Raw genomic sequence first — 282700 nt, 5'->3', positions numbered from 1 at the left:
AATCATCATTCTTGCAACTCTTCTCATGGGCAAATCTCAGCTTTGACCAAACCTGACAGAGAAAGCAGGAGATAAATGAGACCTGATCCCCCTGGTAGCACCTTTGAAAACAGCAGAAATGGGAGAAGAAACTGCCACCAAGTCCTCACTCAGGCACTCTTGCCCTCCACTCTCCCTCAAATCAAAGCAATGCATCCCCTTTCCATGCCCTTATCCAAACAAACCCAAAGGGAGAGAAGAAGGAAGATGTTAAGCTCGTGTTTAAAATAATTTATGCAGCTTGGAGCTCCTCCCAGCTCTATCTCAGCAACATGGAGCTGCACGCCAAGGCTTTATGCATTGTGTCATCAGGGGATCACATTTACAAACACGATCAAGAAGCAAAATAAAAATCACTCAAGATGGAGATAACTCACTTGCTGGCAAACAGCAAAAGGCTGAATTGATCTCCTGGCCCGCACACGCATTTCTCCATCTGCCAATAGCACCCAGCAATTTGTCAGTGCTACAGCACACAGTGTTTATGGCTGAGGGGTGTAATGAAATCAGCATCTTGAATAGGGAACTTAACCCCTCCATAGATAAGCAGGATGACACAAGTGGCCCCAGTGGAGCAGAAAGGGAATACTTAATCCCATACTGGCTTTAACAGGTGAGACCTAACTTAGAGATGTTGGAGACCTTTGCTGACTGCACTGAAAGGGATGAAAAACTGCTAGCTCTGTACACCTTATTAAGCCAGCACCAACTCTGGACCCATCCACCAATACAATACACAGTGGAAACGCACCCCATCATAACCATGGATTTGATTTTCCTTCCTTCTAATAAGCTACTTCATGCACAAGACATTTTTTTTTTTTCCAGCCCTGGTTTTCCTAATGAACACTGCGAGTCTTACATAAACAAAGAAATGAAACACGGCAGTTTGAGACTACAGAGAAAATATCACAACCATACCAACAACATCAACAGTTTAGAGAAAACGCTTGGAGCTGTCAATACCCTGAGATGAGTGGTGAAAGGTTTGGGATGTATTCCAGTTTTGAGTAATAGACGACTTGTTGGTTTGCTTACAGAACTTGCAGGAAGGCTGCACTTCTTAGAGGCGATTCAGAAGTGGTACTGAATACATAGGAGTAACAACATGGAAAAGCCTGAACTAGGACAAATACAAGTAGCCATAAAAAAATCTGAAATTGAAGAGTTCTCTGTCAAGAAGGAAGCTCAATAGCTTTTCTCCCCAAAGCTCGGGTCTTAAAAATATATCCCAGCACTTCATTGCTGCTGCCTACACATGTGGCCAGGGCATGCAAGAAAGTCAAACTGGCCTCAATAGAGGCATCTCAGGCAACACTTCCCTCCTTCCAGAACAAATATGCAGTCACACAACGACTCCAGAGAGCTCCTGAAGGATGCCCTCCCAGCCACACTCATATCTCAGCTGACTGAGACTGGGTTTGGACCTGCATTCAAACCACGCTCACCTTTTGGGCACAGACATTAAGTATACTGGGAACAGAGCCCACAGAAGGAACTTAAGCAAGACAAGGAAAGTCCAGCTTAGCAGTCAGAGCCATGTTTAAATCCAGGTGCCAACATCACAGATAACAGGAGTGAAATATTGAGGAAATTAAAGGCATTACTCACACAGTGCAAGCAGGAGGCACAGCCAGGAGCCCAATCAATGTGAAGAACCAGCAATACCCATGCAACAAAATGCCTTCCAAAAGTCCATGCCTAGAGAGACCAGTTGCAGCAAGAGGAAAGCCAAAAAGGATCCTTATCTCTGAGCTGGTAGAAATAGAGCCAGGAACACAGGTTCTCCCCGGAGCGGGGATGGGATTGGCTCAGCTCTAGGATGAGCAGGATGAGCTCCAGCTGTGTGTGCTGCTCAGGTGATGACTGGAGCCAGATGCTGGGCAAGGATGTTGAGCACACCTGCACCCAGGGGGTGAAGAGCTGCAGTGCTCAAGGGGAGGCTTGTGGGCTTCTCCGTGTATCTGGGATCAGTGGGGTTTCTGTAGGGCTGATGGTCCCCTGCAGCTCCCACCCCTATGTGTGTCCTCAGTGCCCTGAAAATGCAGCAGGTCTGGGGCTCTGTGGGGCTCTGTGGGATTCAGGGGCTCTGCACAGCTGCTCTGCAGCTGCATTTTGCACTCACACCCAGCAGCAAGCGTCTGTGCTGTGCAGATGGGCCCAGAGAGATGATGTGCAGCTTCCTTGAGCTTCTGAGCTCAAGCCCAGCTCCTGCAAAACAGAGTTTTTATGGCCCTCTGTGTGCATAGATATGTGCAACTAGAAGGTTTTACAATACATTTATTTAGGCATCGCTCAGCCAACATTTTCAAATGTTCTATCCAGATGCTTTGATCCACTGTGTCTCCAGTTTGCCTTAAGGACAGTTTATTTTGGAGCTGAAAACATGTCTGTTCTTCAGCACAATTAACCTTCCAAGCTTGCCTCCTTAAGCTCTTCTCCTGGCAATTCTAAACCCTGGTACTCTAGGATTTCTCCATACATTTCTGCTTTCTTGGGAACCCACCTTCCTCTCCCACCTTTCCCCCTTGTATCACCATGTGTGTGTGCAACAAAACGCTTGCTAAAGAAATAGAATGGACCAAAGCTGGGTCAAAGCTGAATGGCTTTACTGAGCTTAAAACTGCAATATTTGCCTTTTATCCTTCTCAATTGTCTTAGCCCTTATGCCTTTTCTTTCATGATTGCACTCCTCTGCTCTCCATCTTTCTTGACATCTGGTTTCTCGGTTTGTGCATTTGATATAGTTTATTTCCTGTTTGCTTTTTCCCTAGTGAAGGGGAAGAGAGGATCATTTTCATGGCTGATCTTCACAACCAAGCACAAGTTATTTGAGAAGGAATACTCCAAAGAAAAGAGCACTGCCATAAGAGCAAGTTGCATAAGAGTTAAGACGTAAATGGGGTTGAAAATTGATACTGATATTGATGGTGTTCCTTATGAGATTCGTCCCTTGTGATGCTGCTGGGAGGGAATGAGATGTGGAGAGCTGCGGGGAAGCTGCATCTTAAATTTGCTCAGTGGGACTTGGAGCATAGCTGTCAGCAGCAGAAGTGCCTGGCGGGGGATGGCTCAGTAATGAAGCCAAGGTGGCCGAGCTGCTGACAGCTGCAGCCAGGGGAGAGGTGGGTTTGGGAGCAAAGGGGAATATTTCATCTCTTCTGACTTGATGAGTTTGCATTGGCAGAAGACAATGAGGAGCAGATGTCAGACAGAGATGCCAAACTACCCGGTACATTTTTACAGCAAAAATAATGACACTCTTTCAGACCACTAATGTTTTCAGTTTCCCAACATTGCGGGCTCATTTTCTTAGAAAAACTCTCTTAAAGTTCTCAGAGGAGGTCTTTCAACCAGTGAGCATTGCAGTGCTTTAGGAGCAAACCTTTCATACAGTACTCCATGTCTGCAAATTAGCAATCAGTATAAAACTTACTTCCCAGAGCTCATCAGACACTGAGAATACCTGGAGCCATCTGCAACCATCAAAGAAAACTTACCTGAGGATCACTGGACATGGATTTCTTGCATTGCCCATTCTCAAAGTCTTTGCAAGCTGTTGGTTTTCTCTTTTGCCCAAGGGCTGTGTTAGTTCCTGTAAATTTGGACACATTTGGAAAACCAAAGCTTGGCTCATTTTCAGAGGGGATGTATTCTGCATAAGCCACATTTATGAAGCTTCAGACTCAGACAGTGTGTGGCATGAACATATGAAATAATAAAGGTTGTATTGCAGTAGGCTTGAGTCTGGTAAGTGATTGGTTCAATAGATAACAGAACACTGAGCACTGAGGTTAAAAAAGTTGGCTGAGGAATGGATGCTGCATTATCCACCCATTTCTCAAATCAGCCCAAAGCTTCTCCAGCAATGAAGCCCCCCGTGGCACCCCGGTGTTGCAGAGAGGCTGTGCTCACCTCCCATAGCGACACATCCGAGCCTCCTATAAGCACCTGTGAGAGCTTCATCCCTTTGGATGACCTCTCTCCCTTTCCCACATCTGACTGAAGTTGGCTGATGGGTGCAGATATGTTCTGGAAGGGGGCAATGAAACCCAGCTGCCCCATGCATGCACCCAACGTTGAGCACTGTTCCTGTTCAGTGTGTTGACATGAGCCAGACAGAGCAATGTATTCATTCAAGAGCCACGAGCCCACTCTCTGCAGCACAACAAATTGCAGGCATGCACACATTTGGCACCTGCCCCGCTCCCCATTTATGCACGCTGAGAAGGCACTGCTGCAACCCACAGAGAACGTTCCAGTTTCTGACCTTGCTGCAGAAAACCTCCCCGTTTTCCTTCTGCTTTATAACAAGTTAGCGGGAGGTCAAGCCGCTTTGAAAATCCAGCCTTTAAAGATGTTTTCTCATGTATGCAAGCAAATGTTTTCAGGTTTGGGGATTTTCTTTCTTTTTTCAGTTCTGCATTACTGGGTGTTCAGGTCAACCTGACAGGTCAGTCTGCCTTGGACATCCCAAGGTCAGTAGAGGAAGAGAAAGAGCGGCCTTAAGTGGGGAAGACCTTGATGCTTCAAGTCTTTGGGAGAAGGAGGAGGACCCTCATCTGCCACACGGTCCATCAGGACACTTTGTGTCTCCGTGGCACTAACTGCCCTTCATGCATCCCATGGCACGTGGACGTAGTAGGGATGGGTTGGTGGTTGGACTTGATGATTTTTGTGAGCTTTTCTAACCTTAATGGTCCTACAATTTGTGATCAATGAGCATCCTGGAAGAGGCAGTGCCTGCAGGACAGTTTGGGCTGTGTGAAAAGAGCCTGCGTTAGGACAACCACGTGTTGTGGGGTCACACAGGAGCACTGAGCTGAGCTCCAAACCCTCTGTTTTGGTTGTATTCCCCATTCCCAGAAGTGTGTTCTGCTTCTGTAAGCTTTCTCCTAACAGCAACAACAACAAAAAAAAACCACCACCACCAAAAAACCAACAACATCCAATCCAAGAAAACATCCCAGCCACTTTGTGTTGCTTTTGGAAAAAAACAAAGGAAAGAGGGAATTACTCTGTGATGTAATCAGCTGAGTTGGGATTCAGAAAGCTGTTTAATTTGAGGATTTAAACGATCGACATTTTTCCTGGAAAGATCACACAAATCAGTGTCTGAACTGTAGTTACCTCCTTGCAACCTGTCAGATTTTTCCCCATTAATGAAACACAGCTAAAATATTCCAGTTCACCTTCTACAAATCTACTGTGGCATGTCCTGGAATCCAACTCACGTCTGCGAATGCACTGAGTATTATCTTTACTTCCCCCTGCTTATTGGCAATGGCCAGTAATCTTTCAGTTGTGGTATGCAAAGCCAAACATGAACCAGTATTTTCCATTATGGTTGTAATTCTGGCCTGTAATTTTATCACTCAAATCTAAATCCACTTCAGAAACACCATAAACTAATTGTCACAGAATAAACTTAGGGTGCTTTATTAAAGTGATTTAATAAAAGGAAAATAAAAAACAAATGTAAGCCATAGTATTTTTGGCAAAAAAAAAGGGTCAAATATTTCTTTCTCTTTACCTCATTTGAATGCAAGAACCTGCTTCTTTTAAATGCTGTCGCAGCAGGTTTGTTTGTCTTGGATTATGCAGTAGCAGATATAACATTTGTCCAAGGAGAGTTGTTTAAAAAGGAAAGAAAATACAGCAAGGGAAACAGATCACATTTGTATGCTGCAAAGATATCCATGTCCTAATTTTTTTTTTCTTTTTAAATATCAAATGCTAAGTGCTAACAATATGACCGTGTTCCTATTACACAGTTTAAGCCATTTTCACAGTTTGCAAAACCAAACACTTCAGAACCCACTGTAAGTTTATGTTAGGCCATAATCTGAACGACTGCTGCTTCGCCTGCTTCACTTCATTCATATTAAGAAACAATATACAGAGGATATAAAGTGATCAACTGTGTTTACACTGGTGGGAAAAAAAAGCCTTTGCATAAGTAGTAAACAGGGAATCTGGATATGAACGTTAACAGACTGCTGCTATTCAGTGATGAAGGGGACTTTGCAGAGCCTCCAGGGCAGCATGGGGATGGGAAATGAGGGGTGCTTGCTTTTTCACGTTGACACGTGAAGATTTGCAAGCAATGGATTTTTGGAGGAGAGAAAAAAAAAAAAATAATAAAACAACCACTGCGTTTATTCATAAAAAATATCTGCTTCAAAACTGCAGTGGAAGCCTGTTTATAATAAACCAACAAATGATATAGAGGCTGCTGTTTGGCACAGGAATGGCCTGGGAGAGGCTTGTATTACATTTCTCTCTCTCAGCATTCATGGTATAAGGCAGAGCAGGCTGAAATTTATGTTCTCCTGGTACTGTCGTCCTGGCTGTGCTGCTCCAGAGACAGTTCTGGCACAGTCCCTGGTTGTTCTGTGCATTGCATCTCCTTGGATTTATTGCCAGAGGTTGGGGTGAGGGCAGAGGGGCATTTCTGACTTCTTTATGGTGATGGAGGCACTTGAAGAGGCCAGGACAAACACAGATAAGTAGCCCCAGGGACAGCTACTGACCACCACACTCCCACTTGTGCTTTCTTGAATGGTGGGTTATCTCAGATTTTAACATAAAACCATTATTACAGAGGCTGGGCTATGTACAGATCTGGATAAAAATGGAGAAGACATTAATTGCTTTCTGTTATTTATATTTTTGATTGCTTACATTTTGCTCTTTCTCCTTCTAACTCATTAAGCACAGATGTGTGAGTGAGAACCCTTCTGAGTCCCATCTTTTCATCCATACAGTCATCCACCCACCTACTCATCCAACCATCTATCCACCTACTCATCCATCCATCCATCCCTCAATCCATCCATCCATCCACCCATTCCTCCATCCATCCATCCATCCATCCATCCATCCATCCATCCATCCATCCATCCATCCATCCATCCATCCATCCATCCATCCATCCACCCATTCCTCCATCCATCCATCCATCCATCCATCCATCCATCCATCCATCCATCCATCCATCCATCCATCCATCCATCCACTCCTCCATCCTTCCACCCACCACTGTGCATCACTGCATCACTGTGAGATGATCAGTGCAAAGGAGATCTGTTGAGTCCTCCAAGTCTAGCAGTAGAAAAGCCAGAACCAAAAACCATAGAAAAATGCTAACCTCAGTCTCCCTATTTCTGATTCACGTCATGGAGAGGTATCTCTTATTCTTTGAGGCTCAGGGACGTTCCTCATCCCAGCAGGAAGTTTAGCCCTGGAGGAAGCTGAGCATCCACCTCCATCACAGTTTTGATGCCAAAGCCAAGGCAGTGAGCACAGTGCCCTGCAGGAGGGTGGTGCAGCATCCTTTCTATTGGAAGTGATGGTGATTTCCATTTAAAGCTCTTTGGACCAATCTTCCTGCAGGATTTCTGGCCATCGTGTGCTGAGTTTTGTAGCCACAGAAGTTGAGTATTCATAGGTGATGGTTGCCACATCTATTTCCGAGAGATCTAGGAGAGATCCTTGACTGGAGCTGCTTTCTCCATCAGCAAAAATTCTTTCATGCCTTCTCCATTTGCAAAATACTTTGAGAAACTCTGATTAAAGAGCTCTGTAAGACCTGGATATTACTATTTATTGTTATTACACAGATTTCACTCTCTGCTTTCAGTGAAACAGTAGCAACACGAGACGCAGTGCTGGAGTTACAGCCTGTGTCCTGACCCCTACAAATTACTCCTAGATGTAACAGCCAAAAAAAGAAAAAATAAAATAAAATAGAAATCAGGCAGAGAAAACACAAAAGAGAGCAAAGTTGTTCAGTGCAAACCTCGCTGCTGTGTGCAGTTCAGTCTTCAACAGAAAACTTTTTCACCAGGGTACCATTCCCTGAACGCCTACAAATTCTATAGCATGATTCAAAATCCATATAAATACACACATATGTGTGCATGTGTACGTACACATAGATACATACTTACAGGAAAAGGAAATTATTTTTGATGGCCAGGCCATGGGAACATCAGGGGTCAGGACATGGACCATTTATTTACATTTCTTCTCAGTATTATGAATTGATCTTTTCCCCCAGCACAACTCAGAGATCCTTGGGTCATTTCTTTGCCTTTTCTCATTCCCTGCTCTGAATTAAGACTCAAAAAACAATCAGGGCAATTCCACTTCTTAGAGCTTGCTCAGCTACCTGAGAAATTCCTCCTCTAACAGACCTGACATCTGATGGGTGCTAGGTCTCCTAAACTACTTTTCATGCTTTTTACTGCATATATACCCTTTGCACATCACTTGAGAGACGGACACAGATTGGGCTGTTGAATTTTGGGCAATAACTCCCTGCTAATCCCTTTTCTCTTGGATTCCCATGACGTTGGTGTGCCCTCGTGTTTGGGTTGCAATAAAAGGCTCCGAGGGGGATGGAGGGGTCACTTGCTTAAAAATAGCTTCCAGCAGGGATTTTTTTTAGGTTGTTGTTGCTTTTTATTATCGCGTTCCCACTGGCCTCGGGTTGAGTTTGGAAGTTGCAGAGATTGCGGAAGGGAAGAGAGTGGGAATTGAGGGTGGAAAGTCATAGAATCGTTTGGGTTGGAAGAGACCCTGAAAGGCCACCCAGTCCAACTCTCCTGCAGTGAACAGGGGCACCTACAGCTCCATCAGGTGCTCAGAGTCCTGTTCAGCCCGAGCTTGAATGTCTCCAGTCTGTTGAATGATCCAACACCGCTCTGGGCAAAGTGTTCCAGTGCCTACAGCCATTGTTTCCCATCTCCAGCATCAATCCTGCTGGACAGAAACCCATGGGCACAGAGCAATGGGAAGGGGTTATGAGAGCCCACACAGTGCCCCCCATCCCCTATGCACCCGCTGAATCCCCTCTCGTGCCACGGTGTGCCCAAGAGCTCTGAAACCACAGCACTACCAAACATGCCCTGCGATCCGATTTCCTTTCATGGCCAGGTGCTTTTAATAACGTGCTGCCAACTGCGAGTGGTATTGCTGCAAATGATGCCTGGAATGAAAAGAGGAAAGAAAAAAAAAAAAAAAAAGTCAATGAAACAGAACAGATAATTTTGCAATTTAATTTTCCATCTTCACTAATAATGGCACCAGTGTCATGTTTGATGGATGAAACTGCTACATACGGCCTCTCAAGATTAATTCCCCTCCTATAACTTCAGCCGTGATTTTCCAGAGCAGCCTCTTGGCTCCCTTATTCAATCTTCCCCCGGTCCCTTCCCCTCTCCCTTCTCACTTGGAAGAATGTTTTGGATCAAAGCCGACAAGGAGAATTAGGCTGGGTACAAGGGCTGGCTTTCATGTTTACTGAGGAGACTCGAATCCTTTTCCTGAAGCAGAGTGCAGCTTTTATGTGGAAAACTTCAGCACGGCAGCAATCAGACCTGAGTATCCTCTGTTCCTTATCTGAAACTGCTGACTACTGCACAAATACAGCCTATCTGCTCCTTCCAGGATCTTGAAGGATCTACATTTTTTACCGTCCTGCCTGGGCAGAAATCTCTGAAGCCCATTAAAAGTTACACCGTAATCTGATCTCCATATTTTCTCAAGCCAGGAGATCTGGAATTTAAAGACAGGGTTTGATCTTATCTATTTTTTATCTGATGATGCTGGCTCCACCAAATAAGATTTATCAGTAAAGAAAATAATGCAATTAATGTCCCGCTTGTCTAAGTCTTTATGGAGACCTCTCAGTTTTTGCTACTCAGAGCACTCCAATTAAATGTAACTCTGTAAACCTGAGCAAATCAAATCCTTATCTGAGAACGTGCAGCGCTCCTAAATTAAATTTATGGACTTGGTATACCCTATGGAAAGGGCTCAAGCTTTCTTTGATTTCGGTTTTTGTGTGTGTGTGCGTGTGATGGGGACAGAGAGACACTGTTCTACATATAACCCGAGTTCCTTTCCCTAGCCTGGCAGGGAGCACACATACCACTAACAAGTGCTATTACTGCATTTACGTCACTGAAGAATTTTCTCCTTTTGGCATGCTCTCTGGCATCCCACTGCTGAAGGGGCTCCAGGAAAAAGCAAACTCGCTGGCCTGACAGGGGAGACACGTGCAAACCCCTCTCCAGCTCTTTGGATGGAGAGCTGGGGGCCAGCAGCTACACCTGGCCTGGGGACAACCTCCTTCCTTGGTTGCTTCCACGTCTCTTCCCAGCATAGAAGCACTGGAAGGAGCTCCCAGGCATTCATAGCTGCCTGGGTGCTCTCAGACAGTGGTGGGAGGAGAAGACTGGTTGCCAAGCACCTGAAGAAGGATCGGGATGTGCCTGACTCATCCCCAGTGCCAGCTAACCCAACAGACACATCCCCAGTCTGCTGGGGTCAAACTGCTACGATGTCTGCTCAGCTGATCTAAGTACCTCAACATCTAAAAAGTGACTCCAATAGACCTCAGGAAAGGCGAGGAAGGCCTTCAGTGATGAAGGTTTCCACATTCTCCCAGTTCTTCAGCATTTTGGAGACCCAAAATCTCCTGATTTCTTCATGACACTCTTGGATATCTTGGTCTTGTTGTGCCAAGGGAAAAAGAAGCACAGAAAACCAGTCCTCTGAACACCAAGGCACTCAGACCAGCTGCCACTTGTGCTGTGCAGACCCTGAAGAGACATCTCTCCAGCTTCTCTTCCCTCTGCTTCACCTTTCTGGTGGTCCAGAAGGGTTTGAGGGAGCTCCAGTAGCTGTGCAAGGCTGGGCTGGAGGAGAGCACAGGAACACCCTGGCATCACATTCCCCTTTGAGCTGAGCCATTCGTGGCAGCACCTCCAGTGTTCCTCAGGAAAATCAAGCCAGACACAACACATGGGATGTGGGGTCATCAGGGCTCTCTTAGAAGAGGCAGTTTCACAGCAAGCAGGTTCGACTTGAATGGGTTCATTCACCACGACTCTCATTTCTGGCTTCGCTTTTCTGTGCAAAAGCAAAACATCATTTCTGGCTGATCTCACCTGAATTATTTCCAAACTGCTTTTCCTCTGAGTTATTTGGGTTTGGAACCAGTCTGAAAAAATTAATTGTGCACCCGCTCTGAGGGTTTTTCTCTATCAGCTGGCTTCAGAGCTCCCATAGCTGCACTTTGGCTGCAATAACCTCTGAGATGGAAAAATATGTTCCTGTCCTGAAATCCTTCTCAGCCTCTTGTTCTTCCAAGCTGCTAATGGGAAGAACTCACTGCATGAAGCAAAAAATAAATAAATAACATTCGAATTTTCACAGTAAGGAAAAACAAGGATCAGAAGAAAGTCTGCGTACCTGTGCATAGTTATTTTCAGCTACAGCATAATTGGTTTCTTTTTTAAATTTCACAAACCTCATGGAAATTGCCTTTCTCTTCCTTTCTGAATGACCTTTACATAAACCTGCTTTCTCTGATTAAAAGTTCATCTCACTGGAGGGCTTTTACTGGCCTTTGCTTTGCCTCTTTATTGTTAATCCTCCCCCTCCACAACCATTGTCTTTGTTCATGGAACATCATTAACAAAATTCTCTTGTTGTTAGCAAAAGTCTCTTTTTTTGATAAACATTGCTTGGTATATATGTCTTTTTGTTTAAAAATGGTGATGCCGCTTCATAACAAACTCTGAAACCTTAATATATGAGCATTGCAACCCTGGCTGGAAATAATTTAAAACAACTTTGCTGGATGTACAGGGCAGGGGCAGAACACAAGCCCGCTTTGTTCAGAACCCCTGGGAGTAGCTAACACGAAGTCATGGCAATGGCCACGTCTGACCCTAGGCACAGCCTCTCTCTTGGCAAAGCAGATTCCAGATCTTCAGATGATCTTCACATCGACTTCAGTTGATCCCTATTGATCTTTAGATCAACCAAAGGCTTTGTGGTAGTTTAGGCAAGATGTGTTTGAGGGTAACGGCCATTTCTGCCATGGGTAAAATGACTGGGAGATCCCAAGGATGGGTCAAGAAGGTAGGGGGCAATGAAGAGGAAAGCTTTGTCAGCAGCTAAATCTTCCTTGACCTGTATCTGGCCTCTCTCTCCAAGGCCGGGTCGGATGGGACCTTGAGCAGCCTGATCTATGGGTGGCAACTAGCCCACAGCAGGGAGTTGGGACTGGATGAGCTTTGAGGTCCCCTCCAACCTAAGCCGTTCTAAGATCCTATGATTCTACTCTTCTACCCTAGACTGTGGCAAAAGCTCTCACATGGACGAGGAGGGCAGGAGTCCAAACCTTGCAAGCGATTGCCCCATAGCACCTAGGAACAGACCCGCTGAGTTCACAGCACACCTCAGGGACGTGACGGGCCTCATTGCTCAGCTAATCAAAGAGCTTGCCCACCGCCAGCCGAGGAAATCAGTTACATGCAGTAAAACTGAAATTTCCATTCCTTGTGTAAACACAATGTATCTCTCCAACGGTGTCCATAAAAATGCGGGAAAGTGCAAACTCAGCAGCTGGAATAGACTGGGTACCTCCATGCAGAGAGTGTATACCAGGTGGTCTCTGTCACGGGAAGTGATTTATGCTAACTCTCTCCCTCTTGGGCTGCTTTTATTTAGTTAGTGGGAGTTTGACAGCCCAGAGGTCACAGACACTCCAGTCACTAGTGGTTTCTCTACTGAAATGGAGAAATGCCTTTATGGAGAGGAGGGGGGGGGGGGGGGGGGGGGGAACAGGATGGGATGGGGAAAGAAGAGCGGAGCTGAATGCACGCTAGTGTCAACCGCTGGAAAAACAGCAGGTCCATAAATAGTAAAGGGTTTGGAAGACGAGGGGCGATGAATAGTGCCTTAATCACAAATGAAATGTCAGGGGAGGAGGGGGAAGGGGCTCTCGATTTATCCTCTCTTGCATGAGATTTAAAAACCAGGGAGACAGTGTCCTTGGGGACCTCACAGTGAATTTTTTCTGTGCATCCAAGGAAGGAGCCTGTCCAGATTTCTCACAGCATTTTTATTTATTTATTTTTTTTTAAAACACGCTCAGCTAAATTTTTGGAAAATGAGTAACCATTGATGGAGTTCATTACACTGTTCCTATCTTAATTCTGCCTTTCTCTTTGGACAAAGAAGATAAATCAGTGCCTTGGTGTATTGAGGGGCAGGTAGGCAGGTGAGAGAGGGCAGGTAGAGAGGAGACCTGATTGGGACAATCTCAGAGAGCCAGGGGAAAGGTTCAGCAAGGGGAGAAGAACATCCCCAAGGGCTCAGCTGAAATCCTGTGGATCCCTGAAACCCAGCAACTGATCTGGGTTGTCGTAAATGGGTGCATATCATGGTCGTAGGCCCTTATAATAGGAGGTAATATGGGATTTGCTTGATGGAGGAGGATCGTGTGGCTGAGGCTCGTCTTGTTGAGTGCTAAGCAGTCAATTCCCATGTGCTCTCAGCATCCTCCTGAAGCACAGTCCCCATGATGCTCTCCAGCTGCCTCAGGGTACCCAGACAGTGCTCCTGAGAAGACCCTTTGCACCTCACTGAAGGAAAGTGCCACAAACAATGCAGGTCTGCAACAGCTCCTATTGGTAACTTTCAAACACAGGCACAGTGGCATCAGTACTCCAAATTTACTTCGAAAGTTAATGGAAGAACATCTTTGAAAACCTCAGTACTCAGGCCAGCTTTGTTTCCTCCGGGACTCAAAGCCTGTGACCAGAGACGTTGCTACACCCTCACTTTCCACATGTTCCCTTAACTTTGTCTTCATTAGAAATGCACAATTTGTGATCTCAGCGGTGCCTCCGCACCGAGCCAGGAGTAGTGCTGTTGGCTTTTGTGGAGCTACGCTGGATTTACATCAAGGTGAATGAGATCAGCCCATTAGGCTCCCTGGCAAGCTCCCTGGAACGTGGTTACAATTTAATCTGGTCCCTGAAACACTCTAATTTCGGCCAACAGCTTCCTCTCCCAAGTAAACTATATACACCAAATCCCTGATGTCCTCCAAGGTCTTGGGTGTCATCGTTTGATTTCATGCTGGACATTTTGCAGCTAGAAGAAAAAGAATCTGGGTTTCATTTTTTCACATCCACAGCCCAGAAAATGCAGGAAATTGGTTCAGGTTTTTCTTATGTGATGGATTGGCTTTATTGTACATCTGCTGATATGATGATCAAGGATAATTTGACTTTCCTTGGGGAAAATCAACAGCTGGTTAGCTTACAGAAAAACAAATTTTTTCCCAAGAAAATCTCCCCTTAGGTTCATAGGAAATTGCAGTGACCTACAAAGCACAGAATGAGAGTTGATTGGGTTGGAAGCGTTTGAGACTGCTGTTAGAGTGAATTCTTCTGCAAGGAAGAGATGGCTTTGCCTGCTCATGAAAGATACCCGCTCTATGGGAAAGGAGTTGAACCTTACCCCAAGAGCAGTCCCAATGGGAAGACTTCCGAAGAAAGAGAAGCAGAGTGGTAGAGGAATGTTATCTGGCTGAATTGGCCACTTCTCTCCCAGAAGTATCATGAAGGACCAATGAAAGGTCATAAACACTCAAAGATCTGGTGATAAAGTGGATTTTATTCATGCAATTCCTTTTCAAAGGACCTGTTGGGTGGTTTGTATCACGTGGAGGGAGCAAACAGATGAAGGGGGATCTCCTAAAAGGACATCACCATTTCTGGGAATGGGTGGGGGGGTCACTGCTGTCTGCAGAAGCTAACCAGAGGTGCAGTGCAAAAGCAGTGAGTTACTATCACACCGTGGGAATGACTCCATCCATGCAAGCAAAGGCTGCTCCTTGCTCTTATCCTTATGGACATCCCTCCTGTTGATGCCAATGTAGGAGCCGTGGGACTCTGAGCAGAGCCTACAGAGAAAAACTCTGTAAGATCAACCAGCATTGCAAACCAAATTTCAAATTTTGGATTATTTACTCACACTCCAAATATTCATCCATAATGTCATGACATGTATGGTTTTGGACAGAAAAACAGTGGAAGAATATGGGTCATATTGTTATAGATCGCAGAAGCTTCATGAGTCATCAAGAGCCCAGCTCCTCTGTGATCAGTACTTGTGGTGATGACACCAGTTATTAAAGCACCTCGCATGGACTTAAAGCTCACTATAAGCAGCCACTTTAAAAAATCGTGTCTGTACGTGTTTTTTGCTCAATGAGGTGTTAAATAGGAGATGCCCTTTAAACAAACTAATCTGTCCATGAGAAAATATACAAAAGAAAGGCTCTGGAATGACATTTACTGCTCCTCCGGTGCATCAGAAACGCCGCCTGTCTTCTCACTCGCCATTGCTGAGGGAGAAAAGGATGAAGTGGGAAGGCCTCTGCCTTAGCAAAACAGACTTAAAAGGCAAGTGGCAAGGTAGAGAGGTCTGACTGAGATCACAGGCACTTCTGGGCAGATAGCATCTCGGGAAGCGAAGACAAGGTGTGAGAAGTCTGCTCTTTCTTGTATCATCGCAAGGGCTCTTTTTGAAGATAAGCCCACTTCTGCAGAGGGGGTCTTTGCACTTCAAGGGCATGCAGGAAAGCTGGCTGCGCCAGGGATGGGTGCAGGCTGCACTCCCACCTCCTCTCTATTTGTTTTCTAATTTTCTTTTCACTCTCGCGTCGGCTCCTTGTGACCTTCTCTCTCATCGACATCAGCAGCACCTCCCTATGGGGCCCCACAGACAGGGGTTAAGAGACCTCGACAGGGAGGGGATTTCACGGTCGTGGTTAGAAGAGACAGGCAGGAACTCAGGTGGAAGGGCCATAGTGCTATCCCTGATATGATACAGTATGATAGAAAATGATAGAATAAAATGTGATGGAAGAGAAGAGAAGAGAAGAGAAGAGAAGAGAAGAGAAGAGAAATATTAAACAATGCAATATATTACATTATTATATATATTTTATTCCTAATATATTAGGGATATCAGTAGTGGAGCCAAGAAGTAAAGGGCCTCAGGGCATCCAATGGGCTTTGGAGCAGCAACCACCACAGGTTTGGACCACAGAAAGGGTTCCCAGATAACCTTTAGGGTTTCTAAGCACCGTCCCCACACAGCCCAGGTGCAGAGATCATTGCGTAGAAATTCCAAATACACTCAGAAAAACACCCAAAACCAGAGCATTTTGGAGAGCAGGGAAGCAGCCCAGAGCCTTCCTAAGGGCACTCCCCTGTGGTTTAATCCAAACCAAAATTGGAGGTCTTCTATCACCACTTGCCATGCAAAAAGGAGATCTTGGTTTATGTCTCTGTTGCTTGACAATCCTATAATGTTAACCCAAGATTATGAAGCAGCAGAGGGAAATCTTGCAAATTACCCCCAGATAAAAGGGGGCTGGGTTTGTAGGAGCCCCAAGGATAGGCAGCCAGCAGGAATAAGCACAGCTGCAATGTTCTGCCAAAATAGCCACTTACATTAAATATTTGGTTCAGTGTTCTTCTGGAGATTTGGGATGAGCTAAAACCAATGTTTTCCTGTGCATGGGATGTTTAGCTCTCAGTACACAAATCCCATGCCACAGTTTCCAAGCCAAAGCAGGAGGGAGAAAGCCAGGTGTGGCTTCTGCCTGCCATCGAGTAGCTCGCACGAAGCACAGCTACGTTCAGAAAGCAAATAAGCACTGAGAACAGAAGGGAGCATTGCCAGAGAGGAAGAGGAAAAGAAAAAGATTCATAATTTCCCACTTAACTCAACCCGTGCCTCCCAACCCCTCTCGGATCCCCTTCTCTCAAGCTGCACACCCCGTATGGCAATAACCTATCTTTTCATCAGCTCTTCCTTCCTCCAGGTCTAATCCCTTCTGACACAAGTGAGGGGGTTCAGGCTTTCATTAGTGGGAAGGCAGATTTCAGGCACGCAGAGCCCCGCCGCCAAGCAGGGACCTGCTGGCGGGCTGCTGCCAGTGTCAGGTTGTTGTACAAACATCACCTCCTGCAAACCTTGGTCACCCAGTCAAGCGGTGGAGACAGTTTGCCCAGTAGTTTGACCTTTCACCTTCCCTTTACTAAATAGACCTAATTACTGCGTTTGTCTGTCATTTAAGCAACAAATGACTCCATTGAGGTCATCTGAGGGAAGCTGGAGTTCTTAGCTGTCATCTCAAGAGAGCTTGGCTAATTTTATCCTGCTGGGGAAGAAAGCCCTGTGAAATTTTGCTGGAAGGCTCGGTTGCAATTGCTGTTTCCTGGGAAGGATTTGGGGACATGCTCTCTGCTTGAGAGAGCAAGGTATGCCCCGATGGACTCCTATGAATTCACATTCATCTGCAAATCCCAGTGCTTATCCAAAAATTTTGGGGACCTTCTAAAGCAAATAAAATAACAGCAATAAGTAGTAACAACAACGACGACGACAACAACAACAAAACCAAGAGGAATAAAACACCTGTAATTTTCTTCTCTTAAACCATATTTCGCCTTTCAAAACATCCGAACTCCCACAGCTCAAACCACCTTTTGTTCAGCCAGGAGCTGTGGATGCCTTTGGTTTGACTGCAGTTCATCTGCAGCTTTCAGGTCTTCCATTCCTGGCGAATCCCAGTTGTGTGCTTTGTGGGTAAAGCAAGAAATTTAGATGAAAGTGGTTATATCTCAAGAAAACTCAGACAAACTGCAGTACTTCCAGGGAAGGACCAGGCAAAGTTAGCAGATGGCAGTGTTTCTTCTCTGTCTACATGCATAGCAATCTCCAAGTTAAGGTGGGAGATAACTATAATGATCTACATGCAGAATCATGAAAACCAATCCATGTTTCTGCTTGCACACTCACAGGTTTGTGTAAAAGTCGGTCCTATAGGAGCACGGTGAGGCCCCTTCATTTCACTACAGTTCCCCCAGACCCATTTCTGGGTCAACATCTCAGCAATGAGACCCTCAGCTCTCCAGGCCACCTCTGACAAAAGCAATATTTCTAAGCTCCAACACAATGTGCATGGTGTCCACTAAGACACTTCCAGATGAGCTGTGCCAAGGCTACTGCTTCCCCTCACTTGTAGCAGTGTTCTATTCCCTGTGCTGGGCTCATCCTCTCATTTCCAGCTCTTGGTGGAATATCAGAGCCCACCCTCCTCTGTCCTTGGGGTGACCCCCAGATCCACCACAAGCCCTCCTCCATCCCTGCCTTGCTCCCTTACAGGAACCTCCCCATTCCCACCGGGCTCCTCCTCCCTCTACAAAGGGTCCCCTCAAACATCTGCAAAATCTCTCCAGCCCCCTCCTTGAAGCTCTCCACCACTGTGGTGCCTTATAGATAATACAAAACGTGACAGCAGCCCAGATTGTTGTTGTTCCCATCATGCTAACATCAACGGAGCGCTTCCTCCCACTTCTCCTCATCCATCCACAGGCTCTTGGTGGAGAGCTGATGGAGCTGCAAGCGTTGCTCAGCCTCTGCAAAAATCACCTTCGGGGCAAGGGCTGTTGTTTTTATCCTGGATTTCTACAGCCCCGAGCACAATGAGGTCTTAGTGCAGCTTGGGGCGGCGTGCTGAAGGCAGACAGCTCGGCAGAGCCCATCCCAAAACCAAAGGTTTGAAATGTGAGAAGATGGTGACGGATGCAGGCATGCTCAGCACTGGGATTCGATCACATCTTTCAGCAAGGCTTAGATTAAGTCCATCAAAAGCAGATCTTTTTTTTCTCCCTCTTTTCACTCCCTCTCGGCGGTTCTCAAGGCGTGTGTTATCAACACAGTGTGGTGTTCTCTGTAGTGAGGAAAAGAAATAGGTTAATTGAGGGAGTAAAAGCCTATTGCTGTTGTGCTTCCCTTGCAACGCAGTGAGCCCTGGGGGGTCTCCCAAGGGGTCATTCTCTTTCTGTAAGCAAACATTTGCTCCATCAGAGCCGCTACAGCAACAGCTGAGATCAGCTTGCAATGTTATCCTACAGTCTGGAGGAGGGAGGCGCACTCAACTGCCCGCAAAGGGTTAAACTGGAGCAAAAGGAAAACAAAAACACCCTTATCTGGATGTTTTTAGCAGCACCTTGTTGGAGTGCATCCCAGCCCATCCCCGTTGCTGCATCCATCGCACATCCCTGCAGCAGCCCCTTGCAGAGCCTGTTCTGCTCATCCCTCCTCCTGAGAGGAAAACTGCGTCCTGACGTCCCTCAAATATCCAAAGCAGGGAGAGGGAAGCCTAAATCCTGGCTCTCTCATGGCAGAGGTTTTTTCATGTGCAAATAACGGGAGCAGGAAAATAGAGAAGTCGCTTTCTCATTACCCTGTTGCAAAATTCAAATAAACATCGTTTCGTACGCTCAAAGAACATTTTGATGAAAAGGTTAATGTTATTACAGGTGCTCAGAGGGCTCTAAAAGTCTTATATCACTATGCAGGCTGAAAAATTTATAGAAAGAGACAGCGAACATTTTAATAACATCCTCCTTAGTTCCTTCACTGACAGACGCCCTGTTTTGTTAGAGAGCGGGCAGTATTTTAATAACACTGAAGCACAGCCTTCAAATTTCAGCTGTTCATGGGAAGCAGGAGGATTTTCTCTCCCTTTTTCAACCTGAGAAATGAGGATTTTCTCCCTTTCATCCTTCATTCTTCATCCCCAGATTTTGTCCCCTCCCCGTCTCCTCTCTGTTGCCTACCGAGCACCAGGTGAACGCTCCCTCTTCTTAATGAGATGATGGATTTTCTTTGGCTTTTGACACCTCCGTGCTGACAAAAGGGCTGCTCTCTGTTTGCTGCAGCGAGTTGGGCTAGGTGTCTTTTAAAGCCCTTTAGAACTCAAACGATTCTATGATTACTGATGTGTTTTGGTGCTGTGTTTGTATAGAGGCTCGGAGGGGCATCAACGCCTGCCAGGACTGGAATGGGGAAAAGAAGGAGCAGAAAGTAATATTGCCCCACACTTAATGTTGTGATTGTCTCCAATTCATTCCATTGCAAGTTTTGGAAAGTCTGTACAACTGCAACCACCAAAAGCTGGGACCAAAGGCAGGAGATTTTGCTTGTGTCTAAGAGGATGGGGAGTTCCTTATGGAGGCAGGTCCTTATGGGACATGGAGTGCAAGGCTGAAAACCTTGAACCAACAAGGCGCCATTGAATTGAGTTGTGGTGAGATCGACTCAAGACATGCTTCCCCAGAAAGAATAAATGTCAATGGGAAAGAATTGTCAAAGAGAAGGGAAGAGAAGGGAAGAGAAGGGAAGAGAAGGGAAGAGAAGGGAAGAGAAGGGAAGAGAAGGGAAGAGAAGGGAAGAGAAGGGAAGAGAAGGGAAGAGAAGGGAAGAGAAGGGAAGAGAAGGGAAGAGAAGGGAAGAGAAGGGAAGAGAAGGGAAGAGAAGGGAAGAGAAGGGAAGAGAAGGGAAGAGAAGGGAAGAGAAGGGAAGAGAAGGGAAGAGAAGGGAAGAGAAGAGAGAAAATAAATAAAATAAAGAGCATGATGGAGCCTCTGAGCCAAGCAATTGGTGCACTGATCTCCTGCTGCCTGTGTACCCTTCCTGAATAAATATTTCTGTCAAGCACAGATAAAAGATTATTTTTATAGCAAAATCAGCTTATTTCCAATGCTCCCCTGGTGTTTCTCTTGAGGCAAAATGCAGAATTTCAGTTGCTCTGCCTTGAATGGGCAAGAAGATGGTCAAAAATCAAAGGGACACCCTGATAAGAAAGTGGAAAAGAGATTACCCAGGTATTTATTTTTCTCCCTCTCACACACTGTTGCAATTGCCTGGCCTTGTGTTTCCCTCTTACCTTGGCACTGGTCTGACACCAACGGATGTATCTGAAAGATGGTGTCCTTGGCTGCATGGGCATTTGCCTGCCCTCCTCGTATGGGGCTGGAGGTGACTTTTCCCTTCCTTCTGATGGTGAATATACACGTGCACCACCATTTCAGTCAACAATAATGGCAAATAGACACTTTTCATCTGTGAAAACAACAACAACCAAACCAAAATGTGATAGAAGACAAAGCAAAGGATGGTGGCTACCCAACAACCTGGAAACACAGACCATCTCCAGAGGAAGTTGCTCAGTATTGCTGCTCACGTTGCTGGCTCTGATTTATAGATAGCCCCAGCTGAAGACTATTTACCCCATTTCCTCAGGGTTGCCTCCTCCCAGGCATGTATTAATTAGATCCAGCTATTAGCAATGCACCTCCAGTCTTTCCAAGCTTGTGCTTGGGATACCTTTCATTTTGTTTGAATGGATTCAGGTCTTTTTTAAACTCCCTCTTCCTTTAAAGGCCTTTCTCAAGGCGGAGAGGAACAAATCCCGTTGCTGTTCTCACCCCTGCACATTGCCCACATGCACAGTGGTCACCCATCGTGGCTGCTGCGGCTTTTCCTTAGTTAAATAAATGTCCTTCCCTCCCCATTTGAAGTGTTCCCAGTGGAAGAGTGAGGTAACGTCACGTTGTTATCTGAAACAACCGAGGGGCTTTTTAAAGGATGACCTCCATGTGTCTGTGTATATACAGACACACAGGCACACGCACATGCGAGCAGAAGCGCACATGAAAGACCCCGTTATGAGTTCCCAACGTAGGTAAACCTCCCATAGACCTCATCGAGCTCTCGCCTGGATTCAGCTCCGAGGTTCAAACTCCATCTGCTCCCCTCAAAAGATCTTTGTTACCAGGTTTTGGTTGTTCTTTGTTTTTTGGGTTTTTTTTTTTTCACATTACTGATTTTTTTTCACTTCTGGCCTTACTCTGTTCCCTTTCTCCTCTAAACATTTGGGGGTAAATCAGACCGAAGCGGGTCTGGATTTACTGGAGCGCATTCACAATTTTGGGGAGCAGCTTTGGCTGATGTAGGGGTGTAGCAACTCATCCTTGTAAAGGACTTTCTCTCTTTCCTGGCTCCAGTGCTGTGCAGTAGGATTCGTGATGGGCTTTGTCCTCCTTGAAGGCATTCACCCCTCAGATTCAGCACAGAGGATAAATCCAACAGTCACTGCTTTTGGAAAAAGAGAGAAGAGGAAAAGGAAGAAAGAAGAGAGAAAAAGAGTGAAAAACACAAAGAAGAAGGAAAGCAAATGCAGAAGCAAAAGCAAAAGGATATAAAGAAAAAAAGAGCAGGAAGAATAAAAAGGGAAAGGAAAGGAAAGGAAAGGAAAGGAAAGGAAAGGAAAGGAAAGGAAAGGAAAGGAAAGGAAAGGAAAGGAAAGGAAAGGAAAGGAAAGGAAAGGAAAGGAAAGGAAAGGAAAGGAAAGGAAAGGAAAGGAAAGGAAAGGAAAGGAAAGGAAAGGAAAAGGAAAGGAAAGGAAAGGAAAGGAAAGGAAAGGATTTTTTCTTAAAGGGGGGGAGAAAAAGGAAAAGGAAAAAAAAAAGAAGAAATGAAGATAAAAAAAAATGAAAATGGGGAAAAAAAGAAATAAAATTAAGATCAAGGAAAAAATAAATAAAATGGGAATAGGGGAAAATAAGAAGGAAAAAAAAAACCCCAACAAGATAAAAGAAAAAAAAAGTAAAAAAAAAAATGGATGAAAAAGGGAAAGGAAAAAAAAAAAGAACAGAAAGAAAGAAAAAGAACGAAAGTAAAACCCAGAAAACTTGCTGGTTTGCAAAACCACCACAGCTTTGGACCTGCTGGCTCCCTCCCCACTTTTCATCTCCTTATCTCTCCCCCTGCCCTCTCCTTTCCCCTCTGAGCCGCAGGCAGCAGCCATGCGGTCATTTCTCGGCTCTGTGCGGGCATCTCCCGTCCCCACGACCTCCTGTCCTTCCCGACCCTCAACTCATCCCGTCCGAACCGCTCCGGAACAGGGAGAAAACCGCGTCGGATGCGCGGCGAGCAGCAGCACTGCTCCCTTCTGGAGCCCGCGGGAATAGACTGCGCTGCTCCCACCCTCCCCAAATCCCACCTCCCGCTGCAATCCCCCCCCCCCCCCCACCCCAGCGCATCGCTTTCGGAACGAAGATGCCTTCTTCTCTTCCACCCGTCCGCATTAACCGCCCCCCCCCTTCCCTCCCGATGGTGTTTGGTTTGCGGCACTCGGTTTTGCCGTTATAGGGTCGGGAAAGTAAAACTCGATTTCATGGCAAAGAGGGAAACCGCAGGGATGATGGTGTTGTGATTGGAACCGGAGAGATAAGAAGGAAAGCAGCCCCAGATGCACGGGGAGGTTGGGGGGGGGGGTTGGGGGGGGGGGGGTTGGGGGGGTGGGGGAGAAAGCAGGGCTTGAAGTCAGGTTTAAACAGATGTTTCAAGGTCTGCACTTTGCCAAACATGTTGTGTTCAAAATGGCTGGGTTTCTATTTGAACCTCGTCTCCCCAGATAGGAAAAACCTGTTGAGATCAAATAGCAGCATCAACCTGCCTCTTTCCCAGCGCACGACACTGAGGATTATTATTATTTTTAAGCCTGAAGGTCTTCAATGAACTCTTTTTGTTTTGTGGCGTTGCTTGAGGATGGATTTCAGAAGGGCGGACCAAAACTTTGGGGGTCTTGCAAAATATTTGGGCTTGGAGCAGCAAAAAGCGGCAGGAAATGGAGAAGCAAAAAGAAGAGGCTCTCCTCGCTGGGCTGTAAACCATGAGCGATAAGATTTGGTTATCGTGCAATTCCAGGGAGGTTTAGATAAGGCTGTGTCTGATTTAGTGAGATCCAACCGAACTTCCCGGCTCTCAGGGAAGTCTCTATCTCTTTAATTGCCTCGGAGAGAGGAAACTTGAAGTATTCCTATCATTTTATCGAAATGCATTAAATAATACACGCATTCAGCTATCTGCGTAACCCCAGGATTTAAATACCACCCAACAATTAGTGGGTTTAACCTACGAATGAATATTCTGTGCAGGAACAGCCAGATGGACGCGGTCAGCAAAACCAGACCTGCAGCAGAGGCAGATAACGGGGTGGAATAATGACCCTGCAGAGGACCAGGAATTGCTCGGCTCTGCCTCTTATCACAGGGGTGGATTTGGGGGTAAAAAGCTGCAATTTGAGGGATGCTGCTGGAGAGGAGGTTCAGCCCCCCCCCCCCCCCCTTCCCTCACCCCCCCCCATCCCTCCCCTGTTTTAAAGGCGAGGAGTTATCGCTCTGGCAAGGGCTGTCAGGGAAGATGGAGGATGGAGGAAGGCTTTTAACCTTCAAGATGGGATTTAAAGGAGTGAGATGGCAGATTCCTCCCCAGAACAGTGATAGGTGAAAGAAGAAAGGGACCTGGAGCCTTATTGCACGCTCCAAACTCCTCTTGCTAGCGCTGGCTTATTTAGAATATCTAATCCACCATCTACTATGCATAGCAAATATCACATAAGCACATATAAATACAAACACATTCATTTATGCACACGAACGGAGACACAGCTCATTATTGAAGTCCTAAAGCACTCTGCAGAAGACAAACCAAGAGTAGCAAATAGAAATTGGTACAAAATTTCAACTGCACACCGGCACCACAGCTCAGGAAAGGTTTCATTCCTTGCTTTGTCCCAGGGTATCTGGGTGTTACCTTTTCTATGCCCTTACTGTTTGTAAAGCAGCAGGAATGAATTTCCCTTGACTACGTGGTCCTTACTTTACACATCTACACGCAGCACTTCGCCCCTATTCCACTCAAAAAGCAGCATTTCTCCTTCAGGTCGTGTCTCCTTGCAAATCAAAAATGAAATAACCCAGCAGCCCTGAACGTATTTCTAATTTCCTTCAAACAAACCATTTTGCTACTCCTGGAAAGTGCATTCTAACGAGGAAACGAGGGAGGAAGAGCTATCAAGATATTCCTTGGTCTCTTAATTTTCTATTAATCATAAGGATTCCTTTTTCCTCTTACAATTTTTTAGAATATCTTTCCTCCTCAGATTCCTAGCACCCACGTAATTCACCCACACCCAGAAGTGACTGAAAAAGCTCAAGGATTTTCCAAGCAATAGATGGGACACGGAGATAACTGCAAAGCTCTGCACACAACTGCTATGCCTACGGCTGCTGGACGTGTTTTCCAGTGTTGAAAACTCCAGAACTAAACGCTGGAGCTGCGTGTTGCAGGAATACAACCTGGGCATGAATGCTCAGCCTTCAGCTCTTTGTAAGCCCAGCAGGAAGCGACTGTCATGTCAGAGGGGATCAAAAAGGCAAATCGCTCCTTTGTTTGCCATCAAGGCTGCGTTGGAAGGATGAATCCGAAAGCTGAGGGTGCCAATTGATAAGAGCAAATGCATGGTGCGGACATTTCATTCCTCTTTTCTGATTGATTAGGAAGAAAACTTAATCAGGACTGTTCCAAATGCATGGAAATCAGCGATTCCTTTTTGTTCCCATAGAGTTTTACTGCAGGTCTAGCTACCTAAAAACCAAACATCCACATTCCTGGGGCAGAAGGATCTGCTGCTGCAACAGCACTTCTCCGGCTGCAGGGGTGATGCAGTTTGTTGTGTGCTGCAATGATTCTTAATGGCATTTGGTGGGGCGCGTTGCTTTGCACCTCCTGAATTTTAGCACCTAGCTCCTAATCGCCATTGGGATTGGCTAGGAGTTTATTTATTCACTTATTTTTTAAAAGAGGAGCAAACCTCGTGTGCCACAAGCGGGCAGCAGGAGTGGCACAGCCTGTGGGACAGCGGGAGGAAAGGAATTTGCAGCGCCTCCGAAACGAAGCTGGGCACGTTCATCCCAAAACCTCGTCCTCATGGGGACCTCAGGCCCAGGGGCTGGCTGTGTAATTATAGCCACAGAGGGTGTGGAGGGGAAGGAAACAAAGCCACATCCAAGCTGCACGTTAATAAATATGCAGGAGGTTATTCTCCCGTTTGAATGCATAAATCTTCCCGGAGCGTTTCTGTACGCGTTTGGAATGCGAGGAGCCCGGCTGAGCCAAGGCGAGCCCTGTCCAAATTTCACTACTTTCCAAACGATGCCTCATTTATTAACGCAGGCAGCTCCGAGTCTCGGGGGATTACCGCTGCGGCCGCCCAGTGTGAGATGAGCCGCGGCCGGGAGGAGCCCCGCAGTGCGCAGCTACCAGCGCTCCCACGGTGCCCCACGGATGCACGCTGTGTGTTTCTTGCACAGCGACCACGTCAGGGTCAGATGTATTATTCTTATCGCTAAGCTGAAGATGGTGTTGTTTGTTTTTGGTTTTTTTTTTTTTTTTTTTTTTTTTTTTTTTTTGCTAGACGCTTTTTTGGCACGGGAGCTCAGTGTATTTTGCAAATATTCGCCTTGGAAATATCGAAGCGAAAGAGCAACTCCCGCCGGTTTAAGGGTAGCGTTGAGATGAAACAGAAATGCAGGAGGAGGGGTTAAACGAGCCAGGGTGAATATTCTCTTCCCAAAATCACACGTCCTCCAACCACACCTTGACCTCGCCAGTAATTTCACGTTGGGTGCCGTTGAATCGCCCAGTGCCAAAGATTCCTTTACTTGTACTTTCTTTTTCCTTGGTGACTTAACCCAAAGAAATGCTAAGGCTCCAGACCAAGCTGACCCTCTTCGAAAGCGTTAATAGCTCTATTTGCAACTAAAAAGAAAGAATCCGCACTCACACCTTCCCAGAAGCAGGGCTGTTAGCTGGATACATCATATACACACATATTGGAGATGGCTTGGGTTGGAGAGTGGCTCATACTGTCCTAAGCAGATCTCTTTATTTTCAACGGATAGTAACGCAACAGGAAATTAATAACACTGAGGTTACACATTACAAATCAACTGCAAATTAATCTCATTTTATGATTGCAAGAGAACCCAGCCTGCTCCTTCGAGCTTAAATGGAAGGCACTGAGCATCGTTTTCTGTTATAGATGTGGTGGTGGCTTCTTGCTCTCCTGGCTGAGCCATCTGAAATCAATTGTGCCAAACTGTCTTTTTGGAAGCCATGTAGTTTTAGCCTTTGTAGCTTTTGGGATTTAGGTGGGACCTTCCTAGAAAGCAGAAGGGAAATTTCCATAAAATCTTTACGAGGACTTCCATAAAACCTCACCATAGTTAGGGAGCACCTTGTTAGGAGGAGTCCAACCATGTACCTCTCCTACCTCTGCAAACCTCTCTGCAGTCTGTCAGCACTTCTACAACCACTGTTCTCTGCCTGAATGCAGCAAAAAGGAATATATCCCTGCTTGCTGGCCAGCCTAGCCCACAGAGGGGTGAGAGCAGCCCCTCTGGGACGTCCCAGGGGGGAACTGGGAAAGGCTGCTCAGTAGGCACCATCCCACCTTCCGTCAGCCATAGGAGCTTCACCAGGTGGTGTCCCAGAGCCCCTATTAAATCCCAAAGCCAGTTTTTGGGAGGGCACAGGGATTTGGCTTATGGGTGGGCACAGAGTATTTTTAGGGGGGATTATTTTTAGTGGGGGGGGATGAATGTTATGCAACCTCAGATGGAATACGTGTGCCTCAGCATGCAGTCACACCGCTCCCTGCCCCAGAATAGGACTCTGCAGCTAAAAAGAAAGATTTTTTGGTATTTTTCCTGCCAATTTCAGGAAACCATCCCAAATTTCCATTGCAAGGTAAGCCCGCTGCAATTCACCAGGGAGAGGAAGTTGAAAGAGGATTGTTTGTCCCCAAGTCGGCCGCGCATACAGACACACACCAGAGGAAGGCATTGGATGCCATAAAGCACAGCCATTGGGAAAGGGAACAGAAATCACAACATTGTTGGCCATTAATAGCTCTCCTCAGCCTGAAACGTAGTTCTGTAATTGTTAACAAACTCTAATAGAAACAATCAGTGCTTCGAGCCACCAGGAGCAGCATCAGAAGGGCCAGATCTAAATTTACATCTCCCATTTACTAGAAAGTGTTTTTTGCAGTGGGAACCCTTTCAGCATTGTTTAAGGACGAGCTCTATTTAGTCTCCCTCAGGAAAAGCAGGTCCTAGGATTTCCTTGTGAATTACAAATAGAACCCACTACTCCAAAATGTTCATATGCAGCTCCAGGAGGAGTCCCTGGGCACTGCCTGTGATCAAGGATGACGTTCTTCACATGCATCTTTCAGGCAGACTTTATTCTATTGTAGTCTTCTTTTTCCTTTTTTTTTTTGGCAGGGGCACTCATGAGAATTAGGACAATTTCGGATGGAAAATAAAAGGGGGGGAGGGAGGAAGAACGGGGACTTGGGTGTAAAGTGATAAGCCATTGAGCTGTAGCTATTTGTAAGCCTGTAAGAGGAAAAGCTCTTAGAAATACAGAGGAGGTGGGAGATTGATGGTGCCAGGCCCCAGGATGGACTATACAGCTGCACCAAGCAGTCCTATAGCAAGAGGACTACATGCTGCAATGCCCAGAGCATGCTTTCCTGTACCTGAAGTGCAATCAGTGCAATGCAGTGCAATGCAATGCTGTCCTTCACCCAAAGTGCAGTCTGTGCAGCGCAATGCAATGCAATGCAATGCAATGCAATGCCATGCAATGCCATGCAAGGAGGCCACCAAATTGCCCAGAGATGCTCTGGCATCTCAAAGGGAATCAGATTATCTCCAGGTGCCAAACTCGCAGAGTTGATGCTTGTGTAATGCAGCTTCTTGCTCTGCAGAGAGAAGCGCCATGAGAGCCTGCAGCTGGGATTCTGCTCAGTGCACAGCGGCTGCCACCTGGAGCAAGAAGGACTTGCATGGTCACTGTCATTGCAAACAAAAATCCTGGTGGATTAACCCCCAGCCGTGGCATTGACTTCTTCATACCACCCAAAAAACAACAGCTTTGAAACACCTTGCAGGGGCACCGAGCGCCGGGCAGAGGATGTACGGCCATGTGTGATTCTCATCTGCTGCAACCCTCTGGGAAAGGAGCAGCGTGATTTATCTCTGCCTGTTCTCAAGGTATCCTTCCTATTGTTCGTGGTGGCTGTGAGCTGCGGCGGCTGGCGGAGGGGTCAGAGCCAAGGCAGGGAACAGAGCCACGCCGAGATCACGCAATGCTCCCGCCGGTGGCTGCAGTAAACAGAATCTCCCCAAAGGTCACCTCTTCAGGCTCCTGCCGCGATTGCCAAAGGAAACTGCAATCATTTTTCAGCCCTTTAAACGCCAGACTCGAATGTACTCAGTCACCATTTCCCTACGTGTTCCTGGTTTGCAAGGAGACCACTTAGGAGTCATTTCCTCGCCAAGAAAAGCTTCGTTTTCCTCACAGACCCAGAATAGACCTTCTGCAAAGTGAGGGGTCAGGGCACAAGGGATGCTGCCACAACTGCTGTCTGTAGGGCACCCCGAGGATGTGCTTGGCAATGTCAGCAAAACCACCTGGGTGTGCAGAACTTGTTCTTTCCCACTCAAAAATCTCCATTGGCAGTGCCGGAAGGATGAGAAATTGTATATACCTTTCTGGATGGAAAGGTCATTAATTGACTTTTTCCTCCACTAAATCATCTGTGAAAAATCCTACACTTCTCATCACTGCCTCCCAAACAGCACTTAGAAAATCACCCTTTGCCCCTCGGATCACAGAATCATAGAATCATTTAGGTTGGAAAAGACCACTCAGATCACCACGTCCAACCCCAACTCATCCACAACCCCCATCAACCCTTGTTTACAGCAGGGAATGGGGTCTGTCCGTGCTGCCCCAGCCTCAATTCAGGGGTCTCCCAGCCCAAGAGCATTGCTCAGGGTGAATTAAGTGCTGTCAAAGTCAGCAAGAGGGTCCCCCCGTCACACCAGCCCTAAATGAATAGCCACTGTGTTTATGTGAGCTGCCCGACAGATTGCTTTGCTCTTACCCCCAGCCCCAATGTGTGTCAATAAAAATCTCTGGGTTTCATTAGGCGAGTCCTGCCTGGCTACATAAATAATAAGGCTGTTGTCAGATCTCCCTATGGTGTGTAAGGGCAGATCTGGAAACCTGAAGGCCACGACCTTCATGTTTCTCAGCAGGGACTGAAACGCCCTCGGAGCCAAAGGAGTGGGAAAATGAGAGTCTGTGTTATGCTTTAACATGATACTGACAGGCAAATGCAATTTCTCAGAGTTCACTCGAGTGAGCGCTGTTCTGGTTTACAATCTCACGCGCCCAACGCTGGCTCTGCAGCTGTAGTTCATGCGGTGCTGCATGGGGGGGACGTGGCCCTGTGGTGCTGTGGGGCACAGGATGGATCTGGGCTCTGGGATGGCTGAGGAAAAAGGAAGGTTGAGTAGAAGATCAGCTCCAAAACCAGGCTGGGATGGAGGGAATGCATTGCAGGAGTGTTGGAAAGAACCAGAAGAGCACGTGGGCAAATGGCTCGGTGGGACTGGAGGATGCATCTTCCTTCACTCATCCTGGCTGTTGCTTGAGGAAGGGCTGTAGCATGTTTTTTTTTGTATATGTTGGCTGATGATTGGCCATGCACACAGCCTGGCAAAGGGCAGGTTTCCCAAAAAGCATTCGGTATCACCGAGAGCCCTTCCAGCTTTGTCACGGAGCATCTTTCCCAAAACTTCCACAATGGCCAAGAGCCCTTCTGTGGGGCAGAGCTTCCCCAAAAAAGTTCCACAATGGCCAGGAGCCTTTCCATAGGTCAGACAGGATTTCCCCAAAAGCTTCCAAAATGCCCCTTCCAACCTCAGCACGGAGCATCTCTCCCCAAAGGTAAGGCTGATAACAGAGCTTTGGTACCTTGCTGGGGAAAAGGAACGAGATATGGAACCAACAGGCCAAATTACACGAAGAGGGACAAGAGTAGAGAGCCACCAGATGACCTTATTGGAAGCAGCAGTGGCACTTTTCCAGCAGTACTCTATGTCTCCAACAGAGGAATGCATGCCCTGCTCCCCAGGCCGGGTGACAGAGTGAATCACCCCAAGGACCGGGGGGAACCGAGGGGCAGAAGGCACTGCTGGGGCTCCCCCAACCCCGCGTGGGGTGAGCAGCAGCCGTCGCCCTGCATGCATTGCGTGCAAAGCAGCTCGGCCCCGTCCCTGTGTGGTCTGGAGTGGGTTGCGTGTGTGGTCCTGCAAAGCCCTGCTCATCTGTCCAAAGGCTGCTAACTGCCTGCTGAATGACCACGTCTGTTTACTTTAGCTCTGTCTGCACCAACTGAACTCTGATCGCTGCCTTCCTCCAGCTGGGCCGGCTCAGGACCCCAAAGTGAAGGAGAGCGGAGAGAGAGATCTGTGTGTGAGGCTCCAAAAAAAGAATAGGCTGCAAATGGACTACAGTGTAAATCATGGCGAACAATTTATGGGCCATTTTCTCTCCCATCATTTCTTCTCTGATCCCCACCCCCTCCTCACTCAGACCAGGCTCATAAATTGCCCGTGCTGAGTGCTGGCAGAAAGGTTTTTCATGTTCCTGACAGATGCAATAAAAATATGCCTGTGTGTCTGGTGATTGTGTGTGCAAGGGGGAGGGAGGGAGCTGGGTGCCTGCTCTGGGTGCTGCTGCGTGGGGCTTTGTGAATGGGAATGCAGGTGTGGGTGCTGTGCCTGCACGCACTTGCATGCTGTGGTTGCATCTGCATGCTGTGATTGCACTTGCACGGGCGCTACAGTTGCATATGCATAGGCACTGTGACTGCAAGTGCATGCTGTGATTGCCTGTTTGTGGCTGCTGTAGTTGCACGTGCATGAGTGCTGCAGTTGTATGTGCATAGGTGCTGTCTTTGCACTTCTGCTGTGATTGCATGTGCATGCTGTGATTGCATGTGCATAGGTGCTGTCACTGCTTACATGTAGGTGCAGCCTTTGCACTTGTACTGTGATTGCATGTGCATGCTGACATTGCACATGCACGCTGCAACCACCTATCTGTAGGTGCTGTGGTTGCATGTACATGCATGACATAATTGCAAGCACACTCTGTGACTGCATGTGAATCAACGCTGTAATTGCACCTGTGTGCTAACACTGCACATCTGTGGGTGCTGTGGTTGTGGTGCTGTGATCACACATGCTCGTGCTGTGGGCCTGCATGTGCCATGACTGCACATGCATGGGCTGTGATACCACTCATGCCATGATGCACATGTGAGACCCACATGCATGGGGCCAAACTACTCCCGTGTGCTGCAATGTGGATTTGCAGCAGTTGTGTGTGCAAAGCAGAGTTTGTTATGTCTACTGCAGAAGCAATGCGTGCGTGGGGCAGTGGTGCAGCTGCCGTGCACCCATCAGCACGCGGTTCAGCACAAACATCCCTGCAGGCCACATCTGTGAGCATGTTCTCATGTGTAGGTGGGAAGTGGTTTTTTTTTTGCTTTTTTTTTTTAGCACAGGGGGAAAGTTTAAGACTTTGAAATTTCGAGATAAGAAACAGCAATTTTTGATTTTGAGACTGGATCAATCGCTGTCTTTGCTCCAATTGTTCCCAAATGCTCCGTGCTGAGCATTCCTTACCTAAAACCCAAATCTTCAGGCTGTCGCGAGGTTAAATGTCGAGACTCAAAATCAGCTGTGCTCATCGATCCAAGCTGTGGAATTTTTCAGTACAATGGCATTTAGAGATCAAGCAGCATATTTTTGTGATTGTAATGGAAATAAACTCAAATCCTGCCAGCCAGATTGGAAGGAAATTACGCACAGCCACAGAATTCCTAGAAAACAGCTCTCTCCTTTTCATCACTTCTCCATATTTGCTTCTTTGGCATCATTCTCACAAGGAGTTTGATGGGAAGCAGCAGCCCAGCGTGAGTAAAGCATTGCCCACCGAAGCCTGGGAGCTTTGCTGGTAAAGAAGTTTTTTACCTCTTGGTCTGCATTTTTGCCCTGATCCACTTTTGTTTCTCTTTTGCTTTATTTATCAGTAATACTCATCCAAATGCCTGCATCCATCTATGCACCACTATCAAATTGAAAAGCTTTTCGGTAGTGGCAGGATTCAAAAGATGATGAGGAAGGCATACAGGGAAAGAAACAGGAATTCAGTTAAAAAAAAAGAAAAAAGAAATCAGAGCACCTAAAAATCTGCCTCTTCTTAATTTATGGTGTAAATATATTAACTGCCTTCCCAACACAGCTCAACCCACTCCAATCCAAACCAACTCAATCCAGTCCAACCCAATCCGATCCAATCCAGCTGAACCACACAGGCATTAATTCAGATCTATCTGTCCCCTAAAAAGGGCAAATAAAAATAGCAGAAGGCAGTCACAATGATGTAGACAGAGAAAATTCCCAACCACGGGAAAAACTGAGCTGAAAGAGGAAAAACAACGGGCAGAAAGCAAAGCAACGACGTAGGTGCAGATGCGTGTGGCGAAGAGATGGAAACACCAGAAAAAGGAAAGAATGCATTTATCACAAGGTGCAAATGTGTCTGAGCAGAGTTTGGCTGCGTGTGTGCTGGTGGGGAACAGTGCTGGGGACTGATAGCCGGGTGTTCCTGTGCTTTGTAGCCATAAGTGCCTCTGTAGGGAACAAAGCAGGGGAGTAAAAATTGAATTATCCACTTAAGGTTGTGTCAGCTTTCCATCATAAATCTTATTTCAGATGTTTATTACTCATCTGTAAAAATTCCTCCCAGCCTTAGCCTTTGCATATACAATATGGTTTCAAAGCTGGAAGCAGCTTTAGATACGTGTAATTTAATAAGGTATGGAGTTATCGTTTGGGGCAGAAAGTTAATATTCTGCCTCACAGCTACAGCAGAGGACTGAAGATAGGAACTGGTGGGAACAGCAGCTGGATGGGAGCTGCGGTCACCCCTTGTTGGGATGCAGCAGTTTCCAGTGGGTCCCAGTTTGGGCCAGTGATGGACTGGGAAGGAGTGCTGACTTCAGGTTCAATCTGTGGACAGCCCAGGCTTGCTGGTCCTCACACCTTCTTGTATTTTAAGGCCAAAAAAAAATTAAGATCAAAGCCCTGAGCTGGAACTAGTGTGAGAAAACGCTGCCTTATGAAGCGCATCCTTAGATGCTGCCTGCCTGGGTTAATTTTAAAAGTCTTAATCTTCCTTTCCCCCCTCCCCCCCTTTTATATTTACCTTTTATCCCTTTTCCATTTTCAATTTTATTCCTTTCACTCTTCTTGTGCTTCTTTCCTACCTCCTCCTTCCAATTCCTTCCCCCCCCCCCCCCCATTTTCCCTTTCCCTCAATTTTCTTTCTTCCCATTTTCATTTTTCCCTTTCTTTTCCTTTTCCTTCCCCCACCATTTTCTCTCCTTTTCCTCTTCTCTTTATCCCTACCCTTACTCATATTTTCTTACTCCTATTCCCATCTCATCCTTTCCAGATCCCACAGTACCTGCACACCCTCAGCCCCGATCTTCACCACTCCCTCAGTGCTCAGAGCACCCGAGGGGGTCAGCATCGAACCATGCCCAGGGACCAGAGTGAATTGGGGCCATGGGGCACTGTCCCTGACCCCCACTCTGACCCCATTGACACTGGCAGGCGCCGCCAAGCCCAGCCCCAATGCTGCCCTACACCTCCCCCAGGGACTGCCCCGCTGCCCCCCTCTCACAGCCATGGAGCAATGCAAGAAAGGCCATTTTCACCCTCCAGCCCCCATCCACTTCACTCTTTATGGGGTCAAAAGGTAAATGCGGGGACAGAAAACTGTCACAGAAGGAATAAAAATTGCATCAAACCAGTTTGTACTCACTGGACTGGGGTGTTTCTCACTGCATCCCACCCTGAGGAAACTGGGGGGGGAGGGGGAGGCATAGGGGATTCCCCCAGTCTCACTACTCAGAGCAGACCCTCAGCTCAGATAGGTTTAAGATGATAAAAAAATGTGGCAGTTGGGGACATGGCTGAGTGGACATGGTGGGATTGGGTTTGGGGGGCACGGTGGGGATGGATTGGCAATTGGACTGGATGAACTTGGAGGTCTTTTCCAACATTTATGATTCTATGATTCAATAATTCTACAGTTCTGCCACTGTAGAGCTTCATGATCCTATAGTTCCACCACCCAAACCCCCAGTTCCCATCCAGCCCCTCACATAGTTCCCTAGTACAGCCACCTGCCAGTGCACGACCACAGGAAAAACCTGAGATGCCCCTGCAAAATTAAGGGCACATTAAAAAAAAAAAATTCCCATAAGGATATCACCAATAGAGATATCCCATATCTGCCACTCGTTTCTGCTACCTCCTTACACAGGGAGAAGGGATTTCATCACTGCAGCCCTCAGGTAAGGGGAGAGGGGGCAGGGAAAGTGATCACTTTTGCCCTCCACCTTCTCCCCATAGCTTTTATTTTATTATTGTGCTCATACTTTCTCTGCCTTAAGGGTTGGGGCTGTGCTTTTGACACATACCCGTGGTGCAGGTGGGGCTCCCCTCCCTGCAGTGAGGAGTGGGATGCTCAGCATCACCCGCAGCAGCGCAGATGAAGGCAGAGGCAGTGAGAGGAGAAGAGGGGAGGGAGGGCAGAAAGCTGATCCTGAAGTTTCCATCATGTGAAATTGAAGCGCATGTGCCTATAATGAAATATTTCCTCTCATTTCATGGCAGCTCAGTAATTCCTGATGGCAGGGAGCCTGGGAAAACAGATCCCCCCCCTCCCTGCTCCCACCCACAGCGTTTGACCGCACGGGCAGGGACAAACAAGGGCCTCATTCTGCTGGATACCTGGAGCACTCTGAACATCCCTACACTGCCCAGCACCATGGGGAGGCCTTTGCCCCCACAGCCCTCTGCCATCTACTACAAATCCAGGGAAACCCACATCTCCAGGGTCATTTCTGCACTGCCCCCTTCCCCCCACTGCGTCCCCAGGGCTGTGGCCAGGCTGGCCCCCACCCTCCCCTCAGCAACAGCCACTGCTTTCATTTACTTTTTAAATTATGCAGTTTTTCCAGCTCCTCTAAATTTAATTAAACTTTGACCAAAAATTCTGAGCCAGAGAAGAGAATAGAAAAGGCGTTTTTGTGCCAGAACAAGCATTGCAATAATATTAATAATAACAAAAAACAACAGCAAAGCCCTTAAACGCTTCAGGGATGGGCTGCAGGAGTTCAGGCTGCTGGGGTGAGTCAGGCAGAGCGCTGTGAGGCTGCAGCCCTTTGGAAGCACTCCTGCGACAGTATTAGTGCAGTTGGGGACACCAGGAAGCTGCAGCAGAGCAGGGGTTTCCTTAGGAATTGCATTTTCCTGGCAGACCCCAGTGGAAGCCATGCACCGGTAGTCAGCCTCGATTCCTGAATAGTTGTTGTTGCATCCCTTGTGCGCAACCCAGCAAGTTTAACATCTTTGAAAGGCAATGCCTACTTGCCCTGCTGCTGCCATAGCTGGAGCCACTGGATGGACTCATATATACAACCCTCATTCTTGACTGTTAAGCCAGTATTTTAAAGAAAGCAACTACAACAAACAAACCCACAAATGTAACCCAAAACAAGCAAGGCTCAATTACTCTTCCCTGAAAAAATATTAGTTTTCTTCAACCTGCTCTCATTCCATTCCCTGTTATTTTGGTGAAGGATTGGCCAAATTTTGTTTGGTCTAGTTCCTAACAGGATGAAAGTTAGGACCATATAAATTCTTCAGCCAGATAAATGCCCTGTGCAACCCCATTCCTTCCCTGACAGCAGCCAGCACCAATTCTTCTCAAGATTGGGCAAGAATTCCATGCCTGTATATGGAACTAACCAAGCTTGAAGACAACACTCTTCGCACCTGGCAATTAGCAGATGACTCGATGGACCTAAAATAATCCAGGTGGAGAGAGCTTTCCTCATGCTATTGTCTCATTCATTATCATTATTTATTATTTTATTAATGCCCTCCCATGGGGTCAATAGGAAAGCAGGGGTGAATCCCGAATCCAGCAGCCCTGCACATGGCCATGGCTCTGTTCTCCACGTGCTTCACGTACCACAGCAGTGGGAGGCAGGGCCTTGGAAGCACCCCGCTAACATGACTTAGCAATGAGCATTACTCATTTCTTGGTACGAAACGTAATTGGGGGATTTCAGGACCTGATGCAGAAAGAGCAGCACGGGAAGTTGCTGTGATCCAACGTTTTGCATGGTTGCGGAGAATCGCGGGGGCTCACGCTTGTTAATGCTCTGGCACTGATTAGATCTACGTTTGATTAAACGATGTCGGGAAAACAAAGCCTCCTAGATTAGAAGCAGAAGTGAGCAGAGAGAAGAGCAGAACACAAACTACGTGGCCCCATCCAGCGAGCAGCATCTTGCACTTCTTGTGCTTGCGATGTCGAGTTGTTGTTTAAAGAAAGAACGACCTGCTGATTCTTATTGAATTCAATGAGGCTGTTCTGTGAGAGTACCAGAGAGCTCCTTTTACTAATAGAGAAAATACAAATGGATAAAAGCCTGGCGCACTCCCACAGCTCTCCTTTTGCTGCAGGATTCCAACTGTCCAGCATCCTGACTGTATCTCCAGTCATAGAGGCCATTCCTGCAAACAAAAAGCAGCTTATTCAACAGCCACATGCATGCACATTCATTCCTCTGCTCAGCTGGATACCCACCAAACTATGCACACATCAAACCTGTCAGCACCACTGGCCGTATTACTCAGCACCATGCAACTCTCCTCCATCTCCTGTTCTCTTCCTTTTCGGCAGCACAGAGCTCCCAGTCATCTCCAGCTCTCTTCCTTCTGTCAGCAAAGAACACTGTGTAGCAAGACCGAGGGCTGCAGAGCCATCCACCCTCCATGTTTTGGGTGCTAGAAGAAGCCCTCTGGGATAAAAAAATCCATTGCATGCATGCACCTAAATTCCTTAGAGCCTTGGGTTTTGTTGTGGATCTGGGATCCACAGTTGGATATGCTAGGAAAAAATATCTTCTCAGAAGGAGTGGTGGTGCACAGGTGGAGGAGGTACATCCCTGGAGGTGCCCCAGAACCACAGGGATGTGGTGGGTTGATGTTGGACTTGGAAATCTCAGAAGTCTCTTCCAACGTGAACGATTCTTTGATTCTTCCATGGAACAGCAAGAAAACATCTCCCCAGCAGCTCTCCATTGGAAGTGTTGGCCTTCTTCATGCCAGAATGACCACTCATAGCCTCAATTCAATGGGAATTAGTTGAATTATTAGACAGTTAATGCTAATTTTCTTCATACAAACAAGCTTGATGCATTAGGTGTTCACAGCACCCATGTTGCCGTATAGTCTACATTTTTCCTTCCTAAAACATAGATATAATTGCATTTGATTCTTATTGCTGCCACTTCTCTTTTTCATAAAACATTAAATAAATAAAATGAACCATTTTTAATATAGCAGTGCATTTGAAACTTCAACAGGGGGCAAACAGCAGCTGTCTGAAGCTCACACCAGGAGCACTACCTTTCTGCTTTGGCTCTGGGGGTGGGTGACACCACGTCTGCATTGTGCAGATCTTGACTCAACCTCTCTCTTCTTCTGCAAGTGCTCTCAAGAGAAAAAGAAACCCTTCTGTCCTTTCTTTTTCTCCCCCATTTTTTATTTACATTTTTCCCATTCTGAAGCTTTTCTGAGCCCAATTGCTTTTCCTACCGTCCCATTCTCAGACTTTCCAAGTTCGAAGAAATTCTTTATTTGGTGGTTTACTGGAAAAGCTGTTCACATCTATAAACAGAGCTTACTCTTCCTGATTTTATCTTTCTCCTTTTTATTGTTTCCGGTTGTTATTCATTTCAGCTGACACTTCCACAGGGACTTTCCAAAGAAGAGAATCTAAAGCGATACAAAAGTGCATCTGAACAACATCCTGGAAGAAAAGTAGGATCTGATGATAAATGCAGTGCATGACTACCTATTACTGGAAGAGCCAAAACATTCAGGAAGAAATTCAGGTTGGACATAATGGGAGGCGAGTCCACCCCAAAAATGGTCCACTACTGTGCTTGGGCAATGTAACATCAGAATAAGATGCAGGGAGAAAAGCATCAACCCCAGCAGTGTTTAAAGAGCAGTAATGTTTAAAGACCCTACAAAGAGCTCAAAAGGCCAGAAGTTTACCTGCTTCTCCCCCAAGCCAAATCAATTGGCTTATAACGAACTATTTATCCACCTCACACACGCTTTTTCACTCAGCCCCCCTGTAGGGCACTTCCATACTCTCTCATTATCATAATTTTAAAAAGGAGTCTAGATGCACACCTAGAACTCAGTCAGCTCCAACAGTGTTGTGTGGGGAAAAGGAAATGCACTCAATCAGCTTGGAAACTCATAAGCACACCCCAGTTTTGAATCCCTTGGCCAGACTCTGCAGACTCAGTTACAACTTCCCAGCAGTTTTGCATCCCTGCCCCCACTTCTTGATTCCTTATTTAAAGAAAATCCATTTGATTTCTGTAATCTGATGAAGGAGTGGAAGGATGAGATGAGGATTACCCATGAGCACCCCAACAGCAGCACACTAACCATCAACACCATCCCCCCCTTCATCTCTTGGAAACTGCTCTCATCATCCCCCCCTCCCTCCCCACTCAGTGCAACAAATAATTGCATGGAGAGGAAAGCATCCAGAGGAACAGCATTCCCTTCTGCAAAGGTTTGGTATCACTGAACCTACCCAAGAGATGAATAGACATGGCTTGGAAAGCTGGAGAGATCTCATTGTGCTTAACAATTGCCCATACTTATAGCAAAGGTCGATGAGCAAACAAAGCTATGTAGTTATCCATGCAAGCTCTTGCATACCTGATACATCAGCCCTTATGGAGACATCATCAGGATTATCAGTAACCAAATTATATCAAACAGTACAAGTGCAACACAATGAGCAGCAGCACCAGCAGAATAGCAACATCCCAGGCCGCAGCAAGTGAGAATTTGCTCAAATACAACAGCCTTCAGCACAGAAAAGAAACAGCTTACCTTCAGAAGACACCCAGACACACAAAAATCATTAGAGGAACACCTTTACTTCCACTGCCAACCCTTAAATGAGGTCTGGAAAGGGGTGGATCCTGGCTCCAGCCCTTCTGGTCACTCAGGTTCATTGCACACACCTGAGTTCCCCTGGGCTGGCCCTGCCTTCCTACCAGGTGTCCATCACTGCTCCAAGTTGTGACTAGCATTTCTGCTAGAACAAGTTACAGAGGAAGGGAGATGGGAAATAGGTCCAGATGGAGGAGACTGGGTTATGCAGGGGTGCTCCCAACCCAGTCTGGATGTCAGCAGTGACAAAACTGGCTCAATTTATTGCTTAATTAATTAGTTCCTTGCCTGAAGGTTGAATGTGCTAGCCCTGCTGCTGAGCAGCCCGTGAGAAGTGAAATAGGGGTAACTCTGCACTGCAGAATGCAGCCCTTGTCCACCTGGGCAGGGCAGCTTTTCTGCAACTCATTACACAGCTGAGCTCATGCAGGGCGTCGGAGCTATTTTCCAAGCCTTCAGGTTAATAAAGCCTTCAAAAGCACCGTGAAGCAGCCGCTCTTCCTTCTTTACATCCCAGGGCTTTCTTTAATAAATCCCATACCGGTAGGGTGAAAAGCAGGGCTGTTTTTCTGCTTTCTGAGCTTTTCAGCTCATTTCAATCAGTATTCTGTGCTGGGGCAGGAAAGGGCAGAGAGTCATCAGTGTGGGGAGAGGGATTTCTGCATCTTCACGGCTCCCCCAGTGTCACCCACCCAATGGCAGCAGTCCTGCTGTCTCCATCCCTGCTTGTCCTAGAGCCATGGTACAAAGACTCACTTGCTGGGAAGGGGGAGGCATTAGGATTTATGTAAACATGGCTTCAACACGCTCCTGGGTGACAAATGGGCTTTGCTGCCTGTGGCAGGCATAGGCTGCCAAGTGCCAAACTGGCAATCTGCTCCTCGAGGCACATGCGTGAGGCATCCGTGCGCACGGAGTTGCTGGACTTTTATGGTCATGGATAGGGGAGGCTTTAAGCACTCGGGATTTCTGTGCATTAGGATGTGTTGGCTCAGACAGCCCTGAGATTGTAGGTGCTCTGCAGAGGGCTGGCACGGAACAGTGGCTCTGCCCTTGGCCGTGCCATCCATCATCGGGAGCTGCCTCGTTCTCTCTGCTTTCCAGACTGCATCCTTAGTGGTGACGATGTCAGTGCCACTCTGCTCTTAAATAAAAAGCGGTGGGAAATGGGCTTTTATAGAGCAACAGAAGAAAGTCCAGATTGGAATCTGCAAATCAATGGCACGTCTTTCAGGGTGGTGGACGTGTGCACCTCCCACCAAGACGCCAACGCAACACACTGCATCAAAAAGCAGAATGCAGGCAAGTGGCTGAGAACTACTGGGAAGTAAGACCACGTTTGCTTCCTCTCTCCAGATTTATGTATTTTAATGCAAGGAAAGGCTTTATTTTTGAATGAAGCTTCAGTGAGCAGAGTGCTGTTTTGCAGAGCAAAGGATTTGGAAGGGATTGTGACAACCTTTAAAATACACAGACTACCAGAAAAACTTGCCTTGCGCTTCTTGTTCTTCTATACACCATGGCTCCGTAGGTGTCTTGCCTGCTTTCTTTGAAGGGAAATGGCAAAGCTTGCATCAACATTACTGAGAGCAAAATTAAGCCCATTAGCAGTGAGTGCTCACAGGAAAACCCATGTGCACTTCTCCGCACGTCCCTGGCCAAAATCCTTTCAGCACGCACCTGCTTTCTGTTTGCTTTGGTGAAAAGCTGGAAAAGTTTTAACTTTACTGAAAACAGTTCTGATTTCTCTTTAAAAAAAATAAAAAAAATAATGGGGGTTGGGGAAGAAAAATGCATCACTTGCTGATTTATTTCTCTCCTTTGAGTTTCATGGGGTGTCTACAGAACCCTCCTGTCGAGCCAGTTCCATTTATTGCCAGTATTGTGCTCGACTGAATGAAGGTTCTGCGTGTCTTGTTTGTTATTCTGAGTCATATCACAAACATTTTAGCAAAAGGTCCAAAGTCTTGCAGGGAACACAGGGAAGCCAAAATCGCCAGATGGAGAAAAGCACATCTTAAGGGATGACATTTGGCATGAGAAGCTGAGTAGAGGTTTGGTTTTAAAGTTTGGTTTGATCTGCCCCGTATTATATCACTGCTTGTGCTTTGCAGGAAATTGTTGAGGTTGAACCAAAATAAAGATCGAGTTTTAGAGCATTTTCTCTTTACACGTTCTTTTGGGACCCACATCTTTCAGTACGTAACCTATTAATTATAAATATACACACACACTCGCGTTCAATTTTATTATTTGGGCTTCATTTGACCCTTCAGAGGGAACCAGATGAAAGCAATAATCAGTTCATTCAGCTACAAAGCAAAACAAAACAAAAAATAAAATAAAATAAAATAAAAAATCAAAGCTAGATAAACATAGCGTGTTCTCAGGGTAAACAACAACAGAAAGGCTGCACTGGCAGGAGACTTAACGGGGCTCCACACCTCCATCAGAGCAGAGCATGGGCTGTGCCTGAAGGGGATGCCTGGGGCTGTATGGGTTGGTGTCTCCCCCAAATCCTGCACTGTTTCCTGCCCCTAGAACCCAGCAGTGATGTTGAAGTGGAGCAGAAGAGCCCAGGATAGAGCCTGCTGGCACATGAATTCCTTATCAGCGCTCTGGGGGCAAAGCCATTGTATTCTGAGCACCGCAGGTCTCGCTGATCCAAAATCAGGAGAAACAGGGAAGGGGAGCTTATCCACTGGAGGGCTCCTTGTTTATTGGGTGTGTCCCAAGAACGAGGTTAGATGTTAGGACAAATATATTTGCTGGAAGAGTGGCGACACGTTGGCAAAGGGAGGTGGTGGAGTCACTGTCCCTGGAGGTGCTTCAGAACCGTGGGGATACGGCACCGAGCCAAGCGGTCAGTGGGAATGCTGGGATGGGTTGAGTCGGAATTGGAGATCCTAGAGGTCTTTTCCAGCCTTAATGATTCTAGGATTTCAACTACCTGAGGGCTGGGTAGGTCCAGGGTTTTGCTGAGGATGTGAAAATACCAACGGCTGTGGAGTCAAACCAGCGCGTTTTGAAGATATTTGGGTAAATGGGTACACGGCGCTTCTGTAAAGCTGGGTGCTGTGCTCTCCAAAACCCCACCATCTGCAGGACGTTTCATTATGAGTGAATGCTCCTGCATGCTGACATCAGACCCAGCAGGGCTGTGCCTGTTGGGGATGCTGTTTTTATGCACTGCAAAAAGCCCAGAGCAAATCAGGGCTCCTCACTGTACAGTTATCTGGCAGAAGCTTGCAGTGCGAGATCCCAGCTGCGCAAACGTACGCGTGCACTAAATCAATGGGGCTGTGCGTGTCTGGAAGCACAAACACACATTTTTGGGGATTGGGATCCTCCTTCTGATAGGGAGGTGCCTCTGCCCTACCCAAGGCTGAGATTTCTCCAGGCAAGAACTTGAAGTTGAAAGAATGTGATGATTTTGCACTTTACTTTGCTAGGCAAGCCCAGCAGGTGAGAAGTTTTCTTTGGAAACTCAAATCTTGCAAGAATCCCACAGAAAGTGACCATCAGTGCTCACACATCCATCCCTTGGGTTAAAGAGAGGGACCATAACAGCTCCCATAGATAGGACAAGCCCTAACCTTTGAGCTCTGCAGTGAGCTACTACGGAATTGAAAGGAGAAGAAGAAAAATTTCCTTTTTAGGTCCAAAACTCATCAAACCCATTGTTCCTGACCCTTGTTGAGAGTGATGGAAGATGAGATACACAAACAACAGCAAAAAATGTTTTCAATCTGGACTGACAAGTATGGAAGGATATTTGTGGTGAGGGAGAAATTTGCCACCCACCGCTGCAGCTTTGGAATACAGTTTCTGCGGTTGTTCTTTATTCAGAGTTGGTTGCTGAAATAAACCAACACCAAAAGAAATGCCAAACTACAAAGTGGGATTTCCAGATAATGCATTCTTTCTTAGAGGAGGAAAGAAAACCCCATTTTTTTCCCCCTTGCTTCATATTTTCCAGCATTTTTTTGCAGGATCCTCTATCATTTGCAGCTATTTACTGAGCAATATTTTGCTTTCCTCACATGCGCCCCTGTAGCAGGATCAGGTTGTTTTGCAGCAGTGCTAGAGGCTGAAAGCAAAACAAAAACAAAAGCAAAGATTGTTGCTAGCGATAAAGAAACCTCAATGACTTGTGTCAAAGCTTCGTTCAGCAACCAAAAATTTGGACTCTGGCTTACGCAAACTGGCCAAAAGCCACCTGAATTTGTGAAATTCAGCTGGAGTTTCTGGAACTCTCAGGAAGAAGCAGGGAGGGAGAGATTTTGCTTTTTTGCTTTTTTTTTTTTTTTTTTTTCTGGAATTTTCCACTGTCCCAGCAGCAGAAAGGGCTCTGGTCACGGTGCCGTGGGAATAAGCAAAGGGGCTGCACAGCCACAGCTTTGGGATGTGGTGTGAGCCCATGCATGGTGGTGGTAGTTCTCTTTGCCCTCTCCATTTGGCCCTGAACAGAGGAGTAAATGCAAAGGTTTTTGGTAGAGGTTGGGGGCTCGGGTGCTGCTTGATCTATTTCTCTGGTGCAGGAAGCCTGTTCAGGATGTGAAGTCATTGTGGTGATCCTCTCCAGAGGTGGCATACTCACGTTCACCCAATCCCATCCAAATATTGTATTTCATACTCACAGAATCATAGAATCATAGGACGGTTTAGATTGGAAGGACTTTTAAAAGTCATCCAGTTCCAAACCCCCACCATGGACCAGGTTGCAACCCACCAGGTCAGGCTGCCAATGGCCCCATCCAATATGGCCTTGGGATGGGGCATCCACATCTTCTCTGTGCAGCAGCATCCAACCTAAATCTCCCCTCTTTCATCCTCAGAGCCCTTCAAACAGGCCGTGTGCTGCCTTGGGGAGGTCACGTTATTTCCTGGTGAGAATCAGGAGGTTTGCATATGCTGCGAGCAAAATTTCCTTCCAGAGGGTTGCATGAGGTTTCTGACCACTGTATCTGTGTGTTCTTGAAGATGACGTATCGTGTTACTAATTCCCCTAATTGCATGTCTGGGCTAAAAACAGACTGAGTTTTCCTAAGAACTTACATTCTTAATAACATTACTTAAAACACTGTGGTAAATTCAAGTAAATTTTTAACTGATGCACGTACATTATAAATCAGGATATACATGCAGATAATGTTTACCTTAAGCTTGTTTATCCGACCCTGCCACTCATTTGTTCTGTGCCTTGCCAAAACACGGCAATACAAGATAGAGTGAGTGGAATAGATTCAAGCCTTCAGGGTCCTAAGGAATGGAAAGCTTCCAGAAGCACGGTGCCCCAAAACAACCACATAGCTTGGCCTTTCCTCTGGACCCTTACAGTAGAATCATAGCATAGACTTAAGATGGTTGGAAATGATCTACGATCCCCACATACATCCCTAGCTCATCCCACCATGCCCACTAACCACGTCTCTCAGTGCCACATCTTTACAGTTCTGGAACACCTCCAGGGATGGTGACTCCCCCATCTCCTGGGCAGCCCATGCCAGTGCATCAGCACTCTTTCTGAGAAGACATTTTTCCTAACATCCAACCTGAACCTTCACTGGCGCAATTTAAGGCTGTTACCTCTCCTCTTGTTGCTGTTACCTGGGAGAAGAGGTCAACACCCACCTCTCTACGACATCCTTTCAGGGAATTGTAGAGAGCTGTAATAACGATAGGTACAAAGAGATGCAGCCCGATGGTGAAGCAGATTTGCTTCCAACTGAAGAAGGTCAGGGAGCAAAAAGCCCCTGTGTGACAATGGATACGGGATGGCTTCAAACAGTGGGCTTGTCTATGTGGTGTCTCCAGGACAGGCAGCACTGCCTGGATGCATTTTGATGTTTTAGTGATTTTTTACAGCTTACAGCATTAAGAAAAGTTCCTGGAAATCCATGGGCAGGATGTGAGCCCACTGCCTGGGGGTGGTCTGCTGTCCCCTCCCTTGGGGACAGTTGGGGCTGACTCACCCCAGAGCAAGACCCAGCCTTGGCCATGGAGCACAAGACACGAAGAGACACTTGACGTGGAAATGGAGCAGTCTGGAAGGTGGAGTCTTCCTAGGGGAGGCCCTTGATTTTCCATCTTTCTTTTTTTCTTTTCTTGAATATCAGCCCTGAGATTTCCACAGAGGTCAGGAAATGACACACATGTGCATTGTTGCCACCTCCAGAGGGAATGGGGGAGGCTGCTCCTGGCAGCAACCCAGCAGCAGTGAGCACGCACTTTTGGGAAGAGCATTATCTCACTGCTCAATGGCCCCTCACAGAGGAAAGCAAGTTGCTTTTCTTCTCCTAATGCCAGCTCCTTCGCTGCAGCACCAGGAAAGCACTGATAAACATTAGTCATGGAGAAACTCTTTGGAAACACAGAAAGTTGAAAGAAATACAACCAGCCCCAGGGTGGCATTTGGGGGGAGATTTCAGAGGGCAGCCACCCTTCCTCCCCAGTTTCCCATTCCCCATCAGCATCACACTGGCATTGCAAAAAGGAACGAGGCACCTGGATGCTGGCACCCACTGATCCCATCCACAGTTTGGTATGAGGCTGATGGAGAGGAAACCTCAGGAAGGGTTATTTTGTTTTCTCCATATCCAAGGGAGATGCTTTGCAGACGTGACAGCTTGTGTTGGCACACCAAGAAGTGCCCTCCGAGATGTTTTCCTGCTCTCCTCAGTTTCTCAGCTTTCTCTGCGGGCTGCATTAGTGCATACTTACATGTCGACAGTTCATTTCCAGCCTCAGATGGTCAACACCAAGGAATTCCTCCTGGCCTCAGTTTGCATTCTGTGGGCAGCTGTGCAGCCAAGGAGGGTTTTCTCCAACATGAGCCCATTCTCACATTCTCTGACTTCCTAAAGCTGTGAAAGGCAGAAATTCTGTATGTCTTCAATTAATTGTGGGCATAATTAATGAACAACACACCCCCTTTTCTCCAGCTTCACCCTAATATAAAGGTTCCCTGGCTCTTTTGGGGTTGTTTCCTTTCTAGCTCTTCTGATTCCTCTCCTTCTCCAGTTATGGCTAAATTCATCCTATTCTTCTACCATATGGATGGAAATTGAGCTCTCCCAAACCTCAAGGTGGGAATAAATCTCTCCATCTGTCATGTGAAGGTATTGTTCCCTTTCTTCCCTGCCCGGTTTTGGTATTTTTCCTCCTCCTGGACCACGTTTGTGATATCTGAGATACAACAGAGAGCCCATTTCCAACTCCCTTTTTAATTAACAGAGCTCAATGTTGAATAAAAAGACACCTTCCCTGTAAGCAACAGCAGTGGGACAGCAACAGAATTGAGCACGTCTACTCTCAAATCCCAGGATTTGGGCATCGGGTCAGGATAAATGTGTGAAATACCACTTTTTTCCAATGTAAGGTAAGGAAATGTCCTGGGAATAACACTTTTTAGAGCCCAGGTGGGATCCAAGAGATAGTGGATGGGTGTCAAGGATGGGGACTGCATTGTGGCGTGGAGGGTGCAACAGAGACACAGAGACTCAGAGCCACCCATTGCCTCTCCCCATTCTGTGTATCAGAACATTTGAATTCAGGTAAAAGAAGAATTTCAGGTGTTGTGAAAATATCCCAGCAAGCTGTGTGCAATGAGCTTGCATCCATCTGCCATTTTTGCTTTCCTAATGGTGCATTTCCTACTCATCTTCTTGTTCCTGTCTCACTGAAATCTTAAACAAAACACTTTCAGCCAAACTCTTGCACCAGAATAAATACCTAAATGCACCGCATGCAAACCTGCACTGCTATCACATGAGCCACACTGAAAACACAACTCTGGGACATCCTTCCAAATTTTGGTGCTGTTTCTTCCAGTTTTGCAGGATGTACCATCCCAGCCTGTTCCCTAAGAGTTGAAATTTCATTGTGTTGCATTATGTTATGTCACGTTATGTTATGTTATGTTATTTTTTGTCCAAGGAGGAGTGTTTTCAAGCTCCCAGCGATTTGCAGAAGGATGTGGTGCCTCACAGTATTGGATCGGGCATTTTCTGAAGAATTTTCTGGGCATTAGAGAAACCATGTGAGAAATTCTGCTCAACTGCTGTTGAAGTGACAGTGCCTACACAACAGTAGATTTTCACTTCTTCTATATTTATAGCAAAATGGAAACAAAATGTGCTTTAAAGTAAACAGTAGTATTTCCAGGGTTGGGCTGTTTTTCTTGCTCTTTGGTAAGCTCCTGCAAGCAAAGCTTCTCACACATCAAGTAATGGCAAAAAAAGGTAAAGACAGAGGAGTGAGATCTCAAGGCAGTGACCTGGCACTTATTTGGACAAGGCTAACTTTTACCCAAAACCTTTAAAAATGGTGGCAAGGGTCATTTGGAAGCCACCAAACCAAGCACAGCTGGTAGCTGCAGCCTCTGCTCTTCCATTCCCTGTCCTGAGCCAATGGCACAACCACTGGGGAACCCACCAACATTGTTAGATGATGCAGACCCTTTAAACACTGAAACCACTGCCCAGGTACACGGTAGCTGAAGGACACCTATGCCGAGATTTTGATGTCATCACACTGTTTTTTGTTCCTTCCCCCTCCCTGTCACACAAGGAAGGTGATGAAGCACCGTGACCACAAGCTGGGAGTGTTTGCTCTGTGTGCATTTTGGTTGCATCAATACAGGGAGGTCAGGAGGGAGTCCAGTACTTGAACTGAGCTGAACCGAAAGCAAAGGACAAAAGGGAGGTGCTGGATCTCTGCAAGTTGGACACTGTGGAATATATTTTTGGAAGACACTCCTTGTGAAGGAGCAGACCCTCTCTAGAAGTACTCAGTAGCAGGAACAGCCTAAAATCCCCTTTTGATTCCCAACTTTATTTGACTCTAGCGAGCCTCTTCCCTTGTCCCAGCGAGAGGCAAAAATTTCCACAGATAAAACCCATTTTGCATAGATGGAAAGATGAGAGAAAAAAATATATGATTCTAATAGTAAAAAAAAGGAAACTGTCAATTTCACAAGGTTAAGATGACCCATAGTTGGGCTGGCCACACAGAGCACCTGCAGAAGGAGGGAATGGGGGATGATGCCCAGACCCAGGACACATCTGCCTTATTGCTTCATGATGTCCTCTTACTCATCTGTCTGATGCTTTAACGCCTCCTGGACTTTCCAGTGTGACTTAAAGCGAGGTGTAGGCTGAGGTATGGTGTATAGCATCACTGGAGCATTCCCATGAACCTGGATGTCATCACCCAACACTGCCACGTTGGCAGACCCATGAGCTGGAGGGGTTTGGGAAGTATGACTCAGGCCACCTGCCTTCCTACATGCAAGCTTGAAGTCATAACATGAGAAAGCAGCAGAGAAAGCAGCACAGCCACTGGTCAGCAGAGAGCTCTGCATGCAAACAGCCACTCGGGCTGCCCAGGCTCAATGCCCAGAGCCCCACATCCCAGCCCTTGCGCAGTCCCACAACACTAGTGAGTGATGATGCGGGCTCCCCGAGCTTCAGGGCATGCTAAATTGAGATGTGCATTTATTACGGTAAAAAATGTGGGAAATAGGAAGGGTTGCGATTTCCCAAATTACTTTTCTTCTCACTAACAGCAGCTGGCAGCAAATATATTTAAAATGTAAATATTTAAATACTCACTTGCAAGCACAATTACCTTTTTTTTTTTTCCTTGTTCACAACTCGACCCATTCAGAGTCTATAAATACCCACTCAGGAAGCAAGAGTCTATGCCGCTTTTGGGGAGCAATCTGAAAATCCTCATCAATTGATGTGGCTTAATAATTAGAGGTGAGGATGGGCACGGAACATGGCTTCAGCTGGGTTTTTCTCTGTGTGTTTTAAAGGAGATGAGGCATGGCTACGGAATAAAACGCTGTGATTCGTGACACAGAAAATGATTCTGGTGTCCAAAGAGAACGATGGCTGTTTATAGCACACGGATTAGCGCCGTGAGGTTCCTTTATGTTTCCCTGCGACTTCTTCTCCCTGTGAAACAACCCCACCAAACGCCTGAGAAATGAACGTGCTTCAAGCTTTCTATTTATTTTGATGAGCTGAAAGCAAGGAAAAAAGCTCCTGCCGGCAAGCAAGGTGGAGGAGAAAGCATTGCAGCTTCTTTCCCCCACGCTGGCTGTAAAACGTACAGAAATGTAAAGCCATAAAATTTTTATGAGGGGTTGTTTTTATAATGTTTACCAACCTCATGCCTCTATGACGCTTTCCAGCAGATAGTGGTTTAATAGAGCTCCTATCACCCAACGGAGATAACCGCGAGGGAGAGCCTGGCTCTGCTTGCAGCAGCGCGGAGCTGCCCGCGCTCTGTGGCTTTGCAGCACTTCTGCTCGATTTCAGCCCCTTTCGCTTTGGTAGGGGTTTGACATAACGTGGAACCTTTGCATCTGATTAAGAATTAAAAGCTGGAGGTGGGAAAGGATCGCCCGAGAGGTGTTTCTTAAGAAAACAGCTAGCTTGCTAATTGCGCTATTAGTTTTGCTGCTAATTAACACAAAGTTGAGTTTTGTCTGAAAGCTCCTCTGAGCAGCGATTTTGTAAAGAATACCATCCTAAATTTAACCAATTTAATCTCTTGCTACCCCTCCAAAGAGCAGCTCTAGGGGCAGAGAATATCCCCTTTTCATAAAAAAAAAAAAAAAACAAAAACCTGTTTATTAGCCCAAGGTTCATCCCCTGATTTATCGATTTGGATTTGCACTGCGCGATGGGCCGGGTGTGCAGCACACCAGTGTGCCTGTCGTATGTTCCCCGCTGACGTGTTTACAATATTTTTGATTTACACCTTCCAGGTGTTCTTTTGGAAAATATCACCGCCTTTGGTTTACACATTTTTTACAATATATTTGTGGCCATCGGCGAGCTTCCACATTTGTTACAGAGGATGTGCCAAGAAGGAGGGCTTTTATTTTCTTTCACTTGCTGGCAAGATACAGATTTTTGGCTTTTAGAAAAACAGAGGATTGATTGACTGAAGGAGTAAAACCCCCAAAGTATGTATTTGGGATGAGACGCAGTTATTTGCTCAGGGCAAGGAGCTGTGTGTCAGGCTGGGGCTCCACTGTGCTGATCTCAATCACTCCATAGAGAAGCCCATCTTCACCATAAAACAGTGAAAAATGGCTGCTGAAGTTCTGCATCCTGACATTTTTTGGAGCTACAAGCACAGCACACAGAAAATCTGTGACACAGGGAGAGATTGAAAGGGGTCGATGCACACAGCCGTGTTCTGCAGTGCAAAGCCTTGCACGTAACCCAATAAACAAACTCGACGCGCCGAGTTCTGTCACTGCTGAAACGGCGCACATAAAGCCACCCTCCTACTTTTTTGTTTCATTATCTGTATGTTTAATATAGAATTTAAATGCTGCGTTATCAGTGCCATTTAATTTCAGAAGGCTCAGAAGGAGAAACTGTCATTAATTAGTGGCGCGAAGTGCCTTCAGAAGTTATTTTTTTTTATTATTCAGAAGGAAAAATACTCTGCTTGCCCTGCGAGAATGCCCCGATGCTGTCCTTGAGCACTGAGCATTTCTCTTTCAGCGTGGCCAGTAAACGCTGCAGTTTTGCTATTTGCCTTTTTCCTACATCGTGGCAAAACATCATTAGTATTTCATGACCACATTTCAGCAATGCTATTTAAAAAATACAGATTTTATTACACAAACAGCCCAATCCTCCAGTATCTTTCCCAGATAAATCTGCACGAGGATCCATGGGACCTCTACCTGCAAAGAAAGCCCACTCTGAAGCCTTACCTGCTGCTCCCACTGCTTTTGTTACTGAAGCTCTTTGCTGATTTAATCTGATTCTCATCACACCACTAACCAGGTGTGGGCTGGAGGCTGTGCTTCACACCGGGTCAGAAATGTCAACCATGTGGAGAAGCTGTTGGGAAAAACGAGGCAAGAAGTGGTGGGCAGTGCAGTGTGTGTCACCCCACAGCTCAGGTGCTGTCCAAAGACCTCCAGTTTTATCCCGTTTTAATGGTGTGTAATCACCCTCTATGCTGCATGAGACTGAAAAGAAGGAAATAAAAATCATAGAGTCATAGAATGTCTTGAGTTGGCAGGGACCTCAAGGGTTATCAAAAATACTGATTAATAGAAGGGAACGAATCTGTGCTTTATGTGTTTGAAATCGTGCGTTGGGCAACAGCGTGGCAATCCACCACTGCAGATTAATCTCCTCTTCTTTGCTCCGAGATCACAAACATCAGTGCTTGAAAGGTTCCCAGTTCAGCATTCTTTGCGTTTGACGGACACAAACACCAAGCGCTGAGCTGCAGCCCCTTAAGCCCTTTTCTCCCACCTTCACTGCTGGAGTCCATCTCCACAAGCATAAAATCTCACAATTCTATGGTAAACTTTGGCTTACATTGCCGAGGTGGCTTTGCTTGGTGTTGGCAAGCAAACCCAGTGATTGCAGGACAGCGGTTATTCCGCCAATTTAAAAGAAATTAAGCAAACACATAAATTGGCCCCAAAACCAGGAGAAAAGATGTGACAGTTGTCGATGCCGGGCAAAGGGGCAAGCAGATTAGCAGCCTTACTTTTTAACATATAAACATCTGAGACCCGTTTCCTGTTAAAAAAAAAAAGAAAAAAAAAAAAAAAGAGAGAGAACTTAGGTGGATGACCTCAGGCAGGATTTTTTTTTTTTTTAATAGCAAACGTGAATTGTACATCACCATGGAAGAAAAAAAATAGGCCACTCTTGGTGGTCTCGATCCGCTCTGGGTACGGGAGAGCGAGAGAGAAAGGGGAGGAAAAAAAATACATATATATAGAAAAATAAACTTTACCTTCTCGCTTTCAGGGTGGGCAATGCCATTTCGGCTTCGGGGTCCTCGGCTCTGGGAAGTGTTAGCGCTGTCACCGCCGCACCGCCGCAGCGCTGCGAGGGAAAACATTCCCCGCATTCCTCCTCCTCTCTCTGCTATCCACGGATCCGTGCGCTGCAGGTTCACGTTGCTACCGTCCGACTGCACGGGACAGAGCTAATCTAAACCAGGGCCGACCCACCGTCCGACTCGGCAGCGAGGAAAAACATTGACAAATTTGCTGTTTAAAATGCTTTCTACTCTTTCCAGTGTTTTGCTGTGCTTTTTTTTTTTTTTTTAAAGCTATAAATACACCCCGCCAGCTGCAACATGTTGCACGAAGCCAGCTTTGTGGATCGAGCGTCTTCTGACACAACGCCTTGCACTGGCTTCGGGTTAATGTTTGATACTGGGAGTCAACATGATATTTCTGTCCTCAGCGAGGATGGTGTGGTTCTCCCGTGTTGCTCTGCAAAAAGAGCTTGAAAAAGGCACAGCATAAGGGCAGCACAGCCTCAAGCATCCATTCAGACACTGCGGCATGAAAATAAAACTAAGAACAAAAAGACAGCTATCTCTTAAGGTAGTGCATAATTCAAACTAAGGCAATGGTTACATGCAAGAACTTTGGCAAGTGCATAATCATTAAATTCCCTTCTTTTTTCCCAATGAGGTGGGCTGGGATGTGTGCAGGACGTTGATTCCTCTGTTGTAGGCTTGGAGAGGTTCATACTGAAGCAGAACCAAGCAAGAGGCAGCGCAGACTGGATGTGATTTTGCCTGTGCGGATTTTTGGTCAGCTAAGCACATACCCACAACATTTCTGAGAAATTGCAGGTCTATTAGTTCACAATGGAATGTATCATTAAGATGTATATATAAAATGTGTATGCAGTATATATATATATATATATATAATGTATACATAAAAAAATCTGCTCTACACACTGTGCAATCCAGCACTTACCCATCCATCGGTACCGCTGCACTGCGAACCAAACCCACGATTTGTAGCAACACAGCACCAAAATGGCCCTTTTTCGCCCAAAAAACAGAATCCAGGGCACTGTTTGCGGGCAGGCATCCCCTGCCGTGCCCTCACACCATTCCCCACAAATGCCAGGAGTTATTTCACTAATGAGCGATTGCTCCAGCATTAAGAAAATCAATCAATCTTCCGTGCGCTCTTGCAAATGAATCCTCATATTATCTGTATATGCCGTCAGGCAGGATGGTTTAGAAAATACCAGCCCCTATCTTATCTTGTCAGTTCATACACTGATTGGGGGGGGGGGGGGGGGGAAATAATGGCTGAGAGAGCCACAGGCTAGGATAATTAGTAAAATCAAGTGACTCGCTGTTTGTTTGCTTTGCAAAATGAACTTTTACCCCTCCACTGCCACTCCTCCCCCCAATTTTCACCGTCTTATCATATGGCATTTGACATGACAGGTTAATGAGAAATCCCCCAAATTCAGCTTCTGCAGCTAATTGTAGCAGTGGTTGCTCTCAGCTTGATGGTCCGGCTCCTGCCCTGTGAAACCCGAGCTCTCGGGGGATACAACGGGTGTGATTACAAACCTACAGAAACACACACTTACAGACAATAAGTTGCTCTCATTACCCTCATTTCTATATCTACAGGAACTGAGTCTATGCATTTTTCACGATTTCGTCTCAATCAAGCAGCAAATTAAAATTTAGAGGGTTTTTTTTTTTTTCATCTGTAATGCACTCAGTTTATAATTATTTTAATATAATCTACTATTGCAGCCACTCGAGCAGGCAGCTTGCAGGGTGTCGGGCTCATTCGCGGTGCAATCCTTCAGAAATCACAATTTTCGGACGGGAAGAATTGAACAATTTGGACAACAGAAGACAAACAGTTGCTGTCAGCTTGAGTGGAAAAAGAACCACATGGCGTGCTCTGGCCATTAATAATCCCCATTGGTGTGGAGATCTGTCTGCCATCGCACACAGCATGCTGCTACCTCCCAGTTTTTCTTGTTCCTCGGGCTTTCTCCCATTAGCTGATTTTGTTTGGGGGGATTTTTATTTTTATTTAGGGAGGGAAAGGCAGGAAAATGCAAAATTTGGGCTCTTGACACGAAAATCTTATGCCAAACTTCCAACAGCCCAGGGAAATCAGCTTCTTGTCCAAATCCCATGGAGAAAGGCTGAGCTTGGGGACACTGTGGTGAGGAGGAGGAAAAAGTCCCTTTCAGCTGCCTTTTCTCCATGAAAAAAACATTTAAATGGTCACTCTTTGTGGAAGACCCATGTAAAAGCCCAGAGCTTAGCTTTCTTCTCTAGCAAAAGCTGCTTTTATGTTGGATGAGGCTACTCAACTTCATCCACTGAACTCCTGTGACCAACACACGTGGTCAGGCTCCCAGGAACACAACATTTGGCCCCGTTATGCATCAAATTTCATTTCCAGTCAGTGGATTTATTGACGTTATAATGGCCAGCCCACACAAACTGCAGCCATGCAGCCAATTAACAGGACAGACAACAACAGACATTTGAGAAGTTGCTAAACTTGGTCTTGAAAACGAGCTTGCTTTATCCCCGTAAACGGATCTTGTTCTGTCATCGTGCATTAAACTGGAAAGCTTCACGTTGCAAAGTGGTACAAAATCACATCCTGATAACCAAGGCCTCACAGAATATTTCAACAGATCGTATCGCTTGTGGTTTTATTTCATAACTGCAGTGCAAACACGAGGGTGGATTCCAAGACAAAAATATCTGCATACGCCGATATGAAGTTCTTGGTGCCTCATACTTAAGGGAGCCAAAGGCCAAGGGGGTCTGATCCATGAGAGTTTTACCCCCTGCCAAACCCACAGACACAAAAGCAAAACTCCTACGACCGTGTTTTTCCCCGTCCCGGATTGAAATGCAGTGATCCAAACCAACAGAAACATTTTGGGAAAATCACGTTGATTTCACCGGGCTGTTGCCACCATCAAAGGACTTTCGAAGGTCACCGCCTTTCTTTCTGACATGAAATGAAGCATTGCAGATAACGCAATGTATTTCTTTATTTTAAAAAAGTTCAAAGGTCCATTAAGGCTTCCACATTGTACAAAAGACTTAATTCACCGGAAGCCATTTTTCTCTCCCAATTGTTTGGAGCAGCAAGTGAAGCAAACAATCCGTTATTCACACAGATCTACCCAGAAACATATTTCCCATGCCCATGCCCAAGCCATCTATGCTTTGACTTTACAAAAATAACTTCTAACTGGGCTTGCACCTTTGGAGATCACTCTATGTTTTAGCTTTATCTTATTTTCACTCTGTGGTTTCATTCTAAAATACCCAGCGATTTGATGGCTTGGGTTATAAAGCGCTGAATTGGTTCGTATTTGAGAGCGTGGTTGGCTGAGCTGGGTAGAACTTATAGCTACCTGTGGTAGGTGGAAGCTAAACTGAGATGAAGAGCTGTACAAGAAAATACATTGAATCTCTTTGTCGAAAATTTGGGTCCGTACTTTGCACCTAAAGCTCATAGCTCCTTGTCAAAAGATGCACTAGAAGAGGAGAATCGGCGTGGACAGACCATTTTCTGGTGCAATTGTCTCATATTGAGTAAAATTTCCACTTTCCCATCACTGTGGGTAGGCCATTTTCTGGTACAATTGTCCCATTTTAAGTGAAATTTCTACTTTCCCACCGTGGTTTTGGAAAATAACAGCTTTCGGCTCTTTTGAAGAGCGTGGTTCACTACTCTTGGATCCAGGCTGTCCAAGTTGCCATGTGTAATACCAATGTTATTTCCTTTATATTATAAATAGGATTTGGGTTGAATATGAATAAACTCATACCCATTGGTATGCTTTGTAACTCTAATCAGTGCTTTCCTGAAAAAAAAAAAAAAAAAAAAGGAAAAAAAAAAAGAAAAGAAGAATGTTTATCCGAAAAATAAAGAGGTGCTAATTTTATCTTGTGAAAGTGGATATCTCCTTACGTCCCTCCAACTTCGAGGAAGATAACCCGAATGGATTATATCGTCTAAATCCAGCATCCTATGAGATCAAACAGAATAATGTACACATATGCCAAAGATGATTGAAGTATTGCTGGTGCTCACTTCCGCTTCGCTAAGTATGTGTTTCATTGATATACGTAATTTGCCACCGCCATGAAAGAAATTCAAAGTCCTCTGTTTGTGCCAGTTGATTTCTATGATATCTGGAGGCTTTTAAAATAGGGATCCAAAATAGATGTGCCCTTGTCACCCCTGTGTTTAAGCTCTCTCCAACAGGAAATGGCACGGGTTCAAATTTTTTTTATACTGGAAGCCACATGTAGCTAGATAAGAATCATGTCTTGTCTATGACTAAGCATTGACATTTCAGTGTTTAAAATATAGTCAAAATGATCCATGGTGAACCCACCTGAGACTATTTTTCTTTGTCTAAAGTCCCACTTTCTAACTTCTTGAAAGGGAAGGTGGAGCTCCGGGGGTTGTGACATGACGATGTTATGTTAAGGAAATGGAAGTTTGCTTTATTGTTCGCGTTCAAAGACGTGGCTGTGAGAGGAGGCTTTGCTACCGGGCAGTGCATCGCCTCCACCCGCACCAGCGTGGATCCCTGCCTTCTCCATCCTCACCAACAGGTTTAAAACACAGCACAGGGAGGGGAACAACAACAAAAAAAAAACGATTCGCCTTTGCCAAATCGCAGATGTCAAATTTAACACACTTGGGAAGAAAAAATGAAAAGGAGAAATGAGTGGTATTTCCTTCAAACTGCTGGTTCTCCTAGAGGAAGGGGCAGCTGGAGGGGTGAGAAGGGCTGCGATGTTTATGAAGTGTGCCGGGACTTTTGAAGGAAGCTCACTGAAGGAGGACAGATGGTTTGGGGAACTGGCAATGTGATACCAAGCCTTTCACTTAGAGGTCGCCCGGTTCAAAAGCAGCCTAGGTCGGGGATGGCACTGAGCCATTTCCATCAAATGGCTGCTTGGTGCTGCATGAGAAAAATGGCTGGTGAGGCTCAGCCCCCGCGGCGCTGGCGGGTTTGCATCCTGATCTGTTAGAGGAGATGCATGGGAAGACAAGGAGTGGGAATTCCTGACACATGGGATGGGCAGAAGGCATTGGATCCTCATCCACGGCATGGCCCGGGCACATGGCATCAATTCAGCAAGCCAAGAGAGGTGGCTACCATGGGTGTGCTGCTTTGCTAGCATCCCATCTTCTAAAACCAGCCCCCATTCACAGTCTGTCTGAACCTGTAAAGGAAAAATCTCTAAGAACAAACGTCTGATTTCTAACAATGCTCCCATTGGCATCAGAATTACACTAGGCAGACCCATGGACCAGCATCTTCCCTTGTAGCCTTGCAGCATTCTTGTATTCATTCCTAGAAATCAAGGAGAAAATCTCACTGGAGCTGCGGCTTCCAAATGCCTTGCAACCTTGGAGATCACCCTATGTTTTAGCTTTATCTTGCTTTCACTCTTCAGTTTCATTCTAAACTGTCCAGCGATTTGATGGCTTGGGTTTTTTAAAGTTTCTAATTCATTTTTCTTATCAGTCTTTGATTTTGGATTTGATTAAATGCACCGGGATAAGAAAACACATTTTATTAGCAGTACTGCTGTAGGGAGGAGAGGTAAAATGGATATATAGAAAAAAAAAATCCTACATAAGTCTGCAAGCCACAAAATGCTTTCTAAGAATGCTTCTAGATTTTTAAAGCAAAAGCAGCTGTTGACAGGATACTTCTTTTCTGCATAAATGCTACCCACAAGTATCAGCTGGAATCCTACACAAGTTCACATTCAGAAGAGCGCAGTGCACATTCACATTTGCTGGGAGGTTAAAGTTTGTCATGCATTATGTGCTGGCTCATGGATTCAGTAACACATCAGCATCCCAAAGCGTCTCATTCCAAATTAAATTGCCAAGATCAAAGGCTCGGTGATTTGGGACCCAGGGATTGCTGTGCTTCCTCAGCTAAGGGGCTGGTTTGGACCACAACACGGAACTGTAACAAGCTAATCGTGAGTTTGCATCACAGCTCGCAGCTGGATTGTGTCTGGTGTGGGTCAGCCTTCTCTTACGTATTACTGGTGCTTAAAACAATCAGGGATGTTCATAAGTGTAATTAGGCAAATATATAAAGAAATTAGGCTGCCAGGACTTTGTGTTTCCCCAAGTCTTGCCCACATTGAAATCAATGGCAAAATTATCTAGCAGGAGAAGGAACGGTCATCCAAGAGAGCATAGGCAGAGAGACAACATTGATTCTGAAAGAATGGACAGAAAACTCAGAGCAGGACTTCTCACAGCTCTGGGCTTCATCACTTCCACATGCAGCATTTTGGGCTTGATACCAAAATCATTGCAGCTGATAAAAGCTCCTGGTCAGATTCAGCCAAGTTTAAGACGAGCCATGGATCTCAGCACATCTCACTGCAGTAACGAGCTGCAGGGGACAGGCAGATGCCCAGCTCTGTTCTTGGCTTATACGTCTTTATTAAGGTCGTCTCTTTGTTGGCAAGAAGGACAAGTAGAGAGAGAGGGAAAAAGAAAAGGAGAGAATTCACGTCTGGCCTTGCAGGGGGATTTCTCTGTGCAAAGTGGTCATCCTGCCAGCAGAAGGAGCTCCAGCTAAAATCCTGGCACCGCGCTTTCGTTACTGATGAGATCCCAAATTGCTCTTGAGAGAACGAAAGAAAACAAAATGGAAAGGAGCCAAGTTCAGGAGAGAAGCAAGGCAGAAGGAAGTCCCAGCAGGAGCAGGATGAACGGGGAGCTCAGATGGTACGGGTGGCACAGCCCAGCCTGCGGGAGCCTCAGCCCCATCTCATGTCTGCGCCCACCTGAACAGTGCAGTAGGAATAGGGCTGCTCCAAAACACCTCTGCTGGCTACAAGCTTTAATATCAACCAGTAGAAAGATTTAAGTTATTAAAGAAAAAAAAAAAGTGTAGGAAGTTCTGTTGTTCTTAAAGAGAAATTCTGAGATTGAAGGAGAGAAAATAAAGCTGCATAACGCCAAGCTGAAAAGCAAAGCATCTCCAGCAGGCCTTTGAAAAGAGCTTATTGCTACTATTATAGCAATTTAAATTATTACAGAATCACACAGAATTGTAGGGGTTGGAAGGGACCTACAGAGATCATCGAGTCCAACCCCCAATTAATATCTATGCCTGAACAAAGCAAAGAAACAGCATATAGGAAATACGAAATATTGTCAAACAAACAAGAATGCAGGAAGTGCCGAATTCCCTAAATTAAATACCCTCCTTAGCTTAGAGCTGATAACGATGATGTTCTGCCTTTGGCTGTTACACGGGCTGCATTCTCCTGCAGAAAGTTATCCACGCAAAGTATTAGCTTTGTTTACATGTGTTGATGATAGCGCAAAGGCACTGAAGAGCTCTGATAAGAGATTGTTACTTCTGAGTCCTGGAGACACTGCAAAAATCTCTCCCTAAAAGATGAAAAAAGTCCAGGAATTGTGCATCATTTCCGCCCCCCCCCCCCCCCCCCCCCATATTCATGCTGCTTTGTTATGCCAACATTAACTTCTTCATCTGCTTTGAGATGCTGGTGAATGTCTTTAAGGAGGTTTGTCATCTGCAGCTATTCACCTCATTGCCAAAAGTAATTCAAAGAGGAGGATAGATCTTCTCCGTTATATTGCCAGTTTACAGTACCAGAATGAAATTAACGAAAGGAAAAAAATGGAAAAATAACAGACATTTGAAAAGCAGCGGCAACTTTTTCATAGTGTTTGGCTGATTAAAATTCTTCTTATTGAAAAAATACACACGTATAGATGCTCATATATTAGATGCATATGCACATAGCAGAAAGAAGGAAAATGTCTGATGGCTCTTTTTCGTGCAGGAAAAAGAAGCTATTGGAAGGAGCAAGCCTTGCTGCTATTACCCTCTCTGCAACACTTCTAAGGTTAAAGGAATAAAAATCCATCAATTTGTACAGCCTGACCTTGCGGTGTTGGTTTTTAGCTAAATTCAGATGTGCAGGATTAACCCAGCGAAGTTTACATGACATTGATTTAAAAGCTGTGTTACAGGACCTTCCTGCAAGTTACATTAATTGGAATCTTTAATCGGGCCTTGGGATAAAGAAAAAAGTTGCTTATCAGACGTGCAACATATGATAAACAGATGTCTCTGTGCATCAGATAAATAGAAGTGCAGCATGCACTGCTAACCACTGCAAGCCTGTGAACAGCACCAAGGATGGGGCCAGGAATAATTCCTTAGCCATGTATTTTTTTTTTTTTTAAGAAGGAAAACAGAGCAGAGATGTCTGAGCTGGAAACAGGATTTCTCATCTCCAGTGCACACTCAGGTGTTCCCCAGTCTGAGCAACAGGCTTTGAGTATCAGCCCAGTTGCCATGCAGTGGCTATTGGAAATATGTCCATGTGCATGGTTGGGCAACTCAAAATGGGACAAGAGGATTGATCAGGAGACCTCCTTCGCCAGACCAAGAGACACTGTCCTTGCTATTGAGGCTGATGCCCACGAGCTCAGTCCCCTGGAAAGTCCCTCCCGAGCCCCCCCGTGTCCCCAGCTGGAGCACACCCAGCACAAACCAGTATCTGCAGGGAAGTTAGCTGTCAAATCCGCCGAGATCTCCCATGCACAACACCATTTTTCAGCCTCTTATCACGCTGTTCCGCTGGGGCAGCTCTTGGCAGGGACGGGAAAAGGGCAAACGGCCGCACAGAAAGCCAACGCCTGCCAAATTCCCCATTGCTTCTCCAGTGCGGCGGTGCCAGGGTTTCACACAGAAAAGCAAGCCACAGCTTTTGGAGGTGAGTTTGAAGGCTCATTTCCTGAGTTACTAGGAAAGAAATCCCTCAGAGAATAATGGTAATGTTGAATCAGCCTCGGACGAGGTGCGCACGAATGGAAGGATGTAACCCAAAGGGGCAAAATTCCAAGCACCTTCTAAATAACCAGATAAAAGTCGGCAGCATTTTTAGTTTTAGGACTGATTTCCACTGGGAATGTCCACTCAATATCCACAGACATCTCTCCATGCAGCTCTCTGGGGTCAGTCTCACAAGGGTTTCCAGTTGGGAGCCAATACACAGCTCTGACTTTGGCCCATGTCTTTGGAGGATGTGCTAGGAGCAGCTTGTGATGTTCTCTGGCCTCTGGAGGCAGCCCAAGCAAGAGCAGAACAAAGCTTTGATGCAAATGAAAACCTATCAGTGAGCACAGCTAAATAAAGAAAAATGATTATTTGTTATGGAAACGAGTGGAGGAAATCTTGAATTAGTCAGTGCATCTTGACCCCTCTCTGCCCTCCTGTAAAAGTACATCTTCTAAAAGAATCTGGAATTTCAGCCGCCAAAGAGGAGAAGCTGTGGGGCATTTCCAGTCACCTGGTGCAAAACCCAAACATTATTTCTTGGGGAAAACCATCCCTATTGTACAATATGTATTTAAAGCAAAATAATAATGAGCAAAAAGCATAACTTCTGCAATGTTCAGTGGCTAAGCCCAGCCGCCGCGCAGACAGGAAAAGCCTGAGTTGATATTGTGAATGAACCATGTGGTAATTGTTTCCGTACATCCTCATTAAGATGAAAAGCTACACAAATAAACAACAACAAAAGCTGCTATGTGCCAATCAGAGGGTTATTCCAAAAACAAAACAAAACGAAACAGGGGGGGGAAGGAAAAATTTGGCTCTGGATACCTCTTCCCATGCTTCCTACCAGGAGTATCCAGTAAAACCAAGGCTGGGAGAGGTGGCACTGTGCCTTTTGCCTTGATTAGTCGGACACACTCAGGCAGCGACAGTCTGGCACGAGTCTCAGCTGGGTATGAGTAAGCGGAAGGTGAGGAAGGACATGGAGAGAACCAGACGTTACGGGGAAACATGACAATTAACCAGAGAAACTACTCTTGAGGGACTCAGAGACATAACACGGAGAAGCTTTCTCCAAAGGTGATAATGTAGCTGCCACCCACCACATTTCTACAGCAGGATGAAGGAGCTCAGCAAACATCTTGCTGAGTTTTTGCTTGGGATAAGGCAAGGGCGAGCGCCATCCAAGAGCAGAGCGCACAACAGGATCCATGGGGAGCAACATCACAAGAGCCCTGGGGAGCAGTCATCAGGATCCACGTCCCCGCCGTGGGGAATGGCTCTAACTCAGAGCTGGAGACGCTCCCCAGCTCCAAGGGTTGAGGAGACAATTACGTGCCCCATAATTGTCCTCCTTATCAGTGCTGGTGAGCGTGCGGTAGTCTAAATCACACAGTCATGACACTGCACATGGCTGAGCAGGAAGAGCCCACTTGGCCTGGGTTAGATTAGTCTAATCCCACCTCCCTTGTTCTGTCATAATACCCCTCCGTCTCTTCACTCCCCATAAAAATATCCAGCTGGTGATTAAAATTAGTGAACTGTTGGCTCTAAGAAGAGAGCTGGCAGCTTATTCTGTGCATTCACTAGATATCTCTAAATGAATTTGCCATTTACTCAGCAGCCCAATCCTGTGAATTGCCAAGCAGCATCAAGCCTTCTCTCTCTGCAAAGAGGGACAAATGAGGCAGACCCCAGAGCAACCTGTTCTCAGCATCCAACACCTTCCTCAACAAATGCTGCACCACTCATCTTTCCATGGTCTACACATGAATAAAATTGGTTTTCAGCAGAAGATTATTAGTATTTTTTTTAAATATCTCAATCATAACCACACATTGACTTAAAAATGTGTGAATGAAGAGCACACCCACAGAGGATTTGCATAAATTCAGTCTACAAGAGTGCTGTGGGAAAAAATAATTTCCAAAGGATTTTCTTGGAAGTGTTTTGGGAGAATATCCCAAAGTTTTCCACCCCCCCCCCCCCCCTTCATTGTCACTGCCTGAGACATGGAAGAGTTGGATTCAACCCACACAACTTGGCACACTCCTGAACTTTTCTGAGCCTCAATTCCTCCAAGAACAGCCCTGGCCTCAATGCTTCATTGCCAGAACACATCCATGATGGAGCAGCCATTGCTTAGGTCGGCAGGGGGGATCAAGAGAGCAGAGCCAGTGGGTCCACAATGGAGTTGTGCCAGAAGAATGGCTCTTTTTTTAGACTTACTTTGGTGGATTAGGATGTTTCAAGGGCAAGACAAAAGAGATGGACCCAGGAGAGCTGGATTCTCTATTGATACCTGGAAAAAAAAAAAAAGGAGATGGAAGAGGCTTGAAGGGTGACTCTAAAAGCATCATGGCTTGCAAGGGCAAGGCTTTTTGCTCCAGGAAGCCCAACATGAGAGCTACACGGAGCTCACTCCGGGCTCCCCAAGCCATCTTCCTCCACTTCCATCCCGAGCACCAGGCCAGGCTTCCTCCTCTCAAAGCAGAAAGCAGTGTTTTGTCAGGATTCCAGCATTCTGCTCATCAGCTTCTTATTATTTCAGACTTCAAGCAATCTGGTTTTGGTATGTCGTTAACTTATCAGCTAAGCCTCTATTTATCTGCATTCACCAAGATCTGAAGTTGTGATGTTTATTCCCACCACTCTGTGGGCGGAGGGAGATCCGCTATGAAGATTTTCCAGTAATTTCTTTTTTTGTTCCTTCAGGAAAAAAAAGAAAAAAAAGCATTTTATACAGCTGCACAACTGTCATCTGGTCTCCGGGTAGGATAGAAGGGATGGCCAGCAGCACAAGTTGCAGCATGAATCACATTTAGGCATTAAAACAATCTGATGGGCACCAAAAGAGTCATAGTTTCCAAAGGTCTTCTGGAATTCAGCGCTGACGTACTTGAGGCTAAAGTGTGTGGCGTACATAGAAAATTGAACATGTTTGTGTCTCGCATCCTGTTGAACTTGATGGGAGCTTTGGAAAGGGGACATCATCTCAAATAATTGATTGGAGATGAATATTTAAAGATAAAGAAAAAAAAACTCTTAAAACCAGAAAGGCACAATGAAGGGATGGCACCCATGATCAGGGAGGGCATCTCAAGAAGATGGATGCAGTGATTTCCCAAGAGTGTCAAACAGCTGTGCTAGCCAATGTGGATACCAGTAATAAAAATGGGAGACGAACGAGAAGTGGTGCCTGGGAGATCTGCATGAGATGGATGGAATGGAAAGGGAACCTTTCCCTATATAACCAATGGGAGTGGTGCTCATCCTGCCCATTTCCCACCTGACTCAATGAGGATATTGGTCCAGGTCCATCTCAAAACCCTCAAAATAAAAGCAAAATATGAAAAATTAAAACAACAACAGCAACAACCAGATTAAAAACGCAGCCCTGTTTCAGCGCAGACCTCTGTTTGTCCACCAAGCTCTATCTTACAGCAACAGCATTCTTGCAAACTCAGCTTGATGAAGAGACTATGAACGGCATTTGCAGAGCAGAGGATGAGAGCTCTGCAGGAATGGAGCTGCAAGATTTCCACGTAATGGACGCAAGGGTGTGCAATACCCTTTAGTTTCTGCTGTTTCTGGAGTTTGTACCTCCCTTTGCATTCCAAATATGAAAGGCAGTAACCATATTACCATAAACCACTCTGTTTGCTACAAAATTTCCCTTTGATGATCATTACTGGGAGGAACTTAGACTACTCTGAGGCTTTTTTTGGCCAAGATAATGTGGATGCTGAGCCTGGATTCAACAACTGTGTGCAAGAGAAAGTCTATAGTCAAATTAGACAGAGGGGATCAATCTAAACAGCTTATATTTTATTACCCTGATATGTTTAACTTTTTTTCCACCCATTTTTAAAGATGGGAACTGTAAGATTTGCCCTTTGCAGCTGTATGAACTGTGTGTTAAGAGTAACAGAGCAGCCTCAAATCCCTTTGTATTCTGGGGACATTTTTCCAAGGCATTTTGTCTTTGTAACAATACCCAGAGCTCCCTAAATTTTGGGAAGGTCATTTGTTTCCTAGCAGATAGATTCCCTTATCCAGAGCTTACTAGAGCCCAAACAACAATTTATAAACTCTAAGCTCCTTTCTCCTTCAAGATGAAGTGCTTTAGTGTTGAAGCCAAACTAAATCTTTAAATGGTATAAGAGGCATTTGGATTTTTTTTTTTCCTACCCAGCTGACAGTAGGTTTACAGTTTATAATCTGGCCTTTGTAAAGGCATTTGTCAGCCTGTATATTTCATTTTAAAACGCGACCACCCATGAGGACGGACAGACAGGAAGCGTTTGTTCACTTGCACCAACAGCCCGTTTGAAGGTTGGCTGCAAAATAACAGAACGTAGTCGCAAAACACAAACTTATTTTCTCTTTCCCTGGCATTATCTTGCTAACATCTCGCTTTAAAAAGCAGACTTTGCTTACAGGGAGCCAGTCCTACACTCTAAATTTGGAAGTTCCATGTATTCTCTTAATCCGCGCATCCTAGCGGGATGCTGGCTGCACATCTGCATAATCAGTGAATGTACAGATGTTATAATTAAGGAATATACAGGAAAGTTAGGCTAAATGGGTTACCACACTAAAGAAGAACAGATGGGAAGCTTACCCTGGTCCTGGGCTCACTGAGAAGACTTCAAGAGGAGCAATCTCAAAAAGAGAACCTGCCCTACTGGTAGTCAGCTCTTAAATGGGATCTAGGAGAGATGGAGCCAGGCTCCACGCCTTCTGCTAGCACAGCTGAATCGCCTTCACCTGTGCTCTCATGGCTGACTCATTGCCTCAGGTGGTCAATCAGAGGTTCAGGCCGTGATCCAGCAGTTCCCATACAGAATCTTTGACCTCGTGAAAGACAGATCTGCTTTTATCTCCCTCCTGTTTAACTGCCTCACCAAAGCAAGAACAGCTTTAGCACTCGAGGGGCAGAGGGGAAACGTTCAGCATTTTAACAATTCAGCAGAACAAATCCAATCTGAAATCTGCATCATCTTGATGTCGTCTTTTTTCGGGTGAGTTTCCATGTTTAGCAGCGATTCGGAAGGAACCATCGTGCCAGATGGTGATCAATTTTTTGCAACTTAATGGAAACCTGTCCAAGTGGAAGGAGGACACCAAGTGATTGGGCTTCACATTAAAAATGATTGGCCTCCATCTCTGGAGCCAATGTATGCATGTCCGTGTCTCCATGCCCAAAGCTGGGAAGGCCAAAGCAAGGCCAGATGACAGGGGCTCTTTCAGACAGTAACAGATAGAATATTGCATTCTTTCTCCCAATATCACAAGTAACACTCACTTTTTATCTCTATTGCTCAAAGGTTTAAAGGGAGGAAATAGCACAATTCCAGCAAGTGATAAAGCTCTAGACTCTTTTTTTTTTTTTTTTTTTCCTAGTTGCAAAATATGATAATAAATAACAATTACCTAAAACACTCGTGTCCTAGGATTGACCACTTCCTGGGCAGAACCTTTTAGGACATCAGCAGGACATCAGACCTTCTAGGATGAAGCAGCAATGTTCTGGGCATCACTGGCCTTCTGGTCCCCTCAGTAGTTGTAAACATCTTTTATTCCTACTCTGTCCTTCCTACAAGGTTCCATTATTGGTTTGTCAACTCACGGAGTCTTTAAACCCCTTTTTCTCTGTTGGCCATGTTTTGAGAAATCTCAAATGCAAAATGAGCAAGAGAGCCATGTTTCTGCAAATTCCCAAATTTTTCCTGCATAGGCTTGACTGATTGGTCACCCATCTCCATGAGGCATGAATTGGCCCTGGTAGGTGGGAAGCATGGGAACCTGCAGGACAGCAACAGAGTGCATAAGAACTACGTAGGACACTGAAATTCCCAAGAACCACCCATGTTCTATAAACATGGTGCAAGGAATCACCTAGGGATTAATGAAGTATCCATAAGGCATGAAATTCAAGCACTGGGGCATGATCATTTATGTTAAGTGTTGGAAATGATAAAAAGACAAAAGAGCCTTTAGGAGTATCAAGCACGGTCTGAGAACATGATCCATGTCCTGGATCCACCTCCACTTTCTTGGGCTCTTTTTGTCAGCCAAGGACAGGACCTTCTCAGCCAGACCCAAGCCCCTGGGCTTTCCTGCATATGGAGCACTGATATCACACACTGTGGATTTCAGAAGAAAATGGCAATAGTTGGTGGCCCTACCAGCACATCTTAATGCAAGGATTTGGCTGAGGGGCATGGCTTAGTGGGCATGGTGGGAATGGGTTGGGGGCTGGATGAAATGATCTTAGTGGCCTTCTCCAACCTTAAAGATTCTGTGATTCTAAAGAGGACTCAGGGAACATGAAGTTCTATAGAGAGGCACTCAAAGAGAAGACTAGGGGAAAAAAAAAGGAACTGCATTAGAAAGGCAAGAGGAGAATGCGTGCACCATGGGAAGAGGAAAAAATGCATCAGCCAGGGGATTTTAAGTTGTCTCTTCAAGCTACGACAGCAAATGTCACTGTGTTTTGCCACATGACTGCAAGCTTGTGGCACTGCCAAGGGTAAACCTGCTCTGTGTCCACCTGTCCTCCCACTGAAAGCCTGGCTTTATTCTGCACAGATCTGGCAGGCGACATCAGTTTTGACACATCCATGATCAGTTTCTTGGCTGACAGAGGAGGTATTCAGAGGGCAGGACTGCAAGGCATCCCTGCGGCACTGGGGCTGCTTCTCCCTGACCATACCTGATCCCATTTCTCCCTCCAAAATTGGCTATTTCAGGGCTGGGCTGTGAGCATCCACGGTCACCAGGCAGGCAGTGCATAAGCCTTTCCAGGCATCCTAGAGAGCAAATACACTTTCCAAAACAGGCATTAGGTTTCTCTTGGTGGCTAATAGCTTAAACTATGCTTTTAGCAATGGGGCTGTGCAATGTAACATCAGCAGAAGGAAGATTGCCATGTTCCTTTCTCACTCGTACACGTTGTGCTAATTTGCAGTGGGCAACGAGGGCAAAATTCAGCTCTAGGCAGAAGCCGTATTTATTTTTGCACATCTACTCCCGGTCTCCGCTACAGAAAGAGCAGCAGGAAGATCAAAAACCAGGAATACAATTTTGATGTCTTTAGAGAGGAATGTAGACGTATGGCAGGTATTGAGGTTTCCCCCATTTTCAAGAGAAATGTCACTCTTGAAATAGAAGATACTAATTCCTCTGGAGCATCAGCGTCCCTCATTGCTGCACTTCTTCCAAATTCATAGATTTCCATCTGCTTCCCTTGGGGCAGATATGGGGCACATCTGGGGACATGAATTCTAACCCAGCAATGCCAGGCTAGTCCACCAGTTCCTGTTCTGACTGTTGCTGTGTTTTATGGGGATGTGAATTCCCTCTGCTTTGCTGGAAATCAGTGTGGCTTTGCTAAGCTGTGACTATTGGGACTGCGTTTAGGTTTTCTAGGAAACCTGGAACAGCCCCACTGACCCACATCCTCTGCACAGACGATAAAAATGGTTTTGTAAAAACATTTAAATCACTCTGCAGCATTTTAGTAAACAGTAAATTTCGTTTGGGATTTCATCCCAGGGACGAGGCTGCTTCATTTTCCTCAATAAAGACAATTTCTTTATTAGCTTTGGCCTTACAAATCCTATTCCCAACACTCAACCTTTATTTATTATTTGGAAGGGGCATAGATCATCCTGCCTTATAACTGTAAATATTCTACTTGCACAGAACGCAGCACATCCTCTTTGTTTAAAACCCAAGCCGTGATGTTTTACATAAATTTGCTTCCTCTCCAAGCTGCAAGGTCCAAAAGATAAACCTGGGGATATCCCAGCCCACGAAGCCCTTACCAGAGCCCCAGCCCACCTGGGCATCCTATCCAGGATGCTCTGTTTAGGGCTGCAAAGCATTTGATGATGGGGCCATCGCTTTGGGGATTCATATAAAGCAGGTACAACAGTGGGAGCATAAATCTTGTAGCTGATCCAAATAATTTGAAGGGGCATCCTGCTAAAACGAGCAGAGGGGAGCAGCCTAAAATGTCTCCTGAAACATTTCTGAGTGGTCAAATAAGGAAAATAAAGGCTCACCAGGCAGCTTTTCTACAGGCATGGCTTTGCACCTTGAGAAGCACCTCCATCCTCCCGGCCGCGTCTGCCAAACTCTATTTGCTGTGTGGTGCCAATGCCAACGCTTTGGCTTCGGAGGAATGGTGTGTTTTTATTTGCTTCATTTCCAGTAGAATGAGGCACAGGGTTCTGCTGGCAGGCACAGAGGGAGAAATTTATTTTTCATTAGTTCAAAATGAGTTCGACGATGAGACGTCTTTTCAAAGGGAGAGGTTGGAGGGCAGCTACTTTCTTCTGAAGGTTGGAATGAAGCACTTTGCGGTTTGTTTGGCTTTTGGGTGGTTTCTGTCCCCTTCTCACTGCAAATAATCTTCATTCAGCCGAAGGTACGGCTGCACTATTAAGTTACATGAAATAGGGGAGTGAAAAGATCGCCCCAGCTGCAGGGATGATAAAAAAAAAGGCATTTTTATACAACTTCTACTTAAGGATTCGCTGTGGGGATGGAGAACAGCGATGCTTAACCCATCTCTGCTCCCAAATGTGCTGAGAAAGGATCCCTATACCCATCTGAACATGTCCTTCCCCAGCCCAGCTCGAGCCAACCGAGCCTTCATTTCTATTACAGTGGGCTTTGGCACTCTGTCAGCCCAAGCACCACCTGGACCCAATGGGAAAGAACACAGGGAGAAGGTCTATGGCACCAGTGAGTCACCACTTGGTGATTCAGCACAACAGGAGGAACAGCATAGGGGTCAAAGCAGCCATTCAGGGCAGCCACCACCATCCACATCATTTGTTTGGAGCCACGATTGCTCTTCTTTTTTTTCCTTCTCCGCTTTCCTTCTGGCCCTCAAGCATCCCTCGGTCAGCACGGATGGGATGGAGAATGAGGGATGCTTCGCCAGTGACATCATCAGCACCAAGTAAATTCTCTGACCAAAAGTTAAGACCAAGAGAACAATCCGTGCTGCAGCCTCTAAATGCCAGATCTCCATTTGCTCACAGCACTGCAGGAACAAGCAGGGCGCTTAATAGCCAGCTGCTAAGTCATCAGGTATAAATATTTACAGAGCCCCACTGCAGCATGGACATTCCTCCAGATGTGAGAGGATCCTGGTATTTCGTGGCATTTTCACCTTATACAAAAGAATCCAGCTTTAGACACACGCCGCCTCATCAGCCATAAAACTACAGAAATAGAATTTTATGGAGGATGTACGCATGCAACACCCATCCACAGCCATTCCCTCCCTTTTCTTCCTACTGTCATTGTCAAATATCTCTGTGTCTATGTCACTGCCAAATATCTATGTCTCTGTGCATCCCAATAAGACATTACAAAGCAAACGCAGAGCTGCCCATCTGATACATACACAGGCAGCACCCTGCAGAGGGGAAGTAATTGCAGAGAGCGGTACAGAGGGATTCAATGAAGGGTGATGGGGTGGGATTCAGCAAAGGGAAATCCCTCTCTAATAGCAAAATACTGTCTCAGCCCTCCAGGAGAAGGGATTACTGCAGAAGATATCTCACACCCTGAAAATCCTCACAGTAGAATCATTAAGGTTGTAGAAGACCCCTAAGATCACCAAGTCCAACCATCAGTTCATCACCCCCGTGCCCAATAAAGCACAATTCACCAGTGGCTTCAGGGAGTTTTCCTTGATGGGGAAACACGGTCTGGGACATGGGGATGCCTCAGCCTCCTCGAAGCCACCAAAGGCTCTGGAGCTTTCCCAACTTTTCTCCCCAGGCGCCTATATTCAACTGGGTTGTAGGCACTTGGTTATCTCCCGTTATCTCCGCTCTCCCTCTCCACACACCGATTGCATTCCTCCCACAGCAGTCGTTAGTGCAGGGTTTGGATTGGTGAGCCCACTGCTGTCAGAATGTTGAGATTTCATCCTTTTTATGCACTCGGAAACTTCCCCCCTTCACCCGTGGCGTGAAACGATCACAGCCTGGAGCCAGGATCCAGGAAACATGGCAAGTTTTCAATGAAAATCGCATAGGTCGGCTTACTAAAAATAATAAAAGGTGCCGATTTCGTGCTGGAAAGGGAACAGAAGTTCTCTTGCAGTATGCCTGACTGCCTCCTTTTACTGATTCCAGACGCCAGGCCAGGCAGGCTCTGGCTATTTTCACTACCGTGTTATCACTCCGCAATATGTCAGCAAATTCTTGTACAAACATGATTTTTTTAAAAGCCACGTTTTATCACTTCTTTTACATAATCATGAATGATAGTGAATCTAATCTGAATTGGGTTTGAAGGAGGCACAAGAACAATGAAGTGTCTTTACCATGGGGGAGCACATCGTGTGCTTTTCTTCTTCTTCGAGCCACGCATCACTTCACAACCAATTCCATTCAACGTTGAACCTAGAGATAGGTCTGAGAGTAAAACAGGCATCTCTTTAGGCATCTGAGATTTGCAATAAATCATCTCTGCTATATGCAGGGAAGCCTGCATGCACTATAATAATCCAACACACAAGGACCACACCAGAGATTATCACACCTAGGCAGAAGGAATTGGGGTTACATTGAAAGCACAGCAGGTTATGGATGGGGTGGATGTGAGGAAGGCAGGATGGGTCTTTAAAACTCCTTGTGTCTCCCTTGCAAAGCCACTGCTTGCAACAGCCCTCCCATTTCATTTTTTTTTTTTTAATTAGTTGTCTTTCTTAGGCCAAGCAGTACAGAAAGCACTGTTGTGAGTTATTTCAGAGGGAGCTGGCATTTGATGGATGGCAAAAGGCAAATCTGTTGCAGGGATCAGCTCTAAAGTTCATATTCTTTCTTGAAAGCTAAACTAAACATTAAAAACAATCAAATCTCTTCTGGGTGATACTCAAGAAATGTTGTGCTGCCCTGCCAGCTTCACCAAAGACTCCATTGCATTTCGTCATGTGATTCCTGTATGTGACAGATGAGAAATGTGGCCTTTTGTCCCCAAAATACCACCTGCCTATAATGACAGCTTCGTATGTCTGCAGGACACCTTTTCAGGTTTGAACCCTAAAGAATCCCCTCACAGTGCAATTTTGCCACATGCACTGCCTTCACACGGATGGGAACGCACCTCGTGAGATCATCGGGTGGCTTCCTATGCCAGGGATGCACACTTTCTGACTTCATCTTTCAAAAATGTGCCCAAATTGCCCGAGCAAGGAAAACCCCATCCACCCCTGCCCCGTCACCAAATGGGGAGATTCTTCAGAGCAGCCCCTGCATACCAGAGGTAATAACCTCCAATACCTTAAGTCAAAAAGCCAAGCCAAGCTCACTAGGTAATGCATTTGGGATTAACTTTAAATAGGCTCCAGCCACTCACAATGCATCCGCTGGCGATGGGGAGATTTGGAAGGACTAAGGCCGGCATTGAGGGATGGAGCCCACCGTTGAGTTTCCCATCGCGTGGGGATGTGGGGCTGCCCCCGCTCCCACCCCACATGGCAGGGGGGGCAGCAAGGAGAGCTGGCCTCGCTCCATCCCAATGTGTCTGGGACGTAGACAGATGCTGTTTAGACAGGCTGATTCGGTGGGTGGCCGGGCGAGGAGACCGTGGCTGTACAGTTTATAGAAGGCTCCCGGCATAAATGAACTGTTGAAGACCATTGGAAGCCTCAGTGAAATCACAACATGCAGGAACACGGGGGAGGGAGGGCAGGCAGAAAAAGGCTCTTTCTGAACAGGGAGACAGAGAAAGGGATGTTTTGGTGGAGTTTGTGAAAATTACAATGAGGGGGGTTTCGCCAAAGCCCACATTCATTAGCCCCTTGAATCCCCCCAAATAAAGTAAACACTCCTGTAAAAAAAAAAAAAAAAGCAGATTTAAATAGTTTCCCTGCATCAAGGATAAGGAACAGACACAGCTTTTCCCTGCTCCTGTCTGGTCTTGCTAGGTGGAAAGCTAATATTTGAGTTCATGCTTCAGTGGGGAACATTTGTATGTTAAAATGAAAAAATAAAAGCTGTCCACCCCAGTATGCCAGCTCACCAGCCAGCATGTGACAATAAGGGACTGATTTGGGTTTCCTGGGTTTATTTAGAGACAAGCCCAAGCTGACCTTTCCCACACACACGTGCTTTGCCTAAAAGTTGAGCCATCAGATCCTTGAGTTTGCAAAACTCCTCGTGTGTTCAGTATGACAAATTGTGCCAGAATCCTTCAATGTTCGAGGTGAATGGCGCTGATATTGAAAAGAAATTCAGTGGGACTGGCCTCCTTCCTGAGTTCCCCATTTAGCTGCCAGCAGTCTGCACGAGATGACGGTTAAACCACAGCAGCCACAAACCAGGTCATCATCACGTTGGATATTAGGAAAAGTTTCTTCTCAGAAGCAGTGGTGGGGTGTTGGATGAAGCTGCCCAGGGGCTTGAGGGAGTCACTGTCCCTGGAGGTGTTCAAGAAAAGGGCAAGTTTCTCACTGATGGACATGGTTAATGGGCATGGTGCGATGCGTTGGAGTCTGACTTGTTGATTTGGAAAGTCTTTTCCAAAGACCCCCAGTTCTATTCCTGTGTGATGGGGTTCCGCAGAGCATCTGCTCTCCTTTAGGAGCATCTGGATGCTCAGCTGCCTAGAGGTGCAGATGCAAAAGATCTCTCTTCCCCCCTTCGTCCACCCCTCATAGACGCCAACAGCTCAGACCGTCTGATAAATGCTGCTAGGAACAGCTCTTATGAACTGAAGATGTTTCCTTTGCTTCCAAGGCAATTTCCTGCCTCCTGTGCTTGCCTGTGACCTCCTGCTCCCTTGGCTCCTGGTTGGGTTTATGACGCTGTAGTGGTAGGAAAAAAACTGGAAGATTAAAGCGAGGCTTGTAATATATGAAGGAAAGCCCCCAAATCACCCATTTGTGTGGTGGTTGCTGTGCCTTTTGCTCGAGAGCTGAAGTGTTCAGCATGGAGAGCAAGACTTGGAGGTACAGTGAAAGAGATTTCCTTGGGGTCTAGATCCTGTGTGAGCTCTGGCAGCAAATCCTATGCTCATTTCACCATAAGTGACCAAAATTGTCCGGGTTTGGTAACAGCAGCAAGACTGGGGAAAGTGGGGCTGTGCACGGTGCCTTGGTGATGGCTTCTCCTCAGATAAAACATCTGTTCAGAAAGCTCAATGGGATAAAACTCTGCATCGAAACCATTGTCCATCCTGACAGCCAAGTGATTCCAGGCCAGAAAAGAAGAGCTAAAATGGATCTGAAAATAATTTACTGCTCTTGAACCAAACCATGACAAATTTATCTGCAGAAGTTGGAGGGTGTTGTTCCCTTTATTAACATTTCAAGTGTTATGATGAACAATACGGGCATAAAAAATAAGGCCTCATACTTTGTGTTTACACCCATATGCTTCTCTGCATCCTTCAGAATTAGTTTGCTTCCCAAGGTCACAAAATAAAACTGTCCAGCTATTAAAAAATGTCCAGCCTCATACTAATTAGTGACTGATAGAGCAATGGAAACCATATTTCTCCCCACTTTGGATGTACAGAGCTAAGATTAGAGTACTGAGTAATAAAAACTCCTTTTCATAGTTAAAAGAAAGAAAGAAAGAAAGAAATCAGAACATATTTCATCTGGTAAAGGTCAGCTCACTTTAATTACATGTGCCACCGAGTATCAGAAAGTGGAATATTAAATGATATTAACGCCGAAGAGGTATCTTTGAGTCCATACATTATGCACTGAAGCAACGGTTCAAACGTGACCTCATCTAATTGTTTGAAACATCTCCAGCTCCCCAAAAAGCCGCTCCATCATCCTGGGATCAATCCTGCTCCCATTTCTTCTAAGGGGAAATTGCCCGTCCGCTCCGTTGCCTCGTTTAAATTGCTTGCAAGAAAATGAGCCATATCATCAGTGATTTTTCTCCTGTCTCGCCCCTGCTGCTGGTATGATAAGGAGAGCACTCTCCTTGCAGGCGACTCCACATTTAATTAGCTCCAGATGCAGCCTAATTAGTCAGTCTGCAGGGCGAGCATTGTTCTGTTGTCACTTGAGCCTTCCCTCACGGCGAAGCAAAAGGGATGAGATTGAACATGAAAACCAGATGTCGTGTGTGTGCAGCCCTGCTCCGGGCTGTCCGCGGCCATCGGAGGATCCCCGTAATCTGGGGGCTAAGGATAATAAATGTTGTGTTTAAAAGCCACGGGCATGGATGGACCTCCGCATGGTTCAAGTAAGACAGTAGCATGTGCCGAGCGAAGGGGTCATAGCTTAAAACAACCCATTCCCACTAATGCTCCTGGAGAGGGGGACCATGCGTCGGACCCGCGTGGGGTTTCGGTACAAATTGGTTTGACATCTCGTGCTGTTGTGCACAGCTGGCTGGAGGACTGTGTCTCTCTTCACTGGGTTACACCCCTACTGCCTCTGCAGTACCACTGAGATAGCTCTGCTTGTCGTGTCGTGTTTTGTTCCTTTTTTTTTCCCCTCCTTCCTACTTTAGGAGGTTGGCTCGCTGGAGTTTAGGGCTGCAGGGAAATAGCAGCACGCTGAAAAACCAGGCTTACCGTAATGTCATCTGACACACTCATCGACTTTACATGATTTGTACAAATCGGGAGCCTGAAACCCTACCAGCAGCCTGGTTTCTGCTCTTGGAGCAATAGGAGGAGGGAGAGGATTCACGTCGATGCAGACGTAAGATTGGCTTTGTCTTATGGCACCAGCTGATCTCGAAACAGCTGCTGAATCTGGGCTCTTCTCCATATCCAAACACCCCTAAAATGCCACGTTAGTGGCACAGAACAGGGGCATCTCCCCACCTTCTGGCAACACCTATGGCATGTAACCACGTGAAGCACTGTCAGATCCAAACCATGAACATCGGTGGCCTTGTTCTGCCCATTTCCTTGCATTTCACACTATGCCCATGCACGTATGAATTGGAGCATTATCCAGGAGATGCGGGCAAAGCAACTGACCCCACAGTGCATGCCATGCATGGATGAGTTATTGAAGAAGAGCGCTTGAATGGATGTTGCTTGAGCTCAGGAGAACAGCTATGCGGTATGCGTTGCCTGTTTATTATGATTTTGGATGAGGAACTGGCCTGACTCTCACTAAATGACATGAACACCCAAACTGCTTCACTAGAAACCTCATCCAAACATCAGGACTGTGTTATCACCCCAGCTGGGGGAAAAAAACTATTTCCTTAAAAACAGTATTTGGCTCGATTGGACACCAAAATGACACAGTGGACAAGTCCTGTAACTCAGAGGGGCAGAGCTGAAGAACAGGCTCCTTTCATTTCCACGAGAACAAACAAACAGCAAATGCTCGAGCTCCTACCGACTGCACCATGGGGCTGCCTGCAGAGTCCCATTGCTCCACCCCTGGGGACACAGCGACTATCCTGGGTGATTCCTCTTGGGGACAGAATCATGGAACTGTTTGAACTGGAAGGGGCCTCTATAGGCCATCTGGTCCCACTCCCTGCAGTGAACAGGGGCAGCCACAGTTCCATCACATGCTCAGAGCTCCATCCACTGTGATCCTGCACCCTACTGAATTGAAATCTCCCCCTCCTTAGCTGTCTCTGCATGGTGAGGAGGAGGTTGGCTCTCTCTCAGCTGAGATTTGCACCCAAGTGGCGCCAGGTTTTTCCTTATTAATACACTTGAACCTTTCAACAGGTGCTGCAACGAATTCGCCAGAGGAAATAAGAAGAACGCAAGATCACTTTCATGAAGTCTGGAAAAAATAGTCTATTGAACTTCTACAGTACATCATGTTAAGGAAGAGACATCTGGCTCTTATTATGTTTCATAAGGTTGACAGCAAATAAGGGCATTAGAGTTAATTTACTTATTTGAGGAGAAACGACTCAATCACAGAAGCTGTGATTGTGACTACGTGCTAAGAGAACTCTAAAATTCAATCAGATCTCCTCCAGCAGCGCCAGTGGCTGTGCCAGAAGATTTCAGATTGGATATTAGGTAAAAATTTCTTCTCTGAAAGAGTGAGGATACATTGGCACTGAGTGCCCAGGGAGGTGGGGGAGTCACCTTCGTACAAGAATAGGGTAAATGTGGCACTGAGGGATGTGGTTAATGGGCACGGTGGGATGGGTTGGGGTTGGACATGGTGGTCTTTGGGTTCTTTTCCATCCTGAGTGATTGCGTGACTCTATGATCCCACCAGCCATCCCTGTCCCAGCAGCTTTCCGACCCCCAACACGTGAGGATGGGTGGGTTTTGCAAAGGCAGACGTGCAGTTGGAAACATAAGGAGTTCCTCAGCTGTGGCCAAGAGCGGGGACGGGATATTTATACAGATATCAAGTACATCCAAAGGCTCTCTAATAAACAGAGAGGGTTTCAGCTGGGATAGCCAACTTTCTGCTTTGGGTTTGGGCCAAGCTCAGCGCCCAGACACCTTGGGCCCTGGGGAGGTGCTGCCTCTGGATGGGCTCACACAGGGTCACACAGAATCACAGGCACACACGTCCTACAGCCACGCATTGCTCTCCAAATGCACTGGACTGGGTGGGCTGTTTCAGCATTCAGGATCAGAAATTCGGTGTCGTTATCAACAGAATCATTTAAAAAAAATAAATAAATAAATAGGAAGACTCTCAGATCTTGTCAATATCTACATGGTAAGCAAAGCACATGTCCAGAGCAGGCACCCAGACCTCCTGGGGGGGAGAATACCCTGTATTTGCACGGTCTTATCCTAACCACAGCAGGGTTGGGAAAGTACTGCAAGGCAGGGAGCTGAGGAAAGCTGCTTCCCCTGGGGCTCATTACACCCTCACAGCACCTGATAGCTCCCAGGGAGCTTCAAGTGCCCTTTCAGCACCCTCCACCACACGGCACATCCATCCCAGAGCATCCTTTTTATCACATTTTTACTTTAAATACAGGATATTTTCTGTTTTGTTTTGTTTTGTTTTGTTTCCCTCCCCTTTTAAGGAAGCAGTAATTGCTTTTTTAATCTCATTTTTAAGAAAGGCACCTGAGCTTTCCAGCAAATTGCTCGTTCCGAGGGATGTATATACAGACAGACAGAGATACCTAACCGAGATTTACTTTTTGGCAGAGCTTTACTTTCTGCTGCCCTCATCTGGAGCTCTTTGGAAACAGCATGGGGATGTAATACTGCATCCCACAGAGCTCAGGCTTCCATCCCTGCTGCAAACGAAGCCCACATCAGCTCGCTTCTCGGAAACAGAGAGCAAAACTGTACTCGACGCAATCAATTCAGAGGCAGTTTATTGAGCACGGTGGCGATGAGTTGGCTTGATGACCTTCGTGGTCTTTTCCAACATTGGCAACTCTATGATTCCATCTGTCCGTTTCAGTCATCTATCCAGGAAATATGCAACTCAAATGCAATCACCTCACCCGCAATGCCATGAATTAAAGCAGGAACTGTGAGCAAGTGAAAGTTTAGAGGAGCAAAAATGCTCAGAGCGACGTGCTGCCATGCATGGCTGTTAAAATTAAGTTATCAAACTTTGAGGCGTTGATTAAATACAATGCAGGGGTGTCTCTGCCATGATTAATCTCCTGAGTGAAGGTGAAGAGCTGTGAATCCAAGAGAGATTGAGGCTGGCTTTGATTTCTGTGAGCTTGCTGAGAGCTTTCTGGGCTTTCAAAGCGCTGCAGGGCTGAGCTTGGTTACCAACAGTGCATTGAAAAGCACGATTTGGTGGGAAAAAAATAACAACCAACATCGTGTTTTCCCCAAGTGCTGGATCTCAGTTCACTTTCCCAGCTTGGATTTACTGTGACTGGGAGCAGAGCTGTGTGCTGCATGCAGGAGGGGCACAGCAGCCCCCAGCCCAGCGTCCAGGCAGTGATTTATGCTTGGAGCAGCCGAGGTTCCAGATTAATGCTCTGGCTAGTTTGCAGTAATGCCACTCAAGATAATTTCTGATTTAATCCATGCCACATGAGGCAGTGGCGGTGCTGACCCTTGGCTTTTAACCCGGAGACCTTTGCTGTTCTGGCTGAAGGAACTACTGTCTGTCCCCTGATAACCCCTGTGACACAGCTCAGCTGGCTTTAATATTGCCTGCTGTTGTTTATTGATAAAGATGCAGAATCTGCAGGTCACATTAGCAGCTAGAGGAGAGCACCAGCGCGATGTGCTGGGCCTAACATGGCCCTGGGTGCTGCAAGCTGAGGACACGGGATGTCACCACCCCCAACCGTTATACCAGCAGTGACACTGGGGAGCAGATCCACAGATCCCACATGTGGTCACTGCAGCAGTTTTAGGGGCTGTCCCAGCACAGGATTGTCTCCAAGAATTCCTATGCCACCGAAGCAAAACGTGTGTCTTTTCTGACTGCATCTCATGCTGGCACAGACTGGGTTTGCTGGGCTTGGTGTTGAGCTAGCATCTTCTATTTTAAATCCGCTTCCTTTCCTACCAGCTCAAAGTAAATTTGGCTTTTCCAAGCCAGAAGCATCGCTATCTGAATCATAGAAGCATGGAATTATTAAGGTTGGAAGAGATCTCCAAGATCCCCAACCCCAACCCACCCCGCTGTGCCCACTGACCACGTCCCTCGGTGCCACATCCACGTTCCTTGAGCACCCCCAGGGACAGTGATTCTCTCTCCTTTCTGGGCAGCCCACACCTGTGTGCTTTACCACTCTTTTGGAGAAGAAATATTTCCCAATAACCAACCTGAGCCTGCAGCACCAGGAACAGCCCTGGTTCCCTCCCATGGTGTGCACTCGGCTTCCCTCAAAACCACAGGAATTAATGTCTGCCTGGAAGTATTTCTAAAGGAAACCTTCTGCCATGGAACACCTTGATCTGAAAACCAGCCTGGCTGTCAAACCTTCGCATTGCACAGAGCTTTATGCAAGGGAAACAGAAAGAAAAAAAAAAACAACCTCAAAATGATGCTCAGAAAGACCAGGAATCCATCAGGAATCCATCAGGTTAGAAGGAGGAATCCATCAGGATAGAAAGGGGCTGCCTTGGAAGCAGGCTGATGGACACACATGGAGAAGGAGGGAAGAATTCGGGTGCCTCCCACCCTTTGCCCCACCAGGTTTATCTCCTTCATTCCTTGAAGCTCAGCAGTGATGGATGTGGGCAAGCAGCAGTAACTGCCCATTGTACAGCCTGCCCAGCTCGGGGGCTGGATGCTGCTGCAGATAAGGGGCCAGGCTGTACCTCCAGCAGAATTTTAGACTAATCTGGGCTTTCAGAGAGAAATGCAGATGGGAGGAGCCTGGCTGAGCACACAGGTGGCTCAGCAGGGGGATGCTGTGTGGGTTTCATGGGTCCTTGCAGGTCGCTGGGAGGGCAGCTGTGGGTGAGATGCGTGCTGGGCAGCTCGGCCGTACCCAGCTGCAGATAACAGCAGACAGGAGACAGCTGTGCATGGAGCTGTCAGCCCAGCCACACTCTGCAGATTGGCAGGAGGGAGATAAGCTGCTGACAAGCTTTCAAAAGGAGCCAAGCTTTCCAAAACTTGGGTTGGCAGGTGATTAAAATAAACGTGGTCTTTATTGTTAGGTGTCCTGGGTGATGGCTTCCCATGCACGAGAAGCTGCGTGCTCCCTTGCTCATCATGCAAACCTCACTCTGGGCAATGAAAGCCCCAACCACAGCCATTGACCAACACTGGCAGCAGGCCCTCACAGAGCCATTTCTCACCCCAATGGGGCGGTTTGATTTCTGCTGCCTCCCCATCCCTCAGCCAAAAGCTGAAGGAGGAGCAGAGAGGAACGAACGCGATAAAACAAAATCTCTATAAATTTCTGAACATCCATAAATCAAGTCTACAACTTCGGCACTGCAATTTGCCTTTTCCTTGTAAAGCTGACACTTAGCAGCCGAGCAGGAAAAGAACTTGCAGTCTCATCCATCCTGCTTGCGATCAATAAGATCAGCAATTAATTCTGGAAGCAAGCAGGCAGCACTGCACTTGGAGCAGGCAGGCAAGACGCTTTCCAGGATTAAACAACACAACAAGCTTGAACTCTGTTAGAGAAGGCAACGTACTTATTTACTCTTGACCGCCGGAATAAATAAAACCCTCAGTAAAAATAGGTCAAATCACTGGATCCTCAGTAGTGAAACGATAAGGAGATCTGCAGCTGACAACAGGATCTGAAGCGTGGAAGCTTTCCAATATCAAAGAAGAGCCAGCCAGGCGGCTTACGTATCCCTGCATCGCCTGGCCCTGGTGGGAACCATTGTGTTGAGGTCTATAAACATCCAGGGTTTATCTGGGGCTGCAGAGAGGAAGGCTGAGGAAGGGATGGGGGAACTGCAGGCACTGATTGCCCTCATTCCTCTGCGGGATGCTCAGAGTCCTGCATGGTCCTTGGTGTTCTCCCCTCATATGTCCTCATATGGTCTCAGTTCAAGCAAATTCTTGATGCAGTGGAGGGACCACATGCTAAGTAAAGCAGGGCTTTTTCTCAGACATTGTCTTAAAGACGTTAGAAGTAATGAAAAGTTAAATGAAACATTAAAAGCCATAAAAATCTTGACAATAAACGAGGGCTCTGAAGCTATTCTCTTTCCTGCACGTGGAAAATTACTCTTGCTTTAGCTAAGTCCTTGAAAAGGGCCCACCAGCCCTCTGTGCAGCCGGGCAATGGGGCTTTGCCCTCATCTTCCATCTTTGCATCTCCAGATGGGAGACCTCTGGGCTTTAGTTGCAGCTGTTTGGAGCAGAACCCATCTTTTCCATCCACAGTTGCACCACACTCAGGGCAGTGAGTCTAGAGTCCGAATCTGGGTTCCCAGATGTAACGATAAGATACACGAGTGCCCAAAGGAACAACAGGAACTTGGGTGCAGCCACCACGCTCAGCACTTACCAACTATTTACACATACATTTGAAAAAGAAGAAATAACAATGAAAGAATTCTTTCTTTTTTTTTTTTTTTCTTTTGTAAAGGTAAGCACAGAAGAAAAATGTGAAGGAAACATTTGGCAAAACGTGGTGGCCAAGTTCTGCTGAGGGATGCCAAGGAAAATCCAAACAATGGCCTGGGAGGGACCGCAGCGGGGCGGAAGGATAAGGCTGCATTCCCCATGCCACAGGAAGTCTTTGGTTTAATGAGAGTGGGGCTCTTCAGGAGAGGAATCCATCTTGGGTGGTGGGTGATGCATTCTGCTGGACCCCAAGCGTTTCTCCATGGCCCACTTTAGATTCCTGCCCATCATCGTGGCGAGGTTTCATTTTTTTTCCATTGCGGTTTTGGGCTTTTAATTTGTTTTGGTTTTGGATCCCTGACAACGCGACGCTTGCACGTTAGTTTGCCTGTGCAAGTCTTTACTTGGGTCTCATCCATCATTTTCTGAGTTAAAACATAGCTGCTTGTCAAGAGGAAGTCATTTGTCTCTCACGAGAGAGTCACCACTCCCACCCCCGCCAACCACTCCAGCGCAGTGCAAGCACATCCATTAGCTTCCCTGGAAAATGCATCACCCGACGCCGGGACTGAACTTCAGACTAACAAAACCTCACCGAGGACACGGAGGAGCCATCCCTGTCACTCTGCTCAATGGTCAGGTCAAAGCCTGACCTTTCTTTCCATTAAATCCTTAGCATCTACATTTAAGAGAAAATATTGTGCGTTTCGTGATCAGACCCAACGCCCCGATTTCCAGCCTCCCAAGTAGCCTGTTCATCCTTGGGTCTTTTCAAAGCCTATCTCCTTCTCCCTGGTCACTCATCACGAGTGACACAGGAGAGGAAACACCTCTTGGGGGTGGGAGGTTGGAACAACCCTAGAAGAAACCCAGGGAGAAGCGCTGCAGGAAGGACGGAACCTGAGGAAGCAGGCACTCATGCCAAAATCACACCAAACACCCATCCAAGCACATTTTCTCCAACGTTTAAGCCTATCTTCTACTGTTAGCTCTTCATCCGTGGTCAGAACAGAGGAGTACTCCCCTTATTGCAGACTACTGAAGCCAGAAGGAGCACAAGGGATGATTTTTTCCCACCCCAATATCCAAAAAGACAGTGCTGACTCCGTTGGGTCCATCATGTACAAACACCTCCAACACCTCCCATTCAAACAGGGTCTTCGTGCATTCCTTGGGGCATGACAGGACCAAGGTGCTGCATTTTGGCTAGGAACAATGGTGGAAACCATGCCTCCCGTGGTGGCAACCAAGCTGCTCCATGCAGCAACTATTTCATCTTGTGCTATGACCAAAGGAGTGAGCCATCAGTGCCCCTTCTGAAGCACAGAAAAATGCATGGGGCTTTGCAGCGTAAAGTTAGATGTTAAGGCAAAAAACCCGGCCAGGTGAGTGCATGCAGTAATCTCCTTGGTTGGGAGCCATCAGGTGCAGCTGAGAGGAGTTATTCACCAAGGGGTTCCATCATCCAAAAAAAGGACACATCGAAATTCAGGTCTAGGGAGTTGTCTCTCTAGGAAGTTTCATATCACATCACTTTAATATTTCAGATCAGCAGAAGAAAAGAATACTAGTCCTATTAAACACCACATCGAATGAATGATGAATTTTGAATTTCTAAAATTCAACTGGCAAATCCAAATGAGATTACCAAGCCAAAAACAAACAAACAAAATAAAACAATAGACAAAAATAAACAACCAACAAAATAAGACTGCTGTAAATTAAAGGAAGAGAAACTTTCTCCTTCTGTCAGGCTAGGAAGTGAATGTAACTTGTATCATAGGCATAGGCAATATAATAAATATAAGAAAAACGAAGAAGATGAATGAATGAGGCTCTATAACAAGCTTCTAAAAGCCCTCATGAAAAATTGGGCATCTTTGAAAGCTCATTCCTGGAGTTTCTACGATGAAGCTGTGAAAGCAAATAGAGCTGAACCCCAGCGAGGTGCTGCTTGGAGACAGGAGTTGTGAAAGATTCAGATTTAAAGACAACGGCTTTATTTTCCTATGGCCTTGAGGGGATTAAGATAGGACAGCAGCACAGCTTCACCACTGGAGATATAAATCCTAGAGGGTCACTCTGCAGCCATCTGTCAGCTGAAAGGAAGGGAGGAGGCAGGCTCGTTTTCAGTAGTAAATTTTGGGAAGAACGAGCACTAATGGCTTAAAATTAAGAAAGAAAAACACAGGGCTAAATAGTAGGAAATGCTTTATAATGGTGAGGTCAGGCAGACAATGGAGAAACCTGTCAGGGGAGGTCAGGGGCTCTCCAATAAGCAAGAGGTGGGACAGAAGGGGCTCTGCTGGAATGCTCATCTCCATGGGGATGGTTCCCCCCAGTTTGGGCTGATGGAGATCTTTAGGGGAAATGCAGGCTTCTTGCAAGGGGACAACGAGGGTCCAATCCCTTGAAGATGCCCTAAAGACCACATCCAGCCAGGCAAGCACAGAGCCAGCAAATAATCCAGAGAGATGCACCCAAGCTGTTCCCATTTCCAAAGGAAAACAGCAGCTGTGGAGGAGGTGGGATCATTGGGAGCGGAGGGGGAAAGGAAAAAGGGGCCTTTCAGCAGAGCCCTGCCAAGGGGGTGGGGATGGAGCAGGGGATGCTCCGTGCATGCTGGGCTGCTGCAGATGCCTGCATAGGATGGGTTTTCAGGGCTGTCAGGTTGATTTCCTCTCAGCTCCCTGCACAGACACCTGCGGTCTGTTACATGACACGTCATTATATTTCTTAAAACTTATGGTGTCCATCATCACCCCCAGGCAATCACTGCAGAGCCGTGATAAATGATACACAGGCAGCTTATTATACACACTAAATCCTCTCCGCTTGGTGGTCCAGAGGTTTACCTAATACATTCTATTCCTCTCCTGCTTGGATTTGTGTCTTGGATCCGTTTGATGCTCTGTAGCAAAAGCTGAATAAATGTGCTAGCTGCCAAACGTGGCTATTTCCTATCATGTCCTACCCAGTGAGAACACAATTAGCACTCTGAGTCTCTTCTGCAAGTCTTTAAAACTTAACTGCATTAGAAATATGAAATAGCAGAGGTTGGGAATGCCATCCTGACAGCTCAGAGCAGCAGAAAGCTGCTGGGATGGGACAGCAGCTGGACAGGAAGGCAGGAGGGGCTGCGACAGCCAGCTGAGCTCATAGGTGGCATTTAGGAAAGGCCAGAACTACGCATTCTCATTGGAATTCAACCATTTGGAGGCCAGCACAGTCATTAACAGCGCTTAAAAATTAACATCCTAGCTTCAGGTCTTGCCTGGAAGGCAGTGCAGAAACACATACTCATGTCCTTATGGCTGCCCTCTCCTTGGGGAGTCCCTCCTGCTTTGACATGTTGTCCCAAACACCTCCTGAAGTGCACTGGTGAGGGCAGGGAAGCCTTCCTGAGCTTTACAGTGTCAGTAAGTGCTGGTAACACACAGCAGAGGGCACAGCTCAAAGGGATGAAGCTCCTCATGGCTGAAGACAGCAGGAGAAGGAGGTGAGGGCGGTAGGGTTGCTGAGAATGCTGGAGGAGGAGGAAGGCTGAGTTGATGCAGGAGGTCATGGGAAGTCAACAAGAGGAAGCTGAAGGGGGTTAGATGGGATATCAGGGCTGGGTTTGGCCAAGCACAGAGCACAGAGGAGAAATAAGCCCTAAGTGTTAGGGCACTGATGCTCCCAAGAGGAAATCGCAGAATCACAGATAGAATCATTCAGGTTGGAAGAGACCTCTTAGATCTCCAAGCCCAATCTCAACCAGGGACAACGACCCCATCACCTCCCCAGGCAGCCAGTCCCAAAAGGGCCCTTTTTGTGGGAGATGAGGGTTGAAAAAGCAAGCAGGGAACACATTGACCTGGGGGCTGCAGAGATGGGAAGAGCTCCAAAGGAGCAGCGCAGTCTGCTGGATGGCAGATCAGCTTTTCCTCTTCAAGAATTCTGTTTCTGCTGCGCTCGTGGGGGAGGAGAGTTGGCCTCCAGCTCCAACAGTAACTTTGAGAAACAACTCAGGAAGCAGCTTATTTAGATAGCACTGCCTGTTCTTCTGAGAAAAGAAAAGAAGAACTATTACTGGTTGCTAATGAATGGCTTTTCCACAGCTGATGGTGTTTTTGGGGGGTGGATCCTCCAAAGTCTCCATATATCTCTGCTAAAGGGGTGGATTTGGCCTCCAAGCAGCACAGCTCATTCATGCACACACCCCGGTAGGACAGAGTTAAACATCTCCTCTGGTTTTAATGGAAAATAAAGCAGGCATGACGCATCTGTTCAGGAGATTTTTTTTGTCTTATCTCTGAGATCGAAAAGAATTCCAGAGCTGGAAGACCAGAAACGGAGAGCAGCTCATTCCCTGCCAACTCATGCATGCTGGAGGAGTTTAGGTTGAGCACAAGCTCAGGCTTGGATTCTCTATCTGCTACTCTCACTGGCTGCAGAAGGAGCAGTTTGGACCTCAATTTCTGCACTGGAGTTTGGGGTAAATAGAAGTCTCAGGCAGAACCCATTGAAGTGGTTTCAATTTGCAGGCTCCAGGCTTCCCAGAAGTTAACTCTTGTAAGATTCAATATACACAGATGTTCCTCGGTTGGATGGGAGAGGGATTCAAGTAGTCAGAGGATCATTGTAACCTTCTGGGTCAATGATTCCCCTCTAATGGAGCCTGCGAATATGGCACCCAGACTGGAAAAGGCTGAAGAAAGCAGCTCCCAGGAATAAGCAAGATTTCAAGCGAAAAAGGAAAGAAAAAAAGAAAGCAACTTTGAAAACACTGCCAAGTTGAGGCACTCAATTTTTGCACTGCAGCAATGCGAGCATCCTCTGCTCCTTGAGTCCATATTCTCCTTGCAGTGAGGAGCTGCTGTGTGCAAACAGTGCCTGGGGCACCAGCTGGGTTAAGAGAACAAACTCTTCAAAATAAAATGAAATAAAATAAAATTACAGCCACTCTGAAGGGAAGCAAACAAAACTTAATAGCTGCTACCTCATAGCGGTCGGCTCCGTGCACTCTGTTCCAGGACAGCGTTGATCCATAACTCAAACTGTTGGCTCTGGGAATCTTTACCATGGTTGGGCTCTTGTGGGATCTGGCTGAGCACATTTCAGTAATGTCATTTCTGATCAAGGTAGCTCTCAGTAACAACTTTCAGCATATTACAGGTCAAGGTTAAGAGGGAAAGGGAAATTGCAGAGGGGCGGTGCTCAGAGCACTCTTTAGGATGCTGAAGAGGGAGGATTTGCTCTGGAATTAAAGGGGTTATTGTGATCCAGAAGAGCAGAAAAAGTAGCTCTTGTGACACCATAGCAGACTGCAACAACGTGCAGCTGCCTGGAAATGAACCAGCCTTAAACCCATCCGTACTGAACTGATCTCAAACCATCAGCTATTCGGTGCAGCCCATTACGGTTGCCTTGAGGAAACACGCCATGCACTTGGAAAGCAGTTTAACAGAGTCTGGAAAATCTCTCTCAAACCACGACCTGTCTCCCAGCAGAGACAAAACTCACGCAGAAGCTCTCACTCTTTGCTGGTGCAGGTTGGAAGCCGAGCTGCCGTGTCAGGTTGTTACTCACACCCACTCTCAGCTTGAATCCATGGCATCACCTGCTTTCCAAGCTGAGTCCTATGGGAACATGCTGAGTTTGCAGCAATTTGTACAGCTGAGGGGGGGGGTGGAAGGCAAGACACCAGCTTTGCAAAGCAAAACAGCCATCTGATTTATCAACATGAAACTAGCAGCCTCTGAAATGCTGAAGATGAACTTAGACAGCATCTGCCTAATTCATTATCCTGCACCAAATACAAATTTCCTTCCAGCCAGGCAGAATCAAAACTCCATCATCTCCCAGGCTTGTGTCCGTCAGGCTGGAACCACAATTATTTAAGAAATTGGAAGGATGAAACACCTCTGCTTTAGGTGCCGGTTTATTGACTTTATGAAGCTGCCAGGGACTCCCAGCTCCCATTAGTGTCAGTCTGAGTTGTGGCTGCTCATCAACTTGGAGAAAAACAGCACTCTGGGGAGGCAGCTTTGGCTGCTGGAAGTTTGTGGGAGTTTTGCCACTATCTTGAATGAAACTGGGACTTCTTCCTAAGAACTCAGCCCTTCAAAAACAGGAAATTGTGCACTGAAAACCAACAGCGTTGCAAGGCAAAAGAATTATAATAGAATCCTGCAATCAACCTGCTTGTCTGCCTCAGAGATATGGTGTTAGGCAATGAATACAGGGTTGTGAAGTAAATTTGGTGATGGAGCATTAGGGTGGGTGGGTGCTCCCAAGCAGGTTACTTTCCTTGCCCCGTGCTTACAGCTCCATTTTTCCCTATGAAGCTTACCATGCACTTTGGGGTATGCTCACTCCTAAGCCTTCCTGAAATGCTCACTTGTCCATGGACCATCTCCAGGCAGCAGTTCTGGGGCTAATTCCAGCACTCTGAACCCCAATGAGGGAAAGCCAGGCTCCTAGCCCCAACCAGGGCTAATGAGCCCCACCACAACAGCTAAGGGAGACATTAAGTCCTCAGGCTCCTGGGAACTGCAGGAAGTCAGGAATGCCAGCCCCAGCTATAAAGACTAATTGATGACGACAGCACAATTTGGCAACATCCTTTCAAATTCTCCCTGTCAACTCTGGCGGGATTTAGAGAATCCCAAATAATTGAGACCCTGGGCAAAGGGCTCCTTGGGGCTCTCCCCCTCCAGCATCCCTGACCCCATGAGTACATGAGCAGCATTCACCCAGCCAGGCTGAGCTGAGGCATGACAAAGGGGTCATGACATTAATTTGTACCTAATTGAGTCTATTTGAAAAATCTAAAACTCAAGATCCCGCCTTTTGCCTTTAGTTTCCCAACCTGGAACCTCTTGGGCTCCCAAAAAGAAGAAAAAGATGCTTCCCAAAAAGCATCCAGCAATGGAAAATTTGGCTGCTCCCAGAGGAACGGCCCCAAAACATCTCAACCCAGCTGCAGAAACAAAAAGAAAAGGCACTTAAGCACATAAAGGACAGGCAAGAATGAGAATTCAGCTAGGAAGAGACGCTTGACCAAGATACAACCTCTGCCCTCAGTATCTTGGTTATTGCCACCTGGCACCCCACAGAGAGCCCCAGCAGCATCTCCAGCACCGATGGGAAAGTTTTAGAACAGCCCTAGAAGGTTGGATTCAACTCATCACCTTCATTCCGTGTTCCTGGTGGACAAAGCTGGGACATGCAGAACATGGGCTACACCGAGGCACATCACTGCTTCTCCTGCATCATCTCCCATCTAGCTCGCCCCATCCTCCCCAGTGCTCCCTGCTCTTCTCTCCCACAACCCTACAAATGCCTTTTCTTTTTTTTAAGAGCAGCCCCATTGTTCCTGGCAGGATGGGCAGAGCGGCCAGCCGCACAATGCAAGCACCCTTTTCTCAGGATGTACGTTGGTCATCCCAGGGCAGGAAAAATGCTTACGATGGGGGCTTCCTCAGCACGCTGCCTTGCCCTTCCCAGCAGGCTCTCACACCAACCCTGTTTACCAGATTACCATTCTCCCTTGGTACAAACTCACTATGCACAACTGAAATATTGTGCATCGTGCACAGCTCTGCACAAAAAAAAACGTAAATACTTGAAGTTGCAGAGCTCCATCAATGTCACCAACCCTCATCCAACGCTGGATGAGAACCCCACCACGTCAAGAGTGCCGTGCCCACCTCACTGATGACAGCAGCCTCCATCCTCACCGACGTAGTTCTGTGGACACCGGTGCAGTAAATGAGAGCAGGAGCCCTTTCATCACTTGCCAGCCTTTGTCCTTGGGTGCTCGTGAAACCCTCAGGCATCCTGAGCTTGAGGTCAGAGCTGGTCCCCATGTGCTTGTCAGCCTTCAGAACAAAGGGCTCTGTCTGTGTAACCCCACGCCTTCGCTGGGCTCTGCAGATGACATTAAGGGGACGTATAGGATCGTTAGGACCGCGTGTTTCAGCACAGTGCATTCTGCTGCTAAGGGCAGCATCAGCCCCATGTCAAAGACATCCTCCCTGGGGACTTGTACAAATCAAGATTCTTACTCCCTCCCAGACATCAGTGTTCGTCATAAACCCAGATCTGACACAGATTTTCGCATGTCAAGCTTCAGTCCACGTCCTACAACAGCTTAAGATAAATCAGAAACCTACAGCCATGGTCCAAAAATCATAGAACCACAGAATCATTAAGATTGCAAAAGACATCTAAGAGGATCAAGCCCAATCCCAACCCATCCCCAGCATGCCTAATAACCACGCTGCTCAGTGCCACAGTTCTATGTTCTTTGAACACCTCCATGGATGGTGACACAACTAACGTTTCCAGACTGCCAGTGCCAGTACCTGACCATTCTGAGTAGAAGTTTTTCCTAATATCCAACCTGAACTTCCTCCAAAGTTCCCAGCCTACATCTCATGGTGATGTCATTGCACATCCATGTAAATCTGAGACTCCAGCAGAGCAAACCTTGCACTCCTGGTGAGCTTGGCAAAATGCTCTCATTGCTCTTCTCCACCCCTGTCCAGGATGCATTTGTTTTCGCCTTAGGATTCATCTTCTTCCCCTCACAACACTGATCCCCAGTTCATCTCAGCATCATCGCTAATAGTGTTGGCAACATGAATGTCCTTCTGGTACCCCCTGAGTGTTTGGGGTGGGGAATGTAAGGAGGAGATAGAAGTTCCTCAAAACTCATTCACTTCATAATTCAGGTGACTTCCATAGGTCTTCACACAAGCTCAGCATCTACATGCAACCTATAGCATGAAGACCTTCCTTCTTCTCACACTGAGCTACAGACCTACTGAGGCGACGGCTCTGCAGAATGTCTCAACCCCCGGGAAAGAATTGGTTAAAAACTACCCAAGCAGTTCAGAATCTTTTTCCTCTGAGGCCTGAATGAGCCTTTGAGAGGAAAGTGCTTCTCAGCATCCTGACATCTGAATGTGTTGTTAAGGAAGAGGTGTGTATCGCAAGCGCGGTAATTCATTTGGGCTTGAAAGCCAGAAGTGGCATTTTGAATGACAATTTGCTTAGGGAGTCCATAAATACACAACGTGATTTATCAGGCCTCGGTTAACATGGGAAACAACCCAAGAGAGGGATATTTTGTAGTTGTGGCTTTGCAATGATGCATTTAATATATGGTCTGTCCAATTCAGAAGCTTGAGGAAGAGGAGGTGTTTGGGGAGGAGTGAGCATATGGCCCAGCAGTGAAACGTAAGATAACTGTTTGGGAGCAATTAGCAACTCAACCTGCCATCTGTGGTTACTTTTATTTGATTAAGTGTGTGCAACTGCCTGGTAGAGTTCCCAGAATTCTGGGAGAAAAAGATGTTGGAGGGATGGGAGAAGCAAACAGGGAAAGCAGTTGATTGTCTCCAGTGTGTTCAAAGCCTGAAGTAGGCTGGAGAAGTCAGCACGACACAGGAGCCCACAGACACGAGTGCATACACCTAATAGGATGGGAGTCAGCAGCTCAGCAGAGTGCAAGGGGCTCCTCAAATTCCCCTTCGTAAATTGATTTGGAAGCAGAAAAACAGCCACTGAGAGGAAATGATCCACAACAAGAAACCCTGAAAGCAGAGCAGATTCCTGCTTTGTCTTTCTACTGCACTCAGTGATGCTGTACCTGTGATGATCCTGGAGGATCTCTCTGAAGTGTACTATTCTATTTCCCACATCTGACATCAGCCAGCATTGGTGTAGCCACGGGGCTAGGTTGGTCACCAATTCCCAATGATGCCTAGATAGGACCTTCTCCAATCAAGAAGAGTATTTCCTAATTGCATAGCACCTACAATGCTGTAATTCAATAGAAAAGGCAATAATGACAGCAGAGCAGCAAGATCCCAAACTGCAGCAAGCAGGAGTCGCTCAAACATAACTGCCAGGGGCATAGAAATAAAGGAAAGAAGCTCCTTACCTTCAGAAGGCCCCAGGTACACAGGGATCTCCAGCAAGATGCCCTCATCTTCCCTGCCAACCCTTAAATGAAGGCTGGGAAGGGGTGGATCCTGGCTCCAGCCCTTCCATCACTCAGGTTCATTGCACACACCTGAGCTCCCCTGGGCTGGCCCTGCCTTCCCACGAGGTCCTCAATCACTGCTTCAAGCTGTGACTTCGCATTTTCACTAGACATGCCTTCAAAACTCACCTAAATTTATGCCTTTATGCCCCAGCTAAAAACTCCAAACACAAGGTCCCATATCTATACAGTGAACCTCGCAGTGAGAAATGAAATTTCCGTCCCTTCCTTTGCTTTCTTTTCTCTATGCTGGTGACAGGTTGAAGGCTGAACTACATGACCCTTTGCAACCTTCCTGATTCTATGATTCTCTTTATACTCAAGATATGTTTCTGACCTGACCAGCACAACAGTTTCCCTTGCTTGCAAAGCTGTATTTTTGTCTATTTAATCACCTAAAATCTTTTCTGTCCTTCATTCTTCAGTGCACGTGGAGCAGACAGGCTGCAAGAGGTCATAGCAAAGAGGTTGTTTGGAGATTCCATAGGTTACTCTGGCCTTGAGAAGAGATTACCCACATGGCCATCCTTAGTGGTATCTCAGACAAGTGCTGCAACTGCTGGACCTTGGCTAAAGGCAATGAAGACAACGGCTTTGCAGGGATCACATCCAAGGTTTGTTGTTTTTTCACAAAGCACAACAAGAATGTTTTCCAGAAACAACAGAAATCTTTGCAAGGAGAAGGAAACACTTCCAAGCTGTGTCTGGTTGGAGAAAACCTTGCATCTTTATCCAATACGATGAGATTTAGAAGGGAAACGTAGCCTGGTCTGCAGGAAAGCAAGGCTCAGGCACAGGAGAAATCAAATCGCTACCCACAGAAATGTCAACAAAAAAAATATCCAAAAGGAAGCTTAGGATCCCTCCTCGTGACTCATAACTGCAGCATTATTCGCCAGAAATGATTCAAAATGACGCCGCTATTCCCCACCTCTGGAAGTCCCACTCATCCTGTCTGCCCCAGCAGCCGCCGCGATGCGGAGCAGCACCCGCTCTGCTGGGCCGCCAGCTCTGCCTTGGGGACCCAAAATAACCCATGGAAAACCTCTGCCAGCTCCACGAGGAGAAAAACAGGGCACCCTTGTTTTTAGTATCCATTCAGCTGCTTAAAGAGCAGGAAATTTGGGCCATTTGCTTTAACCATTGTATCTTCTGTTATTCATCAATTTTGGAAAACAGCCTCTAAAATTGTTTCCGGCTCCCCTTTTCCCATGTAAATCACTCCAAGGTTTTGTGTTTTTGCTTTTAAAAAAAAAAAAAAAGCCAACACAAAAAAAGAAAGGCCAAACATTCTGTTGTTCACAGCAATATTTTTCAGTTCATTCTAATTTAGCAACTCCGTTGAGCTCTCCTTTCCCTACAAGCCTGCAAACAGAGGAAGCAGTTCCTGCCTGCGGCTGCACGCAACCAACAAATGCCACAGCTGAATGTTTTTTTCCTGTCCCCTGTTAATGCTCCGTCAGCTCCCTCCAGTAACGAAGGGGCATTGGTCAGGCTGCATAGCCTTGGATGTCTTCCAAGTGGTGTCCCTGCTTTGGCCAGTATTGGGATGGTGGAGAAGGTCTTTTGTACCCACAGGGTGATGCTGCGCTTCAGGAAAATGCAGTGCTCAGGTTTGGGGAGAAAAATTTGGATTTGTAGGGTCTTTTTTGTTTGTTTTTTTTTTTCTGATGTCAAATAACTTCTCCATGTTTTAGGGAAAAGATGTGCAAAGCCTCCATTGAGGTATTCAAGAACCATGGGGCTGTGGCACTGAAGGATGTGGTTAGTGGGCATGGTTGGTTAAGTTGGGGTTGGGCATTTGAGTGGTCTTTTAAAAGCTGAACCATTCTGTGATTCTAAGCTGGGATATGGTCATAACCAGCCATGGCAGCATAGCGTGCTCATGGGATGCCACCTCAGATGCTTCTGGAGACAAGCACAGCCAAATAAATCAGGTTTAATGGAGAATCCCTTTGTGCCTACACCGAGTCCCTGCCCAGAGCCTGGAGTAGATACTTCACCCACTGTTTTCCCCAAATCTCAGCTTCAGCACTCATGTGGCGGGGCAAAATTATGGTGCTGGTCTTTCGAAACTCCATCAATTGCACGGCAATTGAGGCTCCTCTTGTCCTTTGCCCAAATACAAGAAGACACCACACAGCTCCAGGATGAAACTGGACCTCCTCTCACCCTTTCCAGGCAATGGAACCTGGAATATCTCAGCCAGGATGTGCAGAATCAGTTTTCAGCGCTCACACATGCGTGCACAGATGGGGAGGGGGGGGGGAAATGCAGAAAAAAATAAATATTCACAGGGCGTTTTTTTTCCTTCTGGAAATCCCCCACTTGGTGCTGGGTGAGTCAGCCCAAATGGTGACCTTGGAAGTACGATGGGAATGTCGTCGGACGTCAAAGGAGGGAAGGCTTTGCCGCAACGGCACAAAACGTGACTGCAACACGAGCCTCCAACCCAACAGAAGGCTGCAAAGCGCTGCAGTGCTGGGAAGCGGGTTGAGTTGGGTGCTCTGTGAGAGTGGGTTTTGGTTTTAGCAGAGTTCTGCGAGATTTCGAAGAAGTTACCCCAACGCCCCCATGCTTTGAAGCCGAGGAACAGCAGCCTGATGATTATTTTTTGGCTATAGAGTGTTTCTCAAAAAAGAAAAGGCAACATTAAATGCTCTGATAAAACGAAACAGTGCTCGTTTTTGGACCAGCTCCACCCGCAGAAACAGATGTGTGAGTGTGCTATTAGTGACTTTATATCATACCGTGGAAATGCATAGGAAAGGAAGCTCGTGGTTGGGAGAGGAAGGTAGGACGTGGGAAATGTAATTCCTAAATTTGCCGTGCACGCAGAGCCCAGGCATTGAAGTAAAGGCTGGTTGGATTGGGGTCTGCTGAGAAGTCAGTGGGCTTGGTGCCTTACAAGCTGCCCTTCTTGTTTTTTAGACTGAAAAATCACCCATTTTCTTGGAAGGGGGAGCAAAAATGGAGAGCCAGGAACATACGGATATAAGGAGAAAATTGCTGTGACTTTTTCCATTACAGCGTTCATGAGTATTTCTTCACTTTCCAAGCAGAAAACCCCCAAAATACATCCAAGCCAAGCCTGGGTTATCACAGAGAAATCACACTATGGATGCAGAGGATATCACTCCCATGTCACAAGTTCCCTAATGCAAGACCAAGGCCCCTTTCCCACTCTGTTCAACACCCCACTGACTATGGAGACATTGGCAAAGGCAGAGAAGGAAAATACCACACCACAGCCATTGCAATAGCACCCAGGCCTGCCTTGATGGTTCTGTAGCAGCAATTTGGAGCAGGATTTGCCACCAGGAGGCCAAAGCAAGGCATTTCCCCTGCTTCTTCCCGTGCCTGTCTGTCCATGCATATTCTTTGTTCCCCTCCTGACTTCCCAGGAAAGCACTGCATACTTCAGTGAGATAAGAGCAGAGAGGAGTCCTTGGAACCTCATGCTGACCTCAGCAGCAATGTCTTGCTTACACCTTCTCCTTAAAGGATATGAGCATGTTGCTCCTGCCTCTTCCACTCCAGCTCTGACTTCCATAAGAACCAGAGCCATCAAGGAGCAGATCGGTGCTAACGAATGGGTAAAGGGCAGCTCTGTCTCCTCATGCAGACAAACCTTTCAGCCCACACAAGGGCATCTGTGGGATGGAAGCCTTCCCATTGCAGGAGAATGTCTTCTGGGATGCAAGCTTGCAAGTAGATAGGATGGTGCCCACAAAAAGCCTGAGACAACACCAAGAAAAACTTCTGCAGCTCGGGGCTGTAAGGAGGGCCCTTCACATTAATGCTGCATGCAGGGGAAGGCATTGGCTTGCATTTTTTAGGTCACAGAAGCAGCAGAGGAAGTCTGGCAGGGCCATGGTGTGGGATGGAGATTGCTCTCCTGGGTGACTCCAGAAGGCAATAAAAAAGACAATAAGGAGAAAGATAATAAAACCCTGCAGCTTTTATATTCTCCCCACAAAGGCAGACTTTTCAGGAAGGAATAATGTTTGCCTACAGATTTACCAGCCCCCAGGTGCAGGATGCAAAGGACAGCTGACGTTACTGGCAGCACGGCCATGACCCTGTGAGGAGGTGGCACTGGGTTCAGACAGAGCCCTGGGGACGAGGATGGGACAACACAGAAGCTTAGTCATCCAGCTGATGATAACGAGGCCACATAGCAGAAATAGGTCTGGAAGTCTCCTTTCCCTGTAGTGCCCTGATAGGGGGCCAGCTCACACAGGACCTTGCACCAGCAGCCATTCCTTTTTGTCCCTATGGTGAACATCATCGTGCTGCGTAGGACCCTGCAAAAACAATGCCGTATCCTTGGGGCATCCAGCTGGCATGTGAAGATTCAGGGCGAGAAACATCAGCGTTGGCTTCTCCAAGGTCTAAGAGTGCCTGCAGTCCTTCTCCTCATCCTTAAGCCTTCAGCTCTTGTAGATGCCTGCAGCACCTGAGGACCTCTGTCAGCTCACGCTGAGCGTGGACAAGCAGAAGAAGTCGCAGTGTCAAAGCAGCAAGGCGCTGCGTTGCCATGCCAAAGGCCATCACTCCCTGCAGGTTGTGTTTGGTCCCACGAGGATGTCACCAGCTGGATTTTCAGGGCTGACTCCCTCCCATCCCCACCAGTTTGATATCCTCACGATTACGAATCTCTGGGAAAGGAGGGACGAACAAATCCCTCCCCAGGAAGTATCCTTAAATGCACCGTGTTACTCTGACAGCTGGCACGGAGGTGACAGCCCCATCAAGCCACCGTGATAACAATAACTCCAGCAGCTTCTCTGTCAGCGTGTTGAATTAATACCATTTGAAACAGGCTCAGCTATTGCATCTCCTGGCAGAACCCGCGACAGTCGGTGTAATTTATTGTTTCTGTTGCATGCTCGTTTGTATTCCCAAGCAGCCTTGGGGAGTAATTTCTCAATGAGCAGACAGCTGCTGGGGGAGAAGAGTCGAGCCTGGAGGCTGGGAGCGGGCCGAGGACACGGGGATCTCACTGGGAAGTCTGGGCTGAGCAGCAGCAGGACACACGGACACAGCCCCAGGAGCACAATGAGATGAGGTGCTACCAGCAGCCAACGTTCCAGTGGTTGAGTGGTGACATACACTCAATTGCTTGAAACTCTGCCATCTGGAAGCATGAGGTGGGAGAGTCCAGCACATAGAAGCCCAAAATCAGGTCAGAAGCTGGACTGGATCATTGATTCATAGACTCACATGGGTTGGAAGGGACCTTATAGATCACCTAATTCCAACCCTAGTTGGGATTGCCACTCATTAGATTAGAATTAGGACATAAAGGCCAACATTGTCTTCTACAATGCTATCACCAGGACAATCATATACCTAATATAGCCCTAGCCTTCAGCTGTCCTTAGCCCAATGGCTTGCTGGGACAAATGAGGTTTCCATGCACCAATGACCAGTACTGTAATTACAGCAGTGTCCCTGGACACGTGTTCCCAAAGGTGAACCAAGGGCACCCCAGCTGAACTCACGCAATTGGAACCAGCCACCTCTTCCTGGTTGTTTTTGCACTGAAAGAGATGGGGTGCTTGACTCCCAACCTTTCCAGGCTGTTCATCATTTTGTAGACATCTACCCAAGTGCTGCACATCCTCAGGGTGCCCCTGCAGGAAAACCAGCCCTATAAAGCCAACCCTGCTCCCAGATCAGCAGTGAGAGGAACGGTTTGGAGCTTGGGATGAGGAAAGAGCAAAAATCATCTTCCTAGAAACGTTCCTGAGTTTGGTTTTCACCCTGAGGCAGTCTGAGCAGTTGGCATTTCTCTTTCATCTCTTCTTCTCCCTGGAACAAGAATGCCTAAATATATATATATTCTGAACCATTGGAATGTTTTGTTCCAGGGTGACTGAAATATCACGCTAATATTAGAGGTACTGTGTGATTATAGAATTACATGAACACCAGTATGCAACGAGAAGGCTCGAGCGGGTCTCTCTCATATTCTTCTCTCAACATTTTTCAACGATATGATGGCATTTCCTGCAAAGGATTCAATTGCAGCAAAGCCATTTCCAATGGAAAATTGTGCCGCCAGGCTCACTCCAGCAATGGAATTGGATGGATAATGGCCAACAGCATGAGCACTGGTGAAAACACGGCACGGTTCCTCTGCACATGCAAAACACAGGGCAAAAATCCATCCCTCCTACCACTGTGGTTGAAAAACACATTAATCTTGCAGAACACGGCCAGCAGACAGGAGCCAAAAGGTTGACACTGGGGTGTGGTGGAGGGGAGACATATTTACATGCAATAGCTCAGCAGGTCACAGAAACAGGATGCTGATAACATCCTGCAAACTTCCTCCCCGAACCGGCGTGGAAAAAAAGAAAAGAAAAAAAAAATTACAGCCCCAAGGTGCATAATGACCGAGAACCATTCACAAATCCACCTTGTGGGATCGGGCATTTCAGAGCAGACCAGCAGACGCGTCGCTTTTCTCTCGTTATAAAGAAGAGGACTTGAAAGCAAGGCAAACAGGGCAGCTGTGAGCCGAGCGCCGGCCGGACCTCAGCCCAGCGCTGGCACCAGCGATGCTTTTATTGTTCCAGATGTATTTTTAAATGGAGCAGCTTTAGGAGAGAGGCCTTTTAATAGCTGGGTTTACATGCTTCCCTTGTGCTCTCGACAAGGGAGTTCAAAGGGGTTCGGAGACACGCTATGCTCTCAATTGCACCGATATAAAAGCTGATGAAGTCAAAGCAACAGGCTTGGCAGGAGAGACACTGTGGGCTTGCACAAAAGGAGGGGAGAGGGCTGCGCTCTCACTTCCAACAGCTTCAAAATCCCTAAAACCCACTTGATGTAGACTTTGACAAGAGATGAGCAGAATTTCTGCAATGCAGTCAGGCTCGAGCAGGGCAGGAAGAGGGAAACTGTTTGCCAAGAGCATCAGAGTGACTTTTTCCTCCCTTTCCAAGTGGAAACACAAAGGCTTGCTGTGAAAGAGAAACAAAACCTGCTCGCAGAGCAGGCTGGAAATAAAAATCATAATTTATCTTGGTTGGAGCAAAGTAATTCTCCCCCTCAAAGTCACTGAACTATAATCCACCCCCAACAGAACACTCAGAAACCAACTGAGGACACAGCTCCCAGCCTCTGAGGGATGTCAGGGTAGCTCCCCAAGGAAGGGGCTTTCCCCTCCAAGCAGGGCTCACTGCCCACAGAGCACAAGGTCTCTTTCCAACAATTTCCAACCTCTGCATCTACCTCCCAGGCTCTGCTTTCAGCCATGTGCTCTGATGCTGCAGTTACCAGGGCACTTCTGGAGAGGTAAAAAAAAAAAAAAAATAGCCATACCTATCCACACAGTACCAGGTTATGTAGGTGTACACACATCTATATGTGTGTTTGTGCATGTGCAGATGTGCTTCTTTTTAAGAGCATAGAAACATTTTGGTGCAGGTCCCGGCTGTCAACCACAGCCCCATGCCTCTAAACCACACTGGTTCACAAATCCCACTCTGTCCTTTCTTTTTCCCTTTCCAAAATTCTTGTATGAAAGCAAGATCTATGCTAGAGCAAGTCTCCCTTCTGCCTGGCCACTCAGAAGAGGTTTTGCTCCATAGAAAGAGGGGGCCTTTCCATAACCAGCCTGGTGTGCAACCTCCAAAAAATTACCACTGGCTGAAGGCACCCAAGCAGATGGGGCTGGTCCATGCACAGAAAGCTTCTACCCAACACCACCCATGCATCCAGCTCCTGCATGTCCAGGGTTGCAAAAACCAAGGCAAGATTGACAGGGAGAGGTGATTTTCACCCCATGAGGGCACAGGATGGTGATACTTTGTCTTGGGTTTGTGGCATCTGTAGAGTGGAGTAATAGAATAATAGAACCATGAAGAAAGTAGAGTGGAAGAGAGGAGTGGGAGAAAGGAGTAGAGTAAAATCATAAGAAGAGTAGAGTAGAAGACTAAAGTAGAAGACTAGAGTAGAGTAGAAGGCTAGAGTAGAAGGCTAGAGTAGAAGGCTAGAGTAGAAGGCTAGAGTAGAAGGCTAGAGTAGAAGGCTAGAGTAGAAGGCTAGAGTAGAAGGCTAGAGTAGAAGGCTAGAGTAGACAGAAGAGAGTAGACAGAAGAGAGTAGACAGAAGAGAGTAGAGTAGATTAGGCTAGACAAGCCAGATATTGAATGCTACATTCAATGACCATCCAGCATTGAGATGGAGTAGGGAGTGTGATGGAAGGTGTTGAGTGTTGTGGAAACTGAATTGAATGAAAACAAATAAATGGCTTTGGCAACCTGAATGTTCCCCACTCGCTGCTTTGATGCCAAAGGAGGTGGGTATGAACAGAAATTTCACTCTCTTCCTTTCCTCCTCACGCACCTGACTCAAGAGGTGGAATCAGAAGATCAGAGGGCTTCAGAGCAAAGCAGCTCAGCTTGGATGGGATTTAAACATGGGTAAATAATAGTAATTATATAATAGTAATTACAATACGGCTCTTGGACAGCACAGCAGCTCCTTCATGCAGCAAAGGCGTTATCCCTCCGCAGCTGAATTTCAGGCTGAGGAATGCGGCTGTCCAAGAGGGGAAGGGAACGAGGACGCTGCCCCTATGGCTATCGGCCCGCCCTCATTAACGCGTTTGAGCGGCCGCCAGCCGCGAGCTGGGAAGTGAACTTTCCTCTGAACCCCATTCCTTGCACCAGAGGGAGCTTCTCACCCTGCCTCGCGCCCCTTATCTCCCCCTCAGTCTTCCTGTTTATGTTTCCCATTAGATTACTGTAATTAACGCAGTAACAGCAGATAGCGTTTGGGAACACGGTTAGCTACCACTCGGAGGAGGAGGGTTTGGTGATGCTCGAAGGGATGAGCAAAGCAGCTCTGCAGTGGGATCTGTAGATGCTCATTCCCATACCCAGAGATGCTCCCCATGCAATGCAGGTGCAGCTCTGAGCCCTGAAAGCTTGGCAACGACTGCAGTGATGCTCAGAGGTTCTCAATGGGAAGAAAGCAAGTAAATCAAAGTGCAACCGAGCACTAAATGCATGGAGAGGGGTCTGGGTTAAATGCAGAAAAGCCCCTTTTGCTGCTCTGGAAAGCATTAGAAAGGGATGCTCCTTCCAGTGAATCCTTCAGTAAATGCAGTTATACCCACACCAAACCTCCGTGCAGCATAGCACAGTAGATGCTTGCACCTTTGTGCTGCATTTCCCCATAAAACATTCAAATTCTTCTCCCTGTCCCCTATGTTACTTCTGCCCTATGGACAAAAGCACAGGAACAGATACTGGAAAAAGCAGAGAAAAGCAGGAATACTGCATACCCAAAGCAGTTTTTATAAACCATTTTCTTCTATTTGCCCTACCTTTAATTTTAGATCAAATGGGTTTCCCTAACCATTTTAAATAAAATTATTGCTATTTTTCTGATGGGAAGAAGATGGAAAAACCCCCCCTGCACCCCTCATTTCCTCCCAGCAGTGGATCTCCTGCAGCACACCATCACCCTGAGCTGCTGCTGCTGCTGCTGTTCCCTCAGATGCCAAAATGCAATCATCAGGGGGAAACCAGAGCCATAAACTCCAGCCCTGGCTGTTAATCAGGGTGATCCCCCCACAGATTGCTATCTGAATCAAAGCCCCCAGCTGATGTATGGGCTCTGCTGTGTGTCAGGGACCCTTTGGTGGAAACAGCCCCCTCACTGTTATATGGCACCTGTGGGACTGCCACTATCGGCCCTGCAGACCTCTCCATCCCTGGGAGATTTAGTGGGGGTCACAGGAGTGTGACACGTAGGTAGCAGGGTAATAGGTGCTGTATAAGGGCAAGGGGAGATACGTATCTTCAAGGAGGGAGGAAATTCAGCAGTAGAGCAAAGCAAAACAAGGGGGGGGGGGAGGACAAGCAGGCTTTGAAGTGAAAGCCTTGGCTGGTGGCTGATGCCATTAGCCCAGGAGAGGTGGGAAAGAAAGCAACCCTAGGATGCGTGGTGGGAAGGACAGGGGTGCAGTGGGTTTATTGCTGCTATGCTGGATGCAGGCTGGATGGAGTTCTGCTTGACACTGGGCTTGTAGCAAACAGGGCAGAAGCACAACAGAAACAGATCCACATTGTAAGGAGCGTGGAGAGCCCTTCTTCCTCTACATTCCTGACACAAGCAAAGCTGCCTTGTGGCTTTTATTGCCCCACAACATTGATTTTCACAGCAACCAGCCAAATTAGCCAAAGCACACTCTGCAACACTGCTGTTTGGCATCTGTAAGCTCCATTTTTACAACACATTCAGCTCATTTGTTTTGGCATTTGGTGCAGTGCACCCTGCTCATTCCCTCTATGAGATCAGAACAGCCACTGCAGTCTGATGCCATTCATCAGCTCTCTTGCCTATGCATCCTCTCTTATTCCCTTGCTCCTCAGGGGCCCAATGCAGCTGCCGTGCCTCTCAGATAGGCACAAATCCACCTCCCCAGGCACAAAAAAAAGAGCATCTTCTTATGAAACCACCAGCAACCTTTGTTGCCCCTGCCAGCAAAAAGCATGAACTGCAATCCTTGCTGCTGGGGAAATAAATTTCCCTTCAGATGTGCACGGAGCACCCTTGGGTGGTGGTGCAGCTTTGTTCTGCCTGCACTGATTGTTCATGCAGCCTGGAGGAGCTAGAGCTGCAGGCGAGCCCTCGAGGATGCAGTGAAATCATACAGCTTGTTGGATGACAGCATGCCCTTAACAGCAAACAAATAACCAGCTGCACAGCAAATCCTGCCTGGGGGACATGGGATGGGATGGAAAACACAGCAGCCACTCGATGCAGAGAACTAACTCACCATAAATTCATGCTGCTCACTTACCTCTGTATTTGCAGACCTCTTGCAAGGACATGAACAGTCTGCACTGCTGTCCTGGGCATTGCTACTCTTCCCTATGTAACAGAGCACATCAAGCAGTTGCTGCACCCTCAGCTCAGACGCTCTGATTAAACTAACAGCTGTGATGTGCACAGCACACAAGGAAGAGGAGCTATCCAGGGAGTGCATAGCACCCAAAATGCAAGCAGAATGCTCAAGGTGCAAGCACAGCACCTGAGATGCATGAGCACGACACCTGATGTCCCTGCACAGCACCAAAATGCATGCAGCTCAACACCTGATGTGCATGCACAGCATTACACCCACACCATGCACAGCACCGAGATGCAAGCACAGCACCTGCAGCTCTTGCAGCACAGAGCTGAAGGCACAGGAGCTGCCTGCGGGTTCTGCTCGCACTCGCTAGAGGGAGGCAGCCTCCAACAGAAGCCAGATGAGGAGCTCAGAGCAGCACGGAAACGCTCCATCTTCTCCATACAAAGGCATTTCCCTCGTACCAGTCCCAATCTGAGTCTCCCCAGCGCTAGGCTTGCTGCAGCTCCGTTTGGGTTCCTGTGCTCGGTTGCTTTTGCCTCCCCAAATCCCCCTCCCAGGTTAATCCCCTCCATCCCAGCATGTGCCAACGATGAGATCAGCAGAATGTAACAGCTCTGAATGACAAAGCCAGGCACCCTTTAAGTCTGTATCGTTTCCATACTGAAGCACTTTGAAACATCCTTCTCAGGTGACACCACTGAAGGAGCCATTCAATGATTATAAATAGGGTGGATATGAGGGATAGGGCACAAAAAGACCTGCTGATCTGTTCCAAAAGCAATTTCTTAGACCTCGTACCTGAAGTCTAAGGGATGTTTTTTGTTTTGTTCGGAAGCTTTCTGAAATCATCTGAAACAAAAGCAGTTACTTGCAAAGATCAGCACTGGGAGGCGGTTGCCCTCCCCCCTCAGCCTTAGGGAAAGAAAGCTTAATGAAGGATGCAGCCAAATTTTTAAGGAAGTTTGAGAAGAGATTACATTTTGAAACCCCGCAGTGCCTTCACTGGGCTAATTTAGGGGGGGAAAAAAGCTCAATTTCTGCTTTCTCTGGAGCTCTTGGTGTGACATTTTTGCTCAGCTGTGCCCAGTAACCCCGGCTCAGCTGCAGTCTGGAGGGGCTCATTGCACTCCCACTCGGTGCAGAAAGGGCTGAATGTGCACAGCCTTGAGGGAGGTCACAGCCCTGACCTCCATTTACCTGCACCCAAAGCAGAGCTCTGGGCAGAAATCCCAGCACAGCAATCCTTCCCCTGCTGTGAACTTGGAGCTGCCAAAGCGCATCCCCTCCTGTGTGCTGAGCATCCTAAGCATCCTGCATTGCTAACCACCAGCAGCAAGTGGGGAAATAAGATTTAATCCTGTCAAGAAACTTCCATAGAAGCAGGCTTTCTGGCTCCCCAGGCATTTTAATGCCACATTCACCTGAATCACTGTGTCTAAACATCCATCTGTTACCAGCACAGCTTCATACAAACAGCTCAGGAAATTCAAAGGGGATTCAGGTTTCAGGCCTCCCAGCTGCGAACTGATTTTTCTCTGCAAATGAGGGTTCAGCTCAGTTTGGGATCTCAAAGCAGGTGGTTTGCTCCTGAAGAGCCTCAAGCAGGTGGCCCCAAGCAGGTTTGCTCCCTAGCTGCAGGCAGCCCCTTGTCTTCCCACCCCAAAATGCACAGATGAGGACTTAGAGAGGGGTTTTCGGAGTAAAACCCATCAGAAAAAGGGAAATTGGCTTCTGTCAGCATGCAGTTTCTGGTAAGTGGTAGACATTGCTGCCACAGAGCCCTTTGCAGAACACCCCCATCTCTGCACCTTTGCTTTGGCACAGAGGGAGGTAAGAATATTTGCTGAGGTTGATTCATAGCTGCATGCAGCGATGCAGTTTGGTCCCACTTCACCCAGCCATGCCAGCAGAGCTTGGCCTGCTGCCCCCATACTTCATCCAGCCCTAGGGATGGATGCAATGCTGGGATCTACCTCCTTTCTGTGCACTGCACACACCTTATCCCAGCTTCCCACCTTCCACACTGCTGCTCCAGCTCACAGCACTCAGAGCAAGCGTCACTTGCCCAAACCATCACAGAGCAAAAATACCAATTCTACCCTCCAAAACGCAGCCCAGAGGAGCTGGAGCAGAGTCTCATTGAATGCAGCGAGCTGTGTTTATCTTCTGGTTCAGCACTACCTCTCACAGAAAGAGGAAATGGTTTGGAGACAGTTTTTTTTTTCCTCTCTATTTTTTTTCTCCCCCCTCCCAGATGAGCAAAGCGTAAACTAAATGCTGACACAAAGGAAAGAAGTTTTGCAGCAAGAGAAAGTTCAGCCATGGCTGAGCAGTTCCCACGAATGCTGTCCTGCAAAGAGGGATTGGGCCATATCCTGGCTCTGGGCAGCCTGGTCTGCTGCTTTGCAACCCTGCACATAGCAGGGGGGATTGAAACTAGATGATCATTGTGGTCCTTTTCAACCCAGGCCATCCTGTGATTCTGTGCTACAGAGCAATTTGCACAAAGCAAAAGCAACCCCAGAGCCAGGTTGCAACAACCAGCAATGTTCCCCTTGCAAGAGCACTGGGTGATCCTGCAAGCAGGAGGCTGAGGTTTTGTAGGATGCTCCCTATGTCTCAGGAACACAGCTAACAGAGAGATTTCTTCACCAGGACTGGCATGGCCTTCCCAAATATCATGCAAGAAATAATACTCCACCTGAAGAGATCACCTTGTCATCTTCCCTCAGCTTTAGAACCGAGTCATTCCTGCTCACTAGGAAGCTTTACAGAAAGCCTGCTGGCAGGCTCAGAGCATTTTCAAGAGATGCTTCACAAGTAATACCCATAGGACAGTGCTGCCCTAATAGCTCCAGCAACAGGAAAAAGGAACAAGCAAGCAGTCCATCCCTTTACCAAACACAACCCCCAGGACACGTCACCTACAAAGCACACAACCACTACAGCAGCAGCCAATGCTGCAACAAAAGCACCCTGCACCTAATTAGCTTCATTAACAGCAGCTGAGTTGAAAGGAGCCACCACCAGCTGCTGGGGAGGTGTTTATATGAAGGTGAGACTCACTTAATTAGTGGAAATAAGGGTGAGGAACTTGCTGTATGGGTAAAAACAGTTCTGCTGCAGGCACTAAGAGCAATTCTTGAATAGTGATGCCAATACAAAAATACAGCTGTAGCTCTGAGCCCTGCACCCAGATTGCAGATGGAAAGCAAAGCACCAGATTCGTGCCTGCAGCAGCGATGCTGTATCTTTGGGTGCTCACAGGGCTGAAGGTAGCGCTGAGCACAGCCACTGGGTGGCAATCTCCATCCAACGGTGACACCCCTAGGGCTGCCACATCCCCTCCCTTCACCCTACATGCAAATGTGCTAACATCTGGTAGCCAGGCACCTCATACAGATAGAGCCCAGCTATGCAAATAAGGAACAGGGCCCAGCTGAGCTGTCGTCTACTTACAGCTCTTGGGTTTTAATTATTATTATTATCATATTATTTTTTTCCCAGTGCTCGTCTGCTGGTTGCTGGGCTCTATCGCTGTGCCTGAGGCAATGTCCCCACCCTAGCAGGGCAAAACAGCCCTTTGAGATGGGGTGCCATGCTTTGTGCGAGGTCGGTGTTACCCATAAATCTCCTGCTTTTCTCCCACTCAGTATTTCCCATTTGCACCCTGCGCAGGATCAGGGCTCACAGCATCCTGGGGGTCCCCAGGCAGGAGCAATGGGAGCTCCAGATGCAGCCCCCCTCTCCTCTGTGTTCACAGTGGGGACAACACTACAGCTCTACCCGTGGGATATTATGAGGACAAGCCTACATCCTCAGTGCCCAGAGGACGTAGGCTGTGCTTCCAGCAGCTAATGCCACGCACAGTGTAGAGCAGCACAGCTCAGACCCAAGGACCCGATGACTCAAATCTGTGTAGCAAAACCAGCAGCAAACCACTGCATAAACTTTTGGTTGTGTTGGTCCTACCCATGCTCCTGCTGCAGCTTTCAGAGCTGCTTCATCACCCTGAACCACACAGATAACAACCCTCCCAGTGCCACCATCATCCTTATCTTGCAAAAAAGCCTCCTTCCAGGCTTTGGCTATCCAAAACCCCAAAGCCAAGCATTGCATATAACCCACAATGGTGGAGAATGGCACCAGGAACAATCTCTCTGCCCCAAAATGAGCACAGCCACCTCTTCCTCCTCTCCCAAACCACTGCCCAGGAGCAGGAGGGAGGTGATGGGGTACACTGCTCCAATACCAATGAGTAAGATGCTTTGGTTCCCCTCTGGTTTTGTGGGGACAAGCAGTGATGCTGCGATAGGTCTCAGTGCTCGTCGCTGCGGTCGCTGCTGAAGAAACAGCTGTGGTAGCACCAACAAGAGGAATTGCAGCAGGTGGTGAAGTGATGCAAGGCACTGCTGTCGTGGGAGAGAAATGGCACCCATGGGGTGGGATCAGAGTGAGTGGCCTGATGGAAAGGTGGGTGATGGTAAAAGGTCTCTGGAGCTTATCTGCAAAGTGCCGCCCCAGAAAGAGGGAGAATGCTGACGTGGAGGAGCAACAGGGGAGAAGATTTGCACTGAGTACCAAAGAGGCTTCAGTGAGCCTCAACAACTCATTCAATGAGCCTCAACAACCAGCACTGAGAATGTTTTCCCTTGCAAAAGGGATTCCTGCAGGCAGGAGGCTGAGAAGAGTTTCTGTAGGAAAAAGACTATTCTCAAAGCCTTGTGAATGCAGCAAATAGAAGAATTTCTTCTTAACCAGGGCTTGCTCAGCGCCTGCTAGGACTGGCACCGGAGCTGCTGCACATGGAGGGCAAACAGGAAGAAGTTGGTGATGACTGGGAGCAGCTTCTGGCTTCAGGGCCAGTGTTACCCACACCATCAGCTTGTTCTCACTGGGTGAAGGTGAGGAGAGGAGAATTTCTCTGGGTGCGGCTTTCCCAGCAGGGTGAAGCTGATCACAAACACTCTGATTCAGCCTTGAGATTTCTCAGGGTAATCATTAAACAGGAAAATGCCTTTATAGAGCTTAAAAATACTTTGCTTGCTGCCAACATCTGCTCCCAACTCAAGGCTGACAAGGTTTCCAGGAAACTCTCTCAGCTTCTTTATCATTTTTATTAAAGGCTGTAAGTCAGTGCTGGTGGCACATTTTAGGCAAATGAGTCACGAGAGTGAAGTCCTATTTTAGCCGCAGAAATGATCTAATGAGGGCAGCCACAATGCAGCTGGGTGGGAGGGGTGTCCAAGCACAAAGGCACTTTGTTCTGCCAGGTTTTGGATATAGGATACGCAACCACAAGAAGGAGGTTTTTGTGTTCTCCCAACAGGAGGCTGTCAGGTTGGCAGGAGGCAGTTGTGGTTCCTGGCCAACGTGGCCACCGAATCGCTCCCATTCACCTCCAAGATAGCATCAACCAACAGTGGCCACAGAGATGTTGGATGGGACACACAGAAGCGAGGGCTCGGTTTCATGCAGGTGGAACCAAGAACAGTAGGAGGCACAGACACAAAAAGTCCTGCCTTGGTTTCAATGGTGAACCACACGGTTTGGTCGCATTGTTTTCATTCTTGACTCGGGACGGGAGAGGAAAATGACTCCAACCTGGTTATTTCCCCCGAAACCATCACGAGAAGGTGCTCAGCCAATCGGGGCTGTCGCCCAACATTCCATCCTTCCCTTTTATGGTCAAAATCTGGCCTCTCCAAAAAAAAAAAAAAAATTAAAAAAAAAATCAGAGTCGAACATGGGCCGTATGGAGATGCGATGGGTGCGTTGTGGGGCAGGCTGTCCCATGCCATGCTCTGTTGGCACACCGAAGGGCCAGGAAAGGGGAAAAAGCTCACCAGGCAGGAGGTGACATCTCCTGTGGCATCAAAACCTCTTGGCTCAAAAATGGAGTGCCATAAAGCCTTGAGATACAGCGTGTGACGGTGGAGGAACTGCTGGGCATCTTGAGGACCTATGGTGGTGATAACCAATTAATTGGGGTTCAAGAAAGCACCACGACTGCTGATGGGAATGGTCGTGGGAGCAATTCCAAGGTTGAACATGGCTCACACCCCCCGTTGTATTTGTTGACACAAGTTGATCCCAGCTGTGAGGGGCAGGGTCACCTGCAAATTCACACTGTGGGCTGACACTGGGATCCGAGCACCCAGATCGAGACGTAGATGTCCACGTTCAATGCAGAGGAGTTGGAAGGGACCTATAAAGGTCATCTAGTCCAACTGGAACAATTCTGATCCTGTGACATAGAGCATCACTAGATGCCAACCCAAACCCCAGACTGAAGATGTCTGGATCTGGTTTTTCCAGATACAACCACGCAGCCCATGCCAATCTTTGCTTGGCAGTGAGAGAACTGTCCTACCCTGCCCTCAAGAACAGGTAGATGAAACAGATAACTAACGAGCCATGAAGGAAACCACTTTCCTACTCTGACCCTGAGCATCCTTTCTGGCTTTTGTTCTGACCTGAGGCAGGATCTGCAATTGCCTGTCCTTTTCAAGCGAGATGAACTCAAGGAAGCTTTGATTCCTGATCAGTGCGGTCCCATCAGATCCCCAAACTCTGCACCTATCCCCAGCCAGTGCATACATCCCAATCCACCCATCAATACTTACCATGCACCTTCACAGCTAGCAGAAAAATTCACAGATGTGTTCTCATTGTATTTAAATTCCAGACTTGGACAGAAAGTGGAGCAAATTACTGGGGGAGGGGAAAAGGATCGCTTGAAGCAATCTGCCTCAGGGTAAAGTTGGGCTCCCACCTCACCCAGTCCCAAATCTTAGCCTAAGGCAGCCCCGTAAAATGAATAATCTCCCCGGGAACGTGTCTATTCCCAGCACACCTATGTATTTCCTCATACTTATTGTGTTTAAGATGCCAATGAGACATGTTCACATTGAAGTGTTTGGTTAGAAGGCAGAGCCCTTACCGAGTGAGAAATAGAGGTGCCACTGCTGAAAGAGGGGTTGAATGATGTCACGTTGGGCCCTGGTTGAGTCTTCATCACACAAACCTACTGGAACTGAGACAGGAGATTCGGTATTGGTGAGCAGAGGAGAGGTCCGTGGGTTTCCCTTTGCCCACCATCCCTTGTAGGGTGATGCAGCCACCAAAATAACAGATTTCATTTCTCTCGCGTTCTTTCTGATGGCCCCCTGGTGTAAAATTAGCAGCAGGGAAGTTTCAGAAATTAATTCTCAAATGCGCTCTGGTTGCAAGAAGAAAAAAAATTTGTACCATGGGGAAAAATCTGCCAGGCTGAAACTGCACAAATGAACAGGAAAATGCTCTGCAGAGACAGAGGTGTCGTGGGGAAGCATGGGGGACATACAATATTCTTGACCCAGACTTCCATGCTTACCTGTGAGAGCTGAGAACAAAGCGCTTGAAGGCCACTTCTACGTTCAAAGAGCTGCTGATCCAGTCACTAATGGGAAGGAATAAAGCACAGGTATTAAGAAGATGGATTAAGAGCTGTTTCCGTGGCTCGAGGAGCAACTCAAGGAGAGGAATCAGTGGGAAGGCAATCCCCCAGGGCAGCACTTTGCATGGCACGCTCAGTGCCACATGGCCCTCCAGCTGGAGCTACCAGCCCACGTGCACAACAGGAATATGTCGTGCTGACCCATTAGTGGCAACAAAAGGCTGAAAAAGAACCTTTCCCAGTGGGTGTTTAAATCAGCTCTGTAGCACATCCGAAAGGATGACCTTAACTGAAAGGATTCCAGGAAATCCACAGTCAGGAGGCAACTCATCAATGTTTAACTGCAGGTTGGTTGGTTGTGCTGCTCTCAGTGCACAGGGGAGGACGTGTTCCCACCTGGTAATTAATCAGGGTTAGTTAAGAGCAGCACATCTAGCTGATGGGTGCTTAGGGTTGCTCCTTGCCCCAGATGGGTATGGCCCCATGCAATCAGCCATACTCAAGAGTCAAAGCAATGACAGCTCGCTGCATGTGCTTTCTCACCACTTTATCCAGAGCTGCTTGCTATTTGCTTATTCTTCCCCCATGAATCTCCAGCTCCCAGAGTCCTGTTGTTACATCAGAATCATTCTTCCTTTTTCTGCAAAACAAGAACTTCACAGGCTCTCAAATGGAGAGACAAAGCCGAGCAGGAGATGGGTGTTCGTGCAAAGGCTGCGCCTCTCAGCATGAGCTCCATGTGTCCTCCAGGCTCTGACCTGTGTCATTCTGGGACACGATGATTTAGGAAAATTACTGACCTTGGCCGAAGCAGGATGACGTGGTGGCCAGAGAGATAAAGCAATTAGGAGGATGAATCCTGCTTTTTTCGTCCTGCCAAGATTCTTAAACCGCCTGACCTCTGCAAGGTCAGAGCCTGAAAATGAAAATAAAAGCAAAGACAAAGGTCATTTGTTAGAGGAAAAAAAAAACGTGCTGGCCTTTCACAACCCCCCTCCCAGTAGCTGTATGAATGTCTTCTCGTGCTTGTGGGCAAATCCCACGTCCCCAGGAGACCTCCAGCAGCTGGGATGGGGCCAGACCCAGGCATGGGGAGCAGGAGGGTCATGGCAGCAGTACAGGGGGGGGCACAGATGGGTATCCCGATCTCTGCACTGCCTGGAAATGAGATTACCTTCCCAGTCCATCGCTCTGTGTAAGCTCTCCAGGTGAACAAGCAATTGCTAAGGGGAAACGAGCATGACAGAGGGCTTTCACTTTCCATTTCAGCCCTGGGACATCTCCCAGCCTCAGGAGGTGACACGTGAAGGAGAGCAGCCTGAACACTGAGGACCTTCCCATTCAGCACTGCATAGGAGATGTCCACCTCCAAGCAGTAATTTCAGGTCAGAAGCAGCATCTCTGCCTGCTTCTTCCCCATTGCTATTGGTTTTAAATCAGAATTCCTGGAATCTCTGCTCCTGGTTCCTTCCCATGACCCTCTCCCCCCCCCAGGGGTTTGAGCAGGAGTCCTCAGATTTTGCCATCAATTTTTTCCCCTCGCTATTCCATTCTCTCCAATCAGCAAAACATTTTACTCTCCAGAGTGAAGTCAAGGCTAAAATCCTTAAATTGCAGGCTGCTGCATGGTCCCTATTGGAGCTGCTGACCTGGAGGCTCAGTGGCCAAGGGTACAGCTCTGTGCTTGAGGAAGGATGCCCCAAGCTGAGGGTGAGCTCTGAGCACCACATCCCTGCTGCCAATGGAGTGAACAATCTGCATGCCAAGCAGCAGGGCAACAGCACTTCTCCATTTCCAAAGCTCAGTGCTGTGCTCCTTTCAGGCTGTCACTTTCCTTCTGCACTACCTGGGGCTGGGGAGGGTTTTCTTTACAAAAGAAGAGCATGCACAGCAGGAGCAACCTGCTGCGAGCAATTGGCCATCCCGCAAGATGCTGACAACCTGCTTGGGTTGCCAGCAGATTGAATTAAGTGGCTCCACTCCCGCTTTGGGCTGCATGAGTCTCTCTTACAGGAAGCAGATTTCCTTGCAATTTCCTCGCAGTTTCCTCCTCTGCTGCTTTCTAATGGGATTTGAGGTGCAGTTTGCTCGCTCTCCCTTTCCGTGCCAGCATCCCCCCGCACGCAGCCCAGGCAGGGCAGAGCCGTTTGCTCTCTTGCAAAGGCACATCGGTGCGGTTGTGTTTCCTTTTCTGGCAGAGAAAGCGAGCAGTGAGCTGATGCCAAGAGCACAGCCACTGTATTGCACAACGCCAGGACAACGCCAGCTCCAACCGTCAGGGGCTGCGTGGTGGCAGCGGCGGCAGAGGAGGGTGTGCAGTTGGTGCCTTTGCGGCCCCCGGGGTCTTTTTATACTTTTAGAGAAGTTGGGCTCATCCTAAGTTCCTCTCCCACAGATTGTTCCTGTTGTTGTCGCTGCTCCGACCCCGCAGATCATGTGGCTTGGCATGACCTGGTGCCTCACTGCACTCCTGCTAGGCCTGGGCTGGGGGGGGGGGACGGTGAGGACGGCAACTCCTCTGCACCTACAGCTTTCCACCTCTCAGTCCATCTTCCTTTCAGTCCATCCCCTTAGGGAGCTCCTTTGACTTCTGACATGCAGAGAGCTCTCTGTTCCCCTGGGCAATGGCATGCACATTTGCAGCCCCAACGTGTGCAGCCATCTCCTTCCCCAAGCAAGCATAGATGGATGGCATGGTAGAGTCACTGCATCTTTTTTCTGCCTGACCCAAAGGTATTTGTCTATCTGAGCCCAGCCTGTCTCCCCTTTGGGTCATTTGTGCATGGAATCAGCTTTGCTCCAAGGGACCATCTCATTATCCCAAGTGCATTGGAAGGCTGTGGCTCCATAAGGAGAGCTCAGGCTGTGTCTGGGGGATAAAGGAGGATAGAGCAATGGGCAGGGACCCACAGTGCCATCCTCCAGGGCAGGGAAGGCACCCTCTCCACTCTCCCCCATGTTTTCCCCCTGTACCACCCGGTGCACACGTCTATTTTTTGCAGCAGTCTTCGTTGCTTCCAATGGTGGCAGAGCAGCAATGAGTTTGAGGAAGTGGTTTGCACAGCCCTCAGACTTTCTCTGAGGTGCAGAGCACCCCAAGGCCAGGCTCCTTGCGTCGAGCCCAGGTGTGCAGGGCTCTGCCTCCAGTGGGATAACGGAGAGGGTCTCCATCCTCTCTGTTTTCATAGAGTCATGGAGTGGTTGAAGTTGGAAAAGGCCACTGAGATCATCTGGTCCAACCGTCAACACATCATCTTCCACCTTTTGCTACTGCAGTGGCTTCTCTATCCATCTCCACGTTCCTGGGATGCCTATGAGAGAGCAAACCACTGCCTCACTGAGCTCCGTTGGCTGCAACCAGTGCCCACACAAGGAGCGGGCAGACAGGTCCACACTAAATGCTATTTATGCAATGCTCCATCACCCAGCACCATGGAAAATCCCACCTGCAGCCCAGTGCTCTCTTTCCCCCAACCTTGCAGCACGTGGTTCTCCATGACTCAGCCCTGTGATCAGAGCAGAGCTCAGCCAACCTCTGCTTTCAGTCAACAGCTCTAATTAATGCTGCAGAGCCTTTTACTGGCTGGGGATCATGAATATTTCCATTGCTGCTCTCCAGCTGTTAATTCCAGTGAGGTCCTTTTCACAGTGATCCTCACGATGTCTTCCATCAAGATTTGTCCCTCCTAATTTCAGGGATGGCATTTTCTTTTTGCAAGCGATGTGGTAATATTTTGCACAAGCAGAAAAATATCATTTCTTCAGTAGCAACTGCTAAAACTCATTGGCCATAAAGAAATCCATGCACTGAACAAGCTTCTTGTACTTTAGCTGCACGAACTTGCAGCTCTGTGGCTGAGCTTCATCTCATCTCAGGGGGCATTTGGTGCCAGCAGAGGCTGATGCATACTGCCTAAAAGAGCACAGATGATTTAGCAAGCACATCAACACCTGGAGGGGTTCTTGTTGCACAATGGATGCCATGCTACTGCAGCAGCGTCAGTCCCACGGCATGCACACAGGCCACAGTGGTTTGCACAGTGTCAAACTCACACTTCTGAGCAGTCTGTGCAACGCTCCATCTCCAGCTTCCATGGATCTGATAGAGCCAACGCTGCGTGAAAGCGCTCAGCAGAACCAGCCCAGCTCTGCAGCTCTTGGTGCTGAGTAACCCAGCTTTCGTGTGTGGGTCCTGGCCAGGAAATGATTCGGAAAATGAAAATCAAGTCACCCTCCCCAGCAAAACTACAGCAGCAGGGCTGATAATTTTGGGTGAGAGCTGCAGCGGAGCAGAACGGCGCGGGCTGTCCCCCGCCCTCATCAGCTCATGCTCTCACCCCTCGCTGCTTCCTGCCTTCCCCCAACCCTTCTGGGATGGGTTTTGCATGTTTTTCCCCAACGGGGTAGGATGAGAGGGGCCAACGTCGCCCCCAGCATCACCCCAAGCATTGCCCCCAGCTCTGCCCATGCCCAACAGTGATGCAGGGCTGCAAAATGCACCTTTATTTCCTAGCAATCCCCTTTATCACGATACAGAGCTTTGTTTCCCCTATGGATGCAGCTGGTTGCGTGCAAGGAGCCATATAAACCCTTTCTCAGGAAAGTGGCTCTCAGGGGGATTTTGCAGAGCCAAGCAGCTCCGCTCTGCAGAAGGGTGAAATGGGGAAACCCTCCTGCTGCGCTCGGCTGGAAGCTTTTTCGTTTCTGCACTACCTTGTGGCTTTCTGGGAACTCATGGGAGCCCTCCTGCACTGAGCGTTTTCATTAAGGAACAAGAATCCTGTTTTCTTCCAGTCTTCCTCATCACCAAACCCAATGGGGACAAGGGAACTTATCACCCAGGAGGTGCCAAAAGCCATTTTGCTAAATATGCCGCCTCCTTCTATGCCACACGATGGATGCAAACAGTAGGAGCAGTCCCTGTGCCCGTTTGGAAGGGACCAAACCTGCTCCTGCTCAGCTCCATCAATCCCTTGTGTCACAAGGAGCCCCCAACCCCTCTTTCAGCCCCTGCAAGGCGCTCTGTTGCGTTTCATAATTGCCTTTTTGCAGAGGTTCTTATTGAGTAATGCCTATTTTGTTGAAAAATTACACCGCAAACAGCCAGCGGGGAAGGATATAAATAATAGCTAATAAATGTCAAAGCAGATTAGCAAATGAGAAAGGCCAAGAAAGAACTTTGCTTTCTTTCTTTCTTTTTTTTTTTTTTGCCTTTTTGTCTTGGAAAATAACGGTGGGGTTACTGCAGAGATTGCATGTAATGAATACCTTGCAGGGGAGTTGGTGCTTGGTCATTTCCTTAGCTGGCTTAATGTTGTCTGCCTCCTCCGTGGGCTACAGCAAGCCTGGAAAATAGCCTTTTCTTCTGTAAAATGAGAAAAAGCAGACAGAACGTGGTGGGTTTCTTCTGGGCACATTGAGAGTCATGGGGTAGATGATTCTGCCTGCTCCCATGTTGGAAAATTTGGGGTTATGGCATCCCCAGGGCTCCTGTATCAATGATATTTGATGTTGACTTCTTGAAAAGAAGCCTCTAGGCAAAGAAAAACTGGGGAAATCAGAACTGCAAATCTGAAATAAAGATCAGAATAAGCAAGAATGGTAGTAATCATTGTGAATATGACAGTGCTGTTACTTTGCTGGTGTTTGGGATTTTCAGCCCTGCACGGGGTGTCTCTGCATTTCTGAGGTTCAGACATGCCGTGCACCCACAGCCCATCCCTTTCTGGAAGGAGAAGCACAGAACCATTTGGCCAATGCACTCCTGCAGTGATGCCTTTGATTTAAGGACCCATTAAGATCAATGCGAAGCTGCGCTTCCCAGAACTGCAGCAGATTCACAGCTGAGAGCCATAAAAGTAAATGATGGAGCAGCAGAGAGGGGAAGAAGGTACACAGCTACCCCTAAATCTCTCCTGGAGCTGCCTGCACTGCGTCCCATGCATTGCTCTGCTTCCCATGGTGACCTCAAGCCTCAGAGCTCAGAAATTTGCCCGACACGAGCTGCTTCAGCACAAATCCCTGGCACTTTTCCCTTTCCATTGCCCCCTCTTTTACTCAGTAGAAAGCCATGTTTCCTCGCTCTCGCCTTGAAGAAATAAAAACCTCAAGAGCATAGAGGATGCAGAAACAAACAGCGAGCCATTCTCTTATTCCTCGTGGCTCCCCTGACTACTGCCAGCTCAACTTGTGGTTGAGATTACAGCCATAAATCACAAGCTGCGCTGTGAAATAACAGCTCTGATTTCACCCGGCGTGAGGAAGGAGAAGCAGCAGGGCTTGTGCAAGGAAGGGCACAGCGACCCGTGGGCTCAAGCCAGGCTCACAGGGGAGCCAACCTTCAAGCATGGCACCACCAAATGGCTGAACTTGCACGTGACTGCCAACTGGAGCATCCTCTGGGCAGGATGGTTGGCAGGGGTGTTGTCAGCTGCGTGGAATCATGGGGAGTTTCGTCACCCCAAGAGAAATTTGTGAGTACGGCACAGATTTAACAACTCTGGTCCTCAATAAGGCAGCCCCTTGTGCTGACCATGAGCCCCAGATAGCAAACATCAGTGGTTCACAGAGGTAGAATGATCATAAAATCATAGAATATCTTGAGGATTCCCCACTCTGCATGAGCTCCCCAGAAATAACACCGGTGATGGAGGGAGGCAGTGGTAATGCCCTACTAAACCCATGTGTGAGCCTCACACAGCAAACCCTAGGTGATCTTTGAGATGTGGCAGATGATCTTTCAGGACCCTTCCAACCCAAGCCACGCTATGAACCTGTGAAATCCGTGCATGAGCCTCACATAGCAAACACTGGTGGAGCAAGGAGGTAGTGGTAAAGCACCACTAAATACAGAATCATTCAGGCTGGAGACCTTTATGATCACCAAGCCCAACCTCGACCCATCCCACCATGACCACTGACCGTGTCCCTCAGTGTCACATCTCCACGGTTCCCAAACACCTCCAGGGGCAGCGACTCCACCACCTCCCTGGGCTGTTCCAATGCCTGACCACTCTGCTGGAGAAGAAATGTTTCTTAATATCCAACCTGTGCTACACGCATGAGTCCCACATAGCAAACACCATCGGTGCAGGGATGTAGGGAAGATGCCCCAATGGATTCACACACCTCATGCTCCTCTATTCCTCCTCTGTGAGCAGTGCTCAGCCCTTAGCCACACTCAGCTCACGCAGACCAAGTTTCATCCCACATTGGGTGATCTTCTGAAACTGGCCCTATTTTTATCCCACTCCTCAGTCCCAGCTGCAGGACCCTCGGTAGCCACACGGTATTTTTAGCCTTGTCCATCTGGGTGAACGCGCTGTGGTTTGAGCATCTGCAGCGAGGTGGCCGGGCAGCGGGAGCGAAACGGCTCCAGGGCTTTTTGGCCGTGGCCATTGTGGGGGGGAAATGTGGAAGTGGCTCCTTGATCCTGCACTCGGGGAGGGTTAAATAAAGAAAAGAGCCGGTGCGGCCGGTGGGTGCCCTTGGGTGCAGCTGAGGCCAAGTGCATCAGCAAGACATGAGCGTGTAGGGCAGCAATGGAGGAGCCTCACACCCAAATCCATCCATGTAAGCCCTAAGGGCATCACCCCTGCGTCCCATCCTGCAGCACCTCCCAGGTTCCATTACAAAGACCTCAGCATTGCCCTCTGCATCACCCCAGTGCTCACCCCTCTTTGCTTTCCTGGGGGGTCATGCGGAAGGGGCCAGGGGACGCATGGCCCCAAAGAACCAATGGCCCCCATGCTTCCCCTTTCTCAGAACAGAGCACGACGTTTCTCCAAAAACAAGAGCGACAACAACAAAAAAATAGCAACGCTGGAGCTCTTACTATTTCTTTTTTTGCTCCCTTTTAGGTGAGTTTTGCTCCTTTTCGGGTGGGATTTGGGAAGTTGCCGCAGGTTTGGTAGCTTTCGACTTCGCGTTTTCACTTTTTGAAAGTCTGTTGCGGTGACTAATATCTGTCCGCCCGTATCACACTACCTTGCTCTGGAAATACCCACCAGTACATGGAAAATATAATTCAAAAAACATTTCCAAAGGGGTCTCTCGCTTTCCTTCACGTCTCACAGAGCCCCCAGGGAACGGACACCAGTGGTGTCAGTGGTGTCACCACTCAATGACTTTGGAACCGAGTGGTGATGTCCCCAAGCGCTCACTTGCTACAGTAGCCGTGGTCTGGAGATGCCACTTTCCCATCCCACAGCCCTCCATGGCCACACAGCACCAGGCAGATGCTGTCTGTTTGTGCCCAGCATCACCTTCACACCACCGTGACCTTATGAGGCTCTTGTTGGGATCTCCACTTCCAAACTCTTCTGAGCCTTGGTGTCTGCACCACTGCAGTGCCTCGTTGTTGGGCTGTCCTAATAGATGGCATCCCGTAATGTTCTAACAGCTGGACCAGGCTCTGAGCAACCTAATCCAGCTGCAGATGTTCCTGTTCGTTGCAGAGAGTTGGACTAGGTGGCCTTCAAAGGTTCCTTCCAACACAAATGTTTCTATGATTGTATGATTCCTTGGCATCCCATAATGTCCCATGGGGCATCCAAGCCAAACTCTTCACCCAGAGCCATCCAGCCATTGCGGTACCACCTTGTAGGACTGTGCTGGTGCTAATAGATGCCATCCCATAATGTCCCACGGGATGTCCACGCCTGGCCCAACCCCACAGCAGCACCAGTTTTCAGACGGACGTTCTTCCCCTTGCCCTGTGCACTTCCTAGTAAAATAAGAATGTGTGTGTCTGCCTTCAAAGCAAAAGGCTCAGGATTTATAAATAAAAGAAATAAATGAGGGGTTTTTTTGTTGTTTTTTTTTCTTTCTGTTCCAAATTAGCCCCGGGCAGACAATGTGTACATGCAGCAAAAGACTCGGTTTCCTGTCTGTTTGTCAAGGCTCCTAACAAGCTTCCTCTGTATAACAAACCCAGCCAGGGGGCGGAAAGGGTAAGGACGGAGCTGAAATGTGTGCAGTGATTGCACAACCACTCTGGCTATTAGGGGCTGTCACTGGGGGGCTTGGGGGCAGTGCAACATCCCCCCTGCAGCCACCCATGGGGATGGATGCTTGCAGTGCCCGGCGAGTTGCTGGCATAGGGCTGAGCCTTCCTCCCCTCCCAAAATAGTTCTTCAGATCCACGGATGAGTCATTTGATTTCTTGGCCAAAAATATCTTCCTGCTTGGCACTTGGGTTTTAAAAGGATGGGAATGAGTGGTGGGGCAGTGCTGCTGCATGGGACTGCTGGTGGTAACCAGAGCAGTGTTGGAGGGATGCTGGGATGATCCATGCAGGAGTGTGGGAAGCACGGGCAGCGCTGAGAGTGATGACGCAGCGTTGTTCTTGTGGTATTTCAGGCTCAGCCAGAAGTGGGAAGTGTCAGAAATCTCATGAGATGTGGCCTGGCCTTGTGAGATTTCCAGCTGTATTGCAAAGCCCTGAGGTCTGGATTCATCTCTGACCCAGTTTTCTCGCTCTTCATTGCTTATCCCCATGGATATTGCTGCTCATAGTTCCTGCTGGGGCACTCAACTGTTATCATCTCTGAGGGCACTCCAGGGTGAGCTGCTGCCAGTGGTGCCACAGAACCCCACAGGGTGGGGATCCATGCAGACCCCATGCAGAGAGCCTGTAGGGACAACACGTGCAGGGCTGATGCACATGGGGCCAGAGGATGCTCTTGACTTCCTGCACTGAGAGCTTGCAGGTGCTTCCTCACATATCTGCACCTGCCTCATGAACTCGTGGCTACACTGGGAGCTGCTGAAAATCAAAAATGCTAAATTGCTACAAGCAACAGCAAAAAGAGTGACCCCTCCAAAGGTGAGGGGGAATCACGTGCCCAACCCTGATGCTGGACACCTGAGAATCCACTCAGCCCTCTCTGCATGATGTAAACAGAGCCGGGGACCAAATTCAGCACACTGAGTTTCACCCTGTCACTGCTGCTGCGAGAAACTTACAGTAATGCCAGAAGGGAAAGCATGGAAGGAAATTCTGATTGAAGCAGGGGCACCCCCAGCATGGCTCACAGCAGCCCCTGCAGTATTCAGGAGGGATTTGAAGTGAGATCTCACGCACAGCATCGCAGAGCCATCCAGCTGTGTCGTGGTGTTTGCTTTCCCCCATCTCAGAGCTGCATCTCGGGCAGTCAAACACAGCTCCAAATAGCTGAGGTCCTGATAAGAGCCGTGCAGTGTGCTCACTCCTGGCACAGGTTGAAATCCAGCTCAACCCCGAGGCTTGGTTTGCCATCAAGGCGGTGAGTGTTGATGGATGAGGGGATGCAAGTTGGCTGGATGCAAAATTCCTGGTTGGAAATGGTAGAGCGATGCCTCATTGGGTTGGTCGTTGAGTCAGCACGTGTCCCCTTCCCTACACCAGCCAACGATGGGCACCAAAATTCACCTCCTGCTTGGCACACCCATTGGAAATCGGGTGGGAGGAGACTTGGAGAAAAGGCCTTTTCACAATGATTGCCCAGTGCCATGCGAGCGACAACACGCGCTTATCTCACTGCTGTCTCTCTAAGTGAAGCCGTTGCTCCGATTTGATTAAACACGGACCATCCACACCACCAGCAGTGCACAGCAAAGAGCTGCAGAAAGAAGAGGGGCTGTAGCGTTCACCCAAGCATTTGGGGCAGCTCTTTGCAGTGAAACTCCACATTGCCAGAATACAAAACCGAGAGCAGCTCGGTGTCGGGGGGGGATTTTTGTAGCTTTGTGGATTTTCGGAGCCGAAGCGCGTGTCTTCCGGAGGGCTATTTCGGAACCAGCTGAAATTACTGCACCTGCAGCTTCAGATGATGAAGGAAACAAGGGCTGGAAAGGTAACCATCTGGGGGATAATTGGGTCTGTTGTGAATACATCCTGAACAAAACCTGAATTTTAGTGCAGAGCCAAGGCGTCGGGTTCAACTGTCCCTTCCAAATCGAGACATTCTGCCATCCTTTGCTGCAAAAAGATCTCTGAACAAAGCAAAAAATGCCTCTTTCTGATGGTGAGGGCCCTTTCTCTGATGCATCCAAACCCTGTGCCGAAATCTGGGGGTTGATGTGGAACAGGAACTGCCCTGCTTTTCACCCAGGGAAGTCACGCACCGTGAATCTCGCTGCCCAGCACGGTGACTTATAAAGCCCATTAGTTTCTCACAACCTACAGCCAGGTTATAATTACCCCAGAGTTTCCAGTGGAAACTGAGAGTTTCCCACATTCACCCCAAGGGCAGAGCAGTAGCCAAGAAGCACTGCATGCTCACTTTCCTCCTGCTTGGCCTGATACTCATCTCCTTTCCCCATACATCCATCAGAGAGAAGACAGCACTGTCACTTGTCACAGCCAGCAAAGGGGAACCACAGCAGCACTTCCCATTGAAGTCACTCTCGGGCACATCAGAAGATCCCTGCTTTTCCATGCACGACCAGTGCCATACTCAGCCCTGTGGAGACAGTTCCCTCTCTGCCCTCACCCCTGCCCACAGTTCCTTCCTAAACATCACCATGGGGAGCTCATGGGGTTGAGGGCACTGACCAAGAAGAGCTGTGCTGGGGGCCACCGTCCAACACCTTGAAGGTGCAAACTGTATTCTGGGCTGCCCGTGTCACGTTGGGTTCAGGACAGCAGGTTGGCTGAGCTCGCAGACACCCAATATTGGCTGAGGTTGGTTATGGAACATCCAGCTGGCCTTGGTATGAAGATATTTACCCTTATCTGTTGACTTGCATCCATTATCTCCTCCTTGGCTGCCTTCTCATTGCTTGATTTCCTCCACTTTCTCCATTTCCTGCTTGATGGTGAAGACCACAGCCCATCATCACCAGCAGGCCACCCCTTTATGGAGCGGGTCTGCTCCAGGTCCTGGGGAACCCCATGGCTGGACAGGCAGCCATCCATTCATCCACCGTTGGTGATGAGCACTGAGGAGCTGAGAAAACCCCGCAGCAGGAATTTGGGTAGGAGCAACAAACCAAACCAGCAAACATTAAATGTTCAGGATCTTTATAAAGGAGGTGCTGAGACTCTCCTCCCAAATGAAACCGGGGCTAAGAGTTGAGACTGTCTCCCAGCTTGCCCCTTTCCCTGTTCTATAACCATTCTCACTGGGAAGACCAACCTGCAGACACACCACCTCCAGCACCCTGCAGATGTGTCCATGAGCCAGATTTATCTCAGGGAGAAGTGGTTACTGCTCAAAAGAAATACAGAACAGAAAGATCCAGGCGAGGGAATCACTTGTTTCAAAGCCCCGCGTTGCTTCCACCTACGTGCTTCTTCCCAGTGGGGGCTGCGAGGGGCTCCCCTCCACCATCCAGCATCACTCTGCAAAAATAGGGAAACGTTGATTTTGGTAGGAACCTCACTGGGGATCTTGGGCAGTTTCGAGTCGCAGAGTGGATTTAGAGCCACGCGCATGATTTTGGTCCCAAGACATGAGATTGGGCAGGGAATTGAAGTGCTGGGGATGAGAAGGGCACCAGTGGCACAGCAATGGGGGCCTTGCTTATGTGCATGGAGCACTGATGTGCAGGAAACGTGAGGGGTTTTTTTTATGGCCATGGTGAGCAAAGAGATCATTACCAAATGACAGCTCCAATTCCTGAGCTGGAGATGGCATTAAGCTGAGATCTAGATGCAATTCCCAGTCATAGCTGAGGCCTGATAGGAGACTGCTGTTAGCAGGACAGTGCTGACATCACCCTCCAGCTGGGTGATGGAAATTGCTCTGCACCCACACCCATGTACTTCTCCCTCAGTTCATAGCAATGGAAAAAAAGATTAAGATCCAGGAGACATCTATACGCCAAGGCAAGGTTCCCTTTGCAGCTCATCAGAACTTGAAGGAAGAGCCATAACTTACTGCTAATTAATGCCATTGAGATTCACAGCTTGTTTCAAAATTCAAAATCACGTTGCAGTTTGTGGTTCCTGGCCTATAACAGATCAAGAAAGGAAGTTTTACAACTGCCACTCGTGCAAGAAGCAGGACAAACACTTTAACATCCACCTACCGTCACGCACTGTAGGAGAAATAGGGAAAATGAGTTTTTCTCCAACTTCAGATTTATTGGTCTCTTAATCACCACGTTATAAAGATTTCCTTGTGCATTGACCTGGGATATTCTTTGTCTTGTTTTTTTCCCTTTTCTTGAGCTGGCTCAGTTTCAGAGCTGTGTCTAAGTTCTTCTTCGTTCTCCTTTCATTCCTGCCCAGGTTCTCTGCTATCTGGGTGGGTTGGCTTGTGACTGCCTGCCTGCCTACATTTGACACTCCTGGCCATGCTGTTGCATCAGGGTGTTTGCACCGTTGGAAGCAAATTGCACCCAGCAAAAATAGAGTAGGACACAACATCCAGACACATGCAAACTCAGTGGGGAGGGAGGGTATTTCAACCTGGGCCTTGGTTTCACAGCCTCGGTGTCATAATAAACCCAAGGGTCTGACAAAACAAAATATGTATCATGGCATTTCTCTGCATTTTCACAGCTGTGGCTTAGGTGGAGCTTGTTTTTATGGTCTTATATCTGGTGTTATGGCAAAAACGATCAGAGAAATGGATTTGGAGAAATAAGTGGCTGTCGTTCTTGCTGGAGCCTGGAATCTCCCTTCCTCCATGTGAGCCCTAGTTTTTGCAGACACATTTTGCTTGGGGAACCCAGCACATTGCCTGCCCAAAGGTCTCAGAACGCAGTCCTCACTCTCAGCTCTCCCCACTGCCTCTTTGGCCCAATTCTCAGCCAACCCAAGGCTGGCAAAATGCTTTCAGAGCATCCCTTCCCTCCCGTTACCTGCACAGATATTGATTTTATGATTGATTTTATGAAGGCTGCGATTTGATGCATGAACCAAGAACCACCAGCAGGGTAGACTAGAAATCCAAATCTTTGAGCTCTGCCACAGATGACTGCAGGTGAGTTATCCCACCAAGCTTCCTTCATGAGGCATACAGAGGTTTCCTTGGCGTTAGGACTGGCCAGCTCTTTGGGGCAGGGAGATGTCCTTCAGCTGGTGACCATGCAAAGCAAGGTGCTTCCCATATTACAACATGCTCACAGGAAGAGCCTGGAGATGCTCATCGTGGACAGGCTGCTGTGCTGAAATGGGACATTGAGCAATCAAACCAGTTGGAAATCCTGGTGTCTAGAAATAAAAAGTGACTGTTTTTCTAACGCCTGTAGGGGCCGGTGGGGCCCAGGCCAAGCAGCAATGGGTTGGAGGAAGCAGCTGTAGCTGGTTTGCATTGTATTCCTGAGCAGTTTGACTGTGAGCTTGGACCTTCCATTGAGCTGTGGTTGTCTGTACTTGGCCTGCAGAGGGATAGGGATGGCTGTAGAGCTCTTCCTGTTTCTACAGAATGAGACAGACAAAATCTCAGAAGTTAGCTGGATCCAGACCTCAACATCCTTCTAACCACCCAGTTAGAAGTCTGTTTTTCACACAGGAGTCTTGTCACCATGGTATTCCAGTAATTCTGACTTCTTACACAGTATTTCAAGCATGTCGTGGAGATGAATAGGCACTGGTTGTACTTACAGAATTCTGCTTCTGAAGCCACGGGTGGTGGATCTTCTGCATTGAAGGCTATGTCATGGGAATCTATGGGAACATCACACAGCTTTAAGGATCAAGGCTGATAACACTGCAGGATATATTTTTCTCCCAAGAAAGATTATTCCTGGTGGTACAAGAGACTTCCAGCCTGACATATCTCAAGAGACAGGTTGGCTTTGAACCCAAACAACATTCCAGGAACCATCAGCTGGGGGAGACATGGGCTGCTGTGGGGCTTGCTGATGGATGAGCTGTTGATGAAGAAGAGCCAACACAAGGCACTGAGGTTTCACTTCAGTAAGGCCGTAGAGAAGAACCCAAGTGAACAGAAACCAATGAAAGTCTTTGAGCTCCAAACCACTGAGATTCAATGCAGCTGCAGCGAGCAACTCATGAGGTCAGGTGAGGTGCAGGGATGGGTATCCAGGGTGCACCTTTGGGTCAGCATGAGATCTACAGAAACTACTCACAGCTCATACAGAGGCCACAGAAAGTCTGGGCCAAAACAACGTGCAGTGTGAAACAGGTACCTCGAAACCTTCCTCTGTCTGCTGCGGCTTCTGGTCCTCTGCCTGTGAGTGAGCATCAGCCTCGGATGCTTCTCTTGTGTTACATTTTGGAGACGGGCAAAGCCAGGGATGCTCACCTTACACAAGGCATCAAATGGGATCCCAAGTCCTGCCAAAGCCTTCGTCTGAAAGAGGACAAACCCTGCATCCAACCACGGACCCTATATTGTTGTTCTTACAACTGCCCTCTGCCACCCAACCCCATGCCATGGTCTCCTTCCCAGGCCTTGGCCACCCACCAGCTGTCTCCTCTTGGTCTGGATGCTGTTTGGATTGGGAGCTGCGCTGCTGGCTTGATGGAGCAAGATGCAGCAGCAGTCCTAAACCGCACTCTTGGCTCTGAGGCAGCATGGCAACACTAAAAATAAAGCACAGAGTGCTCCAAACAAAGGTACCTCTGTTCCCCTTGCTCTTCCGCGGTCTTGGGGTGGAAAATGAAAGAGCCCTGAATACATAGCAGGTGGCTCCAGGCAAGCCCAATATGGTGGTTTCTGAGGAAGGACTGGCTCTGGGACATCTGGGGAAACCGCAAGCGGTGTTTTGGTGTTCAAGCCTGCAGCTTGCCATATGTTTCACAAGTGGGCACGTGTTGTTCCATCGCAGCCGCACAGACCGCAGGGTCACCTCGCTCCCTCCTCCTTCAGCACCTTGCCTGCAGAAAAGATGCTTCTTCGTGAGCCAGGAGGCCTAAAGGGAAAAATTGCCCCCGGTGGAGGGATGGACGATGTGGGGTGGAATGGTTGATCTAAAAGGCTTGGAAGAAAAGGGGAAAGGTTGGCCCTCTCGCTCGTGGTTTTGTTAGTTTGATATGGGTTGCAGCATGACACACACAAATGTGTCGACCCTTCAGTTCTGCAAGGGATGAAATAGGATTAATCACCACAGGGACCCTAAGGACAGGAGAAAGGCTAGAGGGGTGCATGCTGCTGGTACAGCACCCTCAGCCCCCACCTCTGTGATTGAGCACCTCGTAAGCCAGAGCTGTATTTGTAGCAGGAGCTGTGGAATTCATTGCACTTGGGCTACTGACGTGTACAGGACTCTTGGCCTGCAGTCATTTCTTCTCATAAGCTCCAAAGCCTCAGGCTGTAATGCCTGCAAGGGATGCACACAAGGGCAGACAGGACCACAGGTATCCCACTGTTACAGCTGGATCCCAAGGTGTGATTTAGTAGGATGCTCATCGCATAAATATCCATCCCATGTAGTCCAACAGGACAGATTGCCAAAGGGGTCTCACCCCAGAACAACCAACAACACAGGGCCATCCTTTCATCCTAGTGTAACCACTTTCCAGCTGGGTTTGCCATCTCAAAGCACTCTTGGCACTCTGAAGTCAGCAGCATGTGAGATAAGCAGCTCTTCAGGACATGGGAACATAGAGGCTGCATGCTTAGCCTGGAAGAATGCAGCAGGGTCAACTTCAAACCCCTGATGAGTTTTTTAGTGGCTTCCCCCCGCCCCTACACATCTCATGATCTGCTTTGACACCCAAGCAAGGGGAAGGACAGCTTTGCATCCATCTCCTCAGCATTTCCCTACAGCTGCCTGGATCTCAACGCATCCTCTGCCCAAGTACCTGTGAACCCCAGCCAGTACCCTGGGCATTAGGGTCACACCACAAAGACTGTTCCTTCCCCAGCCAAAGCCTTTGGCAGGGCTGGTTCAAAGCAGTTTGTTGATGTTTGCCCTTCACACGGGCAAGGACATAGATCCAACAAGGCCTTCACAGTCCTCCAGAGCCTCCCAAAAACAGGATAGAAGTGAAGGCAGATGAGGGTATGAATGCTCAGCCACCACTCCTGCATTGTTGACTCGCAAACGAATACAGGCAGATGCCCCCTTTCAGCCCTCATTTCTTCCCAAACCCCTCCCACAATCCCCCAACAGATCAAACCCCCTGAGATGGATGAGGACGAGAAGACAAGGGGCAACGAGAACCATCAAATCAACCCTTCCCATCTTGGAGCATTGTGACCCAGGTCTGCAAGGTAAGGGCACTCAGGACAGTATGAGGAAGACAGGCAGGGACCTATCTTCATGGTCTTTTGTAAAAAGGCCCTATAGATATTGCATTTTTCCCCCCCTCCTCCATTGCATTATTGCATATGATCCCTTGAGATGAAGCCAGTTACAGAGCAGGACCTCCACAGACCCCACACAAGGGAAGACTTGGGCAGGAACAAACTAGGAACCCCTCCACCACCATTAGGAACCCCACTGACAGCACCAACAAAAAACACTTTGCAAGACAAATACAAAACATAGCACTTTAATTGCAGGAAGGTACAAAAAAAAAAAAAAAAGAAATTACAAAACCATTTAACAAAAAAACTTAGGCATAAAATAAATAGGCAGCCTCACTGCATGCACATCTGCTAGGTCCTTTGGTCCACGGTGCTTTGTGGCTGCTGCAAGGCATGAAGCCATGCCCAAGGAGCTCCCCAGCCCTGGGCAAACACAAAGCATGTTAATGAGGGTTGAAACATGGAAGCTGCTGCCTGCTCACGCTTGGGAGAGACCAACACATGCATTTTTGGGATGGTGAAGCCAACCTATTAACACTACGCTGCTATCTTTAAAATAGAAGACATCTGTTTGTACAAACTCTGGTTTTGGGTCAGAAAAATTAAGATCCCTATGTTCTCATAGCCAACGTTTACATATATAATTTCTGCATCGCTCTCTGAATTTCAAAATACTCCCCTGTATGACAGACAAAAAAAATATAAACTTCATTGCAAAAATAAAGAGGGATTTGAGGAGGTTTTTCCCCCACGGAAAGCATACCACAGACTTCAGCAGGACTGCAAATTCTTTGGGGGAAAATAATTACTTCTGTTAAGGATTTACTTGAGCACTGTAAGGCCTTTCCAGGAGTCACCACCTCCTTCCAATGGTGGTTCTCAAACCAAGTGGGGCTGTTGCTCTGGATCGCTGTGTTTACACAGATTTTTGGACTGAAAACAGCAAAGATCAAGAACCAACTCTCCAAACAAAGGGAAATTTTGAGGCACTAATGAATCCCAACGGGTCTGCAGTCACCCAGACCCCTCGTTGTGCCCACGGAGGCTCACACAGCAATCTGTTGATTCTCTCTGAACAGCGGCCGTTGGTGTGGCCCACAGATGTCCTGGAAGATCCTGTACACCTGCTCTTGCTGCACCTCATCAGGCAGCATGGAGCTGCTGCAGGTCTTGCCAGCCTCCTCCATCACCTGCCTGACACAGAGCTGCTCCACCTAGACCAAATGAAAAAGAGAAAGGAGTTGTGAAGGCACTGGGAGAAGAACAGCCATGGCCAGGCCTACCAAAGCCTGCAGGCCCAACGCCATGATGCACCATAAGGCACGGCCACAGGAGCTGTCATAGGGAGGAGAGGACAGGCTGCCATTCTATGATTCCATGACACAATCAGAAAGTTGGGCAAGGATGAGCAGGACTGGGCTCTGAGCTTGGAAACCCCCTCCTTCCAGAAGCTCAGAGGTCCAGTGGGTCTTGCTTGCTGTAATGCCCACCCCACACCACAGTCTTATGCCTTCTCTGCCACCTGTAAGGTGCTGTGCCTGCTGTGGACTCTTGAAATGCCCCATGCCTTGCCCCAAGGAAAGGCTGTAGGGCTGAAGAGCCAGCCAGAGGCCACCAGTTAATGCAATCATTCCAGGGACTTATCCCCTCATTTTCCACAACAGAGAGCACAGCTCCCAGAGCCAAGGGGCAGGAACAGAAGGAAGCACTGACCAAGCAGCAGAGCAAAGCAGAGGCACAGGAATCATGCAGAAAACAGCTTTTCCAAACCAGTAGGAAATCTATGAGCTGCACAGCATGCAGAAGCTTTGCATGTATACGTGACCTGACCAGGCCAAGGGGTCTGAGACAAGCAGCAATATCTCAGGAGGCTCACACCAACCAGAGACTGGAGCCAGAGTCCCATTTCCAGGAAAAAAAATGAGCAACACAGTCCAGAGAAGAGGCACAACCCAGTGTCAGGGACCAGGAGCAGGGCAGATCATAGCAGCTGCCATACCTGGACGAGGATGAGCTTACACCGCAGCGGCACCGTGTCTGGGAACTCCTCTCCAAAGCACAACATGACCCTGCTGTCCGGGAAGCGGCCCTGGTTGTTGTAGTATTGCTGCAGCTCTGCAAGGAGAGAAGCACAGCTGGAGGCTGTCTGCAAGTTGTGATGCACAGCATGGGGTAAAAATCAAGCACCCTGACACAAAGCAGGCTGGTGGCTCTGCCAGGAGAAAACCTGCTGCAACAAAGCCTCCAGGCATGAAGCCTCTGCTACGTGACAGTGCACTGCATCACTCCTTCTCAGATCTGCTATCTGGAGTTACTCATCCACATCACTTAGGTAAACAGCAGTGATGCACAGTTGTAACCCCAAAGCGCTCCAAGAGGAAGCGGAGCAAAGTCAAGAACAACATCAACCCCTCCTACAGTGCTCATACCAACCTCTAAAGAATAAGTTGGTGTCAAATATCTTCACCACTTCATCACGGTCCAGTTTGCTCGGCCTGTCCTTGTACACCAGCGTGTTCCCACTCCAGAAAACCCTTCCCTGGCACAGCCTCTTGATGAAGATGCCCTGCTTGTTGCTGTGCAGCAGGACACCCCTCTCCAGGTGCCCAAAGAGCTTCTTGGTGATCTGCTTCTGGCGGTCATTCTGGATGGCTTCAGCTGAGGGGAACCTCACGTGCTCCAGGCTATCAGGGGCGTAGAGCTTCTCACTGTGGTTAGAGGGCTGGCTGAGCGACAGCCTGCAGCCCTCAGGATATGAGGTGGTGATGTGCCCCACCAGCCTCCCGCTGTAGAAGAAGGTGATCACCATCTGGGAGTAGCCTGGGAGAAAAGGACAGGTGAGATAGAGTCACTGTCTGCCAAACAGCACACGCTCACAAGCTCCAGAGAGGAGTGTGATGGCCACAGCCCAGTGTCACACAGGGGAATGGGAGCTGCCTTACCCGAATGCTGCTGCTCGTAGCCAGTGTACCCATTCACCAAGGGCAAAGCTGTGGGCAGAGAGAGTAGAGATGTGCCCAGCTCCAGCACACTTTCCCTTTCCCAAAGCCTATAATCCCACCCTCCCACCATCCCAAAGCTTTTCCCACTCAGCAAGCACATCAGGCTTCCCCATCTCCTGGATGGGAGTCACTAGCAAACACTCCCAGGGTAATTATAAGAATTGTGCAATGAACCCTGCACTGTGGGGTGCCCTATATCCACCAAAATGCTGACTTTAAGCACTAGGGAAGGTAGAATACAAGCACTGCCCAGAGGGAGCCTACACCATCCATCGTCACAAGCACTGCCCTTGGACGAACGGCTGGGTCCCATAGAACACCCCACACACTACTCACAGGTGCTGGGCTGCTGCATCCACCAGTCTGGTATTGGGGGGTTTCTGCAGGTCTCCTGTGGGGGTGAGGGGCTTCTCTTGATGATCCCCAGGTATTCATCCACACAAGGAGGCTGGAGCAGGAAGGGATACCCATTAGATCAGCCAGGGGCAGAAAGCTGGCTAGGGCCTGAAGAGGAGCTTAAGAGGCAAAGCAAGAGGGCAAAAGGGATGCCAAAAGGCTGATGAATGCTTTTTGGTTAGAAAGAGCAAGTTTGGGATTCCCCAGGCTATGCACCAAGATAACCTCTCAAGAGGCATGGAGCAGAACAGGCCCCACACTGTGCAACCAAGAAGGGGAACAGAGGCACAAGAAGCCTGCAGCCCCCACCAAACACAAATGCAAACAAAGCATGCTCCAGCCACGAGTAACCACACCGAGACCTCCAGCTTGCTCAGATGAACGACCACAGCCAGTGCAGCTGCAAAAGCACAGTGCTCATCATGAGGCAGATGTAGCTTTAAACACGACCAGGCAACCGGACTTTGCCTCGTCAGGTCTGTGTCCACGGAAGAGGGCTCACCTCTTTCATCAGGTCATCGATGGCAGAAGGGCTGCAGTCCATGTCTCCAACATCAGCCAGGCTGCTCCCGTTCCCAACGCCGATTTTGCCTGCAGAGAGCAGTGAGGATGATGCAGCAGGGCAGCCGTGGCCTCGCCACCAGATTTCAGAAACCCCACGAAAGTTATGAAACTGAGAACCGCAGCAACCCCGCGTTCCTCTTCCCCCCCCCCCCCCCCCCCCCAGCAGCTGCATTTTGGGGCCAGAAACCAGCCTGCAATAAATGGCACTGGTACATGGTGATGAGCAGTAGGGCAAACTAAATACAGCTTGGGGCTAGAGCACAGGAGAGGGGTTTTTCTGAGCACCCCAGAGACTGGTGCTGCTTCTCTTTTTTCCATGAGCCGTGCTGCCGGTGGGAACCTGCAGTGCCATTTGCATACAGGGCCCCATGTGAACACACAGAAGGAGACAAGATGCTACAGACAGATCTGCATGATATTTCTTGTTTTCTACCCCCCTCTCCTCCTTTTCTCTAAGCAAGGAAAGGTAAAAAGGAAGAGCACACACCAGAACAACAGCAGAGAGATGCATATTGCAACCTGTGCCGTACCCAATACTGCAGTGACTGCTCTCTGGTGAGCTGCTGTTCCTCTAATAAGAGATAGCAAGAGGGAAAGGATTTACTGCAACTCCCTGCCAGGGTGGGTGTCAGGAGGACAAAGGGCTGGGAGGGCTCAAGCAACCCCAAAGCAGGGGAAGGATTCAGGTTGGTGCATCTTTATTTCCCAAGCAGCAGTTAAGCATGGAGGAAAGATAAAAACATTATTGCTCTTAACAGCCCAGCAGCTCCTTGCCCACCTTCCAGCACTGCAGTGACACAGGACATGTCCCCAAGCCACGGGGCCAGCCCCACACTGCTGGGTGTAGATCAGCAGCACCCAGCACCCATGCGCTTCAATGGGGCACTCACATTTCTGCTCCTCCTCTGGCACGATCCTGTACACCTTGTAGGGCTCAGAGATGTCCAGCTGGGACCTGTCTGTCACCTCCTCAAAGTCAGGGCTCTTGTTCAAGGCACAGCGCAGCCTTGTCTTCCAGGTGGCTGGCTCTGCTTTGTCACCTTCTTTGAATTTGCCTTTGAAAACAGCCCAAGCCTACAGCAAAACAAAAAGGAAATCACCTTCCATGCAGGCTCTGCAAATCCCTTTGGCCCAAAGAGCAGATGAGCAGCACATCTTGGGCACGCTGGTGCTCAGGAATGGGACACCTCACAGAAGTCCCCAAAAGTTCAGGTATTACCACACAGCCCAGCTCTGCCACATCACACCAAGCAAAGGGAGCTGGAGTTGGTTTCAAGCCCTTCACAGCACAAACCAGAGCCAAAACAGCAGTGTGCAACTTCACTTTAACACAGACTGATGCAAGGATGCACATCCAAGCAATGATACTTGTCCTGATCCAGAAACACCCAAACCCATACTAAAATACACCTCATCTTCCCAGCTTTAGACCAGTAACTGACAGCTGGATTCTTTAATATCAAAACGTCATTTGTGCTTTCATGGGGAGGTGGGACAGTATATTTTGGACTCTATGATCAATGGAGGTCCCTTCCAACCCTTACAATTCTGTGATTTTAATACAGATAGGAATATATTTATATAAAGCCATCTCTACAACCCATTGCTCTGGTCGGTGCCCTGAAAGCCATCAGTCACCATGGATAGAGCAAAGTATGGGAATAAAGCAGAAGGAAGGGAATTCCTGACTTTTTGGTGCAGGACAGAATTTTCCTATTAGATCTAAGATGTAAAGTCCCTCCTCTCTGAGAAAAGCTGACACTTCCTTCCTTCCCTTTCTTTTTTTTGGTAAATGCACTCTTTATCAGACAGTGCCCAATAGGAAGCTTAGGGCAGGTCACAGAGCACATCAGGCCAAATCATACTACATACTGGGCTACAGCTTGATACATCCTCACTAGATAAAGAGGAGGTGAAGAAGGGGCAACAGCCGCTCCTGACTCCTCACCAACATGCCAGGAACAAACCCAAACCTGGCACCAACACAGCAAAAAGGAAAAGCCATCCCAAGTTGATCCCAACGGGGATCCTACAGGTGCTGCAAGCTGCAGATCCTGCCGACAGCAAGGACATCTCCCACCAGCTGAGATCCAAACAACCCAGAAACCACTGACAGCAGGGACGGACCACCTCACCTTGACAGCCCCGAAGCCATCGGTAACAGGGACAAACCATTTCACCCTACCTTGAAAATCGAAGCGTCCACCTCCTGGTTGTAATCCTGTTTCCCTGCATGCTTCCACGGGATGCGGAACATGGTTTTCTCCTCATTCTCCCAGATGAGCCCTGGGTACTGCTCGCTGTCAATCTGCTCAATCAGCCACTGCCGCAGCCGCCTCCCACCGTTGCGGTCGCACATCCTAGGCAGAAGTGGGAGCTGTCAGTCTGTCTGTCTGTCTGTCTATCTCGACACCCCTCTGCCCCCCACTAGCAGCAGCTGGGTCTACAGAGACATCTTAATGCATTCTAACGGCTGTGTTTCACTTTCAGGGCACCTGACTGGAGAGCCAGCAGATTGCAGTGATGTCTCCAAGTAGAAAAATAAAGCGATTTGGATGCAAGCAATCGCTCTCTGCTCCACTTTATCACGTGCAGCGTTGGCAACACACTGCCTGCAAACAGCAGCAGCTGCCACGTGCCCCTCCGTGCACCAAACCTCCCTTTTTTTAACATGGGAAAAGCCACAGCAGCGATTCTACAGCTGTCCTGCATCGCTCCACCCCAGCCATGTGGGCAGGCACTGGACTGGTGCCCACACCCCATTTACTGAATATGACGAAAGCACTCGTTAGCCTATCTGCAGCCTGCCTGGAGCCCTGCTGGAAGGCACCTTTATCCTCTTGCTGCTGAGGAAAGCTCTGTCACAGCAACAGGCTGACTTGCAAACTCCTCTTTTTGGGATCAGCCCCGTAGGAACTATGCTGTCACCTAAAGAAGTGATGCTGTAGAGGCAGACAGCTCCCAGTACTATAGCAATGGGGGGGGGGGGGGGGGGGGTGAAGCCTCTTGCAGCAAGGAGCAGCGCAGGTAGCAGCAGGGTCACCGCAGGGAACAGGGCCATGCAACCACATCCTCTCCAGGACAGGACCCTGCTAAGGGGGGGGGGTGAGGTCACCTCATTTCTGGTCTCAGCTCATTTTTAGCAAAAATGGCTTAGCAGAGCAGCCACGAGAAAGCCAACTCAGCCCATCTTCTCATAAGCTTGTTCGCATTACCTTAAAACTTCACATCCCAGCACCCAAAAGATCCTTCCCGATGCAATCCCAGCACCGTGCAGCCCTATTTCCTGCACACCCAGCTCCCTAGAAGCCACCCTACAACCCCTATCTCCTACAACCCAGCACCCTGCCTGCCCTACAATGCACACACAGCACCCTAAAACTTCATCCCAAGAGCCCACAGCTCACCTCCATCCACCCCCACGACCCTGCCTGCCCAGCACCCTACAACCTCCACGTTTTGAAGTCACATCCCCCAGCACTCCAAAGCCTCCATCCCAGCACCCCAAACCCCACCTCCCGCACCCCCACCAATCCTAAAACCCCCACCCCAAACCCGCACCCTGCTCGCTCCCAGCACCCAACACAGACCAGCACCTTACAGCCTTACCCCTGCATCACCCTCACTCTACATGCCCCGCTCCAGCACCCAACGACCCTAAAACCACCACGACCCTAAAACCCTCCAGCCAAACACCGCACCACAGCCCTCACCCCCGACATCCCACCCCCCAGCTCCCGCACACACCGCACCAATTACCTTCCACACTCCCCGCTCCGCACCCCAACGCGCGCCCGCGCCCGCACCCTTATAGCGCCCCGCAGGCCGCTCCCCACGTCGCCCCGCCCCCAGCGCCGTTCAGCCAATGGCAGCCCTCTCCCTCCTCCTCTTCCCGCCCCCTTCTCGGGCTGCCCAATGAGGGGTCGCGCCAATGGGGGGCGCGCGCGCGCTCGGCTTGCGCGGCTTTCTCCGCAGCCCGCGCCTTTCCGGGAAATCAGCATGGTGGCGCGGAGGCGGGAGGTGTCCGTGTGTCCAACGTCCGTCCGTCCTCCTACGGCCCATTCCACCCCATTTCCTCTATTTCTTCATCCCCACGCTGCTCCTGGTGGTGCTCGGCCAAACCCAGGGTGCTTGGCTTGTTTTCCTTGCCCGCAGGTGGCACGAGGCGGTCACCCGGGCATCCCGTGGCAATGCGATGGGCTGCAGGTGTCATAAAAATAACGAGCCACGGTGCAAAGCCTTCACTGCAATGCGTGACAAATGGCTGCTGGGAGAGCCTGTGTGAGATGTGCGGAGAGCCAAACACAGCCTGATGTGATGAGGGTCACTTGTAGCAGGAGGGAGGGGGGGATTGCACTGCTGACCCCCTGCATGGGTGATGTGGGAGTTGGCAAAACACGGAGCAGGGCTGGAGAGGACAGAACGTGCAGTCGTGTGGGAATACAGCTGCCTGGCACCTATGTGGGGGTAGGAGGTGCTCTTTGGGCAGCAGATGCTGCCGTGATGCTGTAATCGCTCGGGGCATCCCCTGTGGTTCCCACAAGCCGGGGTGAGTTAGGGGAAACACTGCAGTCTTGGGATGCCCACAAGGCAGGGCAGACCGTGGGATGGGTGCTGAAGTGGCAGCATGAGGTTATCACACCTACTGCACATCTAATCTCTGCTTATCACAGATCTGCGATGACTTCCTATTGACACCAGAAACCAACTTTCTTCTCTTTTTCCTGTGCACGAGTTCCATTTTTCTGCTTCCTAAAATGATAAGCGAGGCATTCGATGCAATGTCTACAAGGTTTGCTCAACTTCCCTCCAGCTCCCTTGATCATCAGCACTTATTGGCCTTTTCCCCACTGATTGCCCAGGGTGCTTTCCCAGATACTGCGGCACTTCTATATGGAATAACGCAGCCCATCCCTCCATCCCTGCAGCCATCCCCATGGTTTTGATCAATCCCCTGTTCCTTGGCAGCTCAGCACCAGTTTTGTCCCACTCACAGGCTCCAATACCCAGAAATTTCCACTAAGGGACTTCCTAGAAATACTTGAATAAAGGATTGGATCCTCTCGTGGTGACCCTGAGAAGGGCTTTAATGCAGAGTGAGGCTCTGCCTCTCTGTTTCTCAGTAACAATTGATTTTTCCCATACGGCGGGGCTGGTGCATGAGAAGCAGCAGCAGAGCAGCCCCTGCATAACTGCAGCTGTGGGGTCCTGCCCCAGCCTTTACCCCACTGCATCCCACTGCAGCTGCATCCCATGGGCGCTGGGCACGGCGGCTGTCACGTTTTGCAAGGCACAAAGATAGTGTCCCTCTGGGAGCAGCTGCTGCCTATCTGTCCATCCACGGGCTCCTGCTGCTGGGCAGTGGGTGGTTGGGTGCCGGGGGAGAGGTGCAGGAGCCTTCCCTGCTTCCACTTTGCTCCTGCTGGGCCAACAAACGCTGCAGCTCCTCCTGATCCTGGAAGGGGTTCCTGCCATAATCGTGACGGATCCAGGCACGGTACTGCCAAAACAAAGCCACAGAAGGTGCCACAGCCAGTAGGTGGATGCAGTGCAAAGCCCTGAACTAACCCCAGGCATGCCAAGCACAGCATAGGTACAGCAGCAGCCCCATTTTGCAGGAGCTTGCATGCCACGCAATAAGAGATGCAGCATTGCACGCAGACCAAGCGTTAGCTGCATCACCAAGACTGAGAGCAGCCTTGCTGGTTGCTCCCAGGAACCAGAGAGCTGGCAGCAGCCCCAACAGCTCTATTGACTTTATTTAATTCAACTTATTTACTTTGCCCTGCCAAGAAGCTGCTGTTGTTCCTTACAGCCACGTAACCATACGCAAAGCGTCCCCACGCTTTCTCCAATGCAGGGAAGGGCTGCACTCCCTGACCCCAGGCAGGTCAGCTCCTGTTTGCAGAGTGCTGTGCTCACCCACTCTGCTCCTGTCCCAGGGCCAGCTGGCACCGAGCAGAGAGCTGGAACCAGCCCTGTGGAAGTCATTCCCGACACTGCTGGGGCACAGCCACACTGCATGGGGAGGGAGCAGCAGTACTGCTGGGCGCTGCTGACACCCAGAAATGGGAAGCCAGCAAGGAAGGAGCAGCACTCAGAGCACCCAGCAGAGCAAAATGCTTGCAACGAGTTGGAGGGTGCAAAACCTGCAGGGTGCCAAGGAGCAAGCAGCAAGGATGCAGGCAGCACTGGGATGGACGCGGCTTCAGAGGGAGGAAGGGAGCTGATCTCACATCCCTGGTTTATGGGCATGGCAGATCCCTGTGCCCTGCTCTCGATGTCCCATGATGGCTATAAGGCTCCAGCCTCCTGGGATCAGGTGAAGGCCAGGGGAAAGCCTGAGAGCAGTGCTGGTGGCAGCCCCCTCCTGCAGCTGGGCAGAGGGGATTTCCAGTGGGAATGTCTGCATTTCCCGTATCCACCCCCCCAGACAGGGGACTCACCCGGCAGCCGCCTGCACACAGGAAGCCCCACTGCAGGGGTGGGAGCTGTGCTGATTTCCTTGCTAGAAAACAGGCAGTGGGAGCCAACTTTGGAGCAGTGACAGCCTGGCAGGGCCACACGCCTCCAGTGACAACATCTGTGCCAGAGCTGACACTCTGGCCCCAGTCACACGCAGAGAAATCCCATGGAGCAGCTACTTGCATGGTGACAACATGCCATATATTGGGGTTTTCCCTTGAGGGATGCAGGGACCAAGCTTAGGGCTGTTGTGCACACATCACCCATATGCACTCCCTGGTGCCAGCTCAGTGCCATTTGTGCATCCTCTCCCCAGGATGCAAGCTGAACTCTCGAGAAAACAAGAGCCCTGGGATTTAAAACAGCTTTATTCTAAGCGCACTCACATTATGCCTAGGCACTTTTTAAGTTTTTGCATGCATGCATGCAAAAAGCAAAAGCCCCTGGTAATAAATAGCATGCTCGAAGGGCAAACAGCTGGCTCACACTGTTTGCAAAATTGCTGCATGCAAAACAGGCATGCTTATTTGCAAACACCGCAGATGCATCCAAAGGGGCCTTCAGCTGCACAGCTCCCCTCCTTCGGCACTGCAGGCCAGTCACTGGCATGGATGCATGCAGGACCCACCTCCTTCAGCAAGGTCTGCTCGTATTCCTGCAGCTGCTGCTGGAAGCCGAAGTTGGGGCTGGCATAGGAGCGCACAGCCTTGGTGGCAGCCAGGCAGCGCTCCCAGCCCAGCTCTGTCACTGTCATCAGGTATGCCACCACGATGGTGGTGCTGCGGGACACCCCGGCCAGGCTGGCACGGTGCGAGTTGTCAGGATGGGGCATTGTTACCATGGGAACCCCACAGCAGGGGACAACAAGCTGTGGGATGCAGCACTGGGGCTTTCCAGCCACGGTGGCCCCTGTCCCATCAGTGTCCCCATGAAGGTCACACGGTTATGTCCCCTCCTCTAGCCTGTCCTCTCTGTTTAGAGCTCAGGTTTACGTGGCATGGATGATCTGGTTGACCTCATGCCACTCCTCATCTCCTCCACCACAACTGATGCTCAATATTGAGGACACTTATGGGGATCCCATCCCCACTGCCCAACCACATTTGTTGGGATCCCATCCCCACACCTCCTCTGAGCACCTGGGAGCCCCCACCTCCCCATAGTGTCCCTTGGATGACTTCTCCCCCACCTTTTAGCATCACACTGAGGAAGCCCACAGGCTGCCAACAGAGGCTCTTACCAATGGACAAGGCAGCCTCCCCCACGGAGCCGGCACTCGTGGATGAACTTGATGCTCTCCTTAAAGTGCTGCATCCTGCTTGGGAGAGAGGCAGTGAGGTGAGAGCAGAAGGAGCTGCCGCCTCCTGGAATCACCCCCAGGATTTCCCTGGGGCCAGCACAGAGATGGGTCCCCTGCCAGAGGAAGGGACTGGCCTGCATCAGCCAGGAAGGAAAAGCAGGAGAGCCTTCTGGAGAATTTCCTGCATCCCAAGGTGATGAGATGGAGCGGGCCACCAGCCCAATGGGAGGGCAAAATCCCCGTGCCCAACTCATCCCTACGTCAGAGCTCATCCTGAACCATCCATTCCTAAACAGTGCCACTCCGTCCCCTCCATGGGGAGAAAGATGCAGGACAAGTCATGCCTTGGACTTTTTGTTTTACACATTCCTGAAAGCTTCCTGCTAGAAACCAGCAATTGCCAGTGCAGAGGGAGTGCATTAGACCAAACCAGCGAGTTTTGCAGCAGAACAGAGATATGAGGCTTTTTGGCTGCTCAGCTGCAATGCAGCATGGTGCTTTGCTGCAGCACTCACCTTTCTGAAAGCATCAAGACACAGAGGTGGAAAAAAGGCTAAAATAACTCAGCGTAAACTCATGAGCCCAAGGTCCATAGGAGGGTTATACGTGCTCCAATGCCATCCATCTCTCCTGTTTATTGCTGTTGGACAGCAAGCATCTCCCAGAGCTCACAGAGAGCTGTTTGCTTGGCTCTTCAGCAAATATTCGCTATGATTGCTGCCCAGCCTTGCTCACCACGGGGGAGTTTTGAAGCAGAAAACCTGCTCCTGGGTAACTTGGGGCCGTGCCTAGACTGACCACGGACTCACTGACCCGAAGCCTGGCGCACAGCCCTGCATTCCTCAGGGGGAGGAGGAGAGGAGGTGGCCTCACACAGCCCCGGTCCCACTGCTGGGTCCCAAGCTTCCTCTGCTCCGCGTGACCAGGCTGGGCCAGCCCCACACAGCCTTCCTGCTTTCTCAGAAGCTCAGACACATGCTGCCATAGGGATATTCCCCTCAGCATCCTCCTGAGACTCCACCAGGGCCAGGAGATCAACTTGGGCACAAACGCCATCCCAAGATTTCCCCTCCCTTCTGTCTGCCCAGCTGGGATGCTCTGCACCCTTCTATGGAAGCATGGAGCTCAGGTGCCCCCATCAAAGGCATATTCAGAAATAGCCATTCTGTGGGGAGTTTTAGGAGTTCTGCTGCCCAAAAGCCAAGAAGAGAAGGAGGTGCAGAGGATTCTTTGAAGCTGTAGTCATGCTAAGAATATTTTGTCTCTTGGCCCTGGATGGAGATGTCAATCCATTGCCAGCAGAGCATCTCCTGTTGGGAAACAGGGACTTTTCTATACTGCCTACACAGCCCCCAAGGCTCCAAGCTCTCCCAATGCCACACCTCTTCTACACCCCTTCTCTGGAACCGACAGCACTGAGCCTTGGACATGAAAAATGTGGCTGTCTCTCCTCCCATTGACCCTCACTGATCTGTCCGTCCATCCTCACTTGTGGTCCTTCCCAGCCAGCTAGAGGGAACACCTCCCACTTGCATCCCATAGGAGAGGTAACACTGAGAGCCAGCGAGGCCCTGAGTCACAAACATCTCCTCCATAGGACACCAAGTTCACCAGGATTGTGAAATCCATGACTTAAAGTGGCAAGCAGAAAAATAGTTCCTTGAATAAGTCTTCCTTCCGGCAGCCAGCCTCGTCCTTCTTTATTTTCCCCTTTCAGTAGACGTACCATAAATGCAAAGAAACGAGAGGAGAGAAAAAAAAAAGAAATAAACCAGAAAAAACCCTCCTTCTTGCTGAGGCAGGGCTTTCTTGTAAAGCTTCTCTTTCCGCTCAGCAGGAGCATGAGCAAGCAGAATCATGCCCACGGAGCACAGTTTCTCCCAGGGATGCTGAAAAGTGGCACCTCCACCGATGGAGCTTGGTACAGCCATTGCATGGGAAGCTTTTGCCTCTATGGGGATGGATTGGCAAGAAAAACTCCCAGCAGTCACCCATTTTTCTGGTTATAATGAATGGTTCTTGGGTGCCTATTGCCCTAAGCAGGGGATGATGCTACATCTGCTACAATCAGCACTGCAGCCATCAGCCCCACTGTCACCTCTCCCCAAACTCATCCAGAGCATCCTCACATGGCCAGTATTTAAGTTCTGTATGGGGGAAAAAAATATTTTGATAAATATCCAATTTCTCCTTCCAAGGAAGAAGCCTGAAAGGCCAATACAAATCACTGTCTGCACCAATGAGCCTTGCTCCAGTTTAGAGCTCTGCCTGGTAGAATAATTCCAAGATTTGATGGAAAATTGAATTTACTGACCGCAAACACACAGAGAAACAGATGTTAGGCCATGCAAACACTATTAGCTGCCTTAAAATGAGCTACAGCTTTTATCAGACTCAATGACACGAAGTTTGGGCAGTGCAGAGTGAATATTCATTCTGAGAAATCTGGTGGCTGTCGGTCGATAGGAGATCAAAATGCTACTTTGTGAGGCAAAAGGGGGTGCAGATGACTTACAGGTTTTGACTGGAAGAATCAGAGGCCGAGATACAGAGATAAGTCATGTCCTGAAATGAAGAGAAAGTTGTGGTAGAAAGATATCTCCCATTTTCCCTTTTCCTTCTACATAACCCTTCCATTAGGTGCCTCTAAGGGCAAAGCTCCTCTTTAAAATGTGATTTTCTGAAGCATCTTGGCCAGAGCCAGGGTTGCTCAGACCATTTGCCACCGTTTCAATAGGATCCAGGGGCACCACAGTGTCCCCATCTCCCTGCCCCCCCCCATCTCCCTGCCCCCCCCCATCTCCCTGCCCCCCCCCATCTCCCTGCCCCCCCCCATCTCCCTGCCCCCCCCCCATCTCCCTGCCCCCCCCCATCTCCCTGCCCCCCCCATCTCCCTGCCCCCCCCATCTCCCTGCCCCCCCCATCTCCCTGCCCCCCCCCATCTCCCTGCCCCCCCCATCTCCCTGCCCCCCCCATCTCCCTGCCCCCCCCCATCTCCCTGCCCCCCCCCATCTCCCTGCCCCCCCCCATCTCCCTGCCCCCCCCCATCTCCCTGCCCCCCCCCATCTCCCTGCCCCCCCCCATCTCCCTGCCCCCCCCCATCTCCCTGCCCCCCCCATCTCCCTGCCCCCCCCATCTCCCTGCCCCCCCCATCTCCCTGCCCCCCCCCATCTCCCTGCCCCCCCCCATCTCCCTGCCCCCCCCATCTCCCTGCCCCCCCCCCATCTCCCTGCCCCCCCCATCTCCCTGCCCCCCCCCATCTCCCTGCCCCCCCCATCTCCCTGCCCCCCCATCTCCCTGCCCCCCCATCTCCCTGCCCCCCCCCATCTCCCTGCCCCCCCCCCATCTCCCTGCCCCCCCATCAGAACGATGCGTGCGGACGCACAGCCATGAAGTCACTCATCAATGAGTTATTTCCTCCTGGTTCCTTTAATACACAAGGAATCATCCTGCCACATGTTGGCGTAGGTCAGATTACACTTTCTTTAGAGCATCGCTTCCTCGATCCTCCCTGTTCCGAGCTAAAATTAGACCCTTTTCATCTCATTTTTTTTCTTCTTAGCAAATCGGGTGGAAATCTCACCAGACAGAGCTGACACAGCCCAGCACGGCACACCAGGGGTTGCCCCATCTCCATTCATCTCCCTATAACACCGCTGCCCAAAGCTGCTCTTGCTTCCTTTCATGAAAAGGCTGGAAAAAGCCAATTATTCCAAGTGAATGTCAAAGGGAAGGATGAGAGCTGGATGGGCATGGCCATCACAGGGACATTCCCACATTGGAAAGACCCACGTTGCTAGGAGAAGCACACGGGGTTTCCCCAAGCATCTCCCCTCCATCCCATTGCCTTTCCCTGGCCCCATCCCACACTGATCCCACAGCCCCCAGTGGGATGGAGACCATATGATGCATTTCTAATGGAGGTGGTGGAGTCACCATATCTGGAAGAGTTCAAGACCTGGTACACAGGGACAGGGTCAGCAGGCATGATGGGATGGGCTTGGAGATTAGAGGGGTCTTTATCAACCTTAAGGGTACTGTGATACGATCCTGATCCTCTCCAACCTGCTGCTTGGTGCATTCCTACACCCAGCAAACCACAGCACTCTGGCAAGCAAGTTGCAATGGGACAACAGAGCTGGGACACAAGGACAAGCAAGATCTTGTGGGATGATTTCCAACTGGGATGAGCTATGATGCATTGCAGTTTCCCAGCACCTGGATGAGCGAGGAAACCCACCAAGCTGGGAAAGCCAGCATGCCAATGGTAGGACTCAATACATTCAGCTGGACCCCAGGTGGCTTCCCCTTCCCCACAGGACCACGTGCCTCCATCCCAACTTGGGGGAGGGAAGCTGGGCTGCAGGCATGGGAACGCTGCTGGGGTTTGCGGTCCCCGGCCAGGGGCTGTGATTGACACATTGCTCAACCCACCATGCTTTTCCTGTTCCCCTTTCCACTGGCTCTGTGCACTGCTGCGGGCTGCAAGCTGCCTAGGCAGGCTGCTGCCTATATGGCCATGCCCCACGCCCCAGCTGCTGCACCTTCCCTGAACAAACCAGTTCTTTGACCCCATTTTCTGCACCTTCCTTCCTCCTCTCTCCTCAGTTTCATTGCTCAATGTCTTGGCAGGGAAGACCACCTCCCATGCACGGACCCATGGGCTGCTCACCCTGCGTGCACCCAGCACACTCACACCCAGCAGCTCCTTCCAACCTCAGTTTCCCTCCTTCAATTCCTTTCCCCTTCCCATAGGACAGCAGCAGGCATCCATGAGATGGGGAGAAGCCATCAGCTGTCACTCCCTGTAGTGACAGAGCATTACACCACTTTGGGGACATGGAATAAGGTACAACTGCCTCCTACGCACCTCCTTCACTTCTTATTTTCAGGATTCCAGGATTTTAAAGCATTCCTCAATGCTCATTCCCCAAACCCAACGCCAGAAAATGGGATCAACACTGGAGGGACGGGGAGTGATCTCAGGTGATTCGGTCCAGGATGGAAGATCCCCCTCAGGGGCTGCCCGACGTGGAGGTGAGCAGGCAGAGCCCTCCCCAAGCCCCATCCTGAGCACCGGGGGTGGATGCGGATCCGGCAGTGCCGTGCGTGTGGCTCCGCTGCCCTCTCGTGGCCCCTACCAGGGGCAGCACCATGGGTCGGACACCCTCAGCCACAGCCTCCATCAGCTACAAACCCTCCCGGGAGGCTCCGTGCGCCCCCCAGCTGTTCCACCCCCAGCACTGGATGCCAACGCAGCATCCCCCCTGTGTCCCTCACTCACCTCCAGCACCGGCTTGGCCCCGTTGTGCACGGAAAGGATGTGTGTCACGCCATGCCTCCGCAGGCTGTCCCTGTCCTCTGAGTCTGCAAGCAGGAGCAGCTCCAGCAAACACTTACAGATATCCCACCCCCAACTCCATCCCACCCGCCTCCCACCCCATGGGACCAAACCCGGTGGTATAAGGATGGCCAACCCCATCGGTTTGGCCTCTCCTGGGATGGAGAAACCCATTTTGCAGCCATCTCCAAATAAGAAGACCCCTCTGCCAGGCAGGCTTCCCACACTCACCACGGATGTTCCCCAGGTAGAGCCCTGCGACCACCTGCAAGGTGGCAAAAAGCAGAGCTGATCTGTTTGACACCTCATCCCCTCTGCTTCCCAAACCCCCCCTCAACCCACAGATGCTTCTGCATTACTCAGGAGCATCACCTGTGTTCACAGGCTGGGGCCCCACGGAGAAAACACCCCCAGATAAAGATGAACCAAGCAGCTAATGAACAAAGCATCTTCATTAACAAACAGCAGAGGTTGTTTCCACCCAAGACAATCTGCCAGTGCTGGATACCACAAACCAAAACCCTCCAGGAGCACAGAGCTCAGGAAAACTCAGCACATGGATGGATTGGGCCTGGCTGCTGTGCACTTGGGTGCAAGCGTGCAACCACCAACCAGAGCCCAACCTGGAGCAGCTTCCTGCTGTGTTTGGCTGTTCTATAGCAACCAGTCTTGCAAATGGTTCCAAAGGTTTCCTCTGCCAGCAGGGTGAATGCACAGCTTATCCATATGGAGTTTGCTGGGCTCTGTGCTTAATGAACCCAGTGAGCAGCACCACATCGGGGCATTCCTCACCCTGGGTGGGTAGATATCATGGAGAAGGATGTTATGCTCGTGGGGAGCCTATCCTGAGCCCAAAAGATCCCCTGCATCTAGAGCTGTGCTCCGAGATGGATGGATGGAGAGAAATCATTGCTTTATATTACCCAGAGGAGCAATAAAAAGACTCAGAGTGGCTCTAATTTATCCCAAGTGCTGCTCTGCTGCTATCCTGGTGTTTAATTTTAACCTGGATAACGCATACACCAGTGGTTATTTAAGGATACAAACAGACATCGATCCCTCCTGCCTGCTCTGAGCACCAACCCCAGCGCAGCCCCACTGCCTGTTTACGTTACACAGACACATCCCTATGGGGGACAAACAGGGGCACAGCTCCTGGGACCCCCAGTCAGTCCAGGGAGTTCGTGCCACCATGGCTGTACCACCCAAAGGACGAGACCCAAAAGCCAGCTGCCACCTGCTGAACACCCCTAGGCACTCAGCCCTGCCCTCGGTACCTTGCTCATTCCACTCCCCATGGCTTTTCTCTCCCCAAGGTGAGGATGTAGACAGGCTCTCAGTATCCAGGGTTATCTGCAAGAAAACACTCAGAAAGCCCACAGAGAACAGTGAAAGCTGCTTTCCCCATGGGGCGCTCAGAGCCTCAGCAAACTCAGTTCACTCACCAGCTCTGTGTCATCAGGCAAAGAGGAAAGCAGCTGCTGCAGGGCTGGGCAGGATGAAATGAGGATCTGAGGCTCAGGTTTCCACTCCAGACTCTCTGGTACAGTGGGCATTGCTCTCCTAAATCAAGGCACCACCTCACCAAGGTGGCATGGAGAGTGGGGACACCTCACTGCCTTTCTGCACTGCTTTGGGGCCAGGTTTCATGCTAGGATGCTGCTGTCTGCTGCAAGCCCAGGGCTCAGCAGGATCTCTCTCATTCATACCGGTTTCTCCCAGTCATGGGAATGAGAGCAGAATTCAAAACAAGGCACTTAACCCAGAAAAACAGAGAGTGGCACAGGCAATGTGCAGCATCAGGAATAAGTCCACATTCCCCTCCTTGCAGTAAGGCAAGACGAGCTGTGGAGCAGCTCTGTCATTCCAACACACACTCCCAAACCTCCACTTCCAAAGCAGATCTGTCTTGCTGCTTGCCAGCCCCTTCCCAGGTCAATGCTGTTAGCCTGACAGAAGGAAAGAAAGGGAGGAAAAAAAACAAAACCAACAAAGCAAACTGCTCGCATAGTGAAACCCCTGCGGTCACCAGGAATCTGCAACCCATGGCGAGGTGAAGTCAAGGTTGCCTCGAGTGCCAGAGAGCCCAGCCTGAGCCAGCAGACATCTCCCAGCAGACCAGATCATTTCCCACACTCCATCTGAGACGTTTCCTACAGGCACTGAACCAATGCTGACACGGAAAACAGCAGAGCAGCCTCAGGACAGCAGTTCAAGGCGCCTGAAGCTGTGTTTGTTGCCGTGCTGTTGCTGGGTTGGTTGCAGACATCGCTGTTTTGCTGTCAGATTCACCGCTGTGATGAAGCCAGCTCTGCTGCAGGCACCCCAACATCCTTTGTTGCAACCCTTTGCTGCACTCTGGAGGCAAACAGGAAGGGGAGCTTGTTGCTTCATGCCTGCTGAATCACCTCACCTTAAAGCCTTCCCAGAAGCTGCCTTATTGCAAGGGAAAGGCTGGCCAGCTCCTCATGAGCAGCAGCAGGGGCTCCCTAGGCTTTCCAGCAGCTAAATGGATGGAAAAAACACAACAGTCTTGTAGGCAGGAAACAAATTAATTGAAGGCAAAGCTTGTTTTAGTAGTTTGGATCTTTGGAGGGCTGCTTTAAAAGCAAAGAGTGGGATTTGCCTGGAGGAAGCCTAGGACGTGCATTAGTGGATAACCCAAGGGAAAACAAAGTTTGGCAGCTACAGACAGAGCAAAGCAAATACAGAGGCGCCAGCCTTTGTAGCTCAGGCTCTGGAAACCTTAAGCCACGTCTGAGCTGTGAACCAGAGCTTGCTCAGAACACTGCCTTTACATCTGGGCTGCTCCCACAAAGCGTGGCTTCTCTTTCCCTCCCCTCAACCACAGCCACCCTCTCTGAACAGCACCCAGCTACAAAGAGGCAAAGCAAGAAACACCTCCTGGATTTACATCTAAACCCTGAGCTACAATGGGCACTTCTCTCTCTTCCTCACTTGAGCCTGCACAAAACACTGCAGCGAGCTCTGCAGCCCATGCTGTTGAGATGGGAAAAGCAGTTGAGGACAAGAATGCAGAGCCAAGTCCCCTTTACAAGGACAAGGGAAGCAGCGTTCATCTCCACCACGTGCCCTCCGTGCTTTGATTCAGCACTGCTGCCTTTTGCAGAGCTATTTCTGGTGCTGAGTTATGGGACACCGAGCCTCCCCAGGAGCTGGGATCTGCTTACCTTACATGTAGTTCAGAGCACTGCCACTCCTGGCTGCGTCCCAGAAATGCAGCCTTGAAGAGGAGTTAAGAAATAAAGGTATTGCAGCTCCTGAGGAGCTATTCCTGTGCCAGGACAGTAGGATGACTGTCCTGAACACTCAGCAATGCCCACTGCAGAGCTAGGTGGAATTGCACCCCTTCAATTTCAAGGCAATGAACACAAAAACAAACTTTCCAAACTACATTTCATCTTCCTTATCCTCCCCCCAACAAGAAATAGAAGCATTTCACTCCCCTTAACTGATTAATGCTGTCTATATAACAATCACTACAAGGATATATGGAGAAAAAACCCTGCCCATCAACCTGCACTACAAACGACCATCACAACAAACGCATCTGAAGGCCAATAAAACGAAGCTTTCAAGTTAACCAGATGTTTATTTTCATCTATTTAGGTGGAGAGATTGTTCCAGTACATAAGCAACGAGGTCACGCACGGGTGATGGAATCATTTCATATTCAAGCAGAGCTGAGTTGCTTCATTTCTTCCACTCGTTCTTCTCATAATCCCACTGGGAAGAGATGCCCTCCACGGGATTCATCCGCATGTCCAACATCCTCTTTGTCTGCATTGCCAGCCACTCATCAGAGAAGGTGTGAGGAACAGGGCTGTACACTGCAATTAAAACCACACTAAATTAACAACCCAGCAACACTTGCATCTGTGTTCCCAACAGAAAGCTTTTCCCTCTGAAGCAAACACAGCTGATCACACGTGCACCATCAAACCTAAGATCCCCAAATCAAGTTTTGGAAGCATTCCGCTCAGCAGATTCTGGGGTTGATTCTCTTGATGAGTTCTGCTCGTCAGCCAAGACAACAGCCCTCTCCTAACTTCCACCACAAGTAGGTGAAGCCTCAAGATAGAGAGCAGCTCATTCAGCTGCATGCTTTGCCTCACGGCAGCTGGGGGGCTCCCCTGAGGTAGGATCTTTAGCTGGGAAGGAAGCCAAGCATGACAGAAACCCAAATGTTTACGACCAAGAAGGCAGCAAGCTTTTGCAGCAGCAGGTTTCACAGCCAGGGAAAGCTCTGGGATCAGCAGCACACTGCTATTCTTTCCCCTCCAACTCTCTCCAGTAACTTTAGCTCTCCACAAATCAACTTCCTGACAATTTATGCTACATACCTGCTTACATCCAGTCAGTCTCAACTCCAGAATGGAGTTTTCAGAAGCTAAGGATGCACCAGGATGGCTGTTCCACACAGCGTTTTGAAACAGAGCCATTTAGGGAGCACTTCCTGATGTCACAATCAGATCTCAACTGCTCTCTCAAATTAGGGAGGGGACACCACGCAGTGTTTACTTACTGTACATTTTCTGCCAGATGAGGATGAGGCCAGATACGCCAAGAAAGAAAAGCACTCCACCAAGGACGGTCTTCCACTCATTTGTTCCTTTGTTCATTTCTGCATAGCTCTCATTGAATTTGATACGGTACACTGGGGAAGGAAAACATTAAGCATCAAATAGTCTCTTTGTACTTCTCCTGCAGCTTGCAGGCAACACATCACTTGCTGGAGGCAAACCAAAGCTTCAAGCTGTATGGAAGAGATGTTAAAATATCTTCCAAATGACCTGACACCCTCCATGCCAAGATCAATGCATTTGTGCCAAAGGAAATGAGCTGCATTTCACCTTCCCCTCATGAAGAAAGAAACATTACTCTCTATTTTATATGTGAGTGTAAACTTGTGCAAAGACTGCATAATAGAAGTAATGGAGCTTTCCTTCCCTCCCTTCAATTCCTAGTATCACTATTTACCATAAAGCTCCTTAACACAGAGGGTTTCAGTGGGAATGCTTATATTTAAAAGGCTTCTCTCAGCTCTGCCAACAAGACCTCCATCTCATGAAGCTCAAAGCAGCATTTGATTTGGAAAGTGCCTATGAATATTTGAGAGGGCTTGACATCTTCCTGCCATGACACTGGTGGACGCCGTGCTCTTCACAGATCCCATCAAACAGGCTCTCACTTGCACAACATGACGGCTGTTAGAAAGATGACAGTTTTATCTGCAAGGCTTGGCACTTTAAGCAGCTGAAATTTGGGGATGCCAAGGTCAATAACAGTAAAATATATAGGGCCCAGTTTTTCACCCTTCCAGTTTCGTTGGTAGGACTTGAAAGATAGCAATCTATCCCTCCAAGCCTTCAGTTTAGTTTACTAGAGCAACTAGAACACCTCTCAACAGAAGAGAGAATGGATAAGAAATCCTGCCTTGCCCTCCCACAGCAGGAATAGCTGTGGGACAATCAGGTTGACTAATTAGATACTGTTGATTGTAATTTGGAATACTGGTTATAACAACAGGCTTTTCTCAGAGAAGACAGGCTCTCTGCTAAGCCTGACCCACAGTTAGCTAAATACCTTCTGTCAGATGCACTGCATGACCTCAGGCACATAACAGAGACCAACAGGCACATCTAGCTCCCTGCAACAGCAGTAAGAACACAAGCCACACAAACCACTGATCTCCACTTGTGCTCCATCATAATTAACAGAGTCCTCTCATGGCTCAAGTCTCTGCCCACAGAGCCGCTCAGTAAAGCAGGGCTTAGCAGCAGCTTAGAGCCACCTTCTTTGAATGCCTTTCTAGTAAGTCATTGGTAATGAACACACAGCAGATCAGGTCTCATTATTGCCAGCTGTAAGGTTATTCAGAGGCTTACATTCAACTTTCTCATCAACAGACAAAGCGGTCCAAGATGCCTTTTCCTTTTCTTTCAGAGCCTTCTGCTGAGCAGAGAGCTCCTTCACAAAGGCCGCTTCTGGCAGGGGAACATCACGGCGATCAACGTATGCTGGATGGCTGAAATCCTCTGCTTTGACAACACCAGCTGTGTTTGGGCACAGAAAAGACAAGAATCAAACTTCTGACTCCTGCACAAACATCTCTCACTGGTTACAATACAAACAAAAGGCCAACAGCGCAGTTAAAGCACGACAGCAGTTAAGTAAACTTGGGGGGGGAGGAAAGACTTCTGGCCCAAGCCTTCATGACTGAGAAAGACAAGAGAGAACCTACTTGGAATGAGTGCAATTTTTAGAAGATCAAGTAGCTATGAATCTAGTCAAAAGGTAATATGCAAAATGGCTTTAAACTGTTAATCCCCAAGCCAGCTCTGTTTCTAGCTGTCATATCGATTCCCTTCTCAATACACAGAAGTCCTCTACACTTTTCCATCCCAGTCCAGGCCCTCTGCTCTCCATCAGTTAACCCCAGTGCCACCTCTGCAATGCCATCTGCTGGCAAAGGTGCTGCCCAAACACTGCCTCTGCTGCCAGGCTGAGAAACCAACCCTGCCAACCCGCTGTCCTGCATCCTACCTTACCCACACACGAGCTGCAGCAGGCACACAGGAAATGGCACAGGAAGAGCATTCAAAATAGCTATTTCTGCAAGAACATGTAATGCCAAAGAGCTGTCTCCAGCAAATAACATCACAGAGTCAGAATTATTGAGCTACTCTGTGCTTTATACAAGTCTTTTGGACAAGTTCCGTGTTATTTGTCTCCTATAGCTGTACAGGGATACATCACTAATACATCTAACAACATAATTAACCACTTGCTTCCCTTGCTATTGGGAACCAGCCTGTAGCTGGGAGAAAGCTTTTTTCCTCACCTTCAAGGATCCTAATAGTTGCATTCTGCATCCTTCCTCTCAAACACCACTTTTATTGTCCCCACTAAAACCAAAGCAGTGCCACCTACCATGCCCATGCGCCCTCACACAGATGGAGGTGGAAAGGGCTCTTCTCCCAATGAGGCTGAATGCTCTTGAAGCCAACATCCTGCCAGGTCAGAACAACAACAGGTAAATAAATCATTGTCAGCTGAAGACAGTAAATACATTAAACTGAAATAATATCCCTCAGTGTTATTGCCTTTGGGCTTCCTGCATCTACTCTGAAGGACAGACCAAACTGCTCCAAGCTTTACAGTAGCATCACACCAGCAAACTGTGCAATGCATCTCATTTTCCAGCAGCCTCCAGCATCGTGCTTGGCTCAGCCATGCAAGATGCCCTCAGCAGCCCAGTGCTGATGGCAGGGAGCCCCATGCCGGGCCTGGAAGCACCTCACAGAGCAGTGGAGCTCCAGCACCGGGCAGCAGGCGCTCAATAACGGTTTCTAAGAACGTTCCCTGCTCCAGGCTGCGAATTTCTCCCGGGTTTCAGCATAAAACCCAACACACCCCCGCAGCAGAAGTGTACCTCTGCCTTTGAGCTGTTGCTCAACCCCCCCCAGTGCGGCGGGGACACCGCGCGACATGGCGTCATATCGCCGATATGACGTCACACGGCAACACCGATGAGACCCCTTCGAGAAGCGGCGGGCGGCCCTCAGCGCGTGGTCGCCGGGACGGGGCCGACCCAGAGGCGGCGACGAACGGTGCCCCACGTACCCCGAGAGTCCCCGCTGTCCCCTAGGCCCTCCCGCTGTCCCCCAGGCCCTCCCCCGGCTTCCCGCGGCCTCCCAGCCCGACGACCTGCCGACCGTCCTCTACGCCGGGCTTCCACCGGAAGGAGCCGCCGGCCGGAAGCGCAGCGCACGCCGGAACTCGGCACAGGAGAAAGAGAGCGGCGCTGGGGGGTGTACTCTCCCTCCGCCGCGGTGGCTGATGGGATGCGGGAGGACCGTCTCTCGGGTTTTACGACATCGCGGCGGGCGCGCTTTACGGCAGGCGGCGGTCTGAGGGACGGCGGCGGGCGCGCTTTACGGCAGGCGGCGGTCTGAGGGACGGCGGCGGGTTGCGAGGAGCGGTTGCGCTTCGCGGGACCGTCGGGATGAAGCTGACCACGCAGGCTTACTGCAAGATGGTGCTGCACGGCGCCAAGTACCCGCACTGCGCCGTGAACGGGCTGCTGGTGGCCGAGAGACCGCCGGGGAGCCGGGGCCGAGAGCAGGCCGGGCCGCCTTCGCTATTCGTCGACTGCATCCCGCTGTTCCACGGCACGCTGGCGCTGGCGCCGATGCTGGAGGTGGCCCTCACGTTGGTACGGCCTCGGCTGGGGGGCCGGGAAGAGATTTCAGCCTGGGAGGGAGAACGGTGGGGTTGGAGTGCAGCCAGGCCTATGCTGCTCATAGCTAAGTGTGGGAGAGAGCTTGTGGAGTGGAGAGAGCCCCGAGAGCTGCACGCTGTGATCTTACATCTGCAAGGCTTCTCTGTGCACGGTGTTGGGTAGTTGTGTCTGTGTGGGGAATCTGCTGGTTTTAGTGTGGTGTCATGCTGGGAGAAATCCAGCCTGAAGGGCCGTATTGTGCAGCAGAAAGGGTTTTTCTTTCCTTACCTTGAAGCAGCATCACCTATTTGGGCATCACCTACCTTACATTGAAGTCAGAACGTGATACTTGTGCACATGTACCTGTTTTAATTCATTTTTATCAACTTCCTTCTTAATGGCAGCAGTTTGTCTAAACAGGAAAAGAAAATGAAGTCCCTTCATGCTGCACACATGGTACAATCTCATCCTGTGTGTCACAAGCTCACTCTTCATCTCTTATCTCCCCTGGGCAAAGCTATGGCAAGTTCACCCACATGCAGCCGCAGTCTTACAGTACTACCCCACAGCTTGTCTGCTGCTGCAGTCCCTCATAGAATCATGGAATCATTAAGCTTACAAGATAACCAAGATCGCCAAGTCCACCCTAAGCCATCCCACAGTGCCCACCATGTCCCTCAGTGCCACATCTCCACTGTTCCAGAACACCTCCAGGGACAGTGACCCCACCATTCCCCTGTGCCAGTGCCTCACTGCTCTTACTGAGAAGGAATTGTCCATGATATCTAACCCAAACCTCCCCTGGCACAACTCTTCCACCACATCATCAACATCAGCACTTCCCACGTTTCAGTTTTCAGCCTCAGCCTATGAGTCATGAAGACCAGGAGCTGTCCTGGATCATTGCTCCTTTCCACTTTAGGACAGTTGCTTTGTCAACAGCAGGGGCCAAAGGGAATGAAATGGGCTTGGATTTCATCTGAATGGGGATTTGTGGTGGGCCAGTGCCTCGTGAAACTGGAAGCAGGGAAACAATACTGTTCTGCTGTAGGCATCATCACCACACAGCTGAGGTGCTTGCATGATTTAAGCTGCAGGCTTTCTTACCCATTTTCAGACCTGTTATTAGCTGTAGGAAACTCACACCTCACTGATACCAGTAAGTACAACGAGATTTTGATTCACATAGACTTCCTAACCTGAGCAGTTCCCTCAGTTTAACAGATTGCTTCATCAAAAGGTACTTATTGGTAAACAAATTACTGCTTTCTCCAAATGCAGTTATGGCAAGGAAGCGTTAATGGTAAGATGTCTTTGGATTTGACTAAATACAGCCTTGAGACACTGGAATGCAGGCATGGTCTGAGTCCTGGCCATGCTGGTTTGCCACATGGCTGTGGAGCACACAAACCTGGCAGCCTCAAATGGATTTACATCAATGTAACAACACAAGAGCAGCTAAAGAGCATATGCTGCTGGTGTAGTTGTTTTCTGTCTGTCTCCACTTACTATTTTCTCTCTTATTTCTGGGAAAATGCAATAATTCTGCTTATAAATGCTCTGATGTAGGGATCACCTTTGCCAGAAAGGTTTGTTTGTCCTGGAGGTACAAATAATTGCTAGTTTCTAATGAGGTACTGGATAAGATACATGGTATGCTTGAAATCTGTAGAGGGTTTGTCTTTAAATCAATTCTTTCTACAGGATTTGGGGCAGTGAACTTCTACAGGCTTGTAGCAGTTGGGCAATCAGTACAGTGGGAAAGGCATTACATCAGAGGTGTGGTGAGAGAAAGACCAGCAAAGGTGCTATAAAGGAAGAGGAGAAGATTGCTCACCTGTACCAGAAGATTCCAGGGTCACAGAGGAAAGCTTCACCAAGCAGAGACCTCCAGGAAAAGACCCTTTTCTAGGGGCAGTCAGCCCTTAAATGAGGTCTAAGAGAGGTGCAGCCAGGATCCACCCCTCCTGGTCCCACACATGAATTGCCTTCACCTGTGCTGACTGGGTTCTTTCCCCAGGTGCTCAATCAGTGGTTCAGGCTTCAATAGTTCCCATACAAAGCTTTAGGCCTTCAGTGAAATATTCTGCTGTAGATCTTGCTGTAGGATCAGGTTATTAGAAAACAAATCCTGTTTCTTGCAAAGTCTGCAATACATGGCTACATCTGCAGGAACCAGCATATGAAATCATTATGGAACCTAAGAAATGGCGAGGCCTTAAGTGTTTGCTCGTTGTTTTTGATACAAAAAGGCAAAGCTGGGGAACCCCCTGATATTTCCCACGTTAATTAGGACTTAATAAAACACGTTGTAGTTTGCAGTCGCATTTGATGACTCTTATGGTGCTTGAAACACATCATTGGAAAAGAGCCCGTGGCCTTTTGCTCCCCTTCTTTAGTTAAACGAGGGCAAAGGTGTCAATAAACGCTGGCAGGGCAGCTACAAGTGAGCTTTTATCCCTGTAATGCTGAGAAGGAGAGCTCTCTTGCCCATCCTGTGCAATGTAACACATGATTGCTGAATAAACCAGTGAGGTTAGCACAGCTGAAAGTCAGTGCTTGTAACTAAAGTGCCTGTGTCCCAATAGGACTGAGGAGCTGTGGCAGGTTTGGTGGGACCTGGTTCTCTTCCAGCTCAGTTGCTGCTGTTGTTTGGTCAAGTCTGTGCACTGCTGATGCAGAACCAGATCCCTAAGTTTGCTCTGCTCGTATCTGACCCGAGTTATCCTGTAACACTGATGGAAGGAGCAGGCTCCAGATCTGATCTGAGCACAGCAGAACTCAGGGTATACCTGCCTGCAGACTTGGAGCTTCTGCAATTGCAAGTGCTGCTTTACAGCAGTCTGGGTACAAAGAATCAGCAAAAGTAGCTTGTATTAAACACCTGGGGTTGAGATTGGTTGGAAATTGCAGGTGGAAACACATCTGGAAGTCCAGGAGGGTTGTTTTGGGGGGTTGGTTTGCTTTGGTTTGGGGTTTTATCCCTCAGAGGGAACTGAGAACTCAAAAAGCCTTATTTCGAAGGCAGCAGAAGCTAATGTGGGGCTGAGGCCTTTAGTTTTAAAACAACAAATTATTATTATGACTGCTGTTAGTTATGACATTTTCGTGTCTGGGCTTCTGGCTTTAATGCCAAGCTTTCACCAATTAAAACCATCACTCTAAACCCTCAGAATGGGTTCACAATTGAAACAGCAGTTAACCCTCAGCTGCAGCACAGCCTTGATTTTACTGTGTAAATCCATGTCATCCCTTGTAGAGGAGGGATTATTCACGTGGCTTTTTTGTTGATGCAGTCTGATACTGTAATTATTGCTAGAAATGAGATTGATTTGACTTAGAGGGTCAGCATCAGATCCGATTTTGGAATCCATTTTAATACAGCTGTTGAGGTTTGGGGTTGGTTTTTTGTTTTGATGCATGCTCTCTAAGGACAGCAAAGGAAAATCCCAGCTGCTTTCTCTGTTTCACATGTTACCCTGTTTCTGTGTTCTCCTGCCTCAGTATCCTCAGTTCTAAGGAAAAGCCCTGGTAGGTGAACTTCAGATGTGCCTGTGTGTGTGTGCACACCAATACGAGTTCTGAAGCAATGGCAGAGGCACTGCAACGCTTCACTTCTTTTATTCACAGCCAGATACAGGATTTCCTTCTCATCTCCCCCCCCCCCCCAATACCCTTAAGCTTAATTGTTCCAATTACTTTTTCAGATTGACTCTTGGTGCAAAGAGAACAGCTACGTGATAGCTGGATATTACCAGGCGAACGAACGCGTGAAAGATGCCAGGTGTGTTGGTGCAGTTTTTCCTTCTGTTTGCTCTTTTCTCTTGTACTTTGCACTCTGCCAGCAGAAATCATCCTCGTTAACCGTGCGCGTTGATTAACTTTGACAACTGTCATCTGCTTTCGTATTGTCTTCGTGCTGCTGGTGGCTGCGGCCTTTGTTCAGGTGCAGAAACCTCAGGCTTTCCAGAATCACTCTTCTGTAGGGGATGCTATAAAAGGCCAGTATTTGAATGGCTGCCAGCCAGTTTAATTACAGTTGTCAGGGATATAGCCAAAATTTGCAGGCGTGTTTGCTTGTGCTGTAAATATCTTACAAGCTCAAGTGAATCTAAATAGCTGTTGGAAAGTCTTTTAGAAGTGACCTAACTCTTGCTAATAAAACTGCTTAATTGTCACTGAGTTCTATGGAAGGAAATTCTGACATGGCAGAGGCTCCCTCTTGAAATGTAGGATGATGTCAGTCAAGCAGAGATCCTTTTTTCTTTTTGTTTTCCCCAGGAATGGTCTTTTCCCCCTTCCCCCCCCTTAAAAATTATGAAATTAACAGTCAAGTGGCCACTGATGTGTATGTATATCACATATTTCTCCTTACATACATTAGGCAAATCCAGTATCAAGACTATTGAGGTTATACCATGCTTGTTTAAAGGATCATGCTGTGGTCCAGTTACTTTGCTCATGTTTATCTTTCTGTCTCAGGTATATCTGTGAGTAGTACTTGTGATTGCTTGGCTCCCTAGCAGGGATGCAGGCGTTGCCTTTTCCTTACGAGGGAAACAGCTCTGCTGAAGGTATTTTAAAGAAGATGCAGCTTGTCTGTTCCAATTGTGGTTTGAAAGACTGACGTAGGTTTGTTTCTTCCAACCCCAAGACTTCATCTCTGGCACAGTGCAGAGATTGCAAGCTTTGAAAGGGAGTAAAGGTTGTCCTTTAGAAGAAATCAGGTTCTGTGGAGCAGCTGGGCAGTGAATGAGCTCAGAATGGGGAGCACTCAGGTGGAGTTTCTCTGTAAAATGCCTGTCTGGGTTCTTGGTCTGGCAGAAGGAGGTAGAAGACCCCAAGGCCTTGGCTGTGCATGCAATCTGCTACTCAGAAATGCACTGCCTGGGCACAGACCGTGTGCTGAAGGGAGAAGGTGGGGCTTTCCTGGCTTGCTGTTTTCAATCAAGTGTAACAGCGAGGTGGTGCCTCCTTCTGGTTTGTGAGCAAGCTCTGTAATTTTCACAGCCCTTGAAGCACATTTCCTGTTGTTTTAAGCCGAAGAGTCACAGCTCAAATAACACCATTCTTTTTACCTTCTGCTGCAGTCCAACCCAGGTTGCTGAGAAGGTGGCTTCCCGAATTGCAGAGGGCTTTAACGATACAGCACTCATCATGGTAAATACTTCATCTTTCCTCTTTCTGCATCGTTCATCCTATGGCCATGACACCAGGCTACGTGCCATTCTCTGGATCTTTAATAGTGAGGCAACCAATTTGCCCTTTCCCCAGGTGCAGTGACTTGTAGCCAGTGTGGTTCCTAGGAACTGCCTGTGGTTAGCTCTCTGTTGTCTCAGGGGAAGTGGGGACCTTCCCTGTGGGAGGTTTGAACAAAGGCAGTGCATTTAGCATGATGGGCTCCTTTCCTGACTTCAGTTCTTGTCTCACGTAGAATCACAGAATGGTTTGGGTTGGAAGGGACCTTTAAGATCATATATGAAACAAATGGAGCCACCAGGAGTGCTGGTGGCTTAAACATGGAAAAGTCGTCTTGTGTGAAGGCAGATGAATTGGTATCAGGTGTCCTGTTAGTAATTTCTTTTTCAATTTCACCTCTTTACGTGGGATTTGGAGAAGGCTGAGGTGGTGTTTTTCTCTTGCACACCAGGTTGATAACACCAAGTTCACAATGGAGTGCCTGGAACCTGCCATTCACGTGTACGAGCTTCACGAGAACAAGTGGAGGTGCAAAGACCCACATGTGTGAGTAAACATCAGAGCTGGTTCCTTTGAGGGATGGGGAGGAATGGCCCTTAGTGGAGGAGGTGAAGGAGGTTTCCTTTGTGATCGTGACTAATTAGTGGTGATCTGGTTTCCTAGTGATTTCTGTGAAGATTGGAGTGAAGCTCAGAGAATTGCTGCATCTCTCTTGGACAGCAAGTCCTATGAAACACTCGTGGATTTTGATAACCACCTGGATGACATCCGGAACGACTGGACAAACCCAGAGATCAACAAAGCTGTCCTCCACCTGTGTTAGAAGGCTTCCTACTGACTCACGTTCCCACTACGTACTGAAGAGACAAAGATGATATTTTTGAATGTAAATAGAATAATATTCAGTACCTGGTGTGGAAAGCTGGAGGATTAAGGGTGACACATCACATTGCCAAGGGTGATGTGCCTATAAGCTGTTGAATCCTGGTCGTGAGGTTCATTGGCAGAGCTGCACACCGTCAGTTTCAGCTGTCCCTGTGGATGCCTTCCTGGTTGCAGTGAATGTTGCCATTCCTTCAAAACCAGAACGACTCCTGCTTATTTCCCCTTGTTCATATCACAAAGTTTTGACTAAGCTTTTGTACTTGAGAGAGAGAGAATAATTTTTAAAGATTTATGAAGATAGGTTTCAAAAAAAAAAAGAAAAGAAAAAACCAACAAACAGCAAACAAACCAGTTTTGTCCTCAGATGAGATATTTTGAGGTCAAATACCAAAAGTTAACTGTTTCAGGGTTGGTTTTTCTTTGGCCTGGCTGGAAATGGCCTTTTTTCACTGCAGCAAAATGCATTCTGCTGAGGATGATGTGCCATGCTCAGGTGTCACCTGATCTGCAGTGGTTTTGCATGACACAGCTACAGAAAATGCACTAGGGCTGTATTCCCAAATGCTGCAGTCATTTCTGCTGACCCTGGACACACAACCATAGTTACTGCCTGGAAAAGTTAAAACACAAAGTAAAATCGGATGCTCACCTCGTGTGATTTTTTCTGTTTGTTTTGATTTGAAGCCTGAAATGACGAGATTGAATGAAAGCTCTAAAACCCTTTTAAGACTACAAAAGGAGAGGGTGAAATACAGTATTGTTTCTATGCAGCCTTTTTTTTCTGTCTGTCTTTTATGCAGTTCTGATTTTCAGCTGGTATTCATTTAAGTAAGCCTGAAACACACCTCTGAGTTGAAGGGAGATGTCTGTATCAAGCAATCCAGATTACATTTTGTTCAGCTTTTAGCTGTCTTTCTGATTCTTGCTTGTTTCTAAGGGTAAGTTCAGTGGGCAACGAGGGAGCTTTGTAGCACTGTTTCCCTCCTATTTTAGGATGAAGATTTGAACTCAGTGGCTTTGTTTGCCTGCCTGCTGTGCAGCAATAAGTTGTGATGGGCTTCACAAGAAGCACGGGCACACAGTCAGCAGCAGTCTTTCCAAATCACTGAGTCTGATGTGCTGGCAGGAAAGGAAGAGAATACACATCTAGCTCGGAAGCAGCAAGATGAACACATTTTGGTGCCTTATGCTACACAGCCACAACTCTATTTCACACACTGAAACAACAAATCCTGGAAGCAGCCATGACCCAGCAGCTTAGGGCTGAAGTAAGCCCTGCAGCTCACCCTACAGGAGGAGGACTGTTGTCTTCCTTTGCAAACACCTCAAGTTCTGCCCCGTTGTTGCAGTGGCAGGTGTTGCCTTAACAGGACACTTAGCTGTGTGAGATGGTGAACCAGTGCTGCAGTGTAAGCTGAGCCACAGGAAATCCATTTCTCATTCTCTGTAGCTAGATGTCATAATCAAGCTTTGATTGTATAGATGCTAATACGGGCTAATCTCCCCCCCCTTCACCCTCTCAAAGTGTGTATCATCAGGCTGCAACCTGATGGAAAGGATGAATGCTGCCTGTGACCATCAAGCCTCATTGCTGGAAGGGGAGCAGCTTTCACTGCTTTGTCTTCACTTCGCTTTCATATGAGATGCTTTGAGTGTTTTGCCACCTGTAAGGACGCAGGCTAAGCTCAAGCAAAAGGAACAAGCACTGCAGTGCTCAGATCTTATCACGCCTGTCCTGTTTGCATTGAAGGTTGGACCAAAAGCAGCCATTTCATAAAGGCAAGGCGGCTTGGAGCCCCAGTGGCTCTTTGTGGAAGAATGAGGAAGCTGCCAGCTTCTGAAGGCTGTGTTCTCCTTCCCTGCTGATGTCCCCAGCCTACCTGTCAGAACAAATGCTGGTTGCCTGGCTGGCAGATCTACAGGATTCTTCAGAGGAACTCAAGGTAACTGCTTTTAAAACTTCTGGGGAAGGATTCTGCATCTCCACCTTGGAACCACCCTTACGTTTCGTTAGCAGTTAATGACGTGCAGGTCTAATTAGTTTTTCTTCCCTGAGAGATCTCAGCCTCACACAGACGGTGGTGAGGCACTGGCACAGGTTGCCCAAGGAGGCTGTGGATGCCCCATCCCTGCAGGCATTCAAGGCCAGGCTGGATGTGGCTCTGGGCAGCCTGGGCTGCTGGTTGGTGACCTGCACACAGCATTGAGCTCCTTTGCAACCCAGGCCGTTCTGTGATTCTATGATTTGCAGATGTGGTGTTTGTCCAGGCATTTAACTCCCAACTCTTCACCTCAGACCTAAGATGCTTGGAAATACGTAGATTCCAGTGTGTTTGTTGAGGTGTGTTAGAGTTGGGGTTTTTTTTCCTGCTTTCAACGCAGTATTTCAGAGCAGTAATAGACTCTGCAAGTGCATGAAAATGCCAGCACCAAGCACTTGGGTTTCTGACTGGGAGGATGTATGTTGTTCTTTGCTGGATCCACAGGAACGCTAACCTTGAATCCTTCAGTCACAAGGGGGAGAAGCAAAAGGCTTGAGCACGCTTTTTGTAAAGCCAATTCAGTTTGAAATCAAAGATGGGATCGATCTGAGGCCCAGGAACACAAGGAGTGCCCCGAGGCAGGACACGAGCTGCTGTGTGGCCCAGGGCACTTCCAGCCTTCTGATAGCAGGTCAGAACCTCCACGCACAGCCCCAGCTCGAGGCATCCAGAAGTGAACAGAGGGGGCCCTGGGGTGTTATTTTCAATGAGATATCTGAGCACATCAGAACAGGGAGAGCAGTGGCTGGCTGGGGCTCAGTCTGTGCTGGGAGTGATTTCTGCTGCTGGGGAACACACTGCATCCGTGTTCTCTGTGAGCTCATTGCTGTGTGCGTGCTTAGGACCTATTTTGCTGAATTAAATTCAGCAAGTGAAACGGCCTGCTGCTGAAGTTTCCCTTTCCCCCTCCTATCTGTCAGCTGTGCTGCTCATGGGAGATTCCCCCATCCCTGGCAGTGTGATAACAAGCACAGCCTTACTCCTGAGAGCCAAAGGGGCTGTGGAAGCAGGGAGCATCTCAGCTGGTGGGATGGAGAGGAGGTGAACCTCTGGGAGTTGACCCCGTGCCCCCCTCAGCTGTGTGGCAGGGATGCACACCCAGGGGAGGTGGCAGTGGCAGATGCAGGAAGCCAACTGGGGTCTCTTTGTTCCCTGGCTAGAAGCCTAATCCCTGCACTCTGCTGCTGCCCTTTGTGAAATGCCTTGAGATGCTCAGATGGAGGGCATTACTGATACGGGAAGAGCAGGCAAATGCTAATGGAAGAGGCTGTTAGCAGCATGGGCTGCAGCTTGGGAAATGTCCTCCAGGGGAAACGCGCTTAGCCTGCACTTCTGAGCTGCACCTGGGGTTTGTGCTGTAATTCAGCCCCTGGAAGAGCAGTGCTCGAGCTGCACACTGCTGCCTGCATGCTGCGGGGAGCTGGGCTGGATTGGGTAGGCGATGCTGTGAGGTTGCTTCCTTCCCATTCTACCACTGCTCTTTTCCTCCAGGCTTCAATTTGACTTCTCTGTCAATGCTTCATGCTCCCGTGCTGCGTGTTGTACTGCCTGCAGCCAGCCCTCCAGGGGCAGGCAGTGATTTCACTCCTCTTAAGCGTCAGCTCAGAGCTCCATTGATTTTGATTTTAATTCTTTACCATGGCTTTTAGACCACGTTTTCACCCAACCTTCCCATCCCCATCCCAAAGCAAACCCTCCCTGTGCGTTTTGCCTTGGTTTTGGCTGGCACATCATGTCCTCAGGGAGGATGGAGGCAGATTGCTGGCTGTGGGATGGAGCTTCCAATAACAGGACTGTGCAAGAGGTGAAATTGTTCCACGTTTGTGTGGCTGTGCAGAGTGCCCCAACTCAGCCCCTTGCAGCAGGGCTCGCTGCTTTCAAGTGCAGAGGGACAGAGGGGAGCAACCCAGCACGCAGCACTGGAGCTGGGTGCAGGAGGGAGCGGTGCCAGGAATGCCCTGATCTGCACAGCAGCAGCTCGGGAAGGCTGGAGAAATAATGTAGCCCTTCCTAGAAACGCACTCCAGAGCTTAAGAGCAGACCTAATTGAAAAGAAAAAAAATGTACAGAGGGGATAAAAGGGCAAGCTGGGCTCAGATTAACCTGGAGCTCAGCGAGCTGGGAAGCGGTGGCCAGGTCTCAAAGCCAATTCCCAGCCCAGGCCCTGTGCTACCTGCTGCCCCCATGCCCAGCAGGGCAGCAGATCGCTCTGGATGTGGTTCTGGCAGCAGAGCCCAGCACGCTCCAGCCCTGTGCTTAAGGTACGTGCTCGCTTTCTGCTTCCCTTTCTGCTCTCTGCAACAGCAGCCGTGCTGCTTCCTGCCTCTGTGCCCAGGCCTGCTGCTGTTACCCCAGGGGATTTTCTTTGGGATGCTTTCTCCTTTTCCAAAATGAGCCCGGCTGGTGGCTGAACCAAAGGGAACACTGTAAACGTGCCCAGGGCTGTTTGCCCCCCCCAGCCCGTGGGGAAGGCTGCAGAAAGGTGTCTCTGTGCCTTTCAGGTGTCACCGGCCCAGCTGGAGAAGTGCTCAGCCCACAGAGCTAACCACAGTTATTTTAGCTCGCTGCTGTTGCTGTTCACCTCCCAGCTGCAGCAAGGCAGCTCTGTCAGCTGCTCGCAAGGTCCTTGTTTCAGCAACAAACACAACTGCTGCTCCTGCCCCAGTTCAATCCAGGGCTCTGGAGTTTGGGGCTTTTTGTCCCCTCCAAACAGCAGCAAGAAGGACTTCAAGAGGCATTAAATAGCAAACGGAGGGGATTTTGCTGTTCAGACCGGATTGGTGCTGCTGCATCTGGTGAGGGCAGGGGATCCCCAGGGATGCTGTGTGCATTGAGTGCCCTCTGCATCTTGGACTCTGCTGCTGGACAGGCAGAAAAGTGCATGACCCATTCATCTGTCTGTTTTTTGGGCCTCAGCCTCCAGGTGCTTCCTGAGCTCTGTCCTCTGCTCGGTTCGAGGCTTTCCCTTGGCTCCTGCCTGCAGCCAGGAAGGCTGTGAGGAGGGATTCCCTGGATGTGACGCTGCCCTGGATGTGAATCTCTGCTTTTCAGCTCTCTGAAGGGAGCATCTCCTCCCATCATTGCAAAGGAGTCGGATATGCAAAAACCTCCTCCGGCTGCTTTTAATGCAGGCAAAGGCAGAGACTGTTCACCTCAGGGTGAAAGCTGGAGCTGTCATCCTCAGAGCAGCAAGAGCCCCCCTGCGTGGTCCTGCCCCTAGGCTGCTTTTTTGGGTGGGCAGATGAGACCCCGTGGGAAACACAAACCCTTTCTGGCCCCACAAACTGGAGCAGGAGCATCACCACTTTCTGGGTATGGACCTCAGCATCAGCACCCACACACCAACCCCGTGCTTTTGGGATGTTTGGGTGCCCTTCCTGCCATAGGGGATGCTCAGGTTCCAGGGGCTCCAGCTCTCTATCAGCACCAGGCTGGGCTGTGCAGCGGGGTGAGAGAAAAGCACCGCTCCCCATCACCCACCCACAGCCTTGGCAGGGCTCAGATGGGACCGGAGGGGGGGGAGAGCAGGGAGGGAAGGATGGGAGGAGCCGGGACTTCACCAACCCGATTAACCAGGTTAGAAACCAACCTTGCAAAACCCACAACACGGATGGGAGAAGGGCTGGAAATCCCCCTCTCAGCTCACAGTGGGAGCTGGGATGCAAGGCACGTTTGGCGGGCACGGCGACGGGTAAGTGGCATCCCCTTCTACGTGGCCAGGGCTGAGGTTTTTTTTGTCCCATTCCCCCTTTCCAACCCACCTGCTGGGACCTGGCCGTGTTCTGTGTATCCCCTCCGGGCACATCACGGAGCTTTTTCCGCGCGTGCAGCGCTGATGCTGCGTTGGTGACTCCTGCAATGAGTGTCTGTGGGTTTCTGGAGCGTGAACTCATCGGCGATGCAAACATCTCTCTGACACGGAAACGAAGTTGAAGCTCCAGCACCAGCCAGCAAAATGGTGGTGGGGGAATCGCTCTGCCTGAGCATCTCCTGGCTGCGTGAGCGCGTTCAGCCCTGGGGAAGGGGCTCAGGGAGGGAGGTGCTGCTCAGCTCCCTGCAGGCCCTGTGAGGTGAGAGCAGGAATGAGGCACCAGCCCTCTTCCCATCAGCTTTTCCCATCAGCTGTGGGCAGGAGGGATACAAATTCCTCAGTGAGGGGATGTCACTTCAAAAGAAGTGTGAAACGCTGCAGTGTGTCCTGCAGCTCTGAAATGTCAACCTCTGTCCCTGAGGTTTTACCCACCCTGATCCCTTTCATATCCCGTTTGGAAAATGCCCCTCTCGTACCAGCTGCCTCCAGGAATTCTCCACCTGCATTTCTCCAAAAGCTCTTGGCACACCACAGGAACCCAGAGGGATGCTCCCAGTCCCAGACATCCTCATCCTCCTGCAGGTTTGGCTATTTCTGCTCCCAGGTGGCACCCCAGGATGGGAGATGCTTTGCTGCCAGGTCAGACAGGTGCCTCCTGTATTTCCTGCCCATGGGCTTGGGCTCCTCTTTGCAAGCATCAGTTGCTTGCACCAACCCCCATCCTGCCCTGCTCTCATCCTCCTCACCCAAACGCATTTGCAGCACAGCCACAGCAGCAGGGATGCAGGTTCCCAGCACAGGCTGCAATGCTGGGGTGCTGAACTCTTTCTCCACCCTCCCAAAAAGTTCCTCCCCAAACTCAGCGGCTGGGATTGAGTCACCGAAACGCCGTGACATCAGCCCGTGGTTTTTCTGCATTGCTTCCTGTTGTGCCCAGGCAGCTCGCTCGGGTGCATATATATATATATATATATATATATGTGTATGTCTATGTATTTATATATAAACTCATAGGTGCATGCTTTTAGCCAGCAATCAAGTCCTCTCCCGTTCCTCCTGCTCGAAGCATTACCGGCGTCGCTTCCCGTCGCTGTGCTCCCCACAGCCCTCATCTCTCTCCTTATGCAGTGAGCAGTGCTGGAGAGCCAGGAGCAGCGGCGAGGCCCCGAGAAGAGGATGAGAACATGGGGCTCAAGTTATCCTGTCTGAAAGGTGGGTCTGGGTGGGTGCCAGGGTGGTTTTGGGCAAAGGGATGCGCTGGGGACGTGGTGCTTTACTGACTCCTAAAGGTATTGCTGCTGCTTGCAGGAGGGGTTTGGCCTCTGGAGGGATGATGCTGCGGGTTAAAGGAAGGGGATGTGGGTATTTTTTCCAGCCTTATAAAATGCGGGGTAAGGTCCTGAGGTTGCTCAAGGCTTTGGAGCACCCTGGGATGCTCGCATCTGGGATGCTCAGGGGGAAAGGTGGGTACCCCAGCCCCCAAGTTCGCCCCGAGCGTCTTTAACAGCATCGCCATCCCCAAACTTCAATTTTCTTAATGGAGTCGAGCAACCGCGACGTCTGCTGTGGCATAGAGAGAAAGGAAGTGGGAGCTTTTAACGCGCCGTGACGCTGAGCAGCACATCTCCCATTAGCTCTTAATGCCGCTTGGCAATGGGTTGGGATGTGAGATTGGGGGTGGGGCCGTGGCGTGGCACTGGGGGGGGGAGGCTGGAGGGATGGGGTCTCCCCCAATCCCAATGGGATACGATGGATTTTGTACACGTGGGAGCGCAGCCATTTTTCGGATGTGCCCAAGGACGGTTTGGGATGCTCTGTCCCCTTTTGTGGTCAACCCAAGCACAAACACTGCACCCACTGTCCTGTGGAGACCTTTGCCACAAGGGATGCTTCACCCAGAGCTGAGCCCTTTGCACCGCAGGGGAACTGCTATGCATCACCTGCGCTGAAGCATCCCCAAAGTGAGGTCAGAGCCAAGGGAGTGCAGCCCCCAGACATCCCCCCCAGCCCCTGCTCTCCTCCTGCGATGGGCTCAGAGACAGCAGTAAAATAAAACACCCCCCTGCGGCTCTCTTACATAAGGCAGGGTTTAATCCTTAATTAAAAAGAGATTAAAAATATCAGTGTCTGTCCCCTTCGGGCATTTTCCTCCTGCAGAAGAATTAAACCTCCCTGGCCGCTCGCTGTGTGTGGAGCTGGGCTTTCCTCTTGATTAAAACAGCAGATTAGAGCTCTCCGTGGCCCAGCAGGCAGGTGGGCAGCTGGGGGCTGTGGCACCCCAGTGAGAACACCGGGGATGAAGAAGGTTGTGCCGTGCCATCACGGGGCTCTGGGGATTCTCCAGTGGCTCATATAGGGTTGAGCAGAGCATCGCATCAACGTACACCCCCTATTCCCTGGCCTTTCTTTCTTTCTTTCTTTCTATAGGTTTGAAGATGTGTGTGAGCAGCGGGAATGGCAGCACCGGGACCCCAGAGCCGGATGGGAAGCACCTCCATGTGCCCTCCATCATCGTCACACCACCCACACCCACAGGGACCATGTTGTGCAGGGACACAAGGAGGGCGACGGGGGGGACGTCACCACCCTGCAGCCAGTGCTGAGCACCCAGAGGGGACACCGACAGCTTCAGTACTGCTCCAGGGCTGAATCCTGCCCTGCTGGGGGTGATGCTTCCTGGTGTGCTGCTTCGCTGGAGAGCCCCAGGAGAAGACGGCGTGCAAAAGCAGATGGAAATTTAATTTTTTAATGACAGCAGCAGATGGCAAAAGACACAAAAGTGTATTCACACCATGTCAGAGCCATTTATAAAGTGCCTGGCGGAGCTGCAGCGTGTGCTGGTGGCACCACGGGTATAGCAATGGATGGGGGATCGTCTCCTGCAGCCCCCAGACCTACCCAGTGTGGGCTGATGGGACCTGCAGGGTGGTGGGGAGCGCTGGTCCTTTGGGCTCAAGACGGAGGCATGGATGGGTGGATGGATGAGTATGGGTGATTGGATGGGTGGATAGGAGGCTAGGTGGATGGATGGGTGGGTGGGTGGCTGGACAAACGGAAGAGTGGATGCACGGATGGACAGATGGAGGCATGGATGTACGAATGGGATGTATAAATGAATGGACAGACACATGGGTAGACGAATGGGTGGATGGATGGAAGAGTGGATGGAGAGATGCACGGACAAGTGGGTGGGTGGGTGGGTGGATGGATGGATGGATGGATGGATGGATGGATGGATGGATGGATGGATGGATGGATTGATGGTTGGTTGGATGGATGGGCAGATGGGTGGGAGCCTGTGCTGGCTGATGAATAGAGGGAACAGGCAGCCAGACCATGCCTGGCACATGAGCACAACTGGCTGCCCACGGACACCCAGGCGGACGGACGGACAGACCTCCAGCCCCGCGGCCCATGGAAAGGCCGGGGCACGGGGCGCTGCTCCTCCTGACCGCCAGGGGGCAGCAGCTCCGAGCGCCGCGCACACCACTAGTAGTTGGGCACATCGGGCCCCGAGGCGCCCCGGCAACAAGTGCTGAACTCTGATTGGTCGGTGCCCCAGGAGGCATCAGGATTGGTCCCGCGGCGAGCGACACAGAGCAGATAGAGGTAACCAATAGAGGTCCACGGCCGAATGCAACAACCAATCATCTCTCTCCAAGCTGCGCCGTGTCCCGCCCCCACACGGAGAGCGCGAAAACGGGCCCGACGGCGGAAAGCGGGGTGCTGTGGGCGGGGCTTCGCCGTCGAGCAGCCAATAGGGAGCGCGGGCGCTTGGCGGGCCCCGTGCCGGTTCCGGTCCCCGTTCCCGTCCCAGTTCTGCGCGCGGCGCCGGTCCTGGTCGGTACGCATGGAACCGGCCGAGGCGGAGTTCCTGGCCGAGAAGGAGCTGGTGACCATCGTGCCCAGCTTCAGCATGGACCGCGTGCACCTCATCGGGGTCAGCGGGACCGGGCGGGGGGGAACGAGGCCTGGGGGGAGCTGGGATCGGAGCCTGAGGGAGCGGGGGGTGAGGCCTGGGGGGCTGAGGGGACAAAGAGCGGGGAGATTGGGGGACGGGGCCTGAAGGGATTGGGGATCAGAGCTGGGGGTGAGGGGGTGGGAATGGGGCTGCGGGGGTTGGTTGGCTGGGTTTGGAGATGTGGGCTCGGAGAGGTTGGGGGTAAGGGATGGGGAGTTTGGGGGACAGGGCTTGGGTGGGTCGGGGATTTGGGGATAAGGGTTGGGGCTTTGGGGGAATGGAGTTTGGGGATCTGGGGAGTGAGGGGATGGGGGATTTGGAGGGGAAAGGGGGGTTGGTTTTGTCAGTTTGGGTATCAGGCTGAAGGGATCAGGGACGAGCATGGGGGGATTTGGGGGTCAGGAGCTGGGGGGATTGCGGGATAAGGAAGGGGAAATCGGGGTGGGGGATTTGGGGGAATAAAGCTTGGAGGGTTTGGTTTGGGGGCTGATGGGGTTGGGAACAAGGGCCAGAGGGCTTGGGGATAAAGGATGGGGAATTTGGGATTGGAGGACAGAGGTGTGGGGTTTGGGTCAGGGGCTGGGGGGGGGGTTGGGGCTGAACATAGACAGCTGGCACCTTTGGATGTGCCTCAGCCTGAGCCCAGGGGGCAACGCTTCTATGATAAAAGTAATTCCTGGCAGTAACTTCTGTGAAACGCTTTGAAATAGAAAATGCACTGGGAACGTTCCTTATTGCTTCTCAAGGGAGAGGAGCAAAAAGTCTGCGAGCAAGAATTATGGGAAGCCAGAGAAGGAAATTCAGATGCTACTCAATTTAGGCTTTTCAAAATCCCTTGGAAGTTCCTACCATCCAGACATGACAGAGACCAAATGAGCAGAGAGTACTGCGGCATCCAAGCCCTTTGCAGCTGCCTTATTCTCATCTTCAGTTAATTTTCTAGGGGGATCTGGGCCCTTTCAACCCCGGTTTGCCAGTGGAAGTGCCTGTCTGGTTGGCCATCAATCTGAAGCAGAGGCAGAAGTGCCGGCTGATACCCCCAGAGTGGATGGATGTGGGTAAGGACAGCAGCTTCCAAGGGTACAGAGGGAACACAGAAAAATCTCTGGTTTTCACCCTTACTGGGGAGCTTAACTGAACTGATGCAAAGCAACTGTGAGAGAAGAACCTAGTGTTTCTCCATTGGGGTTCTTCATATTTGCATGCAATGCCATCTTTCCAGTCAGGGTGTTTGACTTCTGCTCCTTTGGTGAACAGGAGTGGGGTTGGTGGAGGAATAAGAGACCTTAAGGGAGCAGTCCTGCTCTATTCATGCAAGGGCACAAACACTCATTAGTGCGAGTGCTTTGTGGCTGAAGGGGACAAATCCTGGCAGGTGAAAGCTTTGGTCAAGCTGGTGTGGATCCAGAGTGCTGTGCCAAGCGCCTGTCAGCATTTTGGCCCTGGTGAGAATCTGTTCCCCTTGGGAGCTGAGAGCTGCTGTGGCAAAGCTGCTCCTAGAGCCCGGGACATTAGGTGTAAGGGGCATTAGGTGTAAGGGGTCTTTGACTTCATTATAGAAGCCTTTTCCTGTCTGTACACTGTCCACGTTTACACCAGCTTGAATCAGAGATTTGGTCCTACAGGAACAACGTGCTGTTTTTGCTGGGGGAGAAGTGGGTCAGAAGAGTTGGAGCTCTGCCACTGCCTGACATTCCTGTCTGTGTTTTTAGAAAAGCTGGAGGAAATTCGGGACCAAGAACGCAAAGAGGACACCTTCACTCCGATGCCCAGCCCCTATTATATGGAACTCACAAAGCTGCTCTTAAACTAGTAAGTGGGAAATGTATTGTAACAGTTTCCACCTGACTACATGCTTGCATAGACAATTTTTCAAGCTTTCTTTGGCAGCAGCCCCAGAGGGCTGTGGGAAAGTGAGAGTTAATGGGGGTTTATTTCACAGCGTGCCAAGATCTCGCTGCAGCCGTTTTCTCATGGTAGCTTTGCATTTCAGTAACTGGGGATTGCTTGTTCTGTGCCCTGATAATTGGGGCTGCGCCGCTTTATTGAGCAGCAGCTAAGCGTAGAGGCCTCGAGTACAGGCAGCACATTCCATGGCTGCAATCTGTTCGGCAGCCTGAACCCTCCAGGCTTCTTCCTTGGCTCTCCTTCAGGAGGAAAGCTCCTCTTTCCTCGGCCTGAGAAGCAAGAGAGCGGGGTTATTCCGAGTCTAACCTCGTGCCTGCTGCGGCATTTCACTTGTAAAATGTGCTGGCTGGTATTTTTCTAAGCTCAGGCTCTCCTGACTTGAAGCCCTTGATTACAGTGGGGTGGTCGTTTAAGCACTGGCTTCTCCTCTGGAGACGACGCTGCTGGCGTGCGGCGTCTTCGCTCACGCTACAATAACCCTGACAGCTCTGTCTGTGTGAATGGATCTCATCTCTTGAGGTCCTTATGGCAGCACTGAATTGCCTTAATGGGAGGCTGAGGGCACGACTCGTGAAGTCCCTTCAGCTTAACTCTCCCTGATGGAGCCACGAGAGCACAGACCGGGCTTTGGTGGCAGCCGAGTGCTTCCAGCTCCCCTCCCGTGTGTGGCTTTGGCCAGGTTATTGGCTGTGCTCGTAGCTCGGACCAGCTGGGCAATTACAGAGCAGAAGGATTGCAGCGAGAAGCAGATGCTGCATCAGAGCTGAGAATTCCTGGGTAAATAAACCACCCCAAAAATCCCAGCAGAGGAAGCACCAGGCTGGATTTTAACGTCGAATCGCAGCGTTGTTGTTGTTTTTTATACAGCAAACTGCTCCGCTTCTGCCTTAGAGGGCTGAAGAGCTGCCAACATCACTTATGTCAGTGACATAACACACGAGGCTGTTCTGATCCTCTCTCTCTCTCTTCCAGTGCCTCTGACAACATCCCCAAAGCAGACGAGATCCGGACGCTGGTGAAGGACACGTGGGACACACGGATGGCCAAACTGAGGCTGTCTGCAGACAGCTTCGTCCGGCAGCAGGAGGCCCACGCCAAGGTGAGGTGGGATGGGATGCAGGGATGCAGGCAGGGCTGTGCTGGGAGGAGTCCAGCTGCTGTGTGTGGGCTGCTGGTTGGTGAGAGCTGCTTGTGGGAGCGCTGGTTGGGTGTGTTGTTCCAGAGCCGTGGGCAATGTGGGTCAGGTGCTGAAGCCTCGTGTCGAAACCTCTCCTGATGGGCTGCTGGTGGCTCCCCGAGGAGCAGCAGTGGGCAAATAGTGCTCGGGTTGGTCTGTAGAAGCTGCAGGCTTCTCTTAGCTGCTCCCTCGGGGTGCCGCCCTCCCTTCAGCACAGCTCTGCTCCACAAGTTCTGCTGCTTCCTCTTTAGCTGGATAACCTGACGCTGATGGAGATCAACACCATTGGGACTTTCCTTACTCAAGCCTTAGACCACATGTACAAGCTGCGGACCAACCTGCAACCTTCTGGGAGCACGGAGTCCCAGGATTTCTGAGCTCTTTTGCCCACCCCAACCCTCCCAGCACACACACAGCCACTGTGCCAGCTTCCACCTCTCCGTGCACATCTGCCAGAACCCTGGGAGCTTTGTGAGCCATCAGCCACGTGCAGCCCGTGCCCGGCAGCAGCTGCAGAAGCAGGGTGGGCTTCCCCTGCCTGGGGAGGGAGCAGGGCAGAGCTGGCACAGGGCATTCCCTGCACGAGAGCTCCACGAAGCCCTCGCTTCCCCTTCGCAGAGCTTCGCCTCTCCCTTTGGTTCAGAGGCTGCTGCCAAAGACGTGCACGGATACAGGTGGTGGCTTGCCAGCATCCAGCTAATGATGTCGGGCAGATCTCTCTGCCCTGCAGAGCGTGGGTGTACTTCATAGAGGGAACTTCTGAGGGCAGCACAGGCCACACACTGGCTTGAAAGCAATGAATTTCAAGGCAGAGCTTCGCTGTGGATTCGCTCGGAGCCTCAAAACAGGGAAAGATGTGCCGGCAGCGAGAGCGCAGGGAGGCACACATCCATCTGCTCCATGGAGAAGGACAAAAGAAAATGGCTTTTCCCTCTCTGGTTGGTGCTATTGAACCTCCCAGCACCTGGGCCACCACCAGGCTGAGCAGGACCCCAAGGGAAGGGGGGCAGGACCCCAAAAGGGGGGTAGCAAAGCTGGGAGCAGTGCCCTTTTCCCATTGCTGCTGGGGGAGAAAGAATCCTGCCATCGTCAGGAAGATTCTATGATGATGATTTTTGTTGTTGCTCTGATGTTTTCAGAAATGACAGCCATGGAGTCATAAATACCTACTTGCTACACTCACCAAATGATCTCCTCCATCACAGTTAATTCAAACAAAGATGCTGAGAACAAGTTTAGGGTGTTTTTTTTTCTCCATCTCTTGGTGGTTTGCTCTGACAGCATCTCCCTGCCCCAGCAGCTCTGCCCTCTGCTGCCCCAACTCTTGCATGGACAAAATGTGGCCCCAGGGAAGCATTGCTGTGTCAGAACCTTGATATTATGGGCTGGCATGGGGAAGGAGGGGGGGGTGGATCTCAGCATGGAAGCGAATCTGCAAGCCAGCCCTGGCCATGGAGCTGCAGCAGCTGCAGCAATGAGGGCTGAACGGCCGACCATTTTCCATCCCTGTCTTCCTTCCTGCCCAGCATGCAGGGAAGGAGAGCAGATCGTGTGTTAACATTCACCACGAGAACACAGGGAACTGAAAGCACAGGGGTCACCTTTTCCAAACGCCCTGAGCTCATCTGGTGGCAAACAAGGAACAGCTTCCCCTGGGAGCGCAGCCATGAGCCAAGCTGTGAGGGCAGGGCAGCAGCTGGGCTGCCCCAATGGGCTCTGATTGGCTTTGGGGCTGCTCCCCATGCCACCCCAGCCTCTGGCCCCATAAGTGTGGGGCTCTCATCAGCACGCAATGCCCACGGCTGCCCCAGTGTTTGATGGAGGGGGCAAAGAGCCAGAAAGCAAAAGGCAGTGGAGAAAAGATGGGGGGGGGTTTGGAGGCAGCCCAGGGATTCCTGGTACAAACACAGAAAGGAGAAATGAAAAGCAAACAAAAAGAGGTGAAGGGGGGGAAGCAAAATAAAATAAAATAGCGAGTTCTTTTTATATATATAACAATAATAATTAAAAGCAATAAAAAACATACAAAACTTTTTTCCTTTTTAATATATATACACATGACAAGGCTGAAGCACTTTTGTTTTTTCTTTTTTTTCTCTTTTTTTTTTTCCTCTTTTTTTTTCAGTCTCTTCCATCGCCAAACCATCACCCCACACCCCTCCAAATGTGGGACCCTCCCTTCTTTCACCCCCCCTCCCCTCCCTTTTCCTCCTCCCCCTCCCCAACCTTTTCCCCCCCCCCCCTCAGGAACGAAGCTCTGCTCCGAGGGTTCATGGACTTTATTGGTTATAGCCAAGTGCAGTGCTGGGGAGCCCCAAGCTTGGGGGGGGTCTGTGTTTTGGGGGGCTGGGGGGGGCTTCCCCTCACCCTGCAGGGCTCCTCCAGCCTTAGTGTTGCTGGCAGTGGAGTCTTCCATCAGAATGTATAAAATGAAATAAGAAATGAGCGATAGAAAGTGTGCGTGGGGTTGGGGGGGGGGTGAAGGAGGGAAGGGGGGGGGGGACACAAGGTCAGAGCCCAGCCTCCCTCACACCCCCCCCCCCTTTGCTTCATGCATGGCACATTCTCCGTTTGCTTTTGTTTTGTTGCTTTGCTTTTTTTTTTTTTAATTATTATTATTATTATTTTATTTATTATTATTATTTTTTTTTAGCTTCAAACCTCCCAGTGAAAAATATTAAATATTCAAGGTAATAAAATAGATTATTATTTCTAGACTATATGTTCGGCCTAGCCCAAGGAGGGTCACCTGGGATACCCCTTGAAATAACCCCTAGACCACTGCATTGCAGGCAAGGCAAGGCACTTCCGCAGGTGATCCAGCTCTGCTTGCAGTCTCTCTCGTTCTGAGACAATCTTCTGCTTCTGGGTCCTTAATTCCTGCAGGGAGGCAGCAGAAGGGCAGCGTCAGGGCAGCAGACAGGGAGTGCAGGGGGTGGACAGAGCAGGAGTGTGGGGACACTGGAGGACAGGGGGGGACACTGCATGCAGATGTGGGGATACTGAGCGGAATGGGGACGCTGCAGGAGGATGGGGGAGCTTGGAGGACCATGGGGAGATGGCAGGAGGATCGGGAGCTGCAGGAGCATTTGGGGATGCTGCAGAAGGATGGGGACCTTAGAGGGCCGTGGGGAGACTGCAGGAGCTTCGGGACATTGGAGGATAATGGGGACATTGCACGAACATCAGGACTGGGGGGGACTGAAGGGAATGGGGCACTGCAGGAGAGTGGGGACCTCAGAGGGGAATGGGGGGGATTGCAGGAGGATAGGGGCAATGGGGACACTGCAGGAGCATGGGGACACTGCAGGGTGATAGGGCACTGTAGAGGATAAGGGGAGGTTGGAGAACAGTGGGGATGTTGGAAGAGGATGGGGGGGATTGAAGGGAATTGAGGGACTGAAGGGATTGGGGGCATTGCAGAATGGGGAATTGCAGGAGGATGGGGGCCTTAGAGTACAATGGGGAGATGGTAGGAGGATTGGGCACTGTATTGGGTGGGGATATTGTAGGAGGATGGGGACACTACAGCAAGATGGGGACATTGGAGGACAATGAGGACACTGCAGGGGATGGGGACGTTGCAGAAGGTGGGGGCACTGCAGGAAGATTTGGGAATACCACAGGAAGATGGGGGGGATGTTGGAGGACAGTGGGAACACTGCAGGAATACAGGGACACCGGAAGAGGTATTGAAGGGAATTGGGGTGTTGCAGGAGGACAGGGGGATTGAAGGGAACGGGGCCACTGCAGGAGGATGAGGAACTTAGAGGACAGCGGGGAAAGCACAGGAAGATGGGGACACTGCAGGAGGATTGGGCACTGGAGAGGATGGGGACACTGCAGGATAATGGAAACCCCCCCCCAGGAGGCCTGGATGCCCTGCAGAGGCCAGGTGCCCCCCCAGAAGCCCCACTCACCGCCATGCTGTGCGAAAGCTGCTCTGCCGTCAGGCTCAGGCTGTAGTGCTGGGCCTCCAGCCGCCGGCACTGTGTCTGCAGCACTTGGCGCTCCAGGTTTTGTTCTGCAAGGTACAGGGATTGGGGTGAGCACCTGAAAGCCCTCGCTCCCTGCCAGCTCCCAGGACAACGCAGCCCTTCACCAGCTGGATGGAAAAGGTCTGGGTGACGGGCCTGGGGGCAGCAGGGCGTAAGGTGATGCTCGGTGACGTGACCCCATGGCTAACCAAGCCAGGCAACACCCCGCCGAGCCCCAGTCCCCAGTCTCTACCTTCTATATGTTCCTGGTAAGCTTCAAAAATTGCCTCGATCCCTTGCCACTTGGGCCTGGGGCACTCCTCCTCATCCTCCTCCTCGTCTTCCTCCTCCTCATCCTCGGAGGCTGAGTCACGGCGGTCCCGTGGCAGCGGTGGGGCGAGCGCCCGGTGCCCCTCGGCCGTGCCGTTGTGTGGGGCAGGAGGGCGGCTGGAGGCCTGAAGCTCAGGGATGTTGTAGTGGATGGAGGCGTCCAGCTTGTGGTTCTGCTCCGCCGTCCCCCCTGCAGGCACAAACAGCGTCAGCCCTTTCCCTGCTGGCTTCATTTTTCTCAGCCCCACGCGTTGAAATGGATGAGTTTTGCTACAACCCAGCTGTGTTTTCCCCAGCACTTCTGGGGAACCTCTCCACCATCTTTCCCAGGGACGCTCTGGGAATGGGGTTACAAGTTCATTTTCCCATAGTGCCAACCCACAGCTCTCCTGCCCGTGCCCCCCGTGAGGTTGCTGCCCCAGCACGGTACCTTTGTGCTTCTGCAACGCCTTCTGCGTGGACTGCAGCACAGACTCGTGGAACTGGTGGGCAAACTCCTCAGCAATAAAGGGCTCCCAAGGCTTGCTTTTGCCATTCATGCTGTGGGACAGCGGCACAGGGACGTCCTTGGGCAGAGGGCCCCTGACATAGCTGAGGATGCTCAGTGCCTTCTTCCCCGAGTGCCCGTCGCTCAGCCGAGGCTTCTCAGCCGGCTCCTTCACCCTGGGCAGCTCTGCAGTCCTCAAAGGCTCCACTCTGCCCGGCTCTGATGGCTTCTGCACCTCGGGCACTGAGGCTACGATGCCAACGGGCTTATCCGGGTCCAGCAGCAGCGGTGGCTCTTGGGGCAGAGGAGCAGCGGTGTCGGCACAGCGGTGCCCCATTGGGCACTGGAAGTGAGGGGGAAGGAGGAGTGGAGAAGCTTACCGGCAGCGGGGCCGCTGGGGCTGTCCCGTGGAGAGCTCTTCACCACCACGGCGGCCGGCGTTGGCTTCTGCTTCATGGCCTGCAGCATCTCCACCAGCTTCTCCTTGTCTGCCGCATGGGAAGCTGAGGTTTAGTGTAGCCTCTGCTCAGCAGGGTGTGCTTGCGGCACCAGGCAGCCCCGCAGTATGGGGACAGGGACCCCCACCCCAGCACGGGGCATGGCGTTACCTTTCCTCTTTTCAGCGCTGATGTGCGTGAGGTTGAAGATGGTGAGGAAGCGTTTCTTCTCCTCAAAGTTGGGGCTGTTGTTCATCTCGTCGGGGCTGTAGCGGGTGGAGAGGGGGAGGCGTGGGGAGGGCGTGCGGCGCTTGTTCTGCACCGTGGGTGGTGAGGGGCTGCGCTCCCGCAGCATCCGCCGGCGCTTGCGCCGCTTCTGGCTCAGTAATTCCTCCTTCTGCTGCTGCGTGGTGAGGCCGAAGAGCTGCAGGAACTCCAGCTTCTGGGGCCCGAGGGGGAGAACAGAGCTGGGTCAGCCCCGGAGCAGCACAGCACCTGTCCTCACCACTCCCATCTCCATCCCCATCTCTAGCTCCATCCCACCCCCATCCCATCCCCAATCCCAACTCGGCCCCACAGCCAGCTGAGTGCTGTGCCCATACCTCAGAGGATGTGTCCAGCTTCAGCGGGGGCTGCTCGGCCACGCACCGGAGATGTGCCCGCACCTCCTCCTCGTCACTGTCGTCGCAGGAGTCATCCAGGTCGTAGTAGTAACCTGGGGACGGGGAGAGGCTGATAATCAGCCTGCGGGGAGCATGCTGGGACCCCCATATACTGCTGGGGCCCTGGGAACCTGCTGGGACCCCAGGAATGGCTGGGATCCTGCTGGGTAGGGATGCTCACCGCAGCATCCCAGCTCAGCTCTGTTTTGGGATGGTTTGCAGGGGGGACTGGAGGAATTACATCTCTGTGGGCTGCTTGTAGTGGGAGGGCTGACTGTCCCCTTGCTGCTGGGGCACCAGGGAAGGAAACACCCCAGGAGCACCTCGTGCCAGGGACACTGGGGACACACTGTCTGCCTTGACAGGGGGCACCAGGCTCAGCAGGTTAATGGGGCACAAGGGGGGGATGGCAGTGCTGCCCCCACACCCTGCTCCATCTCCTCCTCGCTGCTGTTCACATCCCCGCTCGCACAGCCCTATTAATATTTAAAACCAGCTTATTAGCCTCAGTTCATCATTTATTAATTGGGCACGTCTAGAGCGGAGGATTTACCAAGCTGCTCTGATTTGGCTTTTGGGAACATTTGCATCGCATGCCTGCAGGCTGGACTGATGGCATCACAGGGGAACCCCCTCCTGGCTGCCCCCACTGGGGCCCTGGTCCCTGGGGGGGGGGGGGTCCCAAGCCCCCTCCTCACCTTTCTCCCGGGCTTCCCGTCGCCGGCGCTCCTCCAGGTCCAGCTTGCTGACCAGCCTGCGGTGCTGCTGCACGAACTCATCATAGATGTACATGGGGTCCTGTGCGCGGGGCTGGGGGGGTCTGTAGGGCGAGCTGGGCTTGGTCACCTCCCCAAAAGGGGTGGCTGGGGGTCTCTGCTGGCTCAGGATGCTTTGCGTGGATTTCTCCAGCTCGGCTAGGAATGGTGTGTGGGTGAAGCCTGTGTGCTCCGCAGCGCTGGGCTCTCGTGGCAGGGGGTATTTCTCCAGCGCATCCCTTTTCCTGGCACTGTCTTCCAGCTTCTCGGGGCAGAAGACTCTCTCCACCTTCACCAGTGGGATGCCCTGCCGGCTGGGTTCAAAGGGGGCCGGGTGGCCGTGGAGGACGTGAGGCTCAGGGAGGCGCCGGGGGGGCTCCGAGGGGCTCTCCATCAGGGAGACAGGGTTCCAGAGGGACGTGGTGATGGGGTGGTGCTGGGGTTTGGGGGAGATGAGTGGCGGCGGACCACCAAAGTGCTGCCCTGGCTCACGGATGCTCGGCTCATGGCGGCTTGGTCCCGACCTGCAGGAAGGAGAGGAGAGGGAGGCATGGAGAGGAGAAGCAAACCCTCTGTGCAGGTTGGATCTGGGGAGAAATGATCTGTTGGGTGCACAGAGGAGGGTTGGGAATGGGACACAGGACAAGGGACCACTCCACGGGACTGGGATGGCACAGGCACTCAGCGCACAAAGAGCGACGCTGCAGTGAAACCTTCCCTAAACACCCAGGGAAGGAGCAAACCTGTTAGCAGGATAAATATTTCATGTGCCGAAGAGGAGCGTTTAACGCTTTTCCACTCGAGCGCTCCAGACCTCTGCGCAGCAGAGCAGCGAGGGCTCAGCGCTGCCAGCCGGGTGGCAGCTGCCACCGTGCCACAGAGAACTCCTGCAGGCACCAGCACTGCTGGCTGAGGGCATCACCTGCCCCGGTGGAGAGCGGGGTCCCTGTCCCTCCCCACCATCTGGGGGTCTTTAGTGGAGCTTGCATGGGGAGAAGGCAGGATGCTGCGTGAGGGACCGGGATAAGAATGAGATGATAGGGATGAGAAGATGGAAATGGGATAGGAGGAAGATGAGGCTGTAAGAACACCCCCCCCCTTTCCCCCCCTCCTACTTGCTGCTGTGCTCAGGGTGACCTTGATGTCTCTTCCCTGCTCTGGGGAGGGATGCACGGATGGGGGCGGGCGGCTGCAGCAGGCACTTGCCATTGTGCCGCCCCGCAATCCGCTCCTTGTTATACTCGATTAGCTGCACTAATCCCCTTGATATCCAAAAATAACAATGGGAGCCGGCAGCAGAGCCGACTGGATAAGCCCACACCACCAGAGCGCTCGGCGACAGAGCGAGAAAACCCGCGTCAATGCAGGGCTGTGGGCACGGGGTGCCCCCCTCATCCCACTGCGCATCCCTCTATCACAACAGCTTTCAGGCTGCGCAAGGGGAAGCTGCAATTAGCGGTGCCGTCGCCTCGGCAGCACCTGGCTGCTCACTGCTGGCCCTCGGCCACCTCCCGGGCTCACCGCCTGCTGCCGCGCAGATGTCAGGCAGTGGCACCACACAGTGCTGCCAGCACAGCCGGCCTGGCTGGCACAGCACGGCGGGGACCTGCTGGCACCGGACACACAGCTCGCCTGGTGCAGCTGGGGGGGGGGGAAAAGCATGAAGGCTGAGCTTGGGGGGAAGAAAGGGGGGCTGGTCCTGTTAAGAGCCAGCTCACAGGGTGGCAAAAATGGCAGCAAGATGGGACAAAAAAAAATCTTACAAAGCCTTCAGGAAGATTGGCACAGGGAGCAGGGAAAGGGGCATCCCGCATCCTGGCAGAGAAGCAAAAGCCACCCGGGGCGCACAGCCCTACTACCTGGGGTTGTCAGGCCGGTGCTCGGGCTCAGGCTGGCTCGGGGTGCGCCCCATGTCGAGGTGCTGCTCCAGCACCTGCTGGCGAAACTCTGACACCTGGGACTGGCGGTCCTCCTTCTCCTGGCGCAGGCGGCGCTGCCGGGCCAGCCACTTCTCCTCCTCGTTGGTGCGGTGGATGAGCAACGCTGTGGCCGCGCTGCTGCCGGGCAGGGGGAAGACGTTGTGGTTGGGGATGAGGCTGGGCACGGGGTGGTGTGAGGTGGGTGGTGGGTGCAGAGGGTGCTGGAGGGGCTTCGGCGTGGGCAGCACCGAGTCCTTCAGTTTCTCTGGGGAACAAAACAAAAAAGGGGAGACGGAGGATTGGTGGGGTGCACGCTGAACCCTACCTGTGCGTGGAAGAGGGCCGCCCAGCATCCCCATAGGATGGCGGCCTGCAGCTCTTGCTCCCCCTGCCTGCTGCCAGCCCAGCTGCTCGGCGTGCCGGGGTGAAGTCAGATGGCACAAACGCCTCTTCAAGAGTCCCGCAGCAGCACCGCTGAGCGCACCGCAACAGCTGGGCTCCTGGCACTGTGAGCTGGCAGCCAGAGAGCTGGGCTTTGGGACCCGACCCCCTCAGTGCTGGCCCATCTTTACCATCTGGAGAGGAAGGGGGACCAGCCCCCAGTGCCACCCACAGGGTTGTTACCTGCTCTGCCGGGCTCCGGCAGCTTGCTGCGCTCTTCAGCCGGGTGCCCCCGCAGAGCATGGAGCTCGGCCACAGGCAGGAAGGGGCTCTCCATGGCTTTCACCATGCTCAGCTCCTTCTCCCGGGCACGTTCCCGCTGCCTCTCCAGCTCCCGCTCCTTCTCACGCTCCCTCTCCAGCTCCTTCTCACGCTCCCGTTCCCGTTCCTTCTCCCTCTCCCGGTCCGCTTCCCTCTCCCGTTCCTTCTCCCGTTCCCTCTCGCGTTCCCTTTCCCTCTGCCGCAGCTCCTCATCCATTTGCAACCTGTGAAAAAGAACCAAAGGAAAAACACCCCCATCAGGTGCCCGTTAGCCTCCCATAGACCCACAGACACCCCCGCCTCCCCCCCATCTCCACCCCACAATCACTCACCTCTCAGCAGCCAGGCTGGAGATGCGCTCCGATTGCAGTGCGGAGAGCGAGGAGTGCGAGAGCTCGGCAGGGTACCTCACACCTGACAGGTGCAGGTGCATGGCAGAGGGGTGCAGGGGGGGCAGCGAGCCTGGGGCCGGCAGTGGGTAGAAGGGGGACCGCAGCGCTGAGAGGCAGTAGGAGTCGTCCATCCTGGGGAGACAGAGGTGCTCAGCGGGGTGCAAAACCCCAAGAAGAACCCTCCTACCCTGGAGGGTTGTTGCAGCTCGCAGCACGCCCCCTTGGGGTCATCCTCCCTCCTCCCAGTAGCATCCCTGCCGGTAAGGGTGAGTGCCTACCTGAAGGCAGGGTGAGGGAAGGGGTGGTGTGTCAGGTAGCTGGGGTGGTAATACGCAGCAGCTGCAGCCGGGTCCAAGCCAAGAGGTGGCAGTGAGGACATGCGGAGGTCCTCAGCTGTGTGGTAGGGCCGAAAGCTGCGCAGGTAATCCTCAGTGACAGCACTGGGTGGCACCACGTGGTGCACGGGACGCTGCAGGCTGGTGGGGAAAGGGGACAGTGAGCATCAGGGGATGTCACCCCCACCTGAGAGGGGCCTGCGGTCTGCATCTTCCCACATCCCTGACCATCTTGCATGCTGCATTCCACACCCCCCACCACCCTGCACCCCACACCCTATACACCACATCTTACATCCCCTATCATCCCACACCCTGCATCCCTTATCATCCCACATCCTCCCAAATCCCACACCCGGCATCATCCCTGCATCCCACCCCCCACATACCCACATCCCTGCTCCATCCCACATCTCCCCCTGACACCGACTCACTTGAGAGGTGGGAAGCGGGAGTCCTGGACCACAGAGCTGGGGGGCAGCCCAAAGGAGTATGGAGTGCCCAGGAGGTGCGTTGGGACCGTGGGAGCCCCTGCTTTCTCCTGTGTCAGAGGGGGCTCAGAGATGAGCCGTTCACGGCTGCTGCTGCTGCTGCCTCGTGACCCTGCTTCTTGCTGGAAGGCAGAGGGGTAGAAAAGAAGAGCAGGCTGTTAGGGGACGGTGGAGAGCATCCCCGCATCCACACTGTTAAAGCATGGGGCCCGAGAGGCTGCATGGGGGTCACCCAGCTGGAGAAGGGGGTGCTGATGCTGGGGATGGGCCGACAGCAGGACACGCTGTACCTGCCTGCAGATTTACAGGCAGCTTTGTTCTCCAGAGCCATTAATCACTCGGAGGATGCAGACACCAACGGCGCCCGGAGCAGCACAGCCGGTGTAAATCCGGCAGAGGCCCTTTGATAACAGCCATAAAACGCAGGGCCAGCCCCGGGGGGAGCCAATGGCAGCACCCCATCCCACTGCCTCATCAGTCAGGCGGTGAATTCCCAACCAGGATGAAGGTCACACACACTGACCTCAGCTCGGGGGGCACCCTGGGGTCACCTGGCAGCACCGTCCCCATTACAGGGGCTGAGCCAGCGATGGAAGGATGAGCCCTAGCAGCAGGAACCAGGCTATTCCTCCAATCAAAGGCACGGCAGTGCAGGCTGCAGGACCCCAGGGCAGGCTGCAGGACCCCAGCCAGCCATCGGGGACGGTCCCAAGGTCACCGCAGGCGGCACAAAGGCCGTCCCCCCGCAGCCTGTGCTGAGCACAGTGCGTGTGAGGCTGCGCTCTAATTACCTCCCCCAGCTCCAGGCGTCACGCTGCAAGCACAGCTCTGCCAGACAATAAAGCACGCTCGGTTAACCTATATTCCACTGGGGTCACTGAGGAGCAGCAGGACGGCGTGCAGGGGGGCTTGGTGGGGTGGGCAGCACCCGGTTACCCTGAGCCCCTCCATGTACCCAGGGGTTTGGTTTTGTTCCTCCCTACATCCAGTGTTTCTCATCCCTTCCCTCGCTTCTCTGCTTTGTGGTTTAATTAGTCCTTCCAAGTGGCATAATCCCCCCGGGAATCTGCTTGCAACATGCAAGAGGAGAGGAGAAGAACTAACGATGCTTCTTAATTAGCCTGTGCGTCGTCTCCCCCCCTCCACCATCCACCACCTCCCCACTTCTCTCCGGATGGCAGCCTGGGGATGTGGCAGAGGGGACAAAAGGAGCACAGTGCCGGGCAGCACCACGATGGGGAGCAGCTCCCAGCACTTTTATCACGCTTGGCACAAGCAAACGGCCCTCACACTATTAGCACAGCACACGGCAGCCGCACACCCTCTGCTCAGTGCCTCAGTGTCCCTTTTGGGGACGGGCTCCCCATCCTTACCTGCCTGCCCTCGCTCCTCCACACCCCGTTGACCGTCTTGGTGGGGGCGATGGTGACGACGGGCGGCGTGCTGGGCACGCTGTGTCCCCCTGGGGGCACAATGATGGGGCCCATGGGGCCACGTTTGGGCGTGCTGGCAGGTGAGCTGTGGTTGGTGGCTGGTGAGGAGACGGGCGACGATTCGCTGCTTATCGAGGAACCTGGGAAACAAACACAACAGGAGAGAGGCAGCTGTTAGAGGTGCCAACCACCTCCCCCTTGCCTGGGGGGCAGCAGCAGGTGAAGCCGTCCCTATGTCCACAGAGACCCATCCTCTGTAGTCCTGGGCTCAGCTTGGATACAGGGGCTCATTTCCATCCCTCTGCAAACCCAGCTGAGCCACAGGGAGAGGGAAACCCACCTCACTGCCCCCATAACCCAGCTCAGACCCCAAGGGTGAGCATCACCCCCAGGGCTCAGCCCATGCTCCGGTGCCAAGCAGTGCCAGCCAGGGCTGCTCCCAGACGCCGGTGTGAGGATGCGTGAGCCGCTCCTGGTAACCCTTGGGCAAAGCTTTGGCTCCATTTGCATAATACATCCGTATTTGAAATTATACCCACCCCAGGGATGCTGGCGGTATTTGCAAGGGAAAAATAAAACCCTCTGAAATGGAATTAAGGCGGAGAGTGCAACGCGTGGAGAAAAGCAGAGCTGGAGCAGCAATACAAATTCCACGCTAACTGGGGCAGGAGGAGCCCAGCATGCGCTCGGCTGCAAACTGCCTGCACACAAATCCCCAGGCGAGGATCAGCTCCGGGTGCAGGAGCCAAAATGCACCAAACTGGCCACCGGCCAGAGCCTGGGGTGCCCAAAGCCACCATAGTGAGGCTGCCTGGGAGGTGACAGCTCTGCCCAACCACGCACGGATGCCGTAGCCTTGCATGAGCCAGCCACCTCCCTTGGGTGTGCAAACTGCCTGCGAGCACACAAGCTGGCTGCCCTCAACACGCAGTGCAGCTCCTCACCCTGCACACATCCCCCTCCACTTCCAAACGCCCTCAGCACCAGCGCCGGGATGCGGAGGGAGCGGGGATGTCCCAGCTGCATCCCAAAGGATGCAAGCACGGCAGGCAGGACGAGCACAGCAGCACTCTGGCCACACCACCTTATGAATTATTCCCGAGTTGCTCCGAATCGCTTTCATTTCAAGAGCGGTGAGGCTGGGGGAGAGAAAGGCTGCCCGCCACAAAGGAGGCACCGATACGGATTTGACACCCACTGAAGTCTATCTTGTCAGCGCAAGGCCAACAACAATTAGCAGCCTAATCCCCTCTGAGCTGGGAAGCCATTACTCACCATGCGATAGCGTTAACAATCAATACCATCACAATGAGCCCGGCAATTAATGAAGCTAAAGTCTTACTTCAGAACCTTAATTCTCACTGTGTGGCTTTAAACGGGAGGGTTTGTGATCGTTATAATTAACTGGCGGTATTCAGCCAGGAGTTAGTCAATGAAACTAATCTGGATTGGAGATGACAAGAGGCACAGTGTGATGGTGTCACCTTTGTTTTCTGACCTCCTGCTTTCCGCTCAGCGATAGCAGATTAGCAGCTGGGGCTGACAGGCAAATGTAATTAACAGCTGAGACCCTGAAGGAGGAGGGAAAAAGAAGAAAGCAAAGGGGGGGGGGGGAAAAATCTACCCTGCAGGCAGAGTTGTGCAGGGGTGAGCCTGGATGCCCCGGCCAGCCCCTGAGCTCTGGGGTTCTTTGTGACTCGCTCCATCCTATGGGGATGGACTCAGCCCTGAAGCAAGGAGGGATGTGCTGCAGGACCCCATCCATGGCCCCTTCCACAGCGGGATGGAAGCGTGTCCCTGTGCATCTCTATGCATCCCTGTGTCCCCACGTGCTGCAGGGCTGATCCATGCATGCAAACCACCTCTGGTCCACAACACCCCAGAGAAAAGCCCTCTGAAGGCATCATCCCATCCACAGTGTGCCATGGCCAAGCATCGTCCCAGCTCCATGGGAAGGGAAATGGGATGAGGACTGGCTTTCCAGGAGGAAAACCACAGCATGGAGCAACACCCAGCACTGCACTGCAGCCCACAAGCATGGGAACCCCTGGGATGAGGTACTCAGGTAGGCAGAGAGGGGAGGAGGATGGGTTCTGTGAGCAAACTGTGCAGCAGTTACACACAGCCCAGCAGAGGGAGGGGAAATCCAAAGGGATTGCGGCGGCTTAGCATGAGACAGCATTGCTGGGGCAGGAATTTGGGTAGGGCTGCACACGGGGAGAGCACTGCAGGAGGGAGGAGAGGGCAAGCTGGCAAAGGAAACCCCAAGGAACTGAGCAAAAATATATTGCTTTGGATGGGCTGAGCTGCCTGCACTGCGCTGTGCCATGGCTCTTGCAAACAGTGTTTGTGAGAAGGTTCTTGCCAAGGGTCTGGGTTACAATAAGGAGCAGCCAGTGGGGCAAATATCAGGGAGAAACACTTTGTGTTTGCAAAGCGGCTCTGAAAGCCCACATACAACCCCCTTGAAAGCTGCAGCCCTGCCCCACAGCAGCAGCAGGGCAGGATGGCAGAGGAGTGGGGTGCTGTGGGGTGGCAGGGAGTGGGGGTACCCTGCATCCCTGGGCACCACACATCCCTCCCTGCCCTATGCCACGCCACAGGGCTCCCGGTTACAGCGCTGGGCTGCAGCATGGGTTTGTTATGTAGCAGGGCTGCAGAAAGAACACATCCAAGGAGCCTCCGGAGAAATGAGATTCAGAGAGGGGAGGGAGAAGGGGAGGGAGGGGGGGCGAGGACAAGCTCCGTGCTGCGCTCTCACCAGACTTTCTCTCGGGGTACAGCGAATGATATGGCATTTGGATTACTCCAGCTGAATTGAATTTCTAAACTGCCCCCTCGAGACACGGCATTGAGAAAAGGCATCAGTGAGAAAACACCATCCTGCGGCTCGGGGCACCCGCGGTGCCACGGGGACACAGGGGTGGCAGTGGTGCTGTTGCATCCCGGGGCAACCCAAGGGTTGTTTCCATCCGTCCCCAACCCACCCGGCCCCATATGTACCTCTGGGCTCCTCAGCTTGCTTGGCGAGTTTGCGCAGGGCGGCAGCGAAGCTGGAGGACGGCGCTGCCTGGACGGACAAAGTGCTGCTGGCCGCCGGGCTGCCATTGGGGACGATGGAGCCGTTGAGAGGGGAGGGGGTCAGGGGGCTGACGGTGGCGGTGGTGCGAGTGGCGGTGGAGAGCATTCCTAAGGAAGGCGACTTCGACTCATGGCTCATGCCTGCAAACGAGAGCAGCGCGGGTCAACAGCACTGAGGGGTTGGCACAGGGTGGGCACAGCACCGGGCTGCGCAGCCCCCCCATTTTTTCCCCCCCACCAGCCCCAGTTTGCCTCCAAGACCTCCCATCCAGAAGCAGAAAACAAAAACTTCCCCTTCAACCCTATTAAACAGGCCCCCCCTAAGCTCATGTAATAGTGAGGAGCCCCCAGTGGGGAGCAGACCCCCCCCCCGGAGCCCTCCGTGTGCTCACAGTAAGCAGCTCGTGGCGGCGGGGCTGCAGCTTATGGAACAAAGCGAGCGCGCCCGGGCTGCTCGCCTGCAGCAAACAAGCTGCCACGGGGCCACCAGCTGCCGCCAGCGTCACATGGCCCCACTGATCCGGCACGCCGCGCTGATAATGGAGCAGGGGGGGCTCAGCATGAGGGAGGGGTGCTGGGGGGGGGGAAAATGCAGGGCTGTGGGCATCAACGCAGCCCCCTGGCAAAACGGTGCAGCCGCATCCCGTGCTGCAACCATTGCAACCCCAAAACCCCACCGCTGCAGCCTCCGATCCCCTGGAGCGCAGCCCCCAGGTTGCTGGCACCGTAACCCCACAGTACTGCTTCTGCACCTCCAAATCGTCACCGCTGCGCCCCCAAATCCACACCATCACATCTCCACTCAGCACCATTTGATACTCAAATCCTCACAACTTCACCGGGGTGCCCCCACATATATGCCTCAATCCCTACCAATGCAATTGCAAATCCTCATCGTTGCCCCCCATAATACAACCCCCAGTGGGCACCGCTTCACACCCAAATCCCCACTACTCCACTTACAAACCTCCACCACGGCTCCCCACTGTACCCCCAAGCTTCCCTTCCCCCCCCCACTCCCTCCCCCCCTCCCCCCCCACTCCCTGTGGCACATCCTACCCTTGCAACCCCAAATCCCCAGCACCACTATGCACCATTTCACACCCGAATCCCCACTACAGCACCTTCAAACCTTCACTACTGCAACCACGCTGCACCCCCAGGCCCCCTCACTGTACACCTTCATCTCCAAAAGCACACCCTCAAATCCTCCTCATCGTACCCCCAGGTCTCCAACACTGCACCCAAAAGCACAACAGCTCTATAGGACCTGGGGAGGGGGTGGGAGGGGGGTGGTTTGGATATGGGCATGACACAGTGCACCCCACACCCCATTGGGGTGCCTGTCCCCCCCCCCTTCCCTGGCTATCCCAGCCATGAGCTCCAGGGCTCTCCACCTCCAAAAACAGCAACTGCTGATGTCAGGACCCTTAAAATAGATTTCTAAATGAGCAGAATCATTAACGCCAGGCTAAAATTAGCCCTGCTCCCTGGTGGGCAGACCTGGGGGGGGGGGGAGGCCATGCAGTCAGGGGTCCCATCGCACCGCACAGTGGCCACATTGGCACAAGTCACCCCCAATGGCTCCTGTGGCAGCTGGAGGGCGAGGGGTGGCCAAGGTAGAGCAGGGGAGGGCACAGGGCCGGATGGGGGGGGCGGCGGGTGCCACTCAGCATGGATTAATCTTTGCCCCCCCCTTACCCCCCCCCCCAGCCCCGGGAGAGGCGGCCGCGCGCTCCCCTCTGCCCTCATTATCCAAGCATTTATTAACTCCGCTGCTCTCAGCCATTGACTGCCGCCTTGTCGACACGACAGGCTCATGTAAATTCATTATGAGAACAGCTGGGAATCAAACCCAGCACAGGGTGTTGGGGGGAGGAAATGGGGGGGGCACACCCCTAGCTTCGCACCAACCCACAGAGCCCCAGTGAGGTTGGGGTCCCCCCCTGTAATTACGGGACACCGGGTGCAGCGTTCAGCCCTGCAGCACAGCCCTATAGGGCTGAGCACCCCACACAGCTCCTTACTGCCTGGTGGCCCCCACACGGCCCCCCCCCAGCCCCAATAAAAGCCTGGCGATGCTGTGCTAATCAGCGCTTCTCCTGCCTCCCGCGGGCTCTGTAATTACTCCTCCCTTTCATCCCTGGCTCCTCGCAGACACCAGACCTGGCCCTGCCACCTCCGCGCTCTCTAATTACAACCTGATGGCGCGGGTGGATTTTTTTGGCCTCCCCCCCCCCCCCCTTTTACACACAAGCACCGCTGCTCCCTGGAAACCTCCTGCTTTGCAGCAGGGCTGTGCACACCCATGCACTCTTGCTGGTGCACTCATGGGACCCTCAGAACAGGGCAGTCACCACAGCACTGCCACCGTTCTTGGGGGGCAGGAAGAGAGAGACTCACGTGCCGCCTTCAGGCATGGAGCTCCACGGCTCTCCTCCCCCGTGGGGACCACAGGGACACGCAGCACGGGGTCGCCGAGGCCATCGCCATCCACTGTGCCCACACAAGGGTCACCCCACACCTCAGGGCTGGGCGCGTGCCACCCTCCTCCACCTGCTCCTGCTGACGCCGGCGGGTTTTTGGCAGCAGGAGCCGCTCCAGCAGCAGGAACAGAACCAGTCTGGCCGCGTGTGCAGCTGCAGCCAAACCGACACAACGGCAGAGAGGACGGGGCGCATGCGCTCTCAGTGGCGAAGGGGCGCATCCAAAATGCACCCCCCCCCAAGCCCCCCACCCCAACAGCCCTGGGGATACACAGAACACGGGGATACTCACTGCAAAACCAGGGCTGGGCAGGAGTTGACAGCGCTGGTAGGGGTGGCATAAGTGGAAGCAGGGACACGCAGGGCAGAGGTGACGCATTAGACCGCTAGAAGGCAGCAGGCAGCTTGCTGCAGCACAGGAGGCAGCTGCTGGAACGCCAGTGTCACTGCACGGATGGGGACCCACAGGGCACACGGTGGTGCTCACCCCACTCCTGCAGCATGGCCTTTCCCACCCTGTCTCCATCTCCCTGCTCCCAGCCCGTCCCCTTGTCTCCTGCTGAATCCCAGTGCCACCTCAGCCAGGTGCCACCTCAGGAGCGGGGACACCAAAGGACTCAGGGATGGTGGATGGCTGCAGCAGGAGGATGGGGAGCGCTGGCAGGGGGGCTCAGCAGGACAATCTGGGGGCTCAGTGTCACTGCATCATCCCTCTTGCCCCCATCCCCCTTGCAGGAGGCTGCTGGGAAGTGCTGTGCTGGCAGGTTCAGCACCTCTGCTTTGTCCCCCTCTGCCAGTAATGCACAGGCACCTTGAAAGGCCCCTAATGAGCATGAAGTACCCTTCAGAGCAGATTGCCATTGAACTCAACCTGCACCAGCCGCCTGCTTAAAAGCAGCTATTTTGAGCTCATGGGTGCACAAGTGCTGGAACTAATAATTTATTACCAAATACGATCAGGCAGCATCTCCAGCCCCTGGCAAATGGAGCAGGAAAAAAAAAAACCAACAAAAAAACCAACACCCGACAGCGCAGCAGAAAGCTGTACAAGAGAGAGGATGAGCATCCTCCCCAAGGACCGACCTCAGCCACAGCCCTGGGACTCCCATCTGTGAGCCCCATCAGGCTGAGCCCAATGCTTAGAGGGGAGCTGAGCAGCTCAGGACAGTGCCCCATGGCACGAGCCACCACGGGAGCCCACTACAGCCACCATCAGACAATGCCAGGACCAAGTGAAATCATCAGGGCCATCATGGGACATCACCAGAGCCACAATGGGAAGCCCCCAGAACCACTGTCGGATGTCACCAGGGCCACCACGGGACGTCATCGGGCACCAGCAGGTGCCATGGGCAGAGAGGTCCCTGCAGGTGCCAGCTGCATCCCTATGAGGAGGATGCAGGGATGGGGAGGCTGTGGGGAGCCCCAGCTGAGGCCAGTGAAGGGGTTAAGGCCCCTGCCGCCCGCTTTGGCTTTTGTTCTCCTGCTCTGCCTCTTAACCCCGGCTGCAGCGATACTTCCTCTCCTTTCACTGCCTCTGCTCCCAATCTGGAGCCGGCCTCCAGCTGCACACGCCTCGCACAGGGAACAGCTGCTTTGCATACATTTTCCATGCTAATTGCCTCACATTGTGGAGCCCCAGCACCGCCTGAATGCAAGCAGCCAGAACCAGGGAGGGCAGCACGTCCCCAACACACACCTCCAGGGAGGTGTCACAGCAGGACAGGCACTAGGTGACATCCTGGGGATGTGTCGTGCCAAGCCCCAGCCTCCTGCAGGAAGGGTGTGAGGCCATGGCACGGGATACATGGCACAAGCACACGGTGGTGATGGCAGCAAGATGCCACCAAGTTTGGTGATGGCTGCATGGGATGCCAGGCACACTGGAGTGGCCCCCACAGTCATGGGCGAGGGGTGGTGGGTCCTCAATGCAGCACCTGAGCAGCACCAGGTACCTTCAGCAGCAAGGGAGACAGGGACAGTAGGGGACAAGCAGCAGGACCGTGTCCTCCCCTGTCCACGTGTCTTCCCACCGAGCTGCTGCACATTTTCCATCCCTCATTAAAATAGCTCTGCCGCCGCACCTCCAGCACGCTCCATTAATTAATTAATTGATTGATTGGAGCCTGCGCTCCTGCTCTCCTCCCAACCCTCCCTGCACGCTGCTTTCTAATGAGCCAAAACAAAGGTGCCTGTCCTCATAGAGCACCCAGTGTCCCTAAATGTCCCAAAGCACTTTGGGCCACCCTACACAGCTGCTACGCATGAGGGGTCCAGGGTGGCCCCCAGAGCCAGGAGGATGGGGATGGGATCCCCAGATCCCCCCCAGGATGGGGATGGGAGCACAGCACGGCACAGTGCCATCAGCCCACGTGCTTCCATCGATCTCTGCTCCATGGCTCATTGATCTGGCAAACGACAACAAGCAAAGTAATCAGAGCTCGTTTGGAGGCAGAGGGGCCGGAGCTGCACTGCCATCAGCACCAGGGCTGCAGGCAGCATTGCTCCCCAGCTGCGGCCCCGAGTGCATCCTTGCAAGCTGTCCCCAACCTTGTGTTGTGCTTTAAAGCCACTTTCCTCCCTGCTCTGCTCCAGCAGAGCTGAGCCCAAGCAGGGCACTACTACCACCACCACCACCACCACTTCCCATTTCTCCGAAGTGCAAGTGCCTAAAATGCCTTCCCTCCCCACCCCCCGAGCCCTTCTGCCCTGCATGCACCCATTTCCATCCTCACCTGTATTGCCAAAGCACCAGCCCTGTGGGAGCATAATGACTTATAAAGCAAAAGCACCTGGGGAGGGGCTGCATGCAAACAGCTGCAGCTGTAAAACTGCAATCAGGAGCCAAGGGGAACAACAAGCTCTCTGCTTTGGAGAAAAGCAGCTACAAGGGGATGGGCAGAGGGATCCAAGGGCATTGCAGAGGGCTGCAGGGCATTGCACAGATCAAATCTGGGCATTGCGCTGAGCTGCCAGGCATCATGTGAGAGAGAGGTGGGCATTGCACAGTGCTGCAGGGCATGGCACAGTGCCACTGGGTATCACGTGGGTCAGAGCCAAGCACTGCACGGCACTGCTAAGTATTGCACGGACGGTGCTGCAGGGCACTGCACAGTGCCACCAGATATTAGATAGGTCAGAGCCAAGCGCTGCACGGGGCTGCAGGGCATTGCACGGGGCTGCAGGGCATTGCACAGGGCTGCAGGGCATTGCACGGGGCTGCAGGGCATTGCATGAAGGTGCAGGGCATTGCACAGGGCTGCAGGGTAATGGCACAGGGCTGCAGGGTAATGGCACAGGGCTGCAGGGCATTGCACTGGCCAAGGTCAGGCACGGCCCAGAGCACCCAGGCCACCTCCCAGCCCCGTGCCCATCCCCATTCCTGCACCCCAGCCCAGCCCCACTGCAGGAGCGCCCGCGTTGCTGTCAGCAGCGCATTGTTCTCGGTGCGAGAAGCCCTTGCCCAGCAGATGGCAGGTATAACAAAGCAGCTTGCTGTGGCCAAGCCAATTATTTATCTAATTATGATTTACCACTTAACCACATGATCTTTCTGCAGAGTTGTGGGCAATTAAAACCAGGGTGATTATGTGGATTATGCAAATGGGCTGGAGCAGAGCGAATAAAATTGGAGCGGAGGCTCTCACGCAGGCTGGGTCTTGCATGGGGCAGGAGGGGGGCAAAGGGGACGGTGCTGGGGGCTGTGGGGCAGGGTTAGGGGGCAGTAGGGCAGGGTGAGGGGCTGGGGCCAAAGCCAGCCCTGGGATGCGAGCTGGGATGGATGCATGAGCTCAGTGCAGGGCAAGCATCCCTTTAGCATCAGGGGCTGACCCAGCCACTGTGCTCCAAGCTGCAGCACAGTGCCCTATAACACATCCCTGTTGCCATGGGGCTGCCCCACTGCTTCCAAAGCCAGATGGGAAGCTTTGGGGTGACGGGCACTGGGGATTTCCCAGCACCTGTTGGAGACCACCCCAAAAAGGCACGCTCCCCCCCCCGGCCCCTGCTGGGTGCTCAACAAAGAGCTGAGTATTAATAAGGCAGCCTGGCGGATTCCCTGCCCGCCTGCCTCCGTGGGAGATTTATGCACCATGCGAAACCAGGAAATACAGAAGTATTAATGGTAATACCTCTTGTCCTAGCAAAGGTCGCGGGCAATCTCCATCAATCCCATCAATCCTACTGCTGTGCTGTGCTGCACCACGCCATGCTGCAGGGGAGGCCGGAGCGATGCACCCAGCAGGATGGAAGTTTGGACAGACAGACGGACCCCTGAGCTCACAGCGCACGCCACCCCTGCTGCTGCTGTGTTATGAACATGCAGATGGCACAGAGCCGGCCAGAGGGAAGGTTTTACCTTGGGATAAGAAATGAACACTGGCAAATAGGAAATTTACTGGGTGTATTTTCATTTTCCCGCTACCGGCGCCATCTGCCACCAATCGGTGCCCCCCACATTGCTGGGATTTTATTTACCCACTGCTGCTGAGGTCCCAGCCAGGCTCCGTGTCCCCATGTCCCCATGAGCCCTGCACAGGAGGGCTTGGAGCAGCAGCAACACCCTGTGTTGCAGCCGGACCTCACCGTGCGTTCACAGCCTGTATGGGAACCCATGGAAAAAGCAAAACAGGAGCACAGCTGGGAGTACAGAGCAGTGGGTGAGGATGCAGCAAGGTGCGAGTGAACACAGGGCACTGCCCCATGTCCCAGCCTATGGCACAAAGCAGTGGGGAAGAGAGCAGGGGAGGAGCTCCCTGCGTCCCCCCCATAAGCCCCGTGCCAGGCATTAGCACAATTAGTGCCCGTGAGCCCACCTGCCAGAGCCATGCAGGCCAGTCGGTGCCCCCACACGTACTGTTTCCTCCCTTTTTTTCCTTTTGCCTACAGTAATCCTCAGCCTTTAGAGCAAATTATTAAAATTCACTTATATTTAATCTGCCTGCTGGAATTAATTGAATTTTTACGCTTGGCAAATGTCACTCAGTATGCGATGCCTCCGAACAGGGACTGGCGCTGCAGGTGCAGGGGGTGCAGCCCTGAGGCTTTACCCCCATGGGGACATCCTTGGGGACAGCCCAGCCCCAAGGTGCAGACACAGATCTGGCAGTGGGGACACGATGCCCCTCCTCAGTGGCACCAGGATTCCAAGGTCCCCATATGGTTTGGCTTCAGCCTAGATGGGAGTGATGCTCAGGACACACAGAGGCACCTCTAGGGCTTTTAGGAGGACACGAAGTTTGGAGAGCTCCCTGTTTCCAACCCTCCTTCACCCTGAGCCCTTCCTCTGAGCACCTATTTCCACTCCTTCCATCCATACCTTTTGAAAAACTACCAAAGTGTCCAATTATCCTGCCTTGGAATAAGGATGGAAAAGAGGCCCTGCGTTGCTGGGCAATAGGGCTTCCAGACCAAGGTGGAATGAGAGATTCAGGGGAGCCAAGGCCCAGGGGAAGTGTCTCGCCCCCTTGCTCTGAGCAGTGCTGCTGCACCTCAATGGCTTGCAGGGAGGGGAGAGGGCAGCTTGTGATGCTGGTGGCGTGGGGACAGCACTGCGCATGGCACAGCAACGCATGGCACAGCATGACACAGAAAGACACTGCATGGCATGGCAAAGAATGGCACTGCATGGCATAACAGGATGACCCAAACCCACACACCTTGCCACGGGCAGTGTCCCCATCCACCATGCAGCTGCAAAATGTACCCACGTGGTCCCACTGTACACCAAAAGCAGCATCCCCTGGGCGTCCTCACTCACATCCAGGCCTGGGGACACCCTCCTGGCTCTGCACGTTGGCAGAGGAGAAGTCTGCATGCAGGATGTGACTGCACCGTCCCAGCCACGTGGGGACCGGGGGGACCCCGGGGTTGGGTGAACAACTTCCCAACTTGACTGGAGCTCATCCCCCCCTCCAGATCCCACCCCGGATTATCATAAATTAAGGCGTAATTACTCCATGGAAATTTACAGCACAAAGATGCAGCGCTAACAAGTGTGTTTCGCAGCAATGGGGGAGATACAAAGCGCTATTGTCTGGCGGGCACAGAAATCTGCTCTGCTGACAGCACCACATCCTGGGGACGGGGATGGGGACAGGAATGGGATGGGACAGGGATGGGGAAAGGATGGGATGGGGATGGACCTGGGGTTGAGGATGGGATAGAATGGAATGAGGATGGGGATGGGATAGGGATGGACTTGAGATTGGGGGTAGAATGGGATTGGATGAGGATGGGGATGGGAATAGGATGGGATGGGATGGGATGGGATGCGATGGGATGGGATGGGATGGGATGGGGATGGACTCGGGGCTGGAGATGGATTTGGAGTTGGGGATGGGATGGGATGAGGATGAGGATGAGGATGAGGATGAGGATGAGGATGAGGATGAGGATGAGGATGAGGATGAGGATGGGATGGGATGGGATGGGGACGGAGATGGGATGGAGGTGGACTTGGGGTTGGGATGGGATGAGGATGGGGATGGAATGGGGATAGGATAGGATGGGATGGGAATGGGGATGGACCTGGGTTTGGGGATGGGTATGGGATGGAGACAGGGATAGGGATAGGATGGGGGTAGGGATGGGGTTGGGGACAGGGATGGGAATGAGAAACACTAGGAAATACTACTTTTCTGAAAGAGTGGTCAGGAATGCGCTGCCCAGGGAGGTGGTGGAGTCACCAACCCTGGAGGTGCTCAAGGAACGTTTGGATTTTGTGTTGAGGGACATGGTTTAGTGAGAACTATTGGTGACAGGTGGATGGTTGGACAGGATGATCTTGAAGGTCTTTTCCAACCTTGGCGATTGTGTGAGATGGGGTGGTGTTAGGGATGAGGATACGAACAGGGATGGGGATGGGATGGAGATAAAGGATGGGGATGAGCACAGGAACAGGGATGGGGATGGGACGGAGATAAAGGATGGGATGAGGACAGCAACAGGGATGGGGATGGGACGGAGATAAAGGATGGGGATGAGGACAGGAACAGGGATGGGACGGAGATAAAGGATGGGGATGAGGACAGGAACAGGGATGGGGATGGGATGGAGATAAAGGATGGGGATGGGAGACAGAGATGAAGGATGGGGATGGGACAGAGATGAAGGATGGGGATGAGGACAGGAACAGGGATGGGGATGGGACGGAGATAAAGGATGGGGATGAGACAGAGATAAAGGATGGGGATGAGGACAGGAACAGGGATGGGACGGAGATAAAGGATGGGGATGAGGACAGGAACAGGGATGGGACGGAGATAAAGGATGGGGATGAGACAGAGATAAAGGATGGGGATGAGCACAGGAACAGGGATGGGGATGGGACGGAGATAAAGGATGGGGATGGGACAGAGATAAAGGATGGGATGAGCACAGGAACAGGGATGGGGATGGGACGGAGATAAAGGATGGGGATGGGACAGAGATAAAGGATGGGATGAGGACAGGAACAGGGATGGGGATGGGACGGAGATAGAGGATGGGGATGAGCACAAGAACAGGGATGGGGATGGGACAGAGATAAAGGATGGGATGAGGACAGCAACAGGGATGGGAATGGAGCTGAAGATGGGGATGGAGACACAGTGTTTCCACAGCATGGCACCGAGCAGAAAGGATGGCCACCAACCAACTTTGCCCCATCCCCTTCCCCAAGACCAGCCTGGCACACATGGGGTTAAGAAAATCCCCTTGTGAAGGGAGGGGGGGGGGGGCGGTGATGAGTGCCAGCCCGGGTGTCCCCCCCCCTGCACCCCTCTCGCCGGCGGCACAGTGCTGCCTGCCACGCTCCTACAGCTGTCACAGGCATTAAAAAATAATAATCAATGTGGAAAAACAACGGCGAGGAGCGCGGAAATTTCAGGCGGCTCCACCGAACGCGGCCATAAAGGAGCCGGGATCCTCACGAAGCTGGCTGTGCAATTAAGCAGTTTTCTGCTGTACGCCGATAATCACCTAATTATACTATTAATGACAGTTCAACCTGCTCGGAAATAAAAGGACATTCTTCCATAACAGGATGCCAGCTGTTTGTTACAGATGTCAAACATCTTTAAAGCGTTATTACAAAAAGAAAGGAGGGAAGGAGGGAACCCTCCGGAGCGGAGCAGCTCAGCTCCCCCCCGTCCTCATGGGCTGTACCCATTTAATTCGTGGCAATTAAAGCGTTCATGGGGGGGTGGTGGGGGGCTGTGGTGCTCTCCTTGGCATGCAGTGGGGTTTGGTTCCCTGCTGGGGTTATGTTGGAGCACAGCGGGCCTCGGGCATTTGGTAGCATGGAGGTGTCATAAGTGCCCCAATGTTGGCGATGCCGAGGGGAGGATGCGCTGCACTGGAAGGAAACAAAATAAAATAATCATAATAATTTAAAAAAAAAAACTAATTAAAAGGAATTAAAAATTCAGAAGGATGAAAAATAAGCATGGCAAATAAAACAGGGCAGGGTGGCCCCCGTTCCCCACACTTGCACACACACACACACACATGCACCCCCCATCCTGGCAGGGCACCCCAGTGCTGTGCCCACGCACGTGCTGCCGTGCAGTGCCAAGGAGCAGCCCTGCAGGTGCCAGCAGGCAGTGCCAAACAACGGGGGGGTGAATGGTGAGGGGGGGGCATGGGGAAAAAAAGGAAGCACCTGCTGTATGGGCCTGGAGGAGAGCAGGGTGCAGCGGTGAAAGCTCCGAAAGTTGTCCCTAGGACCAGGGTTAGGATGGGAATAAAGGGCTTGTGGGGGAAGGAAGGAGGGAAAGAGGGAGCAAAGGGGAGAGGGGTTGGGAAATAAGCCCATGAGCCCCCCCCCCAGGCAGGAGGCACAGTGCTGGTCTCATGGCACGCAGCATGCTGGCAGAGGGGAAGCGTCACCACTGTGTCCCCAAGGCAATGTCCCCATGTCCCCAGCACCCACCCCCAGCTCCTCTCTCCCCCCCCCCCCCCCATCTTGGCAAATCCTCGCGGGGAAGCTGCAAAGTGGTTGACACGGTTGCCATGGTGACCGAATTTAGGGCTGGCAAGGAGAAGAAGAAGAGGAGGAGGAGGAGGAGGAGGAGGAGGAGGAAGGCAGGAGGTGCCCTCCTGTGCCCCACAGCACCCGGCGAGGGAGAGCAAGGCTGACCCCCCCACCCTGAGCACCCCGCAGCAGCCGGGGGCGGCCGTCCCCACCCCAGCAGCCGTGCCGGCGCGGTGACTCATGCCTGGAGCCAGCGGGTGTCTGCGCGGCATCACCCAGATCCCTCCATCTGCTTTGATCCTCCGGCGAAATATTCCTGTCCCCGGAGCAAAAAATAGGAACCATTTGGGGAGGCCCTGAGTCAGCGGCTGCCGACGGTTCCCTGTGTTTGAGTTCCTCGTGGCTGAGGGTTACGGGGTCCCTGCGGCGCCCTGGGGGATGAACGCCCTGTGGTCAGGGATGCCCCACGGGCAGAGGACCCCAAAAGGCAGCACGGTGCCGTGCCAACAGGCTGCTGCCTTCTGCAGGGCTGTGGCCCTCAGGGGATGCTCTCAGGGCTGCTGCTGTCACTGTCCATAAGGTCCCAGCTGCCTCCCTGCATCTCACAAGCGTGTTCCCCACACACAAACCACTAGGGCACGGGGTGCCCCTTGTTCTTAGCACAGGGATCCCCATAGCGCTGGAAGCTCTCCATCACCAGCATGTGGAGTGGCAGCAGGTTGGTGGCACGGGGCAGCCCACCATGTCCCATCCCATCTCTGCCAGCCCCAAACAGGGCACCGAGCAGCACAGCACCTTGCTCCCACCCTTCTGCTCCAACAACCATTTGCCTTAATTGCTTCAAAGCACGCCGGGCGACACTTCACCACTCTCAACCTCGCTTTTATCTGCTGGAGGCAAACGGACCACCTGATGGACGCTGAGCCAACAGGGCTGGGCAGCTTTGGGGGCAGTTTTGGGGGACCCCCCCCCTCCCCAACCTCAGGCTCTGAGCAGCTCGCCACAGGGGTGCGGAGCAGCCGGGTGCATTACGACGAGCGCGTTGGCAACGAGCGGCACGACAAAGTTCCACGCAACAGGAGACGCCGTCGGTAAACACGGCTCAGCGTGGCGGGGAACTCGGCGTTACAAACACAGCACGGAGCGCTTCCAGGTGTCCCCATCAACCCCCAGGGGGTGACAGCAGCAGAGCGAGCGATGGGATGGGGATGGGACCCCTGCCCCCCCCCCCATCATCAGCTCAGAGCGGTGCCCCCCCAGGCAGAGCCGCTGCCCCGCGGTGCCCCCCGGGTTGCAGAGGCGCAGGCGCGGCGGCTGCGCTCCCCTATGCAGAGCCACATGCAAAAGGCATTTCCTGCAACAATTCCCCCCCCCCTGCCCCACCCCGGCACCCCTGCAGGGAAACGGCGCTGCCTATGGGGTGACAGCCCCATCACCACCCAGCTGCTGGGGGGGCACCCCAATCCTGAGCCTGAGCCCCCTCCATCCCGCCCCTAAAGTGTGCACCTCTCCAACTGTGGGGTCTGCTGGTGATGGTGGGGTTCCCCACGGTGCCCATTTGGGGCAAAAAAAGCAAAGTTTGGTGCTCTGCACTGGGGGCACCAAAGATCCTCCCGGACCCCAAACACAGCCAGCACAGCCCTCTCCATCGGTAGCATGCGGGGGGGGGGGGGGGAAGGGAACTCTGGGCTCAGAGAGGTAGGATTCCCCCCACTCCAAAAGAAAATACAGCTGGGAGAGCCCCCGCCCTGTGCAAAGCTCTCTGGACCCCAAAACGCATTTGGGTATGGCGAAAAGGAAAGTTCCCCCTGGGCCCCCCCTTGGGGACAAAGGTGGCCTTGAGGTGGGGGGGTCCCCGCCGAGACCCCCCCCGGGTCAGTCCCCGCTCGGTGCCTTACCTGGTAGGTAATAGAGGGGGGGTTTCAGCCCGAACATGGCTTGTGTTACAGTTCCATTGCGGCCAAGGGAAAAAAAAAATAACGAGAAGGAAAAAATAATAATAATAATAAAATGACCCGAGGTGAAGTGTCAGGAAGCGAGGGGAAAAAAAAAAATATATATATATATATATTAAAAAAAAATTTAAAATGAAATATATATCTGTATAAAAAATAAATAATTTAAAAAAAAAAAAAAAGCCACCCCAAAAATGAGCGGCGAGCCACACGCAGGGGGTTGGAAAAATAAACCGAGAGGCGAAAAAATAGCGCGAGGAGGGGAGGGGAGGGAGGAGGAGGAGGAGGAGGGAAAATCAAGTGCGTGGGGGGGAGGAGGAAGGAGGAAAATGGGAGTAGCGGTGGGGGGGGGGGGGGGGGGAGAGGAGGGGGCACAGAGACGGAGCGGGGAGAGATGGGGGGGGGGGACCCTCAGAGCGTCCGTGGGTCCATCTGTGGGTCTGTGCGTCTGTCCCGGAGATGGGAGGAAGAAAGGCGAGAGGCAGCGGGAGGAGAAACCCAAACCTCCCCCCCCCCCCCCACCGCCTCCCAACAGCACCGGGCAGGGGAGGAGGAGGGCGGCCAAACCCCTCTCGATCAATTTTCATGCAAGAATCATTATCGGTAAATTGGAAATCTGGCGGCTTGACAGCAGATTTGTCTCTGCCCTAATGAAAGGGAGAGGGCAGGGAGCGGTGGGGGCAGCGCAGCCCGCACTGAGCGCTGATTTCCCCCCCCCCCCCCCCCTCCAGTACCGCCACTTTGGGGAGAAAAAGGCTCTTTTTGGTCCCCTTCGCTTTGGGGAGAAAAAAGGTTCCGTTCCGCCCCCTCTTAACTCTCCCACCCAGATTATCTCTTCTTTTTATTTCATTTTGCCGATGGAGGAAAAAAGGGGGGGGGGGGGGGAGCGAGAGGAAGGCAGGGGGGGAGCGGGGGGGGTTGTTAAAATAAAAACGGAGGGGAAAAAAAAACACGTGAAATAAAAATGAAAGCACCCCGAAAGAACCCAAGTTTGGCGCTCCGGCACCGCGGGCACGCTGCGGTCCTGCCCCAGCTCCGGAGGGGGGGGGGCTCCGTGCTGTAATCAGGCTCCCGATAGCATCTCACACATTCCCTCTCCACTGATGCATTATCAGATCCGGGAAGACATGCTCGCAGGCAAATAGGGCTAATAAATGCTATTAGAGCAGCGCGGCGGCTGCACAGCCCGCCTGCTCCATAGTAACCGGGGCCAGGCTCCGGCTGCTCGAGTACGGCATCAGCAGCCGGAGGGGGGGGGGGGGGGGGAAGGGTTGGGGGGAGGAAGGGAATGGGCGCACATGGGTGTGCACGGCGCCGTGCGTGGCTTTGCACACACGCATTTACACGCGTGGGTTTGCACACGGATGTGTGAGCAAGGCTTTGCATGCACGCACGGCTGTGCACCCATGGGTGTGCATGCATGCCCGGGTGCACGTAGGGTGCATGTGCGTGCTCCCTCCCCCCCCCCCCCCTCTCTGCACGCCCTCTCTTCCCAAGCTGCCGCCTGCTTTTAACACCAAAGTTCAAGAAGGCGACGTGTGATATCTCTCCCCTGCAAGAGAAAGCCACATCCTGTACGATAATGGCCAGCCCAACGCGCTGCTGGGAGCTGCAGGCCACCGCAGCCCCCGCCTTCCGCCCCAGCCTGCGGTGGAGGATTGGGGGCTCCTGGGGTGTCCCGAACCAACCCTCCCCTACCCCCCTATGCCCCATGGAGCCTGTGGGAGCTCTGCAAAGGATCTCGGAGCCGCAAAGGCACACGCATGCACCCAGACACGCACGCCAGTGCAAACGCACGCACGCGTGTGCACGCGCAAACGCAACCCCCCAGGTTGGGGGAAGAAAGGAACCCATCCAAAACTACAACCTCTTCCTCCACCTCATGCTCCACCCCCCCCCCCCCCCCTCCCCGTTAAATATTGCTTTTCTAATTCCAGGTCGGCGGATTATTATCATGTCTTTTCTTCCTTCCTAACCTACATCTGTCAAGATCAGTGCTGGAGGTATTTCTGGCCCGTCCCCTGAGTCATCGCTCTGCCCCGCTCCACCTCCCCCCCCCCCCCCCAAAGGCAGTTCCTCTGCACTGCTCTGAGCTACGGGATGCTCACTGCCATGGGATGTGCAGTTATGGGGCGCTCAGTGCCATGGCATGTGCAGTTATGGGGTGCTCAGCACTACGGGGCGCTCACAGTTATGGGGTTGCTCAGTGCCATGCGGTGCCAGCATGGCTGCCACACAGCAGGAGGGCTGCAAATGCAGCGGGGACAACACAGCCCTTTCCTCCCCCCCTCCCCCCCTTGCCATCAGGGATGGGGCTCCCCCGGGACCCTCCATCATTACCCCAATCCCCCCAATCTCCGCTCGCAGCTGTCACGCTTTTATAGGGTTTTAATTTGCTGGGCTCACGCAGCCATCATCAGCGATGAATAGGGGCCCCCCCTCCTCTGCTTGCCTCCCCCCCCCCCCCCCCTCTGCTCCCCCCACCGATGGCATGAGCCATAAAAATTAATTTGCAAACATGTCATTACACAATAGCTGTACAGGCAATAAACCTGTAATTACAGGCCAATGGCGGAGCGGGCTGGGAGGGAGGGACGCGCCAGGCTGCCAGGTTGGGGTTTGGGGTTTCGCCTCCCCCCTGCTCCCTTTGTTCATTATGCAAACGAGAATTGCTTCACTCCTGGAAGTTGGGCTGCACTTCAAAGGGGCTCAGTTGCCTCCGCTCCCCACAGTCGCCCGGGGTAGCAGAACCCCAAATCCCAACAGCACCCCACAGCCCCCACTGTGCGCAGCGGGGAAACTGAGGCACGGCACTGGGGGGCACCCCTGCACCCCGCTGGGAAACCAACCCGTCCCTTCATTGCGCCATGGCCCAACCGAATTACCCACCACCTCCCGCTGGGTTTGCAGAGCCCAAGGGGGGGGATTGCAGCCGCCCTGCCTCAGTTTCCCCACTTACCACCCCGCGGGGAGACGGGACGCAGGGGACGCGGGCACCCGCCCGGCCACCCGGTTCAGCAGCCTCGCCCCTCGTTAGCGGGAGCCTGACGAGCCCTGACCCACTTCCCCGAGCGCCGGAGGATTAATTGGTTCGTGTTCGCGCGGAGCCGTCGGGAGCTGGGGCAGGTGCCAGGCGGAATTAGCAAAGCATGAGAGCGCAGCGCGCCCGCGCACCGCCACGCACAGGCACCGGGCACTGCTGGCTCCTCCAGTCCTGCCCTGTGAGGCCAGCATGTCCCCATGGGTCAGCATGTCCCCATAGGGTCACCGCGTCACCCATACATGGGATCACCGTGTCCCCGTGGGGTCTGACCCCAAACCATGGCCCATCATCCCTTATGCCACCAGCAAGCTGCCACCTGTGGGTTACACCTCAGAAAGCCTGGTGCAAAGCTCTCATGGCACCGCTGACCCCGCTGCCCCCATTGCCACGGTGCTGACAGAGCTCGGCTCCCGTGTTCCCACCCCTGTGCCATGCATCCTCCGGGACACCGCGCCGTTGGCCGCACGCAGACAGATGGATAACCGAGCAGAGCACCCGCCTCTGGCAGTAAATAAGCGGCTCCGCAATGATTTCCTGCTCTTGTTGACCTTTGCCTATGCAGAATAAAGACATAAATCCATATTTTAAACCCATCTGAGCGCCAGCCAGGCCCACAAAGCCATTTCCAGCCTGCGATTTGGATGGGGCGGTGAGCAGGGAAGCGATGGTTTCTCGAGGTGACATTCCCCAGGAGGGAAATGAAGTGTTTTATTTGCAGATATATAGGGCACGGCCGTTCCTCCGCTTCCACTTCCCTCCGCCCTCGGCTCATAAATAAAACATATGGCCACGGAACCGGCTAATTACGGGAGGACAGCTGCGAGAAATCAGCTTTTCCACCTTCCCCTTTGCCAAAGTTGGGGAGGAGCAGGCGATGGGGTGCTGGGAGATTCTCCGCTGTCTTGTAGGAGGCAGTGAGCCCCGATCCTTTGGGTTGGCCGAAGGCACTGGGGGGGTTTCTTCCCCTTTTCTTCCCGTTCCCTGGTGGGGAGAAGGATGGCTTCGAGCAGCCTAATTGTTCCCCGCGCATTAGATACATTAATGAGGTCTCTGATCAACCGGCCGCCTCTCCGGCGAGGAGGCTTCAAGTAGCAATTTTCCATTTGTGTTTCAAATTTTAATGAATGTTCCTGTCTCCGGCTGCGATGCGCGGCGATAATCGGCGCGGCGCGGGTCAGCGCGGGAGCAGGGGCTGCGCGGGAGGGCTTGTACGTGGGTTTGATTTCTGTGGGGAGTAGTTCAGAGGGAGCACGGCGATGGCACGGGGCCTCCCATTGGCTGCCACGACCCCGGAGCCACAAATCAGAGGGTTATTATTTCCTTCCGATGCCCCCCCAGGATCCTGCATCTTTAGCAGGTCAGCACTGATAGCACTGCATGGCCAGGCGTCACCCCCCAAACCTTGGGGGCAGCACGTCCCCACATCTACATCCGGACCCCCCTCCCCCGACCAGGACGGGGTTTTTCTAACCTTGTTTTGGCATGCCTGCCATCAACTTAATTTAACATCCATATTGCCGCTACTTAATTAAATAGATGAACTCATTTTACATTTGCAAGTCTTAATTCATCCTGAACAAAACTGGCCGTGTTTCGTTCTTTCTACGCTACCAGCTCCCCGGAACAAATGAGTGCCTTTGTAGTTAACTGCTGGTACAGGTTAAAAGCTAATTAGCAGCCCGGGTTGGGTGTTAACTTCCTTATTTATCACCCGGCGCCACTCGGGGAGAGAGGGGGAGCAGGCTGGCACCTCCCAGCCCTGTGTGGGCACTGTGCTTGGCTTGGGTGCTGCCCGTGCTCCTTGGGTGCACGGTGCTCTGTGCACGACGCTCGCTACTTGGCACATGACACTCAATGCCCCAGTGCAGGATTGCTCAGTGCCCAAAGCTTGGTGCTCAGCGCGTGCTGCCCAGCGCTCGGTGCGTGATGGGCAGCACAATATTCAGTGCTCAACGCACAGTGCGTGATACCCGGTGTGCAAGGCAGAAGGCCTGGTGCTCCGTGCTCGTTGCTTTGTGCCCGCTGCACAATGCTCAGCACACATTCTCAGTGCCACGCTCGCTGCACGGCGCTTGGCACGTCACGAGCATGCCGCCACTCCAAGCAACCTCAAAGACATCACCTTCCCAGCCCTGCAGAGCATCCCCAGCACCGCCACCCCACGGATATTGGGGGAGAGGTGCACCTCGGGGTCACGGAGCACAATCCTGATCCCAGCTGCCCTTCCCCTGCACAGCTGCAGTTCCCACGCCGGCGGTGTGGCCAAGCGTGGGCAGTGGGACCCGGCAGGGCGGCGGCGGGGCGCAGGGGGGGCCCGGCTGGGCGATGCTCAGCAGCCTGGCCTGGCAGGAAGCCGGCTCCAGGAAGGCTCATCTGGTTTGACTAACAAATTGCTAACTGCTTCCCTCGAGGCAGGTGGAAGGAAACAAGCTCTGCTGCTGTAAACAACCCCCCAACCCCATGCTTTCCACCCCCTTTGCCCGGCACGGCCCCCCCCGGAGCAACGGGTAGGGGCAGGTTGAGGCAGGAAAGCGCTTGTGAAATTCCCCCTGCCACCACAGCACGCTCTGATGCAAGCCCCAGCGGCTGTTACGAGGCCCAAGGAGAGCTCTCCCCCCCAAAAAAGAAAAACCAGTGTCGGTTGGGACCCCCCACGTGCTGCACCCCAAAGCTTGCACACCCCAAAGCTTGCAAAAGCTTTGCAAAGGTTGCAACAGCCATGCTGGGACAACACAGGGGACAATGTAGCATGGTGCCCACGGAGCAAACCCACCACACTGTCACATAGGGGGACAACACGGCACGTGGGGCAAACTCACTGCACTGTGACACAGGGGGCAGCGTGTCACAGTCCCCACGCTGCAAACCCCACTGCTCTCAGGAGCGGGTACAGCCCAGCAGCCCCTGTGCTCAGCACTGTCACACCACTTGTCCCCTCTACCTAAGGCCCCGCTGATGGCGACCGTCACCAAGCACACGGATGGAAGGGACCGATAAAAATCTGCCTGGTCCCGTAAACCGAGCTGCATCCTGCTGCTGAAATAACAGCGAGAGGGGATGCAAGGAGGGAGCTCCAGTTACCTGGACAGGGGCCAGGTGGCTCCGTGTCCCCACTCGGCGCCTGCAGAGCCACCGGGCCATGGCACGGAGCTGCCTTGCCAGCCCCACACCTGTATTTCAGGTCCTGCTCCCAAACCGGCTCCTTCAGGTGACATCCCGCAGGGACATCGCCCTCACCCCGGGGCCACCTCAGTCGGTGCCTTTGGGGGCAGTGGGGTGGTTCAGAGCGGAGGAGTCGACTGAAATACAGTTAATGGGGCCCCCACCTCTTCCTGCTGCACCCTATAGCACAGAGGTGGCACCAAAGGGACTCCTGGAGGCTGCATCCGAGGCTCAGCGCTGCCGGGGTCCCCTTTCTTCTCTCCAACCCACTGCAAACCCCATAACGCCGCAGAGCGCATCCCTCCCCGGCGGGACCCCATCCCAAATCCCCACATCAGCAGAAGCCAAATGACAGGGGCCGTAACGAGCAGGCGGGTAACGCGATAACAGCTCTCTGCGCCGAGGAGATAAATAGCCCCAGCAGCACAGAGCTGGATGGGGCCGGGAGCTAATAGAGGCTGTCAGGGCGCTTTAGGAGCGGAGCATCGTTTTGGGGCCGAATGGGAGGACGCCGACAGGAAGTGACAAGGAAGCTGAGCAGAAAGCGACAGGCAGTACACAAAGAGCATGTCCTCTGTAAGTGGCGATAAACCTTGAAAAAAAGAAAAGCTAAATCAGTTGTTTAGCCGATGTACCACATGCTGACAGGGCAAATGTGAAGGCTTTTATGGCCACATGGGTTTTCATTTGCAGTTATTCATAGCGGAGCCGGGCGCTTTATCTCACTTTACATTATGTGCAACCACAATGCAGACACTTGCACCGCAACGCATTGCCTCCCTTGGAAAATATTAATATGTAAATGTCAGGCTCAGAAGGGCAGAAAGGGAACGGAGGGCTGCAGGAGCCTTGCAGGGGAGATAAAGCCCTGAAAGGGAGGGCAGTGAATGGCGCAGCCTGAAGGCCCGTTCCCCAAATTGGGCACCTGTGTGTGTGTGTGCAGGAGCACAGCTGGTGCACATGGGTTCTGCACGGCAGGATGCGTGCGTGTGTGCACACCTCCATCCGTGCACAACACGAGGGCTCTGCACAGCGGGATGCACAGCCCCAGTGTCCCTGCAAAGGACGTCGCAGGGCCCCAGCAAACCCACGTGCAGGTGCACACATCCGAGCATGCAGACGCACAACCCTTCCACGTCCTTGCAGACAGCCCCACAGATCCTGCTGCAGCCCCCGGCCCAAGCTAGCAGCCAGGAGACAGCTCTGTGCCCATCATGAGGGCCACGGGTGCTGCAGGTTTTGGAGGAAGCCCTCTGCCTGGGCGAAGCGCGCCGGCGCGCCGTGCCAGTGCCTGCCAAGCCCCGTTGGGCAGAGCTCCAGCCATGCCTGCTGTTCCTGGGCTCCGTTCCTCTCCAAGTGCCTCCAGCCCCGGGGGTAGTGCCAGACTGACAGCCTGGAGGCTATTTATTCGCAGGCAGAGGCAGCGGGAGCTGCTGGCGGATGCAGGCGCCTTTGTCCTGAAGGGAAGCTTGCTCCTGGCCTCGAGGTTGCTCCCTGTCTCTCTTTCTGCCTCTGTACGACGCCGCAGGGCCCCAGCCCATGGGGACGATGCTGGGTGCCCAGGGGTGCCCACTGTGCCCCCACACACCCTGTCACCAAGTCCCTTAATCCTCCAGCAACAGGATGCCACGGTGCCCCACAGCTGCTCCGCAGTGTTGGGGGGGACCCTCGCCATCACCCGCTGCCCACAGCTGTGCGTGCACAGGGCACAGCAAAGGGCTTGGAGGTGGCAGCCCAAAGGGATTGGAGCTGGGTGCAGGAGGCTTTGCAGACAGCAGGCAGGGGGGCGCTTCGGGCTGCAGCCCCCCCGGCCGTTACCAGGAGCAGCGCTGGCAGCCGGCGCTGGCATGGGGACAAGCCCGGGAGGACGCTGCCCCCAAGCACCTCGGGGAAGGGAACAATCCCTGGGCATTTCTTTTTTGGCAGGCCCCACGACCCCCCCCCGCCGTGCCCCCCATCCTCCTCCCGCGCTCGGGCGCGGAGACACAATTAAATCAGTGTTCTGCTAACAATCTGCCGGCTAATAAGACATTTTCCTCCCTCTCCCTCCTCCCCCCCACTCCACCCCAATCCGTGTGTGATGGGAGCGCTTTGATATGAGAGTGGACTCTAATGGGTTCGGTGTAAGGGAGCCTTAATTTATTACGTGCCTGTAATTGATGTTTGTATAAAGTAGCTCTTACAGCTCCTCAGAGCGGGAGATGAAAAGCAATCAGTCAGCCATTTGCCTCCAAAGGAAGGAGCGAGGAGAAGACAGACAGAGAGAGAGAACCAGACGTACTCATCAAGCCCAGAGGAAAAAAAAATAGAAAAAAACACAACAGAAAACGAGGGAACAAAACAAAATCCGCCCCGTGCAGCCCCACGGGCAGCTCCACCACTGCTAACACTGCTGGGTACTGCTGCCTGCATCCCTCGGTACTGCCACTAGCATCCCTGGGTACAGCTAATCAAAATCCCCAGGTATCCCCACTGACACAGCCAACAGCATCCCTGGGTACCACTAGCCGAAATCCTTGGGCACTGTCAGCATCCTTTGGGTACCACCACCAACATCCCTGGGTACCACTGGCAGCGTTTCTTTGGGTACCAGCACCAACATCCCCTGCTGCCCCACTGACATCCTTGGGTGTCACCAGCAGCATCCCTGGATACCACGGCCAGCATCTTTGTGTACCACCCCCCAGCAGCCCCGCCGTCCCTGCATCCCGGGATCTGGAGCGCAGGCAGGATGCAGCACAGCATCCCCACAGAGCAGTGCTAGGGCAGGATGTGCCCCCTCCCGTTCTGGCAGTACACACAGGGCCGATTAGGCGAGGCGGGCGGCAGCAGCCGGTGCTGAGCTGCTGTAATGACGGCGGGCGCTGGGGAGTCACGTGCCGCCCAGCGCCGGCTGGGGAGCCGTACGTCACCGAGCCCAGCAAAAAATCGGTGCTAAATTGAATCAATCCATCTTGGAAATGGCTCTTGTCAGCCGGTGTCAGGGAGAGCGTCTGCGGGAGAGGGATCAGGCGGGGGCAGGCCGGAGAGGGCCAGGCAGGCGGCACCAGCGCTGCGGCACGGCTTGGGGTCCCTGCCGGCCCCACAGCACGCCTCAGTGCCACAGCGTGGATGCGGGGATCCTCTCAGTGCAATGTGGGGCAGAGAGGGAAGGGGTCCCACATGCACGCTGCGTCCCCTCTCTGCTCCAATCCCTTTCCTCCCTCCATCCCTGCAACACCCCACGGCGTGCCGTGCCTTGGTTTCCCCGCTCCCATCGCCAGCAAGGTTTCTGCACTCGGGAGCAGAGCAGGGACAAAGAAGCCCCCATGCCCAGCAGCACCCTTTGCCCTCGGATGCTGGGCACCACGCGAAGCCCACGGGGCTGGGAGGATTACGCAGCGCAGGGAGACAAAGGCAACACAGCTTGACACAAATATAGATGGATCCTTGTGTACGAAACCCGCAGACTGGCAAATTAAAACGTAGCGCGAAAGGGGGCAGTGGGGACGGAAGCGGCCCCGGTGATTGATTTTCCATCCAGACATTCAAACCAACCGAATATGTCACCCAGACAAGCACTCTAAAAGCCACGGCAGCCCCAGATTTATCCTCCAGCCGGGCTGGGGGCCATCAATCCCCGGCCAGGCAGTGGGGCTTGAACATCATCGATCCCCAGCAAGAGGCTCAATGCCACCTGCATGGACACGCAGCAGCCCTGCACTGCCTCAGCAGGGCCCACAGCGGGGATGGGAGGAGCAGACCCGTGCCCCACTGCCACACAGGGCAAGGAACGTGGCATCGGCAGGGGGAGCAACGGGGGCAGCCCCACCGCCCGCTCCTAATGAAGAGAATTAGTAGGGGAAATCAGCCCTTGCACCGCTGCTCCTAATTAAGAGCCAGCAAATTCCCCAGCCCGCCTGCTTCCCGTCCCCAGTACAGGCTGTTATTTACCTGCAGCTAATAGGTTCGGCACAGTAATGATAGTCTTGTATCAAATGACTGGATCTTGGCTTCTGACAGCTTTAAAGACCCGTCTCCGGGACACGAGGGTTTCTAATTACAGGTTTTGTCACGGGAAGGCTCGGTTCAACACCAGTCACTCTCCCCGGGTGACACTTCTGCCCGGATTGGAAATCTAAACACAGCCCAGACAGTTAAGGTTAAAAATACGGCACCGTACAAGACAAGAGATCATAATTTGGGTCACTGCCGTGTTTAATTAATTGGAATGGAGCAATCAAAACGCTGCGTGCGGTAATTACAGCCTGGGCCAGAGAGGGGCTGGGGGGGAAATGATGGGCATGGGGGTTACAGGGATGGGGGTTACGGGGATGGGGGAGATGGGGCTGTGAGCACAGGGCAGGGATGGGGTTATGGGCTGATGAGGAGGGAGCAGCAATGCCACCAATCCCATCACCTCCATATGCATCACAGCAGGGCATGGCACGTGTCCCCACCGTCCCCATCCCCGTGGTGCCACGCAGATGCAGCCCCAGCTCCCAGCCCACCCCGCCTGTGCCGGAGCCGCCGGGGCCGCAGCCGGTGATTTATTTTCACCAATTACCAGGGCACTTTTTTTTTTTCCTTCGCTGGGACCACGCTTAATTGATTGGAACCTATTGAAAACAAATTAACCGGCACCGGGGTGCAAAGACCTGTTTATGGCTGCTCGGCGGGGAGGACACGTGAGTGACCCCGAGCGGGGTCAGCCAACAGCACATGGGCTGAGCCTGCAGGGATGGACGTGGCACGGCCCTAAGCTGCTGGCTGACCTCTCTGCAATGGTTATGGCTCACGTGAGGGGTAGCTGAGGCATGGAGCAGCAAGTGGAGGTGCAGACCCCATGCAACAAGGTGCCACGGCACCCCATGCCCAGATGCGTTCAGGACCCCATTGCTGCGCTCAGCACAAGAGCCCGTGTGCAGCTAATGGTGGTGACCCCATTAAGTGAACCTGGCTAGCATTAATTTGACCCCATCCACACACACTAATCAGCTGTAACCGTGGCACCCAGCTCAATCCAAATTGATTTACTGAGGCTGGAAATGGATACAAATGTGATTAAAGGCTTTTTATTTTACATAGGTCCTCTATAAAATGATTTAAATCAATTGCTGGATAAGGCTTCACACTACCACTGCTGCTGGCCCCATGGCGCCAGGGGGGGAAGGAGGCCCATGAAACCCCCTGCCTTTCCCCACAGAACCCATGGAGACTCAGCCCTCCAACACCAGGTCGGGGGTGGCACCCCAATACCCCCAGCTGCATGTGGGTCCAGCAATGGGGCTCATGCTTTGCTCCCAACCCCATCATGTTGGGACATCCTGCATCCCACATCCTGCATCTGACATATCACTTCCTGCATCCCGCACCTTGCATCCCCTATCTCACATCCTGCACCCTGCATCCCCCTTCCTGCACCCTGAATCCCCTATCCCCCATCCTGCATCGCCCATCCTGCACCCTCCACCCCCTATCCCGCACCCTGCATCACCCATCCTGCGCCTTGCATCCTCTATGCTGCACCCTGCATCCCCGATCCTGCACCCTGCATCCCCTATCCCGCACCCTCCATCCCTTATCCCACACCCTGCATCCCGCATCCTGCACCCTGCACCTTGCATCCCCTATCCTGCACCTTGCATCCCTTATCCCACACCCTGCATCCCGCATCCTGCACCTCACATCCCTTATCCCACAGCCTCCATCCCTTATCCCGCACCCTGCATCCCGCATCCTGCACCCTGCACCTCACATCCCTTATCCCACAGCCTCCATCCCTTATCCTGCACCCTGCACCCCACATCCCGCACCTTGCATCCCCTATCCCGCACCCTGCATCCCACATCCTGCACCCTCCATCCCTTATCCCACAGCCTCCATCCCTTATCCTGCACCTTGCATCACCCATCCTGCACCTCGCATCCCCTATCCCACACCCTGCATCCCCTACCCCACACCCTACACCCCACACCTCTCCCCCTGCACCCCACACCCTGCATCCCACACCATCCCGCACCCCGCCGCGCGGTCCTGGCGAGCGATCAAAGCCCATTAGGCTGAGTGCTGATGCGCACCCATTGTTCGTCAATTATTCAAACAATAATTGCACCCTTATTTAAAGTCTAGTCTTGCGTTCGCGGTACTGCAGGCTGCCAAGGCCCGCGCTAGATTTACACCCCGGCGCGCTCCCGCTCTCACATAGCCAATTAATTAAGTAAACACATTCCTCGGCACGCTCTCAGGTGTGCAGCTTCCCCGCCACCGCGTCGCCGTGTCATTTAATCCCAGCGGGGCTCACAGCGAGGGACACAGGGATGCTGAGCCCCCGGCACCTGGACCTGACCTGAGGGGGGGAGGGAGGGGGGTCCCGGGGCTGTTCTTAGGGCTCAGGTGGCAAAAGGGAGCCATGACGGGGGACGAGGGGGTGGCTGCTCCCTGGGGACAGGGAGGCTGCTCTCCAGAGCCCATTAAAGATGAAGCAATGCCCTCGCCTGCGCTTTCCTACAAATTGCCCGTTTGGTTTCTTGCGCAAAGAATTCCGGGAGGTGGGGAGGAAGGGGGCCGTTAGCGGGGCCCCCCGTCACCTACCGAGGGAGGAGGCGAGGAATGACAGTCACCAAGAGGTCAATTCATTCATCTGGCGGTGTTATTACAAGCCTAAATTTATTGTCACCGGGCCACACTGGCGCTGGCACAGAGGACGCGAGGTTGCACCCCTCCTGAATAAGCAGATAAATGAAAGACATCTGGAGAGCAGAATGAAGGGGCAGATTATTAATGCTGAAATTTAGAAGCCAAGGTCTGAGCCACGAATCCATCAGCGCAACCAGTTATGTCCAATAAATTAGGAGAGATAAGGACTGAAGGATGCTGTATTAAAGGCAACATTCATTTTGTAACTGGCACAAGGGTTCGCATGTCCCCAGCCCCCTCGGCACTTAACCCATCCCTGTGCCTCTGGGGACTGGCTACCAAGCCAGGGGTAGGCGAGGACCAAAAGGACAGAGCCACCACCAAAGGGACAGAGTTATTCCATTCCTCACCACGTGCCCTCACCACCCATCCGTCCCTGCTGTCCCACCCCACGCTGCAGCTCCAGGCAGACCAGCCCTGCCAGTTGCGCCTGCCTCAGTTTCCCCAACGCCAATGGGAAAGGCATGGATAGGCTCCCGCCGCCAATGCAGTCCCCACCTGGCAGAAAATCCTTCCCACAACCCCTGCACAGGGAGACGGAGCCCCCCATCCCATCACCTCTCGGTGTCCCCAAAGCACCAGCTGGGAAAAGCGCTGCGCTAAAACAGGGAGATGCTGGAAACCTGGGGGAGCTCCTGATCCCCATTCCAGCCCACTGGTGGCAACAACAACCTTACTGCACCCACATAGCCCCAGTGCTCCCTGTGCATCACTGGGATCGTCGCAGCCCTCAGTGATACGGCCACGGCTCTCAGGGCATTCAGCTGTGCACCCCCCCTTCCGCGCCACGGCAGCTCGCAGCACATTTTGAACAGCCTAATCTGGCATCTGACGGATCAGGGATTTGTTTAAGCTCTTTTCACCCCCTGGACTTTAATCGTTGCTGCTGCCTGACCTCCAGCGTGCTGCCGGCACCACTGAGCAGCGCCAGTGCCCACGGTGCCACCGGGGGACAGGGCAGTGCCTCTAGGCAGGGAACGAAGCAGGGGGTTGGCGGAGGGGGGGAACCCCGGTGCCAAAATCCACCCCCTCTCTCAGCACAGCGAGGGCTGAGGGTCGGGATGCAGGGCAACGCCGCGAGCCCTGGGCAAGGAATAACTATCAAATAACTGTGCATTTAAACCCTTTTCAGCAGGGCTGAAGGTCAGGAGGGGAAGGGCAGAGGTTAAACTCGGCACGGCCAAGCGCTGACCCCAATGCAGGAGGGACACCGGGGAAGGGACGGGGCAGCACGGAGGCACCCACCGCCCTGCCACCCACCGACACCACGCTGACCCCGTCCCCTTTCCCCTCGCACCCAGCGGGGCGTCCCCAGGGCGCCCACCCCGCAGCCCAGCACTTACTGAGGCTCTGCAGCAGGGACGACCAGCTCATCATCTCCGGCACGGGGAGGGTCCCCCCGGCGCTCAGCCCAGCCAGCAGCTGCTCTCCCCTGCAGCGGGCTGCACGCCACCCGAGAGCTGGCCGCGGGAGATAGCAACCATTTTATTCCCTTTTAACTCTGCCTGCGTCTCCGGCACGCTCTCCCTCCCCCTCCCCTCCACCCAGGACTGGGCCTGAGTTACGGGGGCTTTGCTTTTCCCTCCCTTCCCTCCTCCTCCCTCCTTGCACTTGATAGCAGCCTTGTCAAGACTGCTGAGTTGCTGCTGACCCCTGCCCCGGCGCTGCTAATTAAGGCTGCACAGTGACAGTTCAAGTGCCTCGCCGCGAGTTTGCAGCACCGCCGCTTCTAATTGGAGACGCTTTTTATTTCTCAATAGCCGCCACGCCGGGGCTGAGGGTGCAGGGGGAGGGTTCCTTCCATCCCAAGCAGTGTTGCGATGCCCTCTGAAGGGGGATGAGCAGCTCGGTGCGCTGCCCTGGTGACACAGTGGCCGTGCCCACTTGGTCCCCGTTGGCACCCTGAGCACCGTGCGGGTACAAATCACTGCAAAGGTGACGCGGGAATTGACAGAAGGGCACTGCAGCCAGGAGGAAAGCTCCTCTCCTGGGTGGAGAAGGAGGCGAGTGGCTCCCCATCGAGTGTCCCCAGGCTGGAGATGGCAGCAGGCACATCTCACCGCTCTCTCCAGATGGATTTTTGGAGGTGCCAAGGCTGGCGGGGCCAGGGCGAGCAGCCAGGGCGCACAGCCCTGAGCCAGAACCCCGTGCTGCCAAGAAATCCCACTCCTATGCTTCCCCTCCCTGTGCTGAGGCTGGGCAAAACTCATGGTACGGGTGTGCAGGCCCCGGGGCAGTGCAAAAACGGCCACGCTGGGGTTGTAAGGGCACCCAAAGCGCCCACTGCCCCCCTCCTCACCACAGGCTTCCAGCCGTGCCAGCAGCCTGACAGATCTATTGTGTCGTGAGCCGTTTTATCACAGCGAGCGAGACAGCGAGAGCTGTTGTCCTGACCCCGCAGTCAGGCTGAGGAGAAACAGAAGACGGCTTGTATCATCCCGGCGGGTCAGAGGGCAGGGGGAGGCAGCCATCGCCCTCCAGCCCTGCCAAATTCTTGGGATGCACGCCCGGGCAGGCAGCTGCACGGCCCCTGCACGCAGGTGTGGGGCTGGCAGGGTGTGGGGACGGCCCCACAGCACCCTGAGTGCCCCTGCTGTGGGGATCAGCCCCTCCTGCTGCTTGGTGGCTGGTTCCTGTGCCCAGGATTTTGGGTGTCCCAAGCAAGTCTGAGACCTGAATATGCTCTACCCTGGAGCACCCCCAAAAGAGCATTCCCATGAGCAGAGGCGACATGGATGGGGATAGGGATGCCCCAACCGCACACTGCCACCTACGTGGGGGGGCACAGCAACATCCTCCCAACTAATACAGGGGGCTCATCGCCCTTCCCCTGCCACCCTGAAAGCACAGGGATACGGTGACACTGTCACCCTACAGATCCAAACCCCAGCAAACGTCGTGGGGACACCTCCGCGTGGGCAGGGACAGCAGCACAGCAGGTGGCAGCGGAACGGGGACAGCAGCGGGGCGCTGAGCACAGCTCTGCTCTTCCCCTGGCCGTGACTCACGCGGGAATTCATCGCCCTGCGGGCAGAGCGGCTGCGGCGGTGTCACCTGGGAGGCGGCGGGCCGGCCAAAAATACTTGTTTTATGACATAGCTGTCTTTTCTGACAGCGGGAGAGCCAGCTCAGCGAGAAACCTCTCCAGCAGGTCCTCGTTGCTCGCCTAGAAGGTCGGTCGCGGCTCTCCGTTAGCGTCATCCCGCCCCACTGCCTTGCACAAGTTCTGCCGCCGGCACAGAGCCGCCCAGCCACGCGGCTTGGCTGCTTTTTGGTGGCGTTCCGGGCTGGGAAGGGCTTTTTTGGGCAGACACCAAAATGCCATTCTGCAGACTTGTGTCTCCCAAACGGCATCGCTGTCCTTGTGGGTACCAGCCCCAAGCTATCCCCGACATCAGAGCACCCTGTCCCGGCAGCGGGAGGGAAGGGAGGGGATAGGAAAGCATCTGATAATGGGTTTCCAACTTGGAGGCTGTGCCAAAGGATGAGGAATCGCCTCCCTGACCCAGCCCTGGAGCTCATAGCTGCTTTCCATCACCGCTTCCCGGTGCCACGTCACCCACGGTCCTGTGCCTTTTGGAGCTGGAGCCCATCCCTGTGAGCACAGGGATACCCGGTGCATGGGGGCCAAGCCCTGGGAGCACACTGCTGTGGGCAGAGGGGTCAGAGCTCACATGGGGACCAGGGGCTGCCCAGGGCAGGTGGCAGCAGAGCCTGCGTGGGGCCATGTGCGAGCCCAGGGCCTGTCCCCCCACCCCTTCATCCCTCCCGGCAGTCTTTGTACGCCTGCAAGCAGGCACCTCCGGGGTGAACGCATTAAGGAAACACAAAGCAGATCCGAGGCACATTTCGGCTGCAATTTTCTCTGCTCCATTATTGACAAACAAGCTGCTTCTCGCAGGTGATGGCGAGGCCAGCGTGGCAGCTGGGGCACCACGGCGTGCGCCAGCCCCATGTCGTGCCAGCTGGTCTGCCCCCGGCACAGGGCACGCCACAATGCTCAACCCCCTGGCCCCACACCGCTCCCTGGTAAATGATGCACAAGCATCATCCCTGCAACAGAGAGCGGGAAGGAGGAGCTAAGGAGCTCCCCAGGCTGGAGGCCAGCACTGTGGGACAGTGCCACGTCCCTCCCCAAAAGCAGAGCTCTGTCCCACTTCTCCTGGAGCAGGGGCTGCTCCCCGGCCGGGGCTCAGCGCCGTGCCGAGAGTCTGTCGTTAGCGCCGTGCCAAACCCAAAGTGGCTGCTTCGAAACTGCAATCCAATAAAAGTGCTACTTGTCTATTTATCATCCTCAGGGCTTTTTATCACAGTGCAGATGGCTGCTACCTTCGCAAGGCACAGCAGTGTGCTGGCACGCGCCTGCCGCACAGAAGCTCGAGCGCCGCAGAGTCTGTGCTTACACCTGCGAGGAGCCGACAGGCCGCCTGCTCCGGCTCCAGCGAGAGGCCCCTTGCAGGATGAGACCCAGCTCCCATGGCGTTTGCACCAGCCACCAGCACGGTGTGTCTGCCCCGGGCATCTGCATAGGGCGTTTGCAGCAGGCATCCACAGCCTGTAATTAAGGCGGACGCGAGTTTTCTCGGCAGCAGAAACACAGCGGCGCGGCTCCGTGCGGGCGCAGGGCAGTGGGTGGGAGCTGCTGGAGCAGGTGATTAAAGCCGTATTAAGTGTCTGTCTGCACGCGGGAGAACACACACCTAATTACCCAGCCGGAGTCGGCCGGGAGGGAGGAGCGGCCCCGATCGCAATCGCATAATGAAGTGTAACGCGGGGCCAGACCTGGCGCGGGCGGTAATTAACAGACGGCAAAGTCAGGATCGCAGCGGCCGCGATTGGGTGTGCACAGCCCCGAGGTGGGGCAGGCAGCGGGATGGGGTCCGCACACCAGCTCTGCGTGGCAGGAACAGCACCCGAGGCTGGGCACCACCCTGCGAACCCAGCAAGCGGCCGTGCACAAACATCGGGGATGTTCACCCATGCTCTGCGTTCCCCAGAGCCAACCTGCTCACGGCTCTGGTCCAACCGCGTGGCGTTAGGCATCGCTCCGATGCTCCAGCATCATCCCGTCAGCTATGGGGCCAGCTGGAAGCTCACCCCTTGGGCTTGCACAGAGGGCAGGCGCGCTGCCAGCGCACCCAGCCCTGGCTGAGAGCCACGGTGAGACACCGTTGCATGGGCGTCGAAAGCGGTCCGTTCGGCTCCGGGCGGCGATGCCGGGACGCGCCGGGCAGACGCCGCTGCACAAAGCGTCTGCGGGGCCGCAGGAGCTGCCGGCTCCACCTATTGCACAAGAAGCCAAGCTGCCAAACCCACGCTGCCGCTCCCCCAGCGAGTCCAGCGGGTCGACAGCGCCCGGGGAGCCGCTGCGCCGCCCCGCCTGCGTCCGCAGCACCGCTGCAGGGACCCCACGCCCGCTCCTCCCTGCCGCTGGCCCAGCCGGTTCACAAGAGGCCAGGCTTGCCTAGGAACGCCGCTTGCATCAGCCCCGACCCAGCTGGCACCGCTCGCAGGCGGGTACGTGCTGTGCCGTGCCGTGCCATGACAGCAGCAGGGTAGCACGCCAAGGTCAGATCCCTGCAGATAAGGGCACGGCCACATCACAGGGACCCCCCTGCGTGGTGCAGCATGGATGGGGACCCCACCGCATCTCAACCCGCCCCCAGCACACCGCAAGTGCCAGCATCCCTGGCGCGATGACAGCCCCCAAAGAGCAGCACAGCGGGGAGACGGGAGGACGTCCCCTCCCTCTCCTCTCTTTTTCTCTCTCTCTCTCTTTTTTTTTTCCCCGAGCTCTCCAGAACAAAGTACACACTCTACCTCTTCAAACCCACCACCATCTGTCCGTCCGTCTGAGCGCTGCGTCGCCGCCGGAGCCTCAGTCCCGCCGCTCGCTCACAGCGGCCGCCTGCAAGCAGATGGTGCCAGGGGAAGGACGAGACCCAGCCTCGCGGGGCCTCGCCGCCGGCGGGTCACAGCACAGCTCTACCTCCCTGACCCTCATTCTCCCCAGCACGGTAATTACCCGGCGTGCTGAGCACACAGCCTGTGCCGGGTCATTGTGCCGGACACCAACAAAGGGCGGCTGACAGCGAGACCTCCCGACCCCTGCCACCCCGTGCCCAAAAGAGCAATAAATCACCAGGAGGTGACAGGGCCAGGCTGGCGGGTGGGGAAGTGGACGCCCCGAGCAGCTCTGTGCTTGTTTGTCAGGATGGAGCCACGGGAAAAGCCATGCAACGAACAAGAGCCGGTGCCTGCGTTGGGGTCAAAGAGGCTGTGCAAAGCCTAAGCTCCGCGTGGGCAACAGCACTGCAATGGGAAAGGTGAGGGCAGGGAGCCTGTCCCTGCTGCTTTGAGTTCTTTGGGGACAAGCGTAGCAAGGCAGGAGGTGAGGGATGCTCCCCACATCACATCCCTCTGGTCATGGCCTGTTACTGGGGAACTTCATGGGTGAGGCAACCCGGAGCGTGCCGCAGCCATCTGCTTCAGGGTGCCGAGCTGCTCTGACCTCGCAGTTTGCAAAGCAGATGTCGTGCCCTCCCGTCCAGCCCTGCAGCTCTACCTGCCCCCAGGACCACCAGCGTGCCACCACCGGCCACCTCGGGGCCACTGCATCTTTGCACCAGGACAGGCAAAGCAAAACCAAACGCAAAGGCACACTGCAAAAGGCTCGGAAACCTCACTGCAGGAGCAAAAACTCCTCCATCTCCTGCAGGAATTTGGGGCAGCGAGGCGGAGGACATTAGGTCCCCAAACCACGGCCACCCCGTGCAGCCGGCTGAGCAGGACACGCTCTGTCCCCGGGTGCCCGTCACCGCTCCCACGAGGAGCAGCAGCCCTCACGCTGACTGAGGCAGTGCTATTTAGAGAGCTCTCTGCTCTGAGTCACAGCCCAACGAGCTAATTCCCTGCAAAGCAGCCGCCTCACAGTGCCGCACAAAGGCAACCGGCTCCGCTGCGCGCACTCATGCACGCACGCAGCACACAGCACGGCACGGCACACCCCGATGCCCCCAGAGCAAAGGGCCAGGTGACAGCGTCCAGCCCTCTTCCACCACCCATCCCAGCCCATCCCCAGGGGTTTCGGCCCGGGGTGAGCCCCTGTCTTTCCTCCAGGTCCCCGAGAGCGCCTAATGCCGGTGTCTTTTGGACTCATTAAAATTCATTCTGCATGATTTAGGACCTAATCTCGGTGAAACTCCACAGTGCTTTATTAATAGCACATTAGCGGATAATTCATGCATTCGGATGAAAAATCATCCTGTGTTATTCTCTGGGAGAAGGGGACGGGGGGGGGACAGGGCGCGAGGAAGGAGGGGGCTCTCCCATCCTCCTGCACCTCCACGCCGCGCGTCACGGCAAGGCAGCAGCCCTTCTGACAACTGCCACCACTCATTAATCTTGACGAGTTTTCTGCTGAATATTCTTCCACGGGCTTTCAAACTGTTCACTAATTGCAATTAATCACTTACCGAAACAGATGTCAGGAACAATGGAATTGGGAAGTCTGGAGGCTTGATAAAGCTGTCAGAGGAGCGCGCTCGTGTGGCGGCGGGTGCCAAAAGGCGCCTGTGACACCTTCCCCCAGCCATGTGCTCAGGAGACCCGGTGACCCCCGTGCTGCCTGCACAGCATCTGTGCATCCCCACGCTGTGCCCGGCCAGAGGAAACCCACAGCCATGGGGCACGGGGCCCTGCAAGCTATGGGGCGACGGGGAGGGAGGAATGGGGATGGCGACATGGGAACAGGCTGCGATTTTGGTACTGTCAGCAGCAAGAACCCACGCTGCTGAGAGATGCTGCAGCCCCACAGGACAATGTGGGGGAGCTGAACGTCCCCACTGGGAATGTGTCTGACTGCACGAAGGCTCCGGTCTTGCCCCGCTGTCTCCCACTGCTGAAGCAGGCAGCAGTGAGCCCCAGCAGGGCGTCACGTTCGCGGTGCTTCACGCAGGCGACGGCACGTTCCCTGTCCCTGCCAGACGCTGCTTTAGCACCAGCAGGGATCCAACAGCCTTCCCAGGCGGGCGCTCCGCGTTGTTTACCCATCACACATGAAAGGTGCTGAGCTGACAGCTCCAGAGACGGAAGATTTCCCCCTCCCCATCCCTGTCCCAGTCCCCACTGAGGCTCAGCTTGGGGACCTGCCTCTCTTCAGAACGCCTGCGTGCCTTCACCCTCCTTGCCACGGCCCAGTTTGGAGACCCAAAAAGCCACTCCATAGGTGACCCCAGCAAGGGGCTGCTTGTCCCCGAGGTTCAACTGGCAGAGCTGGGGCTGCGCACAGCAGCATCTCAGCTACTACCAGGCCTGGGGACGTCCTATGGGAACAACAAGACAGGGGGACAGGCAGAATACGCTGCGCAGCCCCATGAGCAGCTGAGCGCAATTAGCCCCGAGTCCCTGCAGCCCCAATGCAATGCCAGGTCTGTTCACGAAGCGTGTGATGGGGACACACCGCCTTGGGGACAACGTGTGGTCCCAGCAGGCGGACCTGAGAGATGACAGCATCCTTGCAGGGGCTGTCGCAGGGCGAGCCAGACCCAGGGCTCGTGACCAGCGCGGCCCCAACACATGTTACAATAAATATTCCGCACAGACACCGTTCCATATGTATGATCCTGTGGGGTGATGATTTTTCTACTGATCACTGGAAGTGACAGCTGTGTGAAGAGCACTAGAAACAAAGGCACCGACTGCTCTCCCCGTTACACTCCGCTAGCGAGATGACGGTGTGACACGGAGCGGCAGCATCTGGTGGTGCGAGGAGCAGGACAGGAAGCCTGTTAGCTGTGGGCACAAAGGGGCAGGTGCTCTGCCCCGCTGCTTCGGAGGCTTTTTGTGCCCAGGAGCTGATGCTTGCTCCCAGGGAAACACTGCGCCGCTATGGGGAGCGATGGGGATGTCTCATGCGCTGCCCCACGGTCCCATATAGGGCGACGTGCAGTGGGATGGGGTACTGGGAACGCTGTGCCCAGCCCAGGCTTGTTCAATATTTGCCTTCCATTTGCCAGTGTTCCCTCCCTGCAGATAGCAGCAGGGCTGTGGCACGTACAGGAGGGAGAAGCGCCGGGTTTGGTTAATTATTAGCGAACATGCAAATTCCCCCTACATGAGATAACAATAAACACCACGATTTCAGAGAGATAAACAGGGCTTTAAATTTCCAGCAGCCTTTACTGGTGTAAAAATAAGCGTCCCTTATTTATTTAGCTCCTTTGAGAAACCACATCAGTCCCCAAACACAGTCTTTTACTGTCAAGCTACAGTAGAAGCCTTTATACACAGCAAAGATACTGACAGCTACCCCTAGCACAACCATCTTTTATTCATGCTCATAATATAAACTGTATTCCCTCGGAAACAAAAGGATTTAACTCGCTGCTGGCCAGGGCTGCCTGGTGCTTTGGGAGGGAGAGGTCGGTGCCACGTGGCCATTGCTGTCCATTGGCCCCTGGGGACAGCTATGGGTGGCAGAGCAAAGCCCCGGTGCCTGGCGCTTCCAAAATCCTGGAGGGCACAAAGAGGAGTGGGGAAATGGAGGTTAAAGGCACAGAGAGCTCCAGGCACGCAGCTCGTGCTGCTCCAGCACATCCAGGGCGAAAATAAAGCAAATAAAATCCACCCATCCAACGCTGAGCGATTGGGCAAAGCCCCGCACTCTGCAGAGCTGAATCCCATCCTTCCTTCAAATAAGCAGGCAAAGCAGTGGTTACAAGAGTGGTTCGTATTTAATAATGCAATTTATATTCCACTCTCAACATAAACTATTGTAAAGGCACACTAATGTAAAAATACATCTGGCTTGTCAATAGTTTATCTTCTGGATCTGCATCTAAATCCCTGGGCATTCTTGACTTATGGCTGCACCAGTGTCTAATGAATAAAAAGGTGCAAATTATAGGCCTTGCTTTAATGCTCATCATAAAATTAGATGATAGTTGCAAAAGCTGCATTCTCCTGCCCACAGTGCAGCAATGGTAAGCTATAAATAAAGTGTATTTAATGTATCCCAGCGCTGTGCAGAGCCAGGAAACAGTATGTTACTGCACAGCCTTCAATGGATCCGCCACAAGTTCAATGAAGTGATAACTGATCCATCATGTGAATTTATGTTAACTGTCTGCTCACAAAGTCATGGCCTCAACACTGTAAATAGCCTACAATCCTTCTAGCATGGCCTGCCTGCCAATAAAACTGTCACCGGCAGGCTTGTAGCAAGCACCTTAGGACAGTGGAAACAAACCATTAAGTTCTTGGGTTTCGGCTTCGCCTCGCTCACCCCACCAGGTTCAGCTGCACAACTGCATCCAACGGTGCCCTGGGCACCTCCTAGCAACCCCACCTTGTGTGCTGAGTCAGGCAGGGCAGGATGTCCCCAACCTACAGGGGAGATGTCCCCAGCAAGGAGACATCCCCAACCAATAAGGGACATGATCCCCAACAAGGCGACTTCCCAGCCAACACAGCGGATGCTCAGATGCTCCCAACAAGATGTCCCCAACCAATAAAGCACACGACCCCAGCAAGGAGACGTCCCCAGCACGATGTCCCCAAGCAGCCCAACGCCATACAGAGCCCACACCACACCTCCAGGCAGGTAGAAGAGCTGGGCACGGGGACACGCCAACGGAAAGCACCGTTTGCCACATCCCAGCTCTCATTAACGTGGTGCTGAGCAGTCCCTAATAATAGCAACAGTAAATTCCCCTAACCAATTCGGGTCCATTTCTATAAATAATGTAGAATCTTTTTATTTACTGACAGGTTGTAAAAGTATCAGTGAGAATAATGTGAAATCAGGCACTGCTGAATAATTCATGGCAGCAGCTCAGCTCTCCCCTTCCCCGCGCTCCCCCGGCCCCGGCGTTTACACGGCAGCACCTTGCACCCTGGTTATCTCATGACACCCAGGACTAACAGCCTGGCACTAATTCTTCATCAACTGGGACTTTTATAGCCGGAAGGGGTGAAAAAAAAATAGCAGGAAATAATAATAACCCTGGGTGCACCCTATCAAAAATGCGTGGTCCTGCACGAGCCTCTGCACCCGCATCCCCAACCCCACCACGCTCTGCATGTTCCAACTGCAACTCCACCACCCACCTTCCAAAAATCAGCAGTAATTAGCAACGTCTGCTGTGCTGTCACAGGATGTGGGGCCAATAGGAAGACCTACAGCAATGGGAGGATGGTCACCATCGCCATGCCACCCTCGGGGACGCCGGTGCCCTGCTCCTGCTGCCATCAGGGGCAGCTCAAGCCCTGTGCCACCCCCTAGCCAACATCATTCCCATCCCTCATCCCTCCCCCAGCAGTCAGGACCCCCCCCCCGATACGCCCTCCTTCCCCCCCCAGAACAATACCTCCCCATGCTGTTTTGATGTGCGGCACAAAGCCGGGAGAGCTTTCCATGTAACATGATAAAAGCAAGTCCCCAGCCAGCACAATTATTTGATAATTCTCCCTTAACACCCATCAAATTAAAGCAATGTCCAAGGGCTGCCTGAAGTGGCACTGATAGGTATTAAACTTTAATGAGATTTAATGGCACTGCCCTACTTTTTAAGCGCTTGGGCCTACATTTATGAACATTTAATTTCCCGGGCCCTGACCTCTTTTTCTCCGCCGGCACAGCTGGATCCTGTTAGCACGGCCGACCCCGACCCCACACCTCGGGGCGATGTGGGGCTGAGATCCATCCCAGGGTGCTGCAGGGCGATGCCAAGGGGAGCCTGGGAGGCACAGGCAGATGTGATTCACCAGCAGCGAGAGCAGCCAAATTTATGGAATAACTTAATTAATTTGCTCCCGGAACGATATTACACCACGGGTCAGATTGGCTTAGGGCTGCTGTGGTGAGGGTTTGGCTCTCATCATGCTGCTTGATTGCATTTCGGAACCTCCGGTTGGGTGAAACTGCCTGCAAAGCCATCACTGCCTGCCAGCCCGCTGCATGGGGACAAATCCCGACCCCAACCCCCAAATAACCCTTGGAGCCATGGCAGCCTGGCCCTGCAGTGCTGCTCCAGTTTGTTGCTGCCCTCTAGTGTGTATAGGATAGGCCATCCCCACTGTCACTTGTCCCCATGCTCAAATGCCCCCTGGGTCACACGGTGGCCCCCAAACTGCAGATGCAAGATGGGCACAGGTGAGCGCTGTACATCGCCTCTTGCACCGAACCTGTGGCCCAGAGCAAATTAGGGACACCCCAATAAGGGTACATCAAAAGCTTCATGCTGGGGAAAGCCCAGCACTGTGCAGCAACACAGCAACAGAGCTGTCCCATCGCTGGCCCCAAACCCTCCCCACAACCCCAGCCCCGAACGCACGGAATGCAAAGGCAGGGCAATAAAAGGGAGCGTTATCAAGTCCCAGCAGAGCCAAGAGCCCGCACCGAGCTGGGGAGGAAAGCAGAAAGGAGGGAGAGGAGGGGAAAAGAAAAAAGAAAAAAAAAGCCCACCCTTAACCCCGAGATCACTTATCATTCAGGCTGCATCACGCATCTTGAAAGTGCAGACACAAAAATGTAATGTCATAACATTCGCAGTTCAATAACCTTTGCTTCACGAGACGGCTTGAACTGTCAGAGGAGCTGGAAGGTAAATATTTCAGCGCACAGGCACTGAATGCAAAGGCGTGGGGAGGGAGAGCTGGGAGGCGCGGGCGGCCTCGGCTTTCCCATCTCGCCTCGACACGTTAAAATATCCCCCACCGTAAATCCCGGCCGGCGCTGGGGAAAGGCCGCAGCGCGGATAAAATACGAGCAGATATAAAGCCAGACACCTTTATTGTTCTGCAAAGTCTTCCAACAAGTGATGAATCCACAGCTTGACCCTAACCCATCATATTGTTATACGGGGGAAACAAAGCTGGAGCCGACAGCCATGGCTGGAATGGGGCGGGATGCTGTGGCCCCACGGCGACAGCGAGCAGCTGGGGACGGGCACTGGCTTCATCTGATCTCTGTGTCGCCAAAATAACCCACTGCCCTTCCGGGGAGCAGGATGGAGGCCAGCCCTCCCCAGCCAGCCCCCCCCAACCAGCCCCCCCCAACCAGCCCCCTCCAGAGGCACGAATTCCCCGCAGCTGGGATTAATGGCAGCAACCCTAGCGAACGCAGAGCCTGTGGGTTAAAATGGGGATGGCCATGCTGTGGCTGCAGGGGTCAGAGCAGCGGAGAACCGTAAGGGGTGAGAGGACATGAACCTAAAGGTGGAAAATCATAGAATGGCCTGGGTTGAAAAGGACCACAATGATCATCTGGTTCCAACCCCCCTGCTACGTGCAGGGTCACCAATCAGCAGACCAGGCTGCCCAGAGCCACATGCAGCCTGGCCTTGAATGCCTGCAGGGATGGGGCATCCACAACCTCCTTGGGCAACCTGTGCCAGTGCCTCACCACTGGAAAATCCCTAAAGAGGCTGGAAGCTGGGAAGTGGCTGGCTGCCCTCACAGCAGCAGCATCCTGAGTGTCCACAGGGGGTGGCACAGTGCGCAGCAGCACTGCTTACACACACCACCCAGGTCCCTTTGGGTTGCACAGACCCCCTCCCATGCTGCACAACACGACACAACCGGAGACAACCACAGATGCCCTCCCACAGGCTTCACCCACCCCGCTGCTGCTCCGCACCCCAGGACACCCAGCAGCGTGCCCGCAGAGCTCAGACACCCCACCTACAACCCCCACGACCCGCAGCGCTGCCGCTCCGTTCTGCCGCTCTGCCCCGAGGAGCCAACAAACGGTTTGACAGCAGCGAGGAGCGGTTCAACGGCACCGAGGAACGGTTCAACAGCCTCCACCCCACGTAGGGCGAGCGGCAACAGGCAGCGTCGCACCCTCCCCGAAACACCTGCTAGGCCGTGCTGGCAACGGGCGCGCGCCCGGGGCGGGCGGGATGAGAGGCGGTGGGGAGCGCGCCAGAGCCCGCAGCAAGAAGCAGCATGTCTGCCTCTTGGCAGCACAACAGAGAGCAGGTGACAAGCACGCCGGCGTTCGCTTTATTACAGGAAGCGAGCGCACAAGCATCTGACTGCGCTCTGCCCGCGGGATCCCCCCCCCCCTCCTATGGTTAACCCCGCCATCCCCGGCGGCACGCGCGCCCCTGGTTTGGTGCATCCCCCCTCTCCCTCCCCGTGCTCCGACCCAGTTTTACAGGACGTGTAATTTTGCTTGTTCCATAAGTATTGCTCTGGGTGTGCGTAAAAGGCTTGCGGCCCTCCTGAGTGCTCAGTTGGCTAGCGGGTGGTGCTGCCCCACTGCACGCCCCGATGCCAGAATGACGTGTCTCAGTGCCAATGGGGTTGCTTCATTCCCCCTCTGTTGCCCAGCTTTTGAGGTTTGGAGGCTCTGAGCCCCAGGAGCCAAGCTCACCACACCAGGCACAGCCCCAGCTCACCCCCCACGATGGCTCTTGCATCTCACCTGCATTCTTCCCACTGGGTCTGGGGTTGGCAGAGAGCTCTCAGAGAATGGAGGTGCGCCTGGGGGTGGGCAGCCCACCCTCCCTTCCTGGGGAAGTGGCACCCCCATCCCATCCATCCTACCCCATCCTAGGCCATCCAATACTTATCCCACCCCATCGTTCTGGAGGCACCGTGCCCTCTGCTTGCAGCACATCTGTCCCCATCCCTGGCACAGGGACCCCTCCCACACAATAGGTCCCCGCACTGCACGCTGCAGTCAGGGCCAAGCAGATCTCAGTGTTGTAAATACACACATATGTGTCTACACACGGGCGCGCACAAACATTTCTCCTCTGCAAACACTCCCCAAGACAACAAAATGAGCTGGCGCTGCCTCCCCTGCACTCACTCCCGCGCCGACCCGTTCCTCTGACACAGCAATTAGAAGCAGACATTAATATTTAAATATCACCAGTACAGGAGAAGGGAAATCAAATAAAAACGCTGCCACGCACTGTGCCGGCCCATCAAGCCCTCTGTGCTGGAGACAGGAGGGCGCCAGGGGAAACACGTCCTGTGGGTGCCTGGGGACACAAGTGGCTTCGGTGGGTGGTACAGAGCTGAGGACATGGGGGCTCTGGGGCTGCCCACCTGCTTGGAGAGGGATTAGAGCCACCAACCCTTCCGGAGAGAGGAAGAAGAGGAAGCAAGGAGCAAAAGGGTGGTGGTGAGAGAGCTGGGGGCATGCTTCTGCTTTGAACTGGATGGCCTCAAACTTCCCCAGCACACGGGAGTGCAGGGGCATGAGCCTGCTCCCGCACCAGAGGGGGCGATGCCAAAAGCAGAACCCCTTTTTGCAGACCAAGCAAGGAGGTGGTGAGCAAATGGTGAGCAGGCAGCAAGGAAACTGCAGTGCTGCTGGGGGCGAAAGCAGCTTGGCACCTCCCACCCCCCCCCGAAGACACCCGTACGGCCCCGCTGGTGTTAAGAGGCTGTGCTGGAGCAGCAAAGAGGATTTACTGCTAAACGCAAGGGGCTTTAGCGGCAATAACTTTCCCTCCTCTTGACTTAAATGGATTTTAAACTTCAAAAAGGATAGAGGGGGCAGGCTGCCAAGCAGTGGGGCCTTGCCAAAGGGCCGACCCTGCGGGCGTTGGGGGGCCGTGAGCAGAGCAAAACGGCCGAGGCAGATGAGGGGAGGCAGATAAGGGCAGGGGGGTGGGAGCCGTGCCGCCCGCTCTTGCAGAAGCCCCGCGATAAGGCGGCTGCTCTTATCGGCACGGGTGCATTGCGGTTGTGCTTCCTCCCGCGCTGTTCCGCAAACGGGGTGCTGGGAAAAGAGGGGGTTGGATGCAAAGCAATGGTACAGGCTCCCCTCTCAACCTCCAGCAAGGGAAGCCAGGGCACGGAAAGTGCTATTTCAAGGGCAATCCCCTTGGCAGGCTTCCCGGAGCGGTCACACAGGAACACGCGGACTCGTGTGCAGTGCCAAGCTTTGTCCCTGCTGCCCCCCCACAGGGCCTCGCTGCCCTTCGCTCCTCTGGCACCTCTTGCCAGCCCCCAAACCTGCCCCGTGACCCCCCCCAGGGGCACCCAGCCCTTTTGGAATGCCCGTAGCCCTGCGCATGATGCTGGCACCAAGGGTTCCTATGGCACCAGGGAGTCACTGTGGCACTGAGGAGTCTCTATGGCACCTGGTTCACATCCTCCCCCACTTCGATCACTATGGGGGGACTCAAGAACAGAGAAAGGCCATACCCCGAAGTTCAAGCTGCAGGCTGCCATGCCAAACCCTGCATTTGGAGCTGTTTCACCCCACGGTGACAAGGAGCACAGCCACTGGGAAAGAGTGATCGGAAGGAGCGGGAAGAAAGGGGATTGAAAACAACCCCGTCCTGAGCTCTCCCCACCCCCCCCCCCCCAAAACCTGCAGCCCCATTCCAGGTGCTAGCATTGTCAGCAAGCGATAAAATGTTCTGGTTGCTGAGCTGCATGTCCCGCTGCACCCTCCCTCGTACCTCTCCCCGAGACGGCAGGAGCCCTGGCCCCCCGCCAAAGCCACTGTCTCCACTGTAATTCTCCCTGCCCCAGAGCCAACACACACACACACACACACATACACACACACACTCACCACCACCCCCTCCCTCCCTGAAAAAGCCCAGGGTGTGTGCACACACCCGCACACATATCTTGCACCCCCAGCGTGCAAACAGCCTCTGAGCACACACAGCCGGCAGCTGCAAGCGCATCGCTTGCAAAGTGCTTCCAAAGCCCCCCCCCTTTTCTCTTCCCCCCTTCCCAAAAACACCCCCCTGGCACTGCGCAGCAGCCGCCGGCACCGGCCACGCCACCGTTTGCCATCGTTCCACCCAACACCTACCCACAAGGTTATACAAACACGCTGCCAAGCACACACGGCCTCGCGCACGCTTGCCTCACACGCACACAGCCCCGCGGGGGCACACCCACAAACCACACAGGCTTCACCCATCTGCTCACACACGCGCACGCGCAAAAAAGAAAGAGGAGCTGCCTGCTCTTCCCGTTGCATTCTCCCTCCATTAACTTCTGCAGCAGAATTCCTGCCGCTCAGCCTGGCGCCCACCTGCTGCAATGCGCACCCACCTGCTGCAGCTCCTCCGGGTGTCGCCGCAGCAGGAAGGCTGCATGGAGGAAGGCAGGCTGCTTTCAGGACGCAGCGGGCACTCGTTAGGGGACACGGAGGACAGCCGGGCGCTGGCACCCGCCATGCAAAGCAGGCAATGGGATGGGGCAGAAGGAAGGCGCCCTGGCCATTAACCAGCTGGGAGCCGGCGCGGCGATCCGCCAGGCCTCGGGGCAAAGGGCAAGGCAGGGGTGGAAGAGCAAGGATGGAGGCGAGCAGATAAACACGCCGGGAGACGATGAGCCGAGAGATGGGCGAGACGCAGAGGCCGTGACCTCACCCTGCGGAGCGGGAGAGGCAGCAGCACGCCTTGGCCGGGCTCCCCGGGTAGAAGCGGATGGTTGGGTTAGCAAAACCCTCTGCAACCGATGAATAACGCAAGAGCTGCTGTGTGGGTAAACTGAAGCACGGCGAGGTGAGCAGCGCGATGCTACAGTTGTTGGCAGGGCTGAGCTTGCAGCCCTCTGTGTCCCTATACCCCACCACCACGCTGTCCCCTTGCCCTCGCACTCTGACATGGGGTTGTGGTGACCTCGGTGACATTGCAGGACACGGGGAGCCAGACCCAAGCACAACACTCAGCCCCAAAGCCAACACCACGGCCTGAGCCCCACAGTGGGGTCTGAGCACAGCACTGAGCCCTGAGCCCTACATTAGGGTCTGAGTACAGCACTGAGCCCTAAAACTCACACTGGGATCTGAGCACAACATTGAGCCCTCAGCCCCACACTGGGGTCTGAGCATAGTTCTGGGCCCTGAGGTGCCGAGCCCCAAACACTGAGCCTCATACCAGGGTCTCAGCACAGCCCCAAACCCTGGGCCCCACACTGGGGTCTGAGCACAACACCAAGCCCTAAAACTCACATTGGGATCTGAGCACAACATTGAGCCCTCAGCCCCACACTGGGGTCTGATCACAGCACTGAACTCTAAGCCCCACACTGGGCTCTGAGCACAATGCTGAGCCCTAAACCCCAAACCTTAAACCCTACACTGGGGTCTGAGCACAGTGCTGAGCCCTAAACCCCAAACCTTAAACCCTACACTGGGGTCTGAGCACAGTGCTGAGCCCTAAACCCCAAACCTTAAACCCTACACTGGGGTCTGAGCACGCTGCCAGACCCTGAGTCCCACACCGGGCTCTGAGCCCAACGCTGAGCCCCGAACCCAAACCCTTTGCCCCACACTGGGCTCGGCGCCCCACACCCAGCCCTAAACCCACCTCCCAGCCCCACCTCCAGGCTCCTCTAACCCAAACCACGCGCACCCACCGCACCCCACGCAGCACCCACGACCCCCCCCACGTCGCACCAACCCACCCATCGGGACCCCCCCCCCACCCCTTCCCCAAGCCTCCCCATCGCAGCCCCGAGGCCTCCATGCAACCTCACCCCCCCCCTCCCCTCCTCCCGGGGCAGCGCTGCCCCAAGCGGGGTCCCGTCGGCACTCACCCAGCGGCCGCGCCGTCCACCGAGGGCCGCGCTCCTCCATGGGCTGCGCGCTGCGTGTGTGTGTATGCAGAGCCCAGCAGAGCCCAGCAGAGCCGAGCCGTGCCTCCCCCGCCGCTTCCTGCTTCCCTCGGCGCCCGCCCGCCGCCCCGGGAGCCGCACGGCTGGAGCGTGACTCACCGGGGGCCGGGCCGGGCAGGGCAGGGCCCGAGGGGGCGGGAGGGGGGAGGCCCCGGCTGGCACTGAACGGCGGCCACGGAGGGGAGGTGGGGGCACAGCCGGGGGAAAGGAGCCCCCCCTAGGGGTGGGCAGCACCGGAGGGGGTGGGAAACCCCGCTTTGGGGTATGGGGGGGGGGGGAGGAAGTGAAAATGGGAAGGGAGCAGTGCGCAAAGGGGGTCCCCGTGTCATATTGAGTGTCCGTCACATCGGTGGTACCCATCACATCAGTGGTCCCCATGTCATATTGGAGGTACCCATCACATCAGTGGTCCCCATGTCATACTGGGGGTACCCATCACATCGGTGGCACCCATGTCATATTGGGGGTACCCAACACATCAGGGGTACCCATCGCAACGGTGGTCCCCCATATCGTGGTGGTAGTGCTCATCACATCAGTGGTACCCATCACATTGGTGGTCCCCATATCATACTGGTAGTGCCCGTCACATCGGTGGCACCCATCGCAATGGTGGTCCCCCATACTGTGCTGGTAGTGCTCATCACATTAGTGGCACCCATCGCAATGGTGGTCCCCATGTCATATTTGTAGTGCCCATCCCATCAGTGGTACCACCACATTGGTGCTCCCCATATCATATTGGGGGTACCCAACACACCAGTAATACCTAACGCATCGCTGGTGCCCATCACAATGATGCTCCCCCATATCATGTTGGTAGTGCCCACCATATCAGTGATACCCAGCACACTGGTGGTCCCCATATCACACTGGTGGTCCCCATATTGGTGGTGCCCTTCACATCAGAGGTACCATCACGCTGGTGGTCTCCATATCACATATCATACTGGGGACACCCCTATTAGATTGGTGGTACCCAACGCATGGCTGGTACCCATATCACACTGGTGGTCCCTATGTCATGTTGGTGGTACCCAACACGTCAGTGGTGCCCATTACATCAGTGGTCACCATATCATATTGGTGGTACCCAACACATTGGCGGTGCCCATCGCAACAGTTTTCCCCCATATCACGTTGGTACAGCTCATCACATCACTGGCATCCATCACATCAGTGGCAGCATCACACTGGGGGTCCCCATATCACATTGGGGGATACCCATCACATCTGTGGCACGCAACACATTGCTGGAACCATCACACTGGTGGTCCCCACATCATACTGGGGGTACCCATCATATCCATGGTGCCCATTACATCAGTAGTCCCCCAGTGCCCATCATATTGATGGTACCCAACACAACAGTGGTGCCCCTATCATGCTGGTGGTACCCACCACATCAATGGTACCCATCCCATCGGTGGTACCCATCACATCAGCAGTGCCCACCGTGTCAGTGAAGCCCACCACCTCTCAGCACTTTCTCTGATCTCCTTCCTGTTGTATTTTAAATTTTTACAGCACTCTTTTTAAAGAACACGGAGGAACAAATGCCCTTATCAGCAATTCTCACAAGGTATAAAGAGTCGCTTTTATCTCGCTGCCTTTACTAATCTAGAGCGAGCCGATGCCTGTTAATTTTTTAATTTTCCTAGTGAATGCATTTGTGGCTTTGTCAGCATCCATATACACACGCACACACAAACCCACTCTATCGGCACATGCGTGTTCCCAAAAATGGCCTGGGTTTGGGGAACATCCATTCCTGCTTTGCACCTCCCGTTGTCAGATCCCTGTTTCCCAGTCCCTCTCACTTTGTCAAACCCAAAGAATCCGGGCAGGGTGGGTTTAACATCCCCACGGGGGCTGTCACCTGCATCCTACGCCAGTGGCCAGGAACGCTTGGGCTCTGCGCTCATTGCTGGTGGCACCGGGAGGGGACCGCTGTGATGAGCACAGCTCTGCTTTTGCAACCACAAAGCAGTTTCATCTACATTGTAAAGTGCTATGTGTCACACGAAGCTCACCAGGACACCCTGGGACGTGCCACCACCTGGGGACACGACAGTGCTTTGGGGACACCGAGCAGACAGGAGTGGCTGAGGATTCCTGCACCGATATGTCACTGTCACCACACCAGTGGGGGCACAGGGGGGGGTTCATCCCCATCCCTACCGGGCAGGAAGGGTGAGTGCAGGCTGCCCACACGCCGAGCCTGGGGCTGGGAACGCCAGCACCCGGCCACAGCGTGCAGATGAGATGTGGCAGGCGTGTAACAAGCCATTAGTCACTGTCACCTTTGCCCGGCAGCCACTGGCAGGGTAATAAATCCAACGCTGACTCCAGCAGGCCCGTTCCAGGCCACAGCTCCCAGCTTGCCTCCTTGCGCCGGGCTGTGAGCAGCTTGCAAATGCAGCCTGCACCCTCTGGGGACGCAGCGCTGGGGCTGTGGCACGGCTGTCCCTGGCCCCCCCAGTGCTTGGGGCTGGGCTGGGGGCACAGCATCTCCCTGGGAGACTTGGAGTTGGCTCCCTGCCTGCTGCACCAGGCTGTCCCCAGCGCTAGGAGATGGCATTGGTTGTGGCTGCCTGATCAAAGCAGCATGGCACGGCGCAGCAGGGCACGGCACGGCACAGCACGGCGCAGCATGGCCTGTCTGGACAGCCCAGCAAACCAGCCAGTCCTGGGAGGCGGCAGGCGGGAAGCACGCATCGTGATGCCTCTCCCAAAAATGCTGTAGCTCCTGACGGACGAGGCAGCCGAGTCCTAGGAGCTGCAGCCCTGCCCAGCCCTGTGGGTCCCCCCTGGCCCCCAGCAGGTCCTGCCCAATGCTGTGGCTCTCCCTGGCGCCCGTGGATTGACTCACTGCCCCGGGGACAGCGGTGCCGCTGGGTCACCTCCCCATCTTCTCATACCCAAAACCACCGGGTGCACTCCCGCTGTCGCCAACAGGGGACAGCCCCTGGGGACCCCCTGCAGCACCGCAGCACCTACTTGTGGCTCCAGCGTCCGTTCCCTCTGCATCCAAAGCCGTCCGCTGGTTGCGCTCAGGGCCGATGTCCGTCCCTGGGCTCTCCCTGGTGCTCAGCACCCGGTGCCGGGGCTCGGTGCCTTGCTTTGCAGCGTGCGTCTCGAGGGCAGACGATGACACCTGGAAGAGAAGCAGCACAGGGACTCAGTGCCTTCTCCCGCTCCCCCACCCCAAAAGCAAAGGGCCAAGCGGGGGCACAGACACGCACACAGGATGCTTTTGTTTTGCTGCCGGCAGATGCACGTGGCCGGCATGGGGCTGCAGCTGGATCCGGGCACTGCTTCCAGCACAGCCAGACAAGAAAGGCTCTGGGGGGAGAGGGTGGGGGGGGGGGGAAGGGGGGGCCATGAATCAAAGCGGCGTCCCCTCGCCGGCGAGCAGCAGCTGGCTGGGTCGGCTGCTACCGATTACTCAACCGGGCAGTGTTTACTCGAGATCAACAATTCCCCCTTGCCTTTCCTGCTGGCTCCGGGCAGGCGAATGTACCGCGCGGTGGGGATGGGCTTTCCACACCCCAACTGCCAAGCAGATTTTACAGCCCTTAAAAAGGGAGATATGTTGCTTTTTAGCTCTCTTTAGGGCTGCCCGTGCCCACGCTTGGCTCGCTGGTCGTGCCCATGCCCAAACCACCCAGCTCCCCGCAGCTCCCAGCCCACGGCTGTTGGATCTGTCACCCTCCTGCTCAGCGTGCACACAGAGCACAGCTCGTGCTGTCAGCAGTGCTGTTCATCTTTCATCAAGTGACAGCGAGGAGGCAGAGCATCCCAGCCCCAAGCTGGACGCAGCACGGTTATTTTCGCCTCTGGAAGAGATGCGTGAACAAAAAAGATCCCTGGGATGGATGCACAGTACCAACAAAGCAGTCCCCAGGATGTTGAGTCCGTGCAGCTGCAACAAAGCGCCCTGGGCTGCTGCATCCAACAGAACATCCCTGGGATGCTGCGCCAGTGCAGCCCCGCAGCACAGGAACCCCCCCACTCCCCATCCAGGGACCGGGGTTGCAGAAGGAAAAGGGTTGACACTGATCCAGTCCTTCTCAGGATTAGTCCTATAAACCTGGAGAGCCTAAGTGAGATGGATGGCACATGAATTTTGCTGGGAAGCCCTCAGACTCAATGAGCCACACATGCGAGCAGCCGTATAAATTTACCGCTCGCTTCCTGGAAAGGTTTAATTTATGGAATCCATATGGCAGCGCCGCGCAACCGCGAGCACTCGGCGCATCCCGTGAGCCCTCAAGTGGCTCCAGCTGGCGGAGTGCCACCCCGGCCACCTCCACACGGCTGTGGGGTGCTCCTTTCCACCCCACAGGAGCAGATGGCAGTGCCAACGCTGGGAGCACAGCCCCAGGGTGCAGCCCCTACCTGTGGGCAAGGGAAAGGGTTGGGGCGCGCGTTGACACCTACAGCGACTCGTCATTAATTAGCATTAATCAGCCCTGGTCGCGTGTCACAGCAGCACTGAGCAACGCGCAACGGGGGAGCAACAGATATGGGGTCAGCTGGGCAGCCCCAATCCCTTCTTTTCCATCAGGGGGTGTTGAGATGCAAAGAGATGCAGATGGGTTCTGCAAGGCAGCCAGGATCCCCAGTTGGGGTCTGTGCCCCCCTAGCACCCCCAGGGAGGAGCCAGGGTGAATATTGAGGCACACGGGCCTCCCCCATGCTTTAAGTTCACCCCGTGCTATCTGTCAGCAAATCATCCCCGGTTACACAGATAAGGAATAATTGATGCAAAGGAGCCATCTGTTTGCGAGCATGGAATATCTGCTCAATTAGGAGGGATCTGTCCACCCAGATAAAGCATCCTCAGAGGGGGGCCGTGTCCTCAAAGCCTCACTCCCAATTAGGGCTGAGCCGGGTGCTCCCCTGTTTGCAGCACCCTGAGGTGCTGGGCAGAGCGAGAGCACAAAATCCCAAATATCTGACCTGGGAGCTGATCCCATAACACAGAGCAGCCGTGCCACAGCCCCAGGCCTGCGGCGAGGTGACATCGACATGACATTGCTACGTGACGTTATTAACACAGAAAGAATTGAGCTGTCAGGCAGGCGGCGGCCGCTCGCCCTGAGCAATCACTGCCCTATTAATACCTGCCCAGGGGAGAGGGGCAGGCAGCAGGGCAGAAGGCAAAAGTGGGGAGAAAAGGCTCAAAGCAGAGCCAGGGGAGCGATGCTCAGCGCTGGGCACAGCATCCCTACGTCCCTCCTTCCCCTGCACCGGCCAAGGGATCGCTGCTTCTGCACCCATCACTGGGTACCCACAGGTTTTGGGATGGTTGCTGGGGTAGGAAAGCAAAGGTGTGCACAGGTCCCATAGCCTGGAAAGCAGAGGGTTTTCCCCTAAAAGCACAGCCTTGCTGCACGGTCCCCCCATGGGGGTGGGACGTGGCAAGGCACCACGGTGCCCACCAGCCCCCGCTGCTGTGTTTCAAGTTTCTGAGCCGTGTTTGCTCGCAGAAAGTTGGAACCTGCAATTACAACCGTGATAACCCGTAATTAAAAAGAGGAAGGAGAAAAATAAATTAAAAAAAGAAAGAAAGAAAGAAACAAAAAGCTCCAGAGGGAGCTGATGGCATTAACCCTTCTCGTGTTGGGGATGTGCCCAAGCCACGTGGCCCCCACGCACTGGCACTGCTGGGATGCAGGGAACATGGGGTGATGCTGAGCATCCCGACAGCAGTCAGCATCCCAACCCACCACACCCCCGTGTCATGGGCTCCCTGTGTGGCACGGCACAGCGCCCGCGTGGGCACAGCGGCGGCTGCACCGTGTGTCACCACGGGGCTGTGGTTACCACCGGGATCCCACACAATCTGCTCGTGTTCACCCTGCGGGACCCCGAGGAACACAGCCTGACCCCAGTGCCAACCTCCATCCCACGGGACCCCACGGCGTGGCCCTGCGGTGTGCCCCCCTTCCACCCCCCCCCCGGCCTGGTGACATGATCGCACCCGACGTCACCGCAGAGATGGTGACAGTGAGCTAACGAGCTGCAGGCAGCAATTTGGGTTATATATACTCCCATAGCGATGGCGGCTAATTGCCCCAGAGCGCAGCGGGGTTGGGGCACTGGGGGGGGGGGGGGAAGGATGGGAGTCCGGCATGCACTCAGCCCCCACCCCAGGGCATCACCCAAGGCTGGGGGGGGTGCAGGCATCGCCCCATCCCTCCCCTAGCTATTCTAGCCCGGCTTTGCTCCCAACCCTAAGCGGCTTTACCTAAAGCTGCCGTCCCAGCCTGTCCCAGCCAGCGGCCCTAAGGAGCTTTCATCCCCTCATTAAGGGGTTTGGGGCCGAGGGGCGCAGCACCCAGCACACCCCCCCACCCTCCCCCCACCTCCAACCAGCTGCTTGGGGACACAGGGGCGGGCGGAGGGGGGTCCCATTGTGGCAGCCCCCAGCCCTGCACGGCAGCTGCCAGGCGAGGTGGCGGGCGCGCAGATGCGGCCCCGCGCAGCCTAAATTGTTTGCCAGCTTCCTCGGGGCAGCACAATGGGGGCCGCGCAGGCGGATCCGGGGTCAGGGGTGAGAACAGCAATAAGTGGTTTATGCCTTTTGTGAAGAGGCTGAACTGACAGCTCAGTGGATTAACAAAGACGTCCTCTGTTCCCGGGCAGGTCATGTGGAAAGCACTGAGACGACCCCTGTCACTTCTTTTTTTTGCAAGAGCAGACATTTGTTCGCGAGCGAGCGGGGAGGTGATGGAGGGGGTGGCGGAGGGGGGGGTGGCCGCCCGCTGCAGGCTTCCTCCAGCCTTGCTGCTGCTGCTGCTGCTGCCTGCCCTGGCCAAGCCCCGTCCCTTCCACGGCCCCGATTTCCTCGGTTTTCTCAGGTCATGGGATTTGCCATTTGGCAGAGATGCTGCTGCTGCAGCCCCACTGCAGCTCAAGCTGTACGTGCATGGTGGGAGCCCGGTGCAGCCCCGACCAGAAGGACACGCAGCTCTGTCAGTTCTCTCTGCCCAGGGAAACTGAGGCAAGGACACCACCACCACCACTCCCAGCACTGGCAGCAGAGCTGTGTGCACGGGGACACCCACAAACCCACAAGGATGTGCCCAAGGCTGTGCTGCGCACTGACCTCACAGCCATCATCAGGCTTCAAAAAGAACAGATGAAATAAGGCCGCTCCTTCCCGGGCACTCCGCTTATCCCCCCTGATCCCCAGCTGTCCCTGCAGCTTCCATCTTGCCTTGAGTACAACCTGTGTCTCCGGGGGACCCAAATTCTGCATCCACCCACCCTGTGCAGGGCAGAAACCCTTTGGGAAGTTCTGCTGCTCTGCTCACTCCCACCCTCCTCATCACAGGCACACCACAGGGACACGGCAGCACCGTACTCACTCACCTCTGCCTGCAGTGCTGTCCCATCCCCGTGGGCACATGGCACTCCCCAAGCCCTATATACCCGCCCATGCTGCCCAAAGGGGCTTTTCACCCTGGAAAACCCCTCCTGCCCCACAGCAGCTCATGTTTGTTGGGACATTCCCAAAAACACACCAATCCCGTTGCACACAGGCATGGCATCCTGATCAAACCTCCCCAGGGACAAGGGGATGTGGGGTGGCTTTGGGCGTACGGCAGCATCCCAGCGCCACCCAGTAGGACCTCATTAGGACACCACTGGGACACCAAATGGGGACACCTCTCCCGGTGTCCTGGGGGGAACACAGGCAGGGCAGGATGCCCACAGATGGGTGCCGTGCAGCCGTGCCCAGGGGCCACACCGTCAGCATTAAAGACTCAGTGCCCCCTATCCTCCATTCTCATCCGGCTGCACTGCTCAGCCTGCTGTTCCCAGCTCCCTCCTGCCATCTAAAGACAGACTTACAGCGAGCTGCACATTAAACACACACCCACCTGCAAGGGAGACCTGAAGGCAAGCTAACACCTGTGGTGTGCCCTCAGCATGGCACTGAGCACCCCAGCACACACCCAGCCCCTGGGTAGGGCTCTGCAGGCACCCAGTCCCCTGCTGTCCCCAGTTATGGAGGATTGGAGAGCAGGAAGCAGGAGGAATAAAAGGCAGGGAGGAAAGATTCTGCCCCTCAAAAGCAGGCAGGGAGGATGGGGGAAGCCCAGGGCAAAGGGTCCCCATTAGGGTGCACGGGGGCCCCCGACTCGGTGTGCTGATGCATTGCAAAGGGTCACAGATCCCTGCTCAGGTCAGCAGGGAAGGGAGCCAAGGAGGCTTTCCGCCTGCCGGGCCTGCTCCCACCAAGCAATTTATGGCCAAGACTTTGCAACAGGCTGAGTAATTAGTGCTGGGAGGGGAAAAGGCTGAATCAGCACCCAGCAATCAGCACCGAGGGGATGGGGCTACAAGAGTGGGGACTGCACGGCCCTGAGCTGGGGGGGCTGCGGGACTGATCCAGCATGCAGCTCAGCATCCCACCCCAAAAAATAGCCCCCTGGCTGTGGACCAAGAACCTCCAACAGTTGTTCCCCAAAGGTGTGGTTTTGGAAGCACTCTAGCAAGCTGCTCCCTACTCAAAAAAGCTCCCATCCTGCTTGTTCGAACAGGAGCAGCCCTCTGCTTCTTTCTTTGCATTCTGGAAAGAGATATTGCAGCATCAGGATGCTTAAGATCCAGGGATCCCTAAGCGCAGGGATCCCCAAGCCCAGGGGTGCTTGAACCATGGGATGTTCGAGTCCCAGGATGCCCAAGGCCAAGGTTCCCCAAGCCCAAGGATGCTTGAACCCCAGGATGCTGGGGAGCCCCTACCAGCCGTGCCCAGCAGCTGTGGGGCATTCGCAGCTGCAATCGATGCACACGGTTGGGAGGAGCAGTGCTGGCTGCCTCCTGCCTCCGTCTGCTGCCTGGTTTTACGAGGGCCATTTCCAAGAGGTCGCTGGAAATAGATTTTTATCACCTCGAGATAAATATCGTTTATGATGACATTACTGCTCCGAGCGGCTGCAGGGAGGCGGGAGGATGAGGTGGGCAGGCAGCACCCGCATCACAGCCCCCAGCCCCATCCTTATCCCCATAGGTTTGGGCAGCGCTGAGTCCCTACACCATCCATCTGCCTGGGCAGCACGAGCAGAGGGAGCCGCGCCATTAGCCCCACGCACCATTAAGCACTTAAAAAGCCATTGGGAGACACTGCACCATTAGGTGACAAGCGAGCTGGGAGGGGACGGATGCGCAGGCAGCAGGAATCCAAGCAGAGGGCAGGGAGTCTCATCATGCTACCCAAAGGATGTCCCACGAGCCCCCCCAGGAGCGATGCCTGCGGAGGGGCAGCAAACACAGCGTTGGGAAACCAGGGGCTTTCAGGCTGACGCATCGCTTGTGCAGCCAGCAGGCACCTCCCCAGAGGGACTTTTCACCAGGGCCACGCTCACAGCAAACCATACAATTCCTCTGGGCTCCTCCAGGCCAGGGATGGTGCCAGCACGGAGGTGCAGAGCAAAACCCAAACGCAGGGCTGAGGATGGCAAACTCACGACAGCAGTGGCACCACTCCCAGCACGGCTCCCAGCCCAGCAGGGCTGGCAGGAGGACGGCAGCCAAGCGGTGCCCACAAGGAGCCGCCTTTGGAAAAGGGCACGGTGATGGGCAGGGGGCCAACAGCCACCCTGCAACCCACAGCCCGGCCACACACAGAGCTGGAGCCGCCCGCCTCAGGGCCAACAATCGCCCCTTTCAGTGGGCATCCAGCATCAGGACCGTGCAAAGCCCCGGGGAAGAGCAGAGCCTGAGGCTGGGGTGGTGGCACAAAGCCTGCAATGCGAGGCACAGAGCAACCCTCGCCCGCAGGCAAAGCGAGCAGCAGTGCCAGCCTGCACCAGGAACCCCATCTGCTCCTTTTGGGGCACTCTGCGTCCTGCCCCCAGCCCATCTCTCTCCAATACCATATACAGCACCCCAACCCCATTACAGATCGTCCCTGCTGCAGCAATGCCCCGCTGGGAAATGGGGTTTGTCCCCACCACCACTCCGTGGCTCCTGGCACAGAGGAGCCAGAGCAGAGCCAGAGCTCTGTTGACAGGGTCATGGTGACCCTTCTGTCCCAAAGCCCAGTGCTGTGGCTTGGCCAGCTCCATCCCAGCCTCCATGGAGGGACTGCAGCAGTGGGGGGTTGGAAGGGATGCTCCTGAAACAGGTCCACCAGAAACAGGCATCCCCTGGGGTACAGCATCCCTTGGGGTACAGCATCCCTTGGGGTACAGCATCCTTTAGGGACAAGCATCCTTTGGAGATCAGCATCCTTTGGAGATCAGCGACCCTCAGGGACTGACATCCTTGGGGTCCAGAATCCCTTGGGGATCAGCATCCTTTGGGGGTTCAGCACCCTTTGGAACCTCAGCATCTCCCACCTCATCCCCTGCCTCAAGCAAGGTGCTGAGAAGGAAGCTTTATCCTCCCACCACAACAACAACAACAAACAAACCCAAACAAGGATTATGCTGCCCACGGAACCAGAGAAACACCCCCAGCCCCTTCGCCCCCCCCCCCCCCCCCCCTTCAATCACCCCGGAACAGATCCAAAAAACTCAACCACACCAGCAGCACTTTGCAAACTTTGCAGCAAGTTCACAACAGCTCAGGGTTACCACAAGGACCCCCACTGCCACGCTGCCCCCATGCATTCCAACCCACGTGTCCCGTCCCCCCCCCCCCACCAACAAATCCATGTCCCCAAGCACACCGATGGGCACGCAACAAGTCCTGAGCAGGGGATAGGGGGGAGCACATCCTTCTCCCCCCAGTGCCCACACTGGGGGGTGTGGAGCCCCCCCAAACCCTTCTGTAGGGCCAAGGGCCACCTGGCGTGTCACCTACCTGCGTGGCACAGCCGGAGGGGACGAGCAGTGACCCCGTGGCGGCAGCGGAGCAGGGAGGAGGCACGGCTGCATGCACACAAATCTGGAGCTGCCGGGGAGAGCCGGGCGAGAGGGAGGGGAAGTGGGGGGTGAGGAGGGGGGGGGGGGGAGGCAGGGAAATTAATAAGGAAGGGGGGGGGGGGGGGGGGAAAAGGCAATGTGCCCCCTCCTTGCAGTGACTCCCCCCCCTCCAGCCCCGGGGGGGCTCGACAAGGTGCCTGTGGGGTGGCTGGGGAGGATGGAGGGGGGGGGGGATCAAAGGCTGGCGGGGGGGTCTGGGCAGCCAGCGCTGCCTGCCACAACAAAGAGCCAGACACAACAAAAGCAGCATATGGCCAGAGCCGCGCGGGGCTGTAAATTAAACATAAAGGGAAGATTAGATAATTAATGAGCGCTCCCGGGCCGGCTTGATGGGGAGGGGGCTGCCTGCAGGGGGGGGGGGAGCCCTGCGCCCCTCACAGAGCCCTGGGCATGGAGGGGGGGGGGGGTCCTGGGGGGGCACCTGTTGGGAGGGAGCTGCAGCCTCACCAGCTGCTCCGGGCGCAGCCTAAGAGGATTAGAGGAGGCTGCCCGCCCCCAAAAGGCCCTAACCTGCAGAATGGAGCTTGGGGGGGGGCTGCCTCCATGCCCCCCCCCATTATATCCCTCCCTGGAGGGGTCACCCTGGACGGATGCTGCACTTGGAGGCAGGGCTCAGCCTGCTCACCCCCCCCTCTAAAATATAAACCACAGGAGGGGAAACTGAGGCAGGCAGGAGGCAACGTGACGGCTGGGCCGTGGCACAGCTGGGGGCCATAGGCACGGCGTTATTTCAGCACAGTGTCCGATTGCACAACCCCTCTCCTTTTGTTTCTCCCCAAAATACCAAGTTAGAGGGGTGCACGACACTGGATCTGAACCCTCAGTATGGGCGATGGGGAGCTGGTTGTCCCCAGAGCCCCTCGGCTATAGGGATGTCCCACTCAGCACCAGGGATGCTTGGGAGGGGGTGCCAGGAACGCAGCCCCAGCCGAGGGGAAGGAGTTAATCCCATTATTGGCAGCTCACAGATGGTGGCTGTAGCAATTCCCCTGCTTAGCAGACTTAGGAGATAACGCAGGAGGGGTGGGGAAGGAGGCAAGGGAGGAGCCATCCCTCCCCAAACACACACACAAGGGCTTGTACCCCCTCCTTGAGCCTGCAAGTGCTGTGGATGCTGTCCTCAGCCACCAGCTGCACGCCAAGGGGACAACTGAGCAAAGGCAGGGACACACGGACCCCATGGGGAACAGCATGGGGGATTTCACTGGGAACCCCACTCAGAACCCCATTGTCAACCTCATTGTAGAGCCCACTGGGATCCCTATTGGGGAGCCCAGTTCAAACCCCATTGGGGACACCACTGGGAACTCTACTGGGGACCCCATTGCAGACCCACTGTACTCACACCCAATGACCAACCCCATTTCCAACCCCACTGCCCTCCAAGCAGCTCCCATGTCCAAATGGCCACAGGCCAGCAGGGAAGTCCCTGTTTCCCTGGTATGGGGATATTTCTGCAGCTGCTCCCAGCACGGCAGAGGTGGCACCAGCACTAAGGGATAAGGGAGGCTTGGATAAAGCAGGAGGGAGGCACCACCAGCTACATGGCAAAAGCATCAAGGTGACAATTCCTTATCCACCCCCACCAAAGCCACCTTAAGGACAAAGGGTGAGTGCCATCACCGAGCCCAGCACGTGGCAGGTGACAGCTATACAACCAGAGGGCCTCGGGGACACTGCAAGGCAGCCACCCCCAGCTGTCCCCATTGCATACTCCACTGCTCAGCATTCCCCCACAGGACCCTGGGCCTGGGGAGGGCATGTTGCCATGCTGGAGGTTGCCACAGCAATGGGAAAATGGGAATCTCAGTGGGAACAGGGAGAGAGTGACACTGTAGGGGGTCCATATCCTCCGCCACGGGGGGGGGATATGGATGCAACAGCCCTGTTGGGGGTCACAATGTGCTCAGCACCTCCACGTGGGTGACCCACACTGGTACTCCCTGCCTTGGGCATCTCACTGCTGCAAGCAATGGCACAGGGGAGAAACACCTTTGGTAGAGCTTTGGGGAGGAAGAGGGACAGTCCCAAAGCCTTTGTGACACGGAGAGGCTAAAGAGGACATGGGAACGCCCCAGTAGCCACTGTAGGGTTGGGATGCTGGCTGCAGGGCTGCCTGGAGGGAGCACAGGCAGAGCCTGGCTGCTCCCCACCCCTCTGTGCCTCAGTTTCCCCTACACCAGCAGCACACAGAACACAACGGATGGTTCGTGGCTCACCCAGACAAACAGAAGCAAGCTGCCCATGTGGCAGCATCCTCCACACCTGTCACATCACCCCATCCCCACATCAGTGCTGGCCCCCCCCCCCCCCCCCCAACCCCAGCATCTCCCCCAGTGCCGGCCGCTCTGCAGGTCGTGTGCCTCACTAATCTGCCCATATGGAACACGTCCCTTTAATCTGCGCCCATATGGAGCCCGGACAAAGCCCTCACAAATCCACCCTGGGGATCCCTCGGCTCCTGTTGCACCCCCAGAGCATCCTTCTTTTACAAAGCAGCCAAACCCCCATCCCCAAATCCCCCCCCAACTTAGGGATGCTCTGCCCCACGGATGCTTTACCCAACCCCCCCGTTCACCCCCCCAGCGCCCCGATTCCCACCCGTGAGCACAGCAGTGATCTGTCAGATGGGAGCAGACAGGTTGGGGCCTGGAGCTGCCTTCCCTGCCAGCCCAGACAGCGCTCCCCTGGGATTAATACCACCATGTAAATATTAGATACTTTTGTCTCCTCCGAGACCAATTACACAAATCGTGGCAGCTCCCGCAGGACTCCCTGCTCCTACTTACTGTATCATCATTAACAGCTTATTAGAGAACAGCTGCTCAAAGAGGGGGGTAGGGGGGTGGAGAAAAAAGAAAAGGAGAGGCAGCAAGGAGACCTGCACGTAGGAGGACATGCAAGGTGACCTCTGCCCTCCCCCTGCCCCATCCCTGCTGTGCCACTCACTGGCTGGGCCTCTCTGCATGCAGCTCCAGGGACCAACAGACTGGGACCCGCTGGGAGGAGGTGCTCCATGGGTGTCACGTCGTGCAGGATGGAAAGCCCCAAAGGGACAGAGACTGCAGGAGCAAAGCCTTGGAAATGCCTCGCACATAACCCGTGTGGGAGCACCTGGGGGTCCTGTGTGGTCTGGAAGGAGGGTATCCCCCAAACTTTGGGTGCCTCACTGAGAGGGTGGTACAAGGGGACAGGAGGGGGGCATATAGGGATAGGAGGGTGGTACAAGGGGACCAGAGGGTGACAGAAGAGGACAGGAGGGTGGCACACGGAGACAGGACCAGGGCACTGCGCTGAAGCACTGTGCTGTCCTGGGGATGCTTAGGGGCTGGTTTGGAATGAGCCCATTCAGCACTCACTCAATCAATCACAGCAGCATCAAAAGGCAAAGTTAATTTGGAAGCGCATGCTCCTTGCTCTCCTTAAGCAGCGATACCAGCTCTGGGGGGGGGGGAAGGAGGGGCTCAGCACCCCTCTCAAGGGGCCGTTAAGCAGCGGGACCGGAGGATGCACGGTGCCGAGGTTGGGGGCAGAGGCCCCGCAAGGCGCTCGAAGGGCGGTGGCGCCCCCTAGCGGCCGCGCGCGATAGCGCAAGCGCCGGCTGCGCGCAGGGCGGTCGGTCGGGCTGCTGCCCTCCCCCCCCCCCCGAGGAAGACAAAAGGTTCTGGGTCACCATCTGTGCCCCCCCTCCCCTCCTCCCCGTGCTGCTTCCTGGGGGAGGCACAAGGGCTGCATGGGACAGATGCGCTGAGGTGGTTTTTTTTTTTTGAGGGGGGGGGGGTTATAGCAACACGAGCACCCTGAGTGGGGAAGGAGGGGGGGGGGGGAACCTCCCCAGGGCTGCGGGGCACAGGGAGGTGGCAGCTTCCCGTCTGATTGCTAATTATCCTCGTTATTCCGTGTCAGACACTGGCTGAAGCACCGGAGCGATTTGCTTTCTCCCTGTAATTAGGCACGGCGCAATTAGCAGCTCATTCAAGTTCAAGCTCCACGTCCTTGCGACCTTCCCAGACCTGAAACCACGTCCCTACTCGACCCACCTCTGTCCCCCATCAGCCCCCATCCATGTGCCGTGCCCCATCCCGGGTCTCCCCTCCTCTTAGGACCTGAGACGGGGCACCACTTCTTGAGGCAGCAGGAGGACATCCCTCCTAAATCCCCCCAAAACAAGCACAGCGCCCCCTCCCAGGGGCAGAACAGCAGCCCACTGGTTTCCCAGGAGAGAACTGGGAAACCCACAGGTGCAGGAAGAAGGATGTGTGCCCCATAGGTGAACACCCAGCCAAAAGCACCGATGGCTGCAGCGGTTCTGTGCTGTGCTCCCAGCAGTGGGGTGGGATGCTCAGCCCCCCCCCCCCCAGGAGCTAATTAATGCTGCTGCTCAGGCAGAGCTCATTAGCGCTGGTGCAGCATCGCGCTGCCCTTCCCAGCAGAGAGCAAGGTCAGCACATGGGGATGTGGCACAGAGAGGGATGAAGCTCATAGGGCTCTGCCCCCACCAGCACCACAAGAGGTTTTCCCATTACAGGGTGTTGTCTGGGGAGCTCACACCAGAGGGAGAAAGAAAAAAAAGAGAGAGAAAAAGGGGGAAAAAAAATAAGGGGAGGGGTGGAGAAAAAGCCCCGCAGAGCTCGAACAAGAGGGAGCAGCAGCCAAGGAAAGCAGAGGAGTCAGCCAAATGCTTCGCTCCGTGGCAAGGAGGGCGCGAGTGGGCCGCCCTGTAAATGTTTTGAATTTCCAAAACAGGAGGGAGAAGCCAAGAGCTGCCGAGCTGCCGTGTGTGCCAAGAGGGACAAAGGGCATCGCTGCCTGGCGCCTGGCCCCGGCCCCGTGGGGGGCTCTGCTGGTGTGGGGCAAAGCAGCTTCAGGGCCACCCCCCAGGTCAGGGCTAATCATAGAGGGAAGGGATGCTGAGGTGCTGGGTGGCTGCTGGGCTGTGATAGGAGGGGTGGGGGTCCTATGGATGTGGGACGTGGGTGCACGGCCACTGCTACAGCGTGGATTTGGGGTGGCCCAACAGAGAAACTCAAAGCTGTGGGATGCTCTGCTGCCAATCCCCCCCATCTACCAGGAATGGGGAAATGCACACGAGCCGCCCCAACCTGAAATCCCCCCAAGGTGCAAGGCCCTAAGCCTATCCCAGATTGCATGCAGGATGCTGCACAGGTGGTCCATCCCCAATATGGGGACACCCCCCCCCCCCCCCCCATCAGGACCTTGTAACGATGTGCCACGGCACCAGGAGGTGGGGGCAGCACCCACAGCAACGCCAACAGCACAGCCCCATTCCACACATCATAAGCTTAAATCGCAGCCTCCCATACCCCCCCCACCAAAGCCCAGCCCAACCCCATCCTGCCCTCAGCCCCATTGCCAGCCTGCCCCCAGGCGAGCCCCCCAGCAGCATTCCTGCAAGGTACCGCAGGGCTGGGAGCGAGGCAGGGAGACAATATAGGGCCTATGCGGCCTCCTCGCAGCCAGATGTGTGTTAATAAGGCAGCTGCCCCCTAAGCTAATAAGGTCACTCACTGGCTCCAGCAAGACGAGCAAACAAGCGGGGGTTTGGCTGCGGTACAGCCGCACTTGGCACTCGCCGCGCGTCGGCTTCCTGAATTCTTGCTGCCTTGCAGAGCGGAGCACGGAGCAACCCCACAGCCCACCCTTTACAGCACCCCCACATCCACAGCCTGCATCCCACCGGGGTGGTGGGGACACCCCCTACCATCCCAACCCCCCCCCCCCCCCCATCCCAGCAGTGCTGTTGCTGCAGTGCTGCACCAGGAAAACCCCTGGGGAATGGCTGCAGAGGATTCCGACATATTTTCCCAGCAGCTACACCTCGGTGAGCCCCCCCCCCCCCCCCCTCCTCCTTCCCCTCCCTGCCCCCAATCATGGCGCCTCCGACTCCCTTTGTTTTAATATCATAAAGCAAGCCAGATGCCGGCTTTAATCCCCTCAGCTGGTGAGGATTTGCAAACACATGAGGAGGCAGAGCTGCTGCTCCCCGGCCCCACGGCGCGCTGCGAGCCCCATCTGCCGCCTGGGGAAGGGGAGCTGCCCCATCACTGCCTCTAGTTGCACACCCTTGTATTTTGGGGGGGCAGGGGGGTTTCAGCTCCTTCCTCCAGCAGAGCACAGAGCAGCCCCAGCGATGGCCCCACACTCGGGGTGATGGGGATGCTGAGATGGGCCAGCAAAGGCGATGCGCAGCAGCAAAGGCTCTGCCATCAGGACTGGGAGCATGGGGCCGTATCATAGAATCCTAGAATGGCCTGGGTTGAAAAGGACCACAGTGATCATCTAGTTTCAACCCCCTGTTACGTGACAGGGTCACCAACCACCAGACCAGGCTGCCCAGCAGACCCAGCCCCCATTCACAGCCCTGGCTGCTCCTGCTCCCCCCCAGTGCTGCAAAAGCACACAGATCAACCCAAACTGCCCTGAATCCCTGGGTTTTTTTTGGCTGTTTTTTGTCTGCTTGCTTGAGGGCAAGTCGCTGTTGTGTTTTTTTTTTAAGAGCAGGCTCTCCTCCGTCCCACTTAGCAGCCAGGAGTTCAGAGGCAGCAGAGCTCAGTGCTTGAAAATGACGCCTTGTTTGCCAAGAAATCATCCCAAGGAACAAAATAATTATATTATATATATATATAAAGCCCCCAAAGATCATTAAATCCACCCAGCCCCCTCGAGAAGCCCACCCCCTCCTCAAACCACCAAAGCCCAGCTCCCAGGGCTCACATTGCTGCCCCCAGCCAGGAACAGTGCCACCCATCACCATATGGGGCTGCAGAGGGTTCATCCCTTGTCCCTGCAGGGATGCTGCAAGGGATACACCAAGGATGATGGGGCTCCGGCCCTACAGGCACAGAGATGCCACTCCCAGCCCCTCTCCAAGTTTTGGGGCTGGCAGAGGGGATGCTCCATCCCGGCAGCATCACTTCCAGTGCTTGGCAGGGAAGGGGAAAAAGGAGGCGAGAGCAGAGCCGCGGTACCATGCCAGCTTCCCCCTGCTGCCACCTCCCCCCCCCCCCCCCCGGCATCCCCCCCCCTCACACCCTGCAGCCTCCCAAAAAGCCAACGTCTCCACGCACCCCTCCAGCCAAGGGGATGGGAATGTGGAAGCAATTGCGCTTGGCAAGGCAGCAACAGTGAGTCAAAAACAGTTGTTTGGCTTGTCAGCCACCCAGGCCCCGCAGCACTCTTGTTTGCCTTCGCCTGCCTTAACCCCTTCCCACCCCAATCCCCAGCAGCCCCCCGGCCCCCACTACGTGGGGACACCCCCAAGCCAGTGGGATGACACACAGCACTCCCTAAGCAGCCCCAGTGGGATGCTAAGAGAAGGAGAGCACCTCCATCCCACCCAGCCCACGGTGGGGACCCCACATCACCACTTCACGGCACAGGGAGTGGGGTGCAGCTGTGCAGCACAACCTGCCCCCCCACCCCCCCCCCAAAGTCCCTCCAAATGAGGCCATTTAGGACATCCAAGCAAATCCCAGACTGCTTCCCCACCAGCTCCTCCCCTGCCTGCCATATGGCAGCGAGGCCACGAAAGCATCCTAAGCAGGGACACAGCCACGTGCCTGGGGCTTTCCTTCATCCCTGGGTGGCCCCGATTGGGGGAACCTGTGCCAGGCACAGCATGTCCCCCATCTGACAGCATCACAGCCCATTTCCATCCATGCCACCCTGACTGGGGATTCATCCAGCCCTCTTCCCAGCACCCATTGGGACACCCAACTAGGAGAACAAGGGTACCATAGGGAACCACCCTTAGCACACCCCAAAAGCACAAGAGGGACAGGGGGTGAGGGAAAGCCACGTGCACTTGGGGGGGGGGGGGGGGGGGAGAGGGGGGACAATACAGGATGCTGGAGCCAGGGATGCAATAAGGGGGAGCCAAGCTGCGCGCGAGGGAGAGGGGAGGAGGAGAGGTGCTGGATGACCAAAGTCATTGAACATTTTTTGGCACGCCTCTCACCCCCCTCTCCACCTCCTCCCCCCCCCGGGTATCCTGGCCGCTGGCCCAGCTCAGAGCTGAACTTAAACAAACTCCTGTTGCAGCCATCTGCTTGATTTTAAAATAAATCAAACAATCTGTTGAGCCGTGGGTGATCAAATTTCCATCTGTGCGGACGCCTGCTCGCCTCCTCGGAGCCTCCGCTTGCCTCTACCAGCCAACCACTCCTGGCAGCATGTGGCCTCCCTAATTCCTCCAGGAAAGGGAGAAACCGGACCTCCCTCCCCCCCCCCCTCCCCATGCACAACCCCCCCCCCCCCTCTCCTTCCAGCTCCCAAAACCCAGCGCTATTTTTGCAACCGCCCACCCAATGGATTCTGGATTTCAACAGGAGCGAAACATGGCTGGGTTAAGGAGGTGGGGGGGATCCCAAGAGGGCTGGAGCTCACCCATACGGGGGGGATTCCTCATCCCCTCCCCGTCCAGCACAGAGAGGGGCCGAGGGGATTAAAAATAAAAGGGCAGCAGCTGCTGGGAGCCGGCCCTGAGTTGGCCCGACGTGCTGCTGGCTGCAGGAAAGTGGCCCCACACCGCCAGGAATAGCAGCTGTGCAGCCACTAATGTGTGGCTGTCCCCACAACAGGGACACAGGGTGCACGTCACCTCCAGGTGCCAGGTCCTGAGCCAAAAGGATGGCTGTGGGGTGCGCCGGGTGCTTTTAGGGGCTGCAGGACCCCGGCCCCAACGCAGCCACGGGGAACAAGGGACCCACGTGGGCACAGGCAAGGTATTGAACGTGCTCTCAGCGAGTCCCTGTTGGCTCTGCCCTTCCTTGTGCTCAGAGGGAGAAGGGAAATGCAGCCAAAGGGCAAAAAGAGAGGGACGGGAAGGAGAAACGGGTGATGGTGAGGATGGAGCATGGATGGCACCAGGCAGAGCGCAGCAGCTGGGGTGCACTGAGAGCAGGGTGCTAGGGGAGAGGGCCAGCCCAGCAGCAGGCAAACCCCAATGCACCACGGAGGGTTGGAAGGACACGGGGTTGCTGCAGGGCAATGCATTGCCCGAGGTCTGCAATGCCATTTGCCACAGAGCAGAATCAGCTGTGAGGAAGAGGAGGAGTGCGGACACCGTGAGCCCACTCCTGCACTACGGAACCAACCTCTCCTTTATGCACGGTGCTGAGCCCCAGCAGCACAGCTCACTGCTGCAAATGTCCAACACTGGGGGTGTTTGGGAGCCAAACCCAAGCAGAGTGCAGGTGAGCAGAGGGTCAGTGACCACACGGCAGGGAAGTGTCCCCAGGGTGGGGGCAATGGCAGCACGCTTGGCCAGAACCACTACATCCTCCTTACTGCAATGCCACCATGCCACCCACCCCAGGGACACTCCGTGCCCCATGGAAAACAAACCCCCATGGCCAGGGATGGGACGGGGCTCCCCATAGGGGTGCTGGGTGCACAGTGCAGCTTTGAGGTGACTGCAAGGAGCAGGTTGCACTGCACCAGCAATAGTGGGAACGGGGGGGGGGGGGGGGGGAAGAAGTAAAAAAAAGGAGTAATAACACACCGCCACCAAACCCCTTTTTGGAAGAGGAAAGACGTGACAGGACCTGGCTGAGAAGCAGGAGAAAGCCCAGATTTCCTCATTACAGTGCAGATGTTCTGGACTGAAAACAGAAGACAGCAGGAGCACAACTCAGCCCCCCCCCCCCCCTCCCAGGACACCGCAGTCAGGGCATCTGCGCTCCATCCACAGGCAGCAGCAGTGGCTCCAGCCCTGTCCCTCCCCCCAGACCCACCACCCTGGGGGCCACCCGCACCCCAGAGCTGTGGTGTGGTGGCAGCCAGGCCCTGTCCCCACATAGGGTTGACCTTGGCACGATCCCTTCCCCCCCCCTTTCCCCCCCCCCCAGAGGACTGAAGGGCTCTGTGTGCAGCGTGTTTGCGCTCACGGCGGTAATCCAGGGAGGGGGGAGAGAGGGAGAAGCAAACGCAGCTGTTGAAGCAGTGCAGACAGGGAGGGAGGTACGCATACATGCTTATCCTGGGCAGGGTGATAGCCACCATCACCAGCACTTGATCATCTGCTGACAAAAAGCCGACCCAAGAACACACTGCAGGCAGATGGGTTGGATGGTGCCGTGTCCCCTGTCCCCCCCCCCAGGGCACTGGAGACGCCTTGTGCAGCTGTCTGTCTGTCCATCCATCCCTGCAGCCACAAACCTCCCAGCAAGAGGTTGGGTTGGCCATCACCAAAGCACCTCCAGCTCTGAGGGCACTGGCACAACCCCAGAACTGGAAGGAGGGGGGGACACACCACATCACCATGGGACACGGCCCTGAGGAAGAGCATTTGACACAGGCTCCATGCCTCCTGCTAACGATGCACTAAGTCAGCCACAGTGCCCACTGAGTGCTGACAGACCAGCTGCCCCCTGCTGAGGATGGTCCTTCTCCTCCCACCCCTACTGCAGCATCTGATGCCCCCAGCAGCCACAACTGTGCCCAAGAAATGGAGCATGCCCAAAGCCCACCCTGAACCCCACTGATGTGAACATCCCCCGTTCCCATCTGTCACCCCCCAGCCAACCCCATGGGAAGCAGCAGGAAGCAGCAGTGTGGGATCAGACGATTTCCTGAGGCTGTGCATAGGGCCAGGAGGAGCACCAGACACCAGACTGACCCCACAGAGCCCCCACGCTGCACACTGTCAAATCTGGAGGGTTTCAGCCCACAGCAAGCTCCCAGCACACAGGGGGGCCACGTCAGGTTGCACAGCACAGAGGACATCCAAGGGGCTGCACTGTGTCTGGGAGCAGCAGACCCCCATAGCAACAGAAACACTCCAAAGCTGAGCAGCAGCACCGAGCTCCTACACCTGCAGTGCAACAGCGTGGGCACCCCCAGCCCCATTTCACATGGGCCGCTGGATATCCCCCTGCAAGCACAGTGGTCACTGTGTGACACAAGCCAGCCATGGGGGTCCCAGCACACTCTGAGAAGGTCTGAGGGCGCAGCTGCTGCTCTGAGCACAAACAGATGACTTCAGACTCCTGAGAGCAACTAAAGCCCAGCAGCTCTCGCACTGATGCGGAACAGGGGGAGAAAAATAAAAACAAAATACAGCAGCGCCAGGTTTATACATGGGATGAGCTGCAAAGTGCACACAGGCAGCAGCCCCAACAGAGCCCACCCCACCCCCCACCCCCCAACCTTTGCTCCCTGCACTACAGCTGAAGATCCAGGAATAAATGGTCCCAGCACAGGCAAACAGCTGCAGGGGCTGTTATCAGCCATGGGGGAGCAGAGCAGCTGCACGGAGCAGAGCGTGACCTGCAGCAGCAGCCTGGCCCTGTGCATCCTCCCCTGGGTGCTGCAGGGGGGAGAACTGTGCTCCTGACAGCTCTGGAAACGATGCATTTTGCAAACCCAACCTCCCAGCAACTCAGAACGGGATGCGTTTTGCAAAAGTAGAGCACAGCTCTGCAGCACACAAAGCAACAAAGGGCCAACGCAAACTGAAATGCAGCGCTGCTGCATGGCTCTGCATGGCCAAGGCATGCTTCAGGCATCCCTGCAGCCCAGCAGGGGAGGGCTGGGGGTCGGGGATGAGGAGCAGTCAGAGCCCTTTGCTGAGGCCTGGAGGACAGTGCAGCTGGAAGGGCTCCCAGCCCAGCTGCTCACAGCACAGGGAAGCCCGGTGCTGCTGGGAGACTGCCACCAGCACAGCACTCCCATCCTGCACAGAGGCCATGTCCCCACACCAGGGCTGTGTCTGCACTGTACCGAGCTCAGCAGGTGCCCCCAACACCTACAGTCCCATCCCATGCAGGCAGGGCACAGCACCCCCTTCCCTGTATGCAGCCCTCACCTTCGGGGAGCTCTGCCCCATCACCCGTTCAGATTTGTCCCTCTCACATCCCCAGTGAGAGCGATGTCACACCAAAGGGACAATCCTGTGCCATCCTTTGCAGCCTGGGATCCCTTTTGTGGAGTACTTCAAGGCAATGTCTGGCTGGATGCTGCCCAGCGAGAGCTCCTGGCCTGATGTCCCTCACAAGGAGCAGGAGCTGCTGCAAGATGCTCTGAGTGTTGCAAAAGCCTTTGCACCATCCCCTGTCCCAGAGAGAGGAGGGCATTGCATGGGATATTTCACACAGAGAGGGCAAAAGAAAACCACCAGATCAAGAGAAATTCTCTTCCCTCCCTCTTAATAAGGAACAAATCCTGTAACTACATCTGCAAAGTGCACTGTAAAGCCTAGGGATGCCACAGCACACTGCCAGCTGCAAATACTGCCTGGAGCCTGCAGGGAAGGAAGGGAGGATGGTTGCAGAGTGGGGTGCAGGGCACAGGCAGCCTTCCTGGGCAGTGTGCATTTCAGGATGGTACCCTGCAGGTGCCCTGGGAGGAGAAAGGCAGCGTCCAGACCCCACACCCTTTGGGGAATGGGACAGAAAGTAGGGAGGGATTAGGAAAAAATATATATATAGCAGCCAGGTGGTGAGCTGTGGAGTCAGCACAAGGGCTGTGGCAGCGCTGGCATTTGGGACAGCTGGGACAGCAAGGTCAGCCCAGCCAAGGCACAGAGCCCACCGTGGGGCACAAGGGAAGGGTGCTAGGAACCTATGGGTGACCCCCCATAGGACACAGGGTGACACTGAGCAGGAGGGCAGGGGATGGGGGGGGGGTGCAGGCTTGCAGCCCAGCTGTGTGCATTGCAAACACGCTGTGACCTCAACAGCAAGAGAAGTGAGGGGCACTTTCTCCTCGTGTTGTTTGCAGCGCTCGACACCAGCAGCACCACCGGTTGGAACTGAGACCCTACAAGACAGAGCAGGATCCCCTTTGCTCTCCTGTTCCCCTCCCTCCCCCCCTTGCACAGCCCACACACAGAGCAAGAGGAGCAGCCAGCGGGCAGGGAGCACGCAACCACCAGGCTGGCACCTCATTCCTGCTGCTTTTGGTCAGTTTGCTTCAAAATGAAGCAAAGATGCAATGAAAGCAAAGGTTCCCCAGGCCACGACCTGGGCAGCTTTTTGCACTGCAGCACACCTGAGACCCGCACACCCTTCCCAGCAATTTTGCACAGTGCAATGCAGGAGGTCAGGCTTCCCCCTGGCCTCCTGCATTTGCTTTTGCAGCACCATTTCTGCTGACAAGCAGTGGGACAGGGCTTAGCCAAGAGCACAGCAGCTCTTTGAAGTCAGCCAGCAACGTTTTTTCAAAGGAAAGGCAAAAACGCCTCCCAACAGCTGTTTTGAAACACAGTGTGACAGAGCCCAAAAGAAAGGGGCCAAACCCTCTGCTCCCAACCTGCAACCCTGGGGCAGATGCCCTCTGCTAAAACCCCAACCAGGGTCAGAGCTGAGCCTCCTGCTCCATTGGATGCCTGCAGGAAGCCCAAACCCTGCCCTGACAGCAGGTGATGCTCACAGAGCAGTCAGAGAACCTCCTGAGGACAGCAATATCTCCAGGCGCACGCTGAGCACTGACCTGAGAGCACAACACTGAGCTGATGCAGTGCTTGGGCACCACAGCCACCAGCTAAGGGCAGGAGGACTTGGACTGAGCTCTGGAATATCAACCAGCACAGGAAGCTTTATGGCACACTATAATTCCATCTCTATGTTCCATCTCCTGTAACCCCTCTCTCCCCAAGACCAACAGCCTCCCCTCTCCCCTACACATTCAGTGCCCTCTTCTCTCCAGCACTTTCCCAGCCACAGTTTACAGTTCATTCAGACTGTCCAGTTCACAGCATCAGGCACTCACCCTACAACAGCACACTGGTGCTCATAAGCCTCCCTTTGCAAAGGGCAGAGCTGGGAGAAGGAGAAGGATATACCCTCATGGTGCACACCTAAAGGACATCCAGACACCCACACTGAGAAACCACTTGGGATCTCAAACCTACCCTATAAAAGCCAAAACCAGGAGGCCCTGCTGCAGCTCCCACACAAACATCCCCCCCTCCAAAGAAACTCACCTACAGAAGAATCACCCTGAACACAACCTCCCCACTGCTCCTCAGCTCCAACCAGCAGTAGATTCACCACAACCCCTCTGCCTCTGCCTTCCTAACAAGCTTCAGGTGCTGAGATCCCTCGTTAGCAGCTCAGTGCTAACAGCCCTGATGCTCACCCAGCAGCAAGACCATATGGGTCACCCCCACTGCAGGCAGGGCAGCAGCAAGCCACCAGCTCTGGGTGCAAGGGAAAACATACCTACAGCAAACAGAGCTGCCAGGAGGGACAGGGAAGTGGTTTCATCCCTGTGTTAATAGGATGCATGATGATAGGGAGGAAAAAGGCAAGAAGACAGCAAAAGTCAACATCAGGACATGGGACAGCCCCACAAAGTGCAGCAATCCTTGTGTTCACCCCGAGCAGCAATGCCTCCTGCACTGCTCTCGTTGTAGCAGCCCTTTAATTTGCTCATTAGCAAACCCAGGAACAAGAGGGAAGCACTGAATAGCATCCCTTCCCCAGCACAACCCCCACATCCAACCCCCCCAGTCTGCTTTTCATGGCCCCGCACAAAAGCTTTTCAGTGCTGCACAGGTCAAAGACAGGAGTCCAAGGGGAAGTTTGGGGCTTGGGCCGGTGGGGAGAAGGGCTCACGTGTCTGCATCCCCACAATGGAGTGCTCAGAAATGCCATATCCCAGCATGGAGAAGTGTGAGCCACCACCAGCTGGGGATGTGCAAATCTCATTTCCAGCTGCTGGTGCATCACCCCTGGTCAGCATCACCCCCAGGTCAGCATCACCCCTGGGTCAGCATCACCCCTGGGTCAGCACAGCGGGCTGCTCCCTGCATCCCAGCCCTCCCAGCCCCCTCAGCACGAGCTGAGCGCCGCCAGATGCCAATGGGGCAGGAGATGGACAGACAGACAGAAGAGCTGTGAGCACGTGGGGGGTGACCCACACATCCTTGCTCCATTGAGCCCCGTGCACGTGGCGCCGTTGCATCAGCTGCAAGCAGCATCCCGAGAAGGCAAGGATGCAATGAATCACCCTCACTCCACGAGGGACCCGCATGGATGGCAGCCAGGCAGAATGGGGAAACCACCCAAAATCAACGGATCCCAGGGGATTCCCTTCGCTGGTGCCTCTCCTACACCGTGGCTTCCCATATGGCACCACCGGACACCAAACTGTGAGCCCATGGCTTGCAGAAACGGTCGCTGTGATCGGGCTGGGGAGGCTGGAGAGAAAAGGAGCGCCGTTTGGGGAGGGCTGTTTTGCATTTCCAAAGAAAATGCCAGCGCTTCGGAGAGCCGCGGGGTTCTGGCTACAAACTGAGCCGAAAGGCTTTGAAAACTCATTTGAGGATTTGGGATGGTGGTGTCTCACAGCGCCCGGGCTGGGGCCTGCTTTGCAGACACAGAGCAGCTGCTCTCCAGGAGCTGGAAATTTGGGGCTGGAAATGTAGGGCTAAAAGCAGGAGTTCCCCCGTCCCACGGGAAGGAACGCAAACTTGGCGGAAGGAAATCTTTGCTCTCCTGTGCAACTTCCCAGGCGCTGCCCTGCAGCACCCTGCATAACCCCGCGCTGCACATCAGCCTCCCAGCTGCAGGAAGGGCTCGGGTTGCTGCGGGAGGAAACCCTTTGATTGGGGCTCCCTATAAAACCGGAGACAACGTGGGAAGTTTCCTCGGCGGCGCGCTCCTTCCATCTCCAGAGGATGCGGCGAGCATGGGCAGCCCTAGAGCAGCTCCGGTTATCCGTGGCTGCAAGAGGTCCACGCTCAGGATTTCCTTGGTTCTGGCCACTTTGGATGCCAAACAAGCCCACCTCCCTCATACAGGGCTGCAAAGAGCCGGTGCCAACACCTCAGAGAGATGGCTCTGTGCAAGGCCTGGTTGGAAGGATTTTTTCTTGGAATCCTCTTGGAAGGATATTTATCCGCTCCCTGTTGGCTTGACGGCTCCGAAAGCTCATTGCTAAAGGCACCCCATTCATTAGCACTGCCCCAACGGGACCGAACCCAAAAGGAGAGCATCCATCTACGTCACCTGCTGGCTGCCAGCACTGTCACAGCATGGGGGGGCAAAGGGGACCAGGGATGCCTTACCTTGGGGACGATAGCCGGGGGTGGCACGGCCAGCAGCTCCGGGGGGGCCACGCTTTTGCCAGCCAGGACCACGGCCCCGCACTCTGCACACGCGCCGATGGTCAGCTGCTTGCCATCATCCACCAGCAGGCTGTTGGCCACGCGGAGGGTGTAGAGGAAGACAGGCAGCCTGGCGACCTGCACCGCTTTTAATCCAAGGCATCGCTTCTTCTCCTGGCGGCAGAAGAAGCAGACGAAGGTCTCCACTTTATACTGGCGGGACCAGGCGCTGCTGGGGTGCTGGGAGTTCCTGCCCTCGTGCTGCAGCCACTGGCCCAGCAGGTCGTGGTAGCACAGCACACACGTGGCCACCAGCCCCGTCGAGTCGGCCGGCCGTGCCCGTGGGGCTGGCGGGTAGACGGTGAGGAAGGGAAAGAACGGTTCCTTCTCTCCAAATCTCCCCGGCGGGTTGACGTTGAGCTGGAACTCCCTGCCGGCTCCCAGTTCAGCCCCGCAGATGTAGCACACCGAGGTGGGACCTCCTGGTTTGCCGATGGGGTGACCTGGCTCCGAGGCAGAGAACACCTGGTGGTACCTCCCCAGGAAGCTCTGCACCGAGTTGATGAGCTCCTCGTTGTGGCACGCGCGGTACATGGCCCACAGGTCCTGCAGGACCCCATAGCACTTGCGACAGCTGCTCACCTCCCAGTGCTTGTTCAGCCCCTTGGCTCCAGGCGGGCAAGGCAGGAGGCTGAGGAAGGGGAAGTGCATGGTGCTCTTGGCGTTCCCGTTGGTGATTTTGGCCGCCACCCGGCCTCGCCTCTTTGCCACACTCCTCCCCACACAGATAACACGCCTCGGGCACCACGGGGACACCGGTTCCATCCTCTTTGAGTCCCCTTGGACGGCCCTTGGGCATGGCGTTGGCGTTGAGGGGCACCACGTAGAGCCGCTGCAGCACGGGCACGTTGGCCAGCTCGAAGCTCTGCCACTGCTGCATGAGCGAGGAGAAGCAGCAGGGGCACACCAGGGTGCTGCCGGCTGGAGAGAGGGGCTGGGCGCCCGGCGGGGGGCTGTGCAGCCAAAGGAATGGGAAAAAAGGAGCCGGCGAGCTCTTCTCCTGCTTCTGCACGTGGACGCGGTGCTGCCCGCCGGGCGCCAAAGAGCTGCCGCAGATGTAGCAGGCGGTGCCCGGCACCCAAGCGGGCCGCTCGCCGCCTTCCTCCTCCTCCTCGCCTTCCTCCTCCTCGCTGGTGATGTTGATCTCGCTGTCCGACGAGCAGCACGCCGCCCCCCGCTTGATCCCCGCTGCCACCGGGGGGGCCCTGAGCGCGCCGCCCGCCCCCCTCGGGCTCCGAGAGGGGATCGGCGTCGGACAGCTCGGACAGCTCGGAGCCGGCCGCCGGCCCTTCGTCCTCCTCCTCCTCTTCCTCCTCCTCCTCCTCCTCCTCGCGGCGGCAAGGCGGCGCGCCGGGGTCCCAGCCCGGAGCCCCCCGCCGCAGCCCGCTGCCCCCCGCCGCCGCCGCCGCCGCCGCCTCGCACTGGTGGGGCCGCTTGAGCCAATACATGCGCTTCTCCACGGGCGTGCGACTGCGCTCGAAGGAGTCCCACTGCTCTCCCAGGAAACAGCGGCAGACGGCGCAGACCAAAGCGCAACCCTCCGCCGAGACGGCGCGGGCTCCGGGCGCCGGCTCTTGGTGCTGGAGGAACGGAAAGAAGGGCCGGTGGTCGCGGGGGGGCCTCACTTGGAGCTTCAGCTCTTTGCCGCGGCTGATGCCGCCGCCGCAGATGAAGCAGCAGAGCGGCGCCGACGGGGGTTGCGGAGCCCCGGGGCCGCCCGCAGCCGCCGCCGCGCCGCCCTCGCCGGCCGCCAGCGCGGCCATCAGCCGCTGTTTGCGGGAGAGCGGCGCCGCCGCCGCCGCCCCCGGCCCCGCCGCGCTCATCGCCGCCCCCGGCTCATCCCGCGGCTCCGCCGGACACGCAGGCTCGGGGGGCGGGTTTGAGGAGCTCCCCCCCCTTCGCCTCCCTCCGGGCCGCGCCCGCCCTCCTCCTGGGTTGGAAAAGGGGTGGAAGAAAAAAAAAAGAAAGTGTTTTGGGGGAGGTGGGGGGAGGTTGGAGGGGGTAAAGGGGAGAGGGGAGAAAGGAGAAAGGAGAAAGGAAAAGGGGGGAGGGAGAGGAAGGAAAAAAAAAAGAGGAAGAAGGAAAAAGGGGGGCGAAAAAAGGGAAAGGGGAAAAAGGGAAATAAAAGGGAAAAAGGAGGGAGGATAAAAGGGGGGAAGGAAAAAAAGGGAAAAAGAGGGGAAAGGGGGGAAAGGAAAATGAAAAAAAAAACCGAAAGGGGAAGGAAAAAAAGAGAGGAAAGGAAAAGGGGGGAAGGAAAAGGGAGAGAAAGGGGGAAAAGGAAAAAGAGGAAGAAATGAGGGGAGAAGGTAAAAAAAAGAAAATAAAGGGAAAAAGAGAAAGGGGGGGAAGAAAAAAGGTGAAAGGGCAAAAAAAAAAAAAAAAGAAATGGGAAAAAAAATAAGGAAAAGGGGGAAAAAAAAAGGGGGAAAAGGGAAGTGAGAGAAAAAAAGAATGAAAGAAAGGGGAAAAAAAAAAAAAAAAAAAACACGGAATAAAAAGTTCGCTGCGAAAGTTTGGGTGCCGCTGCGAGGCGCGGAGGAAGGGCGGCTGCGAACCGCCTCCCGGCACCGCCGCACCGCCCTCCCCTCCCCGGCGCCCCCGACCCGGCCCCGCCCGCACCGCCGCCCCCATCGCGACCTTCCAGCTTGGGGGGGTTGAGGGGGGCACGAGCAGAACCCACCGAGAGCCGTGGGGGGATTCGCGAGCTGCCCCACGCCCCTCTCCATCCTTCTTCACCCACCCCCTCTGTGCGCGCTTTGTGTCCCCACCCCCCTCCCGTGCCGGAGACACCGCGACACCGTCCCTGTCCTTCGCAGCGCCGCGCACCAGACATTAACTCAGTGCCCCGACCGAGTCCCAGCCCCAGTAATTTATTTCGCATTTAAAAGTCCTGCTGCTGTTCCAGTTCAATACCAGATTCTATTTCCCGCTTGGCCCTAAAATGCTGCATCGCTTTGCCGCTCGCTGGTAAATAGCTGATGTGTTCTCAGCCGGAGCTGGCCGCGTTTCAGCGACGCATGCAATAATCCCGGTATATCCTTACCTGCCTTACAGCCCGCGATAAGATTTAGTGCTTGTAAAGCACTTTGTTGTCCTTGGACAACAGGCACCGCGGAAGCTCAAAGCGTACCGGGGTCCGGCCGCAGTGAAACCTGCCTTATTAATCAGCCCAGCACACCCAGCGTGGGTCTCCCCATAAAAAAGATATATGAACAGCAGCGGGGCTGTCTGCAAGCAGCACTGAGCCACTGAGTTTGTGGCAAGTCACCCTCGTGTCCCCATTGCTGTCCTTGCAGGGCACCGTGCCTGTCTTTGCTGTGCAGGATTGAACCCGGAGTGAAGCACAGCGATTGCAGCACGGTGACGCGGCGCTGTGAGCGTAGCAGGGTTCAGGGACCGGCGCTGCTGGGACACGCAGGACTGCCGTCTCCCGTGGGATCACCCCATCACCCTGCTGTAGGGACTGCACCCTGCAGGGTTAGGCCGACCCTCAGATGTCACCTCCTCCCCGGTCACTGGCCGTGAGATCAAACAGATTGTGTGACATCAGCTGGAGAGCGGGCAGGGGGCACCAAGGGCTCTTTGGGGACCGGCATCCAGTTTCCACGCAGATGGCTCCGGCAATAAAGCTGTGTGGCTGGGGGGGGGGAGGTGACACACCAGGAGGAGAACACGATACCTTGGGAGAGCTGGCTCGGAGCAGCTTTTTTCAGGGTTTTCCAGAAGACAGCGGGGCCTCGTTGTATTTTATTTATTTATAGGCCTGATGTTGCGGCTGCTCTATGCGGTGAGGGCGTCGGGAGCGCGGCGCGTGGCGGGGCGGGCATGACTAGAATGCTCTTTAAAGGTCTCCCAGCATCGCCCCTTCTCCCTGCCAGCACTGCTGTCTCCACGCAGTGATTTTGTGATGAGACCCAATAGGATGCAACCCCAACTTGGGGAAAGCCCCCCGCCAGCAGCAGCACCCCCAAGAAGCGACGCTGCAGGGAAAGGCTTCACCCATCCCTGCAGCCTCTGCCCCTGCTGTCCTCAGGGAGCACAACCCCAGGGCTGCCCCCGAAGCCCCACTGCCCCCCCAGGAGCCGCGCGTGGGGCCGACAGATGCTGTCCCGCCTGCTCTGCAGATGGGCAAGGAAACAACACTCTGCATTCAAGCACCGGAGTGCAGCGGGGCCGGAGCCTCTCTTTTGTCCCTGTGGTCACTCCAGGGGTGACATGAGCCCCCAGCCCCCCCCCCCGGCCCCACATCCCACCAGCACGTAGCCTGGAGCAGCTTCCTGGGGCCTTGGCTGCGCACGGCCGGAGCAGCTCATTTATCATCCACCGTCTCCTCGGCCCTGCGGTTGCTGTTTTTTTGCAACAGAGAAGCTGGGAGGGAGAGAGAATTTCTCAAGTCGGCCTCGGCAAGAACTGAAAACATATGCCCTGGCGGCAAGCGCGTCCCCCGGGGCGAGCGGGGATGGAGGAGAGGCTGGCGCAGGATTTTCCATCGCTGCTCCCTTGGAGGCAGGGAGTGTTCCATCAGTGCCTGCCTTTTTCAGGCTATCTCAGGGCCAGGGAGAGTGACGGCGAGGTCTGCTGCTCTGTGACACCTTCAGCAGCTCTGCGTCCGCACGCACATCCCAGTGGGATGGGTGGCCTCCGCGTGGCCTCTGTGTGGCTGGGTTGCATCAGGGCTGGGAGAGAGCACGAGTTGTGCAAGGTGCTGTGCAAACAGCCCTCGAGGGCCGGGTGGTTTTGCAGCAAGCCAAGGCTGGCTGTGCCGAGACCACCCGTGTCCCCACCATATCGACATCCCATCCTCATCCCCATCCCCAACCTCATCCTCGTCACCATCCTCACATCTATCGCTGTCCCCAGCCTCAACCGTGTGCCCAACCCTGTCCAACCAGGCTGCACCCGGTTCTGCCCGCTTCCAGCACACCCTCACAACCAGGCACGTGCTGCAGATCCCTGTCCCCAGGACCCGGAGGTTAATATGGAAATTACCAACCGCTTATTCCTTCCAGCTGTTGCTGTGAGTCATCAAGTGCCTTAAAGAGCATTTCAAACAACACAGTGCCTTCGAGACAGCGTGACTGCTCCCCCAGCCACCCCCAGCTCCCCCCCAGATAATCCTCCGCGGGGTCTGGGGTCTGAAAAGGGGATATGTTTCCAAAGAAGCTATTCTCTAATTGGGAGGCAGCAGAGCCCTATTGTGCAAAGGAAGAAAAAGGAAAAGGGTCAGGGGAAAATGAACCAGCAGCTCTGAACGCGTAAATCCAACCGCATAGAAGCCATTCCCATGGGGGGAAACTGAGGCATGCAGGCTCCAGCCTGAGTGTCATCATGTCACCTGCCCAGGTCACAGCTGGCAGCACGGCCTCAGTGGGATGCTGGGCCATTGGCCTGGGGTTCAGTGACCTTGAACTCTGCACTCAACAGCTGTGTTTTTCTCTCTGCTGGCTCACTTTTATGTACTTCTTTCTTTCTTTCTTTCTTTAAAGGCTGATCTATGCACTTATTTTCAGCAGGAAAAGGCAGAGCAGCCTCACAGAAATGTATGTGTTATGTATGTGTATCTATGCTTCATCAGCTGCTTTAACTTGTATGTGATTTTTCAGACTTCTGAGACTTGTTCAGTGGGTCTTTTTGCTGGGAAATCCCCTCTTGCTCGTGAGCTATCCGTGCAGCCATGCAGGTGACTCAGGGATGCTCCCAGCCAGGTGCACGGTGCAAGCAGGAGCATCAGAAAGAAAAAGGGCAAAGAAACCCCCCACTCAGTAGCAGAGCTGAGCTGCTCCACACCACAGAGCACTGAGAAATCACTGCTCCACTCTCAGCTCCGTTCCCATCAGCATCCCCCTGCAGCACTGCATGGTGCCATAGGGCACTGCTGCCCCAGCACAAGGGCTGGGTTGGCTTTATTTGAAAAATTGTTTTTTTTTAAGAGGCTTGTTTTCCTTTCCCCCCCCCCCCCCCCCCCTCTTCCAGAACGGGCTGCTCTGCAAATGCCAAGTGCTGATGCCACAAAGGGCCGGGTCAACAAAGAAGAATGACTGTGGCTGTTAGAGGCTGCTATTAAAAGAGGGTGGAGAGGAGAGAGGGAGAAGGGGGGCAAAAAGGAAAGTCACAGCGTGTTGGCACAAACAGCAACGGTACAAACCCAGGAGTGCCATGCAGGGCCACAGGGCACTGTGTGGGATTGGCACCAAACCTCCGCAGCTTGCATCCCACGGCAGCCAGCAGCACTGGGGCTGTGTGCCCATCCTGGTGCCTTGCAACCCTCCTTGCCACCAGCTGTGTGCCCGGCCCTGTAAGTGTGAGCTCCGGACTATTTCCAGCAGGGCCAGGCCATGGGATGTGCAGAAGGCTCACATGATGCTGAAGATGCAATGGGAAGACGCAGGCTCTGGTTTCAGCTTTCTATTCCCGGCCCGTTATTCACCAGTGGAAGATGCCATCTGTCTGTCTGCCCCTCCCCAGCACCCACGGGGTAATGGGGACAGATTGAGCGGAGCAGCACTGACACTCCTCTATGTGTATCCTCACCAGATCCCAGCACGTGTTTTCCCAAGGGCAGCAGAGACTTTTCAGCCCACTCCCCCTGACTGCTGATTGTCTGCTGCCCCGACCCCAGCTGTGTCCTTATCCTCATCGTCCAGGACCCCAAAAGCCAGCAGAGCTCACAGCCCCTGCCCATCCTAACATCCCCCATGTGCCTCCACCACCCACAGGGAGCCAGGGCCAGGCCGGGAAGCGTGGGATGGGACAGCATCAGATGCATGGGAAGGATACAAAGAGGCTGGACGCTCTTCCAAAATCCAAACAGAAAGAATGTTTGAGGTTAATACAATGGTTTATTGGTTTCTGGCTTGCAGTTCTCTAGCTTGCGACTTTCAGAGTGCACCTCCTCAGCCCTGGGTTTGCTCCTATATCGCCCTGCTTTTCACAGCTGATCCTTCAGTGTTCCCACTTTGGATCCATTCACCCGACCGCAAAAAACAAACTTTGGTGAAAAGGAACGGAGAAGTTCTCTCCGAAATCGGCATTTCCCGATGGAAAACCATTCCATCAGCAAAACGCCGAGCTGCTCCGGTTACTGCCTGGTCATGGCAATGAGGCAATGCAGCTGGGAAAGGAATTACAGGAGCTGAGAGCTGCGCCGTGGCCCTGCAGCAATGGGGTGCTTTGCTCGGGGTCCCCACAGCTGCTGCACCCATTCCTGGGTACCCAATGTCCCCACACACAGCGCCATTGAGGCGCACGGGGAAACTGAGGCACGGGGCAGTGAGCTCAAACCACCCAAATGCCCTCGACCACCAAGCTCCTCCCTTCCCTTTCCTCTTGCTGTGTTCCTCTCAAAGGCATTGCCAGCCCGACTGCTGCCTCTTCCCAACCACACGCAGGGCTGTGTGCTGTGGTTCAGGAGCACTGGGGACAATCTAAACCTTCATATTGTCACCCTGGGGACAAATCACGCCCTCTGCCTCCTTTTTTGCTGCTAGCTGGGGCTGTCCCAAGGGATGCTGCATCCTGACCCCTTGTGCCAATATGTTCCATCCCAGCAACCTCATGTGAAATTGGGGAGCAGGGCTGGGGGACCCCTCCCCGACCTCTCTGCATTCCTCCCCACTTCCTGCAGTAAATCACGACGTGAATTAAAAGCAAGCTTATCTTAAAGGATTTTTTAAATATATATATATATATATTAAAAAATACAGCTTCATTGGAAAGGCTTTTATTTTGGGGGGGTGGGAGGGGAAGGAAGGTTTATGCCTCCCCGGAGACCTCTCCAATAAAACGCGCTCTGGCTCTGCGAGCGTCTGACTGCAAATCAGGTTCCAGCCGTTCCCTTCCTGTGCCGACCTGCTGGAGTCTGCTGTTATTCTTGGCAGGGTGCCCCGAAGGAAGAAAAATCCCCCCCCCCCCCCCCCCCCAAGCTCCGAGAGAGCGGCTGGGAAATGCTGATGACATGACACCTTCCAGCATTCCTCAAGGTCAAGAGGGGAGGGAGGGAAACGAGAGGGGAGAGGGCTTGGTGTGTTGTTAGTGTGGGTTGTGGCTTCACTCAGGCATTTCCCTTTGATGCTCGCTCCTTGTTGCATGCACTAAGGGGAAGGGGGGGTGGTTGGGGCATCCCGTTCTGCAGGGCCCTATGCCTCCTGTTGGAGCATCGCCGCTGGGGGAGCACCTCTTGCATCGCTCAGCTTTCAGCCCCCGTTGCATTCGCTGCATTGCACACAGACACCCAACAACCCCAGCAATATCACAGCGTGATTTCTTACTTCAAACCAAGCCGAAGCCGTGCCTGATGCTCCACAAACCTCTGGGTGATGGGGACCAGCCTGAGAGCTGGAGGATGCAGCTCATCCACAAGCATCTCTGCACGCCTCGATCCTTTTTTGCCAGCGCACAACAGAGAGACAATTGCAGCAGCTCCTGCAGAGTCAGGGCCCCAGACTCAATGCAGTGCTGTGTTTATAAATAGGGAAATACGGTGCTTACTGGCAGAGCAGTTCCTCCCGACGCGGCCCCGCTGAGCTCTGAGCACTGTTTATTGCTGGCGGAGCCGCGCTCCTGCTGTGCGTGCCATTGCCCTGCAGCACTGACACCCAAAGTTGGTACCCGAGAGCTGCAGCCAGCTGATAGGGACACGCAGCGTCCTCCAGGGTCCCCCAGCGAACAGAACTTGGCACCTCTCTCCTTGAGATCCAGCAAATCTCCTCTAATCCCCACTCTTCCAGCTGCCAAATCCTCCTCCTCCTCCCCCCGGCCAAGGTGCAGAGCTCTCGAAGGCGAGCAGCACGCAGCCATTAATCCTCACCACGGGCTGTCACCTCCGTGCTGCGGCCGCTGAGGGAGCAGAGGGTGAGCAGCCACAGCCATGGGGAACAACGCACCCCTCTGGGTTGAGTGATGCCCCAGCCCTGGGCTGATGCTGAGCAGATGTCCCCAGTTTGTTCCCCAGCGATGGATGGCTTTTATTCTCCTTCTTTTCCTAAAGATATCGGAAGGAAGAGCAGATGTGCGTGTCAGCTTGGGTCAGGGTGACATCCCCACCGCCCTGGGAGTCACCATGCGTCGCCCATGGGATCCCAGTGCCTCCTTTGCACCACGCTTTTAGTCCAAGGTGGGATGAATGATGCTGGGTGAGAGTGAGAAGTAGGGGCCGATGCTCCCATCTCTTTGCCAGCCCCCCCTTAGTGCCATAGGACCTGCCCCAAGCACTGGGCATTGCCACGCTGGTGACTTGGGCAGGAACAGCAGGGGGGGTGTCCCCAACATCCCCAAGGGCTGCAGGTTCCCCTGGAACCGGTGCGCAGCCGCATCCTGCTCTGCTGCAGGAAATCCTGGAAGGCCGCCTTACAATGCAGAGCTTCCTGTCCCCAAAGGACCGCCGAGCACGGGAAAGGCAGCATGGGGCCGACGGCACCGGGCAGCCCCGGGGGACACGTTGCTGCCCCACAGCACCTCGCACTCCAGCCCACCTGGGGCTGCCCGCTTCCAGGCTTTGTATGATCTAAAAACAAAAACAAAAAACAAAACGACCCAAAACAAGAAATAAATACAATAGGAGCAACGGTTGGGTGTCCCCAGGGACGCAGAGGAGGGGCACAGCTGCGGCAATGCTATCGCAGGGGATGCTCCCTGCGTGCCCCCACCCAGCTGGGCACCTTTCACCCCCAGTGACACCCCACCCACATGGCCAAGAGTGTCACCGTGCCGTCCCAGCTGCTGCCATCCGGGTCACGTCCCCGCACGGCGGTGCCGGGGCTCCCGCTGCTGCTTGTTTTGCAGCGGGGCGGCTGCAGGGCCAGCTGGCTGCCGCCGGGCTGGAACAGCGTGGCCTATTTTAAACTTGCTTGCACAAGGAGTCAGCAGCTCCAGCTCGGATTTTTTCCGCACTTTATTTGTCCAAGAGCTCTGCGGGGAGGGGAGGAGGAGGGGGGAGCAGCTCCCGCTTGCTCTGCAGCCAGCAGCTCACCTGCGCCAGCGGTGGTCCGGCTGCCGGCAGAGATGGTGGTGATGGTGGCTGCGTGCAATGAGCCAGCTGCTCGCTGCAGCGTGCATGGAGGGGAGGGGGGGGGGGGGGTTCCTAAAATCCATCTGAGCAAGCATCCTGCTTTCCAAAAGCAGCATGGAGCTGAGAGCACGAGCATGCCAAGGGCACATGGTGTAGCAGCGTGGATGGGAAGACCCCACCATGGAACCAGAAGCCGTGCACGGGTGAAATCCCACCCACTTTAACCACCCTCCTTTCCTCAACCCCCCCCCATCGATTTTCTATTCCCCCCTCCCACCACATCCTCTCTATCCTTCTCAGAATGGCCGCAATCCCCCAGCAGCCCCACAGGGTTTGTGGGGCAGCAGCTCCTCCCCAGCGCAAAGCTCGCAGCCGTGGCATCCACCACTTTTTTTTTCCATGCCATTTCCTTCAGACCAAGCAGCTTATGAAAGCTGCTTATGAAACGACTCCTCCTGCCCTGGGGCTGAGGTGAGCTCAGAAGACCCCTTCCAGCTCTTTTGTCTCCAGCCCAGCATCTCTCGCTAGGGTTGACAGCCAACATGATGTAAAAGGCGATTTCCTCACCCTGCTGGTGGGAAAACACTGGGAGGAACAGAGGGGGATGACTACGGCTTAAAAAATGTCAATTGTGCTCAGCAAGCTTTCTTTTTTTTTAAGCTTTTTTTTTTTTTTTTACCTTTTTCCCCAAGAAGAAGGAGCCATGCTGCCCTGCAGGAATAATAGGGTTTTTCCAGATGCACCAAACCCTCTGCTTGCTGGAAATGGGGTACGGGAGCAACGCAAACACCCCTGCAATTCGTTTTGCAAGCAACAACCAAACCTACAGCTCAGGATTTAGGCTGCTGGCTGAGAGCCCTTTGGAGCTTTGTAGGTTGAAGAACAGCTCAACTCTTGGAAGAAAAAAGGAGGGGGGGAGGAATAGAGTTATCAGCTGTTGAGTGCTAGCTGGATGCGAGCGCTGCTGTCCCGCGCCGGATGGCCGCGGAGCCGTGCGGATGTTGGCCCCGCACACTGTGGTTATGGCTCTGGCTGGAAGCCCTTCTGAGAAACCCATTGCTGTGATTTACAGCTCTTCCGATGTGCACGAATCCGCTCCTCTCCCACTGACCGACCCATAGGGGGACATCTGCCATACGTCAGTGTCAGAGCGATGGACGGATGGATGGATGGATGAATGGATGGGGGGAGAGGTGTGCGCGCCCAGGGGGAGATGGCATGAGCTGGGAGCGTGGGCCCCATCCCACGCAGGGCTCAGCGCCCATCACTGCTTTTTTTCTCGTTAAGTGCTGGTTATTGAGGCAGAGGTGCCACGTGCCATGCTGAGGGCAGCACTGGGGGTCTGGGCGCTGTGGAAATGCCCCATGCAATCAGGGCTGTGGCTTAGCGCTGTGCCCTGCACCCAGCCTGGCCCCACACACCTGGGTTAGGGCTAAGGATGAGGGTAGTCCCAGGGACTGGGTCAACTTGCACCCAGCTCACCACTTGTAGGATGCAGGGAGGAGCATCTCTCCGTGTCCTCACCAGGGGGCTTATGCCCTAACAGCATTCCAGGCGATGTGCTATCTTCCTGCAGCACCACTCCATCCAGGTGCAGAGCAAAATGGCATTTATCGACCTAGTGGGAGGGGAGCAGGTGTCTATTGCTCCTACTCCAGCATCTCTCCTGCTCTGCACCCCTGTTGCTCATCCTACACAGCAGCAGTTTGGAGGACAGTGGCTGTCAGTGCTATTCCCCTGTGCTGTGCTCCCCATTCTCTATGGCTCTTTGGTGGTCTGAATATATTTCTGCACTCCCAAAGCCAAGCAGCCACCATAGGAAAGAGCCCGCAGTTGCAGTTTTGGGGTGGGGGGCTGTGGGTCAGGGGACGCAGCCCCACTGCTGTGAGCCACAGCTGCTGCCAACTTTTTGCTTTGTGAGCCTGATTTCATAGGAAGCAAAGATTGCCCAACGCTGCTGGAGCAAGCGGGGGTGATTGGCAGACACCGTGCAGCATGGTGTTCATTAATCACCTCCGAGCCCACGGGAATCACAAAGGCAAATCCCATCCCAGATGCAGAGGAGGGGTGGGCAGTGTTGTGCTCTGCGGGTACCCCCGTGAGGCCAGCTCCTATGCAACCCCCCCGAGCAGTGCTCAGCACCGGCCCCCGGCCGCAGGTTGGGTGCAAGGCTCTCCAAACAAAGACCATATGGTTACAGTAATCCAAGCGCTTCGTACGCCGTAAAATGACTAACTGTGAGAAGCCAGGAAGGCTCCCAGGGGCCCCACAGCCAGCCCCGCCGTGGCCTTGGAACAGTAACCGGCTGTGTTCTCCCCAGCCAACCCGTCCTTCCCAGCAGCCCCACCATTAAACACGCGTTCTGCAGCCTGAAGAAAGCGCTAAGTCCGATTTAGGGGAGGGGGGATGGGGAAGCATGCACCCCCCTCCAAGCAAAGAGTGGAGAGCAAAGCCCCTGCCTGGCCCCCTGCTGCCTCGATTTATGAATGAGCGCACGCTTCGCCTTGGCACCGCCGGTTTCCTCGATGCACGCGGGCAAGAAGGGGGGAAATCCTGGAATTATGAGGCTCCAGCACCAATTAGGGCTGTTTACATTGACGTAAAGTCTGGGTGAAGTCCCCACCCCTGCACTGAGCGTATTTATGGCGTTACTGCTGCTGACACTGACAAATGCAGGAGGGAAAGTCCCGGAGCGCTCCGATCCAGCGCGGCACTGCGTGGGGGTATTCAAAGCGGCTCAGCATCGGGACTGCCAGCACCAATGGAAACCCAACCAGGCTAACCCTAACCCGCTTTCACCCCAGCCATAAAGCACCCCCAAACCCCAAGCCACCCCTCTGCATTATATCTCAAGGGCGGAGGGAACAAGGGTTATATCTCTCCTGCGGGGAGGAGATGTTCCGCCAAAGGAAGCACAGGAAAATGCTCCAGAATTTTGAAAGCGCCCACTTTAGGACAATCCATCCCCTTCCTCTCCAATTTAGGGACTTCAGAATGCTGTTGTCAGGGGGGCGATGGCGCTCGGTTGGGCTCAGTTCCCCTCCAAAGCACAGAGGGCTCCTTTGGGGTGCTCAGCCTCTCTTCACCTCGCCACTCACTGCTGCAGGGCACCCTGCTGGGTTACAGGCTCCAGCAGCACACAGAGCCCACAGAACAGACATAGCAGCTGTGCTGCCAAAAAATCCCCAGAAAAGCTCTTTTTTTTTTTTTTCCCCTCCTCCATAAAGGGAAATACCTGAATCTGCTCCCTGCCACCCACACTGCAGCCTGTGCATGAATTCAAGGAGAATCTCCAAATTCAGGCTAAGGCACCCCTACGCTGAGAACGAGATGCGGGCATAAAGTGGATGCAAACAGGGGGTTCCTGGGGTGGGGACAAACCACAGCATGGGGCTGGGATGCTGCTAGATGCATCCAGTGCTGCAGTTGGCTGCAAGGAGAGGGAGCAGCATGAAGCAAGGGAAAAGGGAACAGACCCCCAGGTTGTGTGACCCTGGGGCCATAACATATTAAGAAAGAGGGATTATGGTTCGGATTCCCAGGCAGCAAAGGAATGGAAAGCAAAGCTTTTCCCTTCTGTCCCCCGCAGTAACCTGGGGAACTCCTTGCTACTGCATAGCAGCAAATGGGACTAGAAGGACAGAGTAATTGCTTTTGCAGCAAATAAATGTCTGTCAGGCAGTTGGAAAGCCTCTGGAAAAGAGCAGTTTGCTCCATGCAGGAAGGACTGCAGAGGTGCAGGGCAGAGCCTGCAGCCCGTGGGCTCCATGCAACGCGTGCAGCGGGTGGCGGTGGCTGCAATGCCCCAGGCAGCAGCGCCCTGTGCAGTGCTGAGCTCTGTTCTTAACGGGTGACAGAGTGGAAATTAGTTGACGTCGGCTGCAAAGCGCCGTGCTTCCCAGCTGCTGGATGCGCTCGCTTTTGCTGAGGCAACAGCAGCCCACGCGCTGCTCCCCGATGCCTGCACCTTGCTGGAAGCCACAGCGTGAGGAGGGGGAAGAACAGGAGCCGTGCTGCCCCGCGGTGAACCAAAAAGCAGAACTTTCTGAAGCTCAGCTTACAAACGGAAAATCCCCTTTCCTCTTCCCAGCGTTATTTTTACCTGGGGTCCCAGCTCGGGGCTGATGCTGCTATTGCAAAGGGTGAAGCTGAAAAAGCAGCAAGCAGAGCCCCCTGCATCCCCACAGCCGTGGTTCATCCGTGGGGGCACCTCAGGGTTGTGCTCATGGCTCCGACCTCCGCCACCAGGCAAAGCTCTGCAGTGGGGACAGAGGGACACGGAGGAGCAAAGGGATGGGATTTGGGGAGGCTGTGGCGCTGACATCTGCCTGCCAGGGCCCCGAGCCGGAGCGCTGGTTATTCCCAGAACAATAAAGCCATGGGGGAAAAGAAAAAAAAAAAAACCTTTTGTTTTGCAGGCAAGCGGCTGGAAGAGTTCCTGTGCAGGCGATTATATTGGCGCTGCTGCGGCTTTGCTGTAACGCTAATTATGCAGCAGTGGGGGAGGGCTCAGCCTCTGCTTCACTTCTTTCTTTCCCCCCCCCCCCCCCCACCCCCATGCCATTCAAAATAAAGAAGCAAAGCTCAGCGGAGGGGCAGGGAAGCAGGCAACGAGGCAAACAGCTTGCTTGCAGCCCATGTGCTGCTTCACCTCGAGGTCCAAGCCATGCTTTCGTGCAATTCTGCATCCACCTGCAGCCCCATGTCTGTGCTGCACTCCCTATACTCCATCCTGGATCTGACCCACATTGTAATGAGCTGTACATCGCCCTGCCCTCCTGCACAGTGATGCTTCTCCCCCCCCCTTCACACATACGCAATAAAACCCATCCCTGCCGCCCAGCATCCCTCCAGCAGCATCTGGCAGTGCCGACCCCATCGCCGCAGGGCTCAGCACCGTGGAGGTGTTCTGCCATTGCCAAATTCTACCTGCACCCCACAGCCACCGCTGTGCCTTTGTGCTCCCCTGGACAAAAGGAGGATTTCTGCTTCTGAAAGGCCCTGCAAAGTTTGGTTGCAGAAGGGATCAGCTGGCTCCCAGCTGGCTCCCGGCTTCCAAGGGTAGAGCTGCAGTGCTGACGAGCTGGGTTTTGCTCTGCAGTGAAGCAAAAGCAGCACGTACTTGCTCATTTCTCCTGCAAAATCCACACTACAAGGCAAAGCCAGACCTCACCATGGTGCATCCACGGGAGGCACTGGGGAGGACCAGCAGCATCTCAGGAGCGCATGCCCCATCCCCACCTCCGATGCAGCCCTGAAGCAGAACCTGGTGCCACGCTCTATGACAGAGCCACAGCAGGAGAGCAATTGGAGAAAGCAGCAGCACAGGCCCATGAGGTGCACACCCAGTTTGGGAGCAAAAAAAAAAAAACAACCCACAGATCCTTCAGCTGTGCATAGACCCCACAGCAACAGCCAGCCATGAGCAGCTCAGAGCAGGGTGCCCACAGCTCAGTCCTGGGATGGAGATCGCAGTCGCTTGTGGAAAAACAATCTCTGGTCGAGCTGTGCTGCCAGCCCCACACAGGGACTCCTTGTTTTGCTGGGCTGGGAGGTAAAGCACTGCCTGTGCCTGCAGACACCGCGCATCGCTCGGCTCAGGCTGCTCCCTCCTCCCCCAGTCCATGTATGCTGGATCTGGGCAGACTCCAGCCCAGAGTCAGGATGCGCACAGCTCCCACCGAGCATCGCCAGGGCAGCACTGGGGCCATCCATCCTCCCATCCATGCTGGCACTCCACAGGAGGTGAGGGGTGAAAGCAATTTGTGCCATCCCCACAGCTCCTTCCCCCAGCCTCATCCCACTGCCTCCCACTGACATCCCCAGCACGCAGCAGATGGCTGCAGGAGCGGCACAGACGGCTCCATCTCAGATCCACCCTCCGGAGGCATTTCGCCCCTGTGCAGGGACGCATCCCCCTCCATCACCAGCACTGAGGGGACCGAGGGCCGCCACCATGTTTTGTGGGCATTTTTTTTCCCCCATCTATGGGGATTTTCAAAGCTCTTTTCCTCTCCCCTTTGCCCTGCGCTCCTCTTTTATGATCTGGGCTGGATTAGTGAATGAGCCATTGTAACAGGGCCAGGGAGAGAGAAGGGAGCAGATGGGAGCACTTTCGCCCGGGCGCTGAGCGATGCAGCCAGGTGTTCCAGGAGCCTGGTCTGAAGGTTACCCAGATCCAAGAAACACAGCATGCACAGGGCTTCACAGAGAGGCAGGCTGCCCTTACAGCCCCCTGACCCTCAGCACTAAGGGTCCTTGCTGTCAGCAGAGCCTCCATGAGATTGGCTTCCATTCGCTGCCATAAGCTCCTTGCAGCAGCACCCCTTTCTGCTTTCCAGGGCAGGAGCTGCCCAGACCGACCTCCCGAGGCAGCCATTCAGCCATTCAGTTCTGCTCTGAAGCAACCCCAAGCCCAAATACGGCATCATTTTGGCCCCTGTTCTTCTCCTCCCACGCCTCCGAGCCCGCCTGCACGTCACACCCCATCCCATCCCAACCCTGGAGCACTGAATACAGCAGGGAACTAGGGCTGCACCCCATGGCCATATACCGCAGCTGCATGGGGAGGTATAGGCATCCCACCCCCCCCAGCCCTCCTGCGCCTTGCAGCCTCCCCATTTTGGCACTGGGGTGGCTGGCATGCTCCCCCAAAGGCTGCCCACACATTCCAGAAGCTTTCCCTTTTGGAGTCGCAGTGGCTGGAGAATCCCAGCTATTCCAGCATCTTTATCTTCTTTTGGCTACCATTATTCTGGCCACATCATAAATCCAGCACCGCTTCACTTTCAACCTCTTCCAAGCTGCACTTTTTAACCTCCCTCCTCGAGCAGGATGGGGATCTGCTCCTTGCCCCCCTGAACTGAGAGGTGCCAACAAAGGCTCCTTGCAAGTACAGCTTGTCACCACTGATGGATGACATGGAGCCAGCTCTGAGGCTGTGCCAACCAGGTGGCCAAGCTGTGCACAATACAGGGACAACCCAAGGATCACGCTGCTGGAGGGGAAAGCCAGCCTGGCTTGAGGAAGGAGTGATGCTCATAGGGATGTGGGTGTCACTCATGAGGACGTGGGTACCACAGAGAGGGATGCCACGTGCTGTGCCAGAGACTGCTGGTGGCTGTGGAGTGACACACGCAGCGCTGAGCTGAGAGAATTAATTCCCTCCATCCTGTGTGGCTTCCTCCATAAGGTATCAGCGCTGCTCTTGATTAGAGGAAAGCTTCCCATATTACAGGCTTTTGGCTCCGGGGAGGAACGAGCTGGCCAATTGCAATTATTAAGACATTTAAAGTGCATTTAACCCAGGAGCCCTTATTTTCCCCTTTCAGTGTAACCACTAATTCCTCCTAAACGGTCTGCTCCGTGCTCCCAACCAGACAAAGGCTTTAATGTTTGCCTGAAGAGCCCCACGGCACAGGCACCGTGAGGAGAAAAACGCAAAGCTGGTGCAGCCCCTATAGGGAAATCCAGCAGGGCCAAATGCCTGGGGAGTATGTGCTGCCATGTGGGACACGCAGGCCACCATGCCTCAACAGCACAGGGCCACCTTGACCGCATCACATCAGGGTGGCTGTGTGCTGGCAGTGCCCACAGAGCTCATCCTGCTGCCATCCCACAACTGGGGACAGCCTGCAGTCCTCCCATCAGACCCACACTGTCCAACCAGCATCATGCACTCTCTCAGGGCCAGGTCTTTCTTTCCCTTGTTGCTCCTGGATCCCTTCCGACCAAAATCCACCGATGGAGCTGAACCGAGGGCTGGAAGTGATGGATTCGTACCAGGGATGAACCTGCAGCTTTCAGCTGTAACAGCACCAGAGCTTCCCACGTTCCAAACAGCCTCGGCACACGATCCCCCATCCAAAGCAAATCCCTGCAGGGCTCTCCATCCTGTGCTGGGCATACCCCATAGGGGTGGCTCGAGCCAAGCATCGCTCCCTCTGTGCCCAAAGCACCGAGTGGGATTTACCAGCTCCAAAGGGCCGCGGGTCCCCAGCTGCTCACACGCAGCTCTTCACACTTCATTCTTCCCATGGAGAGGGGCTGGCTGAGGAAAGCTCCGGGCTCTGAACCCAGCTGAGGCTCGGCCCGATGGGTAAAACAGATGCTGCAGCAGATGCAAAAGTCATCGGCTCCTCCCGGGCTGGGGAGAGAGCGGCCAAAAAAGCAGAGGGATGGGCAAAGGGAAAGCAGATTTTTGGCGCTGGGGAAGCAGGAGGCGGCCGCGCCGTGGTGTGAGCCCAAGCTGGGCTGTGCCGGCTCCAGCCCCGCTCCCTGGGGTTTGGTTCCCAAACAACAACAAATTGGTTGCAGATTCCGGGCCGGGTGGGGAAATAAAAAGAAAATCAAACCGAAAGCCTTTGACTGCAGAGATTAAAGGGGATCAGAGGCCAAGCACACAGTCGGCACCCAGCTCCTACTGCTCACATGATGGAGGCTGCCTTGTGCTGGGGCTGTAATTAAACAGCTGTGTTTGCTTTAAAGGACCATGCAGGGCTTGCTCAAACCCCATTTCTGTAGAACATCACTTGATTTCAAGCAAATATTTTTGATATATGTTGCCCTGGATTTGGGACCAGGGGAAAAATAACACAGGAGGGTGGAAAAAAGAGATTTCTTGAAGCACAGGGCCACAAAGGTTGGAAAAACCTCTATGTCATCAAGTCTGACCATTAGCCCACCACCACCATGCCCACCTGGCACAGCTCAGCTGTAGGGATGCACAATGGGGGTGATGTTGCTCTGCCGTGGCTGGTTAGCAGCCAGCAAGCACAGGGTTAAGCCCCAGCCAGCCCCTCTATCAAGGGCTGAGCGCATTTAGTGGTTTAATATTAACCGAAGCGTGACAGCAGGGCTGCACCCCACTGCTGTGCCTTCAGCAGGAGGGCTGAGGGCTCTGAATCCCTATAGAAAACCCAATGCCACTCCAACTCTGAGACGCAACAGCAGAATTGTCAGCACCCCCAGCACCAGGCGCACACACACGTGTGCAAGGCAATGAGAAGCACAGCCCCGCTCAGCACACAGTCAATACCTCATTTGAGGTTTCGCCTTTCAACCATTTCCCATTCATTTCAGAAAATGGATCGGGCTCCCACTGCTGCAGGAAGATCGAAGGGACTCCCCTCCCCCCAGCCAGGAGTGGGGGACAGCAGCATCCAGCCTCCCCCCTGCACTGTGGTAGCATTAATGGGAAGTCAATGCAGCTGCTAACGACCATACTAGCGCTGACCTTCAAGCAGGGCCAAGCAATGAATTGTGCCATTAGGAAGGAGGTGTAGGATGGTACTCACCTGAAAGCACAGCTCTGGAATACCATCACCCCAGTGCCAGGAGCAAAACCAGCACAGAGCCAAGGTAGGGAGCAGCTCTCCCTGCTATATAGCCTGCCTGGGAGCCTGCTGCCCATTTACTGATGATGCAGTGATGCCCACCTTGGAGCCTCTTGATGAGGTAGTGATGCCCACCTGGGTTCCTACTGATCCTACTGATGGGTTAACGATGCCCACTGTTAAGATCTCATTGATCTTACTGATGGAGTAGCAATGCCCAGCTTGGAACCTACCCATAGGGTAATGATGCTCACTTTGGATCCTACTGATCCTAATGAAGCCCACCCTGAGTCTTACTGATCATAGAATCAGAATCACTAAGTTTGGGAAAGACCATCCAAGTGCAACCATCCACCTGTCACCAATATTTCCCACTAAACCACATCCCTTAATACAACACTGCTGTGTTCTGATGGGGTAACCATGTTCACTTGGAATCTCATTGATCCTACTGGTTCAGGGTAATGATGCCCACCTTGGGCCCTATTGTGATGGGATAACAGTGCCCACCTTGGATCCCACTCATGGGGTAATGATGCCCTCCCTGGGTCTTATTGATCCTATTGATGGGGTAGCAATGCTCACCTTGGATCCTATCAATCCTATTGGTGGGGGTAAGTGTGTCCACTTTGAATCCTATCAATCCTGTTGGTGGCATGATGATGCCTACCTTTCATCCTACCGATGGGGCAACCATGCCCACCTTGAATCCTGTTGATTCTTTTGATGGGGTAATGATGCCCACCTTGAATCCTTCACCTGGGACGCTATGGAGGGGGTTACCACGCTGGGTCAAGCACACAGCCCCCCTGCTTTGTGCAAAGGACGATGAGAACCCCCTTCCCGTGGGAAGGACCTACGAGAGCCCCTCGGCGCTCTGCTCTCCCCTCGCGTTGAGGACAGCCGGTTGCAGTGGTCACTGTTGCCCTCTGGTGGCTCAGGGACACGGGGACGGCGGTGACAAGGAGCTGGTGGGGATCCCACTGGGCACCCAGTGAGCAGGAGAGGAGGGGAGCACAGAGGGTGGGAAATAGGGAGGGGAGAAACGAGCAGAAAATGTAGAACGAATTAAACAAGCTTCCTGCTCTGCCCCCCACCCCAGCAGGTTCCTCCCCCATCCATCCTCAGCTCCCACCTCTGTCTTTTCCCTCTTGCACACAGAGGCTGTGAACCAAAAGGCAAAGGCTGCGGCTTCCTACATCCAAAGCTGTCACTGCAGCTGTAGCACTGGGAGCCATCCCTCCATCTTCCAATCTGCCCATCTCAGCCAGAAACAAATAACCTGCAGGCTGCAATTTCAGGCTGCTGGCTGTGCAACGGCCTGTAAGCTTCTAAAGTGGAGGGGGAAACATTGGGGAGGAGAGAACCCTCCCCAGAATGGGGGTTTTGGGGTTCTGTTTGTGTGCTGGTGGCATCGGCTGTGAGGTACTGGGGGAGGCACGGTGGCTTCCTGCACCCAGCTCCTATCATGCTTGCACAACCCTGTCAATAAGCATTATAAGAAAGCATTCAGCTCACTAGGGAAGGCAAAAATCTGTAGGGTTAAGATAAAGACATGATGACAGAGCGAGGCAGGGTGTTATCTTGGGCACAGTGGAAGGAAACGAGAGCTGTGAGGGAGGGAGGGCTGCTTTCCCCTGGAAAACATCAGTCTGCCAGCTTGAAGGTCAGCAGAGGTCTGCAGCAAATCAGCTTTTAATTGGAAATGAGCGCAGTAATCACTCCTGCCATCCCCATCCCCATTGCCTATGGCAGCAAGCAATTCCCAGCCCAGTCTTGGACACTGCAGTGCGAGCACACTCCATCACCCCTCCCCACTTCTCCACCCCCAAAGACAAGCAGAAGCTCACAGAGGTCCCTCGGCCACCTCTGATGGCTGAACCCGACCCTCGCAGCCCTGCGGGGAGTTAGCCAAAGTGCAGGAGAGCAGGCAAAGAGCGAGGTAAGAGCGGTCGAGACCACAACCCCCTAACAAGGTCCTGAGCAAATCCATCCCAGATGTGAGGCCTTTCCCATCAGGAAGCAATAAACACACAGTTGCAATAAAGAGAGCTGCAAGTGCTCCGTGGGGTTGCGCCGCGGTAGTGCCTGTGTGCGTGGGGGGGGTGGGGGGGCTGTGCTCCTGCTGCCCATAAATGCCCTGTTTGTGCCATGCACCCCTGCGTCCTTTGAGCTTGGAGGTTGGATCTTGCCTGAGATGGTGACCCTTCTCAGCTTCTCAGTGCCCTTTGGGGTGGGAAGGGGGGGAATCACAGCCTCTCACACGCTGCATCTTGAGATACATGGGACACAGACCTGTCCACACCCCAACCAGTGCTGCTTTCCCATCTGCACCCGGTCCTGTGGCACAGCACCAGGAGCTTCTCACTCACCCCACTGACTGCTCCCACCATGAGAAGATGGAGAACATCCATGCAGGAGAGCCCTCAGCTGGGCTCAGCCCCGTGGGGCAAATGGGGGCAGACTCTTTCCTTCCTGAGCCTGGAGGTCTTTGTGCCCCCCCCCCCCCCCCCCCCCCCCCCCCCCCCCCCCCAGCCCCAGCAGCTCCTCCCGACGCCGAGTCGTGCCTCAGTAGGCTGTGCTCCCCCCAGGCAGCCTTTTGCAAGCTGGTGCTTTGTAATCCGGCGATGCACAAACCGGGCAGCTCTCCAGCCCTCCGAGCTGTTTTGCATTTAGGCTTTGCTGGCTTTTAGCTACCGCATCCAGGGCAGAGGCAGGAGCCGTGCTCCCCATCCCCAGTGGCTCTGCCCCTGCTGCATCACCCCCAAGCCTTGCGGGTTGCTCAGCATCCCTGCAGCACCAAGGATGCCACGACCCATAGCAGCTCTGCTCCTCCAGCCCACGGCCCATTGCATCCCTGAGGTCCTGGAGGAAAACCTCACTCCTACCCATATTGCCTTCCTGATGACCGTGGTGGGGCTGCTCCCATCGCTCCATCTCACCCCTGTGGGGCAGAGGACAGTGCATCGGTGGGAGCCTCAGCAATGCCACATGTCTGTTGATGCCTTTGGGATGGATGCTGATGGTGAGTGTCCCCATCCCAGCACCGCCTGGATTTCTCCATGAGAATCAGAGCCCGGTGCTTTCACCCCCCCCCTCCTTCTCCCCTTACAGGCTGTTTTTCTCCCCCTCTCCTCCTTCCATCAAGCAGCAAATATGCTTTCAGAGCAATAAGACGGCTGTTCAGCCTTTGGAACAAATGTTCTCTGCCAGGCTTCGAGCACAGGGGCGGAGGGGGGACTCACACTGATTTAATGACAGTGATTTAAGCAATTTGATCCATTTTTATGGCGCATTTACAGTTAAGGAAAAAGGAAGGGGGGGGGAGGGGGAAGAAAGAGGAGAGAGAGAGAAAGGCAGGAGTGGAACAGAGGCAGAAAGGTTGGGGAATTGCACCCCAGCAGGCGCCTGTGTGGGGAGCGAGGCTGCAAGCTGTTCCCAGCCCACTCTGCCAACGCAGCCCCGCCAGTGCTGTGCTCCCAGCTCCTGGGCTGCAGCTGGACCAGAGCATCCCTGGGATGGGGCACGAGCATCCCCATCCCCTGCCATGGGTGTAATGGGGAGGGGGACGGGATGGGGATGCAACCCAGCTTGTAGGGGAAAGAGCTTTGCAGGGGTCCTGGTGTAACCATCTGCGGTCTGTAGTTCTACAGTGGGGTAATTGCTACGTAATGCAAAGGATTAGAGATTAACCCCACTTCAGCTCTTGTCAGTGTCAGGGAATACACTGCAGACACGTTGCTGGGGCTGGGTAATGGTGTGAGTGAGGCTTGCTGTGTGCCATAGGGCGCAGGTTGTGTGTCGCCAGCACGTCCCCAGAGGGTCTGTTGGGAGGGATGGGGTGGCACTGGGGGCTCTGGGGGCTCAGGACACAATAGCACAGGGTTGGGGGTTTTTGTGTTCTTCAAGTGCCTTTCAATTAAAAAAAACAGAAAGGAGGAGGGAGGGAACTGGGGAAAGAAAAAGAAAAAAAAATAAAATAAAATAAATAATCCCAAACAGCAAACAAAATAAATCTTCCTTACCCACGCCAAAACAGAGAGAAAATAGCCAGGGACATTGGAAGGGAAGCTGTTGATTACAGACGCGGGATGCGCTGCCAATTTCAGCAGTTGGACAATTTTCCTTTTTCAGCCCATAAATAGACACCCCCTGCTCCAGGGTGGGCCAATTCTCGTGGCTTGGCGGCTGCTGTGGAAAATTGTCCCTGGAGAGAGGGGGGGGGGCCAGCAGCAAAGCCCCCAGCCCTGACCCTCCTTGTAGCTCCTGCAAAGCCACGGGGCAGAGATCAGAGCCCCAGAACGGCTGGGCAGAGCCCCCACGTCCCCCTGGGGATGTGGCTGTCACAAGTTGC

General features: G+C 52.8%; 8 protein-coding genes and 3 long non-coding RNA genes across 20 annotated transcripts; 3 read left to right on the top strand and 8 right to left on the bottom strand.

Moving 5' to 3' along the window:
- Positions 1-34798: 34798 nt before the first annotated feature.
- Positions 34799-40085, bottom strand: LOC125699438 (uncharacterized). Of its 2 annotated transcripts, none has more exons than XR_007379559.1 (2): positions 39558-40085; positions 34799-38445 (listed from the first exon to the last, which is right to left on the bottom strand). It is a non-coding gene; the product is annotated as an uncharacterized LOC125699438 (long non-coding RNA). The 2 variants fall into 2 exon arrangements; XR_007379560.1 differs by having other exon boundaries at positions 34799-38411.
- Positions 40086-107740: 67655 nt separating this feature from the next.
- LOC125699440 (uncharacterized) lies at positions 107741-110938 on the bottom strand. Its single transcript, XR_007379562.1, has 5 exons — positions 110825-110938; positions 110529-110594; positions 110097-110189; positions 109000-109115; positions 107741-108855 (listed from the first exon to the last, which is right to left on the bottom strand). It is a non-coding gene; the product is annotated as an uncharacterized LOC125699440 (long non-coding RNA).
- A 17032-nt stretch (positions 110939-127970) lies between these two features.
- Positions 127971-135535, bottom strand: IRF8 (interferon regulatory factor 8). Its single transcript, XM_048958956.1, has 9 exons — positions 135463-135535; positions 133889-134063; positions 132594-132777; positions 131642-131730; positions 131080-131191; positions 130684-130731; positions 130175-130561; positions 129741-129856; positions 127971-128955 (listed from the first exon to the last, which is right to left on the bottom strand). The coding sequence occupies exons 2-9, from the start codon at positions 134060-134062 to the stop codon at positions 128788-128790; spliced, it is 1278 nt and encodes a 425-aa protein (XP_048814913.1). The 5' UTR covers position 134063; positions 135463-135535; the 3' UTR covers positions 127971-128787.
- Positions 135536-135968: 433 nt separating this feature from the next.
- LOC125699435 (dual specificity protein phosphatase 22-A-like) lies at positions 135969-146905 on the bottom strand. 9 transcript variants are annotated; one of them, XM_048958963.1, is made up of 8 exons: positions 146255-146901; positions 146087-146162; positions 145041-145074; positions 144753-144835; positions 141984-142033; positions 139409-139486; positions 138797-138968; positions 135969-137203 (listed from the first exon to the last, which is right to left on the bottom strand). In XM_048958963.1, exons 2-8 carry the CDS (start codon positions 146105-146107, stop codon positions 137030-137032), a joined length of 612 nt encoding a protein of 203 aa, XP_048814920.1. In that variant the 5' UTR covers positions 146108-146162; positions 146255-146901; the 3' UTR covers positions 135969-137029. The 9 variants fall into 9 exon arrangements, with proteins under 9 accessions (XP_048814920.1, XP_048814926.1, XP_048814917.1 ...); XM_048958969.1 differs by having other exon boundaries at positions 138797-138854; positions 146087-146905; XM_048958960.1 differs by having other exon boundaries at positions 146087-146900.
- A 1497-nt stretch (positions 146906-148402) lies between these two features.
- Positions 148403-152656, bottom strand: LOC125699437 (cytochrome c oxidase subunit 4 isoform 1, mitochondrial). Its single transcript, XM_048958973.1, has 5 exons — positions 152541-152656; positions 151764-151843; positions 150719-150886; positions 149356-149487; positions 148403-148660 (listed from the first exon to the last, which is right to left on the bottom strand). Exons 2-5 carry the CDS (start codon positions 151840-151842, stop codon positions 148524-148526), a joined length of 516 nt encoding a protein of 171 aa, XP_048814930.1. The 5' UTR covers position 151843; positions 152541-152656; the 3' UTR covers positions 148403-148523.
- A 66-nt stretch (positions 152657-152722) lies between these two features.
- On the top strand, positions 152723-159908 carry EMC8 (ER membrane protein complex subunit 8). Its single transcript, XM_048958959.1, has 5 exons — positions 152723-153048; positions 156762-156838; positions 158145-158214; positions 158705-158799; positions 158917-159908. Exons 1-5 carry the CDS (start codon positions 152839-152841, stop codon positions 159074-159076), a joined length of 612 nt encoding a protein of 203 aa, XP_048814916.1. The 5' UTR covers positions 152723-152838; the 3' UTR covers positions 159077-159908.
- Positions 152978-156745, bottom strand: LOC125699439 (uncharacterized). The gene is made up of 3 exons (XR_007379561.1): positions 154892-156745; positions 153418-153466; positions 152978-153086 (listed from the first exon to the last, which is right to left on the bottom strand). It is a non-coding gene; the product is annotated as an uncharacterized LOC125699439 (long non-coding RNA).
- A 5672-nt stretch (positions 159909-165580) lies between the features above and the next one.
- C12H16orf74 (chromosome 12 C16orf74 homolog) lies at positions 165581-167991 on the top strand. Its single transcript, XM_048958971.1, has 3 exons — positions 165581-165941; positions 166120-166203; positions 167419-167991. Exons 1-3 carry the CDS (start codon positions 165662-165664, stop codon positions 167592-167594), a joined length of 540 nt encoding a protein of 179 aa, XP_048814928.1. The 5' UTR covers positions 165581-165661; the 3' UTR covers positions 167595-167991.
- Positions 167992-168258: 267 nt separating this feature from the next.
- Positions 168259-174072, top strand: GINS2 (GINS complex subunit 2). Its single transcript, XM_048958958.1, has 5 exons — positions 168259-168931; positions 169896-170010; positions 170665-170764; positions 171833-171959; positions 172289-174072. The coding sequence occupies exons 1-5, from the start codon at positions 168626-168628 to the stop codon at positions 172412-172414; spliced, it is 774 nt and encodes a 257-aa protein (XP_048814915.1). The 5' UTR covers positions 168259-168625; the 3' UTR covers positions 172415-174072.
- A 528-nt stretch (positions 174073-174600) lies between these two features.
- Positions 174601-259810, bottom strand: LOC125699428 (genetic suppressor element 1-like). Its single transcript, XM_048958954.1, has 17 exons — positions 258904-259810; positions 234925-235081; positions 186961-187179; positions 183898-184097; positions 182468-182646; positions 181977-182174; positions 181639-181830; positions 181229-181530; positions 180545-180869; positions 178629-179209; positions 177871-177983; positions 177440-177710; positions 177212-177319; positions 176775-177125; positions 176268-176534; positions 175958-176061; positions 174601-174917 (listed from the first exon to the last, which is right to left on the bottom strand). The coding sequence occupies exons 1-17, from the start codon at positions 259765-259767 to the stop codon at positions 174783-174785; spliced, it is 4566 nt and encodes a 1521-aa protein (XP_048814911.1). The 5' UTR covers positions 259768-259810; the 3' UTR covers positions 174601-174782.
- A 253-nt stretch (positions 259811-260063) lies between these two features.
- LOC125699477 (glutamate receptor ionotropic, NMDA 2D-like) lies at positions 260064-260825 on the bottom strand (the record flags this gene model as incomplete). The annotated part of the gene is made up of 1 exon (XM_048959046.1): positions 260064-260825. A coding segment is annotated over exon 1 (762 nt), but the record flags the coding sequence as incomplete, so codon positions are not given.
- Between the last annotated feature and the right edge of the window lie 21875 nt (positions 260826-282700).

Source organism: Lagopus muta, chromosome 12, assembly GCF_023343835.1.
Source record: "Lagopus muta isolate bLagMut1 chromosome 12, bLagMut1 primary, whole genome shotgun sequence".
NCBI lineage: Eukaryota > Metazoa > Chordata > Aves > Galliformes > Phasianidae > Lagopus > Lagopus muta.
The sequence above is the reverse complement of the archived record's forward strand: the minus strand, read 5'-3'. Positions and strand labels throughout refer to the sequence as shown.

Coding starts and splice junctions, on each gene's coding strand:
- IRF8 (XM_048958956.1), bottom strand. CDS start 134,062: ATGTGCGACCGCAACGGTGGGAGGCGGCTGCGGCAGTGGCTGATTGAG. Junction 130,732..131,079: donor GATGCAGCAGCCCAGCACCT/GTGAGTAGTGTG, acceptor CTCTGCCCACAG/CTTTGCCCTTGGTGAATGGG. Junction 130,562..130,683: donor CTACGAGCAGCAGCATTCGG/GTAAGGCAGCTC, acceptor CTTTTCTCCCAG/GCTACTCCCAGATGGTGATC.
- LOC125699435 (XM_048958963.1), bottom strand. CDS start 146,107: ATGGGGAGTGGAATGAGCAAG. Junction 144,836..145,040: donor CTACCTGGGGAACATCCGTG/GTGAGTGTGGGA, acceptor TCCTGCTTGCAG/ACTCAGAGGACAGGGACAGC. Junction 137,204..138,796: donor AGCAGACCTTGCTGAAGGAG/GTGGGTCCTGCA, acceptor TTGTTTTGGCAG/TACCGTGCCTGGATCCGTCA.
- LOC125699437 (XM_048958973.1), bottom strand. CDS start 151,842: ATGTTGGCTTCAAGAGCATTCAGCCTCATTGGGAGAAGAGCCCTTTCC. Junction 150,887..151,763: donor TGTGAGGGCGCATGGGCATG/GTAGGTGGCACT, acceptor GCCCAAACACAG/CTGGTGTTGTCAAAGCAGAG. Junction 148,661..149,355: donor CATCTGGCAGAAAATGTACA/GTAAGTAAACAC, acceptor TTTTAATTGCAG/TGTACAGCCCTGTTCCTCAC.
- EMC8 (XM_048958959.1), top strand. CDS start 152,839: ATGAAGCTGACCACGCAGGCTTACTGCAAGATGGTGCTGCACGGCGCC. Junction 156,839..158,144: donor GAACGCGTGAAAGATGCCAG/GTGTGTTGGTGC, acceptor CTTCTGCTGCAG/TCCAACCCAGGTTGCTGAGA. Junction 158,215..158,704: donor ACGATACAGCACTCATCATG/GTAAATACTTCA, acceptor CTTGCACACCAG/GTTGATAACACCAAGTTCAC.
- C12H16orf74 (XM_048958971.1), top strand. CDS start 165,662: ATGGGCTTGGGCTCCTCTTTGCAAGCATCAGTTGCTTGCACCAACCCC. Junction 165,942..166,119: donor TGCCCAGGCAGCTCGCTCGG/GTGCATATATAT, acceptor CTCCTTATGCAG/TGAGCAGTGCTGGAGAGCCA. Junction 166,204..167,418: donor CAAGTTATCCTGTCTGAAAG/GTGGGTCTGGGT, acceptor TTCTTTCTATAG/GTTTGAAGATGTGTGTGAGC.
- GINS2 (XM_048958958.1), top strand. CDS start 168,626: ATGCAACAACCAATCATCTCTCTCCAAGCTGCGCCGTGTCCCGCCCCC. Junction 170,011..170,664: donor CCCAGAGTGGATGGATGTGG/GTAAGGACAGCA, acceptor CTGTGTTTTTAG/AAAAGCTGGAGGAAATTCGG. Junction 171,960..172,288: donor AGCAGGAGGCCCACGCCAAG/GTGAGGTGGGAT, acceptor CTTCCTCTTTAG/CTGGATAACCTGACGCTGAT.
- LOC125699428 (XM_048958954.1), bottom strand. CDS start 259,767: ATGGAACCGGTGTCCCCGTGGTGCCCGAGGCGTGTTATCTGTGTGGGG. Junction 181,531..181,638: donor TCCAGCCTGGCTGCTGAGAG/GTGAGTGATTGT, acceptor TCTTTTTCACAG/GTTGCAAATGGATGAGGAGC. Junction 174,918..175,957: donor AGCTTTCGCACAGCATGGCG/GTGAGTGGGGCT, acceptor GCCTCCCTGCAG/GAATTAAGGACCCAGAAGCA.